Genomic DNA, 288,358 nt, shown 5'->3' with positions numbered 1-288,358 from the left:
GAGCCTGGGAGCTGCACACAATTTGGTGCACCCTTCGCAATGACCTGTCAAAACCAATCATGTCTTTCCTAAATGAGTAAAATTGTCAGTATTGATAACTGAGTGAAAATGATTCCTGGTTGAAAAATAGAGGTAACTCTTACTTAAAGCGTGGTCCACAGAAGCTGAAAGAAAATGGCTTCTAATTTTTTTCTGCTTTTCTGTCATAAGTGATTCTCTTCTGGGGGCTTTAGATATCATAAAAGAACCGGAAAAGAGGAGACCTCCTAAGGAAACACTAAAGCAATATAATTTTTTTTGTTTTTAAGTCTTTCCTCAGTGAAGACAGATACAGACTGATGCTTTTGTAGTAAAAATGTACTATAGCAAGCATCTTGCTGGAAAACAAACATTTAAGCTCTATTTTAAATTAATTCTACAAGAAGTTTTTTCAAGGAATGGATTTATTTTCTTTCCAGTTAAATCTTGAATAACTAGAAGTGGTAAAACTAGTAATAAAAGAAATGCTCTTGTAGGTGAGCCTGAAAATCCCAATAATTTAGTTTATTCAGGCACTCACGTTTGGTTTATTATTTGCAATCTAACAGTCTTCACGCTCAATCTAAAACCTTTAATTTTCTCTCTAATGTATATCTCCATGAAAATGAACAGCTCGGAAGACTTAGAAGCTACAGACATGATAGAGGACAATTAGTCTTCAGCAGTATCTTTTTAAAAGCTCAATGTATCAGCCTTTTAAAATATTTTTAAGGTTTCACTTGAAAAGGAAATTATGTCAATGGGCATTAATCATTTTGGAGGCTTCATATTGCCTCACAGATATTTATAGTGTTAATGAGATCAGCGATGTTAGGAACTAGTGTGTGTATCAAAAAGCTCATCTGCCCAGATAATAGCAGAAAACAGAAACTGCTTTCATGTAAGGTCGTTGCAGCATTCTAGGTTGACTTCTGTAGAAAATCTTGTGGGTATCATGACATTCAGATATGTCTAGCAAGATGTGTTATTTCACAAAGCACGGTAATGGTTGGAAAAGAATATGGGCTTATTTATATTATTAGACATCTCCTCTGTAATGCCATTGCTGTCGAGGGTGATACAAATGCAGACTCTGTTACAGAGTCTGCAGTCCCAGCAAATGGAGCCCAGCTACAAATAACTGATTTTCACCTATATAATTTCCTGGTTTGTCTTCTTGCCAGAAGTCTGATGCCAAAGCACTTTGGTATGTAAGCCCTCTGCGAGACATCCTTGTGTCTATAAAATATAGTTTAGCAGGTAACAAAGCACATCATTGTTTCACTGGGGTCATGTTACCTAATTGGGCCCTAAATAGAATTATTCACAGTCAAAACTCAAACAGACTTCTAGAAAGTGGTTGTATTACAGACTTTAAGAAATCAACAAGAGGAGCGCTTTTTGCATATGTTTTCAATATGTCATCATTCACTTCAAATATTTGTTAAAGTTTTCTAGAAAGAACTTAATAAAAGATCAAGCACTGAAAAAGTTATGAAAAAGGGATAGACTGCATGTGCAAGAGAGAAGAACGTGAGGAAGAGAGAAAAAGAAAAATAGAGAAAGAACAAAAGAAAGAAAGAAAAAAACAAAGGAAGAAATTACATATGATGTTTGATAGCTGTAATTGCTGTGCTTTGTATAAAGGCTTCATTTTTTGATTAGAGACTTTAAGATAGTTACTACTGAAAACAGTATTTAAAATTCATTCTTTTCCTCCTTTTTCTTTGAATTCTTCATTATGTAAAACATGTACTCCAGTGCTCTTGAAATGTTTTGTTCTCTTCATTAAATTGCACCATTTTTATTTTAATGCCCCTGTAGTCTGGATATTCTCTAAAAACGCCTGCCTATCTGCTAAGAACAAATGTTCTTTCAGAGCCTGTTTCCCTTTTCCTTTTTAAAATTCCTTTTCTAAGTGAAAATGTGGTTTTGTTTGCCTGCTTGTTTCTTTTAAATACCTGCCGGCATTTGTTTCTCAAGCAGATTTCTTACACCAGCACAGTGCCCATTAGTCAGGTCCACACTCATTTTACTTGCCCAAATCTGGTCAAAGGCAAAGGCAGTATGTAATTACTAGATATTATAGATGCAAAATTGAATAATCATGATTTTTATTTCATAAATATTAATTTTTATGCCCTTGCCTAAAGATCTAAAAATGAGCATTTACAAGAATTTACTAAAGTAAACTTCACTTCTGTTGATACTTTTTAAATGCCAGATTGCTTAAGCAGGATAATACATAGGTACAAGTTCCCATGTCAATTTATCAAACGTCGCCCACCTTTGGGCTGATGTTTTGTAAGACAGCAGAGGAAAGAAAGCAGCTCAGACCACTGAAACTTGTGCCTTTCTGCTCCCCAAAGTGTGTTGAGCAAACGGCTATTTAGTTAGACAAGTTCTTTTGATATAGGCTTATAGGTCTTCACTTAAGGAAACATTTTTATTGAGGGAGAAAAGCCTCATGATGGTACTTATTTTTACTGTGGGTTTCAGCATTGCAAGAGTTATGGACACCATCTAACCAGCACTAATGTGCAGAGGCAGTATCAGGCTGATATACTGAGCATCATTACTTACTGTGGACTTTTTAAGAAGTTGGAAATTGAAGGCTGAAATCTCAAGACAGTCCTCTCAGCAGTCCAAGGACTTGGGTTTAGAGTTATCCATAAATTTTGTTTATGTTTATCCAATAAGAACTTAGTCAGTGAATGCTGCGAAGAATCATTTACTTAAATATAAATGGGAATTAATTAGTCTATCAAATGAGAGTAAAGGAAATTCTGAGCCAGGGAAGCACTCATAGTCACAGTAACACATCATCTCTTTGCCTGATGGGCCTAAAATTTCTTTTAAGGGTGGCTGCCAAATAATTTTGTTTCTTTTGTTTATTAGCCAATTTATACAAACATCTCACTTGAAATGGGAAAACTTCCAGCCTTTTCTATGTTACCTATGACAGCCTTTTTAGCGGTTGATTTCTTATTGGAAAATATTCCTCTGAAAAATACATTTTGCTGTTTATTGATTAATGATCATTTTTACTGGAGCTCTTTTGTAAAGATTCAGTATCAGGCGCATTTCTAACCTCCCAGCCCCTATTCAGCACATCAGTTGGTGCACTCATCAGTTTGCCAGTCCTGCACTAAAAGAAATTAATGGACTATTCTACTTCATTTCATGGCATCTGGTTGATGGAGTACAGAAACTGCTATAAACACCGGGGTTCAGTGGGACTGCTGGCATGAGCAAGGTGTACAGCATTTGGCCCGCATTTTGCATCATCATTGGCCAGGCACAGTTAAAATTATCACAGCAGCCTGTCTTGAGTGAAGCAGAAAGAGTGGTGCAGGCTGTGCAACCTCCTGATTATTAAATTGACCCATTCTGTCTTTTTTTTTTTTCCTTAACTTAATTTTGTGCTATACTGAAATAAATGAGACTACTTATATTGTAAGAGGAAGGACTGGTTAATCTGGCCAATATAGCATATTCAAATTATATGTATTCCACAGTTTATAATCAAATATGAAGCTCTTGCTGAAATAAGCACTATCTGGCTGCAGTGATAATCACTAATGGGTCAACTGGGTACCAGAGCGCTGTAAATTCATACGATGACTACGTGGGGATGCTGTAGATTTTTTTTTTGCTTTTGTGTTATTTTAATAGAGAGAAGAGTCAGGCAAATAAGGGAAAAATTCCTCTAAGGTATACCAATAAAATCTTATTTAATTATATCTTATAAATCTCATGCTAGTTAATGTTTTCTTTAAGGTTCAACACTTAGAATCACATTCTTTAAAAATGGATTTCCCTGAATGGAAAAATGGCATTCTTCATAAGTGGGAAGAAAATCTTGAAAATGACACCTGAAGCTGAAACAGCACATGGAAAACACAAATAAAAATAAAATCTTTTGCTGCTGAAGCCTGGCTCATGAATTCAGAACATGAAGGTTAGCACTGCTGTTAAATAGTCCCTATACTTTGGTGAGGCTCCTTAGGATTCTTGTAGCCATGCGGAACAGGAGGACAGGGTGGAAACAAGTATTGTCTGAATGACAGCTATATTTTTAGAGATATTGGGTGCTCACAGGGTACTTAGATACCATCCTAAGGATAGACAGAAATACTTTTCTCTGCCCTTTCAGATGAAGCAAATGCAGCAGATAAGAGAATTTTGCACTGCAGAAAGAGAGTGATTCAGCATTATGACTTATTTATAGTCCACACCTTGTAAAAAAGAAAAACAGAGGGACAAGGGTGAAATCACAGGCTGAGCGAGGTCAACGGAATAACATCCTTAGAGCAGACTTCATGCCAAAATTCAGCAGTGACAGCTTTCCAAGGTTTCCTGAGTTCTTGATCATCAATAGCTTTTGTTAATTCAGTAGATATTACAGGTGGGCACTGGGCACTCAGTATTTTGAAACTCCCTTGGTACAATCAGTACTTTGAAACTCCCTTGGCACGTTTTCCTTCCTGTTCTATTTCTGTCTGGTTTTTATTCCTCTATTAATTTTAATGGACTTCAATTAAGGTCTCTTGTCTCTGAATCTTTAGAGCTTTATTTATACAGAGCAGAGACTACTAGAACACTGGTTTCATTTTTTTCCCCCTCAGACTCCTTAAAGCACTATTTTTTACACTGGTCTATTATTTTAATTGGGCTAAATTTAGAAACGTTTAGATACCTTTCAAACCATCTGCAGTTTCACCGCTGTTTAATGACTTTGTCTTTATGGATATATTGCGATAATTGACAATTACATCTTATTGCGTGCCATCCAACTCTGATGTTCTAAAAGCTCAGAATTGCTTAAATCTGTATTTTAGTCACAAAGTAAATTCACAAACCATTCCATCATTAGCTACGGCAAATGGTAAGAGAGTTTTAGAGCGGGAGAACATTATTCCCTATTCATAAATTTAAATCACTTCCTCATCCTCATATTTCATGTTTACAGGAATGTAGCTTGAATTTTAAGTTTAGCAGCTCTGACTACTGAAGTGTGAACTGCCGGCTCCTCCCCTCATCTTTCCAACCACTGTAAATCTTCTGTACCCACTACCAATGAGACACAATATCAATTATGTACAAACAAAACCATGCAAACCCACTGCACAATTTCCTTCTTGGGGTATATTAAAGCAAGAGCGATTGCAATCAGTGTCAGTAACCAAAAATCTTTAGAAGTGGACATTTTAATTCAGATTTATGGTCTCACTAATTGGCCGGACTTTCAATGTCATTCTAATAAGTTATGTACATTTGAGGGCTGGAATTGCCCTTAGGGGCTCCGAGAGTAGTTTTCAGGGAGGAGAAATCAGTGAAGCAGAGTCTGGCTATAGTCCTGAGCTTAACTTACTTTGTACGTATGCACATCAATCTCGTAATAGGAAAAAATCATATGCAGGCAATCCATAATCCATTCTTCTGAAAACTTTAACCCATGTACCATGGTTCAGTTCCCAGAAAGCTACTCTGTCCTGGGAACTGCTTTGAAAGATGGAGAATAAAATGAAAGAACAAGTTCTCAACTATCTGACAATTTCTCTCGAAGGACCACTCTTTAGGAGAACAAAGAACAATACTGGTTTTTTTCCAGATGAAAATTCTGCTTTGCCTTCTGTCAGAAAAAACCCCCAACAACTTTAAGGCTGTTGTTAACAAAATTGCCTTGTGCGTCCTGCCACAACATGATTAATCAGTGGTGCTTTTCACAAAAATGACGGTGAGAACCCCAATTTCTATAACCAAATTCCTGCTTAGTAGTTAATATCTACTCTCTGATGTGCATATCCAATTAAAACTGGATAACCTATTCTTCATTATACCCCAAAATGATTGAGGTGGTTTCACATACACAGAAAATTTCTCTTCTATCACGGAAGTGAATTTCCTTTCGGTACACTTACTGTGCAGGGAAACGTCCCAAATAAATTTTAACCATGTGCTCCTCCGTTTGGAAACCCTCCTAGCAAAAACCATGTTGAAGTGCAACATCAACCTGTGATTAAACTTCAGCTTCCTTAATCTGTCCCTACCTGGTGGCTGGGAAAAACTTTAACCTGAGACTCAGGTATGCTGTAAAAGACCTTAAAGAAAAAAAATGTCTAGTCTAAGGCAATATCCCCTATTTCTTAGCCTGTGCCATTCAGTGCTGGCACTTCTGGAGCGAGGGTGAGGAGTGAGACTGCCTTTGGCCCTGATCTTATATCCTTAATGATGTTCATTCATCCTCTACTCCACAGTGAGTGTAGCACGCCTTGCTGAAGCAAGCTTCACACCGGCAAAGCAAGGGACACCGCTGGACCTGATCCATCAGAGCAGGTCGACCACCAGCCCCAGCTCGTGTGCCTTTCAGAGAGGTTGTTTGCTTTTTGGAAGTTCACTGTAGCGGCTCACTTTGGCAAGAGGGGAAGCTTTTTGAGACAGCCTGCCTCACCCCCACCTCTTGCCTTCCAGCAAGGCAAAGGTAGCTTTAAACAACATAGCCTTTTAGCAGCATAACGTATTTCCAGGAGAAATACCCCACATCTTTATTCATGATGTGAATGATGATCTGAGTAGTAATAATGAAACAGGGTCATAAAGGTTTTCCATTGTGAGCTAGTATTAATCTAATTTCCTACAGGAAGTTTATCTAAGTCAGAAAAAAGCAAGCGGTTCAAAATACTTTGGCAAGTCTCTGATGACAAGAAGCCTGGGAAGTGCTAAGGATTGCTGGAGAATGCTAAATTGCATTCACTCAAGTCTGCTGAGAAGGCTAAGCTGATTCTGGCAGGGTTTTGCTAGGATCTATCCAGTGCAAATTAGCTTCTTCTTTTTCTGAATGTTAAGAATCATCAACATCTAAAAAAAAAAAATCCAACAATGAGCATTCAGGACTTTCATCCACGAATAATGACAATTTTACCATATTGCAAATTTTACATAAATATTGCAAATTCTATGGGGCTTTTAAAAATTAAATAATAAATGTAGCCTTAATGCAGGTACTTTGCAACTTTGTATGTCCAACAAAGTTCTGTGCTTATTTTTAACCACAAACCATTCCCAACGTACAAAAAGGCATGGGTTACGCACTCTCCCATTAACATACTTTTAGGCTGCCAGCAAAGCAGTTTTTTCTGCAAGTCCATTTCTGTTTGAATGCAATTTCCCTGCCTCGCCAGTAGAAAACACAAGCGCTGGTGGGCACAGGCTGTCTTTAAAGATTTGGACACTTTCAAAGATGGGGGAGCCCAGCATTTGACTGGTGCCACTTCCATTTAGGTAGACTTGAGTCTTTCCAAGAGAAAGACAAGTCCATATACCTCTCATTTCTATTCCTAGCAAATTTTTTGGCTATCTTCCCTGCTGAGATTGCTTACCTTCTTGGGACGTGATCCAATGCTAATTAAGTTAATTTAAGGTTTTTAATGGCAATGGTAGAGCAGACACCTGCCTGGGCTTGCCTCCCTGATCCTGCACACATGCCCATGGGGTCTGGGCTCAGCCCCGACTCCTGGTTGTAGCCCAAGCAGATGTGTTTTGGATGCCTCAGTTGCACCTCTCTTCCCGTGAGCCATTCCCCAAGGTCAGGCTATCGATCGGGAAGGATGCTTTGCTCTCCGAGAGCGGGGCTTTTGCTTTGTGTTTGGCGCAGCCCGAGCTGGCGCTGGCACCGGCAGGTCTGCGGGGCTGTGCTGGGAAGGCAGGGTGGTACAGCCACGTCTGCACCGCGCCTGGGCACAGGAATCCTGAGCAAAGGTCTTTTTTCCGTTCTTCGAAGTTAAAAGCAAGGGTGAGTCCCTCCCAGTGAGCGGTGCCGGTCTTTGCTGTACCAGCATAGATGCAGCTGGAGAGTCTCTGGGAACTGGAGCTTCCGTTTGAGAAGCAATTCCCTAAATCACAGCATGGGAATGTCTTACATGATGTGTAAAAGGGCTTGGGTGAATTAGCATATCTGACAGGCAAGGAATTTAACTAGCATTCAACCTCGTCTTAATGAATAGTCCATATGTCCAGAGAAGCAGGTAATTTATAGTCTAACATTTTCTTTTGATCTGTCGTTTGCTCTTTCTCTTTAGAATTAAATCACTTCAAAATGCACAAGGGAAGAAGGCAAAGGGAAGAAGTCTTTTTATTTTTAATTAGAATGTGCTAAATGGTAATAAAGTAATGTGAATACAGTGGAGACCTCTTAAATCCATAACAGTAAATCTACTGCTGCAACAGGTCCATCCTTTATCTGGTGTTCATTTAAGAAGGTTTCACCTGAAGTGTAACAGTGACATGAGCTGATGGTAATAGAGTAATATATTTAAAGAATTCAATAAAGCATCTGTTGTAGATTGCGATATGCCTTGTAATTTTATTGACAGAGGTTTGTTTTGTCCCGAGACATATAAAATGCTTGGTTAAATGGTTTGATTATACAGTGCTTTTAAAAAATATGCACTCAACTGATTTCTTGTACTGTGCGGCTTGTCAGTGATTAGCCAAGATGATTTTTAAAATACAAATAATTGGATAGACTCTTAAAAGTTAGAATTTCACTCACTGGGGAAGGAATTCTAATGTGTGTGGCAGAAGCAGTAATTGGAAAATTACATTCCTTTGTATGCAAGCGTTAAGGTATTAGGTAAAACAACACAAAAGGATGTTTTAAAGCCATATATGTAGAATGGGAGAGAGATAATTTCTGAAATACAAATGCAACCAAAAAGTTATGATTTTTTTCTTTATTAGTTAAGGAAAATGTGCAAGAGTTTAGACACATTTCCATGAAGCTTTTTTTTTTCCTCTCTCTATATATAGATGGCTTGCTTCTACTTGAGTAAAAGTGGATTTTGGATATGACTGTAAGCTTCTTTCACCTGAAAGCAATTATCCTCACTTTGTGTATGCAATAGGCTATTCACTCAATCCTCTCTGGTCCCGAGAAGCTGAAAAAGGCCCTGGCGACATGAGGTGCTATCTGTACCATTTACTCCTTTGGCTGAGGGGACACGTGCAGTGTTTGGACACGGTACAGATTAATATGGGAAGATTACTTTATTTCCAGGTTAGCAGGAGGCTTGGTTTTGGAAGCACTACTAATTTGTGTTAGATAGGATGGCTGCTTGGTTTGAAATGGGGCTATTTTCCTAAAACAACTATCTTCCCTGCTTCTTTCCTAAGCACTTGATCCTGGGCCAGGGACTCCGGCAGCTCTCCTCTGCCCAGACTCGACACTGCATAATGTCGTGGGGTTTGTTAACTATTCCTCTTCCCTATTTCGCTCACTTTTAGAGCAGGTATGTTTTCCTTTTGTCAGAAGGAGAATTTATGACTTCATGTTTCAGCATGCTTTGTGAAAAGGAAAGCAAATGATTTCTTGAAGGGATTATTTGTCCTTGAGGACAGGGCTTTGAGACACTTATAGGATGCATGTGTGGACATATTGTGGAGCTCTTCTACTCAGTGTCTTGATTTATTTACTGTTGGTGCACTTTGTTCTTTTATTTTTAACTGAAATATTTTAAGAGATGTTGCTACTTTTGCTTCGGTACAAACAAGCGTGATTGCACACATCGTAAGGTTTTGTATCACCAGCTTTTTGCTTTAATCTTAAATGACAGCTACATCTGTTGGAAGTTTGTTCCTATCTCCTGGTTTTTTTTAAACTTGACAGGTTGAAGGAGCCCTTTTAATGACAGTCTTGGTAGTTGCAGCTACTTTTTGAGATGCTTTTCCCAGGCTCTGAGCCGCTCAGTGCTGGTTTTGCTCTCCGGTGGAAGTTGCAGATGACTCCAGAGCTTTTGTACCAGCAGCCTCTGGGGGGAAAAGCAGAAGCAGCCATTTATTTAATTTACCCTAGTTATTCTTTTGGATTCTGCAGACTGGGTTTTGTACCTTGTCACACTGGGGTTAAACTGAGTGGACATGCATACAGGTTTAGGTGGTGGATTATGGCCAAAGCCTGTCACAAGTTACAGCAGTAGTTTCAGTCAGCATTGTTCCATTTTCCTTCTTCTGGAGCCAGGTTTTGTTTCACTGTTGTAATTTCATGTCAAACTTTCATTGATTCTTTACTGATGATCACGGGATCATGGACCATGGTACCACAGATGTTACAAACCTTGTAGTTAAAGGTCACTGATACGATTAATTCTGTACATAATATTTTTTGCAAGACTGTGGCATTGTTATCAAGGTTAGAAAGCATAATAAGGTGCTTGAAATTTTTGTGCTTTGAAGTAAGTAAGTCCTTCAGCATTACAGTGATGGGTAAAACATCCCAGAGAAAATAGAAAAAAATGTTGGAAAGTGTGTTCTCCTTGCAAAAACAGACCAAAGGTGCCAAAGGTACCTGGGATACAAATCCACCTCGGGTATGCAGCTCCCCAACAACCCTGCTGAAAGGCGAAACTTCAGATATTAACAGTCAGCTACGAAGGCCCACAAGCTTGTGTGAGAAGCAATGCTTGCTGCACCTCCTTCAGTTCCCATAATTATAAAAACTAGTCATCATTTAGCTTTTTATGTGTTTTCTGCACCGTATGTCTTGAAATTTCCATCATAGCATTCTCAGTTACTATTAGTTTAGTCAGCTGGAGGCTGCAATAGAAGCTACTTGTCCAATTATTTTGAATTTTTCTAGGTTTATTCATGTTGACACATTCATTTTTAGTATAACACTCTTGATAAAATAGCCGAGACGTTGCCCAGTGTTTACATTAAGCAGCAGAGAAATCCAACATTACAAAATATGCAAGTGCAAATAGTCTACATAAACCAAATTAAGATAGTGCTTTAGCTAGAAAAAAAACAAACAACTTTCCATAAAATTAAGTTTTAGCTCAAAAATTCATATTTTGATCTCACTTAAAATGTTAAAAAAAAATCACTTATACCTTCTTTTCTCTGAACGTTGGTGTGGCCATTTGTTTTACTGCAAAGACTACCCAGAATCATTACAGACTTGCCCCCAGATATCTCAGTCCAAAGCATTTCCCTCCCAGCTAGTGGTATTGATCTAAGAAGTTTTAGCAAAGACACTTCTACTATCTTTGAGATGCTCTCGATGCCCCAAGCACCCTCCCTGCTGTAGGTCTGCTTGGGAACTCCAGGTTCTCACCCTGCATACCAGGAGGTGGCCACAAGACAGGATCTCAGGGTTTGCCCCAAGTGCATACACATAGCTCAGGTCAGAAACATCTCCTGAAATTGTGCAAGCTAAAGAATTGTTTTTCTGCCTCTTTTACCTCTTCTATAGATTTTTTCTAATGAAAAAATATTTTCAGGTGATACAGTAAAAATCAAAATGTTATTGCAATAACTGCATTATAATAAATGTAGGCTGGGCTTTCAGCTAGAATTTTAATCTTTTTAAGCTGTTGCACAATCTCAGGTCATCAGCTCTAGATGGGGAACATTTAATTTCTCTTAAGCTTCTGCTCTTAAGATTCAGCTAAGTAAGTGTCATTAAACCCAGGACATCAAAGAATGCAGAAGAGCTCCATAGATGCAATTCACACCCTTGTTTAACCATTAGCTATGATTACTCTAATTGTATAACTTCATTAGTCTTTCTTTTCCCTATTTAAAAGTAATATGGAATCTTTAGGCAATTACAGTGACTAACTAGCATTGTCCAGTAGTAATGCTAAGCCACTAAAATACTTTAAATGCAATCGGATAGTAGTTCAATGTGAAATTAGCTACAAATATTGCAACTAAAACACTATTTTTAGTGAAAATTGTTACCAAAGATGCTGCAATATTAACCTATATTCAGCTAATATGTAGTTAGGTGTGGGTAAATGTTGACCTTATTGCACTGAGTATAATTTCTTTGTGCCTTACTCTCAACGTGTGTCTTCACTAAAACACTGTATTTTGCATACAAGAAACTTTGCGTTACTTCTGTATCAAGAGTTACCTGAGCAACCTTGTTAACATCTGCAGATTTTTTCAAAGATGTTGCTAGTTATATTTTACTTAGACTACTCATTTCTTAAACATGAAGTGTTTTTACAAATATCCATATCGATATATATATATCTATATCAATATCAATGTTGATATCTTTTTATGTCTACCAATATAGATATCAATGCAGATATATTATTATATATATAGATGTATGCGTACATACATAGTATATAAAAGTACTATAATGATATTATATTTTGTAATAAAAAGGAATATGTACTAAACATTGTTTTGTTTGTAGTCTTTCTTTACAAAATATTTTATGAACTAAAGCGAGCAAGGAAATGCATCACAATACTAGAAATAAGCCATAGTTTAGACTACTGCCAAATAACAGATGAGTATGCTGATCTCCAAGTTAATATAGATTTTGTCTTCAAGTGAAAAAGCAACTTAAACATATCTGCATCCACCTACCCCTCTCCTAGAGCACATGCCTACATACACCATGGGAAGAATTATAACATTTCCTAATATCTGGATGGTTGGAAAGAGGTTGGATTTGTGGTTGAAAACACATGAAAGGCAACTGATTTTGCTTATGTTGCTTGACCTGTCCCATGACTCCAGTTTTCATGTCACTTCACCGCCGGACACCTAATCTGTAGAGTGCAAAATGCGTCGTTTCTAATCCAGCGAGGGCAGCTAAAAGAGTATGGGCAGTGGTGTTTCTCCCAGCTCCTCCTCCAGCTTTTCTCCCTCCGGTATTTATTTTGTTTCCTGTTCAGGCCATTTCAAGCTTCTCTGCTCTTTCAAGGAGTTCAACATGCAAATATATTAGAAATGCAATCCGCTTTCACAGTCGTATTACGCTGGTTTCCTAACTAACTACATTATAAAGCAGAAAAAGGCTCTTCTAGTTGTTTGTGGCCATTAAATTATGCAACATCCAAGCCACATAGACTTAACCAACATTTCCTGCTGAGTTTTGTTTTGGCAAGGTTTCCCAGCTGCAGTGCAAAAGCGATGTCTGGGTGTGTGGCACGCTCAAGTGCAGGTGGAATCAGGAAGCGTAACACCAAGAGATGTACCGTAAACAAGGTACAAGGCTGTAAGTAACAGACTTGATCACAGCAGTTTGGGGGTTTTTTTTCAGTTTATCTCTATTTATAGAGCCTAAATCAGGCTTGTCTTTAAGCATAGGCAGGTGCTGAATACAGGAGACAGTCAGGGTCAGCAGAGCATTCTCTCTTGGGATCCTGTGCATGCAGAGACACCTGAGTGTTGCCTCTGCCTCGGTATCTGCTCTCCTCTACGTTGAGGAGAAGGCGAGAGCAAAGCAAAGCTGGCCTTGCACCACCACCGTGCAATGCTGGCGTCTGCCCTTGAATGCTGAGCTGGGGAAGCAGGGAAGAAGTGACAGCTTCTGATTTTCCAAGCCATTGCATGGGTCCCAACTGACCAGGCCATCCAGAGAAGGTGAAGCCCAAAGCAGGAGAGATGGAGGGATTTTTTTTTTTTCCTGGTCAAGAGGGAGCTCTGCTGGATATGGTCAGCGAGAAGACGTGGGAAAAATGTCAAGATTAGTTTTTTAAATGAATGAAAAAATTGTATTACAATTCATTTATCAAAGACAATTTACATGGAGGTGCATATGCTTAGCTAGGTACATTTAAAAGAAAAGCTGTTTTATTTGGCTATCTACTTAACAGCGCTCTGCCATTTAATCAAATCACTATGGCAGTGAACATGGTGATACCCTTTAATGAAAGTACCATCGTGGGATCCTTGAACATAAGAGAAGCAACAATAGCCTGACTATTTTCACAAGATGGTTTGGACAAGCAGATGACCAGATGGTGGAGAGAGAGGCAAACACTCCACTGCTGGCAAGCACCCAAAGCTTCTTGAACCTCATGTACTCTTCCCTATTAAATATGTCATTTCAATACCAGCCATGGTAATGTAGTGATAACAGCAGGAGAATAACTCTCCTTATAATTGTGTGAGACATCCAGATATATTTCCCTGTCTCCCTGACTAATGTTTCCAACATGACTTGTTAGCTTCTGCAATGATCAAGCAGCTATTAAAGATAAAACTGTGTTAACCTTTTCAAAAATTAGAAGAGCATGACTGTAACTGGAACTACAATGGCTTCCCGGAGACTAGAGCAAAAGGGTGAAAGATCATCCTGCTGAGACATTAGTAATGGATGTATTATTTATTTAGTATGTCTGAAACGCATATGAAGGATGTGGCCCCATGCAAATGCCTCCTCCTCACTGTGTAACTACGCTAACCAATGTAGGTAGGTAAGCAGAAAGATCCTGGATCAGTTTTTATGAGAGAGGTAAATTATCTCTCTGTTCAGTTTCCCTCCCTGACACATGGTCTAGCAGATTGGTCATCAAAAAAGAACTCTTGAAACTCTGAAATCAACCACATTTTTCTTAATGTTGAGTTTATATTGGACCCCAAACCATCTTAATCCTAAGGAACTTGTGAGAACCAACCTACCTATCTATCACAGTTTGCTCACATTTATACCTTCAGTCACAGATCCATGAATTAGACACTGACATAATACTTAATATAGCCAGACCCTCAACAATGACAACAGGGGTGCCATGCCATCCCATGAACTGACAAACGAGAGGTGCAGGATATTCAGAAATTGGTTTGTCTGATGTTGAAGGTAAGTAAAAAATCATCCTTGACATGCACAAGCTATAATAAAAGACAGGTCTTTGTTTACTGATAAGTATAATCTGTAGACTACAAGTGACAAACAGGCAATAAATCCCGACTAGATATAAGAATGACTGACAGTCCAAAAATACACTAACTTAGTCTACAATGAAAAGCTTTTTGGATTTGCTTTCTTAAATAAACTTTTTTACTGAAGTTATCAGAGCTGCTGATAGAATAAAGCTCATAATAAAAATAGATAATAGCAGCATGAAAATTGCAGAAATGCAATATACCATCCCAGGCACATGGAATATTTATAAGTTCTGACTTCTATTAAACTAGCATCTCAGTCACATTTTTGAGATTTTAATATCTGCAAGTAATTCATTGTCTTCCCACAAGGACCAGTAAAAAGATAATCTAAATGAGCGTGTCCAAATTAACTGTTTCCCTCTCTCAAGTCAGGTTAGCAAACATTGCGAAGAATCCCTTTTGGAAATGGTCTGCTGCCTGCTTTTGTAGAACAAAATGGAAAAAGCAAAATCCATAAGGAAATACATGGAGGGCTAAGCTGCCCTGTATGAAAATGTTTCATAATGTAGGACCTGCTGTTCTCTCAACAGAGCGAAAATACAACCCATACAAATTCAGGCAACAAAAGAGTGCAGCAGGCAATGGTGAAAAGTGCCGGATTTAGAGATAAAAGAGAGATTTCTCCTTGAACTTGGATGTTGGTGGTAATTTCCAGTATCAGAAATTTGCCCCAAATGGGCAGTTCAACAATTGTTGACCTGCTCACCCCGATGCCTACCAGCAAAGAATGAAGTCTCCAGGAAGGAGTGAATCTCATGGGGGCTCACCCAGTGACCACACAGCAAGCAATGAGCAGTGCAAGTAATTTCTCACCATTTCTCAGCTTATTCTTTTTATTTTATTAAGAAACCTAAAAATGGAACAAGCCTAAACTGTTAAACAAAAGCATTTTGAGATCTAGGCAAGAGTACATTTTTCTTGTAGCATCTTCTTGCTTCAGCTGCTCTTCCCACATCTAGTCATAGGACAAATAAATGTTCATCTGCCATGTTACACACCTTTCTCATCTTGGACCTCATGCAAGACTTCAAAGCTGTGGGACAAAACAGGCTTCTCTCATATCAGCGCAAACGAAGCAGCCAGGGATATATTTGTGTAGCTGAGAGGGATGATCACGTAGGGATGCATGAAACCTCAGCAATACCCAGCCCATGCTCTAGGAGATTTAATAGCAGAAAGAGATGGAAACATAAAGTTTGCTGGAAAAGGAACCTGAATCTAACTATAAAAAACACTTGACAGCTAAAAGAAGTATCAGAGCATCTTTTCTCAGTAGGGCATCTGGTTCCAGCTCTAATCTGAGCAGGGTGGTGAGAAGTTGGTGCAGACCTTGGGTAACTCCGACCTCATTCCCAGCACTGTGTTTCAGCTGAGGGCTGAAATATTGCAGGCATAAAATTTCTATTGAAATGGGACAAAAATGGAGTACTGTAATACTTGTATGTAAATTATTAGAGAATAAGAAGGCAATACTAAAGCTATCAACTAGGAAATTACTTTAGTACTGTAGCATATAATTTTTTTCAAACATAAACTTTGTGAAGTCAGAGATATTAAGAAAAAAAATTCTATAAATCCCTCTGGTAATAAGCAATGGAATTAAAATCCAGGCAAAATTAAATTCGAGAAGATTAATGTTCCTTTTTATATTTTGATGACAACTATAAACATAATGTAATTTCGTGAATTTACAGCTTTAAAATGCAAGCTGATACCCCACAATGGTGCAATTTAAGTCACAAAGCAAATAAGTACTTTTTATTCTAATGGCTCCACTGATAAATTTTGCAGTAGTAATGAAATGGCTTTGAACTTCTTAACTACCATTTAAAATAATACGGAAACAAGTAAGTAATTTATAATTGAAGTCCTGTCATATTTAAAATATATGTAGCAGCACGTTGACAATAGTTGCATATCATCAAGGTATATGTCCCAGATACCTAAATACAAAGTCTGGAGGTTTCTTCTTCAAAAGGATTTTGCAAAGTTCTGTGCCTTAAACTGCATATTACTTTTTCTCAGTCCTCTGAGATATAAGCACTTTAGTGGCAATAACCTTGTTAAGTCTTTTGAAAAATCTTTAAATAACCTACGAGGACTCTGAGTTCACTGGAGGGTGGAAGAAAATGGAAATCCTGGTGGACCAGTTGGAATATGATGGAATATCCTGGAGCAAACAGGGGGGAACTGGAGGGCTCCTTCACAGACATAAGGAATATCTTGCATTATTTGGTTTGTATGCTGCATGCACCCCACCACCACCACCAAAACCACATGCATACACACAATTAAAAAAGGAGGAAAATTACAAAAGGAGCAAGGGGAAAGATCAGGTGACATAACCAGAAGATGGTTGTAAGCGAAGGTACAATGTGAAGGAGGTGCTCAGACACTTTAAGGAACTTCAACTGGAAGTCAAGTGGCAAGGGACAACTCATGCTGTTTTCCTCAGTGCCGTGCCTGTAGTCACAGTACCAGGGTTTTTCACAGTGAGGTTAAGTTGTACCCCTGTTGAGTGAAAACAAGAGATCTGTACAAATGACAAAAAGGACGTCCCCACCTGTTTTCACACTTAGAAATTGTGCTAAATTTGCCCTGGCTGAAATTTTCTCTTCAGATTTCCTCTACAGAACATTTGGGGAAAACGGAAACGTTACCTCCACTGTGTCTCTGATCCTTTTTAAAATTCTAATTATGCTTTAAAAGGAACCTTAACGATCAGATCTCCCCATTTCTGAAGTCAGAATTCTTCTGCTATTGTTAGATAAAATTCCAACAAAAAAGTTTGCCTGAATTATTTCCATATGTATTTGCCCTATCTGCAGAATGTAATGCTAAAAGGACATTTTAAATCTATTTTCCTCAGCGGTATTTTTTCACAAATCAGTTCTCACAAAGCGCAAATGTGCATAATAATCCACTCGTATGAATAAGCAGTCAAAACAATTAGGAGTGAACAATGTCATGGTGTTGCCATAGAAGTGACAGTCACGCTGCAGACTAACAGGTTTCAGAAAACTCTTTAGGGGATTTCACAATTTAAGGTCCTGTTTCCACAGAAATTACAGCAAAACCTCCATTAACTTCACAGAAACAGGTCTGATCCGATGCCAACTGCAGAGCGGGTATGACAAGGAGCAGGGAGGAGACCAGGACAGCGTCAGCTACCAAGGGCAGGGAGGAGAAAGAGCCTTGGCACCTGCCACTTGCTTTCGATTAAATCCGTAGAGTCTTGCTAGCAAAAGAGGGATTTTCCCACATCTTGCAAAGAAAGATAATGGATTGGAAAAGGCGAGTCTCCGAATGGCGGCTCCCAGCTCCCCAGGGCTTGCCTCAAAGGCAGGGATCAGCCGTGGGACAACGTAGAAGACGTTGGCCTGACCCAAGAGCGCCGGGGCTTGCTCGCGCCTGAGCTGGTTTCCCTTTGCGTTGGCAATTGCCTCGCAGCCAGCCTTGGCTAATTTTTGTCCAGGGCTCGCTCACTGTTACTCTGGTTTCCAAACTAATGAACACATTGCTAGTTCCCATCAAGAAGAAACATATGCAGTACCCACTGCTGACATCCCTAAGAAAATATTTTTAAATGCAGAATTATAACAGCCGTTAAATATTTAATATTAAGCAACCTGTGGGAATTTTAATGTATTCTCCTTGAAGAGAATACGTAAGGTAATAATAAAAAGGTGAAAAGAAATGCAATAGCTGGTTCATCTGAAAGCATGTAGCAATTTTAACTTGTATTTTATATATGAACCCATAAAATTTATATGGAAGAAATTAAATGTATAAAATGATTTATAGGTGGATTAAAAAGGCTTGCAATTTTTTTAGTTTCATACATCTTCATGAAAACAGTTATAAATCTCTGTAACTTAAATTGCTTATCCAAGTTCTATAGAAACAGCGTAAACAGAGCAAGCAATTATCTGTAATAAACTTTTTCTTTAATATTGTGGCATTCACCCTTTTGTAAAACTACATATCATAAATTATCTTGCGCTGTATTAGAAAATCAGATTTTATTTGCTAGGCTTACATATTTTTTGCAATTGTGCAGAAACTGTCATCTTCCTGGCAGGGTGATCCAGTCATTAAGTGTTAATAAAATAATAATGCAATATAATCTGTACTTCTGGAAATTAATTTTTATATATATATAATAATGTTTTCTCGCTCATACACCACTGAATTCTCAAAACTCTAGAAAAATCCCTTTGTAAGTGTGCTTCTTGGAGTTGAAAATTTAGTTTTCATTATAGCCAGTGCTGGCATTTTAAATGATAATTTGAGCAGTGTTTCCTGGGGTTCAGGTATTGACTTTTACACTCAACAGAAGAGTTCGATGTTTTTTGTGTCAGCCATCTAAAAATGTTCAATTTGAATTGGTGTCAGCTATGTTGAAGAAAAGCTCCACAATGTGGGATTTTTCAGAAAAGCAATCTTAGCCCTCAATCTACATCCTAAAATACAAGTAAAGTGTTATCATTTGCTTGGAGTAATACCTAGGGTGGGAATCAGGGCTCTGTGAAGCACAGAACAAAACTCAGAGTAGAGATGATCCAGAATGAGATCAATGCTTACCTGGTTTGGAGAGCAAAACCACGCAGATTAATTGCAGTAGATGCAGAGTATATTGTTTGTATATTGTGGCATAGAAAAGCCCCCAAAGTCTGCTTTGAATAAAGAAAAAGACAAGCTACAGAGATTTATTTCAGTATAGAAAGAGTTGTACTTAGGCTGTATGAGGGTTTCTGAAGGGAGGACACTTACGAGTGGGATGGAGATGTGCCAGCACTGTGGGTCAGGCCGTGAGGTGTGCAGCCCTGATTTTCACCTAAAGACATTACAGCCAGAAATACAATTTCAATTCAGCATAACGCTCTAGTGGCATATTAATAGATGCAGTGGCATTTCTATGCAGTGCTTGCTCGTTGTCGTATTCTACAGCGTGAACTGTGTGTGTTAAACTTTATGCAAATTGCTCAGATTTTGAGGTCGAGGCAGACAGTTTTGCCTTGGGTGACTGAAGCTTTGAGTCAGGTGCTTCACGGACACACACCACCTCGCTGCTGGCATGGATGGTATCAGAGACAGACCCTAGACTTTGCAGACTCCAAAAGGCAGCTCGTAAATGAGGATGTCTGATACTGTTATCGGTAGCTGTAGACAGCTTTTAATCTCTGCAGGCCTTCGGTAGCTCAGATATGTACGTCCTGACTGCAGCCCACACAATGCTTCACCTTAGCATGAAATCAATGTTGGCTCTTGACATGAAGATGTTGGCATAACTGATGGCTTAAACCTGTATGTCTAATACCCTGCGTACTGGATAAATCAGAACAAACCGCACGTCTATTCAGTGTAGCATTCTGCTTCGCAAACAGGGAAATCAAGACTACAGTTACAGCTATAAAAAAACACTGGTTGCAATTTGCACGTTTAGGCAATCTGTGCAACCTAAACTGCACAGGCTGACCATGATTCCAAGTTTGTTTGCAGCTAAACCTGAGACAGCAGTTGGTTAGACTTCGTGCAATCATTCTTGTGCTTCACCACGAGGCTGAGGCTTTGTAACCTGCATTGTAAGAGGCTGATTTTCCCAGGAGCCCTGGGCTCTCTCCTTTGCCTTCATTGTCCGTGGCACAGGAACATCTACCTGTCACCGTCCCAGTTTATGTCTGCAATGAAGAAAGCAAGACAAAATGTCTCTGGTTGATATTAAAAGAGCAGTGTCTTATACTTAAGAGATCCTATTGGTTCACTGTGCTCATTTCTGCCTTCTACTCATGTCAAGAAACCTCAGAGCAGTGGTAAGTTTCCACCATGTACCCTGAAAGCAGAAGGATCAGCTGGACACTCAGCCCAATTCACTTTTATCCTTCCAATAAAAAAAAAAAAGGGCATAATTTTTATTGCAAACATTTTTCACACCTACTTGCCTTTAGATTTAATCTTTCAAATCCTACTGTTAGCAGCAAGGGTCAGATTCAAATAACAAGTTGATCTCTTTAAAAGAAAACTACTTCTGGCTTGAGCAGCCTCTGTGAATTCCTGGGATTAATAGTATTTTGCTAAGCCCTACTTATGAACAGTAAAACAATTGCACTAAATTTGGGACGGCTACACAGGTAGGGTAGCTGGTTAAAGCTTCTTACCTTGGTGCCCTCTGTTTCACCACCTGTAAAGGCTGATCCAACCCATCTTAAAATATATTTGAAACATCAGAAGTAGCTCGGGCTGGATAACCTTGGTGGTTTCCATCCCCAGCTGGGGCTTCCCTGAGTCATTGTCCCTTTGTAGGATGCTGTAGATGACGTGACAACTATTGAATTACCAATGTTTTCTGTCCAATGAGTTAAGTTAGTCCAATATCAGCCTCCCCTGAACGTAAGTGATGTGAATTTTTTTTTGGAGGAGTGTTTTTGCCTTAACTGATTGGGTGATGGCTATCTTATACAAGGCAGCTAAATTTCAGTGATATAAACCCCACCCTGAGTCTGTGTACAAAACAAGGGAAACTTTTAGGGGTGAAAAACAGTGAACAGTCCTATTAGGAAGACAGCAATACCATACGAATCACATTTCTTGTTTTTCCAATGGAAGAGCATTTCCTCCAAACACTCCATCTTTAAAGTGTCAGAGCTGATCTTCACAGAAGACCCAGGAAAATACCTTCAAAAGGTACCTTCAAAAGACAAGCCAGGAACTAAAAGCTTAGAAGTCAACTGGTTAATACAAATCTGTAAAAGCTCTGGTTTTACAGTACATTACAATCTTCCTCTCACCCATTCTACAACACTGAGCAAGTTCATATCTCACCCAACTAAGGTGCTGGGTCCCTGTCCCCTGCTGACAGCCCTCGCTGTGCCGAGGTGCTGGCTGCCTTCTCTGCCACAAAGTGATTAACACAAGCAGGTTGAGTTATGAGCTGTTGGGTCTCAACTACATTAGGCTGAATTTTGTTCTTCTTGTCAGACTGACAAAGGGACTCTGGCTTGACAGTCTATCTGTTTTCTAATTATATTAGTTGGTTTAATAAGGGATATTATCTTTCCTTATAAAAGTTATTTCTCTTAATGTTAAGTAATGCATTCAACTCACAGAAAGATTGTCAGTATTTCACTAACTCAATTCCCCCAGACCAAGTGAAGAGCACATGGAAAAATATCACTTTGGATTTCACTTCCCCCCTCTTCTTCTTCCTTGGCTAAGCTGCATCCCTGCTCTGGTGCCAGGGAATATTATAATATCAGAGTTTGGGTGCAACTAGCTTGACCTGTCTTCCAGTCCATTTGCTGAGCCTGGTCCTCTCTTGAGGCACCTTAATCCAGCTCTAATGATGTGAGTCACGTTCAGCGGTTGAGTTGGTGAGATCTCGCCAGCATCGATTCATCTCCGCCATCCCCTCCCGCAGAAGGGCTTCACAAAGCATCTCGGCGAGATGCAGGCTTTCGCCGCTCCCCATCAAAGCATCCTCCCACCAACACAGAGAGAGCAGGAGCAGAGAAAAAGCTCCTTGATATAAAGCAGCAGAAGCTCTTTTTGCTCCACTCCTCAGTCTATTGGGCACTTCTTTTAGGCAGGGCGAGTCCTGCCATTTCACGGCAAATGCTCTGTGTAGAAAGCGTATGTACATTAAACCATCTCTGTGACCACGTTTGACTTCCACTCTACAAATAAATGGGAGTAGATGGATAGCTCCTTTCCCTCAGGAACTTCTGTCTGCCGAAAACTGAGAATCGCTGGGATATGCAGATTAAACGGCTCTTTCTCTCCATGAAGGTATGAAAGCAGATTGCTCCTTACCCTTTCGAGTTTCAGGCCAAGGGGCTTCGACACACACTGAGCAAAACGGAAGACGTGTGATTAGGTAACTAACTTCCAAACTTCAGAAACCTTTTCATTTCAAATTCTGACTTCCTGCCATGCACATATTCTTCTGTAACCAGGCTCCAAGGCAATTTATTAACAACTCCAGAGGAGCGATATCTGCAGAATCTGTTTTTCAGCTTTTGAGAGCTGAGCAGGGCTAATGTTACTGTTACAGAGTGCCATCACTCGAGTAATGTATATTCAATGAAGTGTCCTTTGAAGGTGCAGATGAAATAGCAGATTATTAATATAATTAATAATATAAATTATTACTAATATTTTAGAACATTTATCAACACATAAGAAAAAAATGGGAGGAAATAAAAACTACACTATGTTTTCCAAAGATGATTTTTAACCACAAACTATCAGAAGTTTTAAGCTGCATCTCTTTTTCACTCTACTTGAGAAAGTACTTTAATAGAATGTACTGCATTGCAACAAAATCCCATCTAAGTTAAACACTTCCAGTATTTTCATTTTTTTTAATAAAAAAAGCCCACTGAAGACACTTCTGCAGCCTTGAAATCTAAAAAAACCATTCAGACCTGAGCTCTGAAATGAGGGATTTTAAAAAATACCTCAAGTACTCTAAATATTACATAAAGAAAAGTTACAGAGAGGCGTTCAGGGAAGGAATAAAGGGAATTTTGATCACATTAGGGATTTAAAACGAATGTGAAATCATGAAAGTCTTAACATTGTTCTTGAACTTTCCCAGAACAGAGGTCTTCCTTGGATGAATGTTACAAGGAGGGTGGAAGAAGGAGTTAGACTAAAGCAGGATTGACACGCATGATGAATTACAGTTCATTAATCCAATTAATGAGTAATTCCAGAAGGTTTAATCCCAGATAAAGCTCTTTATTATAGCTCTGTTGGCTAGTGCTGCACTAAGAGCCCGTCAGCAAATCCATTGTAAACCTCTATTATATAAAGCCTACCATTCACTGTCATAGCTTTTTTGGTAATATTTTGTCCAAAAAATAATGAGAAAAACAGAGAAGGGAGTGGTCTTGTTGTGGTTTAACCCCAGCCAGCAACTAAGCACCATGCAGCTGCTCACTCACTCCTCCCCCTGCCCCTGGTGGGATGGGGAGAAGAATCAAAAACAAGTAAAACTTGTGGGTTGAGATAAGAACAGTTTAATAATTGAAATTAGAAATATAATAATAATAATAATAATAATAGTAATAGCAATAATAGTAATGAAAAGGAAGATAACAAAAAGAGAGTGAAATAAAACCCAAGAAAGACAAGTGATGCACAATGCAATTTCTCACCACCCGCTGACCAATGCCAAGCCAGTCCCCGAGCAGCCACCCGCCCCTCCCAGCCAACTTCCCCCAGTTTATATACTGGGCATGACGTCCCATGGTATGGAATACCCCTTTGGCCAGTTTGGGTCAGCTGTCCTGGCTGTGTCCCCTCCCCACTTCTTGTGCCCCTCCAGCTTTCTTGCTGGCTGGGCATGAGAAGCTGAAAAATCCTTGACTTATTATAAAAGCTACTTAGCAACAACTGAAAACATCAATGTGTCATCAACATTATTCCCATGCTGAATCCAAAACACACTATACCAGCTACTGGGAAGAAAATTAACTCTATCCCAGCTGAAACCAGGACAGGTCTCTACCTTTATTTGACCAGATTCACATTACAAAAGAATTCAAGGTACATTTAAAAGACACAGAACAGCTGAGTGTAACTTCAAATATTTAAAAGCACTCTTGGTTTAGAAGGCAAATGTATGTTCCCCTTTCTGAAGTCATCTGTATGAATGATTTCTTCATGCACATCCTATTGACTGATGGGAGCCAATAAAGTATACCAAGCTGTTTTTTAAAATAATTTCTGTTCCATTTTTACTCTATTTAGGTTTTGGTAGTGCTACCTACAAGTGTGATGCTTTCTGACCACTTCAGAAATACAATCCCTCCTCTGCAAATCTCACAGGCAAAGAGGGATAAAGAGAGGGAATAAAGAGGGAGTAAGAGGAGTTTACATACCACTTGCCTTCATTCACTGCAAACAGCACAGCAGAATAAAGCGTGTAAGAGGGAGTTAAGTGTGAGACAAGCATCTGCACTTCTAGTATGTGCCTAAGAAGGTCAAACCATGAATTAAAATCTATATAGCAGAAAGGACAGTGTTTCAGGACTTCTCAGAAAACCAGGAAGACTTTTCTCTCAAGAAACCAGCTCAAATTCCCACCCAATATCCCTGTCACACCAGTCCTTTTTGTCCCAGCAGCTGGTCAGCTCCAATATTTGTTCACCTACTGTGACAGGACTAACAACAGCTGGGCCTTCACCCCAAAACTGACAGGTTGGCAGCTCTGGATACTGCGGTGCTACAATTTTGATTTGGCGAGTACTTGGCTATTCAACAGTACGACCATAAATTCATCTATTTTAGTAATGGAGAAGACTTGCAGTATCACGAGAGCCTGTGCAATGCGCTCAAAGGTTGCTCCTAACTTCTTTGAGCAGCTATGTCAAATTATCTTCCGCCTTCTCAGTTAGTAAAAGCTTTATTACCAAGAAGACAAGATCCTGCTATGATGACTATTTAAGTAAAAGTGCATCCTTTCTGATGTTGCGAAACTGCCTGTTGTGGGAGGATGACAGTTCACACCCAATTACACACTGTGATGGATTCATATTTCTTGATCAATGACTTTGAAGCCTTCTGGAACAACATTGCACAATGACCCTTCATTTTAAAGACCAAATAAGATGATTAGTGACATGCAGAAAAAAAGAGTCAGAATTTCATGCATGTCAGAACTAGTTTTAACCAGTCTCTCTCTGTAGCAGTGCTCCTGAACTGGAAGAAGCTTCAATCACTCCAGCACAGAGAAAGTTGTTTGATGGAAACAAGCAACTGCAGAGATTATTGGAGCAGGAACACAATTGTCTCAAAAGGACTTCCATTTAGCAAAAGCAACACCACAATTTGAAATCAAACTTGTGTGCTTATTGATAGACCTTCAGATTTCTGGAGCTTGAAAATACAGTGGAAAACATGAACTTTGATGAAGACTCAGTGTACTTCAGCGTGGCAAGGCATATTATTACAGCTGACAGGCTTTTACCTACCTGTTTGAATCAGGGTCACGAAAGAGTGTGGTATTTAAAATGGTCTTTTATACTACTAGAGCTATAAAGGCCACTTGGTTAAAGCCCTAAAAGTTTCTCCTAGATCATCCAAAGGGAATGTTATATCCTTCAGAAAACACAACAGCCTGTAGAATGGAAATGGACTTGATCCACACATGTCTTGCTCCTATTGTGTAAATGTAATCATGACTGTATGATGTCTATCCAGGAGAAACAGCATGTGAATCCATATTTGACTAATGAAAACAATAATTCCTGCATTTGTTTTAATAATAACTACACCTCCGAGCATTCAGAAGCACCAGCCAGGTCATGCTGAAGATTGTTCAGCAGGTTACAAAACAAATTAAAATGAAAGTTATCGTGAACTTCAGGGACACTCACTCCAGCACTGGCTGCATGCCACTTCTAATGGGGTTCACACCAGATCCTCGGTGCATTTACACATGGTCGGTTCAACTCTCCAAAGGCCAGATATGCCAGGTGATTTGGTTTTGCAAAATCCATAGCTTGAGCTGTGAATTGGGGCACTGGTAATGGCTCAATCTGTTGGGAAAGGGAGGAGGAAGAGGAGGCTTCCACCTCTGCAGGTCCATGAGGAAAAGCAGACATTCCCTGGCAGAATTTCTGGGGGGTAGGAGCTGCCATTAGTGCCGGCAGATTTGCCGGGTCCCACCTTTCGCCCTCTTTCTGGGCACTTCTGCTGCTATCAGAAGCTTTCACACCCACAGCTCGTGGCCTCCCAGTGCAGCAGCAGCAGCATTAGCATTTTCAGGGACACAAGAGGAATTACAAAACATATGGCAAGTCACAGGAACTGCAAGACTTTGACCTTGAGCAATATAAAAGCCATTGCACTAGACAGCCGTAGTGCATTTCATACCTCGAGAGGAAGCGGAGAAGTGAGAGACGGTAAGTGTGTGCACTTAGAGGGGAAGAAATGGGAGACAAAGTAAAAAACTAAAACCGATAAAAGCGCAAGATTAAGACTGCAACGGAAAAAGGAAAGTCACCAAAAATGACCAGGCTTTTTAATGTGGGAAGAAGACGATCATGCTGTAGTCTTCCAAATGCTTTTAAACCCAAATAGGCATTTACATTTCTTTTCTTGCACTTTGAAACTTCAATGGTAAAAGCTGTAAACAGTTAACCTGAAAGAGGCAGAACAAATCCATCCTGTTCAGACCTTCTGCTATGTTACTGCTCATAAACTTCTTTAAAAAAATGTCTTTTGTAACTAAGAAACTTGCCATGTGTGCACTGGTTTGTAAATGGCAAATTAAAGATAAGAAAGCCTGAATAAAGTAAGACTACTTGATATTTGCATTCAAAGCACTTTGCAAGGATCAGTCAATTACCTCAAGGCGCTTTCTTACTATCCCCAGTCTGACTGAAAAATGCAAGCTCACAACTTCCCTGCGAGATAGGTGTTATTAACCCATTTTTCATAGCTGGAAAGAGAGACACAGGAGGGGTGGGTGGCTCACCCTGGGTCACGGTGGTGCTGGTGGCAGAGCTGGAAATAAACCTTTGGTCCAGATTATAAGGCAAGATACAGGGCAGTTTGTTTCAACAGATGTTTCCACATTGGAATTTTATAAGCCTCCATCACACGGATGAATTGCAATTTCAATACCTCCAGTCACAAAAAGCCTCCTGCTACTCATGTAGCTAATTTTTCTTATTATGCTAATTTTAATATAAGTATTTCTCCTTTATGAAATCCTACTTTTGGCTCAGTGTTTTTCCCCATCACTGACTCTCCACGGTGTCAGGACAGGAATCTCTGTGTTCTCATAACTAGACTACTGGTTTTTTTAGGCAAGATTAAGATGAGCAGTGGGAGGACAGAGGTACGGTCTGATGGAATTTATCAGTATCAGTTGTCAGCTTACGAAGCATTATGTGATGTATGTGTCCAGCTTTCACTGTTTGCACTGCTGGCAGATTGTATGATTCCTCTTTATTGCCTTTTGGATTTTTCCTTTAAAAACAAACAAACAATCTACTGTTCCCTGGAGAAGGACAGGTAGTGTTTTTTACATCCAATAACGAGCCAGAAAGGAATCCATTCTGGGACACTCATTTTTACTCTGATGCTGATCGTAACAACAGTACTTCTCTTCTACGAGCAGCCATTCAGTCTGCTGTTGCTACTAAAGTATTATATATGTTATTTGCTGTGTATGTTTAAATCATATTTTATTTATGATTTTTCCCGATGACAGTTCACTTTGTGCCCAGGCAAGAGTATTTTGGAGTCAGAGAAAGAATAGCTGTTTTGCTTTCACTATCAGAGGGAACTATACACTTTTTTCTCCCCACCTAAGCAGGGAATGGCATCCAAGGAATATTTGGATCCCCATCCAAACACCAGGCAAGTCTCTGCTGAAGACACTTCTAATGAGAGGTTTTAAACTGTTAACTAAAATGGATTTAGATTTTTCAGTCATTAAGGTAGTTGCTAATATATTGCACATAATTTTTCTTGAATTCCATGGTGATGTGAGTTTCCTGTTAAAGACTAAAGATGAAATAGTTAAAAATGGCTAAGTGACCTTGAAACTCACATCTTTCTGAGAGTCAATAGGGGCTGTGCACATTAATTAGTGTTTTCCAAATTCTGCTCTTAATATTTATGAAAGCAGAAAAGCTTTCCCTCACTCAGTCAAGGGCAGGACTGGCTAGCCTGTGACTGTTGACGTATTTGCCTTTATTATTATTTTCTTTATACATTATTTAATTTGCAAAAATGTATCTAATATTTTGTTAAAGAAAGCTCCGTTGAAAATAATGTGTTTATTACAGCTTCATTTGAAAACATGCCTATTAATAACAGATTTGATTGCTAGCATTATAGGGTAGCTACTTCTTATCAATGATAGAAATATGAGATGAAGGACACAAAAATATGATTTATTAGAAGGGACATTAGGTCAAAGGTTGCAAATGCAACTAGTTAAATTTTATCAGTCATGCTCATAACTGCATCCTAATTTTTAGTATGACTTTTAAAAAGCCTTTGTTTTCATTGTATTTAATAAAAAAGCCCTGTGAAGAAGAGCTCGGTTAAGCTTTACATTTTTTCACTTCTTGTTAATAAGAGAAAAGTGAAATGTCTGGCAAATATCAATACACAGCAAAGAGAGAATTTTAACAGTAGTATCTATTTTGTTGCTAAATTATTTCAGAAGTCTCATAGTCAGGAACACTGGAGACTAGAGTGCACAAGACACGGAGGAAACAAAAGGCAAAACAGTCTTGTGCTAACAGAAAAGTAAACAGGATGAATGTTTTCCATTCTCTTTAGTGTTTTTATGCTAGGCCAGTAAGTTATTGTATTCAAACTACAGAGAAAATCTCTTGTTGAGCTTTTGCTGTTACATTTTACGTAGCTGCCATGGGTCTTTTAATATTATTTTATTAGATTAAATGATGGCATGATTAGACTTTTATGAATGATAAATAAAGTAAATAATTTTAAATAAGGAACTTTAATATATTTGTTCTTTACGTAGTCAAAGGTTAATCGTACCATATTTGTTGACTCTGAAGACAAATAACCTTGTCAGGGGATGCCTAATTGCCAACCAATACCATATGTGCTTGCAGAGTTTGAAATATGCACTTGTATTCGTAAAGGCAACTCAAGCCCAGAGTCAACTCTATGCACAGCCAAATTTCGATTCTCTGGTAGAGTTTGCCTGCCTGGCTCTTCTGGGGGCTTGAATTACTGCTTGGAGGAAATGAACTGATTCAGTTCCACCAGATGAAATAGAAATTCCAGCTGTGAAGGACTTCTGAAACGTAACCATTTTCCAACACAGCAGACTCCAAGTGCTACTTCATATTCTTTCCCCATAAGGGGCGTAAGCTTTTATGAGCTACTGATTGTGCTCCAGTAGAGGCTCAGCAAAGAATGACATTTTTTTGCTTCCATCATACAGAAGATGTTGGGTAGAACGTGCTAAATGGCAGATGGTCCATAACCAGAGTAGTGTGTTGCAATGCCTAGCAAGGGCTGGTAATGCATCCAGGACAGATATAACTTGTTTATAAATTTACTTTTGCTTGGGATGCTACTTTCTGCTGCTTCCCCCCATCATCATTGAATTTCAAAATGTTATCACTAGCAATCCAAGTTGAAGAGTAATAGGTAACATTGTGTGAGTAAAAGTATTTTCGGTAAATATTTTTAAAGCATTAATAAGATTATTATTAATTATACATCCTCCTACATTGCAAGAGTTCCAGCACAAAGCTGGTCCAAAAACCAGAGTCCAAAGACCAGCTAGATACAAATGACATTTCCTTATCTCATTATCTAAGGTAGCTAAAGTTTTTGAAGATTTTAAATGGGCAACCGTCATGATCTTGCTTAACTTTATGGACATAAGGAGCAGTTACACTGGAACTGCATGGAAACAAGCATGGAAATTGCAGCACATGCATTTGCTTACCCTTTCATGTGCACAAACTTACTTTAATCTTGACAGTTCTTAACAGTATTAAGTATAAGGATCACCAGCTTGTATGGGGGCTGGTTCTCAAAATGCCATCGGGAAATAAAGATACTCATCTTTGCTTTAGATTGCAGTATTTCCCAGTGATTTCCTGCTGGTACTGATTTCCTAGTACAGTAGTAGTATTTAAGCCATGCATTGCAATTATTTATTTCTTTGGTGTCACACACGTACACGTGGTATTATTGATATCTTCATACATTATTTTAGTTATTGCCAGTCGCTCTGACATATTTCTTTGCTGTACTTGATTTTTTAAAATACATATTTATATGGTTATGAATGGAGTAGCTACATATAGACTTTAAATCAAATCATATTGATCTGATAAAGGTAGATCTCAGCACTAATATTATCCTACTGCTGCATTTGTGACAACTGAAAGAGTTTACCGAAAAGGAAGAACAAAACTGCTTTCAAGCTGCTACTCCTGCATTGGCAGCAGCTCAGGAACAGTTATCTGAGACAGAAAAGTTTATTAAAAGTCAACTATCATCTTAGACTGAAAATGTATTTTATAGTATCCAGAATCCTTTATATAAACATGTTCCACAATCTCCCATTTACAGATTTTGGATTGAAGGCAATTGGCGAGGAGCTATGAGTAAGACCCAGATCCAGACTTGTGCACCCAGAAGAGTTCACAGGTGAATGCAAATCGAAGTGAACTCTTGAGGATTTCCAAGTCCACGAGACAGCCTCTTAAATAGGTTAATGAGGCACCTAAAGCCGAGCTGTTGCCCATGCTCAGAGGTGATGCCGTCGTGCCTAAGCTGATTTTAAACCACCCAGCAGGCAGGACCAGGGGAGCCTAGAAATGCCAGCTGAAGGAACTTCTGAAGGTCATCTACTCCAGCCTGCCTGAAGCAGGATGATCATCACGACCAGATCAGGTCAGCCAGGGCCAAGTCTTGGAAAACCTCTGGAAGAGGAGCCGCAGTCCACTTCTGCTGCAGAGGCAGGTGAGATGGCTGGACAGCCTCAGCTCTGCGCTCAGTCTGGCATGGAAATGAGGGTAAACAGAAGCGTATTTCAGAGCACTCCTGAGTCTCCTCAGAGGAGGCAGACAGATCTGGTCACTGGAGAGCATCAGCCACATTAACGCAAGAACATGCACAAAGTGCCCAAAGAGCTCCAGGTTTGCCAAGGAAATGTGAAGCAATGGATTTAATGCCCACTTCAGGCTGAAAATATTTACACCTCCCAGTTGGGATCTCTCAGCAGAGCCTCAATTACCTGACCAGTATATTACCTGTGGTCTAACGGGAATGACTCTATCCCCTCCTGGTGAGACTGTGCAGTCAACACCGGATTAATGAGAGCAAGCGTACGGACAAGAGAAAAAACCCAGGTATCCAAGCCTCCTTCACTGTTACGTTACAGCTGACAGCTTAAGCCTCCTGTGACGAGCTAACTGCGGCCTTTATATAAATCATGTCTCTTGCCCAGTAACCAGTTATTAAAATTAATAAAAACGTAAAGAGAAGGCCTTATATTAATTAGCAATTGAGTATGGACTACACTTTTATTATCTGTAGATTTTAGGCAGTTGCAGGATCTCTTTAGTGCATAACACACAGCCAAAAACTGAAGGCATGCATTTATGAATCTCATAAATTTATATTGCACTCTGTGTGTATATAACATTGTTGTTTGCATGCACCACACACATCACAGCACTGAACAAAACTGGTATCACAAAGCTATGGGTTTGCAATTTACCTTTCTAGAAAATTTTGCTATAAGCAACGTCCAGTTTTCACCCTGGCTCTATGTTACCTCTAATTTTCCAGCTGGCTTGAGTGAAGCAAAAGAAGGTCAAGTGACTGGTCCAAAATTACACAGCCACTCCAAGGCTCAGCTGGCTACCAGGGCTTGCTTCATCCATTACACCACCCAATCTCCTTACACCACACAGCCTCCCACAGGGCAATAATAGAAGATGACAGTGAGATTGCCATTTATTTTTCCCTATTAAAGCCTTATGATGTCGTCTTTCTTATATTCTAGTTTTAATTTAGAAAACTTCTAGGCTGAGGCTGCTACACAGACTTAAGAGAGGAAATACCATAGAAGTACTTGAACTAATATAAAGTACTTAAATCTTTATCATGACCTGCTTGTTACAGCTGTATTTGTTTTGTAGTCGTCTTGGTCTGAATTTGTTAAACTGAGTTCTTGACTTGCATGAAGCACTGCAGAAGGGACTTTGAAAGCACACTGACAAAGAGATGGAGGGCTGGAGTCTGTTCCCACAAAATCAGCAATAAAATCCTCATTGACTTCAATAAGTGCAGGGTGAGGTCGGGCATGACCAGATGCAGCGGCGCACCGCTGGTTGCAGTGACCCTTCTTCAGTGGGTTTAAAAGCCATTTTTTGAGGAAGACAGACTCTATCCTGATTTTGCCATCAAAGTGAGGTCAGTCAGAGCCGGTGGAGTCTAGAAAATCTGACACTGAGAACATCTGAATTTTTTGTAGGCTGATCACATTTTTCAAGTGCAAATGTTGAGGCACTTTGAAAGTGAATTGCATATAAGCAAGTCAAATAAATTAAGATCTGTAGCTTGTTGGTATCCCAGTATTTTTTAATGTAATTAATAGCATATCAAATGCATTGCTCTTCTAAGACAGGTGAATTATCAGAGAGATGGCTGTTATCTACTACAAATACTGATTTTGTAACATGCTAGGTTTTCTGAAGGTCAGCCATGCTGTGATGTGAGTGACTGTTGCAAATATTAGAGATTTCTATCTTGTAATGTTACTCTTATTGTTACAAGAATTGTATAAATACTCAACCTTTGACTCTTAGTTTTGACAAAAAGTATTGTGTGTCCCCTACAATGATAAGAGCAACTTTTGTATGTGGGAAACCAGAGAAGTGATTTTTTTTTTCATTCATTGAAACTATAGGGTAAAATGACTGTTTGAGAGGTTAAATCCCAGTTTGAGCTGCAAGTCAAGTGAAACAAGGAAAAATTTCGCTTTGATGAGTCAGATTTAAGAATGTTGCTGTAATGAAGGATAATTATGATGACGGAAACTAAGGACAGAATTATAATTGAAAACTCTGTTGTGGCAGATATTAAAAGACCCTGGAGTTCTGGGGCTGTTAAACATTACCATTAAAATCCTGGTAATTAGAAATACTTGACAAAGGATGGGTGAACATTTAGTAGAACAAAATCTTAACTATTACTTTCTGATAATCCTGTTAAATTGCACACTGTATTACATGTTTAAGTCTTGTGTGACTGAGGCTGCTTGATGGCATAGTTGGTTTCCAGTATCTAAACCTTCCACCTTATTGCCTTAGAAATAGATTTAACTAAAAAAAAAAAAAAGAGAGAGAGAGAGAAAAAAAATACTAGAAAACCTCTTGCACTTCAGCCCACTGCTCTAATCAAGCACAGACCAGCTATTTAAAGGTCTAATTCCCCTGAAAGTTAGCTTGTGACCCTGTTCTTTGCATTGTATGAATGAAATTTCCCAATTCCTATATAGCTGTCTAAATTTCATTTCAGGCTGAGCTTGTGGCTGTATGGTATGCACTAATTCCACTCTTTTTAGTGAATTTTTGGGGTGCTTTTTCTCTAAGCAATGGAACTGTTTATGTTTTCTACTTTGAGGATCTCCTTAGTTTCTTTTTTCCGGGGCTACATGAAAAGCTGCTTTCTGATCATCCACGTAGAAATCAAGTGCAGTAGAAGGTCACCCAAAAGACCAGGGACATGTATGATCCAAAGGCTATTTTCATACTGCAGTACACCGCAAAGTAATAAGACTTTTCTAGTTTATGAATTATTTTAGATAATTTGAAAATGAAGCGATTTGGGTCCTGGAACACAAAGAAGAAAGAAATGGCTAGAATATTGCTATTCGAGCCAATGTAATAGAATTTACCTTTTGACCAGCAAGTAGCTCCCATCATTTTAGGGGCAGTATGGGGTCCAACCCCGTAAACACACAATCCTGGCAGCCCCGGTGAAGAAGTCATTGTGTCCATAGCAACACGCTGCAGCATGAAGTATTTCTGCACCTCCTCAGCTCCCATCCTGGCACTGCTGGGGACACAGACCAGCTGTGCATGACTGATCCTGTTTATGTCACCACTATTTTAACTCCACATTACAAACCTTGTTTCCCCTGCAAAGAGCATCTGCTCTCTGAGTGACATGCTTTTAATGTGCTGATTTATCATTGTCAGATACAGGATTTTTATTGCTGAAATTTGAATATTGTATTTAAGGCACTTTTGTGATTACAGATGTTTTACATATAAATTGCCTTATATTACAAAAAGTATATTCTGTACTTCTCAAGCAGTCTCATTCTCATGTGTGTTACATTTTTATATCTTACTCTGCATGGCTAAGTGGATGCGAATGGCTCTCTGCTTGGAATAACTGCAACCCAGGCTACAGCACTGCATTAGCAACTGCCCCTTGATCATGCACGGGCCGTGGTGGTTGAGGAAACACGTTGGAAACAGAAGGTTGGGTCCCGCCCGCAGACTTCAGCTGTATCCGCACTGTGGGTGCCCCAAAACTCTGAGATTTCTGGGAGCTCTCACTAGGGCCAGAAATGCCAGAGGCTGCAAGTGCTCTGCCATCTCCATGCAACCTGGCTGGAGGTAAGGAAGGCAGCCTCAGGCGAAGCACGCTGCAAGTGAACTGCTGACTTGGAGCCATCTCTGCACTCCCTGGGAAGGGGCAGGGAATGGGAATAAAGGCTTGTGGGACCTCTGTGAGGCAGTGTAACCGGGAGAACCAGGATGCAGCAGTAGCAGCACAAGACCAGGAGGGTGGCCAGCCTGGCCCTACCTCCCACCCGCGCGTCTGCCTGGGCTGGTGGCTGCTACGGATGTGAAAAGTGCGGCAGCTCAATTCATGATTAAAGAGTGGAAAAAATAGTATTATCAAAAGAAGGTTGACATAGATAAATGTCTGTGTTGAACTCTACTTTATCGTACGTCATTAAGGGCACTCATGTCAAAAGTTGCTTGGACTCCTACATCTTGCTAAAGGTGTTGCCATGTCCAAGAAACAGATTTCGTCCTAAACTTTTCTAGATAGTATATAATATTTGTAATCAGTTATTGCTTTCTTAGCATTGTAATATGGAAACACTGAGGCCTAAACAAGTATTACAAATTTCCGCTCTTGCTGGCATCAGAAAAATTACTTGCATCATGTTTCAGACTTTGAATTCATATAAAGTATTCATGAAGATACAGGCCAGCTAACTAAATACATGGAGCAACTCAAAAAGTATGCATTGAAACACATCGTACCTCAAATATAAGCTAGTCTCCGGATATTGTGTCAGACTGTAATTGCTTGTATATCATCAATTGAGCAACCAAAATTTCTCAACTGCCTTTGGATGGTCATTTCCAGCTGGTGACTGACCATGTCATGCTGCAATGGCTATAATAGTTTTTAAAGTAAGCAAGAAGATTAAATATGACTTGATTTAGTGCTTGTAGAGAGAGACTCCACACTAAAAATGCTATTTCTCCCCCTCTAGCTCCCATCCAAAGGGGGAAACACCATCAAATCTGTGATGGGGTTTACTACTCCTTCATGGGATCTTACTCCATGACAGCCAAACAGCTACAAGCTGAGCTGCTGCATTTCTAGATGTGGCCAGTAGCTTGAGAAGGAAAAGGGCAGAATACAGGCAAAAAAAGAGATGCCAGAGAGTCAGCAAATGTAACGAAGTATCTGCTCGGAAGGGGACAGGAACAAAGAAGAATAAAAATGTTACAAGAACTGAAAAAGAAAGGAACAGGGTATTGCTGGTAAAGAGCATGAGTAATTAGGTTATCCCACATAAGCTGCGGAGAAGACTGGAAATCCCAGAAGGAGGTAATTACGCTACCAGACCAGGGCTGGAGCACAGCTTGTAGCAGACTGAAATTTCTGGAAAAGAGATCTCCCAAAGAAATACTTTTTCCTGCTTGTGAGAAGGGGCCCTTCCTCCTGTCACCCGCATTTTCATCAAGACAATTGTAAGAATGTTTAATTTAACATATATATCAGCAACATTTATTTCTACAAGAAGGAATATCGGAATGCTGCAGGAAATAACCTGTAAGTGCAATTCTAGGAGTTGCAAAATCCTAAAGCAACTTTTCCCATAGTTGTTCTGTGCAGCCTGGCTGCTTCCCAGGGAGAGTAGAGCAGAGCAGAGTAGTTGAAATAACACCACCATCTGCTGGGCAGCCGGTTACTACAGCGAACCGAGAGGTAGTACGGAGGTGAAAGCGTGTGCGATTCCCAGCCATGGCTTCTTTGGTACATACTAGAACATGCTTGGTAAGCCCTCATCACGTAATCCTTCATTATTATTTATTACTAATGTTGTCTGATGCTTTTCCAGCCTGCTTTCTATGTAAGACAGAGCTAAATAGATATATAATAAAAAATGACTGCCTTGCATGGATGTGCATGAGTAGGGAAACGGGGAACATTTTTCATAGCATTTCTGTGCAGGGAGGAGCACCAGTGCAGCAGCTGTGCCCTGTAAAAGATATATTAATTTGATTCCCATCACGATTGATATTATTTGCTCTTATAGATCTGTTGCTAGGTCACATGTAGTTGCACGCATCGAGCCTGCAAAGCAGAAACCTCGAAACAGCAACGTCCACTGACAAGTTGAGATGCATGCCATGGCCAGATGTGGGAAACAGCATGTGACAAAGACCCAGAAATTATTCTTGCAGGAAGTATAAATGCTGCAGGATTTCTTGCTGTTGGGTCTATTAGACTTACTGTAGCCTCCTTCCACGCTTATTTCTGATACAAATCGTTTCCAGTAACAATGTGGGGTGTCTGTGATACATAGGTGGTATTCTGAAAAAAGGAGCTGAAAAGCCACAAGCCTGTCAACTCGGCTAACATGGTTAAGGCACATCATTTTCTATAGCCTAAGGCACAAACAAGGATGATGTGGCCTGTGTGGCATGGAGTATTTTTGCTCCCCCCCCTCCAAAAAAAAAAGAGCAGAGACTTGCTAACGGTTGGATCAGTAGAGAATAGTTTTCACAGGAGTCAGAAACAAGGCTAAAACACACATCCATTAATGTGGGGAGACAATCTGTTACTGTCCCTTAAATTAAGATGAGTAACAGCCCTTACATGAAAGGCAGTGAGATTTCCTCCTTCTGCAGAGGAAGAATTGCTAGAGCTACACAAGACCCCCCCCCCCCACTGCATCAGTCCTCTGAGTTTTTACAAAGTTATAAGAGCTGTTAATGCCTCTAGCTATTTCAGATCCCCACAGGGTAAAAGAAAAAAAGGATGAAGTCATTAAATCTGCTCGTGCTCCTGGTAGGTGCTACTGAAATTTAAAATGCTTTCCCTTTCGGGAAGAAATGTCCAGAGGAGATGCAATCTGCTACCTGAGCTGCGAAGATTTGCCTGCAGGCAGGACAGTGCCACACGAAACCAAATGCTGCTGGGTGGGGATCGTGAGGCTGGATGAAGAACTTGGCGGTTTTGTTACGGGATACGTGGAGACCGGGGAAATAGTCGTTAATGCAAAGCTAAGGGTAGGTACTGTCCTTAGGCCAGGTCCTATAATGGTATGGGCATAGGTAGGGCTGCAGCATCCCTGCTGGGGACCTTGCCAGGGCTTTCTCCTGTAAGGATCAGTGCAATCACAGCTGAAAAGACTCACTGCAGATATGTAAGGGTTTTTTCTGGGTGGTTTTTAGATTAGGTTTTGTCTAATATTAACGTATATTTTTACAGCTGAATGGTAGTAAATCCCTAGCCTCAGAAACCTACTTTCCCTCTCGGAAAAAATATTCTTCCTTCTAATATATTTATTCACTTATATTTACATATAAATGAAAACTAATAGCATCAGATAGCCAAGGTGCATTTTCTCCATCAGTACCAGAAGCAACAGTAGATCCTGTGCATTTATTATGATTAAATATTATCGGTGTCTGTCACACATGAATGAAGCCGTACCAGGAGCTGATTGTCTATCTTATACAGAAAGAACTTGGAAGACAATTTTTTTATGTGTTTTTTAAACCCGTTACCTATCCCCAAGCTATCTGCTGGTTTATGCCAAGGTATCTCTATTGTCCCTGAGATGTATCTGCCTCAGCATAGTTTCTAATACTATGCAGACAGACAATGTACTCAGCAAGCTTGCATGAAATTTCTAAGTTCAGCAGGAATTATTTTCAATAGGACAACTGAGAGCAATCACATTACTTAATATCATAATGTCAACAAGAGATTATTGTAATATTGCCAAAATACTTATCAAATAATGTAGGGAGAGTATATTTTCAGTTCAGTTGTGAAGTGACCACATCTGAACGCTGGGATCCTGTATTTTTGACCTGAATGACCTTCAAGCTGTGATGACTCTGCATACTCCTAAAGGAAGGGGATTGCTTCTCCTGATGATACTGCTTCAAAGAACATCACATGGAGGAAGGAGACATATTTTAATGCAGTACTACAATTGGATCATGTTAAATAGTTCTGTGTGCCTTGCAATTGCTTTCTTGCACATACCAAGTGCCAAACTTTTTTTGCGTATTTTCCTTCAACAGTTTTTTTGATTTGAAGTATGCTGTTTATTTTGAAGTGTCAATTTAGCTCTGCCATCCTGTGTATATCATCAAGGCAAGCTGCTTTAGTTAACCCAGGAAAATATTCTTCACTGGGAATACAAACACTAATAAAGTTATTGGTGCAATAAATTATTTTCTTTTGTATGGAGATCAAGTAATTCAGTGCTTACTTCAGAAAAGACAATACAACCTATATTGTGAGTCCATTAGCAGCAACAACAAATCTTTTCTGGCTCTAGAGGAAGAATTAATTATTTACATGTTTCTCATTAACTTTTTACCTACTGTTAACAGTAGATTTTTAAAAGAATTCCTTTCTGTCTGTGATCAAAGTTTTCAACAAGCCAATTTACAAGCAGTATATTTAGCCGGTTTTAATTATTTGCAGTCTATCACAGAATGACATTTGCAATTTGTAAGCATTGCTGAAACGCTGCAGGTATTCCAGAAATTCCTGACGAGTCTTTTTGAGCGGCCAATGCTTTTACTCACTGCCCTTGAAATGCTTTTGGATCTTGTGCTTATGTATCAGATACCATGTATATCTTGTCTTCACCTTACAAAATAATAGCAAATCTCATGAAAGACTTGAAGCTGTCTGTACACTCACCCATGGAGCTGACAGTCATGTATTTCTCTGGAGTTGTAGCTCCGCTTTAGCACATCCTGGTAGCACTGTTAGTGGGATTTAGGGCAACAGAACATGGAGCCATACTGCTATTTTAGGACAAAATCCCAAGTTTTTTCCAGCTAAACCTGGATTCAGTTTTGGCAAGACAGTCTCAGAGAAACTTGTTATAAAATGGTCTTCATATGTCATCTGAAAATCTTATAGAATCAGCAAAATTCTCAATAATTCCAACAAAAAATGGCAAAATTTGACTGTCTTTTGGTACCATTTTGGCTCACGTACACCTTAAAACCTAGAGAAAGCCAGCACATATCCAAAGATATTTCCATTTATTGTTTTATTTATTGAACCACTTGGACTCTCACATCTCTGTGAGCTTGTGAATCTGAATCCTTTACTAATCAATTCACCTTCCAAACAATTTAAATACATTTTTTAAAAAATTAGGGAAGGGTAGTATAATAGGAATTAGAACCTTAGATTGAGTCATGCTACAAAATGGACCATGCCTTCCCAAAACGGCTGTTGAGTTTTCTTTGCATCACTGATCTGCCTTACTCCCCATTTGTTCATCCCCAGCACCTAGTGCCTGGCTCTCTAGGGCCAGCATCCTTACTCAGGGGCATTAATGTGTCTTTTATCCAAAGGCTGAAAATATGGCTAACGCAACAGTTCCTGCACCATGAAACAGCCGATTTCTGTTCTGTGACTCGCTCCGAACTTGAGAGACTTATTTGTGATGTGACAAGCCAGACTGTTGTTCGTCTTGTCGAGCACTGCCCAGCACCAGCTGCTTCTGAGGAAAGTTCAGCAAACTTGATAATGAGCACTGGGGGAATAACAGAAGTTTCTTCTTCAGCTGAACAGTAATTGGCTTATGTCTTAAATATTTTATGTCCATGATACACTCAAAAATGCTGTAAAAGGTCTGTGTAAGCTCTTGGTTTTCATATAGGTGTTTAGCCTAAACTTAAACACATATAGTAAATTCAGTGTTGCATAATGCTATTGAATATCACAGATTTAAGATTTATTACCAAAGGAAATTGCACTGAAACAATTTATTGGAAACAAAACAAAACCTGTGACTTGATGATGGATGACTTTGTTCTCTAGTCTTAGACCAATTATTTAACAAAGCATTTGTTACATTTGACTTTAGGCCAAGCAACGATGCAAGTTGACATATTCTAGAATAATTAAAAAAATGGACAATTTGTTATACATTAGAGAGCCTACAAAAGAGCAAAGCACATTTAGATAGAGTTATAAAATCAGCTACTTTGATAACTTAGCCAGTGGTATTTAGTCATAATTTAGCCATTGATATTTAGTCAGCTCTACTAAGTGTATAACAAAATGCTGTAACAAAATGAATCATAAACTCCATGTCCCTTAATGCTACTTATTGAATTAACTCTTCAGGAGATGCCGTTACCTGCAGTGATTACAGGTTCACAGCATGGAAGTCAAAAGCAAATTTGGCAGGTGCAAACGCCTGCTTCTTTTTTTTATAGCTGAAGAGGAAAAGTGTCCTGTAAGCTAGTCTGCTTCAAGTTGGACCAGAGTTTTATAAAGCTCTGTGCATGCTGGGAAAAAAAACTTTCCTTCCTCCTGTGCAATTTTCTGAGAACTTATTTAGTTGCATCCAGCCTGCCCAGTTGGGTAGGCAAAGGGTTTGGTCCAAATTTTCATAAAGTATTTTGAATGCTGAAAAGAGATCTGCGGACCATTATTTTAGGCTAATAAATTGTGAGCATACTTCTGAAAAAGTGCTTTACGCTGCTCTGGTACCGAACTTGAACCTAAAGGGCCTGGGCGGCCCCATCAGACCACTCAGCCGGAGGATGAGGAGAAGAATCAGTCAGGATGAAACAACAACAAGCACTACCTTTTCTACACAGCTATTAGAGAAATAGCTGCTTTAATGGGCTTTCAACCATTAAAAGGTAGAATTAGAGGCTGAATTAGAGTATTCAATTAATAGGCAGTCAGCTGTGTAAAACCTATCATGTGACATTGATGCTCTAAAATCCAAACAGGTAAATGTGATTAAAGTCCCTAATAAAGCAAAAAAATTTTTTCTTGGTTTTATGTTAATAGATACCATAAAGCTTGTATGAGATTTGCTGTGATAGACTGCTAATTTCAAGTGCTTGCATTGCATCAGTTTGAGCCAAGATAAAAAATAAACTGGAAAATGAAATATTTTCTCTGCTGCATTTGTATTGTTTTCATCAACTTTCAGAACCAGTGATTGCAGAATTGTTGGGTGGTTAATAGCAAATCTCATGTTGCCCTTAAAACCAAAAGGATAAAAAAGCAACTGTAGAAGGCAACAATGGGGATAACTGACTGTAGGCAAGATCTGAATTTTATGAATATTAGAAGCCAAGGGCTGTCGTACTCAAGGTGAAATGTCCCTTAAAAAGTGGCTAAGAACAGCTAATCCAAGATGAGGTCGTAAAAATGTCCATGCTTGTCGAAATGGATGACAACAGAAAAGTTGGGCCAAAAGAAAGGAAGCATTCAAAAAATAGCCTGAGAGAGGTCTATGTATAGTGTGAGACAGCAACACAATTATTTAAGAGCAGCCCATTATCTACTGCCCGGAAAGCCAAACAGGTTTGTGAAGTAGAGTTATGGTTCCAATTTATGCGATATTTGGAATGAATACTTACTTTAGTGTAAAAAAACCCGCACAAAATAAAACCTATTCCAGAACCTTCATTCCCTCTAAAATGTTACTGGTCCATAACAATAAATATTATTCTATTAATTTTATATTACTAGTTTTTCAAAGGTAGGTGAATTAGATGAGATCTCTTCACAAGAGATGAATTTATGAGACCACTGTTATTTATAAGAGCTGAAATAATGTGTTTGGGGTGCTTCTGTTTTTATTTAACACCTGCTTTTCCCTCCACACAATTTTCTTCAGAAAAATTCAGTAACGAATTGCTTTTTACCCGTCTCAAAAGATGAAAACCTGGAATTTGCAAAATGTCTGTTAGAGAATACTGAATGGAGGAAGCCTTGTGGAAAATAAATTATTGGGCAGACTATAAATTGGCCCTTAGCTCCCGTGAGGTCTTGCTGAGCTCTGTTGGAAACTTGCTTTTCCCGTGGGGTGATATGTATAAATCAGATTAACTCCACTGAAACCAATGGAGTAAATATATCTGAGAGAATCCAGCCCTGTATTTCCAACATTTCTCTAGTTTCAGTTATTTTCAAGGTGGACTAGAGCCAGTGGCCACTTAAAGGTTTATGACAATATTAGCAGTAAAAAAGCTGAGATTTTGAAAAAACAGCTTCTGTAAGAGGTGAAAGAGAGTCTCCCATCCATGGCTGGATGTATGCTGTTTATGACCTGTATTTCAGCAACTTCCATTCCACCTTCCAAGGCACCACTAACCACCAACACATGATATTCCCCACGTACCTTTTTTAATATAAAAAGTTGATAATTATTGTTTAATACAGAAAAAAGAAGCTCATGAAATGTATCACTGCCCCTATGTTTTTGAAATTGATGTATTCTGTAAAATCCCTAGAGGAAGAAGTTTTAGGAAAAAAGCAAAAGAGAAAAGCAGGGAGAAGCAGGTCCCTATGGATGATAGTGGAGGTGCCATGGCTGATTTATAGGTCTGGAAAATATTTGCAATGCCCGCATTATACTTGTTCTGGGGATAAAGAGAGGATTTAATTCACTAGTACTATCAATCTGTTACCTTTCAAGGCAGTAAATTCACTAAATTCACTAAAAAAAGCAATTCAGCTTCATGAAGTTGTTGTTGTAATATATCATTTATCACTTACTGTATGTAAGTACCAATAGCACAAACATTTAAAATCATCAACAGAACTATAAAGAGATGAAAGAAAAATGTTTCAGAATAAATCTCTGTCTTTTCCAAAGCAGCCTAATCTGTGATAAGGTTATAGAGAGAAACATATGTTACTGGGAGCTTGAAATAAAATTCTTATTTGTTCTGTTGCAAATGTTTTAACAAAATTGTTAAAACTCATTTCTTACTTGTGCATGATACTGATGGCAGGAAGAAAAGGGGGAAGTTTAAGAGTAGGCTGATGTGCCTTGGTTTCCTTTGCAATGGTGCAGTGAGGTTTCTCCAGGGGATTTCTCAGAGACTGTAAAATTATATACTATGGGGAGCATCCTACGGAGGAATCTAACTGTCCCCGTTAAATCTGCTGGGATGCCTGTCCTTTAAAGCTCATCTTGTTAATCTGATAGTGATGAATATCACCATTAATACTTAGATTAACCTATCATCTCTGAAAAGAAATAATATTTGCAACATTTTTCTTTCTTGAATGAATGTAGAAAGGCAATTGAGTCAAATTAAGGGAGTGATCTACACTGTAATACCCACATTTCTCTGCCACTTAATTTCATTCATCCACTAGTTAGCCATATTTTACACTTTGATACCATTTATATCGTATTTTCGGTACAGCTATGATTTTTTTTTGTTATTTACTCCTAGCATCCTTTGCTTGTTCAGCAGTCTAAAATCCTTGAAGAGGCAACATCTGTGTTGAAGAAGTAGAAGCAACCATCAGGTCCGCTTGAGAGGAGCCCTGCCAAGGCCACTTGCAGTAATTGCGCTTTCTTTGAACACAACATCTGCTTACATACGCTCTCTTACCAGATCAAATTGTAACAGCCAAGATGGAGAAGGAAGATGAAAGAAGAGATGACAGATATATGGATAGTCCATTTTAATGCCAGTTGTATACTTCTTTTAACCCAAGCCGAATTCCCAAATTCCCACCTCTTGTTATTAAACCTGGTGGTTCTGCTCTGATTCTCATTATTCCCCCCGGCTGGAAGATCGGGGCGGGCGCTGGGGGGAAGAGAAGGGGGATTGGCACTGCACTAGTTGCCCTTTATGATTTTGATTTCTTCAAAAAGAAAAGTTCTAGAAAAAGGCTGAATGAAATGGTTCAAGGTAGGAGCAACACCTTTCCACTTCATGCCTTTCCACTGCTAATACTGATGAAAAACTTCTGTGAAATGCCTTTTTGCTGTCATTTCAAAGGAAACTGTTTCCTAAATGGAAAGTTCACTCAATGAGAAAATTCAGTCTGCAATTTTTCTGAGTAACAGTGATTTTTGTATTGGTGTTATCTGTCCATAATCAAGGCTATGAGTAGCCATTTTCCTTACTCTTTCTTTTTATTATCCGGACAAGATAAGTCAAGACTTAGGGAGAACAGGCAAAGAAGTTTTTCAGAAAAAGTCCAATTCCTTTTCCCTACTATATCCTATGTTATTGGACTAATCCACCAATGTAAAAGTGTTTTGAGAATTTCCACTACATGAGAGTATTGTGATACTTCCCCACTTATTGATATTCATTTTGCAGAACAATCAAAATGCAGGGTTTTTTTCAATCAAGTAATCCATTTCACCTAATTTGCACATTTGCAGAAGCTGAAGCAGTTCCTTGTGGAAGACAGGACCATGACTGATTCAGGCACCAGAGAAGCTCAGAAAAAATGAAAGAAATACTGAGCTGATCTAAGAACGAAAAAGATTTCTAAAAAAATTTATCTCCTTCCTACTGATTCTGTGGAGATCATATACTTTTCTGAAAATGGATTCTGATGAGATAGCCGCAGCCAGTTCCAAGAGACACAGTTTGGACATGCGTGTCCTTTTTTTGTTAGTATTTGCTAATTGCCAATCTCTTCACATAGAAAAGTCATTTTTGGTTTTGAGCTGCTGAGCAACAACAACCATTCTCTTAGATATGTCTTAGGGCACTCTGGAACAGAGGTGAATTGCAGATGTGATTTATATTGACATCTCTGCAATAGTTCGGTGTTTCCCAGTAAAGGAAGGAACTGGTATGAGAATGCACGCCTCAGTCATGAGCGTGCCCTAGCACACACGAGTTCACAGGGTGTTTGGCTCACGTATAGCTCACCTGCCCTGGCAGAGGTGTCCATCCGAATTTAATAAGGGCACGCTGCGCCCAGCTAAAGTTCAGATGGCTGGGGCAACATGCATGGCAAAACAGTGAAGAGAGCGAGACAGAGGTTCATCGCCCTGCACAGCCAGAGCTGTGGGTGCACCACGTTGGGTCAGGGATCACATCCAACTTTGATCCATGACAAGGGGCAGCACAGTTACAGGGAACTGATTTAATTCCTCTAATAGGTTCACTTATGCTGTCTCAGAGCCCAAGCGCTCATGCTCTGTGTATCCTTAAAAAACCTGGAGATAATGAATAGGTTTCTTCACTTTATCTCTGCTTTAGAGTTTGAACTCCCATAGTTTGGCCCGCTGGCTAATGAGGAGTTATGCACCGAAAGCCATCAGAGTTCTCCCACAAGGGAATTAGAAGCTGGAAGATAAACACGCCAAATGATTGAATGCACAAAACACTCTCTATACTCCTAGAGCTATGCAAAGGGGGATATGCTTTTGTATAATGAACTTTTACCCTAAAAATCACAACTAGTCCTTACTTAAATGAAGAGCTTGGTCCTGAAAATTACATGTACTATTTCTCATATTATTTTCTGAAGAACCAGAAATGCTGTGTTCTGTACACTAGGACACAAAACATAGGAAAACACAAGCTCTGATCACTGCGGGACCACTGTTTATTTGCCCAAACTAGGCATATGCTGAGATGGATTTCTTCCCATTTAATGTCACTCACCTGTGCAGTCTTGAAATACAAGTGGTGCGATAAAGAGTAGTTGTCTGGGCTAACGAGGTGTGTGAACACTGTACTTTGGTTATAATAAGCATGCTTGGCATACCTCTAAAATATATGGACAGAGATGACTAAGAGAAATAGGAGCCAACAGCAAAGAGAGAGAATCCCAGGCCTGAACACCTTCTCATCCCTTTTAGGAAAATCCTTTGGGAGGGGGCATTTGCTGGAGACTGTTAGGACTCAGTTAAAATTAATTATGCCAACCTTTCCACCTGCTCAGAAGCTGCAGAAAGGATTGCAAGAGTCAGTGGACACAGCTAGCCCATATCATCAGAGAAGGGATTGCCCTGGGAGCACAGCAAGTTTATTCCTTGTCACTGGACTTGGCAGGTATTTTTGATCACATAAAACAAGCAAACAAAAATGCACAGAGGAGGGTTTTGGCAGATGTAAATGTGTAAATTCAGACTCAAAAAAAATTTATACTATTTAGTGAAGACATCTTTTCCCTCTGAAGGACTCTGTCCTACTAGGAAAGTGTGTGTACAGGCAGGGTCATACTCTCTCTGTCACCTGTGAATAACAAATCTCTTCTCTGCCTAGAAAGCCACCCCAGGGGACAGCCTCACAGTAAGACTATTCCTCACAGGAAGCAGAAGGAAATAAACCCAGACTGTCATTTTTAGATCCATTTCTAATGAGTGTGTCAGAGCTTGAAAGGATTGTACAACTGCCCACTGGCTTAAGTGCAAAAGTGCTAGCCACACTCAATTTTTGAGAAGAGGAACATGGTACCCCCCTCTTCTCCTTCCTGGGGGGAACCAGGTAGACGGACACTTCCACACGACCTACAGAACATACCTGAGTGATGCATTTCATGCCTCAAAACTTAAGTATAGTCCAGGACTTCTGCATGCAACTCTTAAACCTCCTATACTGACTCGGGAGCCTGAGCATTTCATACTTGGAACAAAGTGTCAAAAAGTCACGTCTTTGGAGGCCTTCAAGGTATTTGCATTTTTATCATCATGCTATCATTCAGTTCCATCCTGAGGTTTGGTTCTGCACCTGAAGAAAAAGCAAAGATTGTTGTTCTTAATACTCTTCCCACAGCCTTCCTCCTACCTCTGCCCAGTCCCGTCCGCCCTGAGCCAGCACAGCTCCTCCAGCCCATCCCCAGCATCGCAGCACCAACTCACCCAGTGGGATGTTTCAGGCAAACACTGTCTCTTTCTTACAAAGTGAAGAGATCTGAATACCTAACATGCGTATCCATCAAACAATTTTTGGCCAAGTCTAAAACGCTGCTGCCAGCTTCCAGCTGTGACTTTTGGCTTGTTTTAACTCCCCGTATCCATCCCTACCATTGAAAATTAACTTAATACAACATGGACTGGTGTCAGGCCTTCAGTGTTGGGTTGTCTTTTTGTACAGACAGTGAAGCTAATTGTTTCAAATGTTCACTACCCACACTTGATGACACCAACTTTCTGGGGAGTTTCAGGTTCTCCTCTTACTGAGATTAATAGTGTGGAAACTGTGAGAGTATTTTCCAATATTTTTATGCAGGTTCTCCATGGTTTTAGTTTCCCATGATTTTTTAGATTAATCTTTGGGAGGAAGGAGAAGGTGATTTTCACTATTTTTCTGACTTCTGTAAGGTCTTGTCTTGGGCTGGGATAATGGGAAATGGGGAATATTTGCACCTCATTGCCTGACCTGGAGCTGTTTGTCCTCCTGAAATGAAAGGAGCTGTATCCAACTGTGTTGGTTTTGGCTGGGGTAGAGTTAATTTTCTTCATAGTAGCTAGTATGGGGCTATGTTTTGGATCTGTGCTGGAAACAGTGTTGATAACACAGGGATGTTTTTGCTACTGCTGAGCAGTGCTTACCCAGAGCCAAGGGCTTTTCTGCTTCCCACCCCACCCCACCAGCGAGGAGCCTGGGGGGGCACAAGAAGTGTCCTGGGAGGGGACACAGCCGGGACAGCTGACCCCCACTGACCCAAGGGATATCCCAGACCATAGGACGTCATGCTCAGCACATAAAGCTGGGGGAAGAAGAAGGAAGGGGGGACGTTTGGAGTGATGGCGTTTGTCTTCCCAAGTAACCATTTCATGTGATGGAGCCCTGCTTTCCTGGAGATGGCTGAACACCTGCCTGCCCGTGGGAAGTGCTGAATGAATTCCTTGGTTTGCTTTGCTTGTGTGCGTGGCTTTTGCTTTCCCTATTAAACTGTCTTTATCTCAACCCACGAGTTTTCTCACTTTTACCATCCTGATTCTCTCCCTCATCCCACCGTGGGGGGAGTGAGCGAGCGGCTGCGTGGGGCTTGGTTGCCGGCTGGGGTTAAACCACGACACCAGCCCAGGGGAACTCCTTGGCTGAGACAATGGGAAGCTTCATTTCATCTTCACCAGGAGTAACCACCGTCAAAGGTTCCACCTGATTAAAACTTGCTTAGGGAAACAACAGGTAAGGGGATAAGCAAGTCTACAAAACTGTCCCTTTTCTCCTGTTGCCCTGAAAACCTTCTGCTCACATTTTTTTGCCTGGTTATTTTTGCTTTTGGTATCCAAAAGACCAACAAAGGCTGAATTGTTTGTGGAAAGCTCTCTTGCTTTGTTGTAAATTGGGTTTGGTTGCCAATATTTCGGCAAGGATAAATCTCAACCCCCAACAGATTTCAGTCTTTTTCATGTTAAACATTAGAGCTATGCCTTTTAGGCCAAAACTTAGAGTCAAGAAAGATTGGGCCCCTATCAGTTTGTAGAAACTGCCACAAATAAATTCAAGCATTAACTGAGAAAGCCATGTAAAGGTAGAAATTGTGCCCTGTTTAAAATAAACTGGAATGTTGTTGTTTGTCCTACATTTGTACTCAAGAAATGGATGGGGATGTCTTAGGAAAAAAAAAAAAATCAGAAATACTGGCCTTGGAGTCTTAATGATCCTGAAGGAATATAATCTCAGCATCAGTAAAATCAATGGAAAGACTCCCAAAGGGCTACAAGTCAGGCCTATGAGATAGCTGATCCAATGAGACTATTAAAAGCAGTGCTTTTGCAACATTGAAATCCAAAATCAAAATTAAGAAAAAGTTTTAGAAGTTTCTTCTTAAATAATCTGTATTTCCCTCAAGGAATCCAGTTGTAAAACTCCTCAAGGGATATAGTTAAGCCAAATGAACAACATTTGAAACTCCTTGGCTGTACTGCAAAGTATTTTTAATGGCTTTGCTTATGCTTTTAGATTAAATGCTCCTCACAGTGATTTGTGTGGAATGTTTACAGACTTGTGTATTACTCTGTTATCAGATAATTTACAATATCCTCACTTAAACAAGCAGACAGAAAATAATCAAACTTGACAAGTCAAAGAAAAGAAGTGCTGGCAGTTATGGAAAACACTGAACAGTGAGTGGGGATAGAATATTTTCTAAATAAAATGCCATGAATATCAGAGTACAGCATGCAGTTTAATAGCAAATTCTTCATATTGCGCAGTAAGGTGGCAATATCCATTGTCACACAATAAACATAGTTCACACCGACTAGAAGTAGCACAAAGGACCCATGTGGTAGCAATAGGGCACCTTCCAATGAGACTAAACTTTAGAAAAATGTGATTGAGCAACATGAGTGAGTGAATTCTTTCACTGCCGTTTGCTTCTGTTTTCTATTTCTGTTATTACTGCTGGTGAGCCGACCTTCTGAAACATACATCTCATTTTTCAGCATGGGTTGGCAGAGCAAATGCTGCCCCACTTTATTTCAGTAGCAAAGGACTATTCTCTAAAATACGAGACAATGACACAGCGACCCAAGACACAAACCTTCAGGACTGCTGTTTGTGCTGCACAGACCAGTTCTGTAACAATTTTGCATAAATGTAGCCTCCAGGAACGTGAAGCGAAACCCAAACTATTTGCAAGCTTATATTTTAGCATTTTTTAAACCCCTCTCATATAAACGATGACAGATATGACTGCAATAATCTGAAGTTAGCGTTGTCTGCTTTAAAATCCTCACGAGCAGGCACGTTTGGTTTACAACCCTAATTTCTCCAGGATCACCTCCTACCGCCGCCACTGACAGTACATGCTGTTCTCACCCTCCATGTGTGCGCGGGTGTGTTACCGCGTGTGTAAATCAGAGCAGCTGCAGGCAGAGCAGCTGCGGGGACACATGCTCTCTGCTGATCTGTTTGTGGGGGGGGGGGGGTGAGCGTGGTTTGTGTACAGCTGGAGGGCTTCCCTCTTGGAAATTCTGGGCTTAATGACACATTAAGCCCTCTCCAAGGGACTGGATTGAAGAGAACGAAAGAAAGAGAAAAAAAAAAAAAAAAATTGAAACGGGCAGGCAGGCTGATGGCTTTTCCTGCAAAGTTTAGTACTTCAAAAGTTAACTTCTAAGCAACTGCAGATGCATGGATAAAACCTGTCCTGGACAATATGCAGCAGCCCTTTCCTTTCCATCAGCATCTCCAAGTTGTTGCCTACCTGTGTTGGATTCCCTTGTTGGCCATTAGCACTGAGTCAGCTCCATTAGGTAAGGATTTTGTACTTTTTAATTATTTGATAGCCATTTGGGGGATAGAGTTCATGTGTATTTTAAACTGAGGTGATCTTGTTTACATTTACTTCTGAATGTGGGTTAGAGTGATAGAGGGCTATTATTAGAGTCTCCAAAATAGAATGGAGGTAAGGTTAAAATGAACAGCTTCTAAGGTGGTGAAGAAGGTCACAGTGATAACCAAGCATGCTTACAGCACACAATGTTTATTGTCCATTAGAGGACTCTCACTTTCCTTTTTTTCTTTTTTTTTTAATAAAGAAATTACAAACGTGTGAAGATTCTTACTTCCTACTAGAAAAAACCCAAGTGATTTAAAGAATATTCGTAACATTTTCCCATAAATGGAATATATGAAATGAACCATAAAAGAAGAAAAAGCTTTAAAATAAGAATCTACTCCTGTAAGGAAAGAAGTATATACACCATATATCAGAGCAACATTACAGATTAGTTAATTACACATATAATAATGCACAGCTACACAGTCTCTGGTAATAAAAAGTTCATGAGTAATTTTTCTACTGCCATACGCATTAAATGTAAGGCTTGTTTCACTCTAGCACAGAGTTCGAAGAGGACATAGATTTTTACATATGTAGCTTGTTTATACAGCTTTATTAATCTACTGCAGGAATACACTGAAAATCATGTTAGACATTATTCAACTAGTAAAAACAGAGTTAATAAAAAAACCTGAGAAAAGCAGTAGGACCAGAGCATAGTGCTGTGAGTGATCATGGATACAGCTTTGGCAAATTCTGTGGAGGCACTCCCCCCTTAATGGAAATATGTTGCAATATTTTACAAACTTTAGTTCCAGTAGAATTTCAATTAGTCTTAAAAGTGATTGTCAGCCAGCACTCATTAGCTCTATGAAGATAAAACAATTTAAAGCACTCTTCATTTGAATATCAAAGGGTCACCCGGAAAGGTTTGCAGGACTAAACACAAGGCTAATGACCTTACCGCCTTTATCTTCAAACAATGCCTTTAATTTCTGAAACCTTTTGAAGGGTTGCCAGTTTTATGGAGTGTAGCAGCTACTTATCTGATAGAACAAGCTTTTCATCAAGGGGAAATGACCTTTTAACTCCTAGTAACTAAGTAACTGTATTTTCCATTGTATTTTTGTTACTGAAGGTAATACGTATAGACATACTTATTAAACTGGGAAGCCAAAACAAGAATTAAGAAATAGCTTGCTGTCTCTTAGGTGATGTGGAAGGATTCATAAGGCTTGTTGGTTTTTTTTTTCATAGTGTGAACTTGAAGTAAATGAAACTGCTCAAAAAAGTTTACATTCTGACAGATCGTGTTGTGACATTATAAGGATATTAACAGAGCCATATGCTGTTTACTTTTGTACTCTAACAAATTTGCTAATCCCATAAGAATTTAACTGTGAATAAGGAATGCCTGACCAAACAGCTTTTTGCAGATGCCTTGTTAAGAAGGAGAAGATGCAAAAGTCCTTTAAAGACCAAGGAAGAACTTTATCATCTTCCGCAATCTTATTTTAGGGGAAAAAGCTCCCAGTGACTGAAGATATGCTCATTATCTGGGGTTTTTACATCATTTCCTGTGACTGAGGAACATGAAAGGATTACCAATAACATCCCTAGCTGCTCTCTGGTAGAAGATTAAGTAAAGCATCAGGGACAAAAGCAACTCAGTGAATCATAAATGTGGGAGGGCTGACACAGCACAGAGCTTGTCAGACTTTTCTCAGGTGAAATTCTGTAAATAAGTCAATCAAAAGAAAAAGACAATAGTTTTTTTTACAGAAGTGTTTTAGACAAAAGTATTTATCTTAAAATAGATAGTTTCTTGTAACATCATGATCGAGATGGAATTACTCCCCATCCCCTCTGGAGACTTTTCATAACATAAAATTGAAAAAGTTGTTAATTTGGATATGAGCTTCCTGCAAAGGCACCAGCCTCCCTCGAAGCTCACGAAATCCACTGGAGCTTCACTACAAGGTGTTACATATATAAGAAAATCAGATACAATTAATTGTTTGCAAGTTCACTCCTGTGGATTCTCCTCAACTCTGAAACACATAAGAAAAAATTGGAGCACATCCTGAGGTGAAGAAAGAGGAGAAGAGAGAGGATGGGGTCAGGGGAAGGCTAGGTGCCAACAGCCAGCGGGACAAGACGGTGCATTCTCAAACGATCCAAATGGTCTAATTTGATTCAAGAAAGTAAATGAGAATAGTCTAATATGGCAAAAATTATTCAGTATGTCTTGCAATTTTATAAACCCTGGTCTTGCTTTCACTAGAAGAATGAAATGAAAATCAGAGTATGTAATACGCTTTGTGTGCTACCCTTGATCTCACTGTGAGCTTCTGCTGTAAAATCTGGGTGCCATGGACTTTCCATGTTTTAAGCTAAAAAATCTAGTGGAGCTGAGAAAACATTTCCCCACGAGTATTTCAAAGGGAATAATTCACACTATTCGGGACCTTTCCCACCTGCTTCAAGCATCTACTGCAGATGACAATCCCTCCCATCCCTTGGTCGGACCTCAAACATGCCCCCCAGGTCCCCAGCAGCCCTCCAGAGCCCCAGGGCTCCCGTCACCCTCTGGGTGCCCGAGCACAGGAGGGGGGCAAACACCCCCAGGGAAGCCCCAGGCTATCATCTGGCCTGAAAACAGCTTGCAGGGATCAAGGTCTCGGGCCATGAGTGGGTTTGGTCAGGGACATTCCCGTGACTTTAGAAATTACACTGGGATTATTCTGGCTCCACGTCTTCGCTCTGTAGAAAGCACAACAGACATTTATAGCACTGTGCAAACAAAAAATAGCCTGCTGAATGCTTTCCTACAGAAGTAAAACCAAGAATCCCTGGCCATGGCAAATAAGCAGTAACAATTCCCAAAGGGAGAGGAACAACCTTTGCAGAATGTTTCTCTCCCGATATTATTTTTAATTATCAAAAGCTGTTTACAGGTTAATATTTTATTTCCCTGTTATTTAAGTTTTTGCCAACATCAAGTAACCCCATTGGCCTCATTGTCTGGAATTAAGCCAGTTCGTACTGTTTGAACTAAGAGTGAAATCTGATTTTATCTGATTATCTGCCGTCAAAGCGAAGCTAGTAGCAGGGGCTGTACAATGATTTCTGTTTGCTGATAACTTTTTTGTTCTGCTCCTTTTCATCTGAAAGACAACAGGGTTATGCTTACCACAGGAATAGTTCTTTCATAAGGAAGGCAAAATCGGGCAGCTGGGGGTGAAGAAACCTCTCTCACCTTACAAGGAATGTGTTTGTGACTCTCCTGAGCAGTGTCAGTATGTCACTATTGGATTTTAGGACTTTGGAATTTGGTAGGGAAATAATTTTTTAGCTCATGCGTTGGCCTTTTAATCTTCTGATGAAAATTAATGATTGTTTTCAAAGTTATACAGGCATGCAAAATACGTTTGGTGTGAAAGGGCTGCCTTTCTACTGCATCTCTCAAGGATTTGCCTATTTCCCATTGACCTGCCAAACGTGTACGCTGTTTAAACTCCTTTAACAGCTATTTATTACCCTGTGCTGTACTAAAACTGATGATCATTTTATTAGACACTGTTCATAACGGTATAGGACATTCATGGCCAAAATGTTTGCTTTAATGGTCCGGTTCCTCTAAGTTATTTTGTCTCCAAATGCCAAATCCAAAGAAGTATTGTATACATCTAACTTTCTTTGCAATCAATAGGTGCTGCAAGCAGTCAAGACAAATCAGTGTTAGTTCCTAAATTGACAAGACAAATTGCTGTGGAGAGGAAGCATCATCATTCTGTTTTACAGATGGGACGGAGATGTGAAGTGGCTCAAGGTCATGCAGAAAATACTTTGGTGGAGCTGAGATCTGTACCGAGGCCTCATGAGTCACAACCCAGTCCCATTAAATGCAGCACAACTCGTAACTGAAACGAAAGCCAATATAGTAAATAGGAGTGTAATAAAAATGCTGAACCTTTCTCCATCCTCCTTGTAAACTCTGAAGTCAAATGGCTACACACACAAACTCAAGGGGACACAAAGTATTGTTGGTGGGTTTTAGACTACTTTACGAATTTTAGATGACCAATACTTGAAATTTTCCCCAAATCCCCTTTGATTTCAATCAGGAAAGGATCCATTCACTTCCAAAATGCTGTATCTACTCTATCATACAAAATAGTTGAAGAACAGAAGGAAATGTCATTCCTGCAGTAAATTCATTAGAGACAACTTCTTTTCTGTTTGTTCCTACTTCTTCCTAGACCACTTCTGTAGCCTAATAAAACATTTTTGGATTTGAAAATGGCTCTTTCATTCCAATATATTCCCTCCAGTTTTTTTAATGACTTAGGCTTGCTGCTTCAGAAGGCTGAGAATATTGTGAGAAGTACTGTTTTGTTTATTTTCCCCTGGGTTTATACTGTACCTCTTTGAATAGTTTGTTGGGAAAACTTCTCAAGGCAGCCAGATTACTCGTTTGTCTGATTTTGTCTACAAATTTGTTTCTTTGGACCTTTGTAGGTTTGTTCTGACTTTTTGGCTACTTTCTTCCGGGGTGAAGTATCTTTCTTGTCACCTCACAGATGGAGGCTTAGTGTTGGACATTGCTGATGCCCAATCCACTAGAAAAATGGATATTGTCTTTAACACTTGGTTGGCAGCATATATTGCTTGTTTAATGATTTTTAAGTTTAATGAACTTAGGTTCGAAGTAGTGTATTTTAGCTTCAGCTATGACCTTTACTAATTTCATTGTGGCAGCTACACTGAGTGTTTTGCCCTAAGTAGAGATTATTTATGGTGAAATCTGAAAAAAATGGATTAGTTTGAAGAATATTTTTCGTCTGACCTTGAAACATCAGTAAAACCATGTGTTAGTGCATGCAATTGTTTGTACAGCTTTTTTGGAAAGAGTTTTGTGTGTTAAGCTCTTAGGAGATTTACTTAATGAATGTATGTACTCATTTGCTTCTTTCTGACACACATTATTTTGATTATTCTGATGTCTATTACTTTGACTGCTGTGTTCACACTGCATGGCATCCATGGGGAGCCGCAAGGGAATATTCTACATATTGAAAGGAAAGAACCTGATTGCCTAATATAGTTGAGGGATTGTAGTAGTCTGCTCTGCTCCTTTTGCTGGTTTTATATTAATTCTTCAATTGAGAGCGAGTTTATCTTATTCCCCTATTTTGTTCACAAAGCAGCTTCCATGAGCTGGATAGCAATTTATCTGCATACCACAATAATGTAACGCATCTCCTGTGGTAGCTGGAACATTTTAAAACTCAACTGTCCCTTGGCAACTTTGTGTGTTGACAGTTTCAGAAAATGGTCCCTCATGCAGTATCTTGCTGATGCCTCATCAGCTCAGTAGCTCTTGCACTTTCCATGAACTGGTGGATAGCCCAACTTTTCCTCCTCCTTTTGCTAATACAAAAAGGCATAACATTTTCCATCCCGGACTCGCAGTCTTACTTTTCATTTTTTAAATGGCTGATCAAGTTATGTTTAATTTGTCTGAGAAGGCAAAAGTCTACGGAAAAAATCTAGAAGGTGATACAGAGACAAGACTGTTCTCAGAAGTTCCTGAATTAATAGCTCTATAATGATTTTAATGGTAAATGTGGAGAATGACTTGGGAGCTGAACTAGACCATTCCTTTACAGAAAAGAGCCTGTCTTATGTCAGCTCCTCTTTGCTTCTCATCTCTGTTTAAAATTGTATTTTGCTGATGTTTGACTGTCATGTAAACTTTTCATTGAATTTTATCTTATTGATTTTCTATAGACCTATATGAAGAGCAGAGGGAGGTAAAACTCAGTCACTAGTTTAATAGCTAAGCTAACATTTTGTTATTCATAACTTAATAATTAAAGATTTCTTTAGAATTAGCTTTCTTAGACCTCACTGCATTAGTCAGATATGATATTTGTTGATCTGGTCCAGCTACCAGAACAGGCAGATTCTCAAACATCTTTCAGAGATTATTTTTAATAGTCATCTTTGTCCCTTTCCTCCTATTATTTACCTTATAATCAACTATGGGTATGCTATAAAATTAGTTGACTGTGGCTCAGCCTCCCTCAATAACAGCATAGATACTTTGATTCACTCAGGCTACCTTATCATCAGTTCTGTTCTTTTCTTAATGGGCTAGAGAAAAAAATATATAAAAATTCACAGAGCTATTTGCTCTGTTCTTTTATTAGATTTAAGATTAGAGCTAGCAACAAAGACATAAACAGGGTGAAATCTAGTTAATTCCTTGTTTCTCTTTTGCAAGAAATACAAGGAAAATGAAGAGGAGGCTAGTTCCTACCCCAATGTACTTGCAACTCATTCTTCAGGTGTTAAAATACGTGGACATTTCATTTTCTGAATGTGTATAAAGGCAAAAGATAAAATAAAGGCGAAAGTTATCCTGCTCCCTTAGCTAGTCCATAACCACCCCAGAATGTTTTTTGCTCCAACAGAATCTCGTAAGTGCCAGTGGCACTCAGTCACTCACACCCCATAACATTCCTGAAGTATTTGGGCTTCTTTTCTCCTATAATATCCTTTAAAAGTCTCACTCATAATTGTTGAATATAGGAATCTTCCGGTTTCAGTTAATTTTCAGTCCTTTTCCTGGACTAGTTATTTCAATTGATCCTGTAACAGAAATCCCTAGTAAAGCACTGTGAACACTTACACTGGGAAAGCTGGAGTAGCTTGTAGCATTCCCAGTCTGCAGCAAAGATGCATTTTGTTCATGCTCCACTCCCCGCGTGGGGGTACGTGTGCAGGGACACGACCTGCCCTACCCGGTGGGTCAGCATCTGCTGAAACGGCAGCAGGCAGGGCTCGCTCGTGCCTGCCCCGCGCGTACCTCCCGGCACAGCGCTGGTGCCATCCTGCCCACTGCAACGCACCCCGTGGGAGTGAAGGTTTGGTATATCCTTAAGATACCAGTGTCAAAGACTACGGCCATGTGGAAGAACTCGGGCTCGGCTGCGGAGGGCTGAAGTTCAACTTAATCCCTTTCCCTAGCTTGTGCTTGTGTGAGAGCATTAGGCTTAAAGATACTGATGTACTTCAAAATAGCTGGATTCAAGTTGCAGGCTATGATCCCAGCACAAGCTATACATCTCCCAGAGGAGTTTTACAACTATTTTCTCCTTGTGACATGATTGCTGCCTTGCAATACAAATAGCTTTGACATAAATCATAAATCTACTACCCACCCCCATTCTTCCACTTCTTCTTCCTTCCTTTTTCATATTTTCCCAATAACTGATATCTTAGTCATGAAAATCACCCACAGTTATTCCTGCTGCTTCACAATGTCTGTTATCCGCTAACATTTCTTGTTCTGTTTGCTATTACCTATACTCTTTGCATGGGTGTGTAGACACTTTCTCTCATTAATACACTCCTGACAATATTATTCATCTGCTGTTTCAAAACAACTTCATCTTCTGTCTCAGGTCTGAGCTTGCAGACTGCCTCCCGAGAATACCAAGCATCCTCATTAAGTGCTGGCAGGATGCGAGGGGACCTGGCAAGCCGTGCCTGGTCAGCCCTGCACAGCTCCCAAAGACCCCAGTACAGAAGTCCTCACAAGGTCAAGAACTGTGCTGGAAGGAGCTGCTTTACCACTCAGAAAGGCTGGTGGCAGAGACACTAAATCGTACTTGTATATACAGTGATTAGCTGGAAAACAAGCTGTCTCCCAAAGTCTGGTTTTTGCGGTGATATTGGATTTTATTTTTTTAAGACCTTTGAAGCAGACAACTTTATTCTGGCTTCTTTTAATCAGGTTTTCTGAGAAATCCTTCCCTGGTAATGAAGCACAGGCTTTCTGAAAGACCCTTTGGTGAGGTTCTCAGATTTAAAACCTTGCAGCTGGTCAGCACATGGGGATAAGGTATGCCTTTGACAACCTTAGCATATATTAATACTTATGTTGCTTTCAATGGGGCTAAACTGAATATAAAACTAAAACACTGCAATCCTGTAAAAGGTAGCACAGATGACCACATGTGTACACAAGCATAGGAAACATCATTTTGGCCACCACTGTTACCACTGCTTCATGTAATTATCACTAAAATTAGTGCTGCAGAAATGCTGTGAGAAGAATTATGATGGTCACAAAAAATACGCCGTACAAATCCACCCAGTAAGTGGGATTTTTGCCTCTGAGTTCCATCAGGGGCTCACCGCTGTTATAGCCCAACTCTGCACCGTGATTGTCTGCATAACAGTTTATAGACTATACGAATTCCCAAAGATAACCTACTTTGGGTTGAGTAACTGCTGTTGATCTACAAAGGAAGGGTTTTTTTCTATCTGATTGCTTTCACAATTGAAAACAATTAAAAATTTACTTTCCCACTGAGACAGAAATGGGAAAAACCCAAAGTGCTAACTGATAGCCTGATATTTTGTTAATCACTTCTGACGGGAAAGATGTTGTGTTTTAGGATAGAGGAGCTGGATCAATCTCTTCTGTCACAGACAAGTGCCCTCAGAACTGGTCTATTGATTATGCCGGAGAGAATATCTTTAGATCTCTTATTTGCACTGTTTCACTTTCTATTAGTAATTAAATACATCTTGGAATAAGGGCTTTAGTGTCAGTCTCCCATGTGTTCATCTGCTGTAAAGTTGTAAATACTGTGATTGACAGCAGGTTGATTCATTCTATGGTGTAATATATATTTGCTATTTATAAAAAATAAAAATAAAGTAATTCCAGTACAGAGTTAGGCAGGTAGATAGACTGATCACTCAATTGATCAATACATGTTCTTTTGATCAAAACCATACACCCAAGTGCATCAATCTCCAAATGCCTCCCTTCCTAAGATGAAACCTGTTCCCCCCAAAAGTACAGGTCTTCTCAAAACTTGCAGATTTCTATGAAAAGTTTCAGTAACAGCATATAAAATAATCAACACTTGAAATTCCTGACCAGCTCTAACCCAATCACACTGATCAACACACTGATTTTCAACCGGTTTATTAATCAAAGGTCCTTTTCTGCAAAAAGAAAGCCATGGAGTATCCTGTATCCCCTATTGTTTTATGCTTAGGAGAAGGCATAAGGGAACTGGATATTTTGTGTAAAGAAAACAAGTTAAAGTGAACTTAATTTTTGCTTTACAAAAATCATAACTTTACTGAAGGCAAAGGAGTCCTTAATTTGGGAGGCTCTGATGAGGGCCCTGGAGCTGGGGGCAGCAGGTACCCGCTGGCACACAGCAGACAGCTAAACAGAGATATATTTGAGTAAATTCTGTATGAAGGGCTGGGGGCTGTTGCGCTATTTGTTACACGAACTGAAATGTGACGTCTTTAAGAGCCCTCATAACTTAATTAATATTTCAGCCTGCAAGATATGCCTGGGAACATCCGTTCTCTAATATCAGAGGGTTTGAGCAAGGGGCTGGTGAGGTGTTCCCCCCCCCATGCAGTGCAGGCAGCTGAGGATGAGAAAGGCTGCTCTGGGTCTTGCTCCATACCCATATCTAATAACTTCTTCAAGGCCACGAGATTATCCCTGCTCCTTAAAACCACCTTCATTTCCTAAAGTGTTGTCTAGCACTAAAGTGCGCTGTTAAGCTGCTGCCATGTTTTTCCATTCTGGTAGAAATTATTGTTCTATATAGTTTGATTTTAAGAGTGCATTCTGGCATCCATTTGGGGAAAAGGCACTATATAAAAGCAAAATCAATACGAGGGACAGTTATATTTCCTGAGCTTTTTCATTAGCTATAAAATATATACATTCAAGAAGGGAGGGGGAAACAATGTCAGTTTTACCTAGACTGAAGGAGGATAAGACAAAGCACGGAGGAATATGCATGAACGTGCACTGGCAGGAGTATGAACTATGCAGCTCTGCTGGGCACAGGCAGATCTCTGCTCTCCCTACATCCAAACACTCCTGCAAGACACTGGCCTCTCCTGTGACGGGCATCAAGCCACTGGAAAAATACAGAAATATATTTCGTTATTTTGGTAAATGAGGTGTTTGACTTGTTCTCAGTTTTCGTTAAAGCCAAACTGACTGTTGGCTGAATATTCACGGGGAAACTTTGCCTTTGCTCAGCACTAAGAATGAAAAGAAAAACAATGAAATAGTGCTGAGGCAAATTCTTCCTCAAATCCCCACTGAACTCCACCCATGCTATCTTTTTCTTTTCTCCCAAAGTATACCAAAATATTCTTCTTTCTACCTGAGCAGGCTGTCCTTTCAAGCATCCTTGGATAAACCTCTCATCAACTCATGCAGTATATTTTCTAAGATTTGCAAATATAGAGCTGGAACAAATTCTGAAAAACTGTAATCTATATTTCTACAATTAGAAACTTAGAGATATTGCGGGGAATTTTTACCAAAAACAAATCATTACTGCTTTGCTTAAGCCCAGCTGAAAAATTAAAATTCATACTGCTATATTAGCCAGTATTCTAATACAGGTCACTAAACCATAAGAGCAACTATCTTATTTTAGCTTGGAGTAAAATTTGAAATCACAGTGTCTTTTCAGTACCAGCATGCGATTATGTGAGTGAGAAATTGCACACAAGCCTTTTTTTTTCACTTTTTAACATGGGCCTTCTGTAATGGCATTTTCATTAGTAGGAAATACCTGTCACCTGTAGAAAAATTTGTCTTGGTTTTTGAAAACTAAATTATCCCCTCTAAAAGATTAGCTGAAAAACACTGTATATATTTATAAGCATTCCAGATAAAATACAAAGTTTTGCTTCTTTCTGGTGACCCCTAGTGATCTATTTTGTGAGAGAGTTCAAGAGTGAACCCAAGAAGTTATTTATTTCTGAAACTCAGATAAGGCATCTGGAAGATTTTATCAGTGTGATTTTGCCACTACCCCATAATTCAGGGAACTGGGAAATAAAGGCCCAGAAAACTTATCAGCGTGTGATTGTTCATTTGAAACCCAAGTGAAGCTGTGAAGGAACGCGAGAGCTCACAATAACACAGCACCAAAGAGCAGAAGAGCGTTTGTAGGACAGCCCCTGTGTAAAATTGGTCTCTTGGGTTTAACATACCACTTACACTACGTGATTACCATCAATAAGTTTTACATATATCTTCTCATGTTTTTCTTTTTGCCTTATGCTCTCAGTTTTGTTATTCACAGAAACTCCCATCCTGGTGTGGCCCTCTTAGGGCCCTCAGCGAGGTAAGATAGTGAAGCAAACCAGAATTGGGCTGCAAAACTAGGGAGAAAGTAGCCGTTAAGTGGAATTTCATTTTTACTATCACAGATACCTGGCACACAGATCAAAACTTATTTCAAACCCATTTCATGAAGGTGCCTCAGAAAGATGTCTCTCTCGCTGTTTGCACAACTATTATATTATATGACTGCGAGGTGTAGCTTGTTGAACATGTAATTTCATCATGAGAGAGCACTCCTTGCTGTGCATACACTGCTGCATTACAGGAAAAGTTTGGATTAAAAAGAACGAGCCTCCAGCTAGCACTGCCCTGCTTCTGCAATTGTACAATATGTCTCATACAAATAAGAGACATTTGTCCACCCGATTCATTCCTCTTGGGTTAATAATTGTAACGTGAGCTTTAGCAAGACGTTTCGGTGCCGTTGTGCCATCCGTCACTGTCCCAGGACTCTGTTTTCCTCCCACCCTGCCCAGAGGCCACCTCGTCCCAACGTCTGCTGTTTCCAGTCTCCAGCTCCCGCTCAGTCTTTTCCTGGGCAGCGGTTGGAGCTTGGACATTTTGTCTCCCCTAGCACCCTTCTTCCAGGGGGAAGGGGTAGGAAAGCATTTCTTGCTTCATCTCGAATTGTAGCAACAAGGTGGAACTTTACAATTTTAGCAGTCCTTTCGCACATCTCAGTGTCCTCCTCAGACAATTGAGGTTTTGGTTTGATAAAAAATAAGATGGAAGAGCCTGTCTAATTTCTTAGACAGAGATCTCATGTTATGAATCCTGTAACACCGTGTTAAATTCAAGGCCATTGGTCCTGTCCAACTCCATTGATTTTCACTGGGAATAGACCAGTCATACAGAGAGCAGAGTTTGGCTCATTTTTGCATTGTAACAGCTGCCCTCAAACCCATTTTCATTAAAAAAACATTGAGACCAGCCTTACATCACAGATTCCCCTTGCATATTTTTTTCATTGCTTCTCGCAAATCAAACTATTGAAAAAATAACATTCACCTTCTGAATATTTTGATTGCTAATGTGAGGAAAGGCAAGAAAATTTCCTTTCTGTTTTTATAGCAGAAAGATTTATCACAGCTTGCTAAATTCTGGAGTGATTAAGTCATATTAAAGACATAACTAAAACAAGTGTTTGATTTCTGGCTTCTGAAGTTTTATACTTGGTTCAAGACCACGTTTTGATCTTGAATGTGATAATATTTCTTCACTATAATACAAATATTGCTCTCCTTCCACAATTGGTCACAATCAAGTCAATAAAATATGCAGACAAGAAATGCAAGCAGCATTTGGCTCAATATAAAGATTGATAATGTAACCACCTAAAAAAGTGCTTTTTATCATCATAAGTCTCTCCTGGTTTTTTATAGTTTTCATGGAGCAAAATAATCCATCATACTTGAACTTCATGCGTGTTCCTGAAGCCAACAGTTAGTACAAGTCAATTTTTAATTATGATATTTTTATAAAGCCTACAATTTATTTCCTGATTTTGTAAAACACTTTAAACAGCAAGTCATCGATATAAATTATGTAAATCTCAAGTGACCCCAAAGTCATTAATCTGACTGGATTTCACAGTGAAACATAATATAGCAATAACCCACTAGCTCTCCGTCTGACACCACAGAGCAGCAAAGATGGCTACAGCAGTGATGAACAATGGGAAATCACCGTTCTGTTCTAGGCTAGTGTGATTTTTAACCTCTTAAATAAAATGTCCATTGTGTTTAGAATACTTGTTGCACTCTCACGATTAGGGCCAAAAGAAAATGGGTCTGTTAAATCTGAAAAAGAGAATAGAAGGTTATCATCTATAGCACCGTGCAAAGAGCAACGAACCCTGACTTGAAAATATTGAGCTTTACAGTCAGCCTGCCTGTGAACTTGTCCCCATCCCATTCCTACAGAAAAGCCAGCAAATCCTGTTGTCGGCAGCAGAAGGAAATCCGCCCGGGGGACTGAGAGCAGCAGTCGCCCTTTGGTAGCAGCAGCAGCCTCGTGCCCGTTTCCAGCGGTCCTTTCTGCTTTGAAGGAAAACCAAAAAAGTCTGTTGTGCCAAACCCTTTCCCCAGGGCTTTTTAGTGCTACAGCCCAAAGGCTGCAGAGCTGCTAGAAAGGTAGTTCCCCCAACCTGTATGAAGCACAACCCCCCCCTTCTCCGTTCCATCTCCCGTCGCTGCTCCTTCCCCGGGGTCGCTCCCCGGCGAGGGCTCCTGCAGCCTGCGAGGCAATCTCGCCTCTCCAGACCCGACAGCTGTTTCTCTCAGTTAAGCCACTTTGTGTGTGCCTCCTTTAAAACCTCTTTTTTGGTTTTCCAGCTGTTCTCTCTTTTGGTGGCCACCTCAGTCCTTTCCAGCTGCTATCTCTTTAGGCACAGCTGTGCTGGCTCCATCCTCATCTGCTGGCAGCAGCCTTCTGCCTTCCCTTCAGTTGTGTGCATGGACATCGCCTGTATCCTTGTGGACTTAATGCTCTTAAAATACCATTGAAGTATGTAAAGGATGAGAAGATGGCACAGGGACAAACGAGGATATTTTTTGCTTGTGCACAGGAGAGACACTCACAGGATTTAGCTTTTATTCTTCACTAAAAAGAGTACTTCACATGTCTCGATATTTTTTTCTTTCAAAAGTAGGATGTGGTTATTGTCTGGGTCTCAGCCTACATGAACTAACATTGGCCAAGTTCATGTAGACCAAAAAGAAGAGGAACTACTAGAAGGCAAAATATCCTGGCTGTTAGACCTTTCCAGCTTCTCTTGCTTTCTACGCCCTTTCTTTCACTTTATGAAAGTTCGTACAGGAGACCAGCAGGTGAGAAGAAGCAACTGCAGCATTTTAGGGTGTTTGCTAAAATGTAGTTGCAGAGTAGAGCAGGATGGCTTAAAAAAATCTGATGACGTTTACCTTTCCTAGGGGACAATTCCCACATACTCCATTCTTTCTTTGGCACCTGAAATGGTTTCTCTTCCTATTTACAGAGTAAGATATACAGTCTGTACTTCAGTTCATATTTTTTGAACTTCACATGCTCTTCTCCATATTAAAACATCTCACAGGCAAATGCATATCCTTATATATACTTCTTATATTAACCCAGTTACACGGTGGCAATAAAATTCCATAATAAGAAATAAGAGCTCTCATTGCACATTCACAAAGCCCTCCAAAGAACAGAGGAAGAACAGACCGTAAGTCTCATAAATCCAGCTTAATTTATTCATAGTAAGAGTCTACAAATCAGACATTTTTATATTCCAGGATATTTATGATAAGATGGAGAATGTATAACCCCCCCAACAATAATTCAATAATTGATGATAAAATAACAAAATAGATAATAGTTTTCCAAATTTTTTATTAAAAAGTGAAATATTATAAACAATAATGTGGCCTGTAGGCATTAAATCAAATCTGCAGTGGGTGAGGGCAAGAATAACATTTCAAAACTTTCAGAGCTCTCTGATCCCCTGAACCAGAACCTTCCAGCTTCACTGCTTCAGTAGCTGCAGTAATATGCAGATATTTTCTCTTCATCAAATCTACCCAAGTAACCTGGGGGGGGACATTCTATGCACACCCATTTTCAGTCTCCAGATGGTTTTTCAGGTGTCACAGCCACAAGAGAAAGGGGGTGGTCTGCTAGAGCTGTCAGTCCAGCCAGCGTGGTTGGAGGTACCTTTGGCTTTTTGCAGGCCACACAGAGGAGGACTTGTTTTGGTCACACCCAGGTTCTGAGAAGATATACTGGAAAGAGGATTTGGCAATGCTACCAGGCAGAGCACCTTCAGTTACATTATAAAAGCCCCTCCTGTACGAACCATGTCATTGCTCTTGCTCAGTCCAAGTCCCTTGCTATAGAGGCAGCCATCAAATCCATCTTAGAAATAGATATTTTGCTCAAGCCACCTAGATCTTTACCTTTCTGTCGGTAGAAATTCCCTATTTTCCAGCCCAAGTATGTTCATAGATGTTGCTCCTAAAGCAGATGTTCTCACAACATTCTCCCTTAGCCTACAGAGTTCCCTTCCCTGCTGTGTACATATCAGCAACATGAAATGCATCCTCAGTCTGCCTTTTGCTAGGCTAAGCAAATTAATTTTAATCTCTACTTACAAAGCAAGCTCTTCATTCCCCTGATTATCCTAATAGCCATTCCCTCTGCTTGCACAAATCTGAACATGTACGCAGGGATCCAAATGAGGTCTATACAGTGGCATTAATTTAACTGTTGCTCTGCTGTATTTTCAGCACTGAAAGTAGCTTTTCACATTACAGTGGAAACAGTCACCTTGTGATCAGATAGTATATCCTTCTTTTATTGACCCAATTCAATTGTTAATTCTCGGCTTGCTAATGTACTGCTCTGCCCTGGAAGTATTCAAGTCTCTTTTGTATGTGAACAGGACTTAAAAGGGGTTTTGGAGGTAATTCTAGATAACAGTATATAAGACATGTGCATACTCAATTCAATGGTATTTGTTAGAGAAAGGAGGAAAACGAATGTGCAGCAACAAAGGAAATTCTGTGACTCAGCTAGAAAGGTAAAAAGCAGGAATCCAGTAAATATCAGTCTTCTGAGATAATAGCTTTCAATGTTCAGTTATTCTTCACCAGTTCCTTATCTAAAGCCTCTGTGGCACATGCTGATGAGAGAGAATTCGACCCACAGAGCCTCACAGGAGAAAGCGATGTACACTCTAGGCCCACTTTTCAGCCACTTAACAATTATGAATGCTTTTTGTTGATCATATAGATTAGAAATCAGGCAAACAGGACTTTCCTGAATGGGAGGAAGGTTCTGATTTACAGTATTTCTGCTTATGGAACCTATTCCTCCTGTTTAAAATTGTTCAAGTGTGTGTCAAGGTCAATATTCCGTGAGGACAGAGTGGCCTACGATGAAAAACTGGTGTTTGCATGATTTTGTGTGATTATGAAATTCTCTTGCTGCTCTCGGGAATTACACACATCAGGTCATTTCTGCCTTGCTCTTTCCTATTCAAGTCGTTGTGAAACACTCCAAAAAATGTAAATGCAAATGCAGATCAGCCTGCTTCCCGCCTGACAGCAGTTTACAAAACTGATAGTGAATCTCTTCACAGCTCTGCCTTTTTTTTTTCCCGGGCACCCTAGTGAGTCTATCTTTCTCTAGGAAAGGTAAGGCATCCAGCCTGGTTTGTTAAAAGTCAGCCTAGCGAGTAACACGCAGCACCGCCAAAGCCCACGTGTTTTTCCTGCCTCCGCCTCCCAGAAGAACATACCATCTACACGTCTAGGAGGGACCAATCCTATCTCATTCTTCATAGTCACAGAGGGCTTTTATAAAAACAGAAGGCGCTTCGTGGGGCTTGAAGAAGCAGGACAGCAATCCCATAGCCCAGATGGCCTCAGCAGCCGCCGCGGTCCCCTGTCCCTTGCTGTGCATGAAATACAGGAAAGTCGGGAAAAATATAGGCGTGTTGGAATCAAATGGTTTTTTTCTAGAGTGAAAGGAACAAGGGCTTAGATACTGAATTTATCTAAGACCTGTAGGAGAAGATTACTTACTGCTGTCTGGTGTCTGCAGAGAGCCACAGTCTCGCTCTCACTCAGCCAAATGATGCACTGGCGTTCACACTTTATTTCAGTCTTCAGCAAGCATTCACAATTAACATAAGGAGCGTAATACTTATGTATTAGTTTCTGTATTTGACTTGAAGAGGCAGATGGATAAAACTAAATAAATGTCAACTGTTAGACCACGGGACTTAATGTGGTTTTGGAAACAGGCGACAGAAGTTTTAATTGCATACAGAAAGATTTCAAGATCATTGAGATCACTTCCATCTGATGCTAATGACTGTGGTTTCCCAACTCAAACCCCAGAATTTACAGCCAGGCTCAGCACCCATTTTGCTTAGGCCACTTCTTATGAGCAGTAATGACCAGTAATGAAACAGTCAAAAGCCCAGGTGGCTCTCCTGCAAATGTACATTTTAGAGTCTCGAGACCTGATCCTGCAGCTGCCAGCTTCACCCTGTGAAAACCATTAGCAGCTGGCTTCATGTCTAGAAGAAGAAAATGAAATATGCTGCATTTTCACAGCCATCAATCAGCAGATGCAGTGCCAGGAAAGCTTCATAATGATGTAGATATTGCCAACTGACTTTGCAAAAAAATGTTCTTTTCAGGAGAGAAACACGTAGGAGAAAACCAAGAGATGATCTCAGCGTACACTTGTGTGCATGGGGTAGTGATGCCTTTGTTATTTGGATGGACTGGGGGGGACCGAGACCAGAAAGCACCTCCCCTGCCAGAGGTACCAGCGCTCGCCCTTGTCCCTAAGGGCAGCAGCGGGAGCAGGAGAGCGCATTTCTCAGCACCCTTCTGCACTACCTCCCTGGAGCCGTGGCAGTGGGCTCGTCCCCAACCATACACGATTAGACGAGTGACTTTGCTTGCCTTGCTGACCTTTCTGTTATTCTTACCGAGAAGAAAGTCCTGAGAGCAGAAAATCTTAGAATGAAAAATAAAGTTGGAAACCTTAGAGGTGCGTAACAGATGCAAGTAAACACGGTGGGGAGCAATACAAAAGTATTAATGAAAAAAATTTTACTTTTGGGGTTTTGTTGCTTTTTCTCTTAACGTTTTGCAAAATGACAGAAAGCTATCAGCAGCATCGCTGCTCTTAAATGTTGTATTTCCAAAGATTTGTCTGCATGTACCCCTTTTTATTACCTTTACTGACTTCCTGACAGAGATACTGAACTGTCTGGCATGACTCACGCTGTGAGCAATCCTTTTGTGAGAACTGAATGAAAACAGACTGATAACAAGGGCGATTTCATTAAAAAAAAACAGCCAGGTGACTGGTTACATGGGATGTTATTGAAATTATGCATGCAGAACTCTATCATATCGTTTTAGATCATGTTTTCCATGGCGCAGGAGAAAGTATCTTTATCAGCTCAGTGGAGAAAGGTTGGAGATGATTGAAGTAAAACAGCAGGAGGAGGCTGATATGATTAAGTCACATAGCCAACTGCCCATGTATAACACAGTAATGGAGGTGAAAGTAGAGGGCAAACTAAAATTAAGTCGAAAGGACACAGGAGACAAAAGGCTACATATATAGGACAAGGAGAGGATGTACGATGAGCTGATTTGTACAGCAGGTAGAGTGCAAAATTTTCATGCCCTGTATTTAGATATTTCCTGTTAATATTGATGCAAATGCTGTGCTAACTAGTGCTGGAAGGGACAGTCTGTTTAGCGAGCATGCATGGAGAGAGGCATGTTTAATTAATTTCACAGTCGTGGGCAGAGAGGTCAGATGACAGCCTGTGAGTAAAATCCCCAGCAACCAGACTGGACAACAGGAGAAAAAAAAGAGTATTTGGGAGAAAACCAGGGTCAGCTCTGGACCCACTGTTATGATTGTTCACCCCGCTTCAGCAGAAAATAAGGTCTTAATTTTGCTACAAGCCACCAGGTAAGAATATCATTATCGTAGTCAATCTTAGTTGCTACAAAGTCAACATAGTCTAAATTGTTCCCTCTGGGTGGAACGATGCTAGGTACAAGTCACAAAACAGCTGGTCATATAAGCCATAGGGCAACCAGGGTATCAGCACCGTAGTGCTCTCCAAGGAAGAAGTGATCCATAAAAAGTCATTAGAAACTCCTTCAGTTTGGTGCAGAGGCTGTTGTGGGTCACATCATGTCAGGTTGTCATTTGGTCCCCAGTAATATGTTGGCAGAACAGAAAGCTTGCAAAGATCACTTTTGCTAGTCATCTTCCTGGTGCTTTTCCAGTTTCTCCCGGCACTGTTTCAGCCTGAGGCCTGAGTTCGCTTCAGAATAATTTCCATTAACAATTTACATCATTGCGTACGCTCACAAAGAGTTGTGCAAGTCACAGTTACCATCTCCAAATGTTTCCAGAAGACAGCAAGACTGCCTGGTACAATCATGCAGTCATCAGGCACGATAGAAGGGGGTGCTAGAAATTCCTATAAATTCATGTAATCACTAAGAGCATGTTATTCTCTCCATCTGTGGATGAAGAACTACAAAAACAGAGAACAGTAACAGGCTGCTAGTTACAATCCCAGGCAGGAGTGAAAGATCTGCTTCCAAGGCAAGGAAGCACTCAGTGCCTTGAAGAAGCCAACAGGACACTACTCAGCGCTTGGGGCAGAGCAAATATTTCACCTTCCATCTATCGACACACAAAGTTGCGATGGGAAGCGCTCACAAACCAGGAAACCCCAGAGCTCAGGTTGTTTGTGCTGCCTTAATTTGCTCCTTGTGCTTGCAAATTCTAATCCCGTCTCTGTGGCATGACCACTCACGGATTTGCTCGAGGACTGGCACTTCCTTCGGTGCCCAGGATAGATGGCACCCCATAACAGAGCAGTGAGCCAGTATTTCATGTCATTCTTATTTGTGAGCACATGGCTTTAATGCATGTATGCCACAAAGTAGCAAAAGCCGCCTTGGAAGTGCCATTCTTTTCCTGATAGGCTTTTTCCTTCTTTACTATAGTAACTGGGTGCTTAATGCGCAGTCATTAATTTACTTTCACAGCCTTTGTGGGGTGAAGGGCAAATATTATTAATGTTATCAAGGCAAAGGAAAGTAGTGCAAGTCCATTAACAGGAAGGGAAAACAGGTAAAATTACATAGGGAATACAGATGCATTTGAAGTCTTTGTTGCTTCAGTCTTCTCAGAGAAATTTAATTACTATCAGATATTTAGCACAGCTAATTTCAAGATGGTAATAGGAACACAAGGCACAAAAAGAAGAAGGACAGCTAAAAATGGGTGTATCCAAGTTGTCAGTAACTGCAGAATCCACCTTGAGTAATAGCCAAATCCTTACGTGAATCATTAAAAATTATCTTCAAAAACTTATGGAGAACCTCTGAGATCCAATGAAGGACAAAGACAGAAGAACAAATTCAGTACTTAACATCAAAAAGTGAAGAAAAGATGACTTGAGAACCTACAAACCAGTCAGACTACCTTCAGTGCAGGTTCCTAATGACTCGCAACTTGCAGAGTTATTAGGAAAAATTAACAAGAATCAAATTTGTTACTGAGGGTAGTGCACATAAAGCACAGCAACTCATTAGACCTGTGCACTTGGACTTGAGAGGCCACAGCTGGAGTACTATGTCTAATTTTGATCATCATAATTAAAGAAATTAGAGGCAGTTCAAAAAGGGAGCAGCAAAGCTAACAAAGGGTCTGGAAACATGACCTGCAAGGAAAGTTAAAAGACATAGGCTTATCTTAGAGAAGAGAGCACTGAAAGGGGTTGCGTTTAGTCTTCTAACATGGGCAGTGGAGAAGGCAGCAGTTGGTTATTCCCCGTATCTGCAAACGGCAGAGGAAGAGGGAGACCAGCCTGACCTCGGCACAGGCGAAGGCTGGACACTTTCTAGCCGTGAGAGAGTTAGGTGGTGGGACACCTTGTCTGGGGAGACGGGTGTCCACAAAACTCCCCTCACCTGGAACTGAGAAGGCAATAGGCAAACCCCACAGGCGGGTGGCTTAGCAGTATTAAAACCTGCCTCAGAAAAGGGGAAAATAAGGGGATGGGAAAAAGCTGGTGTGGATTATTAAGAACAAATTGCACTGTATGAGCCCCTCTCCTTCTCTGACAGCGTTACTCTTCTAGTGAGTGAAAGGCAAGTGAGAGGTGTGATGTGTCCTGACTTCACCGGCATCTCCAGGCCAACAAGTTAATGGTTTCAGAGACAGGGGAATGGGGTTAAAAGTGTCCCATCCGCTGAGGTGTCCCATCCATCTCTGTACCCAGAGCTGCCCAAAGGGGAGCCAGGCACAGACCTGCTCTCTCCTTCCATGACAAGTACAGAGGCTTTTTTTTCCTCACTCTTTCACGCTGGAATGAAGCAAAACCCCTTTGAAATGTTTAGTAAAAGCACTTAGAAAGAGAGGGAAAGGGAGAAAGATCCTTCTCTCCTCACCCCCCTCTCCCCCCACCGATCCCCTAATAGCTGTTGGCCCAGGAGATAAGGGCATTAATTTGGGAAGTTTTGCTCAGGCAGATCCAGAGCGGAGCCTGAGTCTCTCATTTTGTGGTTTCTCATGTTCTTTGATTATTCCAAAGCGCAGAGCTTCCTCCCTTTTCTTTTCTCCTTTTTTTTTCCTCCAGCAATTCCATACTAAAAATCACACAATGATAACTTCAATGGAAAAACACGCTTCTGTGAAATCTCAGCTGTGGCAAGTCAACATTTTCCAACAGAAAAATTTTTCATCAGAAAGCTCACAGCCAGCTTTGACATTGAGATTTCAGTAGCAGCTAAGCTTTAAGTGCCTCATATTTCTGCATATCAGGGTCATCAGTCAGGCACCCACAAAATGAGGAGCATAAAAGTAATGATCACCTCTGACATGGCTGGAGTGACTTATCTGGTGTGGCACAGGCCCCCGTGGCAGCTGTATCAATCACCTCCTCGGGGCAGCATTCTCGGAGTATTTTTTTCCTCCAAAATATCAATACTAGCTAACATTTTTTAAACACTGTCATCCATTTCAGTCAATCTTATTCTTCATAATTTCAGTCTCTTTCTATTGGGAAATTTGGAGTCCATTTCGTAGTATGAAGTGTCAAGAGAACAACTGCATGAAAGAACAACATCCTTTCCCTTGCCACTTATATTTGTTTGCCTGAGAAATATGTGCAGTAGCAAAATATACACATCCACCCAAGCAAGAGAGTAACGGTTCTGATGCACCACCACATACTAAGTGTCTCTTAGACATACTGAAAAGGTTAACATTCAAAATCTCTGCATGACCAGAGATCAGATTTTTAGGTAGTTTGATCTTGCTACCCAACCTTCTATTATTTTTTTCCTCCTTCATAATATTTGGATTATTTAGATAAAATCTTAACGGGTAACGCTACTGCTTTTCTATCTTATCCATGCAATTGCCTTAACTTATTTATATGCAATAATCTCACAAAGGGCTTATACTTTTCACTTTTATCAGCCAGAAAGCATACTGGAATTAACATATGGTATCTCACTCTATTCACTTTATACTGATTCCAAATACTCAGGGGCAAGTAGTTAGCAGACAGAGAGTAAAACAAGCATGTAAAATCCATGCCAAGCCCTAAATAGACAAGGGTGTGAACAAACCCCTCCTTGTTGTTGAGCAATGGGGGACTGCTCAGAGCCCTCTCCTCGGAGGGACCCTGCAGATATTCCCCTGGGGCAGCACCTGAGGCCCCAAGCAAAAGAATTTGCAAAGTTTTCAGGGAATTTCTGGGAGCTGCTCAGAAAGATAAGTTCTGCATCAAAGCAATACATTCGGCTAAGAGCACAGACCAAGCAACGGTAACATCTCTATAGTTCACAAATGTTATCCCATGTGTGGAAAATGGGTTTGTGTATAATCTGTGGTGTACGTTGTTGAATGCGGGTGGATTACATGACCTTCCCCAGTCCTTTCCTGCACTATTTGCTTTGACCTTCTATTGCATTGCCAAAATGTAGTTCCGTAGTTCCTCGCTCCTGGCTCAGGCTAGACCTCAGGGCAACAGGGACAGGCAGTCTGTTTTCCCCAGTGTATTTCTCTCTTTCTCCTTCTAGCAAGGTTTTGTCTCACAGACAGGGATTTTTTTCCCGTCAGTGTAAGAGGGGCTAACTTAGCTGTAGTGTTAATTTTACTTGGGCCAGAAGAAATGATTAATTGGTTTGTTTATTCTCTTTAATCTCAACATTGTTTGTTAACAGCTCAAACTCCTACTTGATCTGGCAGAAAAAAATCAGCTCTTATTTTAGCTATTATACATATATATATCTATCATAAAAAAGCTGAAAAGCAGACTCTTCCGCTGTCTCTACATATCACGTGCACACACGTATATGATCACACCTCAGTTCTTTACATCCTACTCTCATGGGAAAGGAGACTTAGCTTAATGACTATTTGCAGAGCCTTTTGCAAAGAGCTGGACTGCCATTTCTCATGAAATCACAGCCAAAATAACCTGCTGCTGTAAGAAATCTTTGGCAATGCAAAAATACTGCAAATTGTTAGTGCAAATAAGATTCAATCTGTGTAAAAATCTATGTCATTCCTGGCTATACCCATGATGCCCATGGACTATCCTAAGAAAAGGCTTGCCTTGAAAGAGAAAATGTCATTTTTCCTACCTTAGAAGAGGATTTTAAATGATGGGACACATTCCAAGAATAGGTCTGAGAAGAAAATATGAAAGCTGCAATCCTATGATCAGAGTGATAATGTTTTTGGTCCCTGATTAAAGAGAAATATTCAGCTTTGATGTACTCTTTGTAGTCAAGGAGTCATAATGAATAAGTAACAAATACCAAGAAATGAGTTTGAGAGAAATACAGAAACTAACTGGTTCAGATGGCCCCTTCGAGTCAGACCTACACTATATTGTCCATATCAGTGATTGAGACCCTAATGGCAAATCAGACTTGCTGGCAACATGAACAAATTTGCATCGTGGCTAAGAAGAATTGCAACCTAAAAGGGTGAAAAAATGTAGGAAAGGCAGCTGTCTCTCAGGACACATGAAGATGAAGACTGTGTCTTGCTGTTGAAGAAATATGTAAAAATATTGCAGGTGACATGGATCCAGAGTGTTTTGGATGCATAGCTAGGGGAGTTGTTCATTTATGTGGCTGATCACTACAGTACGGGAGATAAATCAGAATTAGACATCCTTGCTTGAGGTAGAGGACAGGGAAATACCTCTATTATAGAAGGACCGTCAAGAGACCAAAGCGGCCTCCCCGCTTCATGTCCCCATGCAGATGCTGTAGCAATAGTTTAGAGATAAGAAGGATTATCATGAAAAGCAGTAGGCTGACCCTCTTTTCAGCACTGTTCATGCCAAAATGCCTCTGTGCTCTTTACACTGGGTAATCAGGGTTGGGATAAGTGCCATGCCAAGACACACTTCATTCTTCTATATATTTATGCTGTGTGCATGCATTGCTTTCCTGATGCCAATGCAATAGGAGCTGTGTAACTTCCAGCTTGTTATGTGGTGGGGGTCTTGTAGGAGACCTGTGTTTTGGATCTGGCTGTCCCACAGTCAGAATAAAAAGAATAAAAAATAAGGGCTCATCCAATAGAGCAGTTGATGTGTATGAAGGCAGTTGAGATAGGAAAAACAAAAGCACAGAGATTTTGCTCCTTGGAGCAAACCCAATGATACGAGCGCCTTCAGGAGCGTGTTTTGAGTGAACAGAGCTTGGGTTAAAATGGCATTGGCGACACTTTTCTCTACATCAGCAAGATCTACTGTAGTTGCATTTTGAACATGACAAACTGTTTGGCCTAGAGAAAGAGACACCTATTTTTCTAAAAGTTGAAATATTTGCTTTCAACATCTTTGCAAATCAAATGACTCGATGCCTCCTGTTTCCAAGATATTTAATTTCAGGCTGAATAGGAGTTTAGTCTGACTTTCAATTATTACCAGTCTGTCTTTGTGATTTTAGAGTCTATTTCTCTGGAAAAACTGAAAGGTTTCATTTTAGATTGAAATAAATCACTTTTCCTCGCTGGGCCAGTGAATTGCAAATCATCTACTTACTAAATTTTCCATGTGCCGGTAACATATACTCAACAGTTGCCTTTTTCAAAATTTACTACAGCACAGTATTATAGCTGTGTCTTTCTGTCCCTCCTACATGCAATCTTTTCCTTTCTGCTTTGCTCTGGGTGCTGTCTGTACTTACATTATTGCAGCAGAAAAATGTAGAACATTAGCATCTGTTAATCCTTTTATACCTCAAGTCTTCACATGTTTGGCCAACTCTGCTTTCCATTGTGCCTGTCTGTCTCTGGAATAGACTCAAAATTCCAGATACAGCAAAATAACCCAAAGTGTAGCTTGGTCCCATGGTAGTGCTGGAAGGCTATTTTAGAATTAAGATAATTCAATGGTTTAAGTGTGTTTGCTGGATCCCTAGGAGCAAACTTTTATCCCAGTTTGCAGGGATTTAGCCATTCAGTTGTTATTAATATTGAGCCATGCTGCTGAATCTACATGTTCTGTAAGGAAATAACCTAGATTTTTGTGCTTTCCTTTACACTAGACACTTATTTCAGCAAATAATAGAAAGGATGAAACGAAACTTGTCCTTAGCCTACAATTTTACGGTGGCATGACAGAGAAGGAATGAGAGGCTAAAAAATAGCTAGCAAAGATCTTCACAGTAAATTTGGACCCTGGCTTTTCTTTCACACCACATTTGAAAGTAATATGTGGGGTAAAATAGAGAGTTGCTGTTCCTGCCAAAAGGGTAATTTGGAGGAAGGTGGGTAAACTGGGGACTGAAGTGAAAAAGAGGAAAATAAATGCATCTCAGTCCTACGATCCTAGCATAATTCACTTTGACACACCTGAACGTTGGGTCTTCTCGTGCTCGTCAAACAGAAACACAGACCTGTCCGCAATGTGCTTTGAATGAGAGACAATAAGCCTTGTGCTGCATTCTTCTGTTGATGGAAAGCTGATTTTTGGACTGCTAAGACTGAAACATGCCAAACACTATCAGCTGCAGAATTAGTCTAGCCAACGCAAAAGACTCCAAAAAAACCTAATCCAAACTCTAACCTAAAAACCAAAAAAGCAAGTCAACATCAATTCTTCAAAAGAAACAGGATTAATCAGGCAGGTAGGGAAATTCTTTGAGAGGCATGGTGATGCTATTTTTGACCACCCTTTATCTCTGAACTTTATTCACAACAAATGTGATTTTAATTGTAAATTTTGCTTAAATAACATGGATGAGAGCGAGAGTCCAGTAAGGATATTTAATCATAGTGCAGTGCAGAATAAAGGACCTGGCCCACCTCTAAAACAAGTGAATGCACTTACCCAAAGCAGTTCAGCTTTGATAGTCCACAAGGAGCAATTTTCTTTGCTGCACAGCACGTGGACCAGAAAGGCAGGAGGGCAGGAGCCACCGCAACTGGGAGGCTGAGCCAGGAGTTGCCTAAATTCCCACAGTGAGACTGGAGCAAGTGACAGCATGTAAACCTTGTCCTTTAGGGACTCTACAGCTGTCTCACCCACTTCACAAGCCTCATCTGTGAAACCCTCTCCCACAGTAAGTGTTTCTGTCAGAAACTATCTTGCCTAGAAAAAAAAAAGGAGACATTTTCCATCTCATTATAGCCAATAAGCAGAGGTTGGGCTAAAGAAACTGGTTTTAATATCCTGCTCCCTGGTTTCTGCTCTGCAGGGATATCATGAGGCAGCAGAACATTGTGGTATCAGGCCTGTAGATTTTCTTGGTGAAATTATGGATTTTATAAACATAATTGAATATGAATTGGTGCAAAGAAAAATAAAAGGAAGGGAAAGAGTTTTGGAAGCTGGCAAAGTTGGCATGTTCTTATTTATAGCTAACAAAACTATATGAAAAAGAGCAGTTTCAGTGGGAGGGGGATCTGCCGTGGAACACCCAAGTGCTCAGACCATTGCCCCAGCACATGGAAGATCTGGTTTCAAGCCAGGGAAAACCAGCCAGCTCCAAATCTGCCAGTGGAGCCAAACCCAGCAGAAGATATCCCCAAGTTGGTCCCCCTCCTCTCGCCTGTTTTTTTGCATTTCGTCGCTCTTCCGCCGGGTCTATTCTGCAGACTGCACTCTGAGCACATCCAGTATCTGTCTGAGCATATCCACTGCTTGCAAACGATATTTATACAACTGAATTCAACATCAAGGCTAAAAAGGTTAATGGGATGCTCATTTCTGAATGTAGAAAGACGAACATTGTGGGGGATAAAAAATAGCCTTCTTGAGGTCACCTATGAATAAATGAACAGGTGTAAGGTCTGCACAGCAGCATGTGGCACCACCACTTCTCAGTCTATCACAAGCAAACCCCTTTTTATTAATGGGCTGACAGGCGTGTTATTCAAACTGCGGGGTTAAAAACATCATTACATTTCTGTAATATTCCACCCACATGGTGGATACTGTAGGAGATGCAATAGTCAGTCTTGCACGTGGGACCACAGCTGACTCAGGCACTGGTTTGGAGATGTAGGTCCACAGTGTTCCTTTTGAAGTGGCATATACCTTCTTTAGTGGGAACTAAACCTTCTGTGAACTGGGTTAACAGTAGAAAACAACAGAAGTAGAGCTTCCATGCTAAGTTTTAGCTATGTGTGCTTGTGCAGGATATTAGCACATGCCACACGGATCTACCTATACAAACTCTCTGTTCTCTAAGCAATTCATAAAACACAACACAGAAATGACCAAAGCCTGACATTCACCACGTTTCACATAATCAAATTTTACAAGTTTCAAAAGCAACTCAGCAAAGATGGCAAATTGCTAAAGAATAAAGTAGCAAATGATAAATTGATTGCCTGCTGTTTCTTTGTGTACTAATTTGTGTTATGGCTTTCCAATCTGAAATTGCTTGAGTAGATTTTTGCTGTTTGTTTTTTTTAGCTCAAATTGCAAATGAAATGACTGTGGTAAACTGAATGCATCAAGTGTAATGAAGAATTGATCAATTGTTATGTTGTAGGGCTTTTCTGAACAGTGGTTTCTAGCCTATCTTCTTAAGATGAAAATTACAGTTATTAGCCAATTACCAAGTAAGAATGCAAAATTGAGTCTGGTTTTGATAGCAGAAAGATGGAAGAAAACCTGAAATAGTGCACGTCTGCCTATAATCGGCTTGTCTTACCTATGGATGGTGATACACAGATAACATTTTCTGTTGAATTATTCCCTAGCAAAAGAATTAAGCTCTGGTTACTTCCTCGTCCAGTAATGCTGGGTTTTAAACCATCTTTTTCAATAAAAAGTATAACTCTATTTTATAAGCTAAAAGTCTACTCTCACTGTTATCAGGCAAGAAGGAGGTGGAGGAGTAGAATTGAAAGCTCAGCATGGAAATGGCTCCATGGAAATAAAAAGGACTAGGATTCATCTTGTCTGGTGAGAAGAAACTATACTGCATTATCAGTGTCGAAGAAAGAAAGAGAGTGGTTCCCACTGAGAATACTCCATCTGGCAATCCGATTTTCTTTTATTTACTTTCTAAAGAACTAGAAAGTGCCAGTGCTGCAACTCCTGTAAAAAGCACTGGCACCATGTCGACTGTGGTGGCGGAAATCCCCATCCCATCCCATTCCATCCCAACCCATCCCTGCATGGGAAACCCCACACAGAGCCGGACAAGCCACTGAGGGACAGAGCTCATTTCCTGGCTCAGAAGACCTTCTGAGGACACAAATCTCCCCAGCACATTTGGAGTCCTTTTTAAGTGAGCATAAATTTTAGAATGCAGGAACCTACACTGTGATCAAAGTTACTTCAGTGTAAATGAGAAAAAAATCAGTCGGTTTACCTTCTGCACGGCTGATCCTGATCAAAACACATCTGCCTATAATATGCACCATATGGGGCAACAATTGTCTCATGTTTGTTCCTATGCCTCCCTAATCCCCTGTGTCCTCTGTAAGCGTGCATATCTGTACCTGCAGCTCTAGCTGGATGGCCAGAGAAAGGCATTTTGCTTTATGCACATATAATTATGGAGATGTTTTTTCTTATTATGGTAATTACATCCTAAAAGATTGCGCAGGTAGCAGCTGTAAATGTAATGAAGACTCAGCTGATACCAGCTGAACTGGATTTTCTTTTATATCAAAAAGCAGCTTATAGCTGAAGCCTTGTAGATTCCTGAAACCTTGATATTTTTATGAATGCTTCTACTACTCCTGGTAAATAAGCAGAGATGACCCTAAACAAAAAGGAAAATTAGTACCTGTTACAATGGTGAATGTGGAGTAAATTCCGCTAAATAAAAATAGTAAATGCATTTATCTGGAGGTTTTCATGTATAGGAACTGAAAGCCTTGCTCATTCATGGCATGTATAGGCATCAGCAGATCTCGTTCAAGTGCTAGACACACAATGGGCAGCATTTTCCACAACCAGAGGTACGAGATTCCCCTGAAATACCAGCATAGCTGAGGGAAACTGCTGGCTGAGACTGTGACCATCCTGTTTCTATAGGAGGAAGGCACTGATGCATTTTAATTTTGAAAATAATTATGACTGTATGTACAGAAACCGTATCTTTCGAATGTTGAAGAAACAAACAGTGAGGATTGCTGATAAACTGGGTTTCTAGAAATCTATTAGACTTAATGTCGCACTTCCACGGTTGGGAGTACACAGCTTTATCTTATCACACTGGCCAGGCAGGCTGCCGGCTATTTCTAGCTCATGACCTTTTATTTTAATATTTTTAAATCCATCCAAAGTGCTATAATGCATAAGAAGGGGTTTTGCATCTGCAGCAGGAGCTGCTATGTGTCGAGCCCCTTTTGCATCAACTTGCTCCAAGTTTCGAAGAGTGGGCAGCCTACGAGAGGGTGAAGGACAGGCTCAAAGAAGACCTGAATTTTTGGTAGGAAGGTGGTGAGATCCTTCCAGGTTTGTGCATTAGTTGGGAAGTGGAGCATGTCCATGTACATTGCTGCAGAACGCTAACGAATAAAGCCTTACTCCAAAAGCAAGAGCAAACCAAACCATTCTTCTTAAATGTCAAAACTCTGACAGAAAAGCCCATTATAAACATGTGAGGAGTGTGCAGCTGCGGAAACCACTATTGTGCCAGTGAACGGAATGAATAATAGCGATGAATAATAGCAAAACAATAGCAGGAAAAATTGCCTCGTCACCCTGCATACATTAGGAACTAAATCACACCCAGGACACACGCACGGATCTGGCATTTGGCAGAGCTAAGCTGCCTTCAGTCGGAGTCCCCTTATCTTTCTGCCAGTCTCTGCCGCATCCTGGATGCACTGACAATAATAAGTTAGTGGTGACACTTTCCCCAATGCTCTGTCATCCACATACAGAATTAAATTGAAGAAATGGGGGGAAATGTGGCCAAAATTCAGCATTTGCCATGGGAGCAGTCTGGAAAAATGTGTGGCTCGCAAATTGTAATTAGCCTGCGTCGCACTTGAGGCATGGAAACAGCTCCAGCTCTCAAAGGGGTAAACCATGGAAATCAAATCTCCATCTGAATAGAGCCCAGTGGGTTCTAAAATCAAAACATGTGAGTTCATTTTTGCTACTGCTATTTAGGAAAGCTACATTTGCAAGTGTATGTTTGACTGAGATTAGGAGGTAAGAAAGAACCTTTTCATTTTGTTTCATTTCTTCATTCTGAGGGATGAGAGCAAAATAGACCAATCAATAACAATAATTATAATTTTCTTTTTATTGATTGCTCAGAAGTCCTTAAAGGCATCATCATTAACTTAGAGATAACTTGAGGAAATTTATGAGGTTTTTAATTCTCTTCTGACACAGCAATAGTAAGTGATTTCTATATTCAGATGCTCAGCCTTCCTGGCTCTGAAGCTGAGCCAGAATTAGCGAGGATGAGACTTGGTAAAATTTAATAGAGTAATTGACACAATTTGGCTTTGTTGCTTTTCTAACTGGCACATTCAGTAGATGAGGTTATATTTCGCAAAGCGGGGGAACTACAGACTTCACCTGTCCTGTCCAGCTGCCCATTGTTTTTTATCTATGTGATCATGTGTCATCCCTGTTGGGCCCACATTGATGAGAGATGCCAGATAGCCAGTCCTGGAGACCAAAACATTTTAAAGAACACTTCTTCTGGAAACTTCTTGGCTCATCCAGGTCAGTTGGCCACACATGCATTGTTGTCCCTGAAAATACTTGTTCCTTCATCCTTCCTATTTAAGGACCACTGAAGAAAGTGCTTTTCAGCACCTCTCCTGTGACAGTGCTCCAAACTCCACATTAAACTGCCCAGAAGTTCCTCAGACTTTGCTCACGTTTCTTGCAGGGACCCCTTGTTGTCACCTATTTTGTTGGCCCCTCTTGACACCTCTTCTGGCCCTATGCAAAATGCATGTCTGCCTCTATCTGTGTCCTCCTGTGCGAGCTGTACGTAGTACATTATTCTGCAAAGCATTCAGGGGAAACACAGACTAGAAGAAAAGTTTCATATAATCAATTCCTCCTTTTAAACCACAAGTTAAAAATAGAAATGCAAGCCAAGATAAGAAATACTAGCGTGAATAAATAATTGTTTTCTCTGGAACTGAACGTTGGCCCTTGGCTTGTCAATAGTATATTGCTTTACTTCATAGAAGACCAGGATGATATGTGACCTTGTTCCCAGGCAAATGAAACTCGGATGCATCATAAAGACAACAACTTGAGATGGTAGGAGGATTTTTTTTTCAACTACACTTTCTCTCAAGGCCCCGTGCTATTGCCTTTGTGCAGAAAAAAAGAATTCCCTAAGAATTAAGCAATAAACTCACTAATCCTGCCTGCTGGGAGCAATCTCTAGTAAGAGTTTCAGTTACATATACCATAAGTACAATATATCAAGGATGTCATATAGAGCATCCATGGGACTGAGGGAGGAAGGGATCTCTGCCCACATCACTGCCTCTGTCATTGGTGCTTGGACCACACTCAGGCACTGCAGGAGGATGTATTGCAGGCTATGTTTTTTTTCCAAACATAGCAGATCCCTAGAGCTGAACAGTTTAAAGCCTGCCTCAAAAGAAGAGCGCTTACTCTGTAAGACATACATGTGAAAGAGTCTTTAATTGTATACTGAGTTCCCTGACTTACAAGAAGACACCTTATTTTCAGACCAGTGTAATATCTAAGGGGAAGCATTAAGCAGCAGACTCCTAGAAAACCATGTTCCTCCCTGGCTTGATTTTCCTTCGTTTTAATTCTGTCTGTTATTCAGTACAAATAATACGTATGAAAAATGTCTTATTCTTTTCAGCGGGTGCTCAGCCTCTTCCTGGGTCAAATTTTCTATAATTACATTCATTTTACACAATGGTTCATTTATCTCTATCAATTTTGTCTTATGAACGCATTATGACTTGTTCAAGACCTGGCCATTATGAGTGTGTGGTGTTTGCACAATGTGCTTCCTTATCACTTCAGTTCAGTAGGAGATTCTTCTGCTTCTGAATTATCTGAAAATAGCTTTATTTATTAGCTATCAAGGTTTTTTATAAAATTATTATATTTTACCTACTAGAGGAGCATGCATGGTTCAAGCATTTTTATGTAGTGATCACTTTCACATTCACAACAAATTTCTGCCTCTGACTACTTTTAGGAATAAAATTTTTGTCATCAGCGTGTGGAATAATTGCATTAAAATCTTAGCAAGTGTTGGTTAAATAAGACAGCAGCTTTTATCTGTAATAAACTGTCAGATGTGTCTTAGCTACAAATGCCCTATCTATTAATAGATTATTGTTCACCTGGAATTTGCATCCAGCAAAAGAAATTTTTAAATGTTGTCACATCAGAGCCTTCTACTGTTATTTTGAACACATCCATTAAGAGCTTGGAAAGAATTTCCCTTTCCCAACATCTGCCTTCCTTTTCTGACCAACCTCTCTTTCAACGTATGGTAAATCATAATCCGGGGAAGTGGATGTCACTGACACACTGAAAGCTTCAGAAGCTTTCACTTGAGCTTTGCTACGTCAGTGAAATGCAGCCACCAGGCATGGAAGTGGCTGGTGATTAAAAAGGTTTCCTTCTGTCTCTAAAACAGAAAGAGAAGAAAGCAAACACATCCTTTATCTGCAACTAATTTGGAGTTACGGCTTAATAGCCGACACGTTTCAGACTGATTTTTCCAACTGAAAATCTTTCATAATTTTCCTGTGAAGAGAAATTCAAACACTCTGGAAAATGTTTTGTTCCACTATGGATTGTAAGAAACAAAAAGCAGAAATCTGAAAACCTGCCAGAGACAGACTTCAAAAATTTACTCTGTCGTACAAATGTCAAATATACGAGTATTCTCTTACATAATTTGAATATATATATATATGCACACTCATATATACATACGCATACTTACATATACCTACATGTGCATATTTTCAAATGTCGTACTTCAAAAGCTCCCCAGCATCTCCTTTCTCTGCCTTTGAGCGAAGCCACGTGAAAGCCGGCGGGCAGCCCCGCTTCCCCGGCCCCGGGGCTCGCTGCAGTTTTGAGGGAAAGCTCCAGCCAGGCTCCCATGATGTGGGGGACGACAGTGAGGAAGAAATCTCTGTCTGGGAATATATCTTTCCTGGTCACAGAACAATTACAGCACATTGCCAAATGGTGCTGTTGGGTAGTATTACCTGGATCGGTCACTGGGTTTTCATTCGCCCTCCACACAAAAATTATTTTGTGATCTGCCACCTATTTCCCAGAGCTTTAGAATGCCCTTTAAATATATTGCGTGGCTGGCACCACTTTGCCCCAAACAAACAGGCACCTTGGGCTTGTGGACTATATTTCTTTTAGGGTGTTCTAGCTGCCATCACCTATTGATATTATTTGATTTGCAGCCGCTATTCAAAGCAAACAAACAAAATCTCACAGCTTCTTAAACCTTCCTCCACCTAAGCCACTGATATTTACTGGGAGCAAGAGCGACAGGTAGAGCTCTGTCACACCCGCACTCACCTGCCTTTAGAAAATAAAAGCAAATGTTTAGTGAATTATTTTCTTTCAAGTTTTCAGCCTGCTGCTCCGGTTTTCCTGGCATCCCTCCCTGACACGTCTGATGTTTCCTCCCATGGCCACGACCAACAGCCGGGACAGATGGACCCTTAGCAAATGCCTGGTGGTCCCCACAGCAGCATCTTTTCCACCAACACCTCTGCCCGAAAAGTGCCTGTGTAGCTCAGCTGCTTGCAGACCACCCAGCTACAAACCTGCTTGAAATAAGCTCCAGCCAGCGGATGTTTAAGGTGTTAAATGTGTGGGCCTGTACTGGGGGGACCCCAGAGTAATGCCCTAAAAACACTCTGCTTTGGCTGGTCCCTGGTATAGCCCCGTGGAATCTCAGTCCCACCCGGTACAATATTGAGCAACCCACCAAGAATGGGCTTCTGGGCTGCTGCTGTCCCCAGGATCTACTGACACGCACGTCTTCCCCCAGCCATGGTCACGTCAATGTTTCCTTTAGGTGAGAGCCAAACCCCAGGTCCGTAACAGTATTTCAACATGAAACACCAGTTCAGATACCCACTTTCTGCTCTTTTTCCATCGGATATTTTTGGATGCTTCTGCCTTCTGCAGGAGGCTCTCTTCTTCCCAGCGAGCCCACAGGCTGCCCGTCATTTCATTTGCACATCACAACTTCCCGCGCATTAATGTCAGGGGACTCTCCACCTCCAGGCATTAACAGCAACTTTTCTTATGGCTTCAGTGGAGACAGATTTTCCCCCACGGGACTTGCTTTATCATGCCGCCACAGTTATTCAAATGCTGTTTTCACTTAGCAGCTGCAACAGGTATTGTTATTTGTTTGCTTTTTGCGTCAAAAAGGAGCTACTCAGTATGTCTTTGCAACAAGTTGCTGCCACAAAATTGTTGGGTTCAAAAAAAAATATGCTTGAAGTCTACTGAAGAGAACAAATCCTTATGTCTTAGCAACAGCTCCTTGCCTATATCAAGGGTGATGGTGGTTCGAGAAGCAGCTCTTTGCAGGAGACTAAAGCGCCTGCTACCACGCAACATGTAATTCCAGCAACACTCTGAACTGAGAGTAGCAAAATCTCACTGCACAGTTTAATTTCTTCCTGAAGGAAATCTGAACGGTGATAATGACGATGAGCACTCAGCTGCCTGAAAAGCCAGCATTTTTTTCAAAAGCTCTTTTAATGCAATTATAGGAATAAATCTGGGCAATTAAATTAAATGTGTAGGTTTCTCGTATGTAAAGAAATAAATATTTCCTTTTAAAGGCAATCTAGCCTGCACACCAGAGAGTAACATCAACTCCATACAAGACATGGTTGTGGACTTTTATTGTTTCCCACAACAGGGGGGGACAATTGTGATATTGAGCACTTCATCACTGTACACAAACTTGACATCTGCATCTGACTTTGTCATGAATTAAAAATGAAGAGGAAGGCTTCATCTGATTAGAGTGTAGCTGCAGTCACCATAAGGTACAGGCGGGCCTCCCTCAGGTGAACAACCAAGAGGGCTCAACTGTATCTTCTTGGGGTTTTTCTAAATAGCATTTTCATAATATAGTCTGATTACAGTGATGCCTTTATTTATTTATTTCTGCGGGAAAGGCAGTAGTAATTAACTTGTACCATGGCCTGCAATTTACATGTTAAAATTTACAATGATTCTGTCATAAGGCCATAATAAGCACCGTTTTACAAGGGAAACTCAATAACTGAGGGATTGTTTTGCTCACGGCTTGCTGCAAAACCTGGGCGAGCTTTTGCTCGCTCTCCCTCCTGCTCCGTGCCAGCGCACCGCCATCGACTCCGGTGTGGTTCGGTCTGATCTGCATCAGGGTGAGAACAAAATCTGTCAGTCTGGCTCCAGGGGAGCTGACAGCGGATCAGTTTGCCTTGCTGCCTCCTCAATGACAGCCTGCAAGCATAACTAAACCCAGTCACAGGTATATAAACATACTCTGACATTAAATACAGACTAAAATACACCTTTAGAGGTGGTGGCTGCCTGAGCCAGGGCTTCACATATATGGTCTTTAAGGAGTGAACACATGGCGTTTGTCCCAAATACTGTTAAATTTAACGGGTGAACACCCCTCTCCTTATTGACCTTGCGTGCCTCCCCCATGTGCTCCTCCAAGCCCCTTCTTGCTCTTTGCAAGTCCCATCCGCAGCGTTCAACTCCTCTAACGTTAATATGCTCTACTGCAAACAAAACTATGCGAAGGATGAAAAATAATTAGCTGTGTCTCAGTGTCTAATATATATTTGCATTGTTTAGACAGAGTAGTTAATCATTGGTAAGACCGCAACATGTTGTGTGAATTTGGATTATAATTAATACATATTGAGCAGAAGGTTATTAATTACATTTAAAGGGAGTATTTGATATTATTATTATTGAGAAAGTGAATGCAATTAATTATATTACAATGCTCTTGCAGGATTCCTGTGGCAATACTGTGCAAAGAGCTGTTTACTTTTAGATTCTTCTGTCTTTTGTTCAGCCAAAGTCGTGGTCCCATTAACACTCCTGAAGCACCGAGTGATATTGAAGGGGTCAGAGAGGGTCTGCATTTTTTAATGGTTTTTAAATATAGGGTAAACTTTTCATTTGTATAAAATAGTTGGTCTACTGAAATGTCACCTATTCCCTTGGGTTGGGAATTGGCAAAGGACCGTCTCCATGTGGTCCCTACCGCTGAGCCTAAATCCCCAGAAAGGACATCTGAGGGAGGGAATCGGATCCCAGATTTAATTAGAGGTGCAGTATTTCCAAGTGTTCCCTCTCTAAAATGGCTCTTACCTGTAGAAAAGAAAAGCTTAGGGCACTCCTTTTTTATTTAAAAAGGCAACTGTATTAATTCAGCTGAATTTTGCATTGGAATCGCACTATCGTTTTGACAGTTTAGTTCCCTGAAAATTGCAATAAAGGCTCTGTTACGCTACATTTTGTCCCCATTTGTCTTGTATACCATTGCCTTGCCTTTGGCACAATAAAAATAATCTTTAAAAATAGTACCATAAATGGATTGACTTTGACCTTCTGAGTATCTTGTCAATAAAATAAAAATGATAAATCTGTTTCAGAGTGCCACTGGCGTAATATTAAAGCAGAGTTATAATCTGAAAAATGACATTTGAAAAATGATATTATGGGGAGGGGTCTTATTCTCTGTCAATGGTGTCACATACATACATAAGCTCTATTTACAGTGCAAAGAGGTGATTTGCTAAGTGCTCGGCTTGCTCCTGAAACCAGGTTGTGCAATTCCTGCAATGTGCTCCCTGCCTCTTACATCATCATGAGCGATTAAAGATTACTGCAGCAAGAAATTAGCTGAGCCTTCTGTTGCCGATGCATAAAGCAGAGCAACTCCACCTCAGCCTCCTCCTGTGACCCATTCTGCAGTGCCAACACAGCGAAAATGGACTTTGCCCCATAGAGAAATGGCTAAGATAATAAAGACAAGGCCTTTTTTTCTACACGATAAGCTTTCTGAAAATAAACAACTTCTAAAAGAATCACTGCAAGGCTTCTTTTTATTAGGTGATAAAAACCTACTGAATATTCTGTAAAAAAATCAAGAGATATATGAAAATAAACAGGGCAGGCGTGTAAACAAGCATACGTCGAGGGGCAGCAGTTTTTATTCAAACTTTGCGATGCATGCGCAGAAGCTCTAATGTATTTGGCTTTATGGGTACATGCCTCAGGCGAGTCTGACCTGTCACTTGAATATTTGCAAGCCTAACTTGAGCTTATTTCTAAAAACCCTGTACTGTTGTTTTTCACCATTTTGTTTTCTCTTTTTTAGCATTTGTTATTGTCATTATTCTAAATATGTATTTAAAAGTATGTGAAGTGCACTTTATACTTGTCGTGGTTTAACCCCAGCCAGCAACTAAACACCACGCAGCCGCTCACTCACTCCCCCCCCACCCAGTGGGATGGGGGAGAAAATCGGGAAAAGAAGCAAAACCCGTGGGTTGAGATAAGAACGGTTTAATAGAACAGAAAAGAAGAAACTAATAATGATAATGATAACACTAATAAAATGACAACAGCAATAATGAAAGGATTGGAATGTACAAATGATACGCAGTGCAATTGCTCACCACCCGCCGACCGACACCCAGCCAGTCCCCCGAGCGGCGAATCCCTGCCCCCCCACTTCCCCATTTCCGTACTGGATGGGACGTCACATGGTATGGAATACACCGTTGGCCAGTTTGGGTCAGGTGCCCTGGCTGTCTCCTGTGCCAACTTCTTGTGCCCCTCCAGCTTTCTCACTGGCTGGGCATGAGAAGCTGAAAAATCCTTGACATTAGTCTAAACACTACTGAGCAACAACTGAAAACATCAGTGTTATCAACATTCTTCGCTCTGAACTCAAAACATAGCACTGTACCAGCTACTAGGAAGACAGTTAACTCTATCCCAGCTGAAACCAGGACAATACTTGAGCATCAATATATATTGTGATTAAAATGCTCATGCATATAGTAAACTAAACTAAAAACCCCACATATTTTCAAAGATCACAGGGCTTTGGAACCTCAAAACGTTACTCGATTTCTGAGGAGGAGCAATTCAGATGTTAATCCATAAAACTAGACTGAGATCACATTAAAGGATTGAGGTTTCTGGTTCTGATTCAGATATGATGAAAATCTGGATAACTAAAATCTTCTTGTTACCAAACTTCCAATTTTATTTATTTAATTCCAAATTTGATCTTTTCCCAGTGTTTGCCTTGAAAACTAGCCCAATCCTAAACAATCTGAACATAAGAGACATACCCCTCCTTTAAGCACGGTTATTAACAGTATCCACTTGAATTAACTTGAATTAATTTATTTAATCTTTGTCCTTTTTCACCCTTTCCAGCTCCCGAGTGCTCACCGGAGGGACACCGCGTCCTCCGCAATCCCTACCGCAGCACCAGGTTTGACTCACTGGAGCTGCAGCGAACGGCGATTCAGGACCTGGTTTGTGACCACTCCTTGCCACCGGCATGGTACCGTTTCATGATCGACAACAGGCCCGCAGAAATGCCAACGAGATGCGTCGAAGTCAGTAAAACTTAAGCATAACCTTGGTGAATTTTAATAAATCCTTTGATGTAATTTTCCTTTCCAGCCACCTCTATACTCTCATAGCCAGTAGACTGCAATGGCAATAGGTGAGTAGTAATGGGAAAACCACTTTTCCCATAGTAATAACAATAATAATAATAATAATAGTACTGTTACATCCAAGGGCAGTAGTCAGACACTAGGTTCCCTATGGACTGGGCATTATTCAAGTATAAAACAAGGTGTTTTCCAACTCTAAAGTAAGATACCCTAGTAATCCACATATGTCACTGTAAAGCAATTCTGTTGCTTTAAGAATGGCTTCTGGAACCTGACTCTTTCCTCATATAATTTATTGTGAATTAGGAACATGGCCTTATTATGAAATCAGAAGGGAAAAATCAGAAAAATGAATATTAAAAGAGATTCTTTAGTGATACAGAAGGAAAAGCTAAATTTGAGTCTTTTTCCACTATTACCATTTCTTGTATTATTTAGTTTCATAAGTATGCTAATGGCTTTCTAGAGCAAAAAAGCTCCACCACATAAGACTACTTTCTAAAAAAGACAAAACTATAATTATCTGGTTTTATGTATGTTTAATATGTATGACAATAACATTTAACTTGCAATCATTGCTGCCAGAGCAACTTGAGACCCTAACTGAAGTCATTGCCATCTCAAATAGCCCAGCTGCAGGAGGTTAGAATAATTTCAAACACACTGTTAAACAAAATTATTCAGAAAATAATAAACTAATTACCATAAATGAATTTAAAGATTAAATATTCAACCTAGAGTGCCAGGAAGTTTAATATTAGGCAATGCTACCCTAGCTGGAGAACCTTCTCGAAATTAGCAAACAATGTTTCCTATCCGTTGAAAATGGACCTGTGAACCTGTTACAATAGAAGTATATCTTAATAATCGAACATTAAACGAAATATTAAGAGATAATTATTACTACTGTGGGATTTCTAACTCTCTGCCTACACAAACAATAAATCTAATTAACATGAAAAAATTGGCATGATTATTATTGAAATATTCATTTCATGGCAGGTCATCCTTGAATATCCCAATGCATTATGAAGTTTATTTTTACAGTTTGTTCTATAAGTGTGTATATATTCTATAAAATTACTTAATTTGTCATTGTATTCCAGCAATTTTGAGTATGTAGTAATGCTCAACTGTATGAGAGTTCTTTCCAACAATACATGCTTTGTTTCTTTTAATCTCTTCTCTGGAGTTTTTTATTCAGGTTTGTAGAGCTATCTGCATTAGTTTAGTTTCTTATCTTGTAACATAACTCTTGTCATTGGTTTCTTCATTATCCTCCGAATGACAGTAAATCTCTGCTTCGCTGTGCTGATGAAGGATTACATCTGTTAGATGTCACAACTGGAAGAATACGCCGCTTTTAGATCTTCACCTTCTAAATCTGCCTCTACATTCTCTCTCTTCCACTTAATTAAATCATTGTTTAATTTGGTTTTCCATTTAATTTGAGCAAAAGCTCTGGAACAAAATAATTTAAATTAATAACTGCACAGCTTCCACTCCTTAATAAGCAGTTATTATTGGACATTCCAGCCTGGCTGGACTGAGCTGATTTTAATTAAACAAGTTAAAGACAAAAGCCTAACAGATAGAAGAGAAAAGAGACCAAATAAAGCCCGACAATACAGCTGGAGAGTTAAAGAGTGCATTACTCCAGCTCCTGGTGAAATATATGCCTGGTGATATCCTGTTGATACTGGTTGGATACAATTAGCTGCTTATCGATGGATAAGATTAACTTCTTAATTCAAAGTAATAGTAGGTAAGGATTCTTGTCACCCAATTGAGCTCAAAAGGGATTTAAACCATAATGGAGATTTAGAAGTCCTGCCCAGCCTGGGAGAGAATTGCGGCAGGACAAACAGCACGTGCTGGGTGGGCACGAGGGAGGTGAGCTCCAAGAACCGGCTGCGGGGCCTGGGCAGGGGTAGCTGACTCCTTCAGACACGCTCTCAAAACCTGTATTCTGAATCTTGCCACAAAAAAAGCTCCACAATAAAAGTGTGGCCCCAGCTGCATACAGTTTCATAACCATAGGAAGTATTATATTCAACAGAGAGCAGAACCAAGTCACATACAGAAGTTATGAGAGCCTCAGCCTACAACCATGTCACAGCTAAGAGGCACAGCAGCCTTTGTAATGAAAAACGAGTAACAGCTCCTAAGAAGCTGCTTCTCATCTACTAGTTTAACAAACAAGTGAAAAACAAAGGGAAAAAAGACAGAAGAAAAACCCAAAACCTTTCATGTCAAAGAGAGTGAAAATATGAATTGTATTCCTGAATTCTCCATCCCTCGAATCCAACTGCTGTCCATAAACTCATACCTCCAGTGGCAAAATACTTTTGATTGAAACAGCTTTCCAATTTAGGCTTTGCCTGCTGAATTTCTCTGGGCGGTAATGAATTATCCTGACCTTCCTCCCTCTATTCCTTCCTCGCTTCTCCCCCTGTGCTCCCGAAGGAGGCACAGCAATTACCAGATCCTGGGCATGCACTCTTGGCCACAGCCACTTCCCCATCCAAATCCTAGTAGAAAAGCAACACAAACTTGCAAATTTTGTATCCCCAGGTATTGAGGCTGCTGCCTACAGATCACAAACAACAGTTTGTTCTTCAAGAACTGCCAAATTCACTGTGAAAGGCAAAAACACTAAAGGAAGAAAGCATAGGGAAGCTTTTACTAAGATTAAGGAACTGTACTAAGGAGCAAGAAACAATGCACAGACATGGCCAGACCTAGTAGTAAAATGACCTTCAGAGAAAGAACAAAAGTGACATAAAAATTCAAGCTCAACAGAAAATCTATTAAAAATACAGAGGAGTATTTAACAGTCAGTATAGGAAAAACATACATCAGTTACAGAAGTTCAGGCTTCTAAATTAAAATAATATAGGGTATACACATACATCTGTATACATGTATATATGGGCAAGCCCCATGAAAGGAATGAATACTAACAAAGAAATGTGAGAGAACACAACATGCTAACGTTATTGAAGATCTGCTCTACAGTCAGATAAAAGATCAATCTGTGGATTACAAAAGAGCAGCGCATGCTGCTAACCGTAACGCAAATCCAAATGCCATGCCATGCTAATGACAGGCAGGCCTCGCAATGCTGGCTCACACCTCACCATGAAGCCAGAAATGCGACTGGAAATTCACTTCTTCCCCTCATTTACATGGGGGTAAAAAAGCATAGATTATACTCTGCAACCTTAAGGAAAAACGTCAATTAAGAATTTGATTATGCAAATAGTAATTGGTTCTGGAGCCAGCAATAATACTCTTGATACCACATGCACGAGTCGGCTTCATTACTTTTCAAAGCAATGCTAATATTTCCAGCTTTAAGTAGTCAATTGCAAACAGCAAATGATAAGCTAAAAAGAAAGGGATTAAAGCCAGAATCACTACTGGAACAACTGTCACTATTAAACACTTGTCCTCTGAAACAGAAGATTTGTGGTACCACATTCCTTGAGCAGAGAGATTAAAACAGATGTTACTGCACTGACCACAAAAATCACTGCACACCCACTGCCGAGGTAAGACACTGGTCTCACTGGTCTCCGCATTTTCTGAAATGTCAGAGTACCTCAGCAGCCAGCAGTCCTCCCACAACACCCATCAATACCGACGGCCCAGATGTATGGTTCAGCATTTATATATGTGTGCATTAAAAATATGCATACTACCCAGACCGATAGGCACATACCAGGTGCGTACACATACATTTACACAGATACACCCACACCCATAGGTATATATGTGCACAGCACCGCATCCCGTCAGCTCAAGTTCAACCTCAGAGCAGCCGCTGCTTCAGTCTTGGTTTCCTCCCAGTCTTAAGACAACCCCTCACTTGGGTTCGCTTTATTTTCTGCAACCCTGTTGGCATGCTTGGCAGGAACTTCCAAGTGACCTCTTGCACCAGGGCGGAGGTCCACCAGCCCCGGGTGCTCGTCCCTGCTGGCAGCCGAAGGTGGTTGTCCAGAGGGAAGGGCAGGAGCAGGGCAATAGTTTCAGCTTTGCACATCACCTATCTCCAGCAACCCCTGTTCAGGGGCTTCTGGAGTCAGACATGGGTTGTATGAGACTTTAAAGGGATTTCTCTCCCATGAGCCAGCCCAGTCACTGTAATTTTTCAGCATCCGCACTCCTGCAGCAAGGATTTCTACAGGTTAGTTATGGATATGACACTCTGTTTTGGAAATGCCCGATGATATTACCTGCCTTTGACTGTATACCAAGATTACTGCCAATATCCTCCTACAGAAATTTAATTCTCTAAATGAGCAAAACCATCTCCAAATTTGTATATGCTCTAAATTCATGTACAACTCTAAATGTGGCATAAGAAGGACATGCTGTGCAGTCAGGGCTCGTGTTCTCTCAACAGTTGCAATTTTAACAATATAAATTTATTTTTATATGTATATACTAGGCTGAAATGTAGGCTTAAATGCTAATCTTTGGTGTATAAAACAAGGTCATGTTAAAGCATGTAAAATCTAACCTGCCTATGATGCTTAATATTGTAGCCCCTGGAGAAGAAGATTTACTTTTCCCATGCTCGGTTTAATTTCCTCCTCTACTTAAGCTGTTGTAGAACATTTTATACTCACAATCGAAATACAATAGCTCAACGGCATACTATTAATTTTTTATTTTGTTTCAATTTTTATTTTGCTCTGAATCCAATCCGACTTTGATTTGCAATTGTTTTATGAACTTAAAAGCAAGTGACATTTTCAAGGTATTATTTCCTGTTTTCATTTGTAATTCTCTTTCACTCACATATACGTGAATACTCCAAGATCATAATAGTAGGTATGAAGAGGTTTTGGTTTTCTTATTTGTTTTTCAGGCATACAAAAAGCCTTCTGTAGAAATTACAATTACAGCCTCTATTGTTCAGAAGCATGTACTTGAAAGAAACACAAGACAGGCAGTGGTTTAATTGCTACTACAGATATTCCTGATGTAAACTGATTTCTGTGGAGTTCGGCCCCAGATTGAAATAAAAAAATCTTATTTACTTTAACTTACTACAAAGAAATTCAAAAAACTAAGACAAAGTAAAGTTTTGAGTGGATAACAGATGCAAAATCACAATGCTTTAACTGCCAACCAACAGTATACCAAAAAACCTTCCATCTCCATCTAACTAAAACAATGCATTGCTCACATATGGTGCTACTTATTTTTAACAGCATAATTTCAGTGCAATACCCAAGTGACAAGAACAATCAAGCTTGATTTCTTTGTGCAATTATAAAGAACCTTAGAGTGTTCAATCAATCAAACGAGTTGATTCTCCAAACCCCAACTAAATGGAAGGAGACTTCATTGGATTAAACAAGAATGGTTTGTCCCATTGTTTTGGCAAAGGGGGATCAAATTTAATTTTTTTTAATTTAGGTTTTCTGAACTGAATTATTTAAAAGATTAGCTGGTGCCTAATTACGAATCAAAAATACTTAATGAATGCTTACCTGCCACATAGAGGTGTTGCGAAGATTAATTAGGTAAGGTTTATAAAATGCTTTGAAGATTAAAAACACCACTTAATTGTAATTGGATAAAGTATGAAAGGATACTGAGCACTAAAGAAGCCTGGAAACAGCCTAAAAACTCCTTTTTGCGTTAGATAAGTTCTCATTTGTGCAAGCTGTGTCACTGGATAGCTAATACAGATGCACTGAATGACCTAAATTTAGGTCATTTACAACAATATAGTTTACTTCACTAACTTCCCATGACATTGATCAGTTGCAAGTCCAAGTAGACATGTGAACTGAAGCAACCAAATGCTTGTGATCTCTTCTGTGGAGTGTTAATCAGACGTCCACTGCAGCTCACCATCCAGGACACTGCTTAAAGACGTGTAAGGGAGGCAGGATCTGTAGGGAGAGAGACTATTTCTCATTAGACCTACCAATATACTCAGAGATAAATGGACAGACTGTGGGCACACACGTATTTTCCAGTGCTGCTGGCATTGTAGCTTATTTTTCTTCCTGCTTGCGTAGCTTCCATTTCGAGTGGGAAGCACGGATATTTTGCACGCCACAGCAATAGTGCTCCTAAATTTGTGCAGTCTAAATTATGTAGATCGCCCGGAGAACCCCAGCAAAGCCATGGTCTGATCCTCACCACCGGCTTCCCAGCAGACGAGCTCCTGCCTGTGACAGACTGGCAGAGTTTGCTCTTCTGGGGAGGCAGCTGTGTAATTCCTCTTCTTCAGTTTGGAAATGCTGCTGAATTATGGTGTGGGATTCCCACAACTTCATGATATTCATAAAGCAGCCATGACTGTAGTTATTGCAGGTAAATGCTATATCTTAAATGTCAATCGTTTACTACCTCTGTATTCCATTTTCTGTTTACTCTCCCAAATGACTGCTACAAAATTTAATGCTAATTATGCTACAGCTGGGACTTGAAAATTTTGGCTTTTTGAAGTCTCTTCTCCTAGACTTTTTTTTTTAATATTTTTCTTTGTTTTTTTCTGTTCTTATCTGTACCGCTGGTTGAATACATGAATATACATTTGCCCTTGCCTTCCCAGGTCTGCTTTCTAGTTCACAGAGGCCTCACGCAGCAAATCCTTCTGGCTAGCATGGGGCAACTTGCCTGACTGAGATGGACAACATGTAGCTCAAAGCCAAAAATAAATGCACGTATGTCATAAAGCTGCCAGGAAAACAGGAATATTTGATTTATACTCAAATTCTTCCTTGGCCAGCCTGTAATACTGTATCATAGTTTGTCACAATAACTTGCTTTCTCACAGTCTGACTTTTCCTGGGTGCAAAATCAGTCAAAAGGGTTCATTACTGCTTGTAATTTGTGCACATTACATAATAAACTATTTTGCTCAAACAGTTTCAGCGCAAGATTTGCCAGAACAAATCTGGGGTGCTGCAGATCACAGCGGGGTGTTATCAGAAAGCCTGCATGCAATGCTGGCGGCTGACATCAGCGATGTTAATCCATACTTTCTTGAGCACTGAAATGGCTCACAGACTTGTGGCGAGGATAAATACAAAGAGGGAGAAAGTCACCATCCTCTTATTTCAGCGGTTTTTTTTTTTCCTCTATGTGTTAACAGGGGATACAGACCCACTTTTACGCATGGACCGCATTTTGTCTTTTTTCGCAGCCAGAATACACTTGGGTCTGTCTATTTATCTCTATGGCCCACAGCACAGCAGATAGATGGGTGTCTCATTAATGAATTTATCTTTTCAGCACTGCTGCAAGGTAGGGAAGTACTATTACCATCTTAGCCACCTCTACCTCTAGTTTAGAGATAAGGAAGTGAGGTACACAGAGAGTAAGTGATTTGCCCAAGCTCAGGCAGCAGCCGGGGAAACTGAGGCACCATGCGTGCCTGTCCAGAGGCAGCCCAGCAGCCGCACTCCCAAATGGAGCGGTGCTGACATGTTGGGGCCAGTTACACTTGCAAAGGCAGGAGCAAATGGATGCAACAGTTTATTTTGAGCAGCAAAAGGTCTTCTACAGAAAATCGTTAGAGTATTTTTTCAGTTTGTTCAGCCATGGGTGCAAATGTTCCTTGAGACACAGGTATTTGCAGGAGATCAAGTCGCCTCAAAGCGATGAAGGTCACGGTTCAGCAACCAAATGTCAGTAAAAGGTGACAACAGCCCTTTGCAGCGGCTGTTAGCAGCACTGGGGGAATGCTTCCTATGGCATGAGCGGTGCCGGCATTCCTCCTCCTCCTCCTCCTCCTCCTCCTCCTCCTTCTCCTCCTTGTTGGGCAGCGAGCGCCGGTGCCAGCCATGGGGTCAGGTCCTCAGGAGAGCACCCCAGGAGGGATGGGTAGGCTGCGCTGTGTCTCCTTACCAAAATATTTTCCTTCAGGGCTTTCTGTGAGCTTGCACACACCCGTTGAGCTCCAGCGCTCGTTCATCTCTTCTGCTCTGTGCCCCCCTACTCTAATTCTTCCCAGCTTGTGGGGTTCAAAACACCTGCGAGGTATGCTCACAAATACCTGCATTTCAGCGTCATTTGAAAAATAATGATTCCGTCCAGCAACCTTTACTCACGCATGCAGAGGCACTGATGTCAGCAGTTACCTGGAGTAAAAGGAAATTCAAGGTGCAAGTATCTCAGCAAGAAGATAAAATTTGTATGAAGCAGAGACCGCTGAGCTCCAGTTGCCGTCCTTCTCTCCGTGCCCGTCCTCCTTCCTTTGCGTACAGTACTTCTTCTCTGGATGATGTTTGCTCCAGTCTTCTGTGTAATTACAGGTGTATGCTTATAAACATGCTTTGGAAACATGTTACTTCACATCAGATCTCGTTCTCTAGGTCGGAATTTCACCAGGATAGAACAAATTCCCAACACCTGCATTTTTCCCAGCACAGAAAGCACCGGTGTCCCTTAAAGCTGTAGATAAATAAGCAGAACAAACCTCTTAAAAAGTTACACACAACGTGGCTTTTAAATAAAGGAAGGGAAGGGATGTGTCTAAAGTTCCACGTAAAAGCATTTTCATGCTGATCCCCTCCTCTCCTTTGCTAACGCAACGCCGGCACGCTGTTTCTCCCTGGGGACCTGCTGCGCTGGGTGACCTCCAGTGCCTTCTGCAGGGACACTGGGGACACGGGCACCTGAACAGGAGGGCAGGGTCAGCCCCTCTGCTCGGCCGCTGCCACATTTCTGGGGGATAAAGAAGACTTTGGACAATTTTAATGGTGTCTCTTGTTTTCAGAAGCCTGACAATAACTAGCTCTAAAAGGAAATTAGACTGTGTCATGCCATATGCTTTAGTTTCTTCAAATACCTTCTTCTTCTGGGTGTGCAGCCCTCGCTTCCCCATCCCCGCTTTCTGGCTTGTATAGCTCCCAGGTAAAATTCAAACTACAGGAGGGCACTGGCGCGTGACTTAATAAATTTATCCTTTGACTTTCACCGCTTCCCCTGCTGTCACAAACAACTTTTGATCTTAAAAAGTGAAGCAGCAAACCCAGGCCAATGGGAAAAAATAGTGGGTTTTTCTTTTTCAATGTGATCTATAGCCAAATGTTCACACCAGGAGGAAGCGTGTCCCTGGAGTCGGACTATTAGAGATAGTTCACTATCGCTGGCTGAAGAAATGCAAAGCAACGGCAGTGGTCACGCTCTGTGGAACATGACTGATATCTGGGAGTAAATTATTTTCAGTATTTGGTAATAATTTTCAAACTTTAGCTCAAATATCTGTATGCTTTGCATATTGGCAAATGGTAGGTAACAGTGCAGAATAACGAGTTACCATTGTAATTGGCTGTGTATATTTTATTAGGCTCCAATTATACCTGATCTCCTCACTGAGGTACTTAAAGACAGCTTTGGATAATCATGTCCCTCTAGTCAGTGGGAAGAGCCTGGCAGGTACAGAGGGCAATTCAGATCCGAGATGCCTGAACATCCACCTGTAAGTTGGGAAAGGTAAATCTGGTGCAGCCTCTCCCAGCCATGACTCAAAATGCCGTAGTCTAAACCCTTTAGGACCAACCCCTTCTACTTTGGGATTTCCTGTGGTCAGGGTATTCAGGGAATCTGTTAATAGATAGAAGCCTGAAGGTCAAAAACCCCAGAAAATTTGATCAAATCATGTATACCCTGCACATGTGCTTCTTATATCCTCCAGATGTGTTTCCCTTCAGGAATGAGGGAGAGGCTCAGGCCCCAAATATGTGTCCAGGATGTGCAATCATCTTGCCCCTCGTGCTCCATCGGCCTTTGCTTTCTTCTGCCACAGACGAAGCACGGATGGGAATGGCCAGCTGGCGGGGCCCAAAGCGTGCTTCCCAGAGAAGGGATCTAGCCTGTTTATATGCTTTCATCTCTTTCATACAAACCAACCGAAAATAGAGGAAAATACTTTGGAATCCAGTTGTTGTGTTCTTTGAGAATTTTATCTGTGTAAAGTCACCTCTCTAAACAGAGCAGACATTTTCATCCCCACCTATACAGCTTTTTCACTGACCCTCCAAGTTCACCACACTCAAATTCTTGGGTTGTAGTGATTCTCCACGGAGTCTTACCCCATTTGCTGTAAACGGTTCCTTTTGTGTGCATCTTCAGATGAATAAATGCGGGACGCAAGCTCCAGTGTGGCTGTCGCTGAAGTCTGAATCCCTGCCAGTTCCCGGTGAGAGCAAGCGGCTCACGGCCTGTGCTACCTGGCAGGTCTTCTTCGGGGGCACCAAGGACTGCTGCTTGTTTCGGATACCCGTCGCCGTCAGGAACTGCGGGGAATTCTTTGTGTATCTCCTGCAGCCTACTCAAGGATGCATGGGCTACTGCGCGGAAGGTGAGGATCAGTGAAGTATTTATCAATAAGGTTGCATATGCTTCTCTGGCTCTGTGTTCAAAGGTCCTGGTATTGCAATGCACATCTCGGTGACCTTGCAAGTCAAGCATCGCTCCCAGCGAGATGCAGACCGTGTAGAAAATAAATCAGCAGCAGTCCAAGGTGTTCCTGAAGAATAGCTATTATTACCAGTGCAAAATGTAATCTGATGTGTATTACTGAAGTGTTCTTTGCTTGGTTACATTTCACATGTAACCTTTCCTACTGTCTTTGGCTCCACTTTGGCTTGAAGTTGCACACCTAGTGAGTGGAGGCATCTCGGTTTTATAGAGGCACTGTACCCACAACACTCTATCTAAGGTCTGTACTTCAATAATCCAGTATTCCCCCCCAAAAGATAATTCTGAAACTCCAGAAAGAAAAAAACCCCAACAGATAACATCTTTTTCATGACATTTATATAATTATTCTCGTCAGAAATAATTTTCAGCCTACTACAAGAGATCTAACCTCTGTTCAGTAGCTAGGAAACAAAGGAATAGCAGAAAGCAATTGCTCGCTCAGTTAAACCTTCTGAACTTCAGAGCATGTTCAGGTGCATATAGATTTAGTCAGAAAAGACAGTTCTTTCTCAAAAGGAAAAAAATACTTTTATACTTTCCTTTCAGCACTTTTGGACAGAGACATGACACACTGAGAAACTAGGGTTATCACCTTTCAATCAGGCAAAATTCAAGTTTAAATAAATTTTAAAGAGAGAGATATCTATTTTCTTATCTTTATCAATATTTTAACATTCCCACGTGAAGAAGAGGGAGAAAAAAAGGCTCAAAGAAAGTGAGATTAATTCACTATTTGAAATAAAAAAATCCATTAAAATAAATGAAACTGCTCTTTAATTTCCATGATTCTGTCTCAGAAATGACTTTTTAGCTGAATACAGCCATTTTCCAGTTTAAGTTTGGCTTTTTTTAAACTATAAGATTTCCAGTACCCTTGCTTGAAGAATTTTTCTACCAATACCTTTTGGGTGATTAGTTTTGTCCTTTCTGTTGATCCACACTGGTTTAGCAATGTAAATCCGCCTGCATTTTTCATAAAAGAAGGTTTGTCCCTCCCCATCTATCCCAAACCAATGACTTTCTGCCTTTTTCTTACCACTGCTGTCGAAACTTTCACCTTTTTCCTAGGCATTTCAGTGAGGTCCAGCTCTCCCGAGTCTTTAACTTCTTGTCTTTAGGATGTTTTTGCAGTATCAAGTATTGGATGGAAAACATCCAAAGCTGAAGTTTTTTACTGGGGTTGTTAACTCACTGTCTTAAATTCAGCTGTGAATATTGCACCACAGGAGCCTCTGCGCAGCCCCAGAGCCGGGTCCAGCTGGCATCGTCACGGCTTCTCGCCGGGGTCAATCCCCCAGCCCCATCCGCTGGAGGCTCGGGAACAGGACATCGGTCGGCACTTCTGAGCTGCAAAACAAAATGAATTTAAAGCTTCATAGCTTGGCAGAAAGGACGTGGCTGGGAAAAGCGGCGTACGTGCTTGCAATTCGGCTCACATCTTCCCGTGAGCTGATCACCTAACTTTGTCCTTCTGGAATAATTTCCTGCAGAAAGTCATGATGTGAGCCACAGTTTGAGGCAGCTTCCCTTAGAAACAAAAGAGAAAAGGATATAAACAACTGGCCCTTATTCATTTTTTAAGTAACTTGTTTCTTTTTCTTACCTCTTGTTATTTGCCCTGGACAAATGTTAACATATTGGTTCTTCATTCTGCTATAACAGCCTCATACCTTACTCTCTTGGGCTTCCATAGTATTTTCTACACCACTCCAAAAAAGTTACTTAATTTATCCTTTCAAAGCATCTGAACCAGCTTCATGTTCCATTTGAGTCTGAGTCTCTAGAGATGAAAGAACATCACCCTACAGTATTATACATCTTTTTGTTTCTACTTTCTAGGTGAGTTTAACAGGAAGAAAAGTTTCAGGCTTCATTACTCATTGAAGCCTATAGAAAGCAGGCTGTATTTTTAGAGCAATGGCATTATTCTGGGCAGAGGGAGATTATATTGAGCAGACTCAGCCTAGGTATGTCCCAGAACAGCCTGGAAAGGATCTTTACAGCATGGCAATATGGGCTGGGTGCTCTCTGAGAGTCGGTTTACCTCTGCAACATAATGATTTCTCATATCTCTTCTGTACTTATTGCAAAACTTGGATCAAAAGGCTGTGCTTCAGGGGAATGCAAAGCTGATGGCCTTTGCCAGAGTAATTAATTTATATTAATCTGTTTCATTTCAATAACATTTTTCTTACTGCAAAATAAAAAAAAACCTAAAAACCAAACACAAAAAAACCAGGTCAACTATTAAAACAACAATGGGTAGTCAGTATACAATTAGCAATTTTTGCACTTGGTATGAAATACATTTTCTTGCTTGCATAGTTAATAATCAAATCACAAAAACATAAAATGTAGCGTTTCTCCCATGTTTAGTTATATTGAAATCTTCTTGCTGAGTGAACAACTGTGATATTAAAATAACATTTTGTGCTACATCCTTCTTTTGTTTCCTTCTTCCAGACAAACTCACAAGCCTGGCTTTGCAACCGGTGATAACTCCCGAGCTTGTGCAAGGTCGCGTCCACCTGAAGTGCGCTTTCAGCCGCCCCTCCTCAAAGCCGCCGCTGCAGTACGTGGTGGTCTGGTCGCGCCTGTCCACCCCTGGCAAGAAAGAGCAGATTCAACGTGACACCACGCTGCAGTCGTTTTCCTACGTAGAGATGAACGGCATCAATCTCAGATTGGGAGACACGGTAATGTCACCCCGCCTTCGGCAAAAAAGGTCAAACGCTCGGGGGGATCAAATCCTTTTCTTAAATATTTGTTGTGTTTTTATTAGTGCTGCTCTTCGCTCATTATACTTACAACTACTGCAGAAAACTGTTTCGCCACGAGATTATTAAATAACGTTTACCAGATTCAGGATCTGTAATGTTTCTTTGAATTGCAGTGAGTTCACAGAAGCTATCCATTTTACTATTTTCTAAAGGCAACTTGAATATTTGCACTTACATTGCTGCTTGAATGCCATGAAGTTGGTATGAGTAGCAGGTACATGTGCCTGAGCCAATTTTTGCTTAGTATTTTTTGTATCTTTCAGCAGCGAGAATTTGCAGTAGAGGCAGGCTCAGCTATATGCACTCAGTAATTTTTATACTCATGGACCAGAGACACAATAACATCTTTTCACAGAAAAGAAGGATGGTACATTTTAAAATAGAGGGAGGTTTATTTTATGGTCTTTTTCATGGTGTTCTGCCTCTCTGATTCCAAATTCTTGGTTCAATAGCATACTGAAAGATAGAGTTCATTACAAAACAATCTTTAAGAAGTATATTTGATGGCTTACATAGCAACACAGATCTAGTTTCAACAACAACAACAAAACAGAAGCCAATACAAGATGTGGAAAAAATTGACTTGTGTATGAATTCATGGCCTTTCATGGTACAGAAACAAGACTTTTAAAGTTAAATTAGGTTCATAACTTTTATAGGCAGAGAGCCATTAGTGATGCTACAACAAACTGAAAAAATAAACAGGGATAATGGCCTTGTGTTAAAAGCAGGTTGGAAATAGTCTTGGCATTTTGCAGCTCTTCTTTGAGATATTTAAGATGTTTAAGAAATGTGAACAAGCTTTTCCAGTTCTTGAAAGGATAAGTCATTTATAACAGTAGCACAATCTAGATAGTTTTTTCTCATTTCTCCTTGTAATTATGCCTCCTGATTTCAGAATCTGACTGATGCTGCCCTCACTTACTTTACAACATGAGGCAGAAAATTCTGCCAGTTTAAGACAAGTTTGTGTTATGAAGAGATGTTTTCATCAAAATAATTTCACTTGCAATCACTTCAAATCTAGTTTTAACAATTCTAAGAGATTCAGACAAAATATAGTTCTGTTAACTAGTAGCATCACCAAATCTTTATAAGACCATTTTTATTATATTAAGTTTTCAGTAAGCCCTTCTTTGTCCTCTGCTGAAACTACATGTTTAGTTTAGTGAGACTAAAACGTTCTCTTCCTTGCTAGATTTTTTTTAAAGGTCTTCATGGCCTATTTGACTAATTATAATTATCCATAAATCATCACTGGTGAAAACCAGGCAATGAAGCCTCAGCTGTAACTGATAATTCAGTTTTACATAATAATGATTAAAAAAATCATTTCACTGTGTTTGCCATCCCACTCTGGGTGTCTAATAAGTCACAAAGGGGCAGACTCTCCTTTCACCTCCAGTGGTGTAAACCTGAAGCAACTTAGTAAGCGGTGGAGACCAGTGACGAGTGGTGTTCCACAGGGGTTGGTATTGGGACCGGCGATGTTTAACATCTTTGTCAGCGACATGGTCAGTGGGATTGAGTGCACCCTCAGCCAGTTTGCCAAAGACACCAAGCTGTGTGGTGTGGCTCACACGCTGGAGGGAAGGGATGCCATCCTGAGGGACCTTGACAGGCTGGAGAGGTGGGTCTGTGCGAACCTCATGAAGTTCAACAAGGCCAAGTGCAAGGTCCTGCACATGGGTCAGGGCAATCCCAAGCACAGATACAGGCTGGGCCATGAGTGGATTGAGAGCAGCCCTGAGGAGAAGGACTTGGGGGTGCTGGGTGAAGAGAAGCTCAACATGACCCAGCAATGTGCGCTTGCAGCCCAGAAAGCCAACCGTATCCTGGGCTGCATCCAGAGAATTGTGACCAGCAGGTCGAGGGAGGTGACTCCCCCCCTCTACTCCGCTCTGGTGAGACCCCACCTGGAGTACTGCCTTCAGCTCTGGGGCCCCCAATATAAGAAGGACATGGACCTGTTGGAGCGAGTCCAGAGGAGGGCCACGAAGGTGATCAGAGGGCTGGAGCACCTCTCCTGTGAAGACAGGCTGAGAGAGTTGGGGTTGTTCAGCCTGGAGAAGAGAAGGCTCCAGGGACACCTTATAGCAGCCTTCCAGTACCTAAAGGGGGCCTACAGGAAAGCAGGAGAGGGACTTTTTCCAAGGGCATGTAGTGATAGGACAAGGGGTAACAGTTTTAGACTGAAAGAGGGTAGATTTAGATTAGATGTGAGGAAGTTCTTCACTGTGAGGGCGGTGAGGCACTGGAACAGATTTCCCAAAGAACCTGTGGATGCCCCATCCCTGGCAGTGTTCTTCCAGGCCAGGTTGGATGGGGCTTTGAGCAACCTGGTCTAGTGGAAGGTGTCCCTGCCCATGGCAGGGGGGTTTCAACTAGATGATCTTTAAGGTCCCTGCCAACCCAAACCATTCTATGATTCTATGGCTACCGCAAAGGAAAGGTGACACCACTAAAGGGAGAGTCAAACCCTGGGGACCAAACTCTGCCACACAGAGGCCATTTGTAACTTCCACCTGCCCATGAAAGATGCAGCTGGAAGGCTTGTTTCTCAAGCAGCTTTAAAGGGAGGTCAGATCCCCACTGACAAAAGCCATATTAGAGAGGAGACAATGAATTGAGAACACTTTCCAGTTCTCTTTCCCCTTCACCGTCCACAGCCCGGTGGTAGCATCCCCATGGCTGCACACTGACAGGGTGCATGGGTGGCATTCAGAGCTGAATTTGTCCCCCAGGACGCAGAATTTGCAGCGTTTGGAAAACTGCTTGCTTTTTTTAACCTACTCTTCATCTACCTGCACATAGCCTGAATTTGGTCTCAGTGCTTTCATAGCCTGAAATCAGCATCTTCTCTGTTCGTTTCTTGATAAAAAAGCTACAGCCAAGGGAGAAGATTTTTTTTTTAATCACCTTTTAGGTGATTGATATCTACGCTATTTTTTATCTGTCAAAAAGTCTCCAAGTAATAGGTTAGCCACATAATAGAATATCTATTGATATATTTTAATACACAGTCAAACCTTAGAGAAGAGTTGAGATTTACCGGCCAACATTTCTGAACTTGTATTGACTAAACAGCCAGTTATTTTTTAATAGCCATCATGTGTGCTTTTCTCCCCCATCTTTGGGCTCCAATTTTGTTATTTCAGACAGTAATGTTGGCAGCATAATGTTCGCAAAACTATTGCAGCCTTAAATAAATCTATAAAATGCCGCTATTTCTATATAAACACTGAAAGAAGCCTACTGCATCTGATATGAAAATCCTGGCATTCCTAAGCCTTATTTATGCGATAGTGACAGAGGTCATTTCATCCCTCAAGGCACAGCCATCTATAAATTATAGCGGCACACTGTGAGTAATGAGTTATGCTAAGAAAGGTGTTTAGAAGAAAACCGTGCAGATTTTGCTCAGCACAGCAATCCAAAAGTTCATACGGCAAGGAGCATTTTTCACCATACATAAACTATGATGCGCATTGTAAAATAAAAATGTTTAAGCAAAACCAGGCTTTCTGAGCTGTGCGCTGGAAGTGGCTGCTTTGCATGGCACTCTGCAAGAGCAGAGTAATACACCCCACTAAAAAAGACTGTAAATTAGTGCCTCAATATATAAAATAACTAATTTTCACTCACAAGGGGAGTGAAATTTCCCCCTGCTTAAATACTAATCCCACCTCAACTACTGGACTTGACAAAATCAACAACAGAAATAGGAAGACCTGCCTATTTGTAGGTTACACCTGAGTTTACAATTTCTTTCTCAACCTTCAGGTAGAAAATGAGGAGCATGACCACAGAAACAGAGCTCTGGGTGGACTTGAACAGAGATTTTAAAGCAGAAAAAGTCAAAGAGATGATGAACCAAACTCTGCAGCTGATAAGACACCTACCTGGTGTCATTTTCCCTACACTACCCTGGGAAAATTTCTTTCCTTAGCAGATGAATGACCTACAGTCAGCCTCCGCACACTGTTTGGCCATTTGGCAACTAGAAAGAGCTGCCTTCTTTATAGATAGTGAGTAGCAAAGTGACTAGAGCTGGACTTCCCGCAGTGTCAGGTCACGCTGCTGCACCGGCTCCCTCCCTTCTGCAGCCAAGAGCCCATCACAGGGAGCAATTTGTGTTCAAAAGCTTTAGGGTCTAGTTTATTAATTAACTCAAAGTCAGATTCTCCCTACTTGCCCCTTCCTACTAACCCTTCTGGAAGGCCTTTCCAGAGACTTTGTTCCTACCCCTTTCTGCAAACACCTATAACCAGACCATTTCTTCGAGCTAATGAGAACCGTTTTCTTTTTTTTCCTCCGGCTTCCCTAGAAATGCCATCCTTCAGCTCTGCTCATCCTTTGCTCTTTTCATCAAGGCTGTAAACCACAGCTTGCTCCCACACGTACACGCTCCCCAGCTCCCAGCAGAGCGACTCCTCGAGGCTTTTCTAACCCCGGCCCATTAGCGTTTAATAGAGCAGACAACAGCAGCTCGGAGGTCTTGATAGCCATCGTGAGACACGCTTTCACCTGACATGATTGATTCTCTGCCCAACCCTTCACCTGCGGGCCATGAGTGTGGCTGAGTGACTCTTACCCTTGCAGCCCCAGCCGGCCTTTTGACACGGGTGATGTAGCTGGGAGGGTAGATCCAATCCTGGAATTAATAGAGTTAATCACCCACGGCTTAGGCACCTGCACCTTACGAGCAGCACGCAGACTTCCCTGCCCAGTGAATGGGAAGAAGGAGGTATCCTTAAACGGTACCTTCTGTTGAGAAGGGAGCTTCCCACAGGTGGACAACATAAATTACTGACTGGCGCAGCATCACTGAATTCCCACACCTCCCAGGAGACTGGATGTCTGAGTCAGGAAAGGGCCTCCACCTACTTTTTAATCCAGACCTCCAGCTCCTACTGAGATGTACCTGGCTGTATGTAGTCCTTGAAAGATCACTATTAGTAAAGGTAAATATTTCAACTTTAAACCATTGCTGTTGCCACTGTGGGGCCTCTGGCACTACAATACAGCTCAAGTGCTTGTTGGAGAGATGGGAAATGGGTAGCTGGTTCTCCCGGCAATGAGCTGCATGCATATCCTGCCCTTCCCGAGGGAGCATCCCATCCCCAGGGCACAGGCCTTTTTCAATCAGAATTTTGTGCCTAGAAGTAATTTTCTGCCCTATGGGAAGATCTGCCAGCCCGTGGGGGAAAGGGAGCAGCCCACACCCAGAAGCAATCCGGTCATCCTGTCTGAGGGCACCCTTACATTTCTGTCCCTTTAAAAGGGGTAATGAAAAAATATAATTTGATTTTTTTAACAGATCCAATGAGTTTGTGGAAAAATACTGCCTAACCTGTCATGGCCATCAGCATACTGCTGTCAGTGGTGCTTTTATCTCTTTGCTTTAAAAAGGCTGCATCCTGAGATGGGGTGGGTGGGGAAGAATAGAAAGAAAAATTTGATTACTGAACTGGAGAAAAAGAGCTAGTATTTAGCTGAAGGCAGAAAAAAACCCTCCTCAGAGTGACTATCACAATAATTATGTGACAAACTGTCAACCTGTAGCTCAGTAGCCGATGAACATATCTGCTGATTGTGAAGTATGCACCTAAAAAGGTAAAGGCACTACAAGGGGAGGAATTATATAAAAGACAGAAATAAAATGTAACTCATGATGGCTGTCCGTACACTTTGAATTTGCAAAGTTTGTGGTAATCTCCAAAAGTGCTGAAGATAGAACTGGAATTGACTGATAGTGTAAGAATATCTCAGTGTATTTTTACAGAGTAATTTTTTATTTTAGTGTTCAGTGCTTGTATTGGGTCTGCATGGCAAGGTTTTTGGTAGCACGGGTGGCTACAGGTGTGGCCTCTGTGAGAAGCTGCTAGAAGCTTCTCCTATGTCTGACTGCCAGCCGGCTCCAAGACGGACCCGCCACTGGCCAAGGCCAAGGCCAAGCCCATCAGCAACAGTGGTAGTGCCTCTGGGATAACATTTAAGAAGGGGGAAAAAGAAAACTGTGCTAGTGCAGCCAAGAGAGGAGTGATAATATGTGAGAGAAACAGCCCTGCAGACCCCCAGGTCAGTGCAGAAGGAGGGGGAGGAGGTGCTCCAGGCGCCGGAGCAGAGATTCCCCTGCAGCCCGTGGGGAAGACCACGGTGAGGCAGGCTGTCCCCCTGCAGCCCAGGGAGGTCCACGGTGGAGCAGATCTCCACCTGCAGCCCGGGGAGGAACCCACACCGGAGCAGGGGGATGCCCAAAGGAGGCTGTGACCCCGTGGAGAGAGGAGCCCAGGCTGGAGAAGGTTTGCTGGCAGGACTTGTGACCCCGTGGGGGACGCACGCTGGAGCAGGCTGTGCCTGAAGGACTGCAGCCCGTGGGAGGGACCCCAGGGTGGAGCAGGGCAAGAGTGAGGAGTCCTCCCCCTGAGAAGGAAGGAGTGGCAGAGGCAATGTGTGATGAACTGACCGCAACCCCCATTCCCCGTCCCCCTGCGCTGCCGGGAGGGGAGGAGGTGGAGAAAATTTGGAGTGGAGTTGAGCCTGGGAAGAAGGGAGGGGTGGGGGGCAGGTGTTGTTTTAACATTTGGTTTTATTTCTCATTATCCTACTCTGATTTGATTGGTAATAAATTAAATTAATTTTTTGCCAAAGCCGAGTCTGTTTTGCCCATGATGGTAATTGGTTGAGTGATGTCTCCCTGTCCTTATCTCGACCCATGAGCCTTTTGTTATGTTTTTCTCTCCCCCTGTCCAGCTGAGGAGGGGAGTGATAGAGCAGCTTGGTGGGCACCTGGCGTCTAGCCAGGGTCAACCCACCACAGCACTTTTCAATAAAATGTACCTCTAAAATATATATGTGAGAAAATACAATGTTTGCAGGGAATGAGGCTGGGTTCTGACATTTCCCAGGATGTCGCTTTGGGGAAGATCACCAGGTTGTGCCTCCGTTGGTGCCAGGCATCCTCACGTGCAACCCTGCTGCCTCTCTTTAGAGCTCCCTTCTCGGCAGGAACACTCCACATGACATGTTGAGAGGGAAGTCTCCGTGTGAACATTTTAAGTAAAAAGCAGTGAAGCCAAAAGTGCAAACAGCCCGGCAAGTTTAAATATAGTATCTGCAATGCAGGTGCATTCAGTTTGCTCAATAAGCTCTGCAAGAGGATCAGTATTATTTTAATAGAGGGAATATATGTTATCTGAACTCTGTTGTCGCCGCCTTGTCAGATCCTGATTTTGCAGACTCTCCCTGTGGCAGCTGTAGGAGAAGCAGCAGGAGGAAGATCAACGCTCGCCTTCTGCCTTCCCAGCAGAAGAACTGTTCTGCAAACTCTGTAAGCTGAACACAAGCCTTTAGGGAATGCTTGGAGATAATAAATATCTAATGATAACAGGGGCTTATTACCTTGAGGAGACAACGACTTGTTCTCCTTTGGAAGCAAACCGGCTAACTATGAAGTATCTGAGGAATTTTAACTGTAAAGTGCCACTGTGAGGTCCATGTCTCCCACCCCCCCCCGGTACACCCAGTATGACCTCAAGGCTTCCATCTAGGTAACAGAAAAGTAACACCACTTTCTCTGAGCCAAACTGGCTGGAGCTGTCAGCAAAAGAATATTTATGAAGGCAAAAACGACCTAAAAGGCACATAAACCCGGGACTCAGCTGGACTGGAAATAATCCACCTGAAGAGCATAGAAAACACTTAATTTTTCCCATAGCCATGCAAATGACTCTGTATTGCCAGTGGGGCATTTTTGTTGTGTGCAAATGAGTTAAGAAAGAGGATTCTTCAGTTTGGATGAAAATCATGACCTGATGGTAATGAAGAGGGTTTTTAGGGTGGTAAAAGAAATATTCCGGAGTGGTATGTAACCTATGCCCACCTGACCATACGAATAGGGGAATATTCTGGTTTTGATCTTGTTTTGCTGATACTGGTCATGAGGGTCGTGCCTGAGCTGGCAGGTGAGAGCTCGCGAGAGCAGCACGGCTGGTGGGTGGTGACGGAAAATCCATCCAGAGGAGTTTATCACAATAGAAAATAAATTAGATTGGTCCAATTCTTCCTCATGGGTTATTCGAGGCTTAAAAAAGGCAGTAGCTATAAATATGCCATCTGACTATTTGGAATTGATTTAGTATGACACAATCTGTTACTTCATTTCCGAGAATAGGCCAAAAAAAAAAAATTCAGAACTACAGTTTCAGAGCCTATTGTAGTTTGCTTTAAGGAAAATTTCTGTAGTTTGAGCTTACGATCCTAGAAATTATGTTAGCAGTTTGGGTTTTCTGAAACCAATGAAACATTAAGATGGCAGATGGTGTGCGGTTTCAGCAGAGAAAAAGGTTGCGTGACTGTGCTAGGAATAAAACTTAAATGGCCTTGTACATTGTGTCTGGTGGAGTTTTTTTGTTTGGGGGGAATTTTTTTTTTTTAATATAAACCCTGTAGGCACATCTGCATCATCTTTTATAATGCAATAAGAAAAAAAAAAAGGAGCTTCTTATATTGCTGACACAGTTTCTGAGACTGGATGACTGTCAAACTAATTTAAATTAAAAAAAACCTGCTTACAAACATGGTACAGAGAGAGGCTATCTGATCCAGTGGACAGACTGAAGTCTGGGATCCCAAGGGCTAATGTCCTAATCCTGACAGTAACATCTATGAACAATGAAATTCTCCCTAATTACAATGAGTTAATATCACTAACCGAGGTGTTTGAAAAACGGCAGAAGAAAACACATTGTAAGCATTTAGTGTTATTAATTAAGACAGAAGCCATGTTTCTTGCTGATTAAATGCATCAAAAAATCTTCCAAATCTCAAGATTTAGGCATAAATACTTTTAAAGCCTAAACCCCTGAAATATGTTTCAACAGTAGAAAAAAAGCTTGACAACTCTGATCAACAGGAATAATTATATGAATAATTATATGAATTTTCTTCAAGAAAAGCTATAGCGTATGCTGGTTATTTATTACAGGTCTTTTGCACTGTCACCGCTTTTACGAGGGACACTCCTGAGCAGCAGTCGTTGCCTGAAGAGAGCAAAGGTTTCTATGCTGGGATTAAGGTAATGCCGATGGCCCTGATTTACTGACTTGGCATATCCCTAGAGAATATTTATACATTATCTGACATGCTCCAAAAACCAAGACACAGAAACATAAGCCCTGATCATCATAACCAGTGCTGCTTTTATGTTCACTTTGAGAAAATGGCTTTCAGTCTGTTTGTAAAAGGCCCTAAAGCACCCATCAACACCGTGTGCAGGTGTTGACACGAATGCACCATAAAGAATGTGGAAAAAATACATCTTCTAGTAAATATACCCCAAAGTATTCTGGTGGTTATGTATAATGGGAAGACACACCTACAAGGATGCAGAATTTCATTGTAACCAAACCAGAACAGAGTGAAGACAAAAATGAATTTTTATCCATCATCTTATGGTCAAGTGCTCCAAAAGGCAAATTGCTGCAGATAAATTCACACTGAGTGCAAAAGCCAGGTCTAATCCCGCTCAAGGATTAGCCTGTCGGTCTGGCAGTCCAGGAGATTTTGAGATCTTCGGAGTATCTAAGCTTCATGCCTCCATGAATGGTGTTTGAAAACTCTGGCAGCCCATTCTGTGTGATGTTTGAAGAACAGTTTTGGGTTTTGTGGACATGTCGGAATTTCCCAGGGAATGGAAATTCCCATTTCTGACTAGCCCCGAGTGCTGTTTCTGCTCTTGCCCCGGGAGAACAGACAGACAGAAATGGCACAACCTGAGCTGTCTCCCCAGCACATGAACCACCGAAGCTGTAATACGTTATGTACAGAGAAATCCTTCTTCCTGCCATAGCAGGGAAGAGGAATCAGGCAAAAATTGCACTCGCTTTCCACCTGGGGCAGAGTACCAACATAGAGTCCATGACCATGAGGTAATGCCCTACTTCAGGCCATGGTATTTCTCCTAGTGCAATGGAACAGGAGCTCCTTTCAACCAGGGACAGTAAAAATGAATAAATTCTATGGTATCATGCTTAATAAAAACCTGGTTTGAGATTAGGAGATGAGAAGCAATTAGACACTGTATATGACAACTGCAAACATTTTCTTAATTGCCAAGAATGTTGAAGTGTTTTAACAACAATTTCCCCTTATAAAGTTGAAGATCATTATTACGATGATTATTATTATTATAGAGACTATTAGGAAGATTATTATTATTTTACAAGCAATTATATCTTTTCATAATTGATTAAAAACACTCAAAGTTTCATAAATATCAGTATTGCCTAATTAAGCTGTCAAAATGGTCTAAAATTATTTTCTTATTTCTAGTTTTTACCGGAATCACTACAAATTGCAGAGGATGGCAAAGAGCATGTTTTGACCATTCTGAGCACTGTACCCATTGCCTGTCCTGGGCATGATGATTCCTGTAAAATTACTTTGCAGCTAAGTACTGAGGATTTGGGTAAGAGTTTTACAAATTGGCATTGAATCAAAGTGATTACTTTTTCCTGTATTTATGTTACAATGAATTCTAATACAAATTATAAGATGTAAATAACAACAAAGGGAAGAAACCATAAAATCAACAAAGTAGGCCATATATTTGTTTGCAAAATAAAATAGATGATAATATCACGCATATTTTTGAGGAAAAAAAAGGTAGTCCATTGAGATTTATGGACAAAATAACTATCAGTAGAAGAACTTATTTGAAATTCCAGGAGTATAAAATTCCATTTTAAGTTTTTGTAGCAGTAATGGTCTTAGGTAGAATAATTTAATTAATTATCAATAAGAAGATCACCTGCAGATTTATTATTCAGTAAATGTGTACTGAAGCCTTTTTTCTTTTTTTTTTTGCTGGCTTACAGTTTTTGTCTAACTTAATATAGAGGAAAAAAAACATTCTCGTGCTTATATATTATTCTCTTTCTAAAGTTTGGGTTTTTTTTTTACTTGAAAACATTGACAAAGTCCCTTAGAAAATTCTTGTCCTTTTAATCAGTAAATGCTTTCCTGGGGTTAATCTGGTGGAATAGCATGCCTAACCAAGAGGGGCATATATATATATATATATATATATATTTATTTACTTTCCATTTGCACTAAATAAAACACCCAATCGTTTTTCTAGCAAGGCAATTATTTCTCTTCCCATAGGTGACTCAATGAAAAAGAAGTTTAGAGATAGGATTACAGCCACAGTTTCTCTACCCACAAAAAGCCAGCTCAAAAAAATATTGGCAAAACCCAGATAGTTCCTGATATTTCTCCCTTTCTAAATCCCTCTCCTTTCTCTCCCCATCATCAGCCAAGTACTTAGACAGAAGAAAAAAATAATTCAAATGGTATCATAACACAGTGATCTTAAACTGAACAGCACCTTATGGTTCCAGCAGCTGTGTTGGCTCTCGTACATGGAGTACTTTGCATTTCTCCATGGCTCAGTGCTGCTCTGTTCTACATATTGCTCTTGGCTTAGAGCCTCTGCTGGTCCATCAGGCAAACATCCACTGAGCTCCTGGGAACAGATTTTCTTAGATATTGAGGTAGCTAAGAGCGCAGGCTGGTGTGTGGTGGGACGTCCCCACGGACTCCAAGCAACTTAGACACCCACCGTTTATGAGGATCAAATGCAAATTAGTCACATAAACTGTCAAAGTCATTTTTTTAACTCACATTTTCTCAGACGTCGACAAAACCTTTCAGAATCTCACTGACAATGAATGCATGGTCCAGGAGTTCTCAAGTGGGGGAGGCTGAGTTTGACAAATCGGACTGAGGCTGACTCCTTGCCAGGGTCTTCTCCGGTCCCACAACGCATATTTGACTGGAAGAAAGAGGGGAGGCAAGACTTGCAGAAGCAGCTTTCTTTTCATGCTGTCAATGGGCTTGATGTGTTGGTGCCCAGAGGTCCCAGGATGGAGGCACAACTCAACCAATTAACTAATCTTTAAAAGAAGTTGTCACTGAGGTGGAAAATTTCCGTTAGTTTTAATCAACTCATTTCTGCAGCTTAAACTAAAAACCAGCTCTAGCCCTTGATTGCTCCATCCTGAGGCTGTTTCCTTGGATGACACTTGGGCTGTTTATGATCAATTGGGATATCTCTATACACTTAAGGTTGAGTATCTGCTGCTGGGTGTTTGCATAACCACATATTTGTTTTGTGCCTTTATTGTCTTTAGGGTCCATTAGTTTATCTGAAAGAACACTGTGGGCTTCTGAAAAACATAGTGTCAGCCACAGTGCTATAAATTGAAAATAAAAACAATTTTAGCTGAGATTCGTTTATACCGAATAAATTAACTGACAAGCTCCTTGTCTGACTGAATCCGTATAACAACGCTGTTGTGCTAATTATGTAGGGAATAAGTGATAAGAAAGCTAATTACAAGCACAGAAATATCTCTCTAAGTTCAGACAATATCATAATGAATGCCAAGACACAGCAGAGCCACTGGAGTTCGGCTTCTGTTAAGTTTATCGTTACTATTTCGACAAGATGATTTTGTTTGATTTTAAACTTTTGTTCTGGGTTGTGAGCACAGCTCATGGGGCTGTAATGGCAATAACAATTCCTCATGGAAACCTTCAATTTAATTGAATCAAGAACCTTGAAAATGAGCCAGGACTTTTCTATAAGATGTGAGGCAACCTTTAAGGCTTTGATAGGAGAGATAATATGCTATTAATATTTGTAGGTTTTTAGTTCAGTTCCTATAGAACTCTACAGGGTTAATTTAAATTGTATTTTATAAGTCTTTTCCATAAGGAGTAAAATATTGATTGTTTGACCATATTAGAAATAACATCTTAAAACACTTGAGTGCCATCTCCTATAAATTATTAAGCAATTCCACAAATGGGAAAAATGATATGAAAATCAGTGATTTTCATATCAGATTAATTACATTGCCACCATTTCTAGAACTTTATTCTTATCAGCTGATAATTAATGTTCTGGGACAGAAGACTAAATACTAGTCACAAACACTGGCAGTCCTGAAATCAGCAGCGAGATTCGGACCGGCTTCAGTAGGGGCACGACTTCATTTTTTCCCCACCAAAGGATTTGTGAAGGGTTGGGTGACTTCTTGAGGAGCAGATACACACTATGTAAAATGCAGACCAGATGGCTCAGAACCAAATGCTGTCATAATTCAGGTTTTGTAAAGCAAAACCACATCTGTGGAACTAAAAATCCAGGTTTGTCCTTTACCTGAGACCTCAATATTAAGGGTCAGGACCCAAGAGAAGTGGACACTACCAGTCTTGCTGCTAGAAGAGGTCCCTTTAGCAAAGATATGATGTGCAGAGGCAGAGCTGCATAAATGACTTGGGTTGCCATTGCCATATTGATTTTGTCACTATCCATCACTTCCCTACCTATCACGGATACTTACATAGCCAGTACCACCATAGCTTATTACTTTTCCACATTCTTTTAGTGAATTTATCCTCACAATGCCTCTGTGAAAGACAGAAATAAAACTCTCAACATTTTACAGACTGGAAAGTAAAGCACCATAACCTAGCTAAGCCAAAAGTACAAACGCAAATCTGCTGCTTTTGCCTTCTTGTCGTGGATCCAAAGTTCACTAAAAACTGACTGGAGAACCCTCCCTTTCCAAATCAAAAATTCTGTTTATTTTAAATTAAATAACTCCCAGCAGATACTTCCTTGTAATAAAGCTAGGGAAAGATAAATGTTTTCCAGAAACGCAGACTCATCTCTTTCTTTGTCATGAGAACTACTCGTCTTCATTCCCTGGGCATGGACCCATAAAGATAAGACTGTCATTCCAGAAATATTAGCACCTGTGGAAAGAAAAGCACCACTGAGTTTTAGTAAACTGACTACTGCAGGGGGAGAAAAAAAAAAAAAAAAAAAAGACACAGTGACATGTGCAGAGGGATGCCAGATTGAGTCAGTCACAACTGTCTTCATGCAAACCCCATCTGGTTTCAAGGTATGTGTGTCCTGGAATGTGAACCATTTGTGCTGGATGCTAAACAGGGTACGGGCAACTGTTTGGATAACTCTTGACAGACTTGGTGTTCGTGTTCATTTTAGATAGCCAATTACTGGGGCCCCCGAACATCGCCCTTTCGGCATGCCAGGTGGATCTGCTGCAGGCGCCCTGCTCGGAAAGCAGCTGCGCAGCCGCCGCGCTGCGAGTGACAGCCGTGACAGACTTTGCTCAGGATGGGAACCGCGTCAGCCGCATCAGAGCTGAACCGGTCGGATGGAGGGATTTGCTTTGGAGGGCTTACACACCCAAGGATGCGAAGGTTGGGTCCTAAAATAATTTGGAAAAGGTGTCAAATTTAAATGGGAGGTTTAGTATCGAAGAAAAGGAGACGCTGATAAACCTTAACTGTGTAAACACTTGGGGATCGCTGTCAGCAGAGTAAATCAAAACAATCTCTTTATACACCAAGAAAATTAACATGTAAAGCTTCATGCTTTAACAGATTTAGGTTTGATTATTAGTCAGCACATCAGTAAGGCCAACAGCTGGGTTATAGATGTAACCAGGCGTGCTTGTGTCTGCTGGAAGAGGAGAGAGGGAGAACCCAGGTTAGGGAATCAGCACCTTTTTGAGAAGGAGGGAGAAAACTGAGGGTTTGGAGAACAGTTTCTGAAAAAGCAGAGGAAAGGCAGTGCTGTGGTAATGAGGAAGGAGAACCGGGACTCAGCAGAGCCATGTTCAACTTGTGACGGTGCCAGGAATCACCAGGACGCCTCCGACAGCACACGCAGCTGCTCCGTCTCTTCGTTTATCCCTGTACAGAATGTCCAAAATAAAAATAATAAGAAGCAATCAGGGAGGCAAGCCACACTTTCCCTGCAGAAAGCCTGGCCAAAGGAGCGTGGCAAGCAGGGACCGGCCCGTTGTCTGTGAAGTTGTTTCAGGGCCTCGGCTGGGAGGTTTGAGAGCCGTAATCCCACTGCCCGAGAGAATAAATCAGAGCACAGATTTGACTCAGCTAAATTTCTCAGAGCAGTGGCACATCCAAGCTGGTATATTTTAAGTAACCAAAACCAAACCCCCAATGAAATCTATAATTTCACTGCCCTAATTTTTGTGGATTTGCTCATGAGAGGATGAGATTAAACTGCACCAAAAGAATTTTTGTTTTCAAAGGTAAAATGCCTAGCATGGGACTATAACCTTTCCTCTCCAGCATAGGTTCCTTTTAAACTTTTTAAGATTCTTAAATCAGAAATTGCAGCTAATTCAGTCTAGTACACTCACATACCCATATTTTTTCTTGAAGTTACAAATGCTTTCATTAAAATATGAAAATGTAGCAAGTGTGAAATTGAATTAATAATTTTTAATAATAAATTCCATCAATCTCAGTAAAAACTTGATCTATGGAAACATAACAGACATTACCTTCCCTCCCCCCCATTTCCCCGTTGCTGCTTTGCAGTTAATTAGAGGCCTTAATGTACCACAGTTCCTGCAACATATCAAGGAAAAATCCATATATTAAAATCCACATAATCTTTAGTCCTTCAGACTTGTTCAAATATTTTTGATTTATCTGAAAATTGAACAGAAATGGTGGGCAGAACATCCTGACACATTCAGACACCTGATAAGGTGGATTTCTTCAGCAAACTGAGACTGCCTGCAACTAGGACTTGCATCTTCTGCTGGTATCACGCAAGAAAAGAGCAGAGGAGAAAGGGCCACCTGGATTTTTCTGTGCAAATGTTTTACTTAAGAAGGTTGCGGCCATGGAGAAAATGGGAAAATTCTGAGACACTACTTTGTAACACACTGTAGATGCAAATGATACGATTGAGCTCAGATCAGAATGCTGTTCAAAGAGGTGTTCAGTTTTTCAGCCCTCAAGACCATCACTCTGATAGTTTGGTATGCCAGACACCAGCGGGTGCCTAAGCAGTCTCCGTCCGATGGTTAAGGGGCATTTTGAAATACAGATGACATCCTGCTGCAGGTGAGGAATTTTGTCAGGACGTGTGGTTCTATCTTCACTCCTCATTCATTTATTTAATTTCACCACTGTTCCGAAAAGCTAAGTTCTGCTTTGTTACCGAAAGACTGGACAAGGCTAGAGCAGCCATTCTTATTCCCCCTCCGTGGATTATGGTAGAACTAACTGAATTGCACCTCTGGACTTCTCATGGGCAAAGAGCGAGCAAAGAATTAACAGCCCTGGCCAAGAAATCGGCCTGGCAGGCTGGATATGGGAAAACCATAACACTTCATCACTCCCACCAGCACGACTGGGAGCTCTTCATTTTGAAAATCACTACACAACCCAGTCTTGCATTTCTGAGAACTGGAGAGCAGAGTATTCAGCCATGAAAAAACCACCACCCTGAGCAGACGTGGCACTGCAGGCCCAGCACTGCCTGAGATTCAGGTATTGCAACTTCGAAGGGAGCTGCCCTACCTCTGGCTTTCGCAGGTATATCTGCTCCTTGCAGGGTGGCAGGACTCTCAGGACTCGCCTGGGACCCAGCTTGTGCCCAAGTAACCAAGAGCTGATGCAGCTGAAGATCTCTGTTGCTATAGTAGATCCTTTCCTCTTTTATTCATGTGCCCAAAACAGACAGCTCCAGCAGCCTGATTTGGGGCCTCGTCACCGGTACCCGATCAATAACCTGGACATCAGATATACAAATCAGCCATTCAGATGCTGTGTCAGGAAATCTAAGGTCAAATTAGGGGACAGGCAGTGACTACTACTAAAATATGCTAACACTACTTAATTACAGCATACGTCATACCATACTCCAGGCATTAAAATTAGTACAATTTAATAAGCACTCTACTTTCCTGATAATTTTAATGAATGATCTACTTCTTAGCAAAAAAGTTTAATAAAAAAGCTTCGCTTTTTACCAGATAAAGACAGACAGTGCATTACATCAGGTGGAATAGGAGCACTTTGAAATCCCTTATTGCATGTGATTAAACTCCGTTGTTTGAAAGCAAAGCCTATTTTGTACCCATTCGCAATCATGTTTTAGAAGTCAGATTTTAGTTTGTACTTGACACATGAATCCTGCCCCTAATGTTTTGTGAGGAACAGTAATGAAGAAAAACTGCTGTGTAGACTGTATTCATTACACATTTCATTTTAACTAGGTCACAGTTCGAGACCTCCCAACAGGGAACTGCTACTCTTTCACTGATCCACACATTATCACATTTGATGGATGGTGAGTATTCTACTTTGAAATAATTTTGCTCAATTACTGCAGTTTTCAGTTTCTGGATGTAGCATGCATTTGGTTTTACATTAGAATATCAAAAGAGCATTTTACTAGTTTGCTTATAGCAATTGAAGTAGTGCTTTAATAACATACATGGTTTCCTTCCAGCTGTTTAGACTCCTTTTAACAAAAGGACTAGAAATGGATTAATCTTGAAGCGGCAGTGCTTTTGAGTCCGAATAATTTTTACAAGACAAGGGTCAGATTCCAAAATGTTCTTCAAACAGACCTGTCATGAATGACTTTGAGAGGGACTCTTCACCATGTGCCATCGTGTTAGTGACATCCCAGCTGCACACAAGTGAGCCATTACGTCCCTGTAGCAGCACAGCACACAGGGACAGCCTGCTCCTCCCCAGCAGTTTAGTAACACCTGACGTAAAGTCACTCAGCCCAAGGATGCTCTTGCATTCTTCTACTTCCAGAGCTGGTTTATGCACCGCTGCATCTCTGCATGGAGTTGACAGTCATAATCACAACCAAAAAACCATAAAGATGGCCATACTGTCTCAGATAAAAGAACTCCAGAAATGATAATATCGGGGAAATACCAGGGAAAGAGTGCAAAAATGAAGTTGTAAGTCCTCCTGTACTGTCCAGATGTCCTCCTATATTATCCAGCAATAGGTTGCTTAAAGACTTACTGAGCCAAAGGTGGTATATTTGTGTTTGACAGCCTGTACTGTTCAGAACTTTTCTTCAGTTAACTTCCCTAATCGTTCATGAATCTATTTACCCCAGCTATTTAACATAACAGGAAGATTTTAAAGTTTGCATCTAGCACGTTTGATCCAAAGTTGCTAATATTTCAGATCACATTCCAGGTTCATCATTCTGCCGTTAACCTCCTAATGGCACAGATAATGACTTCAGGCGCACAGCGTCCACAGGGGCTCGGCAGGCATGATATTCTAATTTTGATATCCGAATGTCCCAATTTCAGTCCAGCATGCTTTGGAGGTAGCATGCGAAATGACGTCAAAGCTGGAGAAATCTGTCAATGAAATGTGAGTGAGAAAGGCGGTGACTCTATTAAAGGTTATATGTCTGCCTCAAATAAAGATTTCACCTGAACTGGGTAGTGTCAGCTAGGAGATTAGCTCTGCACAACGAGGGCTTTCCCGTTTCCCTCCTGCTTTGCTGAATACCATTTTTAATGAGGTCGGGCATTTGTTTCATGCAAGTTTGGTTGCTCAATATGTAGAAGCTGCAGAAGAGCTACAAGAGGTGCAAAGACATTCCCATGCCTTATGTATCTGCAATTATTTCAACTCTGGGATATTAAATTAGATTAGAATATTAATTCAACACTCTCTAAACATTTATATTCTAAAATATTCCCTTCTGATTTAGGGCTAAGAATGGACAATGATCTGCCAGGTTGTTGTGTTTAGGAAGTCATAAATCACTGAAAAGTGCCTCTTGAAATGAGGGAACACTCTCAGCCATGTAGCACATTTTTACATTGCTTCCATGGGAAAAAAGGTCTAAAATAAAACAAAGAAATTTTATTTGAATAACTTATTATGCAACCCTGTTATTGATAGCACACATAAATGATTCTAAGCAATTTACAATTCTATTTGAGGACAGGGAGTTTGGAAAAGCCCATCCTTCTGTGGTATTCTGCCTCAGAGTCACACAGCCTTGAAATGGAAAAATCCCAGGATTAGCTTGGCCCCTTGGCAACTGCACGTTTCTTCCTTGTGGACGGGCATTCATTACTGCTCTGTCCAGTGTAGCTTTAAATGAGCCAAGCTGATGGGGCTTCTGCCATCTCAATAACTAGGTTATTTCACTAAGATATATCACTTCTTGATATTCAGCCAAGTTTCTTACCCATCATTTCACAGTCCCATTACTCCTACTTATATTCCCATTTATTATTGTAAATAATTTCTCTTTCAATTATTGTAATGATTATGCCACCCTATTACACATCAGTTAAGCAACTTCTCAGTCTGCCTATCCAAAAAAATGTTAACACATTAGCAAATTGTTTTAAAGCTCTGTATTTAAGGGGTGGGGAATGCAATTCCTGCTTCTGTCCTGATACAAACCTATAACCTAAAGATAAAGGCTGACACAGAGGTATGGAACTGGAGCATTCCCCGTTGGTCATGGAAGGGTACATCGTGGGAAATCGTGTTTGAAATGAGGTGTGCGTTTGGCATTGTGAATGGAAGAATTGTACAAAAGCCTTGTGGGCTCAAGTAAGAAACCGTATGATTGTCCCTCAGTAATAAAAAAGTGTCAGAAAGAGACCGATCTGCAGATTGTAAACAGCAAAGCAAGAGAAGAGAAAAAGCTAAGAGCAATTTCTCCTAGGGACTATGAAGCAATAGGCTGAGAGGATGAGTGGAGCATCAGCTCTTGGGCATCTGGAGCTACATTTACTATAAGGGATCTGTAGGCACAGGCTCAGGTGAGAACATTACACAGGAAAGAAAAGAAACATCCAAAATTAGTCAAAGAGAACAGAAGGAAATAACAGCCTTTACCCACCTCTTTATGGCTACAAAGACGGCAGCGACCAAAGCTTAATAAACTATCATCACAACTGTTTCTGAGATCAAAAGCAGAGTATCCCTCAAACCATATAACCCAAGGAAAACCATTTGTTCCACCGCAAAGCCTGTGGGTCAGCTTACGAGGAGACAGCAGACTCTAAGATCAAACTGCTGTAGGCAGAGCTGCTGTGGATGGGTGGCGATCAGATCAGTTGTCTCTCTTTCCACCCGCTCGAGTCGTGGGGATGGCTCGCTGAAGGACTGTCACATGAAAAGCAAGGGAAAGGCTGAAGATGGGGAACATTGCCAACAGCAAAACAGTAGGAGCATTTTCTATGCAAACAGACGTGCACATAAACATAAACATACTCCTGCCTTCCACAGAGTTGCTTACCTTTGACTTTCCCATTAGCAGCAGCGAAGAGGAAGGAAAAATACACAATGGGGAAAAGCAAGGATGAAAACAAACATGAAAATAGAAAACTGCAACCCTTTGTGGTTTCCAAAATTTAAATCAAAAGCATTAAAAATTTAAAATTTAATTTAAAAATATTTATTTGAATAATTTCTTTAGCAGATTTGTTGAAAAATGGCATGAAAATCAAAAGACTGGAAGATTTTTTTTTTTGGTAGTAAAATTTTCCTACTGAAGTGGTCACTTCCAATGTATAGGTTGTTTTGTGAGGTTTCACAATAATACTTCATTTCCTAACTTCTATAGTGATGTTTTCAATGGTTTTTAACCTGAGATACTGAGCTCACATTACATCTGAGGTAGTTAGCTATTCATTAGGTAACTGAAATACCTAACTCCCACTTCTAATGATAACACCCCCCTTTGGTCTACCTCCTGCTAATATATTTCTGTAGAAATATTTATCTTGTAATCTTTTCATTCTTTTGACCAAAGGAAGTGACTGAAAACCAAAGGAGAATGTGTCATATTTTACAGTGTAAGCACAACCAATTTGTGTATATTGGAGCATAGATGTGAAATGGCGTTAATTATACTAGCTAAAATCCAGAGAGAGCACTTCCTTTTATAGCAAAGTACCTTCTAAATTAAACAAATGTGAAAGCCTGGTAAAGCAAAAGTATAGGCCTCATTACTAGTTATGGCACATTATAAATATAAAAGCTTTTCATGCCATAAATTGTAGATTCTTAAATATGAAGTACTAGCTTAAAACTAAATATGCAGAAAATCCCTTTAAGGCAAAATATAAAAAGGGAAATATTTCTTCATTGGTGAACTATATTTATCATTCATGTTATTTTGCATTTTACCTTAAAAAAAAGGAAGAAGATTTTTCAGATTTCTCAAACATTTATGCTAATCCATCCATCAATATTATCACAGGGGCAATGGGGCCATTTCCTGCACAACAGCAAAATCCCTCAGCTTGCACAGCTTCACACTTCTGGTTGGCTTTAATGGCGTTCATCATAGTAGCCCCCAACCAAGTTCTGGGCATGAGTAGCCCTGCCAGAAATGCTGTTCTTTTTGATAGTCTGTAGAAGTTTATACGACCCCAAGCATCCAGTGACTGCTGAACATAACCCAACAGCTTTGCTCCCCAAGAACAACATGACCAGTCCTTAGTGGTGAGCGCTCTGAAACCAGAGGACATCCTCCAGCATCACCCAGCACTTCCTAGGGTCACAACCAGCATAAAATAGTTCTTACTAGCAAGGAAAGAGGGAGCCTGGAGGGACATTTCAACAAATCAAATAATTTGGTGGCAAAACTGTGGGGGAAAATCTTTAGGAGCAGCCACAGTAATAACTGAATTAATAAAAACATGAAGTGTAGCTTGGTGAATAGTAAGTGCATTGTGTTAGTTAATCTAATGCTACTAGTAGTAATTGTTTACATGTATTTATATTCCCTTCTGTCCCTCTCTTACAATAAACCAACAGAAATTATTCCTATAGCATCTCACTGTCATAACCAAAGACCGAGGAGCATTTCATAATTCTTGGCTTAAGAGCACAACTTGAGCCATGACTTCATGCTGGGACAAGAACTTGCTGGACCCCTTGAAAAACATCCCAAACACATAGATGCAGAGGGACAGAACCACTTTCCACCCAGTACATCCATTGCTACAGACTATTAGGGAAGCAGGATGGGGAAGCGCACTGTGGAGGGCAATTTAGACACAAGCAGTGTCTCCTGGTTCACAAAGAACACCCAGAGCTCCCTCATGCAAGAGCTCCAGCAACTCTACTTCATGCTTTTAGTGCCACAAGCAATTTCTCAAATGTTGTCCAAAGAATCATTATCGCAATTACAGTTGTATAAACATCATAAAAGTTTACCTGACTACGTGCAATTATCCATTCAAGTAATTCAAAGGCAGCTGAAAGCTTCAATTTAGACACATTGCAGATTTGTTATGTGCTATGCAAGCTATGCCCTGACTTAATTGAAGGACTCTAAGTGACATCCAGAACAGTTGGATTGGGTCCACTGTCAATGCTTATTAAGCAGTAAATAGCTCCCGCACTGTAACTGCAGTGATATTTATATGTATATGCTAATACAGTCTTATTTACCAGATACAGCTGATTAGTCTGGGTACAGCCATTCTGACGCATTATTTTCCATCAACCTCTCTAAACACCTTTCCTTCTAAGCTCCCCCTGTTGAAGGAAACTGGAAGGTGATTCTCATAAAATATCCTGTCTCCTCTGTCTCAGCTGTGAAGATGTCTAAATGGAGCTAGTACTTGATGTTAAAAGAGATTATCTATTTTTTATGTTGTCCGTAGTTCTAATCAATCTTAGCAACAGCATCTGCGCAGCGTACTTAGGATTTATGTACCTGATTAGAAAATAAGATGAGACAGAACCATTCAAAATCTTATCGTTTCATGGCCAACTTCACTAAGTTTTTCAAGATGAAAGATAAAGTCAGATGTGTTTTCTAGCAGAGAAAAAAAGCAGTTGGAGTCTAAATTCTTACTGTGTTTTAAGCTACGTAGTTTTCTATGGCTTTTATTCTGAAGGGAAATAAAATGCAGATACATACATGCTAAAAAAATCTCAGTTCTTGAGCCATTTGTTCCTCTGTATAGGAAACATTAAAAGACTGGAAAAATATTGATGTTTGTATGACAGTGCTTAAAAATAATCCTGCTATTTAGCTGAGGTATTTTATACATTCCTTTTTACATTTTCTTCTTTTATTGTAGAAAAGAATAATGCTTATTATTATAAGCTTATAGCTTCGTTTCCATGTTACTTAATTTCATAAAAATCGTGTTTAAAACTAAATGCAGTATGCAGTGCCTTAAAAGGAAGTAGAATAACCCATCATTTTTAAAGATGGCAGCTGTTGGCTTGTGAGGAGAAAACTCCAGCAACATATATAAAGTATACAGCTACTGCTTGCTTTCCTTTTATTCATCACGTTAGAATAAAGCAGAGTAAGAATAAGATAGGCTTATGGAGTGAGAAAAGAAAGAACAAGCAGAAGAGGATCTCCCCGCAGGTCCCTGTTGTGGAAACCCAAGGGGCTGCAGGCGGGAGGGGTTTTACCTGGCTCGGGTACAGGGGAAACCCTTGCAAAGTTATTAAAATTATTCTGCTCATGGCCTCACTCTGGTGGAGCAAGGACTTTCTGTACAGGGAAGAATGAAAGTCCCAAATTGTTCAACTGTGCTGATTGTCAATCCATTTAGAGCAAAAGTTGTGCTTACAGGGAAGTTAGAGGCGGGGGGAACCAAGTTCATTTTAACAGCTTTTTCAGTAGAATCCCAGTTTTTCACACAAAGTATTCACCTAGCTGCAGTCAGTCTTGTAAAAGTTAGTGATTAGTCACAGAAGAGGTTATTTGAGCACTGATTTTGCTTTGAAGAATACCATGCTGTAAAGCATCCGGTTAGAACCAAAACATATTTATTAAGGCCTGGAGGCAGGGACTTTTTCCTATTTGCTTTTTATCAAATGTTTATCCTTTTTATCCATGCCCGTTGCCATGGCAGCAGCTGGGAGACAGCTACCCGCTTTTTACATGAATTCTTAGGCACTTCCAGCTAATACCTGCGACGGCTTTCCCTTGCTTACGGCGCAGGAGAAACGCTTCCCCACGTGTTGATTTTCCCTCTTCCAAGGTCAGCTGCCACACCGGTCTAATTAAAGAGTGCTGTTGTACGAGTACCAACAAATGGCCGTCACGGGTGGATGCTCTGGGGTCTCTAAATCCTCTTTTTTTTGTTTGTTGCTGTTTAGGCGCTACGATAACTATAAAATCGGCACCTTCCTTTTGTGCCAGAGCGTGTCGCGGGCATTTGAAGTGCACGTTCGGCAGTGGGATTGCGGAGGCCACCGCTCCGCCACCGCCTGCAATTGCGGCGTAGCCGCGCGAGAAGGGGGTGACACCGTGGTGCTGGACACCTGCAATGGCCATTTTCGGGAGAGCAGACCCCAGCTAGCCATCAAAAGCACCGAGGCATCGCCACGTGTCAAAATCCTAAAGTCCTACGGAGGGAGAAAAATAACAGTACGTGGATATTTGAGTACTCTTGTTGTTCTTTAAAAATGTGAGTTTAATATTTCTGAATTATTAATGAAGTTGCTACAAAAATTTCTATCTGAAGCCATAAGAGCGCCTGCAGCAAAATGTACCAAAAAACGAGATGCAGGGAAGAAGCTGGTTAAAGCGTTAGTTTAAGAAACTGTAAAACAAAACAAAACAAATATCTCTGGAAATTTCTCGGAGACATAGCAGAGTGCCAATGTTGTTACTTACTCTCTGCAGTATGGCAATCCGCTCTCCGTTTGTTTATGCTAGGCACTACCCAACCACATCACATAAAGTAAATTTCTTTGCAGAGCTTATGGTATAAATATTCAAGGAAAGATCACAGGTAGCAGAATAATGTATTTTTAGAGTGGAATGGTAAGGCAATATTAGTCAGATCCAGACAGCCCCCAAAAGCCAAGAAAATGGGCTGCAAATGTGCAACATTTGGTATAATTTAAAGCATTTGCCTAAAAAATATATGGCCACAACATACTTTGCATGAATATCACTTATCCACACTAATCCAGTGAAATCACTGGAAGAATAAGAGCAGGCTGCAAGAGGGGCTTTGGTGAGGAGAAGAGCCACAAATTATGGCCAAGAAGATAATTTTATCCTAGAGTTGTATCATCAAGATTTATTGCCAGGAAATGTTCTGGGTGAAGGCAGGTCCACAATAGAGCCAGAATGATGCAGGGAGTGCCTGTGCTTGGCTCTCCTTGTGATCTGGCTTGGAATAGATCTTAGTAAGGTAGTAATTGGAAGTCTGTTAATTATAGCATAGAGAAAAAAGCAGAAAGCAAGCTGTCATTTCATTTTGCAACTGAATGCAATATAATTACTTTTTTATTACTAGTATAATCTTAGCAAGGAATCCCTATTCTCATTTACATCTCGTGTAAGTCTCAGTGAAACAAACCAGGAAACCCCCAGGACACGAATATGAATCCTGCCCTGATCTGAATGGGAATGTGTAGGAACTGTGCAGCAATGAATACGATCCCTGATCACGCCGCTGTGCACGGTACATCCCAATTTGCTCAGCAGTTGTCCATCACCAACCTCGCGCAGCGCAAGAGCCGGCTCCCCACGGCTCCCGCGCCATTCAAGGCTGATGCTTTGAATGGGATTAAGTCACTCTCTTTTCTGTGCAAGCTTCCAGCAGGTAGTCACTATATATCTCTGCAGACTAAGGTCTCAAAAAAGCTTCTTCAAAGCCTAAATCAGCGGTGTTAAATCCAGGTGGGTTACAGAAAACCTGGGCAGTTGTTAAGTCCTCAGTGGCAGGTGGGATGCCTTGCCCAGGGCAGCAGGAGGAGAAAGGGTTACAGCCCTCTGAATTCCTGAAGTGAATCCACACCTGGAAATATTAATCCAGACAGCACAGAAGACTGAAGCAGCTCATGCAGTCCTGACTGCAAGGATTTTATATGCAGCCTTGTAGGAAATGCTCCTCCCTGTAGTAAGGCATATAATTAGAAGGCACATATTTATCTGAAGAAGGAAATCAAATCCTACCCAGCACTGTGTCAGCTGCAGCTTTCCTGCTCTAGCTATTAAACCACTAAGAAAAAATTAACTCACCAGGCCACTTGAGCTTTATGTTGGGGAATCTTTTTATTTTTTTGAACTTACCTTGGGAAGCAAAACATACAGCCAAGGTGGAGGTACAGCCAAGACCTTCTGATGTATTCAAAGAACTGGGTTTATATGATGACTTCCATTATTCACCAAGGCCAATAATTTTTGGAAAAAAGGATGTTTTAAATGCCCTGATCAAAACACAGAGGGCCTGAGTTCAAAACATAGTGTCCCCAGCTGTTATTGCAATCAGTGGCACTTTGCTGCTCCGCTCAGCTGGGCAAGGAGATCACTCACAGAGAGCTCCTCAAAAAGTATTCTCACACCCGAAATGATGACTGGGAAGCTAAAATGGGCAAGATTGCTATTTAGTACAGCCAAAATGTAAACTCAGGATTCCAGCACAGCAATACAAATATAAGCTAGTTGCTTTTTCACAGATATGAATAGATTCAGTCGGGAGGAACTTAGAAGGGATGAAAAAATCCCCACCGAAAGAAACAAAAGTAGTGGACATTGTTTGGCTGAATAAATTATACTTAGGCAGGGGTCACTTAAAAAAAGGAAAATAATTATTTTGAAATTATTGTAATGAGATGTTTCCAACTATTTAATGTACTTTAAAGATTACTGAAGACATTTAATTTGGGATCAAAAAAAAAAATTAAGGTTACTTATCAGGTTAGAGTGCTCCTGCTCCCACTCCTGGCACAGATCAGTTTCAAAATAATTTTCTTTTTACCTGTAAAAATAAAGCAAATTAACAAAAATGCATTTCAGTTGAACAGGTTTTTTTTCTTTTCTTTTTTTTTAATATTATTTCATTGGGACACCAATCTGAAAAATCCATTATCCACACAGTTACTTCTTTGTCTTAACTTCAAGATTTTTTTTTTCTTTTAAAGGTCAGCGTAAGCCTACCACAAGTTCTTTAATGAGAAAATTGCTTTATCCACTTTAAAACACAATCATTTTCTGGGTAATCCGGCCCTGGAAAATGAAACGATTTTTCAGAGAGAAGAAAGCTGTTTTTCAAACTTGGCAGTTTATCTAAAAGAAATGATTTCCCAGGCAAAGACACAAGGGTGGCCTTACTGTTATGGAATTCACTTCAAAAATTAGCTGGTAACTTACCAGTGGGAAAACTTCAATTGATGTAATTATTAATTTAAAAAGAAAGTACTTGTGCAGTTTTATATTTATGTAATGCTATCAGATATTAGTACCATGGAATCTGAAAGCAAGCTAAATAATAACACAAATAAATATTTAAAGTGTATCTAAGTGATCTTAAATTACCTCTGCCATCACCAATGTCCTACTTTGATATATTCGTTTATAAAAAGGGACATTTTTTTATTGCATAAAAAGCTTGGTAACAGCTTCGATTCACTGGGGGTTTTTTCTGCCTCTTCAGATCCTGTTCCCTTCGGGAGCGTTTGTTCGAGCCGACGTGAGCGAGTGGGGAATGGGTCTGACGGTGAGGATGCCGGGTAGCGACTTCAACAGCACCAGAGGTTTGTGTGGCCTCTTTGACGGGATCGGTCACAACGACCTGAGCGATGTGCCTGAGGAAGACTTCATAGAGGAGTGGAGGTACAAAGCGAGAGAGGATCCCGGCCTGGGAGATGCTCTGTAGCACTGTTTCAAGGGGTGTTGATAGGTTTATTTCATTACATACTCCCCTAATGACCTGACAGAGAGATCCGCTTAATCTAGCGATGGAAGCCTGGAGACCCATTACCAGCCGAACAGCACAGGGCCTTAATTTTCAGTCAGCACAATACACATAAGCAGTTACTGAGAGAGAAGTTTTATATTCGCAAGTGATGTCATGTTAACAGCTGTGTGAAGATCCCACTCAGCTGTGAAAAAAATTGTGGTTCTCACCCACACTGGAAAATGTAGATAACTGACAATACAGATTAATTAAGGGTTTGGTATTTCCCTTGTTCTTTTATTCCCAAACACTAATTACAATACGTGAGTATAGATTAAATGTTACATTTTGACGAAGTGTGGTAATATATGTACCATGCTAAAACTTAATATCTACTCTAATAATGATGACATTGAGCTCTAAAAACTTGCACTTTCTGAGACGGGTGGTCTGGAACCAAAGCCAGGGGTCTGGTGCTCTGACATATCCCTATCCCTATCCCTATCCCTATCCCTATCCCTAACCCTAACCCTATCCCACATTTTAATTCCTATTGCTGAGCTCTAAATGTGCCTAACAGGTGTTCCTAAAACCAAAATGGGTTTGGTTGACTGTGTAGTTTTGTTTGTGAAGTATGTTTTGCAAATAAGGAAAAATAAGGCAAACCACGTTAGCGTACCACTTAATCTGTACATGGGAAATCAGAACAATCCTATAGGAACAATAAATTTTTAGACCTATTGCATTTCAGAAAATAAACAAACACCTCTACCATATTCTAGTTATATTCAGTGGGCCTAAGTAATGGCTATTTAATGGCAATTTTGACCAGTCGTTACAAATTTTACTATTTAGAAGTCAACAGCCATCTTTCAAATCTTAATGATGTGATAATCAGTCAGAGCTTCCTTCTGGGAAGGCAAATGGAGAAATAGTTTGGTGCAAGAACCAACCAACTGCTGACTACCCAAAAAGGGGCTAACAAGATCCTTAGGATGACCTGTTCAAAGCAACTTTGTTGAAAGATCAGAAGCCAAAGCACAATATATAGGAATTATAGAAGTTTTCTAGGGCTCAGCACATATGATGGAGATACTTCAGGGAGGGCAGAAGAAGCTCTTGCTAAGTGAGAAGGGCAGAAGGGGTGATGAGTTTCACCTTGCGGTACTCCCAAGGGTAAATCTCAAGGACCCTTTAGAACCTGGTTAAAAAAACAAGCCCACGGAAAGGCTGAGGCCACCTCCAGAGGAGACTGGATCGGTCTCTGATCCACCCACGGAGAAATGGCACAGTAAAAGCCAAAACCTACAGGGTGATTTTTCTGCTGCTGTTTTTAATTTCATTTTAAATAACACTGAGAACATGTTAGGTTTTCTCCAGCACCTGAAGCTAGTCTGAGTGCTCACCACCTGGCAGTTCGGCTCTTTCCCTGGCTCCCACCTCTCTCAAGCAGCTGCAGGGCTCTGAATGGCACAGATCTGTTTTAAACATCAGCTTTCCAATGCAACTTTTAAACAATAAAACAACATCAGAGCCTCCCAGCCCTTAAATAACATCCAGACAGAGAAAAGCTGAATTTTAAAGCATGTATTTTAAGTAGGTAAAATAAATTTTTCAAACCATTTTTCAAATCTTTTGAGAAACCAGCAGCAATGTTATTCATTTTGCACTCTTTCTCTATAACAGCATCCAACTCAGTTTGAAAAACTTGTCTTTAGATCTTCCTTGATTATAACGGGCAGGTAAGAGCAATTATAGTCTGGTCATCTTATGCACAGGACAGAAGACACATCCTAGCTCACTGAGGTGCTGTTGGTACGTGCATGCCTCTGAGGAAGGATGGGGTTTCCAGTGGCTTCATCCTTTCCACACCATATACCCCCCTCTTGTTGACCAGGGCTGACCAAAGGAAGGTATCTGGTTTCACACAGGAATAACAAAGGAATTTGTTTCAATAAAATATCAAGGCAAAAGAGTTTCATTTTACTGAAATATTCATTTGTGGTTTAAGTTTCTGTCCTTATTCTGGACAAGTTTATGTGATTTTCAGTTAGTTAGTTAGTTATTAAATATGTGATATTTACCCTAGCCTCTAATTTATGTAGCATTCCCTCAGTGAAAGAGCTACTTCTGCTGCCTTAGTTTAGGTTTACAGTTAGTTCATGATGTAAGTCTGGGTAGCTTCAGCTGCAGGTAACACCACCGTGCAGAGCTGGAGGAACAGTGCGTGCAGGACTCCCGCTCAGACACTAAACTGCGTTGTCCAAAAGACTCGTATTCCCTCAATCACCCTAAATGTTTTATTGTTCTAGGCTGTAGGAAAGTGCAGAATAGCCTCTGCATTTCTGCAAGCATGAAAGCTCTCCTGTTGTATCACACTGTATTCTGTTGTGCCCGCACATTGGGAAAAATGGTTTCATAAATGTCTGGGCTCATGTTTCAGAAGAAGAAATTGGTTCATGTTGCCTGTGTCACCATGATGTTTTATTTAAAAGTTAGTATTGTATCAATGATCAAAATAGTAATATCATATATGCCATTTTCAATATATTTTGGAAAAATTGGATAAAGGCAATTACATTTTCTACAACAGTATCTAGCGTCTGGCTCCAAAATTTTGGCAAATGCTTTCACTTTCCTGTAATCTCTACATTCTGGCTGCAAGACAAAATTAATGCCAAAATAATTTAAATTTTTGGTGATAATTCCAATTTGTCTGGAAATGACATGCTCCCAACTATTGGGACAAGAAGCATATCTTTTTCTATGAAGCTCCAGGATCCCTCTTGTGCTGCACAAATAAGATCAATAAGAAATCTTGTACTCATGATAGTTCCAAAGAAACTTTAATCATGGCTGTTTATTCAAACTGAACTCTCTAGAAGTTCATCCATCATTAAAGCTGGACTAAATTAAAAAGGAAAAAAAAAAAATCACCTCACCTTATTTGATAGCCTAGCCCTATGATCAAAACTGCAGAAAACTGCTCTGTGTCAGAAGAAAAACTCAAAGAAAGCTCCATTAGAAGACAAGAATGAAATGAAGTATAGATTAAAAAAAAATTTAAAGGAAAAAACATTCGAAGGAAAAAACATAGTGATCCAAGTCTTAGAGGAAACACCTAGTAAGGAGAGCACAGGCACATAGATAAAGATGGTTTTCATAATAAAGCATTTAAAACAAAAGCGTCTTTTTTGTCATTCTCCAAGCTGTATCTGAGTCACGCCAGGGACAAATCCAAGGCCTTATTTCATGTGTAATATGCAAAAGGTAACCTGCACCTTAGAGGAAGTTCTGCAAAGAGAAATCAAGCAGTTAGGCAACGCTCCAGCAAAGCACTTAAGCATCTGTTACTAAAAAGTCCCCATGTAGTGCTAAAGAACGTACAGGACAACTCAAGAAGGGCAGTGCAAAAGCAACTAAAGAAAACAGAGATTAAACTTAAGCATTTTCTTAAGTACTTTTGTAGATTGGGAATTTATACGTTCCCCAGCCTCAGGGAAGGAAAGCGTACTTGGTATTGTAGACTAATCTGTTGAAAGTTTCCTCCCTCTAATCTCTTTCTATTTTTAAATCAGAATACCTCCGGGGAAGAGTTTATTTGACAAGGCTCCAGCACCTTCTGAGGGGAAGGAAAGGAAAAATTACTGCAGATGTCAGAAGGAGAGCACTAAGTCCGTGCCCGTGGTAAACACGCTGAATGCCTTTCAGACCGCTTTCCCTCCATCCTCTGGTTGCCGTTATGATCATGTGGATTACACCTCTGCAATCCCGTATCTAGATGTTACGTCAGAGTTTGTCACTCACTCAGAAATAGAGTCTACTTTAAGAAAAGATGAGAAACTGTCGACCAAGTCTTTTGATCAGAGATATCTGCCTAAATCAGTCCAAAAGCGAGGTAGCCCCGAGGACCGATTAAAACCCCTCGCACACAATGTTTCCATGAAAAGCAATAGTTCCATTAACTCTACCAAACCCACAGAAGACCTAAGGAGAGCAAAAAGGCAAGAAGACTATTACGAATACTCATCCTTTCACCCTTTGCATGGCCCAAGCCAGAGAGACTCAGAGACCTTTGCATATTTTTTCCCAGAGGATTACTTTGAAGGGATTAGGACGAAACTTCCACTGGCATGGCCCACTCCCAACGGTTTAACTGCTGCCAAAGCTCGTGAGATTTGCCACCAAATTCTTGCAAATTCCACCATTGGCTTAGTTTGCAAAGGTCTCCTTGGAAAACAGATGGATGAGGCAATTGATATCTGCCTTTTAGATCTGCAGCTCAAAGATGACGTGGCTTGGGTAAGGGCACTTATAGCCCTTTTGGAAAATGAATGTGAAAGAAGAGTGTTAGGAAAGAGAAACAGAGTGTTTCATGTAGGAAACCAGCCATCTGCTACCCAGGAGGAAATCCTCACCGCTCTCCGGTGTCCTGCTTTCTGTAATGGCAATGGACAATGTACTGAACTGGGCTGCCAATGCTTTGAAGACCACAGCTCCTACGACTGTAGCATTGCCAAAAGTAAGTAAAAAATTCTGTTTGTTCCTACCCTACCCATCTTTCCATGGTATTAGAATTATTAGGTAGAACATCTGCACAGAGTTGTTTGCTCTTCAAACAGTGCTACTAGTAAGATATTTGATGAATTAGTAATCAGTTTTTTGACCTTGAAGAGCCGATCAAAATATCTGGTTGGCTGGTCCTTCACTTTTTCGCCTCAGTAACTTTTTAAAAATGGATTTTACAAGCCCCTTAGCAAATTGGTTTTGCAGAAGTGATTTTCTTTACATCTGATCTATCACCGGCATGCTGACAAGCAAGCTTCTGACAAAAAAGAGGGTCCTGCTCACCTTGTGGTCAATATTCATGTTAACACTGTATAGCTATTTCTTTTTTTTTCCCTGATCAACGGAGAATAAAATTTGAAAATTAATTTCAAACACTGTACTCGTAACAAAAAAAAATTAAAAGTGACAAAATGAACAGGTAACATTGTCAAAGCCATAAAATAGCTACAGGACATATTCAAGCCTGCAGACCTGATTCTGCAAATATTTATGAATTACATTTACACAGGAGACCATCCCACTAGGTTTGTTTCTTCTTTACAGTTCAGCCTCTCAAAGGATAAATCCCAGTCCAATGTGAGTACTGACAGTGCTTGAAACTAAGCACACGCATAAATGTTAGCATTAATTTCAAAATGCAAGCCCTGCCTCAGCAAACCGCATAAGCTTATGCTTGAAGTTACAAAAAGGTGCTTAAAGCTCAGCCGTACAGCTGAGTTCCTGCAGCTTAAGAAGTAACAGTATTTCAGCTAAACTGAAATGACAAGGTACGCTCTCTTAACCCATCCCAAATGTGGGGTAAAGCCTTTTTCTATGATGCTTAGGACATTATTCTGTATTTAGGACAGGTAAAGCTCATATCTAGGGTTAGTCGAGACATCCAAATGTCCATCCAGCCCTGGGAGCTCAGCGGCACATCTGATACCCCAAGGCATTTACTAGCTGGGACAGGATTACCCACGTGCTTCACAATAAATATGTCTTCAGTGTGCTGATTTAAAGTGGTTCAAATATATCCTGAGATTTTTTTTTTTTGTTAATGGCAGGCTAAAATTTGCAGGACCTAAATATGGAGGAATTCATTCTCTTCTATACAGAGAACAACTGACACCAGTGACCGAAAAGCGAGTTGAGCAATTTTGCCGTAATTGTCCAATATACAATTCAATGTTTAACTTCATTTCTCTGTGATACGGTCAGGTTAGGGGGGTTTCTTAGGCCAGATTTTTAAATTTTATTTTATTTTGCTATGGTTGAAATCCCAGAGATTAGAGGAAAATAACTTCAATATGACCTTTCAAGTAAAAGCTAATGGCACCTTGTCTTCTTGCTGCGACATCAAATATAAACAAGGACAGAGTACAGAGCACGGCCTGAGATTGCACAGGGAGGTGAGAAGTGGAAAACAAACATACATCAGCTGTGGCAAACATGCCGTAAGCCATTACTAGTCCCTCGTCTGGCTGCTTTGTCTCTCTCTCACTGCCTTTGCTTCACTTTTCTCCACTTGAGGAAAACGTGGTAGTTAGTCTTTGCTTCAAATCACTTCTCTTTTGGCAGTCTGGTTTATTAGAGTTCACAGTACATCAAATTATTCCCTCCCATTTTCCAAAGAGTCACTAGTATCCCGACTCCCCCCGGCAGACCTGAAAACCTCTCTGCTCCGCTGCTCCGGGGCTCCCGCAGGTTCTCCACTGAGCCAGAGCTGCTCCGTGGAGGCTGAGTTTTTAGCACGAGCATCCTCGTACTTAGCCTGGTCCCTGGGGGAAGCAAGCTTGGTGTTGGGTCTGCAAAAGAGCTGTGCTGTTGCAATTAGGAACGTATAAATTTCCCTTAATGTTTATACGGCTCCACTTTCTGGGGGTGAGTTTCTTAGTGTCGTGACAAAATCAACATTGACAGCTTCAGCAGTTTTCCTAATACAAAGCAGAAGGCCCTTTTCCAAAATTCCCGTGCAGTTTTCCCAACATTTCAAGGGCAATATTTGATTTTAAAAGCGAATGGCCCTTGTTCGCTCTATCACACTGTATACAACCCACGTTATCTTAGCTGCAGCTAAGGACTTGTATTTTTCTTAAACTAATACCTGTAAAATATTTTCTGTGGGTGTAAACTTTAAGTACAAATATTATTTTTTATTTAAGAAAACCTACAGAACACATTAATAATAACTATTTGAGGGGAAGAATGCTTTCTAGCTAAGTAAAGCAAGCTCAGAGGGGAAAGAATTAAATAAAAATGTAGTAGAAATTGGCATTTTGAGCCACCAGTATTTATTTTTCTCTTGAGGAAAGTGTAGTGGCCTAACTCTCTGATGTGCAGGGTATGTCTTCCCAAGGGTGCACCTGACATGGGGAATATTTACCATTCATTTTTCTTTTTTCCACCATACTACTGAGATTATATGCTGCCCTCTCATCAACAGCTGTCCATCTCCAGAGGTGTAAGACAACAGTCACTCATGGTATATTCTACACCATGAACATACACTGGGAACTTACTCATTTGGACAGAAGAAAAATGAAAAAAAAAAAAAATCAAAATGTCACAACAGACTGTTATTAAGGCTAGTGGAATTACTTTAATCACTAAAATATTCTCTTTAAAATAAAGATTTATTTTTTTCTATTTGTAATCTGTCTACCAGTTTGTACAGGGTAAAACCCTGAACATGCAGCACAGTTCATGGGGATGGACCCCTCAGCCCATGGAAACCTCTAAGCTGTTTTCTGTATGAAAACTAGGATCTTAAAGAGGAACTCCTGTCTCCCAAATATCCTTGTAGACAATAATACTACTTAGTAACTTATTGTGCGTTCTACATCCTAAAGAAAATATTTATTCAAAATATTTTACAATCTGTTTTTCATTAAAATGGGGGGGGGGGGAAGCAGCTGCTTAAGCAAATATAACTTAAAAAAAAATTGCTAACAAATGAAAAAAAATCCATTAATGCTTTTGAGAGTTTTTTTGTTAAAGAAGGGATTCTCCTTCATATAAAAACCTAGGGGTTTTTTGGCTGGATTTGGTTTGGATTGTTGTTTTTTTCACCCAAAATGAAGACACTAAAAATAAAGAGGATCCATTTCCTGACCACATTTACCTAAGACATCATGGTATTTACAAATGGGAACAATGGTGATCCAGAGAGTTGCAAATACCTTCTGTAAAATGGGTTCCACAAATGCGAAACACTTCGGCAAATATACCTTTGAATCCATAAATTGCTATCACTTGACTCTTCCCAAAGTATGTTGCCAGAACTGTCCTCAGCTCTTCCATGTGATGGGTGAGTGGCAGGCAGTACGAATTTCCCCCGATGTCAGTGGTAACAGTTTGAAGATCGTCATCATATCAGTCCTTTTAAAGAGAAGGGCTTCCTTTAGTTTGGGGAACATAACATTGAAAATTAACTTCTCAGCATGTTCAGTGGATACTCACCAAGATTTTAGTGAAGACCAGTGATTAAAGCTATCTTTTATACTAATTTCTGAGTATTTGACCATAAGTCTGTGTAACAATCTTTGAATGCTACTTCTGCATACGTAGTATGTGCCTCCGACCTGGATGTCAGAAAACACCTCTTCACCTAAGTACTGACAGAGGCCCATAATCATTAAAAACAACGGACTCCAAATTTGTCGATAGCTTCTCATTTACTTTAGAAGGTTTATGCTTGTCTTACAACAGCCCGAAATCAGAGCTTTGAACCCTGGAAACTGAGCTGACTGTAGTGCTTTTGGAAAGCATTGGTCTGCAGGGTGGTCAAAACCACAAGACTCTGAATCCAGTCCCCTGGAGTAACCTTCTCCAGCTTTAGGATCCCTTGGAGAAGGGTTTGAAATGGTATTATGTCCTTACAGGAGGGTCAGTAATTTAATGTGGATAATTTGGTTTTAATTCCTGATACCACACATAAAAGCATACTTGATAAAGAAGAAATAAAGAACAGGAGGTGTCTTCTGGTACTCTTCCCTCCTCCTCTCCCAGATATCCTGTACGAACTAACACTAGACTGGTGAAACACCAGTCCATGCTGGGAGGGCGATAGCTCAGACAGTCACACTGGGTGGCTCCACAGCAGAGCCCAGCAGTGAGGAGGACCTGGCTGCTGGGTTAGTCCATCCCTTGTACTAATGGTACAGAGATAACGGGATGGAGAAGCATTTGAAGTTCAAGCTGACTTGGAGCAAAATTGAGAAAAAAAACTATTCCAGAAAAAATTTTTAAAAAGCAAGGTAACAGCTGGCATGCTTAATTTGCAGAACCTTCTCCTTTGTCTTCAGTATAACTATAGAGAAGCTAAGAGAGGACTTCACACAAGAAGTTGGTTTCAGCATTAACTGTGGAGAGGGAAAAGTACTGCCACAGTCTAGAGTGAATCAATGTGATGAACTGCAATGAACTCTGTGTATTACACACTATTTATGAATTCATTTATGACTGACCTACAATATTCTTTCTCTCTATACAAAAATACAGAAACTGTATATCTATAAAAGTACCTGATCTTGTAAATGCAATGTAAAGCACAGCTATTCATGCAGTCAGAGGTCAGATCCCCTAGAAGGACAAACAAAATCTTAGTTCTGGCATGCCAATCACTCTGACATTATAATACTTGGAAAGGTCAGCTAGTTAATTTGGTACAGACAAGCAAGATAAGTATTAGTGTGAGCTTCACCTTTAGCTATTCTTGATTTTTGAGTTTTCTTCACAACAATTTTTAAAGATATTTGCTTGTTTTTATATTTCATAGTGTCAAGGTTTAAACCCAGCTGGCAACAAAGCACCACGAAGCTGCTCGCTCGCTCACTCCTCCCCCCCGACCCCGGTGGGATGAGGAGGAGAAAATATAAAGAAACACTCGTGGGTCGAGACAAGGACAGGGAGGGATCACTCACCACTTACAGTCACGGGCAAAAGACAGGCTCAACTTGGGGAAAAAAAACCAAATTCAATTTAATTTACTACCAATCAAATCAAAACAAGGATAATGAGAAGTAAAACCCATCTTAAAACACCTTCCCCCCACCCCTCCCTCCTTCCCAGCTCAACTCCACTCCCGAATTCTCTCCCTCCTCCCCGCCAGCGGCGCAGGGGGACGGGGAATGGGGGTTGGGGTCAGTTCCTCACACGTTGTCTCTGCCGCTCCTTCCTCCTCAGGGGCAGGACTCCTCACACTCTTCCCCTGCTCCAGCGTGGGTCCCTCCCACGGGCTGCAGTTCCTCACAAACTTCCCTGGCGTGGGTCCTTTCTGCGGGCTGCAGTCCTTCAGGCACAGGCTGCTCCAGCGCGGGCTTCCCCATGGAGTCCCGGCCATCTTGGGGGCATCCCCCTTCTCCGGCGTGGGCTCCTCTCTCCCCGGGCTGCAGGTGGGCATCTGCTCCCCCGCTCCCCTCCACAGGCTGGGGGGGCACAGCCTGCCACCTCACCGAGGGCTGCGGGGGCATCCCCTCCTGCCCCGCTCCTCCTCCTCCTCCTTCTTCACTGACCTCGGGATCTGCAGAGGAGTTCCTCTCACATTCCAATCCCCCTACTCACTGCAGGTTTCCCCTCTTAACTCTGTTCTCCCAGAGGCGCTACCGCCATCGCTGGTGGGCTCTGCCTTGGCCAGAGGCAGGTCCAACTTGGGGCCAGGGAAGCTTCTAGCAGCTTCTCACAGGAGCCGCCCCTGCAGCCCCTCCCCCGCTACCAAAACCCCGCCACACAACCCCAAAACATGTAGGCAGAAATGTTCTACATAGACAGCATAGAATCACAGAATCACTTAGAATCACTTAGACCTTTAAGATCATCGCATCCAACCATCAACACTGCCAAGTCCACCACTAAACCATGTCCCTGAGCACCATATCTACATGTCTTTTAAATATCTCCAGGGATGGCGACTCAACTACTTCCCTGGGCAGCCTGTTCCAGTGCTTGACAACCCTTTCGGTGAAGAAATTTTTCCTAATATCCAATCTAAACCTCCCCTGGTGCAACTGGAGGCCATTTCCTCTTGTCCTATCACTTGATACTTGGGAGAAAAGACTGACACCCACCTCACTACAACCTCCTTTCAGGTAGTTGTAGTGCGCGATAAGGTCTCCCCTCAGCCTCCTTTTCTCCAGGCTAAACCACCGCAGGGTTGCTTACCTGCATACCCCCAAGGTATGCATGTGATGTAACACACTTATTTGCAGGGAAAAGGACTACAGTATCACACAATAATGATGTGCTTCTTAAATGGCAGTTCAAAAGACCAGAAGTCCTCAGAACTGAAGTCCTGTTAAGGTCACTAAATCCAGGATTTCACACCAGAAAAGGCTATTAGAGACGAAGAATTAAGATCAATCTCAGAAATAAAGCTGTGTGTTCCAAGGGGAAGATCTTGAGGCCCCTGACCGGCAGCTCAGGCATCCTGACCCAGCAGGCAATCAACACCATGCAAGCACAGGTGGGATAAGCCTTTGGGGCTTTTGTACTAATAAGCAGAGGTTCTGTAGGAGGGGAAGAAAAGGACGAGAAATTAAGAACAGAATTAGGTTTCTGCAGGACATATAAAACTGCTGCCTCTTTCACTTTCTTTTAAAGGGCAGGACCGAAGAAACAGAAGAATGTATGTTGATTTTGGAAATGCTAACTCTGAAATGCCATTGTTAGGAAGAAGTTATTTTCCAGGAGAAGTTACATGAGTAATGAAGGAGAAGGCAACTCCTTTTGCTGGCCATATATTTTCCCATTAGCTCCAAAACAAATCTCTGTCTAATTTTCTCAGGCTGGAATTATAGACGTGAATTAAAACTCCCCCAAGATCAAGGAGGCCATCAACATAATTCAAATATCTTTTCCAAGGTCACCCAATCTCAGCTACGCTGCCGATACATAATAATGTATACTGCCACTGGTTTTGACCAGCACACACACACAAAAACATGGCCATGCAGTATTTTTATGGATCAGAATACAAACCATAACATATTTGGAATAATTTTAAAAGAAAACATGTAGAAAGAGAGAAGATGCGAAGTGTGGCTTACAGACAGGCTTACTCCTCTGCTCTGCCTGACTCCAACAGGAGCAGTCCAGGTGGCCAGAGCTATAATTATCCTCACATGAAAACTGCAATTTGGAGTTGAAAGGCACCTCTGAAATTTGGCAATGCTCCAGAAGCTTAGACTTTCTTAATGTTGCTTAACATTTCATAAAACCCCCCCAACACCTGTATAAGGTGCTTAAAATGTCATTACCACCTGTAATTAAATGCAGAATCCAATTACTGCAGATAGCAAATCAGGTTGGTGCTTACCGTTTGTATATATTGACCATGTTGCTTATAAAAAAAAATCAGGACTAGTAAAACACACATAGAGGGATGTAATATGGAGATTGCATGAAGCTCTAAAGAGCAATTACAAGATAAAAGGTAATGAGGAATAATAAGGACAAATTAGTTTCAGTGAAGTAATGACACTTAAAGTTTAAATTTCTATGTGGAAAGTTCTGGAAAGAAAATAGCCAGCAAAGAAATCAAAGAGAGCAAAACTGATGGTGAGAAGGTGAGAAGTTAACGCTTACCAAACACACTTACAGATATCCCATTTTCATATCAATAAATTTCAGTAACGTTAGTAAGAAATTTGTGAACCCAACTGCATTTTCAGAGCTGTGACCCACAACTACACAGGTCCCTCAGACCCACCTGTAACAGCAGTTACATGAATTACACTGTGTTATTTTTAGAATGATTATATAGACTTTTCTGAATTTATCACACTGCTTTGGGCTGAGGCTTTTTCGGGTGCTCTAATTAAATAATACTGATTAAAGCGCCAACTATTTAAAAAAAATAAATTACACTGAGCAAAATATGGGGTCAGCTATTACAGTTCCTCAGGTGGGGTCTTCCAAACAAAGATGTCTCTCCCCTATGGAAGAATAAGCTCAGACCTTTATTCAGGCCAGTCATGCAAGTCGAGGATGAAATATGTACTATAGAAATCTCACCGTTTATATAATTGTGCTTTATTTTTAAGCTTAATTCCTGTTTTCAAGGACAAAACATGAGGGAGACATTTGAAAAAAAGATTTAAATTGTTTTGAGATCCTCGGGTGAAAGGGGACAGAGTATTTCAGTTCTCTACGTCAAGCATCTGCTTTGGAGATTTTGTATGGGAACACATTGACTTTGAAATAAATATGTTTCTCCCACTTCTATCAATTGAGTGGTCTTTAAATTCCAGATCATGGTGCCATAATGATTATTTAAGGGCTGTTAGTCTGTCAAGTAAATGGATACTTTTTGGCAAATGCAATATGTGTTTTGCTGACGTGATACATCACAACAGCGCAGATGGAGCCATCATGGTGTATTGGGTCAATAGAAGCTCTCCATGAATAAATTAGACTATATAAAGTAAAAAATGTATACTAGACTTTTCAAAGAAAAAAACCAGTTAATTTCTTAAGTCACCAGGATATCTACAAAGAAACATACTGTATGTAAAGGTGGTAGCCTCTGTCCCTGCGGCCACTCTGTGATGCTGGTGTGACCAGACCTTCAAGGGAGAATTACATTTTATATCACCGTAAGGGCCTCAGAAAAAGAGTTACCTGAAATTGTGGAATTTCTGTCTGATCCTCTCCGCAGGAATTGATCAGATTTTCAAACTTGTTTAGATTAGTAAACAAAGAAAAACCACAGCCAAGCTTTTTGCTAATATGGCAAAACACTTTATATGGTAGTGAGGGTGCAATAGACTTTAACAATTAATTGTATCAATTTTTCAAAATTAGATTTCAAAATAAGAGTCAAACATGCTTGTGAGAACAGCAAACACCATACTACTCTTAAATTTTTCTGGCCAAAACAGAGTGCTATTAATATACAAAAAAAGAAATTATTAAATGGCATTATTCTTTAAAAAGCTTTTTTTCTTTTCAAATAGTGAGTCATTGGGCTTAATTCTCCTCTTCATTATAATAATTCCACTGACTTTGGTGGACGTAGCATTAACAAAGTCACAGTTACTATTACTTCGATTAAGTTTATATTATCAAGAAAAAATTAGGTCTCTTTTTACAAATGCTCTTTTCTTTTCCTTTTTTCTCATATTAATTATTGCCTTTTTCATTCCACAGTGTTGAGTTTTCCTATCTAGCCAACTGAGGGAGGTTTGAAAATTTCCTATGCCTATGCCCCCCACTTTCCCTCTAGTATGTACTTGTTCACTTGACAACAGATGGACAGTAAGTGAGGCAGTGTTATTGTATTATCGTTTAGAAGCTAACTCTACTGTTTCTATCAAATACATTTTTCTTCAGTAATAATTTCTGTAAAGCAGGGAACACTTCATGCAGATCTTTATATATTGTTGCGACATAAAACACATTTTAATATGCTGCTTCCATTCCACTGGGATTGCGTTCTTTACATAGAGCTTAAAGATATTAAGAATATATTCTTATTTCCTTCAAGCTGACATTAAAGAAGTTTCACTAAGATATCAATACTTTGTAAAAGAGGTTCTAAATAACTTGAAAATGAAAACCTTTCTTTTGAGACCTGTTATCTCCACTTAATATCAATTTTTTCCTCAGCTTACTGGATAATATTGGAAAATAGATAAAGAATAAATATGAAAATATAAATTACGCAATTCAAGATATTATTGGTTTCAGTTATTCAGCTTTTTCCTAGTTAAACCAATTTATGATTTAATACCAATGCAAACTGGGGAAAAAAAAATCTTTTAAATGTTTATTTACAAAACACACTGTTTCTTTCTCCCAGACATCTACAGAGGAGCGGTCCTCACGAGCGAGCGCTGAATCCTAATAATAATGGCATATTATATGAATAAAATTATTCTACAGTTTCTACAGATCTGGGCCATAAAAATTTACACCAATATATTCTTTTCAGGCTAAAAAGAAAGGTGGCATTAGTGGTCATAATTACAAAAGTCATAATGAGTAAGCATAATGAGTAAATATCAAGGCTTTGAGATTACTCGTCAAAAGATAAATTTTTGAACATAGGACTTACTTGCTTTTGAAAATATCATGAAAAATGAACACCTCCAGCCACAAAAATGTTAGTAAGAGTTACAAAATTTACAAAGGAAACATAGTTAAGAATCAAAAGGAAAAAAAAATTGTGAACCTAACCTACCATTGATGCATCCTGACTGACACCTATGTACTCTGTTTATATTGATGGCGACAGATTTTTCCCAATCACATAAAACATATTTGTGGGTAATTCTCAGGGATTGACAATCTTCATGCTAGTTTTGAAGCTTTTCTTCTTTTCATAGCAATTTTAGTTTACTTTTTGATGGTGCAGTTGCAATAAACAAGCATCTGAAAAGTCAAACATCAATACAAGCTTAATCTACTGTTTTAACTCCCAGTCCCTTCCATTCAAAGCACAGACCTGGCTGAGTGGGAAGAGGACTATTAGCTTGATAGTAACAAAGTCAATAGAAACCGAATTTTAAAAGGATATCAAATCCTCATGATAAGGGACATGGAAGGTTGCATGCTCGGTGATCCATACTATTCCCTGCAAACCAGATCAGGAAGATTAGTCTTTTCTAGTGATTAGTTTATTTGCTTTAATGCAAAGCAGTGAAAGCAGTTCAGTGAAATATGTAGCTAAACAAAATGATTTTCTGAAGTATATATAGAATTAAATGCTAGAAAAGTTTACAAAATTATATGTCTGATTTAAACTGACCAAAGCCAGACACTCCAGATACATACCTATAACTTCTTTACATCAGGCTGTTTGCAGGCACCACAGGAAATTTCATCCTTAAATCTTGTTAAATCCAATAGAAAACAAAAAGCCCTGAACAACCTCCTTCCCCAAACACTCACACACATGCACACATGACAAATAACAAATTCACGACAGTTTATGAGCTATAGAATTAAAACATTAAAAGCTCTGATTTACACTGACCAAAGCCAAAAATTCAGAGCAAATCTGTAATGCCTTTATATCATGCTTTATGTTGTGTAAAGAACCCACAATCTACCAGTACAGAATGTTCAACCAATTGTGAATAAAAACCCAAGTGTAATAACCAGATCTTATTCTAATTCAGTAACTGTAAAGATGGGAAAATTACTAAAAACAACCAGTCGGATACTAGCATGGACATAAGGACCATGATGACACCCACGAGCACCCTCATGCCCAAATCCCTTTGAGTGGCATCACTGCAGTCATTTGTGGGGAGCCGTGAGATGCTGCCAGGGGTTCTGCCCTGAAGCACCTTCGAGGGACTGAAACTAAGACGTGCTTTGGTATGCCAGTAAGAGCCATGAATGTGCAACCAGATCTTACATTTTACCAACTATCAAGGCAATATTCTATAGTTAATAGCACACTCCTCTTCCTTTCTATTGCTAAAGTAAATTGCTAGCAAGCCTTTTAAAAATAGAAGGATCAAATAAACATAAAATGTCATAGTGAGATTTCTAAAGCAAAAATAATTTACCATATTGTTGCAGCACATGGATCCTTTCAGTGTGAAATTGAGCCAGTCCATTTCTCGCATGCAGTGAGTACTTGCAAAATGCTTTTCCCATACTCTCCCAGGGCTCACTTCTGCAATCCATACTGGGTACCAGAGACCCTCAAAGCACAAAACCAGATTCACTCCATGTCAACTAAAGATCATAGGTCTTGTTGTGGTTTAGCCCCAGCCGGCAACCAAGCACCACCCAGCCGCTCGCTCACTCCCCCCACGGTGGGATGGGGGAGAGAATTGGAAGGGTAAAAGTGAGAAAACTCGTGGGTTGAGATAAAGACAGTTTAATAGGTTAAGCAAAAGCCGCGCGCGCAAGCAAAGCAAAACAAGGAATTCATTCAGCACTTCCCATGGGCAGGCAGGTGTTCAGCCACCTCCAGGAAAGCAGGGCTCCATCACGCCTGACGGTGACTTGGGAAGACAAATGCCATCACTCCCAATGTCCCCCCTTCCTCCTTCTTCCCCCAGCTTTACGTGCTGAGCATGACGTCCTATGGTCTGGGATATCCCTTGGGTCAGCTTGGGTCGGCTGTCCCGGCTGTGTCCCCTCCCAGCTCCTTGTGCCCCCCCCCAGCCTCCTCGCTGGTGGGGTGGGGTGAGAAGCAGAAAAGCCCTTGGCTCTGGATAAGCACTGCTCAGCGAAAACATGCCTGAATTATCAGCACTGTTTCCAGCACAAATCCAAAACATAGCCCCATGCTAGCCACTATGAAGACAATTAACCCAATCCCAGCCAAAACCAGGACAAGTCTATAGTCTGGTACTATGACAAACTCTGTTTCTTTGAGAACTGGCTTTGGAAGCAGGGACACACACAGTCTTCATTTAGAAGCCAGGGAGGTCACTGATGTACAGAACTCCTGGCAAACAGCATATAGCTGCTAATACTTTTTCTTAGGGAGGATTTTGAAATGAGCTTTGAGTTATGGATAGCATAAGTTCCAGAATAACACATTCAATAATTGTGTATATGATTGCTGCAATAACCCTACATACAAAACAAAGAAATACAGTATTTGTGCATGTATTTGAATGGAGCAGATTCAGACTTGCTCTGTCCAAGCTGTGAGATAACCAAGCATCAGTCTGCTCTGATCCAGAACCCTCATAGCTACAATAGCTGGATGTCCACAGCCATGCCAGAAAGCTCTGGCACAGCAGCTTGCTCAACCAGCTATATGATTTCAAGGACAGGGCAACTGGACAATATGGCCACTTTTTTTTTGCACTTCAGCAAAGCTGTGACCATACCCAGCACTTATAACCTGGTTCTTGATTTGCTTTTCGTGACTTAGGTTGCTTATTTATCATCCTGATCAAGAAAAGCAGGGCAGTCCATTTCCTTCGCTTTATTTGAACAAAATCCTTGCAGTTTTAATTTCAGGTCTGCTGCTCCAGTCCAAAGTTGCATGTGTAGCTTTCAAGCACTGCAGAAGAATGTTTGTTTGTGCTAAGATACTTTTCTAATCAAAAGTGGAAACCCAACATGAACCATATCTATCCGTCATGAAGACTTCAATAAGTGTAGTTTTGCAAGATTCTTGATTTTGTGTCAACTGTCTCCATTTTACTTCTACATCTGTGCATACTTATTATTTACATAATACTCTACAACAGATATCTATATTTATGCAGGGGTTTTTTAAGCCTATTATGTAGCCTGTGCTCCTTGTCAGGTTTGATTCATGTAAATGCTTACAGAAAGAAACCTCACTGCCAGCAGCCCTGAACTTACTATTCTTTCCTGCAAATTCCTACTGCGGGTAAAGCAGAGGGACTGGGAGGGTCCCTGTCTCTCAAGGGAGGCACAACACAAGCATTGCAAACCAAACAGGACAGATCCCTTACTTCTGTCTAATCGCCCGAGGTCTAGAGGTCTTTTAGATTTCCACCTTCAACTCCAGAGTCCTCTCTCCTTTTTATTCCAAGAGAGTTTAATAAAAACCCGAGATTCTTTTACTTTTTTCCCCAACATCTCCTGCTGCTCATCAGTGTCCCAATGCGATGCTCTACCAGGTTAGATGCATTTTGGATGTTGTTACTTGGTGTGTGTGCAGACCAGGCATTAGCAATGCATCGGCATGCTCATGTCTGAGCCAGCAGATGTGAACACACAGCTCCTTAAATCCTCCTCTGTAACGTGAGTGCACCCTGCCACCCATCTGAGCTGCAGGTGCTACCTTGAGCTTCAGTTTTTAGTCTACCGGTAAAAGTCAAAGTACATCTTTGGCCTATAGGCCATACAGAGAGAAGAAGGAGGATGTTGTGTCCCGGATTTTGTTACATTTTGGCATTCACACTCCTAAACATAAATCGTTAATGTTTGAACAGATCGTACTTTTCACAAGCTTGTTCCATGTGCTGCCTGATTTCCCGCAGATTTCTCTCCTGCCTCTAACTTGCTCCTCCACAGACATCAGACATCCATCCCGGGGCTCCACAACATCCACTCTCTCTGAATAGCTGCACTTTTGCCCTCACTCTCACCTTTGTGATATTTCCCAGCTCTTCCCTTTGCTCCTCTCTTTCTCCCCTCCAGTCTTCCGCTGAACTACTTGCAGCTCTTTTGCTAAGGTTTTTCAGGCTCTCCAAAAAGCTCGTTCTCACATCTCCATCTCTCTGGCCCATGAGCTTATGCTGTGCACAGGCTTATTAATTACCCATCTACTAACATGGGGAGCGATGAACAACAGCCGAATCTTGATTGTGTTTCCCCCAGCAAAAGCAAGATTTGTTTGGGTGAGTACCCAGTTATCGACTGTCGTGAGACTTTTCCAAAGTGAATGTCAGGGAGATTTCACCTTCTGTGTTGGATGAAACTGGCTAATATGTGACAAAACTAGAAGGCAGAGGGAAAGACAGACAAAAAACCACACACACAAAAAAAATGCTTAATATTCCTATGCACCTTAAATGTGATATTTTAAGAACCAGTTAGATAAAAAGAATGACCATTTTCAAAAGTGATATACTGCCTATGCTGAGGTCTAAGGTCTGAACTCTAGTATCCATTTGTTTAAAAAAGAGTCATTATAATTACTTTCATTTTCCATAAGACTTTCTCCCTCTTCTTCCTCTCCTCTCAACAGCCCCTGCGAAAGGCCTTGGTAAAAATCTGCGTGGGGACTCCACCACCTCCTCAGTACCACATTTCAGCTGGCCAGAAATAAAGGAATAGAGCATTAAATTAAATATGGTCTCCCACATAACCATGCTGTGTATTCCTCCCTTTAGAGTGGTCCCAGCTGATGGCTTGGCACATATGGCTGAGGTAACAGAAAAAAGCCCACTCGAACAACATCTCATTCCTCTGCTTCTTCCCACCTTCATCAAACTACAGAAAACAAAAGGCACATTTTTCTTCCATGAACGTTTCACCCCTTTCATCAGAAAAAGAAATCTCATTTTCATCCTGATTAACCCCCAACATGGCAAATCTTGAGAGAAGATATCCAAAGCATATAGGGTGACATATTTCCGCCAGATTTAGATCAACTTAAAGATGTGTCCAAAAGTGTGTACAGAATGGTTTGAGAGAAATAAATACGAAATGCCACACTGATACTGTAGGTCATTTCAAAAAGCATCGAGGCTGGATAATCTTGCCGTGGCCCTGACACGACGGTGTTGCGGTAGTGTCAGGATGCTCATAAAGACGTAAGGGAACCCTCAGAAAAGCACACAGGGCTCATCAACAAGCAACCAACCTGAGAGTGCCTTCCTGGAAGAGGAACGGCTGCAGGAGCACACTCCTGTGCCTCGCTCCTTCCCAGGCTATGAGATTTTACTTCACCCACAGAAGCCTGAAAATCTGCAATGATAATGAAAATGTTAATGCAATCTGAGCTACCTCAGTACTAGTGGGGCTAACTATTAAAATCTCATGAAAAACATAATGAAGCCTTTTTCTTTTTTTTTTTTTAATCTTTATGCACTAACCACAGAAGAAGGCAATTTATCAAAACCATTCACTACGTCTGACTAATAGTTTTGTACATTACAGGAATCCACAACTAACTGATGAATGCTGACAAGCTGCAAACCATTTCTCTTCTTGTAAATATTGCAAAGTGTCCAACAGTGCTGCTAATACTGCTGCAATAAAATCAATAAAAAAAAAATAAAAGAAAGAAAAGCTAAAAGCATTTCAGAAGTATAGAAAAAGTCTTTTCACTATTTTTCACATTTATGTTGCTTTCCTGCCTTTCTCTGGAAAAATGAGAGTCATGCAGCTATGTTGTTACAGGCTGCAATCTGGTGGGATCACAGCGTTTAAACTGTATTCATCCTAGTCACAGCTTAAATGGCAGAGCCCTAAAGGAACAGTGAGGTACTGGGGAGGGTTATCAACTCAGCTCAGGGCATTTTGCCTCTTGAATCAGAGCTGAACCAATCTACCATTAAAATATTAGGCGACACAGAGCTTCTGTTTTAGATAAGCTACGGCTCAGAGAAAATTGATGGGCAATATTGCTTTGCCAGAGCAGTGGCGATGGGGCAGGGAAGCGAAAAAGCTAAGCAGCATCTCCCTGCCATGTAACAGGGAAAACTGCTTGCACTGTGCTGGTTCATGATGTGCCTCCGAGGGCTCCCGGTCACGGCCCTGCTACTAAGTGGTGTTCAGGAAACAAGAAGCAAATTTTCTGCTTTGTGTCATTTGTCATCATAGTGGTTTCTCCTGACCATTAGAACTACAAATATTATCAATAAAAATATGAAACCATGATCCTGACTGACTGCTGCTATTGACATATTAGGGTATTAGAGGCCACCTGAGTGTTGTGCTATTCAAGTGCCAATGCAAATACCTGCCCAATTATATTCTTTTCTAAAGTAAAGATGTGAACTCTACCATCCAATGAACTTGCATTTTTACTGTGTAAAAATAAACCAAATAATATGAAAGCAATGAGCAATTTTAAATGGTGAATACCTTAAGTACAACAGAACACAAAGGAAACTTTAACCGAGAATCATAAAACATTTTAAAAACAGTAATGGGTGAAATTCAACCTTGTAAGGGGGACAGCACCAGCTGTACATCATTTAAGCCCTACTTAAGGCCTCAAAATGGGATTTAAGTGAAACTTAGCTGGTGCATGACATTTGTGCTGATGCTGTGCAGAGCTGAGTGCCACCCGTAAATGACTTAACCCTCACAAGCAAGCATTCCTTTGAGGATCATTACTTTTATTGCATCCAAAGCTTTTGAAGACAAAGGACTGTCTTTTGCAGTGTTGTTTCACATTATGAGGAGCCTGGTGCCATGGTCATCTTCAGATATTTCCATTTCTCATTCTCATGCTTCTCTGTGCTATGGCACGACACCCTGTCCCCTCAGCTGTGCTCCCATCCTGTTACATGGGTCAACATAAGTATTACCACTGGAGACCTTTTAACATGAAGCTGCAGCTTCAGTTAATTGATTCCATGAGCCGTATAACACTCACTGATACATCTTGCAGCACGGGGTGCACAGGGCAATTACTCAATGGTGGTTTGCTGCTTCCCATTTTGACAACTGCTGCTCCTCTTTTCCAGAGAAATTCAGAGGGAGGCAAGGAAGACACCAAGGAAAAGAATTAAACCAAAACAAGCAGGAACAACAAAAACAAAATCTCTGAGAAACCAGAACAGAACAGCGTGTAAGTGTTACTCTCTAAAGCTTTATGTCTTTCTCACCCTTTCAGAGCAAGCTTTGGAAATCACGGGCTTAGAGAACGGGGGCCTCTGTGACGTCCGTGCCTCTGACTGCACCAGGATCCGGGTGTTTGGCCTCGGCTTCAAAGAGTCGCCCAACCTGCACTGCGAGGTCACCAGATTAATTGTAAGCACCTTCCCATGGGCTCATAAAGTATTACTGATACAGTCAATCTTTGACCTGTTTATAGTCAAATCTTCTACCCTGAACTGTGCCCAGTGCCATCATCTCTCACTGCCACAGAGGGGTACAAGTACCTTCAAAACCCATCGCCAATATGTTTGCTACGAGCAAGGGCAGCTGAAAAGGCTCAGCCCTTTCCAGGACTGGTTCCTTGGAAATGCACAGCTACGCATTCTTGCTAATTTTCTCTGTGGGGTTTTGTTTAATTCTTGTTTGGTTCAGCTGCACTGTAGTCCGGTGAAGCCTGAAATCACAATATTATTTCTCATTTTGTGCATCTGGAATCGGTACGCTTGGTTGTTTTCCTAAACACATTTGAATGCTAAGTTTTGTGGTTAAATATAAGGTTTCCTCGACATAGTTACAGAGGCTCTTATTTGAATTTTCTTAGTCATAGTTCAAGCACAAATCAGAAGTTTTAATGAGTATTAAACCCATTTCTTCTGCTAACACTACAACTTTATTATAGCCAACTATACACAGGCAATGCTAGGACTGAATTATTTGGTGTATCAGCATACTCAGATATAGAGTGTTTGATTCATCTCATAAAAGATGTTCAGCCTGATACCCATTCAGTGCTAACATGATAATGAGGCACAGCTGAGATTTGCCTACCATGCCCGCTTAGGGCTCCTACAAGCAGTGATGTCTTGTGCAGCTGATCTAGGTAAGTAGCTGATGTTGCCTTCAAGGAGCAGCAAGCTGGCTGCTGAGCTTCAGGACCAAACACAAAGTTGGTCCACCACGTTACCCTGTCTCATCCTAAGCACGCACCACAGCACTTCCTAAATTAATAGACCACTTGCATGCCTAGATGAGCATGGCTTGCTCTTTACTGTGGCTACAGTAATAGCATCATTTCTTTTAAATAAACAATCTGGAAATGCCTTATATTATTAATTAGAAATACAAACATATGTTGACAACTGGAATTTCTTTATATTAACCTTCAGTTTCTGCACTCTGCTTCTGTTTTACTGCAGCATCTCAATGGCGAATGGATATCAAGAGAACAAGAAACCACAAAAGCAGATTTTGTCAGCTCTGAGGCTGTTGACTGCCAGATTCCTCTCCTGAACATTACAGAGACAGAGGCTGTGCACTTTGTGGCGGGTGATGAGCCGTTCGCAAGATGGCAAGTGAAAGTAGGAATTCCTTATGTTTCTAAGAAATTATTTAGAAGGAGAAAATCAGCTGTCATGGTAAATTAAAATGCAAAGCACAATTTGCTTCCCTTCAGAAATGAAAATGCTTATAGAAATACTCACATTAATGTCACGTAGGGAAAAAAAAGCCAACACCAACCAAAACAATATACGTTAACAACAGGTGCCTTTGTAGGCAATCTGAAAGTGCAAATTACAATCACTTCTCCAGGTAATCACCTGAGATTGATGCAGTTGTACTAATCAATTGTTAATCATTAGTATTTCATTTCTGGAAACCCCAGCTCAAACTCCTGATTAGGCAGCAAGTATAAGACAGCTTTGATGCCCTGGTTGCAAGACCTATGCTTGCTCAGTGCAGGAGCTGAGCACTGGCTGGCTCCTGGGCAGCGGGTGAGAGCTGGCACGGCGTGAGCAGGGATGTCATGGTCTTGGTCTTGAACGACTGCAGGAAGAAGCGTGTGCAGTACCTGCTCATGCCCGGTTCTCTGCTGCGGTTTTAGCCCCTTTTGCTCACAAAGTGATACCTGCTTTCTAAATATTTCCAGGAAATCAGTGCCTTACTGACCCTGTGCCTGCTACCCTTGGTCTCGCTCTCAGCCTGGATGGTTATTTTCTGCAGATTGGATGGGTTTTATAAGACTGAGATCATTTAAAGGCTCTATAGATGAGAAAAATATATTGCCATTGTAGGAAGACTGCAGATGTGCTTTGAAAATTGCAGCATGTAAAAATGAAATGCGTAAAACACTCACTTCACTGCCATGTTACTGCCTTGCCCTGCACCCCACAGCTGTCTGTACCCCAGACTGGGGACACGTGCTGCCATGTGGCTTAGGGGAAAGATATTTGGCAGCGCACATTTTCTGTCCAGTCATTTATTTTAAATAGATAGGGGTTTGTGGTTTAAGAGATTAGTGTAAGATCTCTGTGGGAGCAGAGCCTGACCATCATCTGCTGGGGTGGACCTTGGACCTTCCTTCTGGAGAAGGTGCTGTCGGAGTGGGCAGACACCGAGGCTGAACCAGGAGAGCAGTTCCTCTGCTTAGGGCTCCAGAACTTCTCAAAAGAGATACTGAACTCTGCCAGCTGTGAGATGAAATGCCGCCTCACGATGGAAGGATCTGAGAGGGAGACACCCTTGATTTTCCTGGCCCAAGAGGACAGCTGACATTTTTGCACGTGCACAGAGCTGTTTCTCCAGTGTAACTAGGATAGCTTCCTCGCAGCTCAGGTGTATTATGATGCAGTTTGCTTTCAAGTGCTGCCTTTCAGCCCTGAGGAGGTCTGTATAATTTTTCTTATTTTTTCTCCTCAAAACAGATATAGAATGTCTTTTGCCTTGCACTTAAGTTCAAGAAAACCTCTGCACCTGTAAGCTTTCTGCCCTTTCCCTCTCCTTCAAACCCGGCAGAAAAAAACGGTTGATGGCTATGCAGCAAATGCACAATGAAATCATCTCAGTCTGCATGCGAATCCTAGTTCTCCTGTGGATCTTTTTGCTGAACGAATTGGGAAGGCAGAGCTCAGTGCTCAGTTTCAAAGGCAGCTGGCCTTACATGGCAGCACAGAGAACAAAACGACGGAGCTTTTCAAGATAAAAAATGATTTGAAACTAATTCCACAGATGTTCAAAAATTTGTGCTCCGGAAAATTCCTGATAAGACTTACTGCAACATTGATCTTCTGGGTTATGTTAATAGATACTTTTTAAAATGTAGCTAAAAGACTTTTCAGAGCCAAAAATCAAAACAATTCTTTCTGGAAATATCACTGTTCAGTATTTTCAGAATCTCTCCCCCCTCCCAAATCAAATTTCAGAGGAATCAGCAAAGTTGCACATAAACTTTTTTTTACTAGCAATGGCGGGGGAACGGGGGCTTGACAAGCTCTTCCCAGTGCTCTTTCATTTTATCTGCTCTTGTATTCATGTTTCAGATTTTGCTCACTCTTTCCATGACATGCTGCCGAACATAGGTAGGAAAGTACATGGGGCTACATCAAAGCATTTGGTATAATTAGTTTCAGAGCATTTGGTATAATTAGTTTAGATATCAAAATACAAACTCCTACTTGGGCAGCAGATGACTTGGGCTGTCCGCACAGATGCCTGGGTGAAGAGGTGAAAGAGCTTGGCAGGCATTTATCTAATTTGGGAAGCAGGTCTCTCACTTATCCTCAATTCATTATTGTTGCCTGTATTTGTCAAGAGCAGAAAAAAATATTTGTTAAAAAGTCAGTGAGGCAGAAATCAAATTTGAATTCAGCAAGTTTTTACAGCTTTCTTTTTTCATTTACAAACATTCGTACAAGTCAAATTGTATGTGGATTATGAATGATACAAATAGCCAAGATTGTTTTGTGATGAATGAAATACTTCAGGCAGAAGTGACAGACTTCCTGATTGTCCTGACTGCTTATCCAGAAGTGGTTCTTTCTTTCCAGATGATGCATATGTTCAAGCAATCAAGGCACAACTCTAAGCACGTCTTTGCCTTTTAAGGGCCAACCAAATTTGAAGAGAGGTTTGCTCAGCTTAGGTCTCATTGAAGTATTTGTTCCACATCACTAAGGTGACTAATGGAAAAGCAATTAAAATAGCTATAAAACAACCCAATTCTAAGAAGACACCAAAATGGATGTTTATAATAGAATGTAGAAAAAAATACAGATTAAAACCCCAAAATATCAAATTGGCGAGAGTTACATTTCACTCACGATGCTCACTTCAGACAGAACAATTAGTGCAATTTTATAGCTTTTTATATTTTCCCCTGTCTACCCATTTCTTCACCCATTATTAGTGCACCGGTATTGAGACAACATTGGACGCTCTGGTAAAAGAATGAAATGAAATTAAATGTAAATTGCATTAGGAATAATATATTCTTAATGGAAGTCTTGCTGCCAATAAGCACTGTCTTTCAGTGAAGAGCAGGTCTTGAGGGGGGTTGACTGTTTTATTTTTTTCTCTTCTCAGACTGCAGGATAAGTTCTTTACTTCTTTTAAAAGAGTTTTTACCTTTAGTATAACACACAATAGTCCAATATCTCAACTGAATATGATGCCCAGGAAAAAATTATGTTTTTCCTTAAAGCTACACCAAGGAATTTTACTGGACCAATGAATTTTACTGAATTTTTGGACCAATTTAAATTAGTCCAAAGAAGTTTTTTCTCTTCCACAATTTCAAATCGTGTATATCCATAAGTACGGCCTGTTTACCTCCTTGTGTTGCTTTCTGCAGAAACAAATGCTCTTAGCTCGCAGTTCATTTTGAGCTGAGAACCATCACATGTAATACTGTGGGATTATCGACTGTATTATGTTCCATGAGCTTTCAGATCATTTTTAGTGAAGTTCTGATAATTGGTGTTTTTTATGAAACTTATTAATCTTTACTCTCTGTACTTCCAGTTACCTTTGTTCAATTTAACATACTTTATAGTCTTGACCTTGTAAAAGTCCCTTGTAAAGGGACTGAGGATGTTTTAGCTTTGGGGTCACAGGAGAGATGGAGGAGGGCTTGGGGATTGTTTTTATAGCAAGAGGACAGAGGGGTACCTGACCAATCCAAAGCAAAGGCCTTGTTAGATCTGCTAAACAGGAGCTTTAGTTTGACTGTGAGAAGCCAAAACCTAAAAAATACCTGATAGAAAGGGCTTTGCTTTCCTGCTGGTGTTCCTCAGTGTTTACAGCATGGCTTTCGGCACTGTTTTGGGGTGGTCTTTAACATTCACACCTCTCAAGAGGTGTCACGACGCTTTCTCACAAGCTAACCCTTTCCACACTAGTCTGGTATCTTTTCATTTTTATTGTAGAAAAATTAAAATATAAACTTACTCAACCCTTTCTTATTGTATAAGCATTCTTATAGGAATAATGCCATGCTAAATTAAGGTTTTCTAAATTATCTACATGTATGGGAAACTGTGAGCTGGGACAGGAGGTGACTGTTCTAATGTACCTTCCTATGGAAATGGAACTGTTCCTCTCTGGTATTATCCACTCTAGCACTTTTTTTTAAGGTTAATTTAAAATCACCTATATAATATGCATTCTCTTTTTTTTTTTTACCCCAGGGAGTTTACTTACTGATTTGCCATTAGTAAGAAAGTAGTCCTGAATTTCAGCCAAAAATCTTAATTTCACAACTCCTTGAAAGACCCCCTTGTAGCACTTGAGTACGGTTTCCATAAGGGTATTGAAAAAAACTCTCAGGTGAAACCTAACAGCAATCAGAAAAGTTGAATGCCAGCTGAGCCAAAAGATCTTTTGGTTATTAATGACTAGTTTCCAGTTTGGAGCATTAAGTAATTTGTTAGCTTGCAGTAGAGCCACTCACAAGTGGTTTAATTTATCTTGCTGGCAAGCACCCAGTTCAAGGGGGCAATGGTATATGCTCCAAAATGAGCAGACAGTCTCCATATGGAACATTATTACTTATAAGGATGATTTTTGTACCATTTAGATCACTAACGATGGCTTCCAGTACAGTAATTCCAGAGTGCTGACCCTGTATGATGCAGTCTGCCAGGCCTGCCAATTCTATCCAACCGGACTTTGTAAATTAAAGGTAATTTAAAGATCATAAAGGTTTAATATGGATCGTTCATCTCTTCCTTAGCCCTCTCCCTCCTTTTGATGTACTGTGTGTAATAACTGCTTTCGAAGAGGAAAATCTATTTCATAGGTCAGCTGCATAGCCTAACACTTTTCTCTCTTTCACAATCTCCTGTCTGATATCTTTTTTTTCATATTTACGTGGGGTATGAATACCCGATAGAGCATGCTTTATGATGGTCCTTTCTCAGACAGACACTTCCAGAAAGACTATGGTTGACAATATTTATACTTTGCAGCTGTTAATGGAAGTAAATAAGACCGAGGAGTCTCCCCTGAAAGGCAGCTTAACTTCACTTTCTAAGTGTCTCTGCTATTTTACCTCTCCTAGCCTGTTTGGCGAGGGCACTGTAACTGTAAGGTATATCATTTCTATACCCATTTTCTGCCTTAGCAAGAGGTATACTAAGATGCATGTTATATAGTTTTTGTCATGTGAAAACACCCTTGAGAGAACATAAAACATTCTTGCTTACATTAAACACTGCTAAGTACAAACATACAGTACTTTGACAGTTTCAAAACCATAATCAAAAGTCTAGTGCTACGTTTTAAATTGCCAACATGCTAGGAACTGCCTGGAGAGCACTATAACCCTCTGTTTTCCTGTGAACTTATTAGTGTGACATCCCCCATCCCTTCAAAAAGAGCTTCCCTGCTCTTATTTTCTAGAGAGCTGCATTAGAAAACTTTTCTGTTTTTCAGTGGGGCTTCAAAAGAAACTTTTGGAGGGTGTTGGGTGGGATATTTAAATGCACTGATCCTGCTTTCCTACCCTGAGGCAAGTATGAATGGAGACCACTGGTCTGCATTTTTATAAAATGAAGGATAATCAGGTATATCTTAACTCATTTGCCTCACTGTTCTCATTAACATTAATGGGAAAATATAGTTTTCAAACATGCACTGATTGCAAGAACATACCAGTTACCAAAATAAAATGAAAGTTCACATTTTTTCAAATAAATCAGTGAATAGAAATTACTTTATAGGCCCAAATGAGGGCAAAACCACTTAAGTTTCAGATTAAAATAATTGTGTCAGAACCATTTCAATTAAAGCTAGGGTGGGTTTTTTTGTCAAAGGCTTTCCTTATTCTTATATTTTTGAAATATATATGTTTTCTCAATATGCTGGTGTTCTCTAGGGATTATAACAATTTCTATCCTAAGATGCTTCAAGGGACTATTTGAACTAGGCTTCCAATTGAATCAGACCACATTCTAATTACCCCTCTTATAACATTACTTTGTAATACCTAAATTGCTTTCAGAAAAGGTGTTTCAATTAGGGGACATTTTATACCAGGCCATTTCACATTCTGTGTTCTTCTTTTATGGAGCCTATTCTGTACCACACTATCAAATCAGAAAAAAGCATCTTTTTCATCAGAACATCAAGCCTTTGAAAACAACAATGTAATAAAATCTAATTAACATCCAGATTTTAATGTTGAAGTTTTGTCACATTCTATCATGTCAGGGCAATTATGAGAGGCCTTTTTTTGTTTCTCTACCTTACTCATTACTCTTAAAGTGGTATTATTTAAAATATTGACTAATACGCTTTGCAAAAGAAGTCTGAGAAACTAATAAAGCCATAGATAGAAACCACAAGGCGAGTAACAGGACACACATCAGTCTCAGAAAAGCAGTGTGTATTCAAAGGAAGGAAAAGGAAAAATGTCTTTCATCCTGGTAGCTTCTCCCTCCTGCTGTCCCACTGTAGCGGTGACATCCCCCGGGTTCACAACAGCTCCCCGTGTTTTGCCGGGAATCTGCAACATCAGATAAAGTCCCATCTGCAGGTGTGCCCCAACACACACAGGCTACAAGCAAAAGGCATAACTCTGCCATAGAGCCTTCCCGTGGCGTAGATGTTTAATTACATCTGTTAATTAGGTCCCTGTGTTTGCTTCTCGGACAACCCAATTCAGCTTCCCTGGCCCTGGTGGCCACCTAGGAGAGGACCAGGTCAGCCTCAAAGGCTGCTGTGCCCACAGCGCACCGCGTGAACTTCTGCTGCGAAGTTCTGCCTCACCTAGGCACCATCAAGGTGTTTAGCTGTCATTTACAACTATCTCATGGAAGGCTAAAATCTAATGCACTTCTTTATTCTGTTTTTATATCATTGCTTTTTCAGATTTTTATAAAGAACCTCCAGCAATAATTAAGTTACCAAGAACAGGATTCCAAAATTTCAAACAGAGCTCTTATCTGGTCTCAGTTTTTTGTTAGTCTCATGGAGCTCACTTTTGAGCGTTACCTAATAATCGTCATATTAGTAGTCACAGCTGGGAATAATGATCACATACACTATATAAGTGTGGAAATGAAAAAAAAAAAAAAAATCACATTCTGTTGTGTTCATTTATGACAAGCAACATCACATGTTGCCTAACCTAAAGCTTTCAAAGCTACAAAGATCTCAAACTGAAACTGGAAATCTTACATGTCTTGTTTTCTCCCTGTCAGGAGAAAGTACTAGCATTTAAATTGCTACTATTTTGTTTCAAGAGACAAGTGAGTTTCTGCTTATCTCCAGAAATTATTAACTGCTAATTTGTTATCTTATTTCTTTTTTCCTTGCCTCCACCTCCCACCCATTTTTATTTCCTTTTTTTGGCAGGAAAATACTTGTAATATAGATGGACTTTGCTATGGTGAAAGAGAGTCAAGCCCTACCAGTCCTTGTCTTCTTTGTGAACCTGACATTTCTAAGTTCACCTGGTCTATTAATGAAAGTAAGACAGTTTTTCTTCTAAGATTTAGAAGCACTTATCTGAGAATTTATGATTCAGTCTATGAAATACATCGTTCCCTCATTTGGCTAACATGAATCTATCCTGCACAGTGTGCATGGATAGTTTGCAGTGGGAATAATTGGGTGCACCAGAAATGCAGACTGACCAGAAACAGACAGTACTCCACTGTATGTACTATGCATCTGGACACGTATCTTGTTCTGGCTAAAACCTGACAAATCTCAAATTAATAAAACCAAAATAACACCTGAAAATGAAATTTTGATATGCCAGTGCCCCATGCAGTGCCTAAGTCTGTCAGCTAAAGGTGATGGACCCTAAATACCTCTGTCATCATCTCACAGGTACAAATCTTTGAGGGAACAATTTGGGGAAAATACTGTTTTTAAAACACTAGTGTATATTTTTGGTATCTGGAAGAATTGTTTCCTTTCCCTGAGCCAAATCCTATGAAACACCACACTAAAGACCTTGGCTTGGCAGGGAGTCTAAGTGATAGGGGTCAGCCACTCATTACCTTCACTGCCACAGAACCTAAAGGCTCATTCTGCACCCCTTCATGGCAGGGGTCACGGAGAAGGCTGCCTTTTGAAGCACCTCCTGAATGACTTTATCATAGCTTTTTCATGGCTGCATCCCCAGTGTAAATAAGAACCATTACTTACCGCATGCTTTACAGATAATCCATGTTTCTAGCAGCATTATCCTCCCAGCGTATCTCCCCACGTACATGAGCACATTTGCATCTGGTCAATATAAAGATTATATTACTGCTTTTATGTAGATTCATGGGTTGGTTCTAGAAAGCGTTTCTCTGCACTTTTAGGTTCTGTAAACACAAGTAAATTACAGAAAGGTATGTATGTGAGTGGCAGGACCAGTTTGCTCTGTTTGTTTGCAGTTTTATATTCCTTTAGGGTGACTAGGTCAGCAGGACCCTTCTGGAAGGAGAGGAAGATTGCTCTTGTCCTTGGGGAACAGCTGGGGATGCTCAGGGACAGAGGCTCCTAGAGAGTGCAAGGTACGGCAGCAGAAACGGCGAGAGCTTTATCACAGTGGCTGGAGTCCATAGCTCCAGCGGAGACACTGCCGAGGAGAGCAGTGAGCAGACACACTCTTCTCAGAGGTGACAGAAAGGCCCTTGAGAAGAACCAGAAAGGACCCAATGGTTGCCAGCAACACAAGAAGTCATAAGTTGTCTGGAATCAGTTTTGGAAGCAAGAACACAATAGGAAGGGAGAGAGTTGTTCGTGAGTCTCTTTAATTCCTGTTCCAGGATAGCCACTTTGAATTTTCTCTATTTAAAAACATACACCTCTAGTTTATGTCCTAAAAAATCCAGCTTTTGGCATTTAAAACTCCCTGTCAGGAAAAGGTGTAGGCAAACCCATCCCAAGTGTTGGCCAACTAAAAATCCCATTGGGTGTGACTTGGATGAGTAGTTAAAATGTCTACAGGTAAGCCAGACCTGAAGAGAGCATGTACACCTAAAAGCTGTGTTTTTTTCCCCCAGGAATAGTTTAGTCTAATAAGAGATATTATCTGTGACTCACAAACCTTGCCTCCTTTCTGTCCTTCTGTTGCGTTGGCCACAGCAGCAGCATCTCTAGGGACGAGTTGATCCTGATTGTTATATAGATGGACTCATTACTAATACCGAGGCAGTTCGATTTTAAAATTCAGAAAACATCTAAAAAGGGAAAAACTGCATTTGTTTTGGAATTTATAAAGCTAGAAATGATTTGGGAAATCTGAAACAGATCATGGTTCACTTTTCAATAATTTCAAAATTTAAAAATTTAAAAATATTGAAAAGAAAGGGTTTGTCAGACTTGTTTTCAAAATTGTGAAAACCTTTTTAAAAATTCTGCTGTAAGTCAGAGTGTATATATTTATGCATTCACTGGATAGCAGGGAGATCTCTGTGGAATTAGAAACACTCTTATTCACAGACTACTTTCGGAATATCTGATGTTATGTTATTTTGCGCCTACAACTTCTCGTTACCCTCCATCCAGTTAACACCTTTGTGTTTATCTGTAAATGCATACCCAGCATCAATATTTCATTGATTACTTTGGGTACAACTTTTATGGGCTCCATGGTTTAAGTGTTTGGGAAATAAAAGATAGATTAATAGATGGAAGATTTCAGCAGTTATGCCAGGACAATATGCTGGACAAGCAGTTTAGAAAGCTCTGATAGCACAGCAGCAATGAGTGGAGAGACACATTTAAATAATTGCATAATGTGAGACATGCTATGGAAAGTAAAGCTTGATAAAAGGATATGCACCACAAGAAACCCCTAATGATGACTTCCCACAGGCATAACGCAAGGACACATGCAGTCCTTACGAGAACACGTATATAGTTCGTAGTTTTAGAGCATGACTTGAAATTAATCCTCGGTATTAGAAATGTACTTTAAGTTAAATATAACTGTGGTCAAATTACATTGTGACAAGACTCCTTTAAGTATCAATACATGTCAATTTGTACTTCTGGTTAAAGAGGAAAGATGGCTTGAGACTGAGGAGTCTTAGGACATGGAGATGAAATTCTCGGCCCTGCACAGAGCTGCTGTCACCTCAGGGTACTCATCTGATCTTACTTTTCCTTGATTTCTAATTATAAAATGTAATATTTTTCTCTACCTTGTCCTCTTTACCTATTTATATTGTAAGTGTCCTTAGGTAGTGTTTGTCTTCTACTGTAAAATAGCCTTCTACAGTTAGGCTTTCATCTTCATTAAGGAAATACTGAATGTAAACACCACCACTAGAAATAGGAATGCCAATGGTGACATGATATGAGCTACTGTCGCTGGTGACAGACAATCTCAGCATCACTGATGTACCTCTGCCAGCACAGAGAAGACGTTTATTCCTGATGAAATGTCCAACTGAATTCAGTCAAACTGCTCAGGCTTAATTACTACTCACGTGTAAAGGCAGGAAAGTCTACTCAATGGAAGAGTTACCCAATTCCTGCCCCCCCCCCCCAGCTGCCCACCCAATTCATTTGTCATTCATAATTTTGAGATTCAGTTTACTTATATGTACAGATAGAAATATAGATAGAGGGGTAGATAGAATAAATATATATATGTAAGTATTAGAAATACAATTAATTAAAGTTTTAGTAAGAATTGGGGGACTAGTGGGAGGTTATAGAAGTCGTGTCTGATCTCCTCCCATGTATCAGATAACACATTCAAAGTAATCAAAGGTCAGTATGGGAAAAAAGTTCAGTATGGGGCATGAAAAAAATAGGAGGAAAAAGGTGTACTTTTTGGTAAAGCTATTTGCTGCCTCTAACATCTAAATTGCTTCCTCTGCCAGTCTCAGGGTACAATCTGTACCTTTTTTTTTGAGAGCACTCCTACAAAGACCCACCCTGTGAATCTTTACACGGGAGAAACTGGAATTTATGTAATCGTGGTTTCATTTTTGCTGTTTAGACAACCTGCCTCCTGTGTTCCAGGCCCCCTCCAGCCAGCCACTGACATTTATTGGTGAGAATTTTGTTTACCAGTTAGTAGCTGTGGATCCGGAAGGGTCAGCTGTGCTATTCATCTTAGAGGCTGGGCCACAGGATGCCAGGCTCTCTCCTGCTGGCCTTCTTATCTGGAAAGTTGATTCAGAAGAAATGCAGACCTTTGAATTCACTGTGTCGGATGAATGCAATGCACAGAGCAGATACTCTATTGAGGTAAGGAAATGAACACTTTAAAGGAAAAACAAAACAAACCTGTTTATCATGTCACTGCTTTGGTGCAATTGTCATTATAGCTAATAATTTGTTACTGTCTTGAAAACTAAGACTTCAGCTATATCCTCATAAGTGTATATTATCCAGCACAGCAATAGTGATCAATTCATGGAATAAATATCTCTGAGAACATAGAAACTATATATACAAGGAACAAGAGAGAGTGCTATTGATTGCTGTTTGAAAGAACACTCTTGCAGAGCCTTTTAATGGTTCATTAATCTGCTTTAAAATTCACATTCTGCATTTGGATTGCTGAAAAAAGCATATAACATAAAAGACCAAGTTTTAGCTATAAAAGGGAGATTATAACTCATTCTCAATGATATTTTTAGAGGATGTCTTGCTCTTATGTCATTACTCTACACTTTAAGTTTCTTGGCAGAGCTCGCGCATTGCTTTGTCTTTATTGTATACTCTAACATTAATCCTGTGACAGGATGAGCTAATAAAGTGGGATGCAGACTTTTGACATAAGAACAGTTTTGTGAAGAAAAGATTTTTATTCCTAAAGATTCCTATATCTTTACTCATTCAAACCACTATCATCAAAAATACCAGTCTGCTGAACCCACACAGCAAAGGGGAAACTGGAGTCTAGATATGGTTTTGATGGAAACATTTCAAACTAGACCTATATTTAACTAGGTGAGATAATACAGAGGTTTGAATCTGTTGAAATGCTGTTCTTGTACAAAGGTAAAATACAACTATGGACCTCTCTTCCCTGAAGAGAGAGACCAGCTGAGGAATGCCACAATCATGTTCCTACCTGGGAGCTGTTTGTAATGTGAAACAGTAAGGAGGGCAGGCAGGAAAAGAGAAAAGATTTTTCATTTCTTCTCTGAAGAATAAGGAACAAATTCTGCCCTCAGATACTATGTAAAAACCGGTGTTATAGGAAATAGGATTTTTTTTTTTTTATAAGAAGTTAGAATGTGCCCCTAAATGATGAAAAAAAAAAAATCCATTTAAAGTCAGGCTTTCAGTTAAATAAATAAGTATGCCGAGTATGAGACCACCTATCTAGACAAAGGAAATCAGTTAGAAATAAGTTTTCATACTAGATAACATGTTTGCACTGCAAACTTGTCCCTTCCTAAGGGTAACAATATACCTCTCAGCTGTGATTATTCAGAGGAATCTTACTATGACTCCTATTTGCCTTCCTCAGGTTGGAGTGAAGCCCTGCAGCTGCCTCAATGGTGGAACATGTGTTACCAATATTAAATTCCCTCCAGGCCTTGGTGAATACCTGTGCTTATGTCCAAATGGATTTGATGGAGAATTTTGCCAGGAAGATATTAATGACTGCAAATCAAACCCCTGCGGCAGCGGAACGTGCGTGGACAGTGTGGATAGCTACTTTTGTAAATGTCCCCCTGGTTTGGGAGGTAACACCTCACTGTTTCCATCTCTGATTTAACTAGAGATATATTGCGCTACAGGATTTTTTGAGTGCAGCATGACCACAAGCATCTGTCAAGTGGACTACATAAGCCACCTCTTCTGCTCCCATGACTTAGCTTTAGGCAGATAGAAAATGTGCAAAACCAGCTATCTAATTACCCACGCTCAAGGAAGGAAAAATTACCTAAAGCTCTGTGGTCCTGAAATGATCACTCAAGGAGGCTGTGAACCTCCCTGATGTCAGTTCCCACCTGCTTATTTCCCATGGATTTGTCCATCCATGAGATGAGCTAAGATAAGACTGAGTGGAAGCAAGAAAAGGCAAAGATCCAGGACCCTTTTGCACTCCACAGGATTTGACTAAATTAAGCCAACAAAGGAACTAGGAATTAATGATTTTTCTAGGTCTAGGAAGGAGAAGTAGATATGGAAAACAGGAAAAAATAAATTGTCCTTTAGTCCCACTTGACGCTTCATTAAATTTAAACATTAGAAAACCACAAGCCCATTTGGTTGTCAGACATGCTGATGGAACAAAATCTAACCTTTTAAACTGTTCAGGGCTGGCCACAATATGATTTTAAGAGATGAAAGGAAGAGGAATGATCACTGCACCAAAGAAAGATTCTTTTAGAAAAGCAGAATGAAAAGCACAAAGAGGAAGAGTTGGAGAACAAAATGCAGTGAGGCCAAAGAGGTGGATGCAAGACATACAGCGCAAATAGGATTGGAGTAAAGATCTGAAATGTGAGGAGAGAGAGAAGCATCTAACAGATAACACAGATGAGGAGAGAACGTGTGTGTACCTATCATGCAATTTATAGTCAGCTTCACCGCACTGGGAACATCTGTGAATGATTCAGACACGTGAAAAAGCACTTGTGACAGCATGCAGACGACTCCCCTGTGCTCTGCAGACTGGAACCAGCAGAGCCAGCCGTGAGACTCGCTGCTGTATTAAGCTTCTGGAGTTTGGCTGAGCTGAGTCACTGTTGGGTCTCACAGAGTGCCTACCACCTCCTCCAAGCTGGGACCCACGCTCCAGCTGCTCCTAACACCACTCGCTTCCAGCATAACACATTTTCACATTGGCCTAAACATGCCTTCTCCTGGAGTTTCATGGAAGTTGTTGTCTTTTCATTTCTAGTTTAGTTCTTCAGGAGGTACAAGGCAAATCTGAACATGCAGGACTTGAATATGATTTCTAAGCCTGGCTCTTGCTTAGCTTTGCAAAGGGCCAGCTAGAATAACACCCACTCACCCAGGTCACTGTGCAGTCACTGGAAAGTCAAGACATAGTGTTACTGTCCATTCTTGTCAGAGTCAAATTAGCCTCCCACAAGCGAAAGGTGCTAACTGAAACTGTGTTAGAACATCTCTTGGATCAGAACTGTTTCAAAAGCAGAGTAAGAAAAAAAACCACCTTAAGCTGATCTCAGATTTCAGTCCTTGAACCTGTCAAAACCCCTACTCTGTTCACATATGGAAGCATGAATGAATTCATAAGGCCCATAATGTTGGCTGCTGTGCAGTGCTATAGGTTTGAAAAATCAAGTAGAAATAACATCAAATGCACATAACTATTACTGCTTATAGTGTGTATATATAGAAGAAACTCAGTTTTAAACAAGAGCAATGAACAGATTTTACCCAATGGGCTCATGCAGGCAGCAAGGTACCTTTTCTGCCTTTCAGCAGTTCATGAAACCTTCTTTGTTTTGGTCATGTGGGACTGCAAGCCCAGATTTCATTAACTATAAAATTCCAGCAGAAATGAAAAATAAAAACCATTCAGAAGTGGAAGTTCAGAAAAATGACCTAGAAGATCTGTGACACCTAGACTGTATTGACTCCAGGTAATGCTATCAAATAGCCAAAGCCTGCTGCTATCCAAAGTGTTTGTGCCACCAGAGACTCCACTGATGCAAGAACACACAAGCCTAAGCATGGAGAATAAAGTTAGAAAGTGAAAGTTTGATCAAAAGATAAAAATCCCCAAACCAAACAAACAAATGCAGAATGTGTTAACTCCCCCTGGAAATAACACTCCTATGAGCACAGGGAAATTTGGGGACCTTTTAGGCTGTATTTGGTTAAACACTGGAGATACACAATGAGAACAATTATTCATTGCCTGTAAGGAGGTGGATTAAATGAATAAAAAGCGATATAATTCCATGAGTTAATAACTTCAGTGGATCTGCTCCTGTTTGATCTTCACCAGTTTCACACTGCTGCCCTTCTCACTTTATGCGGTATTGCAAATAGATGGAGTGAAATCAAGCTCTATCATTCCACATAAAATAGTCTGCCATAATTACAATGCATTGTTTATAAATTCACATGGAGCATATTCTGAAATGTGTTTCTCATTCTTGCACGAAGAATTAAATATCCAACGCTTCAAAATAACACACTTGAAAGCAATATACAGCTGACTGTAGAGACAAGGGCACATGACACCTTGATGGCCAGAGAAACACTAGGTTTTCCTGAACCCTTAATTCTTGCAGATTAAATAAAAATGCATTAGTTTTGCTGTTCTTCCCTGGCTCAAAATGCTAAAACACAAGCAACAACAGAAAAAAAAAAAGATATGATTGAGTGAAATAGGAATACATCTCAAAGTTTTAATAGCAGGTGAAAAATTATAAGCAAGTGGAGCTGAAAGCCAGCTGGGAAGTAGATGATTTTACTTCAGGGCAGGTTCTGTGACAACAATAAAAGCTCATCCTTGATGCTGTGTTTATGTCTCAATTCCCCAGAAAACCATCAATAATCTAATGAGAAGGCAATGCTATACTGCTCAAGTGACAGCACCACTTCATCGTCAAATCTTTACAAATGATAGTGAACAGGTAGTAGAAACAAAAAGTTAACTCTTTTGAGAGCTTCCCAAACACCACTGCAAGAGAAGCAGCAACACAGGGAAGAGAGTGTGGTGCTAAGTGGCAGCAATTCAGGTGCATTGGTGTATCTCAGGCAATGTAAGGGTATAACGTAGGAGTGGGAACAAGGCAGGGAGAGAAGCCACTGGAAAATCTGAGAGAAGGATGACTCAGAATTATTACTACTTTAAATTTCTGCAGAGACTTATACGCATTTATCTCATTGAGTGTTCAAAGTTCATTCATTTTTCTTTGACATTGTTGATGAGAGAACAAGAATTCCTGTTGTTTCTTCTTTTGGCTACTGAAAGCAAGAACATCACCTACCTGAGAACAGAACTCATACTTGAAAACTGTATCTCAATCACAAAACTATTCTTTCTTTCCCCATATACCAGTGATTAATTCAGAACTGGGGGGTGGGAGGAAGATGGAACTGTAATTTCATTTTACTTTTCAGGAAACTGAAGAAAACCCCAAGATTTGTTCACGGTTTGTAATAACCATAGAGTTCCTAAATCAGATTGCCCGTTCCTTTAGAGTCAACTTAATGTGAACACAGTCAAAAAGTCTTTCTCTGCATCTGTAGGTAGTCAGCTCCTCTCAAGGCATGAAAGGACTTTATCTTCTCAGCCAATTTGCCATGCAGGGATGGAGAAATAGAGCTGGCACAGAAACAGATGTTTCAACCTTGCAACCTGAAGATCTTTTATTCCTATTATTTTTATTTGTACTGTAGCAGTGCCAAGAGAATCGAGACTCCCTTTTGTTGCAGTGCACTGGAGGTCGTGCAAACAGAATAATTGATGCTTCTTGGTGCAGACAGCTTTCTGTCCATTTCTGCTGCTTCTTCAGCAACCTTCAGCCAAGTTTCAGACTTTGCAAACATTTGTCCTTGGACTCCGCTGGATTATCATTATGTCCAAATTGATCAAATACTGTTTAAAATCAAATCTCTCTGAGTGAAAAGAAGTGCTTGCATAGTTCACCTTTACGTTACAAAAATCAGTCAAGTGACTGAATTTTAAAATTTAGCTTGTTACTTATGGTGTTCTTTTGCCTTTTGTAATTCTCTCATCTTTGAGATTTTAAAGCCAGCCCTTTGCAGCAAAAATAGAGTATGTAGGAGGGAGGAGAGGGGACTGAGGGAAAAGTGGCTGTTGTTACTGAAACTGGGAACTTCTTTCCTACTTTCATTGTCTATGGTATCATTTTAGTCTTTATATGATACTCAGAGAAAGGAAATAATTACTAATCTAATCAGAGGGTAACTCCTTCAATATTTTCCATAATGTGATGTCTAATAATTTCCCAACACATCACCAGAAAGCAGTACCAGAGAAAAGCAGCCTTATGCTACAAATGTGCTAATACAATCATACAATAGAAACAGGAATCCAAAATAAACAGGGGAGGGAAAAAAGTAAGTTCAGCCCTGCAATACTATGTGATGTCCAACTTAAATGAAAGAAGCAAGAAGCATGCAAAACCAGAACACCTTAGCTTGGGATGGCACCAGAAAAGGGATGTGGCTTTTGCACTGCAGTTCTTTTTTTTTCCACAAGACAAAGCAGGCATGAGAAGGTGATGTCACTAGCTTTTTTAGGCAGCTCAATCAATACAGACTTCAATTTGAGTTTTTTACATGGAGATGCTATTTTAACTTGAAAGGAGTAGTGGAAGCTATCTGAAATGCTGAAGCAATGAGAGATTATGTTGTAGGAGATGAATAATAATGCTCTGTTTTTATCATCCTCTAATTCATTCCACTGTGACAAATTTCTTTTTTGAAGGAAAAAAAATATTCTTTTATCCTTAGATCTTCTTTCATGATAAAACTGGATATCTGATATGGAACAAGCCTTTCTGTACCTTGTGGTATGTCTTGAAGCAGGTACCTGGACTCTCCAGAAGGTGTCCCAATCTCCTTGGGTATTCCTACAAGGGACAAAGGCCATGCCTTAATAGAAGTGATATGGGCTAGTTTACTACCTGCTCTCAGGGCTGCATATTCTAGTAACCAGCAGTAGCCAAGCAAGTTTTTTCAAGAGCACAGAGACAGCAGCATGCACACCTGAAGCCTGAGGGAGTTTTTAACAACATTATATGTGATTACTCTGCATCATTTGCTGTTCAGATAGTAATTTTAACTTTTGGGTCACCTTCCCCTATAGGTATCCGTTAAATCATCCAGAGTTGTGAATTTGAAGATCGATTGCTTCAAGGGATTTTTAAAACGCTGTTTCCAAAATCAGCAATAGTCAAGACACATTGTTTTGGGTTCAGATCCTATAGCACCTTATCTTCTGTACACCAGCACTGTGGCTCAGAGACATTTTCAGAATGTTTCTTCAAATTTTAATTTTCAATAGAAAAAAATGGGTTTTTTAAAAATCTCATTATTTCGTAAGGTTTACCTTCAGCCAGACTTTATCAGGCTGGTTCCCAATAAGCTATTAGTTATGTGAGGTTCACATAGAAACAATAGATCAGTACACAGCTCATCATATGCTAAAGCCAAAATGGTGACATTCATTGGCTTCTTCAGTATATGACAAAAATCTCATGTAAACAAGACAACAAAAGCAGCAGCAAAGATGTGAAAGGCAAGGGAAATAATTTATTTAACATGCACAGTTTTCTACGAGCAGTAGTTTCAAGTTCAGCACTTCTGGTGCCAATAACGACAGTAATAAACAGTGTGATAAAAGCAGGTTTAAGTGAGACAGTGGGGAATTTGGCTCTAACATGAGTGACGTACCCTGTAATGAGTTTACAGCTGAGAAGTAAGCCTTAGTCTACTTCAACATTTGAACTGAGGAATAAACAGGGAATCTTTCCTGATTATTAACCTCCCTTTTGTTTTGCCACAGGGCTTACTTGTCAGGAAGACAGGAATGAATGTGAAGAGAGTCTTTGTTTTCCTGGAGTGTCTTGTATGAATACCTTTGGATCATATGCATGTGGAATTTGCCCCAGTGGGATGGAGGGAAATGGTAAAACTTGCAGATGTAAGTGTTTTGCATGAATTGTTTTAATAGATGGGGGAAAATGGGTTCAATTCTACTACTATTATCCTTAACTGAGTACTTTGCCACTCACTTTGAGTACGGACCTTTAAATATACAAAGCAGACTATTGTCATGTTATATTAATATGGATAATTGCAAATTGGTCTCTGCTATTTTTCACTGCAGTTTAGTTTCCTTTAGGTTAAGATTAACACTGTAGCATACAAAAGGGTATTTTCCACATGCCAGCTAGATAACTTGCCAAGGACGTTCCCCATGTTCTCCACTATTTCACTCCTAAATATACCATCCACTAACAAGTACTAGGGGAACACCCCTGGGATTACTTTTGGTTTGGGCAAATGCTGTGTAAGCAGGGTGTAGAGCAAGAGGAATAAGGTCTAGGTGCAAGTCCTTCACATGCTTTCACCTCTTTTTCCAAGGTGTGCTTTCATTAGGGGACACAGTCCACAGCTGCTGAGCTCATGCTTGGCATAAAGTCATGTCACAGGTCCCAGCTAGTGAAGGAAATGGCCAGGAACAATTTTACACCTGCTCAGTATTTGCTTTTGGGGCAACAGACTCTTTAGTAGGGAGACTACAGTGACTTTGTATTCTGCTGAGACCTGCCCAGTGCATGGGATGTAACCCACTCATGCTCTGCTTGTTTCAGTCATATACATGTCTTCTCCGAAAATAACATTTTGTTGGCCAGAAGGAGAGAAATCAACACTTGAAGTGATTTGCATTTGTTTGTTGGTGTTTCCAAAGAAATCTGAGAAGCAAGATACAGACATTAACTGTGCAGATGTTAACTTTTCCTCATATTGACTACCAAAATGAAAAACAAATCCTATGTAAAAAGACTCAGTTGTAACTGCAGGATCCTGGCACCAGCAGGACTGCCTTTGCCAGATTTACCAAATATCCCTTCAATCATATTGCCAAATGTCTGTACAGAATGGATTTTTTGCTGTATTATTTGGCCACATTGGTTATTTCAAAGTGATTTTGCATCTGTTTCACTAATGCATGTTTTTGTAGTTAATTTGACCAATGAAGGAAGGATACACAAAATAATGCCCCTTTTTTAAATACATCAGAAAAGTCATTTCTTCCTTTGCATTTTTTTAATTACAGAAAGATTTCTCTATTTCTGAAATGCAAATTTATTAGAAGGAATAAACCTGAGGGCTTCCTTGTCCACCCAGAATAGATTAGAAATCATTCTTTGTGGTTTTGATATACAGACTTAACATACCTACTCATACTTCCCTTGCTTAAGCAAGTATAAAGGCTTCTGGGAGGAAGGAGGAGAAAACTTTATAGCTCTTGGAGTGGGCTGTAGCTCATTGCATTGTTTAATATATATAAAGAGTCATAGTCTCAGGCTTAATATTAAGAGTACAGAATATCCAAGAGACCCAGGGCAATAGTTGTTTAACTTGCAACATTATCCACATAGACCTTACAATCCCTAATCCGTTCAAGAAATTACCTTAAAATAATGCAGAAATCAATATTGTTTTAGTCTCCACCAATCAATTTTCCTCTTTTCATCCATGTATACTTTGTACAGGTATTTTGACATGTACAAAGTTTGCAGCTGAGCTAACCGAATCCAACAAACATGCACAACTTAGTTTCAGACAGAAGCTTTCAAGGAGAGGTGGGAATCAGACAGAGCACAGGTCCCAGTGTGTAGTGTAGCATCTTCATCCAAGTAACAGTGCTGTCTAATACATGGGGACCTGAGGCCTTTTTAGTGCCCTTAGCTCAATAAAAGATCACTGTGCATATTAAATATGTCTCCCAGATAAGCAAAGTTCAGTGAGTTTGGGCATAGTAATTTTTTCCATATTTGTGTTGAAGCTTTGCCTCATGTCAGTAGCTGACTCACCTGATTTGCCTTTATTTGCTTGATGGTTGGCTTCCAGAATAAACTTATGTCAGGTTATCTGATTTGTTGTTACTGTTGCCTTTTATCATCAATCACAGCTAAGCTCTAACACCTTGTTTCCTTGTCTCCATGCTTTCTTTTCACAGCTGTGCTTGCTGCTGACATTACAAAAGCTTTAAGCATTGAAAAAGGCAATGGTAAAGGTGATTTGAACAAGACCGAGGTTGAGCAGCCACTGCAACCCTTGGAGGCAAAGGATTCTCCTGTAATTAAGAATTTTAACATGAGTGATAGACATGGTAGGTATACAAGGGTATGAAGCCTTTTTCATTTGCTGCAGTTTACATATTCAGAAATCATACATTTTAGCATCTTAACAGTAAACATAAACTAGCTGTTTATAATACATCATAGAAGTATCTTTCTATGTTAAAAATAAAAAAAACCCTTAATATATCAGACTGTGGATTGCTGCTAAACAATTTTATGTGGAAGGGAGACATTACAGCAATAGCAATCAGAGTGGTCAGGCTTAACTAGAAATTGCATCGCTTCTGAGGTAGAACAAAATCACTCCAAATCTTGGTGATCAATGGAAAGCAAGATGATAAGAATGACAGCTTATGCCAGCTTGCCATAGCCAAGTGACACTGACGTTTTATTTCAGTATTTGATTGACAGTCACTGAATTAAGACTGAGTTTTGAGCATAAGCAAACCTCGACTCTTGAAGTATGAACTTGACTGTGGCAGTTGCTTTTCCCGGAGGCAGAGCACGACAGCACTCTCTGACATGGGTGTGCACCTGCACGATGCTTACATGGCCCTGTTCGAATGAGTGCTGCGTGTTTAGTTGATTTTCTAGTGAAAGCAGGGAGCAGAAAAATTGAGACTGGGCGTATCTATTGTGTAGGGGCATATGTAAAAGACAAGATTATTTTTTTCTCACCTTCTGTTTTTTATATGTGTGCCAGGCCAGCCAACACCTAACCAGAACTTGCCTCTTACAGGTATCCATCATAATGCTGTAGGGAAGGTGCAAGAATAATGCTGAAAATACTTGAGAATCATGATGGAGACCTCACCAGAGGCAATTAAAAAAAGATCTACAACCATCATTAAGATTTTATCCATCATCTGTTCTCTGTCTTGACACTATTAAATACTTCACGGGCAGTTCATATACACTTGCTATTCAGTGACATCATAAGTGATAAAATATTATATACTACCAGAGTGTTAAATTTTGCACATAGTTCTAAGATAATTAAAGTAGTCTCCTATCATACAAGGTTTGACACATTAAGGATGATTTCTAGATCAGAAACATATGTACTCGACAGTGTATTTTTAAAGGTAGGGTACATGTGCTGTGCAGTTTGATGATTACCTTCCAATTATAAAACACCAAAAGGACGTCAAATAATACAGTTTCTCACTCAGTTAATCTTTCACTTATGATGAAAATCACAGTTTCTATATTATCCATGATAAATGCCAAACAACTTTGAGTAATAAACTTGAAAACGTGTAATTAGAGGACTAATAAATCTTGCTTTAATGAGAAACAGCTGTTCTGTTACACTGTGCCTACAGGACATTCTCATGTTTGGCTCAAGGTTTGGGAACATTCTGCATTAATTAGACTTTAGAAGAATAAAAGCAGTTATAAAGCTTTAGCTGGGCTCAGGCAGTTACTGCTTAATTTTACATAGCCATTTCATTTGAGAAATTAAAAATAAACAGGCTTGAACTCCCTTCTTTTTCAGGCCATGCAGCACCACTGTCACATATTACTACCTGTGCCAACAGGCCATGTTTTCCCGGAGTGTTATGTTTTGATCGGAAACCCCCTTACATTGGATATGTCTGCGGCCGATGTCCAGCAGGGTTTTTTGGAAATGGTCGAATCTGTACCAAAGTCCTCAGACCAGGTACTGTCTAATTTTTAGAATTTTAAAAAGGTTTTGCATGCAAAGGCTGTAAGAAAATATGAACTAGTGTGGCATTACAATACAATGTACTTTATCATCAAACACTGAAGGCTGCTTTCTTTCATTCTTACCTGATGAGCACCTAGCAGGTCTTATTTCAGGAGCACCTGGCTCTATGAGTCAAAATTCAATAGATTAACCACCTCATTTGCCACTAAGGAGAATTCTTCACAACAGGACTTACTAGACGGTATGAATCACCACATCTGTATTTCTGCCACAGCACTGGCATAGGATTTCAAAACATGTTTCCTCCTCAGTAAGATCAGAAGATGACACATGCCAGTATCACTCCGTTTTCCTTCTTTCCTAATTCTTTTGCTGCAAGGGATCTGTTGTCCAAGGTGACCTGTGAAGATGATGGTAAACAAAGTGTCATGCAAGAACAACTATACCAACAACTAAAGGCAACAGATAATTAAAGCATTTCAACAGTATCCTTCGTAGGCTGAGCAATAATCTTCCTTAGGGAGCTCTGAAACTCAGCTGGTCCCATTAATCTCAGAGGACTGATCATTAGAAGAGGTCTTCTGCTGTGATAAAAGAAAAGCTGGGTCCTGACCTCAGGCAGAAAGTGGCAATAGCATAGCAACCACTCATCAGTCATCCAATCCTGCTCTCTTTCAATGAAATTCTCATAATTCAATGTATGGTTCTCTAGGGACAGTCTGAATGGTTGTCCCCTTTTTACTGCACAGAGTGATTTGCCAAGAGAACTCATGTTTATTCCTTAATAACAGTAGTTACTAGGTCAGATTCCTAGGTTTTCTTCTAAATCTTTTTCTTAAGTATTCAAGACAGACTGGCTTGAAACCTGTCAAATTGTTCCTCCAGCCTCCTGCACTTGACAAACCCACCTTCACTCCCCATTCTGTATCCAAATCAATGACTGTTACTTTGGTGTTATACTTGGATGCATACTATCAAAGCAGAAGCAATTTTACTGCTTAGCATAGGTATCATCCAATCTCTTTGAACTATAAATTGATTTTAGCCAGTTCTCCGAATCTAAAGGTCACAAAAATAAACCCAATATTTTTCTTTCTCTAGCAATGAGTATGTACAAAGTGTTACTTAGCCTGTCAGAGTCACCAAGTCAGCTATTGACTCTTCTATAACTTGATGAAGCTGTAAAAGCAGTTGAGAGGAAAAAAAAAATCATTCTGCATATAAATAAACTAACATTTCTGCTATTGCCCAAAGCTGCTCCTTGTCGTTAATGGGATAATGGGATATACGTTGTACAACCCAAAGGTCTTTTAAATGCTGTTGAGTAGAACAGATAGTCTACAGCTGTAGGTATTGGTACAGTAAATCAGACACACTTACATAAACATTAACAAATAAATTTGTGTATGTTCTAAAAAGGGAAGCATAAACAGTAGTTGCCATTTACTGTGATTCATACCTGTCATATACAACTCCAGGCAAGATTTAAGAAATATCTCAAGTATCAGGATCTGAAACTAATACATGCTTCTTTCAAAAGCGAGCTGTATATCAGAGGCTGGGGGGGGTGTTTTTCTTTTTCCTCTCGAATACGCAAACTGAGTCCAGGACTTCATGGACTCCATGCTGCAAATGTGGCCATCCAACCAGCTTGGGCACTTTGGGGAGGGAATGAAGAGGAATTATTTCTTGTTCTATCAGAACCTTATACTCACTCATGTGAATTATATCACAATATAAATGATGAGAATCTTGTGCCTCAAGGTTAAACAAGAGTAGTCATTTGTTTTAATATTCAGAAATGAAAGCAATTGCTGCAGCTGTACTAGCGTCCTAATTTATGACCAAAATGATCGGTTTAACTTTCCTTCCCATGTGCTTTGCTAGTTGAAGCAGAAGTATTGTATAACATTGATGATTAAAAAGATATCAGACAAAAAAGAATGAACTTTCAATTAAATTTATGTACAGTTATGGATTATGATTATTGTGAAATCCTCCCTGTTAGAATAATAGCTTCTCTCCCTTGTAACTTACGCTATCAGTCTTCAAATGAAACAGAACAAATCCTCTTCAGCTTGCTGCAGTGCTTGTGAAGGTACTGAGATTATGTGCCACTTCTTTCCAACTCTAGTAATTTTAATACAAAAATACTCTTGTTAATCCCTATTTTGTACTTTTATTGGCTGCTTTTGACATGAAGTTATACTCAATTGTTGTGATTTAAGGATTAAAGGATAAGTATTTTTTCACAGAGAAACTGCAAAAATTACCCAACTGCCTTTGTAGACTACTGAGGAGAAAAAATATGCTAGAAGAAAATTGTTTCCTAAGTCAGTGTTTGATGAGCTGCAACCAAAAGTCCTTCAATTTTGATTTATAATCAACAAAGTACCATTTCCTCAGAACTGATATGTGATAGGTATTAATCTTTTGATGTACTTGACTTACTACAAACTGTGTAACTCCACGAATAAGTTTCTGAGGTATATTTACCTGCTCTGCCAACAATGCAGGGCCTCATTCTAGTCTCACTTATGTGTTTTACCTGGCTTATATCACTAGTTTGTACCAGTTTAAATCAACCAGACTTTGTTGCAATTGTTCTTGAAGTACATCAGATTAGTCTTAAGGAAAAACATCACCAGTATCAAAGCTGGTATGGAGTTTCATATATAAAGGGAAATTATTATTATTAAAAATACATTCTCATATCAGAAACAAAAAAATATTTCTCTCCCTTCAAAATCCATAAAGCAGGTATCCTACATTTTTTAAAAACTTACTAGTAGGATCAAAAGTCCCTTAATTTTGCTGGCATTGCAATAAAGAAGAAAGTCGAAGGAATTTAAATCTGTCCAGGCTTCCCTGGGCACATTTCACATTTGTCTAAAATATCCGTTACCTTTTTGTTAGAAGAGGCAGATGTATTAAATCAAACCATGCAGTATCATTGGTCATATTCTTGGCACACAGAAAATGAATATGTCCTAATGGGGGATGCTGGTGATGTTACTGCATGTTGCAGTATTAGTTCTCGTCAGATGCTACTGGTATTTCTCTAGACTGGTTTCATCACTCACAGTCACAGAGATACCCATCTGTTTGCACTTTCTTTAGCAGGTTAGAGAGGTTGGTGTCATCACAAAAGATTTATTTTTTTCCTATTAGTAAATCAGCAATTTTACTGGACAAAGCAGTGCCGCATCCATCACCGATAAAAGATTGTTTGTTCAGAGCCAGCTCTTTCTGCCTCTCCTGGTTTAGGGAGCTGAAGATCAAGGCAGAGGATTATTTTATGATCTCTATAATCGAGTTCTACTTTTCCGTTCTGAACACCACTGCTAGCTCTCCTGTCATAGCAGTTAATTTGCAGTATTGTAGACATTTGGCACTTGATATACTTTTGTATGTGCCAGTTATTTGTTATGTTTACGTTCTCTGTGTTTTACACTATTCCAGTATCTATCTGTAGCATGCTTCTGAATTCACTTTGATTTTACATCAGAGAGACCTCTGTGACCTTCTCATTTACACCACTGTCAGATCAACATCAAGGTGTGGATTTAAAAGGAGAATAAAATGGTTTGAATTAAAAGAATGTGTGTGTTTAAACACATAGTGCTTAGTCTAACACCAGAGGGACATATTAGTCTTATCTTCTCAACTTTTAACTTTGAAATCACTGCTGTCATTATTAGCACTCATCATTGATCACTGTCCGTGAAAAATAAATAACTCCAGTAAGAGCTCTGGTCACCAACCCAAGGTTTCATCTCCAGAGCTAACTGCAAGAGTAGGGACCTCTTACTGCCTGGAACGAATCAAATGATTTAGCTTCAAGAGATGACTGAGGAACGTAATGGACTCCTTTCATCTCTTATCTAACAGAATTGATGAATTTGCATTAAAAAGATCAAGGCCCAGATTCCAGTCTCACTTACACCAGTGTAAATCATAAATGTTTCCATTAAATGAATAGCATTACCCTAATGGAGTGAGCCGAGCACTGTTCCTGGAAGACACGTCTTAAAACCTGTTAAGGTAGGTATATCACACACAGAACTTTTAACTATGAAATCTGTATGTACCAATAGGTGTAGAAAAAATGCACACACTTTTCAGCATTCAGAGGGTTCTTTGCAATGGGTAACTAATGAGTCTTGACATGGTTTATGCAATGAGTTACAAGGCTTACTTGAAGGCAGGAATATTTTGATGCTGCAGTCATTAGCTGTGAAGCTTGCAAAGAAAGCATAACAGAAATACCAAATAAATAGTAAATAATACTCTGATTTGCCTCTGTGTGGTAGTCTCAGCTATTCTTGTGGGCTCCAAAACTGGGAAGCATTACATCTCAATGCCATGGCTTCCAGCTCCTAGCTCTGACTCAGGCCATTGAAACTCTGCCCACAATTCATCTTTGGAATTTATGGCAGAAGTTGCCAATCTCTTTCATAAACTATGTTTCAGTGTTTCTAGTTTGTGTATTTCAGGACAAAATGTACAGTTTTTTCAGACTGACCAGTTATGATGTAATGACTTCTCCTTCAAGGGGTACGTGATGAAATGGCAACTGAAGTGGGGTTAGAAACGCCATACAAAGACATTCCATATAAATTTGGACTCATGAAAGACACAGTTTTGCAAATGGTATACCAGTAATCTATGCACGAGGCCAGGATCAGCCTGGCATTTTGGACATAAGCTGTGACCCTTTCCTGCCCTCTGAGTATGTAATTGCCACTGAAAATCCACTCCCGTACTTGTCAAGATAGAAAGGGAATCTGAGAGTCTTTCTGATGGCTTTCTCCTCCTTAGGGATACCTAATAAAATATTAAGTATTTTTGGAAAAATATCAACAGAGGCCTGTATGGTATATGCTATGACCCAAACATAACAACTAAAGTAGGCACGGTGGGAAGAATATGTTTAGATAATTTAAAAGATAAACGGTTTCCAGCTTCACTGATCCATATACTCTGTCAATCCAGAATTTGTTAAGTGCTTCCAATACAGATGATATATTTAGGAAATGATGTAGCTTAGCAATAGAAGACCAATGAAGCCCAAGCCATAAAACCACTAGGGAAGAGGACTCAGCTATATGCCATGAATAATATTTACATTCAATCAGAACATCAAGTACAGATTACATTTCTCTCCTACCAAGAATGTGCCACCTTTTGCTTAAGCAATCACTGTGCCATCATGACTTTTAAGTGATAACAACAACTCAGTCTCCCACAAATAATCTATGGAGGATACAGGCCCTGTAGTTTTTTACACTGACAGAACAGAGAGCAAGATTATCTTCTCTTAAAATTTCCAAGCTCATTTAATCATCTAGCTATAATAGCACACAGCTTTTAAAGAGAGCCAACCCTGTTTCCACAAATTTGATAAGATTGCTCTTTTCTTAAAGGCACTTAGAAACCCTTTAAATCTGTAAGTAACTCATACTGGACCAATATCCTGGCCCCATTAAAGCAACACAAGAGTTTTGCCACTAAGTGCAAAAGCAAAGCAGGAGTTGAAGAAAAAGGATTCATAAGCAATGCAAAGCACAGTACAGTACAGGAGGGGTAAAAATAGATGTGAGATACACACTCGTCATTGCTCAGGACAAATTTAGGACTGGCTCCTTAACACCTTGCTGTTGTTGATGAACAGGTAGTTGCAGATGTAGTAGCACTCCCTTCACTGGACTTGCTTGCAGAATCAAGTGATATTCACTGCCAAACCATGGGAATTTTGCCCCCCAAATTACACATCACATATATAGAGCTAGTTCATTTCTGAAGGGACACAGCAACAGCCTATAGCTAACACAAGACAACTGATCCTCTGGGAAGCAGGAGAAAATGATCTCTCATGCCGATAGTTTATTAGATTAAGGATTTCATGGAATCATAGAATAGCCCAGGTTGGAAGGGACCTCAAAAGATCATTTGGTCCAACCTTTGATTTCTCAAAGAGAATTTATTTCATATATTATGATAAAAACCCCAAAGACTTTTGGTTTGGTTTGGTTTAATTTCTATAGGACACAGGGGTAGAACCGTACACTGGAGAGCATCACCAGAGGTCTCTGGTCTATAAGTGGTGGAACAGCTGAAAAATCTTTTATATTACTAAAAAGTAACAGTTCTCGCTAAGAGTTTCTCTATGTTAAGACACGTTTTTGACAGTACTGATAGAATATTGCCTTAAAAATCTCAGATTTGAATCAAGCTATTGGTTTATGAAATTTTAAATTCTTCTTGAGCTAATGTAGTACCTCACAGGAAAGGTAATCCTTAAGTCTTCTTCCTTCCTTCTCCCCCAAATGCCTCTGGTCAGTTCATAACTTCCCCTTTATATTTGTTTCAATGCAAAATAAAAAGGGGGACCTGTTATCTTCTTCATAGCTATTTCTGTGACAAAGTTGAATCCCTAAGTGACCTTGGCTCACTTCAAAATTCTTGCTCCATTAAAAACAATAATGTCCATAATACATCCTCAGAGCCTAAGAGAGGAAAAGACTAAACACAACACTGCTGGTAGTTGAAGTGCCACTATCAAATGTCTCTACTTGCTCATCCTAATACTTTCAAAGAGAACTACAAATACTATAAAGGCAAGTCTTGTGATATGAGAGCATGTCCCCAACATGCCACCAGAGAATTCAAAGGGCAGTAAGTTTTGTCAAGAGCTGATGACACCTACGTTAGCCGTGAGCTATAGTTAAATAACCATGCTTCAGGAACTGTTGTATTAACAGAATATGCTGTTCAGTTGAAAGATAAGCTTCAAATTCTGCACTAACGCTGCTTAGCTTGGACTTAGGGATGCCAACCTCTCTTCTGAACTGCAACAGGAGTTCAATGCACATTGTTCATAGTCTTTATGCACAGCTAAATGGACACACTGTTTATCATAGCTAACCTGTTGGCAATAGTGAAAACCTATTTCGTTAAACTAGATACAAATTAGCAGAACTGACTAAGAACTTTTGTGGCATACCATCTGAAAACTTATTATTGAAATTCCTTGCTTTTTGTTTCCTATATTAGAAAGAAACTATAGATAGTAGTCAACCTATTCAGTTGAAATTGTGGAGAATTCCATAAAAGCATGATTTTACTGAGGGTATTTATATGTGCTTATATGGCATTAAAATACATTCATTACTGGTCTCCAGCAAGGCATAGTTCAGATTGTTTCTGGGCTTTTATATGTAAAGTAACTCATTTTTATGTGTTTACAGCCTAAAACAACATAATTATAATTTTAGACCATTTACTTCTTGAATCTAATAAAAGGAGAATTTCAGTAAAATATTCAAATTTAAGCTATTTTTTCTTTGAAGAAATATTATGGATTTTCTTTTGAAGAAATGTTATGAACTTTCTTTCTAATCTATTATTACAGTTCTAAAGGATTCTGCATAGATGTTTCAGAGAATGACAGGGATGCTTCAGAGATGATCTGTCTTGATTTAGCCTATTTTGTATATATTTATCAACCTGTTCAAGCCACGAGAGAGTCTGAAGGCCCATGAGGCATCATCAGATAAGAACACAGTTTCTGTTAATTTTTCTGTCTCTCACAGTGCTGAGAAGTAAAATATACTGCCAGTTCCTGAATAGAAAATATAATTTAGTTTTATGAACTCTATCTTAATACTGTCTTTGTAGGTGCTGAAATAATACAGTTGCAGACTCAAATAATTGGAGAAGGTAGAACACAAAGAGGAGAGGTAAAAGTTCAGACCTGAAAGATGGACAAGGGATAATGAAAGAAAGGACAATAAAACAGTTACGAGGGGGTTAAGTGGGTGATCCATGGTGTTTTGAAACACAACTGTACTTCTCTTTCGCTTCCTGTTTTGTTAGCTGGATATTCAGAGAAAAGCACAGGAAAAGCACTTCTAAAAACTGCAGCAGAGAATGGGTTAGACCCAAGGAATGTAAAGAGCACAGAAAGAGATCTAGTAACAAAGGAGCAAGAGGAGCAAGGCTCCTGTGCAAAGGGTGAGAGCACATAAAACATTTAATTTTTCCAACCCCTAGGAGAGAACTTTTCAATTAAATCTTGAAATAAACTGGAAGGTCGGAGAGGTGTTTGATAAAACATTGTTTGTTTGTAAAAACATAGCTGGTTTATAAATCTCCATATACAATCCAAAAAAGATACTGATAAAGAAAAATATTGATAGAGAGAAAAAATACTCTGTTTGGGGAGCATGCTCATATCTTTGCAATCAGTAATTCTTACACCATTTTTAAAAAACACTGTCTCTGGTGATCCTGACATTAAAATTTCTATTGAAAACTTACAGAAAACATCACAAAAGGTAAAAAAAAATGAACCAACAAACAGAGTCTGCAAACAAAGTGCACAAAATGCATTATTTTCCTCAAAGGCCCATTTTTCTGTACAGCTATCATTGTGTTCATCACCTTCTTGCACTGTTCTTGCACTTTGCCTGCATATGATGTCTTGTCCCAAGAATCTTACTAACCAAAAGCTGATGGATACCTTCTTGGAATGCAGATACACATATATTACATGAAAGTGTTACGTATTAGGATGTTTCATATTTAAAACTGTTTCGTTACTTTCAGACTTGAGCATCATTCTAGAAATTCAGTTTATAGCCTGATACTACTATTATCTACTCAGGACGCCTAAAAAGGAGACAATCATTTAAATTCTATGGAGAGATCTGGCTTAAATGAATATAAACTAAGGCAGTATTACTGCCCCAACTCTTTAGTTTTTTTGTTTCTCTTAATCTCTAAATTGTAATGCTTTCTACTGAAAAAGTTTTATGAATAGAAAAAATATTTTGTATAAGGAAAGGGCTACACCTAAGCAAAATCATTCTACGGTATCCATTTGGTATTTGTTGAATATGAAGGAGATTATCTTTATGTATTCCTTGACATAGATAAGACTGAAAATGTTCTCCGACATATAGTTGGTAATATCATTTCTATGTTCATGAACTGTTTGCTTCCTGACTGAGCATCTCAGAACCCCCATTTTCTTTAAATACATCAGTTAATGGATTGAGATGCCAAGTATATTCTGAAAACCTAGAGGCAAATGAACTATACAGTGATGCAAACAAATACAAAAGCCCTTTAATGCCACATAAGCAAACACACTATCTCTTCTTGAGATAATATATTCTCATATACTCACATAGGATTTCAACATCCCAGAACTGGAGAAGGACCTCCTTGATGGCAGAGTCTAGATCCCATTCCATTTGTGGGAATCATTTACTCTGAATACAGGGATTCGTAAACAAAGTTTAGTGAGTGAGCTGGCTGAAGATCCCAGGTTTTCTCCTCCACAAAAAACGTGTTAGAGCAGAATGATTTTGTGTTTCATACATACAAAACAAATTTGCCTTGCAAATTATGAACAGTGTTACAGAATTGTGTATGTGCAGCTGCAGGCACACTTGACAAACAAAAGAATCTGAAGCAGAGGAATAGTTATAATCAGAAGTGGCTGAGTGACGCAGGATCCATAGAATATTCCCCATTGCTCATGATTTTGGTAGGTGAAGGGGAAGAAAATTGCTCACCAGGTAGCAACATAATCTCATTTTCTATCAATCAGGCTGAAACATGGCTCAGGGACAGTGAACTAGATGTTCACCTTTTAATTTCATCATTAAAGCAACAAGTGAGTAAATTTACCCATCACAGCAGTGGTAGTTTGAGAACACAGATCTTGCTAAGACTGAATGCACCTGTACAGATGGATAGAGAGTCGTGCGACTGCTTTGCTCACGTGCTGACCTGTCTGGGTGTAAGGCACACTAGGTCCACAAGCTGTCTCGCTCTGTATGCCAGCACAAGCTAAATAGCCTGGCTGGTTCGTTCTTTCTGCCTATGCACTGCTAGTGCCTCGCATGCAGCTCCACGTCATTTTCTGAGTTGCAAATTCCAGATCTGGGCACCTCTTATATAAAAGTTATTACTCATATCCTCTATTTCCACATTTTTCAAAGTGGGGATTAACTTTTGCCTGTGCCTACTTCCAGTGTGTTCTGTGCTCCTAAACTCTTTTACAATACATTTGACTCTTCAATTTTCAACATAAAAAATAAGTAAAGGGTCATGAGCTCTAAACTTAAGCTCCTAACTAAATTTATAATAATATCCCAATCTCAACAAGTCTTTAAAATGGTTTTGTTTCTATAGAAATAATCCTGGAAGTACACCCTTTGTAAAACATGGGTAGTCAAAGCTGTACCTCACTTAAAGGAGCTGAGGAACTTCTTCTGGGAGTTACTGCTTGTGATTGTAAGAGAAGGAACATCGGTGACTGGGAAGTCCAACCAGCATCTGAATGTGGGGAAATTCTGGATGCTTAAGAGGAAGGAAGGGAGAATCAAAGCTGTATTTCTAAATATTTGGGAGAGGGAAGATATTAGGGTATGCTTGGATGGCTAAACAGAAGATTTAGGAATTAAACACACTCTGACTAGAGAAGAAAGTTATGCCAGAACTTATTCAAATAAAACAGCGGATTAAGAATTGATGGAAAACCAGAATTCCCCTAGAGCTTCCTATTGACAGCTGCTCTGTTACTGCTTCTCACCAAGTAAATACAGAAAAAAATATTAATGTGGAAAAATAGAGAGAGAAATGGGATGATCCTTAATACTCTGGTAACAAGACTTCTTAGACCAGTGTAATTTTTCTGTTCTCTCTTGACATTTTAAATAAGATTTATGTGCTGGTAGATGTTTCAAATTTTAAATGATGACCCACATAGTGTAATATGTCAGAAGAGCATTTCTCTGTCGACATTCTTCTGAATAAGAAATGCTCTAGACAGCATGTACTACTAAATGTTAATAGCTCTAAAACTACACAAATTGTAAATTTATTGAATTGTGTTAATAATGAATTCTTAAACTATTCACAGAATTCTGAAATAGTTGTAACCTGATCAGAATTAAAGGTTCCCACAATCCTCTGAACTGACAGGCAGAAGAGACCACAGCCAGATGATCTTGCTAAGGAGAAGGAGCCAGTCTCCACCTCAAAGGCAGACTGGTTTGGGGCATTTTATTAGATTAAAAGAGAGAGCAGCACTTGAGATTATGTGGCCATGCTTATAGTGTCTCCCTTATGTCATTACATAAAAAAGTTACACTTAATTTAAAAAACAAAATGTAAGTTTCTAACTCTAATAGTTGCAAAAAGAGAAGCATGGCAATGAAAAGGTAACAAATATTCATGTCTACAAGAAGCTTAAACAAATGTTTGAGGTGTCAGCTGCTAGTTGTAGGTCAGTATGGGGCTGCCTCCAAGGCACATGGCTTGGGAAGAAAGGTGTGGAGGTGCGTAAGTCTAAGACCAGCAAAGACTTGGGTGAACAGCACAGAGGAATATGGTAACCAACCTGGTCCACCCTGTTCCAGGCAGAGTATGAAATGTGTGCTGCTTCTCTGGGAACAGAAATGGTTGGGGTCAGAAGGGGATGTGATTTCTCTTAAGTCAAGTCTGGATGTGGCCTTTTTCTGAAAGCTTGTAAATGCAAAAAAACCCCCACAAAACAAACAAACAAACAAACAAACAAACCAGAAACTCAGAAGAGAGAAAATATATTAGATTTCTTTTCCATGTTTCAGAGTGTTGCTATCTCACCCTGGCTTTAAGAGACTGTCGAATGTCTTCTCTGTTTGTGAGCTGCTGTTTTCACTAGCTTATAAAGTCATTTTATTACCTTCAGAATGAACATGATCATTTTCAACTACAGATTTCTAGTAGTTCACTATAAAACACAATTCAAGTGAGAGAAGAAATCAGAATTTGCTGTGCCTTAACAACAGCATGATGGCATTGGCAAACATGAACCAGAGACTGGTTATGACAATTCTGATTTATGAGCTTAGTGCGAGTGGCACAAAATATCTGAAACCCTGGGTGAACCAAAGGCTGGGGGCTTCTCATGTGGGACAACTCCTGCACCACATAGATAGAAAGTGTCCTGGTGTTGAGTTGGATGAGGGACGTTAAACTTCTGTCTCAGAAATTTGCCCTCTGTCACCCTTGTTCTCATCTTCCCCAGATAGGGGGACAACAAAGGAATCTATCTTCTCGGGGCCGGATCCGTCCTGGCGTTACACTGCACTTACTTAAAGTGGTGTAACTCCATTGATACGAAAGGAGCTGCTGCCATGCACAACTGGAGCAAAGCAGCAGGTTCTTGGTCTCTTATCTACCTCTATGAAAAACAAACTCAGTTGTTCCACTGCTGCACATTTCCCCGTTAGTACAGGTAGAAATACTGACAGGTAGTGAAAATGTATTTTTGTACCGTCATATAACCTTGAGCACTTTGCCTTGTCATTTTTTTGTTATTTTCATCCAGTCCAATATGTAATCATACAGTAGCATCACAGAGAAAACCAGACTCACGCAATCACAGTTCTGCATTGATAATGGGTTATACATTTGAAGATATTGATCAACTGCAAGGAAAATAAATTGAAGTAATACAGGATTTGAGAAAGCTGCTGACTACAGACAACTGAGTCTGCAATCTTTTGGTATACTTCTTTGTTTTAGCTTATTTAGATATCTGGAAGACTGCAGAAAGAAATTTTCAGGTATTCCAGCAAAAACCTATTGTATTCTAAGCCTAACCAAATTGCACAGTATCACTATAAGTAAAAATCTGAGATAACAAAAGCTGAGAGGACACTCTAGTAGCCACATTTGAATGACACCAACATCTTATGAAGTTTAGTGGTCTCTGCAGAGTGTGTGAGGAACCTTGATTAGTATATATCATAATGAAAAAACAACCAAAATGTATCACTACTCTTCATTGGTAGTATTTTTTGAGATGTAAAAATTGCATTATCATAGATACACTCCAACAGTATGCTCCCCCTTACAGAGAAGGCTGAAGTTTATTTGCGGGATGGGTATATCACCTGTATATCTGATAAAGAAATAAAAGACTTCCCTTTCTCAGGTAGTCAGTCTGATCCCCTTACTAGTTACTAAAATTTAGTTAGGAGGAAAACCCATTTAATTACGACACAGTGGAAGGAGCTCAAACCTATAATCACGACTTTTTTTGGACATTTGTCAGAGAGGTCATTCAGCCCTTCACTGTCATTCCTGTTGATTTCTGGTCCCTGGATCGAATTTTCTAAAGGCAGTAATGACCATCTATTACTGATAATTTTCTATGGGGATATTTCTTTCATCTTTCTCTCATTCATTTTTAAAAATCCTTTGACTTCTCCTATCCTCTCATGCTCTTTTTGTTGATATTCTCCCTGCTTCACCATCTCTTTTCTTCTGTGTACCTCATCATTCATCAGCCTTACTTTGGATAGTAAAATCCATGTATTTACCTACTGCTCTACTAAATACCATGTATTTACCTACTGATGTCCATAGCTTGATCCAGTACCATTGTAAAACTCCAAAATGTTATACTACAGGGCAATAAAACTCATCAGCCGCCAGTAGAATGACACTGTTTAACAGTCACATAAACACAACTTTGTATGCCAGGATTTGCTTTGAACTAGTCAATGCTCTAACTTTCATTTTGATCCTTGCCAAGCATCTTAATCTCTTTCCTTGCTAACTATGGCTAATTTCTACATCAGTAGGAGTTTTAAGGAAGTGATTAATATTTATATTTAAAAGGAAGAGATACATCCTGCATGGGGTTAACCCTAGAACCAAGTGAGGGTTTTTGTTCAGGATCCAATATATTCCGTTTCCTATGGAGTGAGTATGCCAGAACAGGTTAAAAATAGCTTCTTCCATTCATTAGAGTCAGCAGATGGCCATTAATCTTCCTGAAAGTATTGATTCAAACTACTCGTCTCCACTTTTAAGGCCCTTCACAGACTACCCTTTCCCCATCTATCATCCCTCCTTACACAACTGAAAAGGTGGCTGGCTTTGTAAAAAGTGGGTGACAGTTACAAACCAGCAGTCTCTCTTACATGCTGCCCCTCACGTCTGGAGGGAGCTGTACACAGCATTCACAAAGCTTTTCCATTTGTCTCCTTTAAATGCTTTCCTAAAACTTTCCTTTGCCATAAGGACTACAAAAGCATTACATAGTTATACATTGGTGCGATGGGACTAGAGTGTCTCTAGGACACGATCTTGCCAAGGACCATCTTAACATTGTTTATGTCTCCATCTTCAATATCTATCTGTCCCAAACTGCAATGTCTTGTTCTGTCCAAAAATGCAATGTCTCATCTTACTCCTAGACTGCAAGAGCTTGAATGCAAGGTCTCTGTGTTACGTACTGTCTAGCAGAACATTTCCCAGCACATTCTGCAATGTAGACAGTTAATAAAAAACAAATATTAGCTCAGGTGGTCAAGAACTGTAGGGTGCACCATGGAAAGATGCACAGTGCCAAAAGCTCATGGACTAGTGTAAGCCAAAATTAATAAAACAGCATGGCAAGTGTTTTTCCCCATCTGCAGTTTAACCCCTGTAAGCCCAGTGCTGCACCTCAAAGAATAATGCCTGACCTTCACTGAGGCTTACTACCTTAGGCTCAATGTTAAGCCAGCATAAATACATTTCCTCTAGTTCATCAACTGCCACCCTGTAAGTTTCGGTATTGCCATTCCCTGTGCATCCAGTGCTGGTGGTTACCCATAGCAGATAACACCATGTTGTTTCTATGGCAGTCAGCATAAATGTGCCCTTAGCATATATGATAGATTAACTCTTTTACTTCTAGAATTGATGTTCTGTTGTTTGCTCATAAGCTAAATGTTCACTGTGGTGTCTTTAAACTCTAGACCAGCAAATTTGGCTAATATACATCTTCCTTCTGCCCTAGTTTCAAGATCTTCCCAAAGGCATGTGGATTTTGCTGGAAGAAGTATTGAAGATGCTAGAGGCTCTCACCATGAAAATGTTTTAAAGACATCAAGAAACATACATTCCCTTCTTTCCCAAACCCAAATTCCAAGGCAAGAAACTACAAACTTTTTGGAAAGAAACCCCACAGTCATTAACACTCCATCCCTTACAATGAAAAGGAAGACTTCCCAAGTTCAGACATTGTCAGCAAAAAAACCTGATATGGAGTCTACAGCAACTGAGAAACAATCTTTTCTTGAAAAAAGAGGTGATACACACACTTTCCTTCTGCACGAGGAGCCAGACCCCAGAGCCACAACTGTCAGTGGGATAACCCATACCCCTCTCTATTATAAACAATACAAACCAGGTACAACACAGAGTGTTCCTTCTCGTCACAACACAAATACAAGTTCATTCTTTGCAAGGCCACATGCTGTTCAGCAAACTCGTTCCAAGTATGGCTATTCTCCTAGGAAATGGCCCAGTCGAGCCGCAGTCTTGAAGACTAAACCATCCCAAGATTTCCCAACAAAGCAGCAGAGAGCATCTCCTTTGGCAGCACATCTCACCTCCTCTTCCCATTTAATAGGTTCTTCCCTTGATACAGCTCCCCAAAGTGCTAGCATCCCAGCAGGGTCTGCTCCCCAAGCAAGGTTTCCAGCACAGACCACAGCAGACAGAAAGGCATACAATACAGCGATGGATCGTGTGGAACCGCCAAAAACCAGCAGTAGGACGCATCAGAAAGTTGTTTGCGCTAATATGCCATGCTTTACTGGTGTGCAGTGCGAGGTGGCCGAAGATGGAGGATTTAAATGTGGGCCTTGTCCCAGTGGATACAGCGGTGATGGAATTACTTGTGAAGGTAAAGGGGAAAACCCTCTTTCAAATTCTTTTATAACTTCAAATTTATTAACTCTCCAAAGTAAAAGTTAATTTTTATTATAAATTTGGAGATTTTTCTAGCTGGGATCATTCTGTTTTTCAAAGCCAATTATATCTCCAAATAATAGACAAACATTCTATAACTTTGAAAAAGCTCTTTCTGCTTACAAAAATGACATATTTATTTGATAATATCTAATCTATTGAAACCAGGAACAGATTGCAATCTCACTTACCCTTGCTTAAGGCCAGATTCATTCTACTGAAGTCATCACATTTGAAAACATATAAAACTTCTGTGGAAAAGAGTAAAATTGATTCCATTTCTCTATACAACACATATTCTAAGGAAAACTAATTGATCTACTACCTTAAAAATTACTTTTAAATATCTGTCTAATATCTTAAATAGAAAACTGAACTTGTCATCTGAAACGTATAGCACCAGAAGGGTTTTCACAATATGAATTATTTATTAGACAGTTTAGAATACATCCATAAAACAATAGTATTATGCACATTGTTGAAACAATGAATTCCCTGACTTAGCTATCATTAATTACACCTTTTATTGAAATCCCTCTGATAAGTTGATATCTTAATTGGCCTTTCACTACACGAAGCAAAAGTATTTGCATCATCTGTTTCATTCTCTTTCACATATGGTTTCTCGTGCTCTGCGCACAGAGCAGACAGGCGTAGGGGGGTCTCAGCCGTGATGCACTGCGGAGGACCTTGCAGGGATTCCTTGCTGTAAGCAAGGCTTTGTGGGGGTGTAAAGCTCCCAGCAATACTGCAGCCCTCTGAGCTCAGAGCAGTGCTGGAGATATATTACAAAATGCATAAGAAAAGGTTACTATACTCTTGGGTGCTCTATTTTTTGCTTGTTTGCACATTTCTGAAATGCCCCTTCTAAAGGTCTTAGGGTTACTTGGCACAAAAGACCCTGTCTTTGACCTCTGTTTTACACCTAGAGCTGGAAAAGTACCAAGTAGCTCCTAGTGCTGAGAAGCCCAAAGCAAGTTTGACCACAGAATGGCCTCCCCTCAAAGACCAGGCCCATGTACATATGAATATTTACAAATATGAGCATATGGCTGCTTTGTGTATATTTAGTATGCCCATCAGTACGGTCCTTAAAACATAAATCTACCTCTGCCTTTTACTGTCTCGCAAGATGAGATGTTTTCTTCAATTACTGGTATTACTGAAATCTCTCTGGAGAGTCCTTAGGATGAAATACTTTATTACCAGCATCATTCTCTGTCTCGGGGCTTGATGACATGAGACACAAACATCCTTTATTTGTCTCTTGTCACTGACCGTGTCACCTGACTCAATAATAAGCCTGTCTGCTCCCTGCTTCTGCTTCATCCCGAGCCCCTCTGCGCACCTGTGAGCAGCACCCTGGAGCATGGCCCGAAATGTGAAAAGCACCCATTGTACCTCCAGCCATTGATGTCTCTTCCCATGTCAGATGCAGCTGATTCATCATGACAGATGAAGTTGAAAGATGAGGCTAATTCCTTGGATTAAGGCCTGTCATAACCTCAACTGTCAGCACTTTGCAATCATAGAATCCTAGAATTATAGAATGGTTTGGGTTGGAAGGGATCTTAAAGATCATCTAGTTCCAAGCCCCCTGGCATGGGCAGGGACACCTTCCACTAGACCAGGTTGCTCAAAGCCCCATCCAACCTGGCCTTGAACACTGCCAGGGTTCGGGCATCCACCACCTCTCTAGGCAACCCATTCCAGTGCCTCACCACCCTCACAGCAGAGAACTTCTTCCTTACATCTAATCCAAATCTATCCTCTTTCAGCTTAAAACTGTTACCCCTTGTCCCATCATTACATGCCCTTGCAAAAAGCCCCTCTCCTGCTTTCCTGTAGGCCCCGTTTAGGTACTGGAAGGCTGCTGTAGGGTCTCCCCAGAACCTTCTCTTCTCCAGGCTAAGCAACCCCAACTCTCTCAGCCTGTCTTCACAGGAGAGGTGCTCCAGCCCTCTGATCATCTTCGTGGCCCTCCTCTGGACTTGCTCCAACAGGTCCATGTCCTTCTTACGTTGGGGGCCCCAGAACTGAACGCAGTACTCCAGGTGGGGTCTCATGAGAGTGGAGTAGAGGGGGACAACCACATTCCTCGACCTGCTGGTCATGCTTCTTTGGATGCAGCCCAGGATACGGTTGGCTTTCTGGGGTGGAAGTGCACATTGCTGGGTCATGTTGAGCTTCTCTTCACCCAACACCCCCAAGTCCTTCTCCTCAGGGCTGCTCTCAATCCACTCATGGCCCAGCCTGTTATCTGTGCTTGGGATTGCCCTGACCCATGTGCAGGACCTTGTACTTGGCCTTGTTGAACTTCATGAGGTTCGCATGGGCCCACCTCTCCAGCCTGTCAAGGTCCCTCAGGATGGCATCCCTTCCCTCCAGCGTGTCGACCGCACCACACAGCTTGCTGTCACTGGCAAACTTGCTGAGGGTGCACTCAATCCCACTGTCCATGTTGCCGACAAAGATGTTAAACATCACCGGTCCCAATACCAACCCCTGTGGAACACCACTCGTCACTGGTCTCCACTTGGACATCGAGCCGTTGACTGCAACTCTTTGAGTGCGACCATCCAGCCATTTCCTTATCCACCGAGCATTCTGTCTGTCAAATCCATGTCTCTCCAATTTAGAGACAAGGATGTCATGCAGGACGGTGTCAAACGCTTTGCACAAGTCCAGGTAGATGACGTCTATTGCTCTTCCCTTATCCACCAACAGTTTAACCCTGTCATAGAAGGCCACCAAATTTGTCAGGCATGATTTCCCCTTAGTGAAGCCAGAATGCCACCACAATTGCACCAACTTCCCTCAAAACAGTAGCACCCTCTAAGAAGAGGAGGCAGCAAAATTGAGCAAGTGGTCAAAGTTTAGATGAGACAAACATTTGAGAAATCTTCAGGCTTAGATGCAACATTCATGGCAAGAGAGCAAAAATGTTGACAGACTCAGACGCTATAGGTAGTTTTCACCATCCTATTTGATATCATAATTCACTGAGATAAAAGAAACAGCCCATCGGTAGCAAGTTTTAATACCTGTGGAGCTTGAGGGCATGTGACCTTTATTTAATAAGAGTATCTGAAATTACTCTAAGATAATAAATACTTTACTGAGTGATACTTATCTTGTGACAGAATGTAATTTTTTTTTTCCAGTTGTGCAGATTCAAAAGCAGGCTTGGAGGACTGGTAGGGAAAAAATAAGCAGCATCCTGAATATGGATTTCTTTTCTAAAGTAAATCATACCACATTTTATATCTGTAATATTCTTATCCCTTTGGACAAACCCCTCAGTCTCCCTGTTATGATTTAGTTGGAAGTCCTCTCCCTCTGCTCTGTCTTCCTGCTTTGGGAATCACAGAGTCACAGGAGTCCAGGCTGGAAGACACCTCTGAAGATCATCAGGTCTAACCTCCTACCTTCTTTTAGAAGAACATAGCTGGATGTCAGTGGTTTTGGCTTGTATTCAGGCATCTAAACTGAGATATGTTCAGATGCTCTTAGCAATTTCCATTTAGATCACTCCTTTCACTAACGACAACTTTGTCATCTGTATTTAGAAGTAGGACCTTGCTTTTGCCCATCTTGCTTTCCCATAATAAGCATTACAGATCCTTAATTCTTTTACTTCTGTCAGCAGCTACTTACTCGGCAGATGAGGTGAGATGAAGTAGTTCCTCAAGGCTCTACTCACCACTCCCATGCTCTTTCCTACAGCTGGCCAGGTTCTCAGCTTGTAGAGCTCTTTCACCTTCCTGCACAAAAGCAGTACCACCATTTATCAGTGGCCTAATGTTAAGACTAGTCTGCTAAACAGGCAAGGCCTTGAAAAACTTCATTTCAGAGTAGCATTTTGGAGATAGCCAGCATCACCTAGGCAATAATAAAAAATAAGTAGGGGAGATAAAGCCTACTGTAGTCCACTGGATTCTCCTGCATGTTGTCTTGCAGAAGATGCTCACTAGCATTTTTGGAGTAAATTTAGCCAAGAATTCCTCTGCTGATGAAAGAGGTTACTAAATACCTAATTTCCCCTCTGAGTGCCCTTTTCAAGGATATATACCATAAAACCAGTGCCCTACTATGGTACACTCCTAGCAGTTTTACGGGACAGCACCTATCACCTGCCAAAGCGCACTGCAGAAGTGTCATAACACTTACAGAGCTTTAAATGTTTCAGCTCAGTATGCCAATCAAATAAAAAACTAGCACTTTAATAACGCATAACTAGTCCAAAGAGGATTGTTTTCAGAATGTTTCTGATATTTTGTCTAGTGTATGACAAGTGGCACAGGTAGTGCAGCACTTTGTAACATTTGAGGCTAATGCTCTGAAATATTTGTTAGTGTTGTTAGTGACCTTGGAGCAATTACTTATCATCCTGCCTCTGTTCCCCACTCTACAACAGGAACACAGACCTGCACGTTCAAAGATGCTGTATCCACTGGACAAGGAAACAAATGTTGTCTTTTCCCTGGGCTCAGTTTATTCACCAGGGTCTGTGCATATGGCACTGTCTGAGAGCAGCTGTTGTAGTTCTTGAGCTCCTTAGGGTACCCTAAGGTGGAAAATGTCCTTTCCATTTGATAACAGGGTTGAAGTTAACAAAAAATTCTGCTTCGGGCATCATTGTTGTGCTGCTTTATGAGAGACCTAGACCTGAAGACTGAAGAAAGATAAGAATTTAAGCCAAATTTCTGGTCATCCTTTGTTTTACTTCTCTAACTGCAAGTTCATTCGATAGGGAGTGTCTGGTTACTAAAACTGTACAATTAAAAAGTCAAAGACTCAGTTCCGTAGAATACAGACAATCATTTAAAACTATTTTGGATTAGGTAATAGTTAAGGACTAGTATCTTTCTAGTTTTTTAATAGTCACAAAAGTTCCTCAGAATTCCTATGGAAAATAAAGTCCTGCTACTTTAGAAAGATTTTCTTAAAAATGTTAAGTCAGTAAAGCTCTGGGTTATTTTATAGGCTTTGCACAGTATTTTCTAAGGGAAAGGGAAGTCTAGAACAGTAGTAGTCATGCTTTCTGCTCAAGAGTTAAAAACACAGCACTGACTTGACATTACAAAACCACTGTTCAAACCAAATAATTTTCAAAGTAACAGGAAAGATGGAGTAGTTGGGAAAGTATTACAACCTGAGGATGAACAGCTGGATGAAATGAAGCAAAAATAATTAGGTAGCTGACATTCATCTGTTCTAACATTTTTACACCCAAAAAGCTGTACCATATCAGACCAAAAGTCCTTCCTCTATCTCTCTGTGTCCAGTAGCTACCAACAGCAGATGTCTGGTAGTATATGGGAAAGATACAGGGATACTGTCCAGAATAGTCTTTCAGCAAGTTATGGATCATAGGCTTCAAAAAGCCAAGGTGATGCCTTTGAACAGTACCCTGTTCAACCTTTCCAGGACACGTCTGATTTTGCAGTTTTCTATCCTATCCCTCCAAGTCATGTCTTTCCCACAGACCTAATCTATTCACTTGTTGTTCATACAAAAGCTCTTCTATAACTTTGGTTATCCCTGTCACCTTTTTCTGCATCTTTTCCACTTTCACTATATCTTTTCTGAGCTGGGGGATCAGACCTGAACATGGTATTTCAGATGCAGTTCACCATGGATACAGACCATAATAAAATCTGGCATTTTGTGCTCTGCTCATTCCTTAACAATTCCTAACACTTTATTTGCTTTTTTTGACTGCAGATGAGCACTCAGCTGACATTTCACAAAACAAAAGCCATTAGTACAACCTAACCAGAACCGTTGTCTGCATTTGTATTCCCAATTTATTCAGTCAAGTTAATCTTGTTAATTTCCTATTTGTTATGATGGGTATTTATTTCATAACTGGGCTCTGGACTGCTGGACTATTTAAATATGCATATGAGTTATTTTAATTGCACTACTACATGCTTTAACCCTGTGCTTTATTTCCTTTATCTGTGTATCTTACATGCAAAAGAAAGGCTTCAGTCCACAACTTTTCAAAAGGAAAACCAATAACCTGGTAACTTTCTTTTCTGGTTTTTTCCCTCCCTTGTGCTGCACGTATTCAAACTTCATCTGTACATTTAGGAAATTAGATTAATGCATCTTGAAAGAAAATAAATAATGTACAATGATTGCATGAAACAAGGTAGACTATGCTCCTTCCAGTGAAGTCCATCCTGACCTGACTGGTTTTCAAATTTTTAAATGGAACTGCAGGTAATGCTCTTACATCTCTGAGCCTTGCTTTAGTGGTGCATGCCCAAGACCTCACGTGCTGGACAGCACAGGGAGTTTACTCGCTGTTGAGATGTTATCAATAACTCTGTCCTGGAAGCCATTTGCTGATTAGGTTATCAAAAATGGAGGAAACAACACAGCATCTGGTATTCTTGAGTACCCCCAAAGTTATCATAGAGAAACTTATAAAAGCGCACGATCTCATTTTAATGGAAAAAAGAAGTTTTGGGATATTTCCCAAAAAGCCCTTTCAAAGAAAACAATAATGGACTTCTCCATTTTCACCTCCAGATTTTAAATTATAAACATAAACATACGTACATTTGACAGCAAGATTGACCATTTGCAGCAATGTTTTCCTCTTTACTGTTATTTTCTACCATCCAAAACCGCTTAGTATAAAGCACTGCAATACCTTTGTACAATTTAGAAAATGTTTATGGAAAAAAATATTCATTTCAGAAGATGAAAGATAGAAGTTTTGGAAAAGAATTTGACACAAACAGTATATTTCTATTACGGAGGGAAATGTCTTTTAGGTGAATATTACTCTTACTCTTACATTGCAGCCAGTGTTCAGTTTTTATCTTTTGCTATTTGCCAGTAATAGAATAGTTTTAAACATTTTACTATTAAATGTCACCATAAGAGCTAAGTGTTTTAATATCCAAAATACCATGTTCTTTTCTGACAGTTCAGATGCATCTCGAAATGTGTAAAGGCCAGACTGAAAGCACTCTATTCAAATGGACACATTCGCTTTAAGTGCTACATACAAAACACACTGAAATAAAGCATAATATGTTTGAATGTCACTGTGCTTGGCATAGCACTTAGGCACCTGGAGGCTTTATGCAACCATCATCCTACAGGAAAGGCAATCACCTTTCACATACTTCAAAAAGAGTGGTACGTTTTCCCAGGTTTTGTGTTTCCCTGTCTCCGTGCAGAGAATATTAACCAATTCTACCTACTGTTAATTTCTAATTGCAAAGAAATCCCTTTATAAACAAGTCCTGTGCTTACCCAAGCCCAGAAGAATGGAGATGTCTCAGATGGACGTGTGTGCAGCGGACGGGTCGGCACCCTCCTTTCAAAGCCCTACGCCTGTCATTGACTTCAGTGAGATCTAGCGCAAGCCCCCCAACGCGAGTGGTGGCTTATAAATATAGTACTGCAATTTTAAAGGAATAAAAAATTTCTTTGAAAACAGCTTCAATTTCTTTCCCTTTCTTTCACTTTCCATTTCATCACGGACTGCTACCTGCTGTTCGCTCTAATAGCAGGGGATCCCCAGCTGCCTGAGCCTCTGACCTGCTCCAACAGCTGCTACCGGTCGCTGAATTAAAAAAACTTTGGGAAAGTTTAACACTAACTGCTTAAATAGGTCTAAATCAAATCTATTTAGTTGTCCAGACAATGTCCTTTTTTTTTATTATTCTTTTTTTCTCACAGATGTACACTGCATATTTCAGCGAAACACGTGCTGAACTGCAAATGTCTAAACCTTATAGCCCATCAAATCAAAACTAAATTTAGCCTAATGACATTCTCAGCATGTATAGTATGGTTCTAAACTATACCTAGTGAGTTTTCTGTTCTCAGGCATGTCAAACCCTAAAGTTATTTTAATGCAGCATTGAAAATTTCACAGTTAAAACTGTATAGTGATAGGAAATGTAAATACTGAAGTACCTGAAGACCAGATCTAATACCAAATACATTTCTTTAATGTTATTTGTGTCAAAATGGTTTATTTAAAGATACCTTCTTGGAGCTTGTCTTTTTAACTGCAATTGGAAAATGTGTGGTGGCTTTCGTTACTTTTTTGGATGGCAAAGTTCATATGCAATGGCTTTATCTGAAGGCTTGGTAATAATCACAAGAGGTGAGGAGGTCTTCAACACATGAACTTCAGTTAAATTATGTTGTGCCACAAGTATTTGTCCTTCATTTAGCTTCCCAATTACACAGTCCATTTTCCAGTTTTAAGAACAAAATGTGGTACATTAGGGTTTTTTTTTCCCTTGTAACAATACTTAAAATGAAAGATGCTTTTTTCAGATCTCTTTAGCTTCATTTTGCATTTTCCTTGGAATAACCTTGCTTAGCTTCATATCCATTATAAAAGACAAAACTCTGCCAGTAAAGTGTGCCAAAGTACAACATTTTTCTTTGTATTCACTTCCCAAGCACAAGGAAAGGTATTTTTCATTCTGTTATGTGAGTTGGCTTTTTTTTCTGAAGGCACGAGAGCCAGCTGATACACAAGCCTTGCTCTGCTCCTGCACACAGCACTTCTTCTCTGAGTAAGTGTCAGTGGTCGTCTTCTACCTTCAGTGGTCTTCTCTCCTCCTCTCCTGTGTTTGGCATACAAAACTACCTCTTATTAGAGGGCTACAAACAGAAGTGTTCGTGACATCAGATGTGAGGTATCTACCTTAGATTTCTAGATTTAAGAAGCTAAACCTTCCAGGCTCCCTGCACAATAAAGGCATTAGGCTCATAATAATATTTAAAAAACAAACAAGTGTCTTCAGCGAATAGCCTGTTTCAGGAGCTGCAGTACTTTCCAGCTTTACACAATACAACTGCTCATCCTCTTTCTTCCGCAGAATGACATTGCATATTGCAATATGTCAAGAAATCATTATCTAACTTGCTGCTTTGTCTGCAGACCTCACGCTACTTATTAAACATTAAAATTGTTGCTTAAATGTTTGTCATTTTGCTGACAAATTCCCATACAGCTCTTTTCTATACAGAAGAAACACTTCATCTCTGCTTTAGTGTAGCTTCTGACACCTGTTAAGGCTTACTGAACATCCACAAGGCAAATTTGTAGAGGGATGGGCAAGGTCTTTAGTTATTAAGCACATTTGTACTTGATCCATCCTTAGAATTCAAAAATACATACTTAAAAATGTGTATGCTCAGAAGTTAAATATGATTATGTTGAAATCATTCCCTTGCAGACATTATATAGCTACTCATTAGTGCTGTATTACTAATGTGATACCTACTTTTATCCTGCAGTGTTTTCCTCAGTAGCCAAATTACTTGTTGGATTAATAAAATGGTATGGGAAAAGTCATAACAAGTGCTGTGCTCATAATCACACAGAATGTAATATTTGAACTGTATTTTTTTTTCTCGTGTTTCATTCTTGCAGTGCACTGTGACCCACCATGTGAACATGGAGGAACTTGTCTATCTCAAAATACTTGTTCTTGTGCTTATGGATTTGTTGGTCCTCGATGTGAAACAAGTATGTATGAACTCGTTCAGGCTTTTCTCCTCATTACATGTTTGAATTTGCAGAAAATTAGAAGACAAAAAAAGCCTTTTTATTTTTCTATATTTCCCCTTAAAATGATGGTTGAATAGAGCAAGGAAATCAAAGTATAATATATTGAAGTAATACAGTAGCTAAACTATTTCAGAGCATATATTTACCAGCAGCATAGTTGTATTATATAAAAATATGCACATCTATATCAACATTTTCTACATAAAAGTGCTTCTGGAAAAACAAACAAATAAGCAAAAACCTCCATGTTATTTATAGTAACATTTATTAAATTCAAGGTTGTGTGAGTGAATGCAGTAATACTAATTTTGAGAACACAAAAAGACAACCATACCTATTAGGAGTTGCATTATTGTGCAATACAAGTTACAAAAGAGGTTCAATATATAGAACATCTGGGAAAAAAAATCAGCCTTCAAACCCTTCTATATTAGCTGAATGGTGAAACGTGCAGTTTCATTATTAGAGCCCTCGCTGCTTATTTAAATATCAGGTTGCCCTTGACAGGAGTATAATTTTATCTCTGAACCACAGTAGCTGGAATACTTAAAAAGCAAAGAATTTTAGATGCTAGACTTCTAATAGAGAAAGAAAACCAAGGAAAGGGACAGATTCATCTCTCAGTTTACTTCTTGGACTAATACCGTTAGTTATCTGCTGTAATAGAGCAACTTTAGGATCTGCATAGGTGTTACCGATGAGAGGTTTTGATCCTTTGCATATTTTCCAGTGGTGTGTAACAGACACTGTCACAACGGAGGGGTCTGTGTGTCACCGGATGAGTGCAAATGCAGAAATGGATGGAGCAGCCCTTCTTGCGAAACAGGTAAGTGGTTAGAAATGACTGGTCTCTCATGTCTTTTGTTGCCCGAAATCCATGTGATTCCCACAATTCAGCAGTCAGACTGGGAATCGCTTAAAGAATTAAAACATGAGAACAGGAGACCTAGTAAAGGGCAAAACCTCAGAAGGCTTTGAGTTTATGTAAGTATTCGTAAATTTAGATGTTTATCTAAATCTCAGGGTAACATAGAGGAAACCCACAAACAAAACCTTTTTGTAGCTTTTTAAGCTTGCGTGATTCTGGAGTTTATTCTTAGCATGCACAAAACCAAAAATAAAGCTATTCACCATTTCAGAAGTTACTAGGTAGCTCTGCAAATGAGAATAATTCTCACTGGGATTTTGGAGATATGTTGATTTACAGTGTCAGCTGCCATGGACATAACCTCACTTTTTGTTGGTCCTGTTCACGGAGAGCTCAAAGAATGACTCCTGCCCCACACCTGCAGTGGCAGAGATGAGGGCAACGCAGCCATCTGCACTGCTCACCATCTGTGCAACTTCCAGTTTTCATTGCTTTTAACCCTACACATTTCTCTCAAGGTATGCTGGTGGGCCAGAAAGAACCATTTGGCTTTTGGTGATTTTTAGTGGTATGCAGTCATATCTGAACTTAAAAATACATTTTATGGAGATGGGAATAGAAGGAGGCCAGTTTAAGTTAGGACAAGAATATAAGGAAGCAAATGTGAATTCTGCTGCTAAGTCAGCAACCGCATACACACTTCTAATACTGCATAGTCTAAGAAAGAAAAGTGAACCTAGAAAGGTAAGCTATCAGAAATTGAGACTGACTACTAAGATTTTTGTCGTCCAGTTTTTGGATTCAGTTTTGCCATTCCAGAAGATGCCTTGTGACTGTACAAGACAGAACAAAAGCCGGTTTACAAGGAGAATGTAACCATTCACCCCCTAATGTTAAACATCCTGCTGCTGCCAGAATTCACACTGCTCCTCCTGCCTGCATCTCGTACTTGCAGAGTACCTACAAAAGGCATCCACAGAAGTGTGCATGCTCAGGGAAAAGCCACTTCCACCTGTCAGTACAAAACGACAAGGTGAGGATTGGAACTAGGTACCTATTTCTAGTCAGGACTCATAGTCTGAACCCTGTTCAGATAGATACAGACCTTCCACTCAGGGTCTAAGCACTAAAAGCTGGAGTACATATTTTTCCTCCAAAGGCACAGCAACTACAGCACTCACCTGGGACAAGGCATGCAAAATAGTGAAATATTAAAAGGAGCATGAATGAGGAGTACCTTAATCAGTGCCAAACCTCAAGGCTACAGAGGCAGTCTGCCTCTGCCATAGTGAATATTAAATGACTAAGACACCTTCAGCCTACATTACCTTTCCTGGAAGGTGAGAGATGTCATTTGAACTTCTATCTCCCGAAGACTGCTTTTCCTGTAAGTGTTGAAATGACAGACCTGTTGAGGACACATAAATTAACCTAGCTAAGATCCACGGTAAAAGACTGGGATTGCCACTAGCTATTCTGGTTCCCACTATCTCCTCTTTTTCCTGCTGGAGATTACTCTCCTTGAGTTCTGCAAATTTATTTTGGAGTGGCTTTAAACAGGATTATTCCAAGAGGAGGACAAGCCACAGCAGCAGAAGCAGTAATTTCCAACCCAGAATAACAGCAGCAGGATTTGTTTGTCTGCCAGTACCTTAGGGGAAAGGCTATCAGGCTCACCTCTCCGGCACTGTTTTGTGTGCACTGCACAGAGTATTTTGTGGATACTGTTGGGGTTTCCTGCCTCAAGTGATATGAGAGAAGTCTCTGGATGAACACAGATATAGAAACAAAAAAAAAAGGGGACTTAGGGTACTTTACCAATGGAAATATAAACACTGACAGAGTGTGGACATCTGTGAACTAGCTGCAACAATGAGGCAACTAAACCAAATTCACCATTAGCAATGAATGAAGTCCATTTTGATTTCATAAGTGACTGCTGCTTAGTCAGAAAAGCCTCTCATCTAGACTACAATTTCACTTTTTTTCTCTTTCCAAATTGACATTTTATTTCTCCTTTAGTTCATCTGAAACATTTTAGTGACCCTTAATTTATTTAAGCTTAAATGTATTTAATTTATTTAATGGGTTATTCTGTCAGATACTGAAAGACAAAGGGAATACCAGGAAAAAGGCTGTTTTAAAGTGTCACTCTGCTTTACAATGAAAACTTTATCAGATTCCTTATTCTTCACACACTGACTTCCCAACTAAACTGATTTGCAATTCTAATACTTTTTTTTCAACAGTCAGGCACTTGCCGCATGGAAATATGCAAGACAGCTTTTAATTCCTAGTGCCTGTTATATCATCTACAGTAATAACAGATAAATAAAGAGGCAAAGGGAGCTCAGCCAGTGGCTTTGTTGGTGATGCATGAGCCAGTATGTTGTGGGAACTGGCATTTAAATGAGGCAGAACAAATGGAGGTTTTGCGGTGTATACCTATTCAACTTATGGAAATGCCACGATGCTCTGCTTAACTCAGACAAGCAGCAAATGGTTAATATCTCATCTCCAGGTTATCCAGGCTGTATGCAATGTGACTACATTTTACTACCTTGGGACTGTGTTTGGTGAGGATACTAGAGTGGAAGCAAATGAACTGTGCAAATCAAAGGAAGACATCAGAAATAAACTATTAAATTATGTTTTATTTCACCCCCCAAGCTATGCTAAAACACCACTGAAATGCTCCCACTGTGTCGACAATGAATAAATGCCGCGCCACAACTGACCAGCAAGGATTGTGCGAAATTTATCACAATATTACTGGAAATGTTTATTCTAATGACATGTGCAGCAGCAAAAGAGTGCCTACTCTAAAAAGTTCAAAATTATATGAGCTTCAATGAGTTATGTTATATTCACATACAGCTGTTTGCAATCCTGTGTGCTTGAATGGAGGGATCTGTGTACGGCCAAATATGTGTACATGTCCTTATGGTTTCTACGGGCCACAGTGCCAGAGAGGTAAGGAAGTTCTATTTATCATCTTGATAAAGGATCCGGGCTTAAAATATAAACAGCAACCTATATCATTACCTGTCCCCCCATGAAGTGTATCCAGAGACTTTTCCTTGTCATAACTCCCTGTGTGCTCCTTTGATGTTATAGTCTGTTGTAAATCCACATTATATTGTTCTTAATGGTATTGTGAAGGAGTAAGCACTTATTTATGATGATATTAATGATAACTAAACAATTAATCTAAAACTATCTGAAGTCAGTGATATCACTAATTAGCAACTATTCAATTAAATGTTAAAGCATGGCTCTACTTTGTTCATTTTGCATACTCTACAGTGTGTACTATACTCCATTTCAGAGCCAGATGATAATTCATCTTCAAATGGGGCTCACAATATCACCTACTTGACCATCCTAGAGTGTTGTGGATGGGAGACTTGTACAGGACTTCTTCAAATCCCTGCTCAAAGATGTGATCAAATATTGCTCTGCCTGACATAGAGCAGGACCTGATTTCAAACCCCTGTCCTGAAGGGGAGAGCTCTAAACTGTGGCTAACAGTATCTTGGGCTTCTTGCTCACTTTGTCCTGCAGAAATCAAACTAATGAATACTTTAACTACCCATTAGCTCAGGCAGAATAGACAGGAGAGAGGAACTTATGTTATAGGGCTCAAATAGCTGGAAGACCCCTGTGCATATACCACTTGCTTTTCATTTTTTTGAGCATGGCTCTAATAACCCCTCCTGACTCTGGGAGTATAAATAGACTCTCATTACCAAACCTGAACTATTTCAATATTAAAAGTTCTTTTCTCTTTCTCTCTCTCTTTTGTTTCCCTGGAGTTCCTAGATGAATGCAATCCCAATGCATATTTTTGCAAGTGAATGATTCACACACAAAAATCTAATTGCAAATGGAGCTTGCTGGAAGCTCTTTGTTTTTGTGATGTTGGGGGTGAAGGAGAGAGTGAAAATGATACAGACTCTGTAATTTGATGATCTTTCTCTTGAGGTTCAACGTGGAAGGTGATTTTCAACATCTAGGTGATTTGGAATGTTTATCCTTAAGTGTTATGGTTTAGACAGAACTACAACTTGAAAATAAATATCCACATTTGTGGGATATGGAAGTGATATAGGGAGATAGTGGATGGATGCTGAAGAAAAGCAAAGCCCTTCCTTCTGCTTCGTTGAGAAGGGGGGAAGAAATAGCACCAAAACCAAGTTAGCAAGTATCAAACACTGATCTGTTTCAAGGGCAGAAGCCCTTGAAAAAGCCCTTTAGCTAGAGAGTTAAAAACCTAGGAGGTTCTCAGGAATATTCTGACCACTTAACTGCAGGTATCTAAAAGAGACTCTTAGGTGCTAGGAGTCATGTCCCACATTCCTTCCACAAACAAGAGAGAATCAGGATCTCCAGCTAGGCATCTGCCCACATCACCCTTTGGAGACACACCTTCCCTACCCCAACTAAAGAAAAAAGCCTCTGCAGACTGGTGTCCCAAGACAGGCACCTAAATAAAGAGCCTATATCTAGGCAATGTTGATCCCCTGTGTGATTTTTGTGCACAAAATTTTTGCTTTGCTTTCACTAGCTGTTTGCATTCCCCCTTGTAAGAACGGTGGTCATTGTGTTCGAACCAATGTGTGTTCCTGCACTGAGGGCTACACTGGAAGAAGGTGTCAGAAAAGTAAGTGACAAACTTCCCTTTGCTTTCCAATGTTCCCTGACTCCTAAACACTTTTTCTCTTTTTTGTGCATGTTCAACAGAATATTTAGTCTGGATTTCTGCCATGATCTCCTATATTTCTATCAGAACACATATAGCACTACGTTTTGTCTAAAACCAACTTGTTAATTAGAACAGCATTAAGTCAAGTCAATGTTGGGAGTAGAACGTCTTGCTAGCATCATCTCTAAATATTTCATGCGTTCAGAATGAGTAACACTCATATTTGGAGATGAATTAATTATTTTGCATTAAAGACTTTTTGGGGAAAAAATTAAAGCCAAAGGCAGAGCAGCTGACTGAGATCCTTAAAAATATTTGAACGTCATACTTCTAGCTTAATTAAGACAGTTGATTAATAACACTTCAGCCTTGCCTTTGTTCTTCTCACTGAAAACTCCCTCTTCACCTTAGCATCGGAATTCATATTCGATTCTTCTATTCTTCAGGGGAAATAGGTTATTTTGGCACTTTTACAGACTCTATTGCTCAACAATATCTGTCACCCAGGGAGTTTAGGATATGTATGTGATTTTTTTTTTTTTTTTTTCCCTTAACCAGTTTGAAATTGGCAAAAGGGGAGCTGTGAAAACAACCATTCTTGGCAGGAAGAGTCTGTACATTTCCAGAGCATTTTATGTCTCTCACACACAGAGAAAAAAAGCTAGTAAAAAATTCCTTCCAGCAACAAAAGCCCTCTCAATCCCCATACTAGAGATTCTCCCCTCCTTCAGCAGGGAGAATCATGATGCACAGTTCTGCCTGGCTGCAAAGTACACAATTGAATAGTCTGTTCTGGCAGGAACAAGCTGAAGGGAAGAAAGGAGGAAAAAACCTTATGTTTGGCATCTTGTTTTTGAAGTTAGAGAACATTAGAAAAGTGCTGTTTCCAGCTTTAAACATAGTACCACATCTCCAGACAGATCAAAGGAAAAAGAGGTGATCATGATGACAGTCTAGCAAAGCACTCCCCTAAATTCTCCAACTGCTACCAACACACAGCATGTTTCTTTCCACTTGCAAGGAGTTTATGAGGTTTTGTTGTCCATCTTGGCATAATCTTTTGCAAAAAAGCTTTCTGATATGATGAAAATGTTTTTGTTCGGTCCAATCTTGGCCTCCATTCTACTTCAATAACCACTATATAGTCTACTTTATTTAGCCTAGTGTTATAAAAACTTAAATGAAGGGCCTGTGTTTGTGATGAATGAAGAGAAACACGATTAACTAGAAGGCAAATACTGTTTGCTTACTCTTACTGGCCACTGACTGTTCATAGGTAAAAAATGTTGACTAATGTTTCTTTTTTCTTGCTTAAAATCAACTGCACATGGGACAGGTACCATGATCCATAGAAAGAAGTAGGTTATTCACAAGCTTTTCATAACAAGCAGTTGGTATTAGAGCTGTATGTCTTCTCATTGTTGTCATATGAAATAGCTTCTCTCTCCTCTGCCAGAGAATCCAGATTTCTCCACTCCTCTGGAGCAAAGGACTGCAGGGCACATGGCAGAAGTGAGTCTCAGCTGACCTCTGCAAACCTTCCCCCACAAACAAAATGGAGAAAACTAGTGCTCCTATCAGTTGGAGGCTGCTCTCAGTACCATACACCTCAGAGTTCAAATGCAAAAGGCATTTCATATCTTTTTTTAGGCACGATTTCATTCCATTTTCAGTCAGTCATCGACCTGAATGGTGGATCAACCGACGTATGTGGCATAAACTTAAAGGCTAGGAGTATATACATAGACACGTGTTCCTAACTCATTTACACATAGACAAATGAAAGAGTGGAAAATAAATTCCTAGCATGAAGAAGTTCCGCTACCCAACCCCTTTTACTTAAATAAAACATAAAATGTACCACAACATCCACTTGATGTTCCAAAAAGAGCTAATATATCATGTAGCTCATTCTGTCTCATTTGCAGTGTCACTAGCAGTATATATATGTATTTATACATTAATCAAATTAATTTCCATAATCCTGCAGCTGCTTGGCCCGCTGACTCTGCAGAGGTGAGACCAGCCCCATGGGCTGCGTGCCTGAGTGCCCAGAAACCCAGCTGGGAGACAATCCATGCAGTGCTTCTGCTAACCTTCCTGGGAAGGGTATGGCAAGAAGGAATCAGAAAAAAACAGTAGATTTCTACTTCACAGAGAGGATTTTCTCTGGATTTGAGCGTCTTTTCTGTTTGCCTTTAAGGACCCCACGTAACCCAGCTGTGCCCTGAGCTGCACAGAGTTGTAATATCCTTACACAAAGAGTAAGGAAAAGAAATACATACGTGACAATAGCAAAACTGTAATTAGATACAAAGTTTACTGGAAGTTCAATACTACAACAGCTCCCATTTGCAAATCACCAGGACAATGTACCACGTTTTCAGAGGAACTGCCAGAGGTGAACATGTGGCCCAAATCATAGCTCAGTAGTGTCTAACCTGTTGCTGCCAGGTTACCCCACGCTGAGAAATGTACACCTGGCTTAGACAAAATGAGGAGTGTGACAATTCTGAGAAAAACAATTGCTTGTGAGGGGTTTTATGGTTATTTTAATTGTTCTTCACTCTCTGAATATGAGTTTTCAGTGTCCTGAAGTCCTTTACGCTTGTAGTACAGTTTCAAAAACCTCTGACAGCAAATCGACTTTACTATGTACTTACACTGAGACTCTAATCTTAGAAATTTTGGGTGGATTTATTACCTGCTTAATAAAACCTATCAAGACAGAGTGAGTAAACTTAAGACTAATAAAGACAAGTCTGAAGAAGTTTCCCACCCACGTATTACATGCAGGGCAGCCTCAAGTTCTTGATCTTTAGTTTGGGAAAATATTTGTGGGTTTGGGAAATTTCCCATGAACCATAAAAACTGAGAAACAGCCTTTTCAGAAACAGTGATCTGAACAAAAATATTACCTTTCCAAACATGTAGTGAATGCTTGAAATTGGCAGTCTTTTCAATTTTGTCATTGTTTATACACAGCAGTACACAATTTTTGCACACTTACCTCTGAAACCTACTAATAATGATATGAATTGCACCAGTAAACCCTTAGATTTCAGATTTAATATGCTCCAACACAGAGTTAGGGCAAGGGGAAAATTCCCTGCCATGCACAGCCCTGATTACAGTAAGGATGCTACAGTTTCTAGGCTCATGGTACCATAACACACTTCTGGATGACCCCTTTGATGGAGTTACGTGAAGTCAGGGAAGCCAGAAGCACTTGGATGCCCATCCTGGAGATAATTCACACATTAGGGTTGTTCCTAACGTGTCAACCCAAGTGTCTTGCAACTCAGATGTAAGTAGCAGACGGCCAAGTGGGACAGACATTTGTTCTTGTGATGAGTCAACAAAATAAGAATAATAATAACTGTGGGTGTCTGTTTCTCCAGTAATTAATGCTCATGATTATTTCTTTCATCTTAACAAATATCATAAAAAGGCACCTTAATATCCCTAATTGAAATAACAGAATAAAGAATTCACATACTCTAAACAAATTGCATTTTTGTCATGATATCAGCTTTATGAAGGTTTTTTTAGGTAGGAACAGTGTTTAGAGGCAAAGATAAAAATAAGTCAAATCAGGTTTTTTGTCACTTACCCCTTGGATATTTTGGCATTGTTTCCACTGCTTTTAGACATTTCTCTTTTCTTAGTATCTCACCTGCGTGGACAGAGAAACAAAAGCTTCTGTTTGCTTTTGGCAGCTTCAGATTCTCAACTGAAGGAGATAATTAAAACTAAAAGCCATGGCAGCCAAAGACAGGTTATTTCTAAACTGAACCCAAATACTCTCTTGGTTCATTCTGAATATATAGCAACATGCCTTAGGATCTTCATTTCCTTCCCTGTACAGTTTGGCATTTCTAATACTCTTTGCCTGACAGCCAAAACCGTGCAGGACAGAGTGGCAGCACCACGTCTTTGCCATTCGGAATTACTCTTCTTTGATTCCTTAGTGTACGGAGAAAGGCATGCAGCCTGAAAGTCTGTGTTTGTTTTGTAGGTAAATAAACATCACCTCAAAAAAATGTGTAAATCAACCAGCTCTGATTGGCTGCCAGCTAAAATATAAGGCTTTGCCTGGTGTGTTTACTGATAAATAACTGCCTGGTGATTATGCAAACCAGACACCCACACCCAGGACGAGTGGGTGTCAGAGCTGACAGTGAAATGTATGGTTATGCCTCAGCAATTGTACAACCTTGTATCCTCGCTTGCTACGCAGTGTTTTCAGTATAATCAGTCTTGTTGAGCGGAAAGAGGCAAATGCTGGCAGTACCTCAAAATAAAATATATTTCCAGATCGACTTTGCATCAAACAAACATACTCCGTGTTAATACTAGAGAAAAGCTATTTGTACGTGGTTTTAAATTCCCTTTTGAAAAAATGCACAGCTGTAACATTCCTGGGATATCACTCCTGTTCATGAGGCTTTAAAGGAGTGTTCACACTGCTTTCTACTACATACTTACAAAAACGATAAACAAAGAAAATAGATTAGATTTCATTTATTTACTACTTGTATTTTCATAGGACTGCTTTAGAAATGACTCTTTAAAAAAGGAAAGTTAATAGAAGCTGAGTTTTCTTGTGAAGGGTTGGGGTGAAGAGAAGGGGAGAAAAAGAGAAATTCATGGGACCACACGTTTATCCCTTCTCCACCACTATCTGCTTCTAGTGAGGTCATCTCTGAGCAAAAAGGCAAGCCACAGCTCCCTCTGGAGCTCATCAGCAAGCAAAGGTCACAGAAGAACAGCACTGAACATCCTCCTCCTCCCTTCTCCAGAACACCAAGCACACCTGCAGCCTGACCTCGGCCTCTCTTTCGACACCGTACCTTCTTGCCACTCGTCTGGCAGCCAGCTAGCTGGAGTTTACATACGGTTTAAAACAGAGACCATGTTTCTGCATGCATCTATTTTATCGTGTCAGGCTAAATCCTGCCGACTTTGTATCACATAAATCATCGCACTGACATTAGGGCTTTGCACACTGAAGCTCAAAGTTAGTAGATAACTATTTCTCCATTTCAGTAATTCCTCCAGGCAGGATTTATAGCCAATACACAGTGCACAATATAACTCACGCTCATTCTTCCAGCTCTGCTTGCTCCTCTTCCCTCCCCCTCTCTTTTTCCTTCCCAGTACCATGAGGACTTTACTTGCATGAGAGCTAGAGGCAAACTAATTGGAAATATGAACACTGGGTTTCAAAGGCAGCTTTTTGCTAAGCAATGTCATATTATGAAAGTCACTGATTTCCCATATTCAAGCCTCCCCATGTTATGTTTCTGTAGATTACTGCCTTGCCACCTCCATAAGCAGGAAGTTTTACTGCTCAACAAATGAGAATTCCACCGAGTTAACATCCTGACAACAGGTGATATATTCCCTGGAATATCTTCACTGAGTAGGCAGATTGACTCAAGCTATCTAATATCAGCCAGTTTGCAAACCAGAGGTCCAGCATACCCTCCCACACAACTGAGCAGGGAACAATCCATGTATCTCATCTAAATGGATGGAGGAATCATTTGCGTTAGACTTGCTTTTCGTATGTCAAGGATGTGCTTAAAGGCAACAACTATTTGTCCAAGATTTCTGGATGGCCAATATCCTCAGGTAGCGGGTGTTTGGAAATAAGTAAACAGCTGCTCATAGCAGAGAGACTTGTAACTTACTGCTAAAAGCATTAGTTTTGTGACAGAAGTAGAAAGGTTGGCTTATTGACTGGTTGGTGCACAGTCTGGAGACACAGGAAAAGGAAACACTGGTCTCAGTTCTTACTTGATTTTCCAGCCCGTGTAACAGAATAGGTTCATATTGGATGTCATCTTCCTTCCTTAGGCAGGAAATACAACAGAAGACGAATTAAAACCAATCAGGGCTACTACTGACTTTCCCATTCAGCTGAACACAACATGATCCATGCATCTTGCCTGAGGGGAGCGGGAAGAGCTCTGACTTCCCGGAGAAAGGGAGAGAGCCAAACAGGAGAGAGTGACTCGAGGTACAACCTGGTTTGTGGTCTGCTCTCAGAGCAGTGCTCCTCTTTGCTCACTCTTAGTAAGGATTTGTACAAAACCGTTAGTTGGCCTTTCTTAAAAGCTACATTTTGTTCATATGTATGTAGCTGATGCATTTATTTTAACAGGGGTTTTGAGCACATGCAGTTGTCTAAATTTATTTTGCAGAAAGAGAATGAGAATATATCTGTGTAAGAACTGAATATATATCCTAAATAAGCCCAAAAGCCTTATTAAAATTTTATTCATTCCATAAGCAAAACATTCACAGACTGCAGCATGAATTTTACTAGACTAGAAAATCTAGGTTTTGAGCCAGTATTTCTTTATTTGTATCTTAAAGGCACTAAAGAAATGTGTCAGATCTGCTGCTGTATGTAAACGCATACTTAAAGTAAAAGAACAGGGATTGCTGAATTACTGCATTTCTCTTTGCAGTAGGCTTCTGTGTGAGGGTAAGTGCTTTTTTCCACTAACTGATTTAAGAAACAATACTTTAAAATATTTTAACATCTTTTTAAAATGTCTCTTAAAAAAGGGGCATGGGGTCTACCACTTGAAAACCCAGAGGACAGACAGTTCTGGAGATTAACATTGTCTGTTTATCCACAAAAAGACATTGGCAAGACAATCTTCTCCAGCACCGATTCCCAAGTAAGCCTTAGCTTACTTTCTGAGACAGATAACAACAGGACGACTAACAGATTTGTGCAGTGCCAATGCAGACAGCAGTCCCCTTCCAAAGCCCCTGACTGAGCTCCCACCTGAGGTCCTTGCTCTTCGGCTGGGTTATCAGCCGTACCACAGTGGCCTGTGGCTGGTCTTCTTCTTGGCTCGAGACTGTGTCTCCTGTGCCACTGCGGTTCTCTTCAGTTACTCTGCCTGAATCTCCCTTTTTCTTTGTATAGATGAAAATAAACCAAATTGCATCAAGCATAGGTGATGGCTTAGCCCACTCAGCGCAATGAAAATGTGCCTAAATGGCAGGTCACACCACAAGCACGGAAGCTGCAAAAACAATCAACAGAGGAAAACAATGTATATGAGAATCCTCTTTCACTTCTTATTCAGGCATGACAAGAAAGCAGCTCAACAGAACAATTTATACACATGCTGCAATGGTTCACTGACCTAATAAAACACAGAGCATTCTTCAATGAAGAGAAAATGTTACCAAACCCAAGACCCTAACAAGATGGGAATATAAGCTGTGCTGAGAGTATACTTTACAATTCCCCACATTAATTATATACTAACAGTTGCAAAGATGAGAATAAATTATAGCTATAGTCTCTTTCAAATTAATAGTGTTGCAATCAGACTAAAACCAATCAGCAAATGAGAAAAAGATTTTGCTAAGGATCTCAAAATCTGACAGTTCCTAGCAGAATATTCCCCAAATGTATAAATGTGCACCTGCACAAGCTTATTTTGTTTATAGTGGCTTTCATTCTGAAAGATGCTGAAATATTTTGCAGCTATCCAAACATCATACCACTGTATCTCTAGAAGGAGTCTCACCTGACAAGAGACAATAGGCAAAATGAAGATCAGGAGACCTAGAGGGAGAAACATTTCAGTCCAAGGAGAATGGACAGTCCCTATCTGTACTGGAGTGACAATCCCTCATTGGTTTCCAGAGCTTCCTGAGGTTTAAGAGTCTTGCCTGTTGCACACTACCAGGGAATCTTTTGGAGGTACAGATGGAGAGATCAGGATCCTCTTTAACCGACAGAAAATGTTATCATCTGATGAGAGTGACATGACAGCAAACAAGAATGCAGTACATCACACACTGACACTCAGAGTTTAGTCTAGCATCTCAGTAGTTTTACCATAGAGTATTAATTATTTTTCCCATTTTTCCTGAACTAATACCTAAATTAGATTTATTTTCTGCTTTAAGATCTCTAAAAGGCCCCATAGGTATATCAAAGAACACATCAGAATGAAGATCAGACATAATTAGGCAAAGCACCTGCGTTGCACTGCTATCTATATGGTCTACAATTTTTCAGACCATTTTTTCTTCTGAAATGTGTGCTAGGTCATGCAAACTAACTCATATTGCTAGAGCTGTGTGGTAAAGTGAATATATAATAAATGCAAACTGTCACCACACCCATCACAATTACATTTACAGCTCCCTCTGTGTCTTGTAGTAATTTGTTCTCCCGCACTGCATCCCTCAGAGGTTTCTACCAGATTATTTTTACTATTCAGAAAGGTAATTTATTGAAGAAGTGCTTTGCATCTCTGTCAGAGATACATGAAGCAAGAAATAGGGATGAGCAAACCTCAAAATGATTGGTAGCTTGATAGGGATAAGGATCCAAATTTTAGAAGAACCTTGCACAAAAATTGTAAACCATTTTATTACACGACAAGCATTCCTTCTTCTTAAAATTTAATCTGTGGCTATAATTACTGACATTCAGTGGATCACACATCCGAGGCTACTCTGATAGAGCTTGGAGAGAAGGTTTTTTCTTTATTTCCAAATACAAATCAACATAGATGAGGAATTCCAGAGAAAATCAAGCTCTGGAACAACATATGTGCCTAAAACTCAGCACAGGCAAAACTAGTTCCTTACTGCCCTTGGAAATAGAAAAAAAAGGACCAGAAATTGCTCGTGTCCTGAATCCATGACATGTTTTTCAGAGCTATGTGCATTTGGGACCTTCACACCAGCAGATATATTGGTACATCCATCTCACTAATGATCTGTTGAGCATCAGTTATATCCTTTAAAGGGGAGAATGACACTTTTTACCTCGACTAGTTTCTGCTAGTGTCAGGGCAGTAGAATCCAAACAATGGTGCCCCGTGTTAGAAACACCTTTTTTGGCCAGAACACACACATTTTGTGATTCATTTTTTCAAAGGATTAAAAATCATTCAGCAAGATCAAATCTTTATTTGGAGCCTCGAAGCATCCAAATAATTGTTTCCTTACTGCAGTCAGGATAATGTTTCATTCGAGCAGTGCTGCTGGGATGCATAATGCACCCAGAGAGATGGGCAACCTTCTTTCCAGTCGATCAATTGAATTGTGCTGTTTCATGAAACTGCTGACCTGACCCTCCAGATCTCATCTTATAAAAAAGATCAGCAACATCACTACATTTAAAGGCTGTAGCCTCAAGATTGTCCCATTCCTGGTGCAGACCTTCTCCCTGGTTTTATCAATAGGTGACGTATATTACCTATAAACATTGGAAAAGGACTAGAAGTGCCAGTTTTAACACAAAAGCCCTCTGCATTCACATCTGCTGGATTCATTTTTGTTCTCAGCTTGAGTTCAGTCATCTGTATTTCCTGACAAGACCAGTCGGTGTTATTTTTAAATCTGTCCCATGCTCTGTGTCCCTACTGTGTCATATCTCCCCAGCTACAGCTCTTTGTTTTTGAGAATGTCACACCAAATCAAGATAACCACTAAGCAGAAAGGAGAAAACAAACATTAAAACATGTACACATACAAAAGCCAAAATTGCGACTGATCAAGCTTCCTGCTCCTCAAAAAAGCAATAGAGAGAGCAAGTGGAAATATGCACTAGACCCACAGAGAAGTCAGTCCAAAACCAACAGCAGCGAGAAATAAAAGCAGTGCCTGTGAATCATATATAAATGACAGCACAGGGATGGTGACTTAAAGGATATGTTGAAGTATGTATGTACCAGTAGGTGTTCTTTTGGCCACATTTCTGTGTTCTTTGTCAGTAAGCTATAGCCTGATGCATTACCTTAGCTGGCCCACGCAGATGTTACTGCTTGAGGCTATTTTCTCTCCTCCATCCAAAGAATGCATCTAGAAGCAGGTCAATTTTCTCAGATTCTACAGGGCATATAAAAAAAAAAAAAGAAAAGAAAAGTTGTCTTGAAAACTACATCTTCTAATCAGCACTGCAGTGTGATGCACTGTCTCCTCATCAGCAGCACGGCTCAGGATACATCATGACAGGTAATTTTTGATTCAGAAAGAAATAGTCTGTGAAGTCTCATTGTCAGGAAAGGACATGGATGTTCAGCTGCAGCAAGGCATATTCCTGAAACATTGCAGAGGATCCCTTTCTGCCAAGATTTTAGGAGCCTAATTTAATATTCTGACTGTTTTGACTTTATAAAGGTGGTGATGAAGACTGTCTTATTTTGACAAAATTGCAAGCTTTTTACTACTTATTATTATCTACTTCTAGCGAGAAAAGGTGTAATGGGGTACTTGCATCAAAAGGTGGCTTAGGTTCAATTTGAAAAGTTTTTGTCTGCTAAGCCACAGAAGCAGTGGCGGTCTGAAGGAAATATCTGGCTTCTTTTAATCACTGTAAACTAATGAGCAGATACTGCTGGCTAATATTGTTACTGTTTGTTAGAACAAGAGATTACTCTCAGTTGCTTCTAGTATATGCAGTCCCACAAAGCATGCTCAGTGCTTCAACCTTGCCTCCAGTCCCTTTTGGCTTTACATAGCAGGGATATTTTGCTTAATACTGTGTAAGTTTTAGGAGAACTGTTACTGTAAATCAATGGCAAGAAGGGCAGGCAAAGGAAGGCACTGGAATTGTAGGTGTCCATTGCTGGTGCTACTTACACCCGGAGGACCTACCTGAGTTTACACACATTTAAGGTGTTGGTTGGGTTTTTTCTTAGAATTTTAGTACTCTCTGGAAATATTTATTTTGCAGGAAAATTCTTCCCTTTGGCTGACAAAGCAGGAGGTCTGACTACCTTAAAGATGTTAGGGCTGAACAGTTGAACTATGGAGTTCCACGGAAGTTGATAAAAAGAGTTGCAAGAAGCACTTCACTGGGTCAAGTCAGCCTAGAGGGGATAAGCTATGCAAAGGGTCACAGGAAATCTTAGGTGATTGTAAGGTCAAAATGTATTAAAGCCATCAAAGAGAAATAGCTGCTACATAAAACAGAAAACTTAGGAACTTGTGAATGCCTGTCAGTGCACAGAAAATTGCATACATTTTGTATGATGTTCAGCGCAACACCTATGTTTTATCTTAACACCTGCAGCTGCTTATTATCTTATCAAAATCACCCCTTACCTGAAATACAACATGTAATCATGCTTTTTCTTTAACCTGGGTTATCACCTTCAACATAGGCTTACCTCATCTAACCAGTTCTGGAAAACATAAGATCATGGAAGTCCTTTCTAGAGTTAAACAGTGGCCTTATAGAATTGTGGCATGTTATAGAATTGAGTAACCCTATTGCATATGAAATTCTGTGCTTTGGTTCTTACTGAAGAGCATGGAAATGTCAACGGTGACAGCAAGGGGAATGGGATTAAGGCTTTAGTGATACTTACTGACTGCCAGCAAGCTTGCAACCAGGATGTGTTGACAGTACAGGACTCTCCCTACTCCCAGTGATATACCCTACAAAACTGCAACAAAGGGAAGACACGAATGAGTTTATATCCATGTCATTAGGGCTAGTCCTCAAGGCAGGTGGAAAGCCTACCAAACCACTGTTGTTTTGGGGTAAAGATGCCAGGCCTTTTTTAAAGGGAGGGGAAAAAAAGAAATGTGAGTCTTTTCAAAGTCATGCCAGTGCCTGAGAGGATTACAGTTATTCGATTTGCTCTCCTACTGTCTGATAATTTATTTAGTTTTCCTGTGAGAGGCTGTAACATTTTTGTTTGCTATTTTGAAATTGGAGCTCCTCCACAGAGGCCAAGGAGTGGGACTAGAAAAGATCCAAACTAGTTATCATCAACAAATGTTGAAGTCTGCCTGATGGGTATTGAGATGGAATTGTATTTAAGAAAGTTAAAGAAAGGGAGACCAAGGTGGAGATGTCAGACAGGAAAAGGGGAGAGAGAGCACTGCCTTCATTTACATAAAGGTGCTCATGAATTCCCTAGCAAGAAAAAAAAGTATCATCTGCCCCGGAGGGCAGGCAGGCACAAGTGCCCCTCCAGTTCAGAACAGGTTTGGCACTTTCCTTAGTTCACTTTGAATTGAACTCCTTTGGATTTATCACCAAAGTGAAAGATGCCACAAGCAATAAACGACGGAAAGGAAATTCATGCTATATTTTCATAGTTACTTGTTCATTTGTAAGGGAGATGAACAAAGGGAGAAACAGATCCTAAGTTGAAAGTCAGTGTGAACGGATATGTTTTACTCAGACCAAGACTGGACCTCACCTGTTGCTTGAAGTTTTGCTGAGTTACAACACAAATTGAGCTGGAACAAGTTCAGTTATACAAAAACTGAAAACTAAAAGGTAATGAAAGAGCACACCAGTTTGACTCTCTGTAATTGAAGGAAGAGTCTGTTGTTCTACAATTTAAAAAAAATCTGCTATCAGTACAAAACAACCAGAAATATCTTAGAATGTAATTGTGTGTATAAGGTTAAAAATACACAGGGAATGTAAGGGACAAAAAAAAAAAAAAGAGAAATACCAATTAGAACAAGTGCTACTGTGCTTCTAGTTAATTATTCTCGGCTTTAGTTTTTAGAGAGGTAGGAGGAAGACATTGTCCAAGTTTCATATGATCTCAAAATCAAACCTCTAGATTTTCAACTGATTTTGGGACAGCAGGTTAGCATTGGGGACACCATGGTCTGTGAACATCACAAAGCATAAGGTCATTTGAAATCTAGAACCAAATTTTATGGTTTGAGGTCATCTTTTCTAAATTCTGAATATATTTGAGCTGTTTTATACTTGAAACGGGAAGTCAAATACAACACAACTTGAGATTGTAGGTCAGAAGTCCATTGTTGGAGACGTGAGATCAAAGGGGAGGGAAAAAGGTTTTCAGAGTTATGGTTGCCACTGCACTTTGAACTCTTCTAGGTTTTAACTAGTGGTTGCAGCACTTTTTAATAGTTCAGCAAGAACTGTAGATCCCTGTTAGCCTTAGTAAGCAGAGGCCAAGATTATAGCATGGATCAGGAGAGGTGGAGAAAGAAGGAAAAAGAGGACGACAATTTAAGGGCTTGGATTCAAGCAGCCCTTATAAGTGTGGGCAAGTCTGACCTGCCTGAGGGCAGGTCACTATGCTGAGGGATCCAGGAGGCTTGGCACAGAACAAAATGCAAATGTAGCGGCCAACCAAGAGCAACAATATAGTGCTAAAAGCTTCCAGTGCAGCAGCATCTGCACTGAAGGAATAGACCAGGACACAAAAAGCCACAAAAACAATATTTCAATACATCAGAGGAATAATTAGGGAATTTAAATCCACCTATCTAAAAAAGCCTGATCATATCTAAGAGAGGAACAGAAGGTTATTCTCCCATCAAATAACAGTTGCTGTATTTTTGCAAGCTATTTTTTAGTAATCATTCCTATTTTGAGGCTCTTTGCAGGATTCTACCTTCTACAGTAAAGGTCTGAGGGGGGGTTGTGGTAGTTTCAGAGTCCTGTACATCATGATGACTTCAAAATCAGAATTGCTACAGCATTAGTATTCAAGTTCCGTTCCTACTGCTGATGTGCCAAAAGACATCACAACCTTAAGGCTAATAAAAGGCACTGTAATGCTACATTTTAGCTGTCAGCCCCCTCGGTGCCTGCAGAAGCAAGTAGCCTGCTCCCTGCTGAGGAAGAGCTGGGTGTTCAACAGCCACCCGGCTCCGCAGGCAGGGAGGACTGATGCTGATTACCCTTGTTGGTAATGAGTCACCGGGAAATCCCATTGTGCCTACAAAGCTTTAAACACGGCAGGAGGCATTTGACACAAATGTGTTCTCAAACCTTCATTGTCAGATTCCCCCTGACTTGACTCTCATACTCCAGTCCAACCACTTGCTATGTAACATGGTTTTATTGTCGTCCACCCAGTTATCAAATGCCTTCTTCCGTGTAAAAGGCAGATCATTCCCACTCCCACCATACCAGCACTGCCATGTTTCTAAACTACACTGCCTCTGATGGGTCCTTCCTACACTTATTGTAACAGGCAAGGAGAAACAGGAGATGAAGACTTTGGGTATCTGCTTATGGCATCTACCTATATCAAATTGCAGATGTTTGACTTGCCAGAACAGTGAGATTTTACTGTTAGTTGTTGTAAAACAACAATATTGATAAATACAAGGCTTAATCTGAGATACAAAAATTAGCGATTAGATTTCTAATGAAATCCAACAAAAAAAATCATCTGGTTCCTGTGGTTGAAAGAACAACTTAGCTTTCACATCTTATTTATATGAAAGAATAAAGTAAAAAGGTAAGTACTTTTTAACAAATGGCGCGAAAAGGCAATGGAGGAATAGACCAATTTAGTCTTTAAGCTTAGGTGAATGCAAAAACATTCCCCAAATTGTGTGAAAACAATCTATCCTCTTCAAGTCTTTTCTTATCCAAATGAACATCTGAGAACATGTTTTCCAATCAGGAAGTGAAAGTTCTAACAAGTATTCGGTCTGTCCGCAGCTGCCACAGAAAATATCTATCATCTTACTTGTTTTTCCAAGAATCATTGTAATTAATGCCTCTCTAGTTTTTCTGGTGAGGCAGCTCTGACTGGAGCTTCCCCAAAAGAGCTTCCACACAAGGCACAGCATTTTCCAGAAGGATTTATGGGAGCTATCAAGCCTCTGTGTTTCAGATTCTTAAATCCAAATTACTTTTCTGGTTTGTAATTACAAGCAATTGAACCTTCTGAAAGGCAGCAAGTCAGTCTCAGGTAAAGTCTTCCCTCATTTCCCATCTACCATGTTCTTCCTTTGCTATGTATCTGCAGGTGTCTGTGATCCCATGTGCATGAACGGAGGGAAATGTGTACGCCCAAATGTCTGTGACTGCCCATCTGGTTGGAGGGGAAAGCACTGTAATAAACGTAAGCACCTCTACTTCGCATCAAACAGATTATTGTTACTTAGGCCAGTCAACACCAATTGTAATCTTCTTTTAATATTAAAAAACAATGTGGTGAATAGAATCTGGTTTGCTACTTCAGCAGTTTGAGGAGAAACAGTTTTAAGTACAGGTAATACAAAACGCTATAAAGATTTCATGCTTGCAAAGGAAAAAAGCTGTGTAGGGGAACCCTGGTTCTGCTTCATGCGGCTGTCTGTTATACATCTTGTTATGGAAATTCATTTTTATAGTATTAAACTTGAAGCATTGATTTTATGTTTTAACAGCTTCACATATTTTGTTATATTTTACGGAGAAATGCCATATATTTCAAAATACAGAACTATTTAAAGCCTGCTATAAAGCCTTCCGAACTGATATACTCTCAAGGTCACCAGATACATTTTGGTGCATAATTTGGAGGATGATGTGTTCTTATTCTGTAACTCTACCAGATCTGACTACAGTTACATAAAAATGTAATTAAAAAAAACCTCTCAACCTAAAATATTTTCAAGGAATATTTTTCCTTACGTGGCTATTCATTACCATGATGTTGACAGATAAACTGAATAAATTTATAATCAAGATGACATACTGTATGTAAACCAGATTAAAATATTGGCTTTTTACCCTTTGGGTCCTGATAGTAAATATAATTTCAGGAAAAGTGTTTTGAAATTATAATATTAATCATTTATTCAGAAATTCTGAAGGAAGTCTGTGTGTCTCACACTTATAAACCAAAACATGCATTCACTCTTTCAGGATCTCTGAAGAAATAATATATGCAGTATACATATCAAACTTTACTATGAGAATCTATTTATTTATAACATGGAAAACATAATATGCATATAACACATATGAATATATCATATGGAGAGTATTCTTAACTGATGGTGAGCTGAGCATTAAAACAGCAAAGGTCCCAGCAGACAGTCATCAAAGATAAATTGCTTAAGAAGCAAATATCAAAGAACCCTGAACACCGAGTATCTGAGGAATAGAACTCATTCACTTCTTTAGAAATTAACCATATGGAATAAAACCTAGCAGGTCACCTTTCAGACAGATCTTGAACATCCAGATATATTATGTACAACTTCTCACTTGTTTCATGTCAATCTGTTCAGCTGTTTGCCTGCAGAAATGTCTGAACGGTGGAGAATGTATAGGTCCAAACGTCTGCGAATGCTCTGAAGGGTGGGTAGGAATGCTGTGCCAGACCCGTAAGTGCTGCTTTAATTACTACACTTTTGTAGCCACACACGTTGCACCAGAGATCTTTATGCATTAAATTTTCTACTATGTGTGTCTTGCGTTAGGTTTACAGTTGCACTGGATGATCTTAAAGGCCTTTTCCAACATAAATGATTCTACGAGTCTCTGATTCTATTACATGTAAAAGTCAACCATAACATGATTAGCACCTAAATTCTGCCTCTTATTTGTCAGAACTGTCTTAGGCTGCCAGTAAAACTATTATTTTTAAAGACATTTCTGGACTCAACTTCAGCATGAGAAAGAGACCTGACTCATCTTTTACTTATGTGGATGCTAAGCTCGACCTGTCAGTCAAAATTAGTAGTCTTTAAATTAAATAATTTGAAATATAAGGTAAAAAAAGAGGGGTCAGGGACAAAAGGAAATGGAGTAACCCATTCTGTGTACCCAGATGGCATTAAGCACAGAAAGAAATTCTATGTATCTGCTAACCTAAGAGCCCGATCCTGTAAGTACTACGCGTTCAGACTGACCACCAAGATAGCTGGAAGTATTTGCATGTGGAAGAACTGGAAGACCTGGAATAGGAAGAGATCCCTTATTGCCTGTAACATACAGGGTCACTTCAGTTTGTATATGTTATTAGCTTTACAGTAAAAGGGCATGAAGAAAATATCAAGGCATTATCCCCTTTAAAGGGCAATCTTTCTTTCCTCTCACACTCACAGAGAGTAATTACTTATGGAAATCTTTTGTCAGTTAAATCCCAATGGCTGTGTAATTGTTTCTTTGTGCCAGCTGTCTTCTAGTTCAAACATGGTAATGTTTAAAGTTATTTATTAGTTGATGACATATTCTTGACTCAGTTTATTAAATGAATAAAAAAATCGTGCCTGTTCTTGTGAAAGGCAAGTAAGGCTTACTATCATTAACATTTTCTGCTGTCCTATGCAGGCACACACACCTAGGCAACTTTTTATATATCTATTTAACCAGCTCCTTTGAAACTTTGCTCCAAATCTGTTTATTTGCTAGTCACTGTTTTTACTATTTCTTCCCATATTTTCACTGTAGTGGGAATTAAATCAGCTTTTTGTCCAAAAGGAGCTGGCTGAAACTCCTAGGTCCCACAGGAAACCCAAATAACCACCAAGTGCTTGGAATTTCTGGTTTTTTATACAGAAAGAGAGAAGACTATTGTCAGAGAGCAGATGGTGAGGTCTTATAATGTTGCTCCAGGGCATTCACAGTGAAGCAGGGAGGAAGCAGGGGAACAAGAAAGTCTTCATCCTCACAGATGTTAGGTGTAAAGTTTTGCATAGAAGTGTAACCCCTGAAAGCAAGTCTGCTTTTGTGTTTTAATGGGAGTCTGTTTGCCCAAATCCAGAACTCAATGAAAAAAATGTATTTATCTGCCTAAACATAAATAGCCTTGGCCTCAGCTCTGGCACTGATGAGCAGGCTGCTAGCAGCAGCAAAGAGGACTGTAACCAACCTCTGGTTACATCTTTTTGTTACCCTCATATTTCTTTCGCCTGTTTCCCATCTCCCACAAACAGTGGGCCAAATCCATGCACTCTGCCAGAACCAGCACATTTCTGGCAAGGAGGTGTTTGGTTCATCACACTACTCCCCTTTGCAAAACTACTTTGTCAAACTTAAGCCCCCAAGGTTTCCCTGTGCTCAGCACCCCCTTTCCTGCTTGGATGTGTTTGCCCAAATTCTGTGCTCCGCTATAGTATCAACAACAAGGCTGAATATGGTCTTGATTTGCACCACTTTAACTACAGACTTTGGCTGTTAAACTCAACAACAGAGCAAAACATTCACATTATAAGATAGGAAAGTAGTAGCAACATGTTATTCAAATATTATTTCATATTCTATATTAATTTATTTTATTACATATTATATAAAAACTTTATTATTATTTTGTGTATGAATTTATTAATTTATATCATCTATTAATTATTATATTTTTCATATTATTAATCTAAACTGTTTCCATTTCCTAATGCAAAAATTCACTTTACAAGTAACAATCCAGATGATAGTTTTTCTCAGCAATCACTGTACCGTCTCCACTATCCAGAAGCAATTAGGGCTGGATTGTTTCTCTGGGCCTTTTTCAAGGGTAGGAGGAGGTTAGATAACCCCAGCTTCATTCTTTTCAGCCTGTGAATTCATGCAACTGCCCTTATGGAGATGGCAGAGATGGAAATGGAGATAAAGGTTTCATCTACACACTGAACCCCATTTTTTCCTCAATAACTTCCTAACACATATCCAGTAGGGTGACCAAACCAAAGGATCTACAGAGACTTCCACTGTTTTCTGGACATTTCTCAGAAGGAAAAAAATAGTTTCAGTTCTCTATACTGAGATAGCTAGCCAGAGTAAGCCATTAAGCCAACAAAAAACAAAGGACAAATACTGAGAATTCATCTTGGACATCCACTTTTGATTCATCTTTAGTAAGAAGGCACAGATCACCTTCATCAGTGCAGTTTCTAACTCACAAAAGCCTCAGCCTACAAAGACATGTCAAGAAGATGTTTGGAGGCAGCAGTAAATATAGCTGCCACAATAAAATCTTTCCTAAGTCTTCTGTTCTCAGTCTTCTATAAAACCAGAAAAAGCAAAACATGACATTCTCTACTTTTAAGTCCCTAATAATTAATTTAAATACTCACAAGTGCAAATACTGACTTCTCAGATTTACCTGCCAACTTTCACCAGGGAAGAAGGACATAGATCTCTATCACAAGTGATAGTCCAAAATGCTTCAACCTTTCAGTGGACACCACCACTGACAGTAACCTAGAGCAGATTTTCAGTTCTGTTGCAATGAAGATTGGCACTCTCTAAGTCAGAATGATTTTATCTCTAAAGTATTTTGAAAATGCTTCAGAGACCATGACCAGTCTCTGGCTACCACTACACTGCAGAACTTTGCAAGAGTAAAAGTATAGACTTTTAAGAGAAATTGGTAATGGATAAAATACAATAGTCTTCTTTTATCAGACTGTAAATAAAGAGGTCAGTCAAGAGAATAGTTTTGTTCCCCACTCATCTGTAGCTGAACAGAATGGCTTCTGGAAGACGATGGATAAAATAGGTCATTTGTCCCAACAAATAAGGTGTATGGTAGAATACAGGTATTACCCTTGATAAATACCTATGACTTTGATGGTCATAGTTTAAGGAATAATGGTCAAGTTTCAGGCTGTATTGCAGATGTAGGGAAATTACCTTTCAGAAGACAGGTTAAAAAAAGTCATTTGAAATATTCAACATATCTCCAATACAGAAACCAGCAGCTTCATAGATTAGGCTCCTTCCATTAGAACACATTTTCTGTCTGACTTTGCTTTTAGCTTTCATGACAGCAGCACAAATATTCCAAAAATTCCCTCTCTGAAAACACATAAACAGTATCCCAGGATCGCCATGTTTTTGTCAGTGATTTCCTTCCCATTCTATATTAGATACCCAGTCTGAAGCTCAATGCTTTTTGCTTCCCCCTGCCTCCTGCAGTGTTGACTTACATCTCTCTTTTTCTTGAGCTGGAAAAGAAACATTAGACCAAAGCAGTGAAAACATGACAGTGCAATCTGATTACCCTGACAGATATAGCCAAAACACAACCCAGTAAAGTCAAAAGGCTTCTGGCCAGGGATATAAGTCTGTTGTTTAAGGCTCTGAATGCAGGATCAAGGTATAATTCTAATAATTAATTATAAAGTATAAGAAGGTTATAGTTGTGAAGGATCTTCATCATTAAAATTCATGCTGCTATCTGCTGTTCTAATATTATTGAACCCATACTGGCTCCTCATTGCCCTTCAGAATATCTTCTCTTTATTTGCATGTTATAAGTGTCAAGCTTATAGCCTTATAATTTCCTCAACATTCTTCCTCATTCTCTCTCTCTGCCTTGAACAACATCTCAGACAGGCTTTCTTCTAGCTTTCCTATGTAACCCTTTCAAACCTTAAAAAAAGAAAAATTTAAAAAAAAAAGAATATAGTTCACATGCAAATTATAGCTCTGTTCTTTTAACACCCAGGGATAAATCTCCTTCTGTAATGGGCATTTATTGATTATAATTTTAACGTAAGCTTAGCTTATTAAATGACTTTCTTTGCTGAATCTGTGCAGGATAATGCATACATTGCCTGTGTCATTTTTAGTGTTTAGTGGCTTAGCATCCCTTGTAAATACATTTATGAAATATTCATTTGAACTTCAGCTATGTTATTATCCTCTGTGATTTCAATTCCAATTTTCTTCCAAAATGTTTTTAACTTTTTTCTTAACTGAGCTCTTGTTTTTCTGAGCACTACAGCAAGAAGCAGTGGGTGGAGAGGGAGAGACAGGCAGGTAGCAAAGGATAAAAAAGGAGGAAATCTTTTACCTTCCTTTTCTTTGTTTGCGTCAACTGAGAATCAAAGAAACCACAGACAGAAAAAAAGCCTGGTACCTTATCTAATGCCTGTTCTGTCCATGCATACCAGCACAACCCCAGCTGCTATAGGGGTCTCCAGAAAAGTCCACCTCTCTTTGCTTTACCTCTTCTTCTTTTATCCACTACCAAGCTGAAAGGGGAATCAACTTCCATCTTTCCCCAGATCAAGTTCATATCAAATGAATAATAGTAATATCATACACAGTTCTCTCTCTTCTAGCTTACTATACAGGGGAACAAAACTGGTGCGGGCACAAGGATCCCCTTCTGCTGACAATGCACTCCCTACTCAGAAACATTTTTGTTCCAGGAATGAAACTCTTAAGATTTTTCCAGTTAAAAATCTGACTACTTTCAAAGTTCATGGAGGAGCTGAAGTAGCAGTCAGCAGACGATGAGCACACTGTTCCAGCTTAAGCGTGATTTCATGCCTCCTCTGCCCCATCCACACCCAGGATTCAAACCTGCCCCCACCCCCGCCCTCCCCGAAGGAGAAATTCAGAAGTTTGCAGCTGCCCATTCTGGATCTTAAGGAGTGTTTTGCAACAGACACCTAGCAAAACCAAGTTTGTTTCTTAAAATCTTGTTTCAACAAAACAGCACTTTTACCTTTTCAAAATAGCAGAAATATATCAACTAGCTCATATACTAGGATGGCAAGTCACTAGCTCCAGGTCACTGGAGTCCTACAGCAGATAACCACCTGACACAGCTGGCTTTTTAAAAAAGGAGCACCTGAAGGTCACCAGCATGTCCAGGTCTCTGCGTGTTCTTGTTCTGGACACGGTACGGGTCAGTAGTTTTGACACAGCATGAACTCTCACTACCTGATTATACTTACAAGAGTAGCAGTTTGCCAGGCTGTTTACAGTTTCTCCTTTTTAAGATGCATAGAGTGGCAATAAATCTGCTTCTTCGCTCCTCTGTCCTATAGCTGTGAGGCCTGAAGTTCAGTATACATCTTTAGATTTTAATATTCCCTACTCTGGCAAAATCTCAACCTCCTCAGTGAGTGTTAGCTGCCACAATAACCTGATAGAACAAAAGCAATACAAATTCCAGATGTTAAACACTTTGTTGCTGGCCTTCCAAGGTCATTATAACAATCACTATAACTCTGAGAATCACATTTGGATGGCTTAGGATCTCACAGTGTGTTTTCTAAAGAAATTTCACTGGCCTGGTCTGTCTCTGAGATTTCAGATTGTAACACTAAGAATTTGCATGAGCTTAAACCTGTGCCAAAATCAGAACCTAAGTCTAACAAACTGAAGTTCTAGAATTTGTTCCTTCAGCACCTCAAAAAAGTAGATTTTCTCTGAAAAAACCCTCATTGGGTGTTGTGGGTTAAGCCCAGCTGGCAACAAAGCACCACGAAGCTGCTCGCTCACTCCTCCCCCCCGGCCTCCAGTGGGATGAGGAGGAGAAAATATGAAGACGTGCTTGTGGGTCGAGACAAGGACAGGGAGGGATCACTCCCCACTTATGGTCACAGGCAAAAGACAGGTTCAAGTTGGGGAAAAACAAAATCAATTTAATTTACTACCAATCAAAACAAGGATAATAGGAAGTAAAACCAAATCTTAAAACAACTTCCCCCCACCCCTCCCTTGTTCCTGGGCACAGCTTCACTCCTGAATTCTCTACCTTCTCCCTGCCAGCGGCGCAGGGGGACGGGGAATGGGGGTTGGGGTCAGTTCCTCGCACGTTGTCTCTGCTGCTCCTTCCTCCTCAGGGGCAGGACTCCCCACTCTTCCCCTGCTCCAGCGTGGGTCCCTCCCACGGGCTGCAGTTCCTCACAAACTTCCCTCATGTGGGTCCCTCCCACGGGCTGCAGTTCCTCACAAACTTCCCTGGCGTGGGTCCTTTCTGCGGGCTGCAGTCCTTCAGGCACAGGCTGCTCCAGCGCGGGCTTCCCCATGGAGTCCCGGCCATCTTGGGGGCATCCCCCTTCTCCGGCGTGGGCTCCTCTCTCCCCGGGCTGCAGGTGGGCATCTGCTCCCCCGCTCCCCTCCACAGGCTGGGGGGGCACAGCCTGCCACCTCACCGCGGGCTGCGGGGGCATCCCCTCCTGCCCCGCTCCTCCTCCTCCTCCTTCTTCACTGACCTCGGGATCTGCAGAGGGGTTCCTCTCACATCCCACTCCCCTCTCCGCTGCAGATTCCCCTTCTTAACTCTGTTCTCCCACTGTCTCTCTCTCTGTCTGTCTCGCTGAGGGGCTCGGCCTTGGCCAGCGGCGGGTCCGACTTGGAGCCAGGGAAGCTTCTAGCAGCTTCTCACAGGGGCCGGCCCTGCAGCCCCTTCCCCGCTACCAAAACCCCGCCACACAAACCCAAAACACATAGGGATACATTAAACTCTTTCAAGTCTGATGGAACACTTTGCTCCATGATGAAGGAGATGATGGTATTGGATCATAGATATGTGTCTACTTTATTTTCAGATCCGTCTTAATGGTTGCATGGTTTGCAGCCTCCTATATGCCTCTGCCTCACAAGAAAATATAAGCCACTTGTTGATACACATCTGACCAGTTTTGAAGGCACTTAGTCTGACTGCCTGTAACTAGGATACAATATTCTGGCAATATTTATAGAAGGTTTAACTCATGAGATCTAATTAAAATACTATGACATGTGTGTTCTTGAATTGGTGCCCTATGAATTGGCTGTTCTCTTTCCTCTATGCCAAAACAATGTCAAAACAATATAAACTGCTAATGAGGATGAAAAACTGGCTGAAATTTGACTAATTCAATTGATTATCTTTTTTCTCTCTTAAAAAAAATCCCCACTGATTCTTCTATTAACAGAATACCTTCAAATGGATGAGCCTCCATAAGTGATATGGTACTATAAACAAAATTTAAAAGTTTTTCTGATTCCTTTTTACCTGGAATAAATAGCTCATTGCTGATTCTGTGGGACCATGAAATTACATCTTCTTATGCCCCGGTTTCCATAGGTGTAAGTATGCAATTCACCGAATTCTCCCTTTTATTTATTGTGATATCATCCCCTTTGGGAGTACATATTTAACATATCTTTTCATCTCAAGTCAAGAATGAATCTTTTAACAGCTGTTATTTTAATTCAACTGGAACAAAAAAACCCAATTTTGGCACAAATCTGACCCAACCATCAATGCCCAGAACATATACTGGCTTTCAAAATTAGGCCTTGCACTGGTCCATTTCCGACTGAGCTGAGGCGATTACTTTAGCACAGTCTTCTCTTTCCCCACCAGTGGGAAGAAGAGGAGAAAAAAAAAAGAAAAATTATAACCCTAACAGACAAATAGGCATGAAAAAGCCTATGGAAAACCATTTTTAATACCTCAATATTTTTTTATTTATTGTCCTTTGCTCCATCATATGAAACTACAGAATCATGATATATTTTGTCAGAACATTTTCAAAAGCATCTAAATATTCCCTTTCTAATTACAAGACTTAGAATAACTGTATTTCTAAACAACTTTATCTTTCATTTGTAGCACTTTGTGAGCAAAAATGTCTGTTTGGAAGCAGATGCACAATACCAAATGTCTGTGCTTGCAGAAGTGGCTATACTGGTTCAGCATGTGAAAAGAAGGTAAGCTCCAAACCCACTGATTCTTATGGTAAGAGGGACAAAAATAACCAAATGGAACTGAAACAGCCTACAGGAAAATGGGTCAAAGTCTTGTTAACCTTATGAAAGGTGTAAATAAGGTTACAAAATAGTTTACAGGAAGTTTAATAACTGCTAAGCTGCCAAAATAACACTGTATCCAAGTTCTATACAAAATTTTCCCTTAAGGAACAGTTTAATACTTGAAATATAAAACCCACAAAAGCTGTGTCTGTTCTGGTAGGTAGGGTCATCCTTAATACAGTGCTCCTGTCCAAACTCGCTAATCATCTGCACAGTAAACCCTGGAGAAAAACAACTAGTTGCAGTCCAGCCCAAGCCTGGAAGCTTTTCTGAATTGCAAGGGCAACCTGTTCCTCCCCACCAGATGCCCCTCCGCTTGCTTTTCACCCCCTTCCCTTCCTAACTTTGCCTCTTTTTTGCAACATGCACCCAGGAGGTCTATGAGCAGCAATTACTCTTGTTCATTCCTTCTCCACTCCAGTTTCTGATGTCCACAGACAGCCTGCTTTGTCTTGCTGAGCTTGACTTCAGACTCTACATTAAATGTCACTACAGACCTATCCAAAAGTGGCAAAACACCAGAACAATTCTCATGGTCGGAGAGGGATTCATCTCGCTCCTCCAAATAACTTTGTTAGAGGCTCTTTTCCAAGATGAACTCTTCTAGCACCTGTTAGCACTTGCTATTCCGTTACCAAATGGGTGCTCCCACCTATGCTCAAACAGAGCTGATGGGACTAAATCTCCTGTGCCAAGGTGAATGGCAACCAAAACAGGTGACAGCTGTCCTGCTCTGTATCTTCTTGCTGTGACAGCTGTTCCTGTTGCCTTATGAAGAAACAATGATTTCTCTCTTCCTGGCATTGACCAAAGCAAACTGAAGTCCAGTTCATGCAAATCTTTTTTTGCATGAATTTGAGAAGCATTGAGTTGGGCAAATACTATCCTCACCACCTCCCCAAAAAACAGTAAGCCATGTCCAACTACCAGAATGGTTTGCAAGGTCATAGTACATCTGACAGCTGGGCTTGACCTGGCCATCACATCAGTGTATGTCTTTAAGTCGAGTTTATCCCCTACATCACCGCTAAGACAAAATCATTTTTTCCATCTTGCCTGGTGTGCCTAAACACTGTATGTATCAACTTGAATTTCCCCTTCTATTTTGAATACTGCTGTATTTCATATCCTGCACCTCCTGTTTCTCAGAGAATCTTCTGCCTTCCAGAGTCACAAACAGCCAAAACAATTTACAGGTTTGCCATTGTTAAGAGCCACAATTCTAAGCCATAGTCATTTCCCATAACTCAAACACTATTCCAGTCAGATGTCCTGATTGGCCCAATTTCCAAATTTTTCCTGCTTTCAAAAAGGCAGGTTGTCCTGTCATTTATCTATATTGAAAGGCTAGGGGCAAAAATCAACATATTTTCATTTCAATTACATAACGCATTAAGAGAAAGCATGAAAATCTATTCCGGTAGTCATTTTATTCTGTTAATGATAATTAGATTTTAATATCAGAATTAAAGTTCTGTATGGATTTTCTTAACAAGTACATTCTCGTACTAAATTACAGCTCCTACATCAATATTGAAATGCAGCTGATGTAGATCAGATGAGTAAGTGTTGTAATTTTCTATATATAAAAAAATCTATTAAATAGGTTGGCTGTAGCCTAGGAAAATACGGTGCACATTTTCTCAGTTAACAGAAGTCTAAATGGAAGCAGGAATATGCCAAGATAAACTGGAGTTATTGTCTGCAGGTGTTTATATCCAGGAGACTTTCCCTTGGTAGGTCAAGAGTTGCCCTCTTTGATACAGCAGACCAAGATTATCAGGATTGCTTTAGAGCATTACTCTAGTTGTGAAAGTGTGAAGTATGATATTTGTCATTTCACAAATGAAGTGGAACTTTGTTGCACTTAACAGAAAATATTACATCAAAAAAATAGGCTTCCTTTTCACATGAATAGACTATTACATGGTAAATCACTCCTGAAAGAAAAAGAAAGTAGAAGACGACTTTGCATATTTTGTATGTCCAGAATGCCAAGCCATCAATGATACATGTAAACACATGGGTCTCTCTAGTAATGATTAATCTCACATTTTTCAAGACTGTTTAAAGCACTCTTCAGTTTCACGGCTTATTCTGCAGAATTACTGATTGGCTGTGCTGATATGAACGTGCATTACTTTGATGTGAAGAAGGAAATGCTCTGAATAAAAGAGAATTAACAGGTTCCCTTCAATCTGTGAGCCTTGTTGAAAGCTAGAATCAAAGTTAGTAATAAAAATGATGGATTTAATGGTGTCTAGTTTAAATTACATGGCTTATGTTATATGAAAGCAAATGAGCTACCCCTCCAAAAAAACAAAATTATGAGAGATATTAAAATGCAAAGCTCATTTACTAGCATGGATTACAGTAAATTGTAAACATAGGAATTCATACCCATATTGCTGTGGAAAAGTTGCGATGATAGTCTTCCCAAGAGTTAATTTATCAGACTGGATCAGGTATAACTGAACAATCTGTACAAGTTTTAATCAACTTCTTCTCCAAACCTCTCAATCGTGGAAATCTCACAATTTATCTAAGTAATTGTCCAAGTATTTAACTACATTATTAGAGCACAGTTTTGTTTTTCCTAACCCTGAACATAAACCCAATCTGTTGCAAGTAAAACTGATACTTCTTGGGGTAACCTTGGTGGGCACAGAGAAAAGTTATCACAGTTCTTTCAGTAACAACATTTATACGTTTGAAGACAATTAGAGTCTCTGCTGCCTGATTTTCTCCCATTTTCCTAAGCTAAACCAACCAATTTTCAAGCCCTGTTCTCTGTTGCTCGTCTAAACTGTCTCCAGTTTCTCTATATCCTTCCTGACATGCTGTAGCTGAGCACCAGTGCAGGCTAGTGCCCAGCAACTGCCTCCCTGTGTGTCTCTGATTAATATATTTACAGCAAGAGATTTACATTTTTCTGCAGCAGTGCTGCAACCTGCTCAGTCTTTTCCACAGTGCTGATACCATATCACTTATTTCCCATTTGGCATTTGTGCAGTTGACTTTTCCTCTGTAAGCACCATCTTTATTGTCTTTACTTAATTTTCTCTTACGGATTTCAAGCTGTCTCACCCATTTATCAAAACGGTTTTTAATTCTAAGCCTGCTTGCACTGCCTCCAAGTGTGACGATGTTCAAAAATGTGACACCTCATTGTCTAAAACATTAATGAAAGTAGCGAAGAATAGAAAAATCAGGGCCTTCAGACTATTGATATAATTATTCCTTGATAATACTTTCTCAAACAGGCTTTGCTCCTTACTTATTTCATCTGAATCATACTTACTGGCACGACTATCTGAGTCATATCAGAAGTCTCCCTAATGTAAAAAACACATCTGTTCTTGGTGGATAGAGTGGCTGGTTCCCTTATTAAGCTTGAGGGGTTTATAAATTGATTGTTTAATAATTTGTGTTAGTATCTTTCCAGATACCAACTTAGTCTGAATCTTTGGCTGTCATTCCCTTGCTTTTCCTTTTTTTTTTCTCATTCAAAAATATGTATTATTTTTATTGGGACTACTTATATCCTTCGGGAGTTCTCAAAGCAAGTCACTGCTGGTTTAGAAAATGCATCTTTAAATATGCTGGGGTAAACTCTGTGAGGCCCTGTTGACCTGGAAAAGCTGCTTCATGTAAAGACCCTCTTATATACAAAGACTTTCCATATGGGGAGTTAATGCACAGTAGATAGCATACCATAAATTCAAATCCCAGTTTATTGCCTAGTCATTTAACCTTGTAAACAGGCCTTAAATCTGACTTCTCTGAATCTGAATACTCAGTTCCTTCCCTACTGTCCCTTGCATGCCTGTTCCCTTGTTAATTCTGATCATGTTAAACCTTTTGTCACATTTAACCTTTCCGTGAAGACTGAAGAAAAGGCATTGAGCACATAGCCTTGCCTGTGTCATCTGCAATTTTCTCTCCTTCCTGTTAGATTTACCACTATGTTTTGCTATGGGAGTTAAAACTCGTGCTTTGCTCTGTTTCTGTTATGAATCTTCAAATAATGGGAACAACACAGTAGCAGTGGCATGTAAAATTTGTCCAAAAACCTGGATTAAATTGGAGTGGAGCAGCCTCTTCCTTTCCCTCAGCAGCAGCTGACAAGGGATGCTCTAGGTGACTGCACTCGCAGCTAACTGAATTGCACCAACCTCCCTTTCCTAGGGAAGGAGATGCAAGCTAATTGCCACTTACCCAGTTTAGGAGACTGATTTCCTCCTTTAAGCTTAATTTCTGGTCTTCAACTTATTCTCACAAAATTAGAGTGAAAAATTCATTTTTAGCAGCATTTTTTTCAGAGTATGGACTGAAAACACTAAGGAGATAGATACAGGGAGCTAGAAAAAAAAGGCCTCACTGCAGAACTCCTTTTTCTTCCACAAACTAAATAGTGTCTGGAGTCTGGTTTTCCCAGTGCATTTGGAAAAGCTGGACAGCCCATATTCGCTTAATCACGTTATTCCCCTTTCTCTGCTGTAATCTTCGGTATAGTTCCCTTTTGTGCAGTTAAGATTCCTGGAGGAACAATATACGTTTTCCCAAATTATTCATCATCTACATCCTAGTTCTCACATTTATATTGCCAAATGATTTGCAATTCATTTTCTGACATTTTTGGTTTACTTTTTTTTGGACTTCTGCTAAACAAAGCCTGCCAACAGCATTCCTCAGAAGGCTAATGAACTTGCTAGAATAGCAATCACTCTCTTAGAAATCTTCTGCGTATTTTTAATTTGTATTGACTCTTTGAGAGATCCAGATAATTTAGGAAGTTTCATGGCAGACATGAAGACAAATGCTCCTGCTGACTTTTACATTCAAAACAGCCATTAGAGCACATTTGTTCAGGGCTGGAAGGGGTGACCCAAACAAAAAAGACTAAACAGACCTCTTTTCCAGTGGAACCACAGTTAAAAACTTTGGCAAGAGTCCCAAAAGAGACTAAGAAAGACAATCATGGCATCGTTTGCACAACAGGGAGTTTTTCAGAAAATTGAAATTCATATTGTATCTGTTGTCCTATCTGATACCATCACGCTTTCCTTGGGTTTTTTTTCCTTCCTAAATGGATTAAAGTAATAGCATTAATTAAGCCAACAGAATTAATTTAAGCTAAACAATGTTATCTAGTTAGATATAAATGGTACATAATATTACACTACAAGCTATCGTGACGGTGTATTGTCCCAATAACAGTTTAAATATTAATGCACTAAACTTGCCTGTCTGTTGAATATTTATTCTAAAGCATAAAGGTACTGAGAAGTGTAGCCTGTTACAGAAAATAATAATTAAGAACAGGCTTACCTTATAGCAGATATTTTTAACACTCGAATTTACCAGTAAACCAAACAGCAGCAGGCCATTCATTCCCTATGAATGAACCCAGTGACTACCCTCCAAAGATTAAACATACTATTGATTTCAGTACAGCCTGAAAATACAGGATATTTTTAATAAACAATTTCTCATATTAGGCAACCCTCTGCTGCAGTTAGTGACCTTAACATCACTATTACTTTGTTCATTTATACACTAACAGACATTAAACCACAAATCATGGTGCTGAAGTTATACGAGCTGTATTTAGCATCTGTGAATATACAGGCTAGTCATCTGTGGAGTTTTAGGGAAAAATAGCATGCCTATTCTTAAATTATTTGACGAATAAATGGAAGTAATACGAGATAAAAAAGGGAAAGTCAAATATAAGCAGTATGAAGCTACACATGTATGTCAGTCAGACTATTTGCTTGCTTATTACAAAGGAATGTAAGAGTAGTTAATGCTATTTAAGCAAAAAAAATAAGACTGTGACTTCCTCATCATATCACTGAATATCTTCAACACATATACTTGTTCCTGTATTCAGACTGTATTCAGAGGCTTCTTGATACACTGTAGTTAGCCTAGATCTGGAAGCACCCAAGAGCTTGGGCTTCCAGGCGTGCCCAGATAAATCCATGCAGAGATGTGCCCTACCAGGTGAACTCACCAGCTCGGGTCCCTGCTGACCTGGAGGTCTCCATGTATGCTCCATCCTACTGATGACAAAAACCTGCCACTGGTTCTTAAAGGATTTAAAGAACTATGGTAGTGCACAGTATGAATACTTGATCACACTTTTAGTTTCAGAGAAGCTTGTGAAGAAAGAAAACTTATAAAAGTGTTCATTCTGGACTTCTGCTGTTTCCCTGCAATAAAAAGATGCATCCTATATCTTCTCTTTAAGTCTAAATGGGACAGAAGAGCATTACTGATTTGGAAATCACAATGCTTTTCTTTAGCTTTCATTAGAGTTTCATGAACACAGGAGAAACCAATCTATTGAAAGTCTTCCCTGATATGTTTGACTTCAGCTGACACATGCCTTCAGAATGGATTTTGGGGGTGACTGCAGACAGGTCTATGTAACATGAATACTTAGAAGTTTCTGCCCTTTTTGGCACTAAATATATACTCCAACTTTCTTCACACATTTCTACCAAAAGAAAGCAAGACAGGGCCTTTGCAATATTTTAATTTTCATAATATGTCCTATTTTATATATAAACATTCATATATATATATATCCGCATCCAAAGAAGAGCAACGAAGCTGGTAAAGGGTCTAGAGCACAAGTCTTAGGAGGAGCAGCTGAGGGAACTGGGGTTGTTTAGCCTGAGGAAAAGGAGGCTGAGGGGAGACCTTATCGCTCTCTGCAACTACCTGAAAGGAGGTTGTAGTGAGGTGGGTGCTGGTCTCTTCTATCCAGTAACTAGTGATAGGACGAGAGGAAATGGCCTCAAGTTGCACCAGGGGAGGTTTAGATTGGATATCAGGAAAATTTTCTTCACCAAAAGGGTTGTCAAGCACTGGAACAGGCTGCCCAGGGAAGTGGTTGAGTCACCATCCCTGGAGGTATTTAAAAGACATGTAGATATGGCACTTAGGGACATGGTTTAGTGGTGGGTTTGGCAGTGTTAGGCTGATGGTTGGACTCAATGATCTTAAAGGTCTTTTCAAACCTAAATGATTCTATGATTCTATAACTATATATATATATTTACACAAACAAATATATACACATCTAAAATCCAGATACATATTTTAGTATAAATGTGTATATAGATAAATGGAAATGTGTAATAGGACACAGACATGCACATACATGTTTATTTGTCCTCAATAAATATATATCACTCTTCCAGATATTACACACATTTTTCCCATGTAAACTCAAATCCTTACTCTAACTAAACCTGTCTAAATCCCAGAAGACACTTGGAGAAGTACGCTCCCTTTTCATATAAAATAAATGTTCCGTGTACTATTCACAAACAAACAACTGCTACCTGGGTACATCACTATCAGAAACTAAGGTAAGGTATTTTAGAGTCAAACAGGGAAGTAAAATTTGGATACACGATGCTAATATCAATGTTAACCTGTCATATCAAATAGATACACATCAAGATTAAGGAGCACCTTTCTTCTTGTCCTGAATAATAAATTAATGTCAACATCTTTATGTGCTTTGTAATATAGATTTCTATAAAACTGCCCTTCAAAATGGGTTCTTAAATCTATGTGCTAGCATAAAATAAAGCTTTTCATATCACCTATTATCTTGTTTTGGGATGAAGAAAATTCACTCATGTATTTAAACCAAGATGATATTCATGGACAACTTCTGCTGTATGAAAATGGGATAAGTGCACTGAAACGCTTTCAGGCAAGAAGCCAACAATCTCCATGCGTTATACGGAAGTGGCAGAGTGATTTTTTTAAGGCACACCTGCTTTAGATGAAAGAAATTGAATTCCAACTCCATAACTGTCAAGCGCCACCACAAATAATAGAGCCTAAGCCACATCATTTCAGCAATATAGCTATTTTCCTGTTGAAGCGATGGAGCAGAAATCAGCCTTAGCTAGATGATATCACTTTATGTGCATGCTTTGGAAACAGTTCCATTCATCATTTCACTGCTTAATCCCTTTCAGTAACATGTTCTTCATTCCCTAGTTAATAAAAACTTTGGTTACCTAAGTCAAAATTGTGAAAAAAATGTGGATTGTGATTTTGCCGTAATTACATATAAATTCCGAAGAAAATACAGTAACTACAATAAATTATTTGAATGCTTGCACATATTTTTTCTTACATGACATCACATGCATGAGGCTGTTTCTTCTACAGTCCCTTAAGCAGCTGAATCCTCATTTCTTTTTTGCAGCTCCCAATAGGATGAAGATAACATAACAACAACAGGACAACGAAGACAATCATTTGGGTATTGATAATCTGGCACTGAGCACGTTTTTCATTTGGGAAGATAGTGTGAAGAAATTGCTAGTTCTCTCCCTTCTACCCTCATATAATCACACAGAAGAATAAAAAAAAAAAAACCCAACCCTTCTCGTATGTCAATAAACCTACATTTATTTTCAAACCTGTCTATGGCAAGGCTCAAATTCATGATCCATGGCTGTAGTGACACCATCACAATGACTGCTCCTGACAACAACAAGATTTTAAAATGGCACAGACCATTTTATAAAGATTTTTAGTGCCGTGTTATTCTGCTTTCATTAAAATTTGAAGGCACAGATTAATTTCCTCATTTCTTCCCATTTTTTTTAAACAGGTATGTTTGCCCACAGTCTAGAGAAAAGTGAATACATAAGATCCTGCTGCTTCTGAGAAATTTCAGTGACTACCAAGGGAAAGACCTCAATAATGTTTAACCAAACTAGCTCCAGCCTGTATTGTCTTTCCCTGAGTAACTGCTAGAGCCAAATGCTTTAGTTTCCTAAGTTGCTAATGTATCAGCATTTATTTGTGGACGTATCAATGCAATACCTGGTGAAATGCTGGCTTTTATTTGCCTTTACACCTGAGTTCTTCTTTGCCCTCTGTAATGGCTATACATTGCTCCTGGGCAAGTTAATGGTCGACATGCCAAGGACACAGAAGGCCCCATGTACCCATACAGTCTTAATCCCTGGAAGCACTTTATAAAACTAGCTCTCTAATCATACAGTAGGGGCTTAGTGAAATACTGGAAAACCTAGGTGCTCTCAGAAATCTGCATCTTAATCTGAAAATTCAGGTTTACAGAAATCTACCATTGGCTCACCTACCAGTGGCCAAAAGATGAGCCGCGTGTTTCATCGCAGGCAGCGGTACTGACGTGGGGTGGGATGGAGCAGTGGCAGGAAACCTGGCGGGGGGAGGAAGGAGTGCAAGGAAGGGAATGAGGACACCAATTATAAGTTCACTTGGAAAAAAGAGTTTTAAACTGTCACCTCGGGCAACTCGGGTTCAGTAAAGTAAATCCCAAACCGTGCTCTGGGCATTCATGCTCTCCGTTCATTTGTCTCACTGGAAGATTCAGAGTAACTGAAAAAAGACCAAAATCTCAGTGCCTTGATGGAGGAATACAGAAGTTTTGACACTCCCTCACTCTTCCAAAAGCAACTTAGGGAAACAACGATACAAGTAAGGATATTTTGATTGAACCTTCAGGGCTGCAACAGTAACTAGATGTAAGATTTGATCTGACCCTCACTGTCAATTTATAAGAATAAAAAATACTGACTGTGAGACCTTTGAATACTGCAAATTAAGGGTTTAAAAAAGCTTGGAATAACTGTCGCTACTATAATTCACAGAAACATTCCTCCTCCCTTTCATCCAGCTCCTAATAGTAGCATTTTTTCCCCACGTCTAATATCGCAAAATGATTTAAATGTATCCATTCTGTTTTCCAATAAATGATTCTCTATTCTTTATTTCTGAAGTTTCACCTTTCATTTTATGTTATGAACCGCTCCAATGTAAATAGTAAAAGAATAAAAAAGCAAATTACACTCGCCACTCCTTGCAAGTTTCCTACAAACACTTAGACAAAGGACTAGACCTCAAGAATACTTGCTGTATTTTACTAATACATACTTATCTAGATCACAGTTAGCAATGTTAATATGAAGTTAAGTTTTTAGCATTCACTTTAACAGTTCCAGGAAGACATTAATACTAAAACAGAGCATTGGCACCAGATGAGTATCTACAAGATTAAATTTAGGGTGGCAATTACGCCTTTCTTGAAGTACGGCCCCAATCAATAAAAAAGATTTCTATTACCTTGCCTCCATAATGTCTACAAGAGACAGTGCTAATGAACAAAACCCCTTGCCAAGATTGGATTTCAAAACCTAAAATAGCTTTCAACACCTTGCAGCTTCTCACTGTATTTCTAGAAGTGACTATTTGAGACAATATACATCCCCATCTATTTTTAGACAATTAGAAAGTTATTTTGCATCATTGAGGATAGTTTATGTGTGATTATAAACCAGAAACAATCACTAATAAATAGTAACACTCAGGTTCCAGTATCTGATATCAAACTACAGGTAACCTACAGTTACTGCAGTTTCACAGATCGTGTTAGTGTAACACTTCTTTTCTGGAGGATGAATTTGACACTGTTCCTTTCTCCCAGCCAGTTTAGCACTTAACTGATTTTCTTCCCCTGATTGTTCAATATACTTTGGTAAAAAGTCACTAGATGATACAGTGATGACTATATTCCCGGCTTGTGTTTTAAACAAGATATACAATAATGTAAGAGAAAAATTATTCTCTAGAATTCCACAGGTGTTTTATACCTTGTTGAAAAATACCCAATCGAGACATTTTCTTGCAAATACAGGGTCTTATTTTTCTAAAACTTCTCTTATAAGCCACTTCTTCTAATTGTCATGTGTCCAAAAATACTGCAAGGAGCTTAAGGTAGGAGGCAGTCTTACTAATTGCACTCTACCAAAAAAATGTACCAGCTCAGTATAGTTACTTGAAGTTACAAGTTACTTAGTTCTAACTTCTAATTGTCATTATGACTTCCAATACTCTCTGTTTGCTGAAGACTTATTTCAAAATACTATTAAAACCCAAAATAAATCATGACCTCTTGTTATGGGAATAGGAAACAGAACCATCACGCAAAAGGGGGATTGTATGGGTTTTTTCTTAACGTAAACCTTTTTAAGAGCACAGTCATTGGCAGATTTAACTAATTCATGGCTTATAATATTCATTCATGTGGATGTTTAAACATTAAGTCCCTGGCTCTAGTCTTTTGGAATTTTCATAGGGTTTGTGTTGTTTTCAAGAGAAAAGATGACACTAACACTTTTTCTACCTACAAAGAAGGAGACTGCAATAAGTAGGAAGGAGTTAATTTTTCTTGCCAAAAAGATGGGGCAGGTTATATGCTTCATTGGACATATGTATGTATGCACATATATGTGTACCTCCATAGTACATTAGCTTAAAACCTCCTAGAAGTTGCTGTGAGGCAAAGAAAATGACCTTAATGGAAAAATAGCCATGCTATTCGGTATTCCAGAAAGAAAAATACCATTTTCTTTTCATTTAAAAAGGGCTTTTTCTCTCATGTTAGGAAGTGCAATGTAAGTTGAAAGAAGTGCATGTACTCCCTGCAGAATAGGTAGTTAGATAAGACATCTTAACTCCTTTTAGAATGAGCAGAGTTTTGCTCCAGAAATGTACCGCTTTTGGCGGGGCCTGCAGATGTCATTCCTTGGTTTATCCATAAATAAGTACAGCAGCAGCTCAATAGCAGAAGCCACTAATTCTGTCCTAGGGAGACCACCCTGTGAGAGACTGAGAGAGTTAGTGCCTCAAACATTGTGGTGAGGCAAGTTCTGCCTAACTACAAACTCTGCATAACAGCAAACGCTGCATAGCAAGGAACCACAGGTGAACAGAAGCCGATCAGCACAGATCAGCACAGGACGTCAGCAACAGGACAGGGAGGGCCTGCCAGAGGGTGCGCAGCTCCGTGTTCTGATGTGCTGTTCTGATACGCTGAGCAGGGCAGCTCACCATCCACGGCCAAAGATCAAACAATGGGCATGTCTGCAGGGAAGGAGAAGTTACTCCCCAAACGACCCCCAAGCCCACTGACCCATTTCCCGAAGGTTCTGAAAGCACAAACCAATTAGCCTAATGAGTTCGAGTGCCCACCCGAAGGAGGGGCAAGGATGTTAAAAGGACACAAACTGAAGCCCCACATGCTTGCGCCCACCAGAACTGGACCCGTTGGCTGACTGGACCAACGCTGGATGCAGGACCGGTGACATCTTTCTCTTTTCTTGTTCTCTGCCTCTCTCTCCCTCTCTCTCCTTTTCATAATCCCTGCACCTCATCCCTTTAAGACATAAAAACATTGACCAAGTCTGGGACTAGGAGTGGATCCAGCCGTCCCTAGGCTCTTCTCTAAGAAGGAGTCTAGAAAGCAAGGGGGGGGTCTGCTCTGATCCTCGAGACTCAACAGGAGGGATCTCCTTCTTCCCTGAACTGATATATATGGTTACCACGGGTTACACGGGTTATTGAGGTAGCTCCATGCCAATTCCTGTTGTGAGAAACCCCGCCACCTACTGTTATACCTTCCAAGTTCAGGTCGCTTCTGCCATGAATAAAATGTTCAACTGATTGTTTGGTGTCGTTTCACCTTAATTTAGCCCGAGGGAATTCCAAACTCACCACGAATCCCTGGTCTGTCCAGCCTGGGTCTTGACACACCCATAGGGGAGAGAAGCATGATCTATGTGTATTTAATGCTCAGCCTTCCTGCCAGAAAACCCTGTTCTGTATGGGTCACTGAAAAAACAGCAGATGATGGATTGCAATGAGTACATTTGGGGGCTCAGTTCAAGCTGATGACATGTTGAGAGGGTCTGTCAACTCATATGTCATGTCCCAAATGAAAAAGACTTTGGAATACTCCATATACATAAATAAACACACGTAGAATTACGCATAAAATTATTTTCACTTTAAATTATTTAACTACAAAAGTTGTGGAGCATGACATGCTCTGTGGGCCTAATACTACATCTTTATGCTCATTTAATTTAACATTAGTATCAGTTGGAGAAGGAGCAGAACATACCAGAAAATACATGGTATGCATAACAATAGGTACCTCTAAGATTACTGTTTATACTTTGGCCAACTAATTCATACTCAGGAGCTCTGGGTAGGAGCTGCCACATCCAAAATTAACATTCATTATTCAGAACAAGTTTTCATTGTGCTTGAGAACAAAAGCTCTGGATCGATCCCCAGGCACATGCAAGGCAGGTTTGGAAAGGAGGAAGGTCTCTGCCTTACAAGACACAGACAGACATTACTCTCTCTTCTATATTGCTTCCTATTTGTATCAGCTGAGATCTGGGATACTTGACATTAGCCAGTTTCCCCTAGGAAGAGGAACACATGGATGCACTGTGCGGTTTATTTATATGAGCTCCAAGCCCTGCACTGTGAACAGAGATGGGTAAGCAGCCGTGCAGGAGCTCCTCCTGCAGAGGTGAAGTCAGGCTCCTGCAGCACAGTCCACACGTGTCTTCTCTCAGTGCCTGCTTCCCTTACCCAAGAGGATGGGTTCTGCCTCTGTGCTCCTAAACTAAGACACAAATTGTCCAGAGGTGCCTTTCTTTTCTGCCTCTGCCTGAGTCACAGGCAGCTCAGTTCCAAATCAGACACGTTAGTTGAGCTCTTCAGAGTTCCAAGGATTATGTCCTTCTCTCTCTCCTGTGCCAGAGCCAGTTCTGTTATTACCTTCCCATTAGACAGGTGACACTTCCCCAAACTCTGCAGCTAACCTGGCTTGGAGAAGCCCCTCTATTAAAAGTGATCAAAAAAGGGAAAGTGCCTCTGAGGAAAAACCCTGACTAGACAAATTCCCAGTCTGAACTGGAAAGAACTTTTATCCTAATGATCATAATTTTGTCAAAAATTTTTGTACTAACTTTACTCTCAAAATTTTACTCTTCTGTCATGATAGCGTTCCTGATGGGATCAGCCAATTTCCCAGGTGATTTCTTTGACACCTGGTTAAGACTTTTTTTCCCCCTGTTTAGAAGTAATTTCGATCTAGACATGTAACTTGCTGGCATTTGTACTGCACAGGAAGATGGGAATAACTTGTGATAAGTTTACTGAGAGAATACAGAGGCTTTTAATCAATCATCTGCCTTAGAGCCATGAGAAGAAAGAAACATCCTCCTGGTCTGCTCGTAAGTCGCCCCCTTTTTCCTTTCTTTTTTTCCCCAAAGCAGCTTTCGGCATGCATTACCCATGACTGATTTATTAGATTGTTAGTGCTGTCAGAGTCCGTGTCAGGTATAAGACAGATTTGTCATAAGGGTGTAGCAAAACTAGATTACCCTATTCAAAAGCTGCATGCCTTCCCTATACTCTGTGCCAAGCTTCTGATAGTCAACAAAGAGTTTGTTACTAACATCGATGTCTCAGAGAAAGAAGATCCAAGCCTTTGTGGTCATCAAGCCTGTTTATTTCACATTTTAACTAAGTCTGGGGTATTGAAAAAGAATTTCAATGGGCACAAAATGAAGCAGCCTATCTGTTTAATACCACAAGCCACTATCAACCTAATATGTTCCTTTGCCCTTTAATACAGAGACCATTTCAAAATCTTTCTCCTGCTATTAAAACACTTTTAAAAGCTTATGCCCTTATAAACCAAGCAATCATTTTCCCCTCGACAGCTATGACCTGCCATTACTTTACAAGACCAAATTACTGAAGAAGACTGGAGGTTCATGAAGGCAAGTGGCAGAGGTTTCCTGCAGGAAATAAAAATGACCAAAGCACTATTCACACACAAAATGAAATTCAAACCTGGTTTTATTCTCTTTCTTCATACATAACAAGAACTATTTTTGCAACATCTTCTTGGAAACATCTGAGGATAAAGATACAAGACAAGACATAGGCAATGAGCTAAACAGAATTGTTTTAAAGACCGTAGCTAGGAAGATCAAGATGGAAAACCATCAGTTATTGAAATTATGCAAGGTTCAGGCTATTGTAAAATAAATCAATATAATAAATAGGGTAGTATCTGAACAAGGCAAAAGCACAGAGATTAATACTGACATAAGGATATATAGATATTACAAAGTAAGCCCAGCATATTGATTTCCCTTTCCTTAAAAAAACAGAATAGGAGGAGAGGAATGAATCCAAAATACACAAAAGAAAGCTAGGCTCAGCCTCAAGGTAGCAAAAGCTGAGAGTGAATTTTTGAGTCATAAGGTCTAAAAAAAAAAAAACCAAACAGAAAAGAACCTGAGCAAGGTTACAGCAGCAGTAGAAAGGAGCTGGAGGAGGGGGGTGGATAGGAACTAAATTAGTAGCTATTGCACTAGAGACTGCCTGGATTAAAAAAGAAAGCTAAAGGTTTACATAAAATAATAGGAAATTATTATAGGCCTGTAAAGTGGATTACAGTCTAAACGTGAAAATGTTTACATGTGAAGAGTATTTAAAGGGTGGCTACAAAGAAGATGGAGACTCCCTTTTCACAAGGAGTCACATGGAAAAGACAAGGGGTAATGGGTACAAGTTACTCCTGGGAGATTCCAGTTGGACACAAGGAAAATTTTTCACAATGAGGACTATCAGCCATTGGAATAATCTCCCCAGGGACGTGGTGGATTCCCCAAGATTGGATACTTTTAAGATTCAATTGGACAGGGTGCTGGGCCATCTTGTCTAGACATGCTTTTGCCAAGAAAGGTTGGCCCAGATGATCCTTGAGGTCCCTTCCAACTTCATATTCTATGATTCTATGAAATCTCTTTAAAAGGTTAAAACATTGATCATGAAGGGGCTGCATATATGGTCATCTTAAACTGAGGGAATCTATCAGTGGAAACGCTTATAAGATCTGTATAATCATGGCACCTGTTGTGTTTTCAAATATTTGAGAGAATCAGACTCAAACCAAATGAGTTAACTTGATATAACTGATCTGTAGATGCTAAACACATGGTTTTGCAGGAAGCACACGAATCTACTGTGCATGCCTTTACTTTTGGAAATTATACTGCTTAGGTGGAAGAGAACTGCACTTGTATAAACCAAGGTTTCAACACAAAAAATAAACTAGTACTGAAAAGGGCCTCAAGGGGATGTTAAATTGCTCTTCCACCTCAGATATTCCTGGAACTATTCAAAAAGCAGAAGGTACCCAAATAAGGAAAATGGATTTTCTACTGAGCTGTGACTAGCCAGTCATCACAACAGAAAGTGATGGGATTTGAACAGGGACATGAACCCAAGTTCTCTGAAGTCCGAGTCCTGAGCTGTGCATTATATAAACACACAGTTTTTACAATCTATATACAAGAACTGGACAAATGAAACACACCTGTGAAATGAAGAAATCAGATGCAACAAGGCAAGGGTCTTTCTACAGGTCTGACAAGATGCTTCTGCCAGATCCAACCATCTCTCCACTGCCAAGGGCAGTGAGCCAACTGAGATCCTCCAAGAGACCAAGGAGGAGGCAGATGGGGAGGCCTCCACGGCCTGAGTGGACAGGAGGAACAGAAGCGACTTCCAGTGAAGCCAAGAGGAGAGCAGAAGCAGCAGTGGCCATGCTCACACAGCTTTCTGGATGCTGTGGTTTTCCTAGTAGCTGGTTCTACCAAGCCAGACCAAGCCTATTCCAACACAAGCTTAGGGCCGAGAGCTGAATGCAAATCTCTGAAGTCCCAGACCAATGCTCTTTCTTACAATAACACCATCTTTCCTTTCTAAAGACACTGACTTTAGTTTGGTCTTGCTATATTAGAAAAAAGGAGCCAATTATATCAAATAAGTAATACTGAACACTACTCAAAAGTCTTAACTCTTTCAAAGACTACATGACTGGTTTAAGGTCACAGGGCACCACAAGGGCTAGCTAAAACCCAGACAAACCAAAATCAAGACAAGTGTTTCCAAGGCCACGTTGCCACCATGTAGTCCACAGTTCAACTGAAACAAACTTTAGAAAGCAAAGTTCCAGCTATTTTAAACCCATTTTAATACCTTAGTTATAGTATGAATCTAAATGCACTTGCCCACTCATCCCAGTTAATGAGCAATCTGAGAACTAATAAATATTCCATAGACGTGTGAGAAATTGTCCCTGTGTTTAAAGAGAAAAGTTCCGTACCAGCAGCCTGGCACTACAAACAGCTTCTAATGTTTGTGTGGTGTTTTGTGTCCATGAAAAGAAATCTTAATCTGCAATTTTAATACTGTACTGACTACTACAGTACTGCAATCTGTTACTGCCTGAGAGCGCTGGAGTGTTTTGCCTAGATGCTGTAGGCTAAGTCCTGTCCTTGGGTGCAAGGGCACACCAAGATGCATCTGTATACTTGAGGGCTAAATTTAGATGAAGGAGAAAAGGCCACATGAGATACAGAGTTCCACTTTGGATCATTTCATGCTTGGATTTGTAGTCAGTAGCTTTAAATTTCCTGAGTTAAGAGAGGGCACCTGCAATACACTCAATTTTATGCAAGTTAGGCGTGCTCACAGATTCATAGGACACTGCTGAAGTAGCTCCTATCTGAGCAAAGTTTGTACAAAATTACTAACAGAAAGGGGGGAGGGGGAGATTAAAACAACAGCAAAACAAATTAAGCAGGAGTTCAGAAGGTTTTCTGCCTAATTTTGAGCTCAAGCTTTCTCAATATCAGTCAGTCTCACAGCCCTTTTATACACACAAAGGAAGATGCCTGAAGGAAAGCAGAATCCCCTCTGACTCCACAGCTGTACAGAGAAGCGTAAGCTTTGCCTGCCCTACTGAAGCCAGGCCAAAAGTAATTCCAGCTCCTGGCTTTCCTGCACCTCTCTATAGCCCCTCCACATGCTGTTCAACACCACCTTATCTATGCTGGAGTTTCAGTTACAGATGCTTTTGCCCATATATCCCGTAGCCAAGGTGTATCATGTCAGGCAAACATTCAGTGTGCACCAGTTGACCTACCTAAAACCTAAAAACCATCTGCATTTCTTCCTTGGGCTCCCTAGAGAGTGAGCACGCAGGTAGCAGGAACTATTCAGTATCCCAACTCAAGAGCTTAAGTGAGCTAACAAGCAAGTGAACCCTCACAAAAGAGAGAATTTCTTTGATTTCAAAAGCTTATATTTTTTTATAAAGCCACAGAACTGAAGTTTGGAGAAAAGAAGAGCTTGTAACTGAATTCTAGGCTGTGAATTTATCAGTCCATAATAGCAAAACAAAAAACCTGAAATTATTTGCAAATTAGAAAGATATCTAGTAGGCATTGGGATTTGAAGCCAGCACTCAGCATATATTTACTGAAAAGCATAGTGTCATTATTGAATATGCCATACAAACTAAGGGGAGATTACTTTATGTTAACAAAATTACAGCAAGACTTATCGAAGACAAAAGCTAAAACATTATTAAATAATAAACTTCCATTAAAAATTATAAAATGATTGTTTACTTCTCTTTCATAGAAGTAACTACTGGAGAACACAAATCCAACTGGACATTTATTGGGCACAATGCACTTACTTTTTAATTAGTAATTTACAGGTAAAATAATGTATAACTGAAAGAGACACAATCAGATCAAGCTTGGCCTTTAGATTTTCCAAAAATTAGTTTAATATTACTGAATGTTTTATCATTGTTTTATAACATTACTACCAAGACAATGGAAATATTTCCATTTTATCTTTCTAATTGTGTAAACAATTCCTAGTGAAAAAATATGCCAGCTCAGAGCACCAAAACTTGGAATGGACTTGGATCAAAATATATAAGGAAAAGGAAAAAAAAAAAATTATTTTATTATATAATCCATCTTCAAAACAAGAGAAAATAAATACATTTTCCAGCCAATATGAGACTTCAAAATGTAAAGCCTTACATTGTATATGGGTAAAATTACTTATTTCCTATTTTTGTAATATTTTTATTACCACTAAATACAGCTCGATTCCTATCTCCTCCCTTTTATACACTGTTCATATCAGCAGAGAATAGGTAAAAGTCTGGTTTTGCGCTTCATAACCCTTCATAACCAAGTGAGGCATTACAGCAGAGAAGTCCTTCAGCTTGCACCAGACTTTCTTGGTCATTTTAAGACCTACCATGTCTTCTCTCCTTTAGGCTCTGTTTCTCCCACTCGTTACTCCCCCATCTTGTTTTCACACTGCTGATCATTCCCACTGCTCTCCTCTACACTTCTGTAACAATCAAGACCTTTCCTGAGGTCCAGTTTCCCTGCCCGAGTGCAGGGAAAAAACTGAGGCCTTTGGGTGCCAGGCAACGTTAGTACTAACGCAATACTTTTCTTGATGTATCCCTGAATGCTTTTTGTCTTCTATGTAGCAGGACACTATTATCTCATATTTTGTCTGTGATCCACTATAATCCTCTATATGCTTTTTTACAAAAATGCCATCTACCCATCTGGTACTCAGGCTGTTAATTGTTCCTGCAGAGTGTGGTATGTTGTACTTTCCATGGTGGAACAGCATCTTATTTTTTCAGACAACTGCTCCAATTTATTAAACTCATTTTGAATCCTAACCCTACCTTCCAGTTTACTTGCAGCCCACTGCAGCTGTGTATTACCTGGACATTTTGTAGGCAGGATCTCTGTTCTACCATGCCAGTCACTAGCAAAAAACAGGCTGTCACCAAACACAGGGCAGACCCAATGGAGCCTCACTAGCAAAATGTGTCCACGCAGATACTGTGAACCATCAGTAACTCCTCAGATTTGCTCCCTCCTCTCCCCACAGCAAATGCACCTGGACCAGGTTTCCTCAGCTTACTTCTGAAAAAAGTTCTGACACAGCTGGAAAAGGCAATGAAGGCTACATACACACAGAGACAAAATCCTCTGTCATCCGCCTGCTCCTCATTTTTCCCTTCCTTTCTTTAAGCAGATCCCATTGCAAATCAAAGCCCTAGAACCAGGCGATATTCTTTCCTCCTTATCTTTGATTTCAAAATGGAAGTATGATGGATATTATGATAGAAATGAGAATAGACACATTAGTCCATAATAATCCTGTGTTCTCAAATAACTTAAGGCACTGGTTCAGCTTCACTCATTCAGCAACACAAAACATTATTTATTGGCTGTTAAAGAAATATATGGCAGTACTCCATGGCAAATTCATCCTTGTTTTGAAACATATGTTAGCAGTGCTCAGAAGGGAACTGTAAGTATAGATTTTAAAAATAGTCTTGCAAAAACATTATCTCTGAAAAACTGAAAGTGAAGCTGCCGGAATACGGTTTGATACCATATTGTTGATAATGTCTGGAGATGTCACAGTAGCACATTTTCCATATTTCCAACATAATTTCTAAAACACAACTGAAAGCACAGAGAAGTGCTGTGCTCCCAGCATTGATGGCAGATGCTGGAGGAAAGGCAGCGCTCACTCGGGCTGCCCTCCTTCCAGGCGTCCCCTGCCACAGGCTCAAACCACAAACACACAGCACAGGCTTGGGGCGTGTGGGACAGCACGCCGCTTGAAATCAGAGCGTTTTTAATCCTCCAGACACCATAATAGAGGTCAAATACCATTTACAGTGTTTAATATTTAATTTTTAGGAAGACTGATGACATTATAGCTCATTGGATATTTATGAAGAGACTGAGTAGTCTCATTTTCATGGGTAGTGAGCGCCGTGGACAGAAACGTTCACACAAAACCCAGCTGTTGATGATCTGCATTGGGAATTTTTTGCTATCCTACCCAACATCGACATTTTTAAAACTGTCAAGCCTTATTTTGAGCAAAGCAGCCTGTTTTGTTGGTGTTTCCATACAGCAGAAGGCATATCGAGGGAACAGAAACAGGCAGGGAGCATTCAGTAACACAGGTTCATTAAGTCATTGCAGCACAACTTAATTTGGCTGTAGGACATTATTTTCCATGGAAACTCTGGTTTGTGCTAATGCGACTCTACAGGAGGTCTAATCGGAAATGTCCGATACACTTAGGGGGAGCGGAGGAAGGAGTGCCTTGATGCGGCCCATGGGCCCTCAGCTGCCGGGATCGGGGCTTACGGGAGCAGAACTGTCTTTAGGTTTGTCTCCAGCTTCCCAAAATGCTGGAACCCCTCAAGCTCCCGGGACACAGTTGCAGGAGCTGGAAGGGCAAACTGTGCCTGCCAATGCCTGGGACACGGGATGGCCCATAGCGTCGTGCAAGACCACTGCTCAGACCCCTCTTCGTAGCAGGAATAACCTGACAAGAGTTATTTTGTCCCAGGCTTGTCCAGACTGGCCAAAGCCACGTCCGCAAAGCCACTCTGGATGCCAGGGAAGAGCCCTGCGGGCAGCAGGTCCCACAAGCCCTTCCTCCCCACCGCGGGCACTGACACCATGGGGCTGCCAGGTAATGTAACCACTTCTGCAATGGCAACAGGAGAATCAGGATTGCAAGAGCAATAGTCTGTAACAGCATCTACTGAGATGATGCTTAAAGTTTGTTTTTCTCCTAAAACCAGGCCATTTATCTTTTAAAAGTTTCTACGTCAGGCTGTCAGTGACAGAGAATGCCAGACTGATAGGTATCCTTTCAACCCTAACAACACCCTCATAAATGAAGTGATAATGGCCTTTAATTATAAGAACACACTTTTCCATAGGATCCTTGCTTCAGCTGGTGCGCTCTGTGGACACAGGAAGGGGCCGGAGTCAGATTGCATGCAGTCTGCCATAAATCTGGCATTTCTTACTTCTGAGCACAGGGCAGATTTCCTCCTCTTCACTCAGGTGCCTTCCCTGGTTAAATTCTGATAGCTAGAAAAAATGGTACTAACTGCCTGCAAGGTGAGAAAAGATTGTGGAAATAACCTCTGCTGGAGATACTAGGGGGTGAGAGTGAGATGTAGATAAAGAGGTAAATAAGGAAGAGGTGAGCAACATTACAAACTTCAGTGCTTGCAGGCTTCACTTAAAAATATATAAATAAAATGTAGAGTTATGATAATCAGAACAGAGTAATAAAGTATTATCTGCTAATCTTTTGAATTTTAAGTGCAGCTGTCGGCTCCACACAAGCAGGGCTTGTTACTTTTTAACATCCCTTAGAGACCTTCCACTGTCTTGACTACTTTCTATCACATCATATCACAAGTACAGTTTTCCAATTAGTTGGGATACTTGATAGAAGTTTTTCCCCTTAAAAAAGTCAATTTTACAAGCAAGAAAAGCTTTAAAAGTGAGGCAGCATTTTACCAGATTAGTACATCATTTTCATTAACTGAACTTCATCTATTACGTTATGTAAAAGAAAACAGTTACACATAGATAGACAGATAGAAAATGTATTGAATTTAATTTCTAGAGCTATGCTACTTAAAATCTGATTATTTTCTAATAGTTGAACAACCTTATTATTTTAAAAGTAAAAGATTATATTGAAGGTAAATACTATTGTCACAGTTAACATGGTAGAATAACATTCAGTATTCATCTCACATGACATCCATGTCACAATAATGAATAATTGTTCAATTTACTGATTATATCCACATTAAAATAATTCCTCTTATTTCTAAATTATTTACTCTAGGTTGTACAATGTATTTTACAATTTTTATCATTAATAAATGCAAAGTTGATCTGTAACAAACCACTGCTTTCAAGTTTAAAAGCAAAAATTTAATGTTAACGAGAGTGGTCTAAAGATCTGGTATTTCAGGTGGTGGCCTACCAAAAAGCATTATTGTTTATTTTTTCTCATAATTTTATTTTGTTTCAAATGAATGAAAGACAGTTGTGCCATTTTTAATTCTATTTTACGTGGCATTTAAAAAGATAATGAGATAATGCATCTTTTAACTTATTAAAGTGGTTAGCACACTTGCTTTCTACCTGAGCTGAAGGAAGGAGTTATCAATAAACCTTGAGTTCATTTTAGCTTAGTGTGGTTTTATGTCTAACGCAACCTATTAACAGATAAAGAAGTGAGGTGTAAAATTCACTACTCCTTCAGAACTTCTTCACCTGGAAGTTGGCATCTAGCATCAATGCTAAAATAAAACAGTATAATGCAGTAATAGTTTGAAATACTGCAAAGTCTGTGTAATAAAGCTTACTGTTAGCACAAAGTATTATAGAGTTTTAACCTCTAAGACAGCAAGAGGCAGGAGAAAAAAAAGCTACAGGTTTATTTCTCTAAAATTTCCCATCTTTGTGAACATTGGTTTAGCTCCATTGGTTTGTAGCAAATTGAAGCCTGCAACTTCACAAAGCTCCAATAAAATGCATAATGTTCAATTTCTCCCTTTCTGAAACTCTCTGTCCATTATCATAAAGGACTTAAATATATATCACTTAATTCTGAAACTATGTGTTTAACATACAGAACAGACACAAATTAACCACAGGTACAGGCTTATGACAAACAATTCAGGCAAAAATGTGTTAAAAGCATTATGAAATCTGCTAGTATCTCCATTATTAATATACACCACAGCTATAAGATGCATGCCTACTTATCCCTGCCTCTCTGATTTTAATATAAATGTTCTGACCTCAGATAAATAAACAAACAAATGTTACTAAACTTTACTAAGGTTGTTTTATTTTATTATGAAATCTAAGGCTTTTTTTAAAGATAAACAGACTATGAAAATACACTATAGCTACTGCACTTTAAAAAAATGTAGGTTATGACACATTCTCCAACTGTTCTGGGGAAAGCAGTAACAATTATGAACAAGCCCCTTAAGGTTATAAATGGATTTTCCATAAACTATCATATCTTTCCAGCTATTATATTAATTTCCTTCTCACTGCCTCTACTAACTTTACCAATAACATCTTTTCAGCCTTCTTATGCAACAACCTAAGTAATATTCCATGTAGCTGAATATTTATTTATTTTTGAGAGATCAGGCTCAAGGCTCATCTGAAGGAACCTACCTCTTGGGAAATACTCTTTTAAGTGTGATGCATTCTTCTACTTGGCCTTCTATAAAGAGATTTTTATGCAGTAGCATTCTTCTGACAACACCTTGCTCACACCAAGGGACAGAAAGTGGTCAGTCTATTGACATATAAGTCGTTCTCCTGCCAGGTTTTTCGCTTTTTTTTTTTTTTTTTTTTTTTAAATTAGCACCCATTCTGATTTCTTCCATTTCCCAATATACATGGCTAGGTCTTGTTTACCATAGGAGGGAGCAGAACACATTGTAGGAATGAGTTAACCATACGTACCATCTTGGAAGACCCTGCCAGTCTCCCGTTTCTACAGGGCTGACTCAGAAAGACTGTGTTAGGACTGTGTGAGACTGAGTTCAGGACTAGGGGAGAGAAAACATCAATTTTAATCCTAAATCTGCCACAAATTTACCATAGACCTTCAGCAAAGGCATTAAAATGTTCTATACTTGAATAACCTCCATTATTAAGATGTATAAAGAGCTTTCCTTGTTTTGAAAACCTTTCCTTTAAAGGGATAACCTCATGAAAAGTATTAATGGAGAATAAAACCCTTATGGTCCACCAGTCCTCTAGGCATGTCTCACCATTACCTACTGCAACAGTACCTCCAGAAGCATCACACACATGTAAGGATTAGCGGTGAACCAGGCCAGTTATGAACACGTCTGCCTCCCTGTATTTCTCTACTTCCTTACACATTCTTCACCATCACAGTGTTTGAATCGTCCATGTCTCAGTGACGCATCACGCCTCATGAATGAAACACCTGTGAACCCCTTTGCCTTTAGATCACATATGGCGCAGAATCTTGATTTTGATCTGAATTTGAGTTTTGCTATGAGTGAAAATTCATTCTTGGCACATGATAATCCAGTCTGGCAATAGTTCTCTTCCCTGCTATTCTTGATATTCTTCCAGCAAAACAACTAACATCTGTAGCCTGGAATAAATTTTTTGAGATTGTCCAAATAATTGTTTACCAATATGTGAGCTGCCATGAGGTAACGGGCAAACAAAAGCTCTGGCATGAATGTAATGTGTGCAAGAAGAACCCAGAAAAGAAAAGGTCCTTCCTTATTGCTTCAGCCCACCTCCCTATCATTTGCAGTGATAAGGATGAAGGAGGTGGACATACAAAACCAGAGGTGAGGGAAGGGAAGGGAAGGGAAGGGAAGGGAAGGGAAGGGAAGGGAAGGGAAGGGAAGGGAAGGGAAGGGAAGGGAAGGGAAGGGAAGGGAAGGGAAGGGAAGGGAAGGGAAGGGAAGGGAAGGGAAGGGAAGGGAAGGGAAGGGAAGGGAAGGGAAGGGAAGGGAAGGGAAGGGAAGGGAAGGGAAGGGAAGGGAAGGGAAGGGAAGGGAAGGGAAGGGAAGGGAAGGGAAGGGAAGGGAAGGGAAGGGAAGGGAAGGGAAGGGAAGGGGCTGAGCAAGGACATGTGTAAGGACAAGTTGATTCTGGTGATGTCAGGATGGGGAATAAAGAAGGGAAAAACAAGGAAAAGCAGCAGTTGCAAAGATCACCCAAGAGGCATGAAATTATTTCTATATAAGTGCAGCTTCCCTTCCTCTGATAAGCTGAGTCCTTGGGTGAGCTTCCTCAAAAGCTCACATCCAATCGACACACATCAAATTAGCACATCATTACCCATGGGTTTTTTTATGGATATTAGCTCAATAGAACTAAAATTCAGGTCTGACTGAGACTAAATTCATGCTGAATTTTGACTCATTTCAAACAACTGGTACCCATCATAGATGAGCCATGAGTTCCTGGAAGATTGGCTGTGATTTGGGCCTTGCTGCAGTTTTCATTGAGATGATGTGAATTTTGGTGAATATTTCCACAGCATGTGCTAAGCCTCAGAGGAGATTAAGCTTCAACGGAGGAAGAAGAAAGCTTAATTAAAAGCAAACTAAAATCATTGCATTGAATCCTTTGAGAGATTTTCACCTAGTTCTGTTTTTAAATACTGCTCCAGCAGGACACTCTGCAAGCAAAGTAACTATAAAACTTTTTGCAAAACTTCTTTTGCACGGAATTATGACAGAATGTTTCACAGCCAATTATAGACAAAACGCAACACATAAGAAAGAGAATATCAGGCAGGAATCATGCCACTAACCAAGATCAAGTTCAAAAAACAATAAATTCAATATGTCTAAATTGTCAGGGAGGATTCTGAGACTGAAGAATTTAACTGGACTTCATAAAGGTCCAAAGAAACAGGGAGGAAAGTGAAAAGAAGACAATTTTCTTCCTGCTCTTTTTATAGATTCTATAAAAACATTGGATAAGACAGGCTGTCACCTTCCAGAAATAACTGGTCGGTATTGTGCAAGCACTCTCCAGTTGCTATTTGAGACTTTTGCCCATGATGGTACAAGAAATCCCACCAGAAAGCAGCAGCCTAAAGCCTGAAGCTAGAAACTGATTAATCGATTGAAGAGGCCTTTTTCTTCTCTGTCTAGATAATGGAGCCAGTGCCTAGCCATATATTCCATTTTGCAGTGTAGTCTTATAAACTCATGCTCCTGGAAGGCGAGTGACGAGGGAACAGGATTGACGATTGCCTGGCCCCAAGGAACTGCAGACTCCACGCTGCGTGGTCCTGCCTCAGCTTGGTATTGATTTCTCTGCTTACTGATCAGTCAGAGAACCAGTTAAGTCATTATAAACATGTTTTTCATACTACTGGGACAGATGCTTCTCCACCACAGTGTGCAGTTGTAAACTCTGTTTAACACATTAAACTTCCAAGCTAAATTGCATTGGTAATATTATCTCCTTCCTTTCCTGACCTTCATAGGTTTAAAAATCAGATACTTAACCTTGCATTAATGGCAGGGGTTTTATTGCGCAAGATTACACATTTAAAGCCATTATTATAACCTCTGCTCCTAGGTATAAAAGGCTGAGAGTCATTCAAATTCATGCCAGGAGAATGACTGGTAAGGAAAAAGACAAAACATTTCTGGCATCATTTTTTGTTTCTGTTTTCTCAACTCCATTATTAAACTCAGTTCTCCCAGTTACTATATCAAAAGCTCTCAGCCCTCACAAAATTATATGGATATTTCTAGCATTTTTAAGAGTGACTGGTGCAATATTAATTGTGAGACTGTAATTCATGAGTTAGGCCTTGTTTTCACAAGAAAAAAGTTTGGCATTTGCCAATTCCATGCAAAATTCTAGTAAAAGCAAAATTAGTGTCATCCTAACATGAATTGGTAAACTGAGCTAAAGAAGAGCCCAATCATAAACCCTCATTTTTCAGGCATTATCTTCCACTGTCCACATGCTCACAAAAAATCCTCTCACTCAAGCTTTGTACTACTTAAAATCCAGGTTGTTGGATGTGTAGGGCAAAGCTTGCAAACTCCTCCTGGGCTGCATTTGTTACAGGTGCAATGAAAACACTCTCATGTTCAGCCTGCTCTCTCATGCCTGTTTTTGGTAGGATTTTACTTTGCATTACGCCTATGGAGATGCTTATGATGAACCACCATTGCCATGCCGTTGTGTAGGTATAGTTTGCGGGCCTCACAGCCAGTCAGACATCTCAGGAATTTAATCTATTTTTGCATAAACAGTCCCTTAATTTTTTGTTTTATCTCAAATAAGCACCTTGGTTGCAGAATTTCAATTTCCAGGTCTTTGGAGCAAAGTAGACTGACTCTAACTGGAAAGGCCATGTGCCCAGTAATGTTATTCTTCCATTGTATTAACTACCACTTGTGATTCAGCGTTACCCACTACATCTGCAATTTTGCTTTCAGTTGGAGAAATCCAGTAGTTACCAGACCTTATCAATATGCAATAAAACGTAGCAGCTCTTGTTCATGCTATCACTGGGAATGCCAGATGGCCTTTTTCTGTCTCATGATCCCAGTAAATTGCTGGTTATGTTGTTAGTTTATGTCAAATGTCCATTTGCTTTAATTGTCACAGTGCTATGTTTTCTAATATTTCTTGAAAAAACATGAAGTTATTCTTCTTACTAGCCACTTCTCTCTTAAAATATGAAATTAAGTATAAACTAAGATTATATTAGCAGGATAGAAGTTACATCTTTTTAAAAGAATAAAAACAACAAAAACTTGGAAAAACAAAAACTTTAAATTTCATTGTATCCATAGGTCTTTATGGTTCACCTTAGATTTACTAGTATCCTGTGGAGACCTTTTAAATGCAGTAAAATGTCTGCCCCAGGTAAAATTGCCAGCACTTTAGAACAAAGGTTTTGTAAGTGGTGGTTTATAATGCATGTGGGATTTGAAAAGTACATTTTTTCTTGTCTTGAAGATAAGTCTTATTAAGATGGCATACCACCTTGGAGGCAATAATGGTTTTTTTCCATACTTCAAGCTTGCAATAATACTATTTCTTGTAAGAAAGGCAAAAGGGTTTTTTTTATCCTAGATGACGCTGATGCTTTCTGACCCAATATTGTTACAGTAAGATACAGATTTAAAAGAACTCTTGATCTTCTAAGCACAGGAATCACCACTGCCAATATAAATCACCAATATTCAATCTATAGCTAGGCTTAAATCTTCTGTTTTTCATCCTGTGTTTCCTTCACATCTTCACAAGCAAAGCTATTTGGGGCATATAGTTTTTTAAATTTTAAAATAAAATAAAATATATTCTACAGATGACAAAAACCTATTATGTCAGCTAATCCAAATCAGGATTTTAAGTATACTTCTAAGTACACTTCTAAGTAAGTATATTTTCTAAATGCTTTCAGGAATCAGATTTCAGGACTCATGTTGCAACTCTGAACCTTGCTAGTGTCTCCAGGCCACAGCTGGGCTATCACCCCACCGCTCCACCACCCCACCAACAAACTGAGCTCCAAAACGGTGTTCTACAGACATCAGGCTTTGAAAGCGCAAGCACTGACGTTCTGTTAGCTCATACTTCATTTAGTTGACTTGCCAAACTGAATTACAGCATTTTAAATACGCAGATTGTTCTGAAATGTTCTATTGTATGACACTGGGTATTAAAGTAAATCTTGCTGAATGTATGCAAAGGCAGGTGAATCACTTTAAACAGCATAATAGGCATGCACACTTCAATTATTCTAGTGTTTCACCTGTAAAGTATTGTTTCAAGCAAACTAGATTTAACAGAACATTGGCTTTACAGTAGCATCAATTTGTCAACTAAATTAGAATAATAAATATCAAAAACCTTTTGCAATAGACTTGCATTTTAAATCTGGTTTAAACAATACAGAAAACAATTACCAACACAAAATCTCTCATAATGGCTTCTGATCACAAGGCGGAATGGGATCATATGGCTCTCCATGCCCAGATGGAGCCCTGGGTTCCTTGTAGGGGCATCCTCGTAGCTGCAAGCTTTCCATGGAGTCCCCAAAACTTCTGTTTGGCTACACTGGAGTTTGACTGAAATACGTGCAATCTTTGACCACAAGCTTCTTCTCAACTCCATTCAGAAATCCTCTTTACATCTGATTAATTCATTGGATTGTTTCCTCCTTCCACGCTCACCCTGCCTCTCTGAACACCCTCCTGCAGCAGAGGCCTGGCTGTAATCAGGTACTCAGGCCATTGCATAAAATCACAGAAAAACACAGGCTGGAGTTGTTGACTCATGTCAACGTGTTGTCCACCAGCGCCTCAGGTACTTCTCAGCTGCGACCCCAGGAGTGAATCCCCAGCCTCTGCTGTGGCGCAGGGTCACTCCATCCCACGTGCTGGACTTCAAATTGGCCTTCGCTGGGCTCTGAGGTTCCTGATGGCCAGTGTCTCCAGTCCGTTAAGATCCCTCTGAGGTCCACCCTTCTCCTAAGCCACTCACCTAGCCCCCGTCACCTCAGTTTGGCTATTGGGATTTGGTGGGGTTTGCCTTGATGGTTACGCTAATACTGAGCCGAAGAGCACTCGTGGCTGTCACCCAGTTCACAGAGGGAGTCCTCCCTTTGGGATGGCAGTCATATTAGCCAAGCACGACTTGCCCTTTGCAAACTGGTGCTGGCTGCTCCTGTGACTTTCTTATCCTTTCAGAGTCTGGACACAGCATCACATCCACGGAGACTTGCTCCATGATTTCCTCAGGCACTGGGGTGAGGCTGACAGCCCTGTAACTCCCTAGGTCCCCCTTCTCGCATTTTTTAATGATTTCAGATGCAGAAAGTGTCATTAAAATCTGATATTTTGGCCAGGGCCTGGATTTTTTTTTTTTTTCAATTTTATCTTATTATCCTGAAATTTCCTTCTCATTTTTCTTTCCAGTATCGCCTATTGCATTAGAGCTTAAGGGAAAGTTTAATAAGCAAAAAGACAACAACTTTACTGCATATTATTTCATTAGTTCCAGAACCAAACTCACTAATTCCTCTGCCCCTTCTATTTACATTCTGTATTTGCAGGCAACTACTGTGTCCTTTGCTTTAATAGTTGTTAAGCCATGCCATGCATATTTAACACTTTTATCATTTCTTATTAGTTCATCTTTCCAATTCCTGGCTCACTTTTGTGAATATTAATTAGTTTGTTAAGAGCTTTGTGCATCTATGGGCCTCGGTCCTGCCTTTATGGAAACTGAGGGAAAATTCCAATTCAAGAGACCAAGCAGCCCCGAGTCCAACCATGACATCTCTGGATAGGAAGGAGAATAATATCATCCTTTCTCGTCCTCACTCAGAGCATTTCCGTCACTTCTCTGAGCCCCACCTGCTATCGACTCACCAAAGATTTTCAGTTGTGGGGACTGACTTTTATTACTGAAGAAATAAAGTAACTTATTCTCTCAATAAACTGGAGATGCAAAGGAGCAATTTATAGAAAGAAGAAAGAAATATTTTAGTTAGGTATTGGAACAGACAGATTGTTACACAACTGCTTGGTTAATAGCATAAATATTGATCAATAGCACAGAGTAATATTAAAATAAATGTTCTTTCTCATAGAGAGGTACAGCTAAGCAAAGAAAATTTACACCAAAATTTTAAAGAAAAAAAAAAGTGGTGATAGCTAACATGGAATTAAGAAATGGAAGAAAAAATGAAAAAAATGCAAGAAACAGGAGAAACAGGCAAGCTTATTATCTTTTAAATAAAATCTCTTGATCCTGTTCTCATTTTAAATTATTTCTTTAATAGTTCCTTTACTGCGCTTTGCTTTAATAGGGTGGAAACCTAAACATCTTTTTTGACCTAAACAAACATTTTAACAGCTTTTGATTTGGAAAAATACTTGCTTTCATTCTCAAATTTTAAAAGTCAAATGAGGAAATCCATTTTTATCCAAGTTCAATTTCATTTTCTCACCAAGTAAATCAGTGAACAATACTTGATAGATAAGAGAAAGTCCATTAAGATACTCAATTATCTGTTACTGTTTAAATGCCATATGCTTTAAATACTATGCAGTACCTAAATCATGAGAAGAAATGTTAGCTAGAACAAATAAAACCTAGGGAGGAATGCTTTCAGTTTAAAAAAAGTTTGTATCAGTTATTACCATAGGTCACCTTCAACTTCAGTATTACAGAAAGCACTTATTTTTATGCAGAGTCCTATCTGACAGAGGGGTTTGTATTTTCCTTTAGGATAAAAAACAAATGGTACTGAAACTCCTGCAAGTCCCTAAGCTCATTCATTATGTCGAGAAAACTAGAATATTAGTGCAGGAAACAAAGCGTCTGAAGAAGAAAATGGAGGTGGTTACGGTAGAAAAATATTATTAGTGTGTTCCTCATCCTCCCAGTGCTCCCCACGCAGGAGGGGGACATGGATCCTTGAGCAGATTTCTAGGTCTGCTGCTCTCTCATGGATTAAATCTTTCTTTAAAAAAAAAAAAAAAAAAGGCAGCAAATATGAGAAGCACTGATCTTCTGTTGCAAATAAATTAAACAGTGTGCTCACATCTTTCATGGTGTTGTTGCACGTTTAAAACAGTGGCATTAGCCTGAGGTCTATTTAAAATAATTTGTGTAGTTCTATATGAATGGCTTTAAAAGAGAAACAGAGGACAGGAGAAAACAGTGATGACTTGCAGGAGTTATTTTTCAAATCCAGCTGTAGGACATCTTCACTGCCATGCCTTAAAAATGCATTTTCCATTTGCAACAAGAAAGATGGGGGCTCAAATCTTCAAGGCTGCCTTAGACTTCAAAAGTCTCCTCTGAACCCTTCAGAGGAGATTTACATCTGACCAGTTGTCCTTTGGAACCATCACCATTTTCAGAGAAGATGAGGGCTTCCCAAAGAGCTGAACAACTTTTGCAATCACTGAAAAACATGTTCTTTTTAGATATTGTTTTAATATGCTTTAGAAGGTAAGCATTTTTTATCTTGTGATACATACAAATACACACCCTTCTGATTACTTTGAGCTTAAGAAAAGCACAAGAAAAAATAACTGATGCAACTCAGAGAAACTCCTCTGAAATCGGTGAAACTTTTCCAAATGTACCAGTACATCATCATTGTAAGGGCATGAAGAATTTAGTTCACCTTGTTTAATTGCTCAGAAACTCACATGATCAGTTGGTAACACAACGGGGAATAGTGGTTCGCAACACTTCATGCATGCTCCAAGACCTGGAGAAAGCTGCTGCCAGTCAGTAATAAAATTCCCCTGCTTCTGCTGGATTTGTGCATTCTTGAATAATGGATTATCTAATTAAATTAAATGGCTCAGTAACATTGTTACCGAGGTTATTGTTAAGTGTTGAATGAGGTGGTTCAGATGAAAATAAGACTACCAAAAATTCAAATCAGGCAATTCTGACATCCTGAGCAAACAACTGGTTTGTATACCTTTTGTGTTTCTGCATTAATCCAAGAGAGAAAGAAAAGGGCTAATAAATAGAAAATAGGTCTATCCAAGGATTTCAAAGAGCTTTTTAAAGTATCAAGTCACTTAGTTTCATAACAACCTGTAAGGCAAATAACCTATTATCCCTATTTGACACATGGCCAAACTGAGCAGGGGTTCAGAGCAGCTCCCATATGAGAAGTGACTAAATAGACAAGGACTCATCAGACTGGGAAACATAGCAACTATGAAAACATGAATAGCACAGAGAAGAATAATTATACATTATTTTTCAAAATACAAGGACTAGGAGGAACTCAAAAACATTAGCAGGAAACAACTTTTAAAAGCAAGGGGAAATAGCACAGCTTGAGGCACATATTCGCACCCTTTTCAAAGATCAGCAGTTTGGAAAACAAGTCTTTGTCTAACCTGCACCTTGGAAAATAGCAGTGGAAGTATGATGAGGATCAGAGGCAGGGAGAACGGCTGTTAGGGGGGAAGAGGTTGTGGGACAGCCTTCCTTGTACACACACATAATTTGACTATAGGCAAGTAAGACAATTTCTTTAGAAAAGAGATGACCTACAGACTATACAGTGACACATATGGTAGTTTTTTATCTAATGCATTTTAATCGTGGAGCTCATTGCCAAAGAATTTTGTGGAAACCAAAAGAATAAATTGATTTTAGAAGGTATTAGGCAGATTAATCAGGGCTGCCAGGCATGGTACAAATGTAACCATTCCTCAGTAAGGCCCTAAACTGCTGCTTGCCTGGGCCGAATGAATATGCCAAGAGTATGTTTACCTTACACTCCTCCTATTTTTTTTTTACTAAGCATCTGTTACTGGAAATTGCTGGAGACAGTGGTCCACTTCAGTCCAGCAGTTTTTATGTTGTTATCAAAGAAGGACAAGTGAAATCCTGCCCCCCTGAAGTCAGCAGGTATTCTGCCATTGCCATCACTGCCTCCAGCACATCATCCCAAAAGTTCACCCTATATATTACAGTAATATCTGTGCGAGAGCCACAAAACAGTTTCGGTCTCCTGCAAAAGACAGCATTATCTACACCATCCACAATCTGAATTTCAACACTCCTTACCTCCCAAGGAAGCAATAAAAAAAATACCTCGGCATGTTTGTGCCCATTTCCAAGATTTAAATGTTTCTGATAATTTGCATAAAAACCCAAATCTTATTATCCACAATCCACTGTGATATCCATTGTGAAAAGGTTATTTTTCATAGTAAACTAATATTCAAAACCCACCAATAACTTACCCTGGTTTAGGTGGTCTAAACAATTGTGTTGTTAGCAAAACAGTCATGAACAAATGAAGTCCACCTTGGGCTGTGTGCGTGAGCTGTAGACTGGCCGTAGCTGTACTGGGTAACAAGGCATCATCATTCATACAAGAATGACAAACTTGCCAAAACAATTAACAGGATGTAATCTCCATTCACCCCTCATGCCAGACCTGAACTGATTACTCCTTGCAACCATATTTTTCAGAAACAGCTTCTTAATATAATCAGTTATTGTTATATCCCCACTTGCTGAGGAATGTAACGTACAGGTAATAAAATGCTTGCTCTGCAAACGAGAAGACCCTGCATTCAGCAATGAATGAAGTTTCCACATTGGATTTAATTATTTCTGCTTTAAAATATTATTTCTCCTTGCAGAATAAAACTTCTATTTGTGTAAATCACTGTGTCAGGGAACATGCATCATAATCATTCAACTTTCAGTAGAATAATTGAATGTGGGGGTTTTCATCATGCTCATGTAAGAAAACCAGAAGATATTTCTCAACAGCAGTAAAGTAACTCCAGGGAGTGTAGTTATCATGATTATCATCAGGCAATTACTGTCTAGCTACTGAAGGATAAGAGACCTTGAGTTGCATTACTTGCATCATAACACTGACATTAAGAGTTCAATTATCACATAATACCTGCTTGTTTATCCTGTTTTACTATTTAACTTTCTAGTGTGCATAAAGGGAGAAAAGCAACAATAAACACACACAAAGGGCAAAGAGCAACAATAAGAATGTACAGGGAAAGAATGCATAATCAAGAGGATGTTTTAAAAATTAAAATAAGAAAAAAATAATAGATCTTTCAAGACTATCCAAAGCTCTTTTTGGAGAGCTTCTGCAACATTTTCCCTGGATTCTAACTTAATAAACACTTAAAGCACAAAAAGCTATTTGTAATCACACAACTAATCCCACCGTGAATCCGTAAGGCCTCAGCAAAGTGCTGTTCATTCTGACTCACTCCAGCAAAGCACTTAACTTGTCCTTAGTTTTAAGCACTTGAGAATCCCTCTTTGACCTCAGTAAGATTTAAACATGATTAAAATGAAGCATATCTTTAACCTGCCATGGGATTTGGGGTTCAAGCAACAAGGAGTTTAATTTTATATTTTGTCTATGAAGAAGGAAAAATAATATTTCTGTAAAATATAATGGTAGTAAAATAAAGATATTCTAAAATATTCTGAGGAAGCTAAAATCCTCTAAGAAACACGTAACTGTATGCATATATTACCATGTGCTGTCAATGAAATGCACATTTGGTACTCTATAAAGAGTATTGTCTATGCCTATTGTCATACACCTATGAACTTTTGCTTTTTGGACTTTTTACCTGTAATTATGCTTTACCCTATTGTGAACAGGATGAATATTCACATGATTTGAAACTGGGCCTACAGTTTTTTCCAAGGAAGATCTCCAATTTATTTTAAGGCATCCCATTCAGTTTCAATGGAAGGTTTTCTTCAGAAAAGAGGATTTTTGTAGTTGGCACTGAAATAGATTGAGACAGTTCAGAGGAAGCACAGTTTCATACAAACATGAAAGTACGGGCAATTTATTACATTTACTGAACCTCTAAGAAACATTGTGAGGGTTTGGTTGTCTTTGTCACTTTCTTCCACAAAGATGCAAAAAAATAACCAAAAATAACAGGGAAGGCATATGTCTTTAGGCAAAGGTATGCACAGCATAGGATATGTATACCTATATTTAACCTCACAGATTTCAATTTCTTAGCTTTTAATCAAGTCTTTTATTGTCTTGCAATGCTATATGTCACTCAATACTTCAGATGATGTGCATTTAACTATACATTAATAGCAATCGCTATTATAACAATTGTAATTGAGTTTAGTACAATGTTCTAAGTCTAAAAGATCATCATCTCCAGGAAATACTTTTTGTGCTGGTTAACCTCACCGCAATAAAGTCAAGAAGAACTGGGGCTGAAAGGGAAGAAAAACATCGGTGAGGTAAATCTGGAAGCAAGAAAGATAGGAAAATAAACAGTCAGGACACTGAAAGCCCTGCTATTCCTCTTCCCTCAGTGGCTGTGGCAGCCATGTGGATAGTTTATGTTGCAGTTTCCCATTGCTAGTCAAACTGGCACATCAGGTTCAAAGGCTTCACGGAGGTTTTTTTTCAAAGCCAGCTAATTTGCTGTGCACTGGACTTCATTCCTAGCAGAAGTACAACACTGTTCCCTGGGCTGATAGGTAGCAGCAGGCTAGGGAGGTGTTTACACAGCTTTTAAAACTAAAAGGCAGCCTTGCCACATTCCGTGACCTCCAAAGTGAGTAGAATTGCAAATGGCAAAGACTGAATTTAATTCAGTACCCAGGATGCCACTAATGTTTTACATGCATGATCAATGAGCAGAACTGGGATGTGAAAAGTGCTGAATATTCAGGGCAATGAAATTCTCTAACCCTAATTTCAAAGATAAAATACCATTTTCACTTTGACAAGACTGTTTTGGGTGTTTTCCAAGAATAGTGATGTACAAAAAGCTCATTAGAAACTTTAAACTGAATGAACAACCACTGTCCTTTGTCAGGCCTAGAATTACTTAGGGTGTAATTGGTTATGACTTATTGGCTGTGGTGCATATAACACAATGAGCTATCCATGCCAAATCATCCTGAATAGCTTGCCACATTGTTATTGTCACCTTCATACTTCTTCTCCCACCCCTATAGTTTGTTGCTGCCATTTGAGGTTCTCAGCTCACTTAGACTTACTGGTTTTGTCTGATTAAGTCCTGTGGAAATGGACCTTGCAGTTTGAATGCCACAGAGATACAAAAGCATCAGGCACAGACACGTCTTTAACAGAGCTGTAGGAAAACTTCAAATATAGATTGTACACTCTCTAGAGAAGGGATCATTACAGTCAGGCAATTAGCTGGACCCTGTATGATGCCACCTGTCTGATTTATGGCAGGGAAGATGAATTTCAGTCCTTCCTCTACCTACCCTTCACCAGCAATTCATCACATGCTCACTTCAGGTTGCTGGCCCTTAAGAGAAGAGCTGTAGAGCAGGTGATAAAAAGAAGTGTCATAACCTGTGAAATTTATATCATTCTCTGTCTTAAAACCAGCATGAGATCTCGGTGGCCTGTACTCAAGTTCAGTGTAAGTATTGACCTATTAAATCTACTGGTAGTGTATCCATCCATTGCAATAAATTCAAACCATATTTAACCTAAGATCAAACTTCTAAGCTTCTGCAGAGAAGGCCAAAAACCTACTGGACTCAAAAGCAGTTATGTCCAGACAGAAGATAATTTCTCGATAATCGAGAAGAACAATTCACCCAGGACAGTCATTGATTCATTTGGGCAGAGTAGACCAGATCAGGAGCAAAATGTTGCATTCCACCAGGGAAGAAATTACATCCCAGCTGGCACTGGGTCACATCTTGCATCATTTCTTCCACTAATTTTTACTTTGAGCCAAATCACTTTAAGAAATCTCACATTTGTTTAATTTTCCATCAATTTTCATGCAAATTTTTATTGTTCTAAATTTACAGTAGAGGTTTTTGTAGGGGCTTATCTAGTTGCAGTCAGGGGTTTTTTCCAAACAATTTCAATTTTCCTTTAAAAGTCCATCTTTAAATTCCATTTTTATTACTACAGTTCCACTGAATGCTAACAAGTGCGTTGACAGTTGTAGGCATGTAGCTTTCTAATATAACCTTACAAGCAAAATGCTCTTTTTCTATCCAGATAAAAACCTCTTTCCTATTGATGTTATCCTTTTTCTACATCACAATATCCTGCAACACAGAAGAAGATGCAACACATGCTGTTTTCTCAGAGATCTGTTACCACAACTACATATTAATAAAAGCTTTCTGGAACAGTATTCCCTTCCTTAGAAATCTCATATTCTGGGAATAGAGAAGGTTAAGCTCCTAAGTGGAAAGATGGAAACACATATATCTGGGAGCACTGATGATGTGGAAAGGAGATTTTTGAAATTAAAAAGCAAGAACACAGGCTCTGATGTCTCACATTTTGGAGAAAAGAACGGTGCTGTATTTTTACTGTATCACCCGCTTGAGCAGAATTTTACGGAGTTTTTTCTGGTTTCACTATTCACTTTCTCTGGCCTGCACATTTTCCGTTTGGCTCAAATAAGGGAATTTAAAGTATGTGAACTCCAGACAGGGAAAATATGAGATAAATTTATTGGAATTCATGGTATTTTCGCACATGGCAGGCAGGGCAATAATTATCTCCTGAACTCAAGATATCATTAAGATAAAATTGGAACTGGAAACCACTTGTTTATTCTGAAAATTGCCTTCTACAAACAGAAACAGCAGTTTAGACCACAAAGACAGGTGGTAAATGAATCCAAAGCATAACTGGAGAATTATGTGAGTGCTGTGGTTTAACCCCAGCCAGCTAAGCACTACACAGCCACTTGCACACTCCCGCACAGTGAGATGGGGGAGAGAATCGGAAGGGTAAAAGTAAGAAAACTTGTAGGTTGAGATAAGAACAGTTTAATAATTGAAATAAAATACAACAACAACAATAATAATAAATTGTAATGAAAAGGAAAATAACAGAGAAATAAAACCCAAGAAAAACAAGTGATGCAAATGGAAAACAACTGCTCACCACCAACGCACCAATGCCCAGCCTGTTCCCGAGCAGTGGTCCCCCAGCCAGCTTTGCCCCCAGTTTATATACTGAGCATGACGTCACATGGTATGGAATATCCCTTTGGCCAGTTTGAGTCAGCTGTCCCAGCTGTGTCCCCTCCCAACTTCTTATGCACTCCCAGCCTCCTCGCTGGCAGGACAGGATGAGAACCCAAAAAGTCCTTGACCTAGTGTAACCACTGCTCAGCAACAACTAAAACATCAAGGTGTTATCAACATTATTCTCATCCTAAATCCAAACCACAGCACTATGCCAGCTCCTAGGAAGAAAATTAACTCTATCCCAGCCAAAACCAGGATAGCGAGGCTCCTCAGCATGAATAAGTCAAACCAGACCTAGAGCAATTTAGATGTTTGCAAGCAGTGACAAAAGTTTGGTTGCCAAGTACTAGAACAGCAGAAGTGACTGCAGGCTTCCATCATGCTGTGACACAAAGTTTCATGAGCTTTTCACCTATTAACTAAAGCTCCCCATTATTGAGAAGCAACATCCCCAAAACCTGCTCTGATACACTACAATATTTTTGCAGGGAATCAGATGTATTTGGGACATGCTGCAAGGATTACACTTCCATGTACGCAAAGATGTCCTGCAAAGCTCACGTCTTGAATGAGATCCAATAGCCACAAGTTTGAGTTTATTCCTCAGTACTCATTTGCTTTTAAGCACAAGTTGCAACGTGTGTGACAAGATCCATATCTTGCTCATTTTAATGTCTGTGGTAGAGTGCTGGCAATGGAGTTTGTAAACCCTGTCGTCATGCAAGCCGTCATAACTTATCTAAAATGTATCCATGCTGATTTAAACACTCAGGCTTATTTTCTGTTGTTCATAAAACTAAAACTCGGTTGCTCAGATGTTTGCAGGATATAAAACTCTAAGAAAGGGAAGTATTGTCAAAGTGAATTCATTTGCAAATTCAAGATGACATTCATGGCAAAAAAAGATGATTTACATTCACCCAGCTATTTCTCTAATGATTTTTAATGCCTTCTGAATTCCTAATTAGGAAGACATATCCAATAGTTAAATACTGCAGGACGTTATATATGAGTTATTGTCTCCAAGTATTTTGTCAGAAGTATAATTGGAAGTACATTATGCGGGAGAAAAGCTAGTTTTTCAGCTATTTATACCTTTGGATATATTTACCTTATGTCTGACGAAATTTGTAAATGCAGGTGTGGTTTGATTATCAAGAACATTTTACATAACTCACATAGACTTGCAGACAGGTAGAAACGTAGTTTTTCTCTTTGTTCTTTATTGCTGCATCCCTTGAACAAGCGTGCTCCATATTTGTTCTCTGTCTTTGGCATGGCTGGAGGACATGAGGCACCAACACCTCTGAACCCTCCTTTCCCTCTCCATGCACCAAGATCCTCAAGACAGTGAGTAATGGGAACAGGGTTGTGGCTAAATTGCTCTAGAGATGACTATTCAGCAAAGAGGATTATCTAGAGACAAGTAACCCAGGCGAGATAAAGTTCATTGCATCAATAAACCATTTTTTTGTCTAATTAACACATGCTGAACACGTCCCTGGGCTGATTTACAATTCCATCCGTTGGGGTTTGGGCTGAAGCCTGGGTTACGCAGAGCTCAGCAATGCCATTGTGATGCCAGTGGCTCTCTGCTGTAAGCCCCAGCCTCCCTAGGCAGTCAAAACAATGCATTTCTGCTGTATTTTTGAGTGGCTATTCATAAATTGCATGCAATTTCATCATTAAAACATTTCTCACAGAGATGAGAGTTGAACACACACTTGTTTTTTATGGTGGCCTTTAAGCAAGTTTATATTTTATATAAGTGTATTAAGGCATGAGCTTCTTTAATCTTAATGGTGTATGATGACAGCTGCAGGTCAGGTGTCTGTCCTGACTCCCATACATTTCAAGTCATATGGTGTTTCAAAATCATATATTTTTGCTGAGGTCTTTTTGGCATTTTAGTATTGGGTAAGGAAATAAAATATGTAATGAGATTTAAACCGCCTCCTTTGATATACGTAAAGCTGAGGGCCCACAGTAACATGAGCTGGCTTTGCTCCAGCTGAGGAACAAGGAAAATGGAATTAAAAGTAGGTAAGATCCCTTTTTGCTACAGTTATATAAGTAGTTGAATAAATTTCAAGTTCATGACACCTGATAGCAATGAAAATGGAGAAAAGTCATAAAGATGATGCTATGATTATCACATGCACCATTAGGATTAAGACGAGTAGTAGACATGCCAAAAAGCCAAAAGTGTAGGAATTTCTGGAGGGACAGATTATATATGGCGCAAGTACATGCCACCTCACACAATCACATCTTAATCCTCACTGGAGGTTACAGGTACAGCTGCACATTCACACTTCATGACAAATTGACATGATTTTTCATAAATGATAGAGAAAAAAGTATTGGACAGACTTTGAACTGTTTCTGATATGTGAAAAAGAACTTTGAACAGAGGAGCAAGGATTTCTTACCATGCCTTGTTGATCAATGCAAGTGAAAACTGGAGAGCAAGAACCAGAGGGCAGATATTGCTAGTGGCCAGTGAACATCCAGAGTGCTGTGCTGTGGGGAGGTGAAGAATCTTGGGGAAGATGACTCATAAAGAGGAACACAGTCATAGAAATTAAGAAAAAATATATATAATTTAAAGAAATATTTGGGTCTCCGAGAGGTTTGCAGTTCTTAAAAGATGATGCATAAATTCTAGGGCATCTGCAAAAGTAAATATGAGGACAGAGTTCGGCACTTAAAATAATCTTCACTCAGGCAGTTATCTCCACAGGAAAGATGCCCTAGTAATCTAGAGTTAAATAAGTTATTATTCTCTGATGGACTAGGATGACCTAACACATTGTCTACCACAACGAAAACCAAAACATTAGTTGGAAAAAACATGTTATCTGGATTCAGAGAGAACTGAAAGGAACTTAAAAGAAAGAAAAAGAAAAAAAAAAAGGGGAAGGAAAAAAGAAACAAAGAGAAAAGAGAAAAGATGAAGGCTTTTGACTGTTGGTCCTCTCAGATTCCAGAACACCAGTTTTAGAGACCCCTCTTGAACAAATCCTTTTATGTCTGAAATAATGAATAAATACTTGCTGAAGGTTCTGAAAATAAGAAAAGGTCAAAATATGGGGGGGTGAAGGTGAGAGAAATAATATTACCCATACCACCATGGCATGCAAATTAGTAGCTCATATACAGCAGAAGAGAAAGCGGCAAGCACAGGAACAGCCGCAGTGACATTTCTTTCAGCCATGCATGTGCTAAACAAAAAACTCTCACTGGAGGCAAAGCCCCACCATGGTTGTCCCCAGAAGCCTAGTACTGGACTCTTGGTACACAAAAGCAGAGGGACGATGCAGGACTGGGCAGTAAACTGTTTTTGCCAAACACTTGCCACTGACCGAGCGAAGAACTGGAGAATAACTGCAGCACAACAGGGGCTGGGGTCCTGCAGGCAGAGAATATGATACCATTTCTTATGCCAAAGGCACATGGGATTCAGGGTGTGATGATTTCTGACGCACTGAGCCAAACTCATTCCTGCTGCAGCTTCACCAATGACAGCAGACTTCCATCACGGATGAATTTGGACCACTGTCTTTCCAGAAATGCAGTACAGCTGGAATGCTGGGGGAAGGAAGCAATCTTCCTCTTGTTGCCACAGGCAGGCTGAAGCTTGTTGCTCAGCTCAGTTAATGTATGCACTGAACTTCAGAAGGTTCACTTAGTAGGACATGTTATTAAAAAAAAAAAAATTAAAAAATTCAAATTAAAAATATGAAAAGTTTTGTTATATAGTTTCCAACACTTCAAAATACTTTTGCAGGACAGTATTCAAAATGGGTCTGACAACAAAAGTATTCCTGTGAAGAAGCAGCACTCCGTTCCTGGTGGATTTCTCCAGCAATACCTTTTCTACCTGGCAGGTTTCTTTTTTAATACAGAAACTATTCACACTAAGGGATTTAAAACTAATCAGTTTGCAAGCTGTTCTTAAACATCTGCACTCCTATGAGACTAAAAATAATGTTCAACCATACATTCTCTATCTACATTGTATCATTCTCTAATTACATTTCACCACAAGGGCATAAAAAAGCATGACACCCTACCCTTAACACTGCAAAGGTGGGCAAAACTCTGTCGTGTCAGTATTTGGGATCACTTAGTGTTAAATTTTCTTCTGTTCTGATGTTTACTTTTATTTGCATGGGCCTCCATGCCAGCATGTGCACAATTCCTCCATGCTTCATCCCAGAACATTTCTACCACTTACTTGATCTCCCTCTTCCATGTGGTGAGTTAATATGAAACTGAACCAAATAAAACTGAAACAGAACCCTGTCTTTGGATTTTTCCAATTAAAAAAAAATACTATTTTGAAAAAAAAATACACTTACTAAAAAAAGAACCAAACAAATGAGGGATGAAAATTTTCATCTAATTGTAACTATTGTAACTGTGGTTTGAGAAAAATCCAGCTTTTGTGGAAGAGATGTAAAAATAAGAAAAAATAAAATCTACATTTCTCTGTTGTAAAGAAGAAAAACCACTAAACCAAAACAATTTATCTCCTATTAGGAGACAGTGATCCCTCCCTTTCTCAGGAAAGCCAGGGTACAAACAGCAATAATAAAATCAAATGGCCACTGCTCTAACTGACTGCACCGCTTGCTTTGGGCTTGCGCTCCCATTTTGCTGAGTTTACACAGAACCAGATGTGGCTCCAGGATGTAAATCAGCATGCAGCCTTCTCCTGGTACCGCTCACCCGGAACAAAGAGTCAGAGTTTGAGCAATAGGATCATGAGGTTGATCTCATTCAAACTCTCTGTCCTTTCCAAACCAAAGGACCCGAATTTCCTCTTTGACATGGGTAAAGCAGAGAACTTCCATAACCCATCATTTTAATCAAACTACTCCAGTGCCTTCAGTGGCACTTGAACTGGTTTGCCTGGTGGTTACGCCGCAGCTCCCTGGCCATGACGAGCCACCCGGAGAAGCAGGCTCCTGCCAAACTACGGTGGGAGCAGTCTGGCGGGGGGGGGGACGTTGGATGCCCACAACAGCTCCAAACCCAAGTGGCTCTGAGGGAAGAACAGCCTGGGGGTCACCCATACCACGTTCCCTCAGTGTCTCTGCAAAGACTTCAGCTGGCAAAGAGCTGGTAAAGGACATCATAAATAAAGCAGCTCAGGAGAGAGCTATCAGCAGGAAAACAGAGTGATTTATCAATAAATGTACAATCTCATTGTCAGTTTAAAACACTTGAGTAAAGCATCTAAATAGTCAGCATCTATTAATTATTTATAAACAATACTGTTTGAGTTTACAAATATACATGCATACATAGCTATATATATACATATATGTACACATATAGATACACTCCAGTGCGTATATACATGCAAGAACATACAAAACGGTCTCTCTGTTAAAGCTACATGGAACTTCTTTGTGTGTCTGAAAAAGCACTTGTTCAAGCAAAAAATGTGTGTGCTGAGTAAGTAGGATAAAATCTAGTTTTGCAAAACAGTTTGGTACAGGTGAATATATTCCCTAGTGAATAAATATGTATATATATGCTACTTTTCTGAGATAAGAAGCCTATTATATCTGAGATGGGTACTCACACAGTCACAGCCACAGACTGTTCCCAAAGGACATGCAAGTAGTAATCATTACAAAGGATTTTTTTTACGACTAGGTCACACTATTTAGAAGTTGAAAGTGAACAACATAGGTACAATCTCAGTGCACGTGCCTGAAAAAACCCTGACTGTCCAAATCACGGCTAGGCTCCATTATAATGCTTCTTCTCACTATGATCATCATTTTTCGTTCTCTGGTCAGAATACACATGATTAGACAGAGGCAATTAATTCACACTAAACAGTTTATTCCAAGGGAGCCCAGCCCATTACTTCCCCTCCGTATATACCAGTTGAAAACACTGACTGATGAAGAAAATGTTTCTGCGTACTTTAACAGAAAAACATCACATTAATGCAGAAAGAATGTAGTTTTCCTTTTCAGATACAAGACAATACAGTAAAATTTCCCAGAGAAGGTTTCTGGCCTCTGAAGTAATTTAAAACTCATGGGGGGAAAAACCCCAACATGTAGCTCTGATTAAAGAATTGGCTTATATTCCACAAGCTACAGCCTTTCCACACCCCTGTCCTTCCAGTCATTTGGAGAGGTTAGATTTGTGATCAGAGGCACTTCTTTGCAATCAGTATAAAAGCTCACATTTACAGTGGCTCTTCAAAACACCACATGGCCCTGAGAATCAGAGTTTAAGCACGAGCAAAAGTGTGCTAGAAGACTTCACAGCCCAGCACAAAAGAGATGACGTTGACACTATGTAAACCTACACTGACCCTGTTTATAAGAAACCCAAGAATGATTTTCAACACAGGCTGTTACATTTATCAAAGCTGTTACAAGTTCCTTCACAATATTCCACAACCAATTTTAATTCCCTACATGAGTTGAGATTTCCACAAATGAACAATAATATTAATTCTGTTATGATTAAAGTACAGAATAGTTCCCAAACAAAAACAATATTTTTACATTTTTCCCCGAGTTTTAAACATATATTTTTAGATTCCTATATTTCAAAATACGATTTGCTAGAAGATGGTTAGTATTTTTTCCCCTGGCTAAGCACAAAACAATATTAACATCTCTAGCAGAAAGCCCCAGTAATTGGTTTGACAATTAAAAACACAAATATCAAACCACTGAGGGAAGATTACCCACATCCAGTAATTTGCAGTTTTGCTTAGCAGGACAGGATGCTTAAGGGCATTAAACAAACAGCATAAAATGTACTATGTAATGGGAGTGACATTTTCAGTTGTCATTACTGTAAAAGGTAGCAAATTACATATTGTCAGCTAACATACCTGCAACAGCCTGTGTCCTCAAAGCATTTGTTCAAAGAAGACATTTTTAGAATCATCCCAGATCTTTGGGGCACAAGTTCCTTTACTTGAGAAAATTCAAACCCATACATGAATCTTGACTTTCTGACAGACAGCTCTTTGTACTGTTGTGATCACAATAGTACTCTAAAATAAGTAAATGGCAACTCCAGGGGCTGAAGACCCACAGTCTGCTCTACCCTCTCCAGCTTCTCCACTGGGATACACCAGCATACCAAAATACATGGGTGCTAATGGTGCCTGTTGCTCCCTTGCCAGCACCCCTACTGACACACCCATAAAAACCAGTTCAAAAGTAGTGTTTCCTTCCTTGGGCTCTTAATTATTTTTCAGTACCTGCAATATCTTTGCAACTGTTCCATCTCTAGGAGAAAGTAATTCAAATTAATAAAAAGAAAAAGGTAAGGTGCAGTCAGTACAACCCAGAATCCTGCCTGCAGATAGTTAATCTACAAAGACAGCCTAGCCAACTGCTCCATCGCATTTTCCTCATGAAGAAAAAATTTGCAAATAACAGTAGCAGGAGAAAAAAGATTCCAGTTCCACAGAGAAAAAAATCCAAGGAATTCAGCTAAGAACACTTCACATAAATGAAAAGATATTTTGTTTCCTCCATTTAGACAGAACTGGACAGTGCCTGACAGAAAAAAGCACTCAGTTCAGTCTCTAAAGAAAATGAAGCAGGTCTACTTTTCCAGTTTACATTTCTACCCAATCCAAAAAGGAACAGAAATAAAACATTTTTGTCTCTCATATGTGCTACAGGAATGTAGCAATTTGCTGTAACTAATGTTATGGATCAAAAATGCTTTTATAATTACTGTTTGGGGTACAGATGTTCATTTCTTGACTCAGTCCTTCTTTTCACTGGTATATCATTGGCAATCTTTTTGCAGCACTTTTGCTCTGCTACTTATTTTTCTTATACTGGCTTTATACACTTAATTTTCAGTGTGGTGGTACAGGGGTTTTTTTTATATTCCTTGCTAGTGTTCTCTCTTTAAGTAATAAAACACTGGCATTGCTAGGTGTCTGGAAAGGTAACAGCCAAAACTGAATATAGACTGTAGCACTCCACATCTGCTGCTGCGGTAAATCAGTACATCGCCCTTCCAGTCATCAGAGCAGCATTTTGGTTTACTCCACCTAAGGATCTGGTACGCAGTTCATATCTGATATAAAGTAAGTCTTACTGCTGAGATCTTCCTGGGCTAATGAAAACAATCATCTCATTTGTTTTGTGCTGTGAGATTCAGTCTCCTAAATATCAACTCAGCCTGAGGACAGGGTGCAGGGGGAATATGGAGCATCCTCTGCATGGTCTATTGATCTGCACTACAGACCCTCATGTCTCCACAGCACAAGGCAGCACACAGAGCAAGCCTAGTGCATCATGGCTGATTAAGGATCCTGACTGCGAGTCTTATGAGAAACAGTTAAGAAAGGAATTGGGGAAAAGACGTCAGAAGCTCAAGGGGAAAAAAGGAATGAAAGAATAGAAAATGAAGTGTGAAAATAGCACAAAGATATAAAGGGGCAAGGACAGTGATGAGTCAGGTGAGCTACAAGAGTGAAAATTACCTTGAAAAGAATTAAAGGGCATTAGAGATTGGAAAAGGAGCACATTTTAAAGATCGCACCCTCATTTTGCTTCGGGAGATTCTTGTTTTGAAGAGAGAGAAAGAGATTAAGAGTAGGAAGAGGTAAATAATGAGTCCACATTTAATCTATTAATAAACTAAAGGCAATCACCAACCCAGCTAAACAGCTTGTAGTTCAGTTGGGGTCCTCTATAAGACTACTGTAAAATTAAGAAGGAGCATTCAGGACTTAATATTTCAGTCACCTAACTCTTAATTATCCTTGTCTTGACTACCTATCTATGCAGCAGACCACTTTGATATGAGCATGTATACTGCCCTCCACCTTGGAGACTCTACAGCAGCTGACACTAAGGCCAGCAGGATACACATCTTTCTGTGGGGCACATAGTCCATATGTTCTTCATCCATCACTAGTAGTAGCCTATTTAGACATCAGCAAGATGGATAAAGATTTGAGGTCTGCTCATCAAGACATAGATTCAAAGGCCCAGCTTGCAAAGATTAGGTTCTTTCTGAGTGTGAGGTACTGTGCACACAGGAGTTGTATCAATCAGATAATTGAAGGTTGGCTAATAATAATTAGAATAACTTGGTGAAAAAGTGGGCAAAGCACAGGTAAAATTGTGCCTTTCTAATTCACCCTTTATCTCCAGCTCCTACTCTCAAAATAAGAGTAGTCTGCTCCCTGAGAGTACTAAAATTTTCATAGGATGAGAACCACAACATGCCAGCCATACAGACCAGGATGCCAAAGGTGAGAAAAAAAGAAATGGTAATGGATTACAGACAGGAGATGACAAGAATTCTCCAAGGGACCTATTACTCCACTGCTGGCTGGCCTACAAGGAGGCTTACTCTGCTGCTACATCCAAGGGCAGCCAAGTAATGTCAAGTCCAGCAGCTCCTGCCAGCTCACCTCCTTCCTCTTCTGGTGCACCAGGCTGCCCAGGAGCCACCGTGCCATCACTTTCCTGCAGGTATCATGCAACATCCTTGCCAGGCAGCTCCAGTACTTCTCCAACAAAAAACCACACGCTGGACTTCAGGGCATGTGTACCACCAGGGTACTTCATAAATATGCATCTGCTCAACTGACTTAGAAATAAAAATAATTGTCTGTTTTACAAGAAGAAACTCTGAGGCATAAGTTTAATATGAAGGTTGTAGAGGCAGAGTTTGAACAGGGACTCCTCCAGCCCCTGATAGGATTTAAACCATAATAACACTCTTGCTCAAAGGTAATAAACTCTCCAAAGCAGGCACTCTGTCTTCCTGTGTTAAGAATAATATTCTGAACATCTCAGGGATTATCTAGTACTAAGAAAACACTTATTAACAATCTGTATTAAATCATTCAGACATTAGATTTTGTCCATTTTATAAGGAAAATTGCATTTTTTAATGAAAATGGAAAGGATTTTAGCCTACCCAGACCAAGGTTTCCATCAGGTATCTCCATCGTAAATAACAGTTAGAAATGAAAAGCCTTTGCTTTTTGGTTAGGCCAAAAGAGGTATTGGCCTAAAAAGCAATCATTAGGGTCTCCAGCAAAATCCCAGACTCTGGTGCTGGAAACCCAAGGAAAGAGTAACTGTCTGTCTTGCACATTTAAATGTTTGCATTCATAACTTACAAAGAAAAAAGATTTTGGTTTTGGCAATTTATACATTTTATTTGTCTTTATTTGCAAGAGGTACATCCTCCATTCAGCTTTTTAAAATTCAGAGAGATTGTGAATATTCTCCTGACCCCTATGCCCCTGCTGTTCATGATCAAGAGAGACAGTAGGAAGGCTGGAATTCTCTGAGTTCTTCCAAGAGTGAAGATGTTCCCTACTTACTACAAAGGACAAAAAGCTGCCCTACCACTAAATTTTCCCACACTGAAACTAGAGTTGCAGCACAACTGCAAAATGTTTATTTGTTATTTCAATTCATCCTCATAAGCAAGCCTGTTTGCTTGATGTGTCACATCAAAACACACATGGAAATTTAACTAGAAAAACTGGTACAAAATCTGCTATAAAGCACAACCAAAAAGGTAGCAGGCCCTGTTAGGCAGCATTCACCCACAGTCATTTTTTCTGTCTGTCTTCTCCTACTGAAGGGACAGAAAGGATTTTTGAGAAAATTATCAGGACAGATAGGTGTTTCCCTCTGTTCCCTTCCCAAATTCCTGTAATCGTGTTTGGTGAAGTGCAGTTTCCAATGGGCCAAATGCCTACTGAAAGTGTCTTCTGCTGCCTTGTTGTCTTGCTTGTTTGTTTGTCCTTCACCTTGTTCCTTGCATACAATTTATGTGCTTACTTTCTGCAGGCTGCACAATGCTCATCCTCTTTTCTAAACCCTGGAGCAATTTGACATTTTCAGCTATGAAGGTAGCCTTCAGATTCTTCTGCTTCTGAAACTGATACATTTTTAGTAGTCACATTTCTTTTTACCCCTCCTGATTTATTTTTCTCCTTGATTTCATTCCTACCCCTACTTCAGTAGGACCTGCTTTTATATCGATGACATCTGTGGATCCAAGAAATCCTCAATGGCTTTGGTGCTTAGAAACACAGTCATCTATTTGTCAGGATCACAAGCCATCCCCTCCACTAGAAGTACAAATCTACATTTCAGGCAAAGAAAGTCTTCTCTCCCTTCAAGGCAGGCAGCAGACACACCATATCGCGTAGTGGCCACAATAACTGATCATTCTTTGTCCTTTCTTATCATTGACACAAAAATGTACTTACTGGAACTTAAACTCTCAATAGGAATATTCCTATTAACTACTCTATATGTATTACTCAAATGTTTGCTGTTGCAGCATTTAAACCTGATCAGTCTCTTCCTTCAGTAACTCAGCAAACTCACTAAAGTAAAACTCAAATATTAGATCAAGGTCTCATATCTCAAAAAAAACTTTCACAGATCAAAGCTGAACTCATAGAATCATAGAATGGTTTGGGTTGGAAGGGACCTTAAAGATCATCTAGTTCCAACCCCCCTGCCGTGGGCAGGGACACCTTCCACTAGACCAGGTTGCTCAAAGCCCCATCCAACCTGGCCTTGAACACTGCCAGGGATGGGGCATCCACAGCCTCTCTGGGCAACCTGTTCCAGTGCCTCACCACCCTCACAGCAGAGAACTTCTTCCTTACATCTAATCCAAATCTATCCTCTTTCAATTTAAAACCGTTACCCCTTGTCCCATCATTACATGCCGTTGCAAAAAGTCCCTCTCCTGCTTTCCTGTAGGCCCCTGTTAGGTACTGGAAGGCTGCTGTAGGGTCTCACCAGAACCTTCTCTTCTCCAGGCTAAGCAACCTCAACTCTCTCAGCCTGTCTTCACAGGAGAGGTGCTCCAGCCCTCTGATCACCTTCATGACCCTCCTCTGGACCCACTCCAACACATCCATGTCCTTCTTATGTTGGGGGCCCCAGAGCTGAATGCAGGGTCTCACCAGAGCAGAGTAGAGGGGGAGAATCACCTCCCTCAGCCTTCTGGTCATGCTTCTTTTGATACAGCCCAGAATGCAACTGGCTTTCTGGGCTACAAGTGCACATTGCTGACTCATATTCAGTTTTTCATCCACTAATACCCCCAAGTCCTTCTCCGCAGGGCTGCTCTCAATCTACTCATTGCCCAGCCTGTATTTGTGCTTGGGATTGCCCTGACCCCCGTGCAGGACCTTGCACTTGGCCTTGTTGAACTTCATGAGGTTCACATGGGCCCACCTCTCAAGCCTGTCAAGGTCCCTCGGGATGGCATCTCTTCCCTCCAGCATGTCGCCAGCAAACTTGCTGAGGGTGCACTCAATTCCACTGCCCATGTCGTTGACAAAGATGTTAAGCAGCACTGGTCCCAATACCAACCCTTGAGGAACACCACTCCTAAACTTGGTCATAGGACACCTGCTATCTTACTGACACAAAACAAAACCCATCTCCAAAACAGAAGGTCAACATTTTAATCTGCAAAAGTCCTATCGTTACCATCAAGAGTTGTGATTTTGGACTTGATGCATGTTCCTTTGAACAATTCATAAATGATTTTATCATGAAAATTGCTTTTATCAAGGCTAGAATATGCTCTAAGAACCATCTGCAATGACTCAGATCAGAAGTTCAATGTTTTTATTTTAAAGTTGTATGTAAAAATTAAAAAAAATAATATTACAGTTAAACCCCAAAGAGAATTCAGACAGGTAGAATGCAACCATACCAGATGGAACTTGAGTTGAATTCATTTAAACTGACACCTCCTCTTTTGCAAAAATAATTTTCAAAAGTATTCTGTCCTCTTAGTTCAACACTGTTAACTTGCACAATGGTCATGTACCTTGCAAATCTCTATCAATTAAAATGTACTTTAAATCACAGCAGTTTTGAGCCACTCAATTATCATTTTACCTCCTCGTTACTAAAATGTGCCACCTGTATCTCAATTTATTATTCACATACATACTCTGAAATCTTGCTTATTCCCTTTGGAAATCGTCGCATTCACTGAGATAAACTCATCCATGATAGATAACAGCTCTGTTAGCACTTAGTAATCCAGATCAGATTATTAGATTAGGACTGAACGTGCATTAGTATAATAAGACAGAAATCTATTCCAAATAGAGTGCAAACAAGCCCTACTTTAGAAAATAAATGAATGCAACTCATCTTTGAGTACACCATTCAGTAGAAAACAAAGATGTTCGGCTGAGAAAGCCTGGAGGAGAATGTGATTTGTGGAATGGGCAGAGGTCCAGAAAGCATTACATCTTTCTCATCCTTTCCTCCTTTCTTTATAATAAGATCACCCCTAAAAGCCAACATTCACATATACACTAATTATAAATAAAAATAAACCATCTGAATTTTTGCTATCATTCTGTAAAAAGATCCTACTCTGCTTTGGATGCAGTATATAAACAGTGGTCCAACTTTTTCACTTTCCTGGAGTATTTCTTTCATAAATTGATGCAACAAAAAGTCATGAATCTTACTCTAAGCCTTTCCCCCATAACTGTTTCTAGGGGTTTTTGCTTTGGGATCTTTCTGTTCCATTCTATAATCTCTTCTGCCCCAAAGGGACTCTTCAACTCTTTATCCTTGCTCAAGTTAATAGGGCTCAGAGGATTTAGCAGAATAATTCTTCATCTCCAGGAAGGGCTCAATAGTTTCAAAATGTGATGACTTAACAATATGCCTTTATCCACTGACAAATTTCTTGCTCTTCTCCCTTTCTTACACCAAAATGCAAAATTCAGCTCAATCCATTTTAACTCCTAGATCCATTTTTCAGTTTTACAAACTACCAAGAAAGACTTCAGAGCTGTAGTGTCCATCTTTGGCTGAGATGGAAGAGAGGGAATGCTTCCAGCTTCTCACCCCACCTTTTCAGTTCAGCATTGGGGTTAGAGCTCTCCTCTTCCTGTGTCTTGATTTCTCTGGGCAGGACAGCCAGGCACACATGTTGGAGGAGAGCCATGGCATGCTCTTGCAAGCCTTCAAGCAAGAGAGCACAACCGTGAAATGTCTGCCCTGTGGCCTAATTATACCCTCTCACCACATAAATCAGATATAACATCAATTATATCCATCAGTTTTATAAATTATATTATTATATTATTCCTTGAATTACTATCTCAATTTGATGATAGATGAAGACTGAAGATAGCAAGAGAAATGAAAGTTTTACTCTGAATTTCTACTATGTGTCACTTCTCCCAGTTAAAAATTAGGGAACTGGTCTGTAAGTACCTGCTATTTGAGCAGCTTCCCTTCAGGTGACCAGTTCGGCTGAAGAGATCAGAGCTGCCTTCATGAACCAGAAAAAATAAACGCTGCAGAAGTGGATGTCAGCATTCAGACTGCAATGTTCTCCCATCCTCCTGCACTTTCTCTCTCTATGTCACCATAATGACCTGGGATAGAGATCTGAAGGAAGGTGGAAAAGCTTGAACACTTCAAACTTTGATCAGGCAACTATATACGTTTGAACACCTAGCAAGTGTTTATATAAACCTTGCAGCCAAGGCACACAAGCTGGCTTTCATCTAGCTGTCCTGTTAACCCTTGCTGGCTACTCCAGTAGCAAGAAGCTCAGACTGCAAAATCCACCAAGAGCAAGATAAACTAGCCTGCATGGAGCTGCATTTTCTCTTGAACCCATCAACAAGGCCTTGCTAGGACCTCCAGGCTGCCTTTCCTGGTGAGCTTTCATGGTTCAGACTCATTCACACATCTTACCCTGTACTGAAAATAGGAGGCTTGCAGACCTGATGCAACTTCAGTGCAGACCTATTCTTAATTTTCTTGGAATCCCTGCTAGCCAACCAGACTGCTTTTCTAATTTTAATGCATTTTATAAAACTCTTTACGCTTTGCAGCTTCATTCGGATGGATCAGAATCTTCTACTATTCTGCTTGCAATTCTGCTGGAATCTTACAAGGAAATTGAAACCAAACTTGAAAAAAATATTTCAACTACCAATTAAACATCGTGAAAAGATAGGTTAATCTCAACAGAACTCAAAGTTGACAAAGTCATTGTTTAATGTGTTTAGATATAAAGCTAGAAGAAATTTGATAAGAGCAATAAGGCAGTTCCAAGAATATTGTTGCCATGAAATAATTACGTCCCAACAGGATTAGAGGTAATCAGCCACACTGTGTCTCAGTACACCTCAGGGGGTGATTATCTTACCATAACAACACCACCCATTGTGTTTCATTGCTTAAATGTGTTCTGATAAAGTAACATAGTTTTAAAGTTTGTGTAGCTGTTTGCATCAGCAGAGGACCAAGAAAATTATAGTCATAATATATTTTCTTTTCCCAGTAACTTTGTATTTTTAAAAATTTAAATCCCGTTGGAAATTTACAAACATATTCATTACAAAAATATGTTCAGCATTTAGATTGCAACATAAATAATCAAAATTAGGACATGCAAATTTATCTTGGCAGGCTGTATTTTTTTCACGCTGCTATGACTTTAATTTGTGTCACTATTTTAATGTTATTTAAATATGGAATTTTACTTAATGCGTTTATGAATTGCTAGAATAAAAGAAAATAAAGAAGTGTTTCATAGAAGATTATGAGCCACACAGAATATTATTTATTTATTTAAATGACCAAAAAATAAAGTAATAAATCTTAGTCTTTCAAGTAAATGAAACTATTATGCCTGATTTAATGTATTTATTTATACTAATAAAAAATAATATCTCCACAGGTATTACTTTGCTATTATTTGTTATGTGCTGTCAGTGTGTTAGGTAAATATAAAATCAAATAAAAATGGATGACATAAACAAGAGCTCCGCGGTACTATTCTATACAATATAGTGGTACAGCACCATATGGATTCTGCTATGTTTTCTTATATCTGTGCATGGCAACTGACGGTATAGGTCAGCTTTGATAGTGGAACATTACAGGTGCCATGCTGGGCTGCTGATCTGTCAAGCCCAGTATCCCACATACGGTAATCATAGGTAAGTGTTATTGTCTATCACTTATTTATCATTACAGACAGACCTAGTGGTGACAGTTTACTTATTCTGCAGATATTCATGTGATTCACATGATCAAACCAAATTGTCCCAGTTCCTTTATTATTTGAATATAACATTGGGACTTGGGTTGGCAGTCTAAACTTAAGAAAAAAACAACTTATTCCGAGCACACGAGAGGCCTTGGAATTGTAGAGGCACACTGAGTACAAACAATAAATTACAAATGAAAAGAGATTTATCAAGAGCAGCTACTACTCAGAGAAAGATCATGTTTTGGTCGTCTTGACCTTTCTGAAGACTGGCTTTCCGGCTTAGTAATAAGAACTTTAAAGACTATTATAAATGGTTGACTCAGCTATTCTAGAAATGAATTATGCAGACTATAAAGGGAACTTAACTGACCTCATATACTACCATCTTTTGAATGACTATTTTGCTTTGAATTAAAAGTCAAAGGGAAATTAAAATGGTTATCTTTATGACTGCTTTAAGGAATTTTAAACCCATAACTGAAAAAAAAATAAAAATTTGCATTTTTATAGCACGTTACTCAAGAATCCCAAAAAACAGCTAATGTATGGGATCCCCACTTTACAGATAAGAAAACTGGGGCACAGAGACAATAAAGAACAAGTCCACCCAGAAAACTTACTGCCTTTTACAAACAGAAACTTCTTCCATTAATGCATCCCAAGACTATGTTCCATTAGTAATTACTACACCGTGTCATTTTTACACAAATTTCCACTAGAAGAACTTGCCCTTCAAGAACACTAGCATTTCAATGTTCAGGAAGCCAAACTGAGAATAAATAATGAAATCATCCTTCTGCCACATGGCACTATCTTCTTTCATAGGACCCCTCTGAATTCATCTATTTTCTGTCATACTGAGAACATCTAAATGAAGGTGCTAATACTGCATGTTTGAAGAGAATCAAAGCTGAAATCAAAGAACAAAATGTCTTACTGTGAAGGCATCTTTCAATTTCTTCTGTGTCATTTTGCAGACAAAGAAATAAAAAGCCTCTGTGCTATCAATAGGGCTTTGTTTTAACTCTGCATCATAGAGACTTGTAAATCTACTGTCATAGCTGCTCCAAAAATTCTTCTACAGTCAGCCAAAATCAATGATTATATTAGAGGTTTCCAAAGGATTTTTTTTTTTTTTTAATTCTGAAAATTATTTATTTTGAAGGACAATCACTGCTATTTAAATCTCACAGTGGAACTAGCATATATGCATGAAACAAGGAAAACATTTTGCTTTACCTGTTTGGTTTTTTCTAATACCTGTAACTGCAACAGCATCTGAAATCAACAGCTATTTTGGGCATTGTATGCTTTTCATCAAATTGCAGTCGGTAGAAATACTTTCCCTAGTGATCTTCAAAACTCTGATATACGTGTCATAAAAATCTATTCAGAATTCAATATCCACATTAGTACTGGTGCCGTTTGGGAATACATCATTCCGACAAGGACTCAAAACGCTTATGTAAAGGATGACTGGATGAGAAAGATTTCCTTTCTAGTTAGGCACAACAGGACAGATCTTAGTCTGCTTCATATCTCCTCGCAAGAGGCACAATGCCAAAAAAAACCCCAAATCAAACCAAAAAAAAGAAAAATAAAATATAAAAAAAGGAAAGCCAATGTAATTAGCTACTTGGAAATTCCTCGCAAGGACTGGAAATCCTGGGTGCCCAAAGACAAAATTGGTGGTTGGGAGGGCTCTGAGCCCCAGCCACTTCTGGGTTCTACAGCTTCTTTAAGAGCCGCAACACCAGCTCAGAAATTGAGGATGAACTAAAGAAAATAACAGAGGGCCAAAATCCTACCCTCTGCTGTTGTAGGTAACCATGAGGCACAAGCTTCTTCATGAACCAACCAACCTCTGTCTCACACTGACTGTGGTCTGTTCCTTTACTGCTCCTGCTGGAGTATTCTACTGTTGTTGCTACTCTATATTCAGTGTATGACACTTATCCTTCTTTGTTTTAACAATACTTCTTACCTTTGCGCCTCGCTATCAACTGCAACAATTTTAAAACGTCCCTTACAAGACAGAAGGAAGCAGGAGAAGGAGGGATTCTTACAACTATGCTGGCACCATATTTCACTTTGCAGAACCAGGCTCAAGCCTCTCCTCTTTCTATGCCAGAGGTGCATAAGTTTCTCTGCTACTCTTCTCTTCCAACTCATCTGCTTGTCCATCCTAGCTTCTGATCTCCCTCATACTGTCTGCATTTCCTTCTTTATTCTTTTCCTCAAGCCATTACTATGCAGTAGTGTCCCACCCAGTACAAACCTGTGAGTTTCATTTTTACTAGCCCCGTTGTTTCTCAGTTGATGATTTTTCAAAGTTTTTTGAACTTCTTGTCTACAACAGCAGATTAGAGTTGTTCTTTTCCAGTCTCAAACTAGACCCAGCTCAATCTAGCTTTTAGCTACCATTAACTTAGTCTTAATGTAGTCTC

General features: G+C 39.9%; 1 protein-coding gene across 1 annotated transcript; it reads left to right on the top strand.

Moving 5' to 3' along the window:
• The first annotated feature begins 50,394 nt into the window (after positions 1 to 50,394).
• Positions 50,395 to 240,944, top strand: LOC128144630 (von Willebrand factor D and EGF domain-containing protein-like). The gene is made up of 29 exons (XM_052793761.1): positions 50,395 to 50,722; positions 89,430 to 89,614; positions 99,785 to 100,013; positions 102,599 to 102,831; positions 111,905 to 111,994; positions 113,251 to 113,386; positions 117,002 to 117,219; positions 120,060 to 120,133; positions 126,934 to 127,204; positions 130,227 to 130,405; positions 134,048 to 134,991; positions 152,257 to 152,393; positions 153,437 to 153,598; positions 158,092 to 158,196; positions 160,872 to 160,986; positions 164,470 to 164,720; positions 165,955 to 166,174; positions 171,952 to 172,089; positions 174,136 to 174,288; positions 175,758 to 175,922; positions 190,786 to 191,676; positions 201,166 to 201,261; positions 202,034 to 202,129; positions 205,049 to 205,144; positions 206,739 to 206,834; positions 221,639 to 221,734; positions 222,891 to 222,986; positions 230,945 to 231,042; positions 239,387 to 240,944. Exons 1-29 carry the CDS (start codon positions 50,626 to 50,628, stop codon positions 239,399 to 239,401), a joined length of 5,682 nt encoding a protein of 1,893 aa, XP_052649721.1. The 5' UTR covers positions 50,395 to 50,625; the 3' UTR covers positions 239,402 to 240,944.
• The last annotated feature ends 47,414 nt before the right edge of the window (positions 240,945 to 288,358 follow it).

Source organism: Harpia harpyja, chromosome 7, assembly GCF_026419915.1.
Source record: "Harpia harpyja isolate bHarHar1 chromosome 7, bHarHar1 primary haplotype, whole genome shotgun sequence".
Taxonomy (NCBI): domain Eukaryota; kingdom Metazoa; phylum Chordata; class Aves; order Accipitriformes; family Accipitridae; genus Harpia; species Harpia harpyja.
The sequence above is the reverse complement of the archived record's forward strand: the minus strand, read 5'-3'. Positions and strand labels throughout refer to the sequence as shown.

Coding starts and splice junctions, on each gene's coding strand:
- LOC128144630 (XM_052793761.1), top strand. CDS start 50,626: ATGCAGCAGCCCTTTCCTTTCCATCAGCATCTCCAAGTTGTTGCCTAC. Junction 153,599..158,091: donor TCGCAAGATGGCAAGTGAAA/GTAGGAATTCCT, acceptor TGTACCATTTAG/ATCACTAACGATGGCTTCCA. Junction 166,175..171,951: donor ATGTCCCCCTGGTTTGGGAG/GTAACACCTCAC, acceptor GTTTTGCCACAG/GGCTTACTTGTCAGGAAGAC.